Here is a 276,252-nt window from a genome sequence, read left to right on the forward strand (position 1 = left end):
GCCATAAATGGTTTGGTGCCCCGTTGTGTGCTCAGTGGTGACGGTCGTGCGTTCCTGGGGCTCTTCTGTGCACCAGGCCCAGTTCCGAGCGTTTCACGTGGGCGAGCTCACAACTCCTCACAAGCACCTTTTGAGGCAGAAATCATCGTCTCTGTCCTCTAGGTGGGGAAACTGAGGCCTGCGAGGGGGGCACTTGGCAGAAGGTCACACAGCTGAGAGCAAGCAAAGGCTTAGCCAAAAGGAATACAAAGGGCTCTCACTGCTAGGAGATAGGAGATCCACTCCCTGGTGGGGGTCGGGGGAGGGCTTCCAGAGCAAGGAGGAGGAGGAGGAGGAGGAAGTCGTATTTGTGCAGGTCTGGTAAGGTAGCACTTTCCTTGAATGCAGAATGCAGAAAAAGAGATGCCATAAATTCCGCAGGTGGAGGTAACTGCATAAAGCCACGCACAACCGAGACCCCATAAGACAAGTTCAGAGAACCGCAGGTAAGGTGTGGCCAGAAATTACCAGGGAAGGAGGAAGGGAAGGAAGGAGGGGGACATGGAGTCATTTGTAAACTAGCTTTACTGCTATTGTGGCCCCTCCGGAGGGGCCTGTGCAACGTAGCCTCGTCCCACTGCCCTGGCTTCCCATGGCCATTTGGGAAAAGCCAAGGTCATTGCCACAGCCGCCAGGACCTGCCCACCTCCTCAGCCTCACTGGCACCTCTGCAGCCTGCCACCTTCCTGACCCTCTTCGTCCCTCAGGGGAGTTGAGTCCTCACCCCAGGGCCTTTGCACAGGCTGTTCCCACTGCCTGGACACTCCACCTACTCAACTGCCACGTGGACATCAAGGTCCAGTCCAAACTTCGCCTGTTCACGGAAGCCCTCCCTGATCTCCCCTCCGCCCCGGGCAGGTCCCCGCCCTGCTCCCCTGACCCTTCTAGAGTACTGTGTTACCCCTCTTTGTAGCACTCTTCAGAATTGTAAAGTTTTGCAGTTGTGGGGTTGTCTCCTCAGCCAGACTATAAACTCCAGGGGTGTAGACCGTGTGGTGACTCCCCACCACCCTTCTCTGGAGCGCACCAAAAGCCCTGAATGTAGTAAGTGCTCACTAAATCCTTAGTGAATGGACGAATGCATGGTCGTTGGTGTGTGGTCATCTGCAGAAGCCCCAGGAAGGCCATCTGTGGCCTTCAGGGTGCAGGACCCAGACATGACCCCATCCCACGTCCAGTGCCGCTGCAGCCAGGCCCCTGCAGGTGAGGCCCGCCTCGCTGCCAGGCAGGAGCCGGTTCGCCTGGAGCCTTCGCCATCCCTTCTCTGGCCACTTCTCCCCGAGGAAATCAGAACCGTATCACTCACAAAACCCTGAAGCATAGGATCTTTTTTAGGGGAAGCCTCGATGTCCAAGACACCGACTTTTTCCTTTATGAAAATTTTTCTAAAACCAGTTCAAAAATCTATTCTTTCACTCACTGCAGAGGTCAACAGTTTCCTGGAAAATGAACTAAAAAATGAAAAGCAAAGTCATTTCTTTGGCTTCCTTTAAAAAATTCATATCAGAACAAATTCAACATGAGTGACACCTGAGAGCCCCACAGAGAGGGACCAGGCTTACGTGCGGGGACAGCCCTCATTTTGAAAACCGGACAAACCACAGCTGATTTTGAGTCTGTCTTTCAACCTGTATTTAAGTGACTCACTGTATGTGTGGGCACCGACCTTGGTGCAGGGGACAAATCGGTAAGAAAGACAAAGCTTACAGGGGAGCGAAATTACCGTGAGTGCGTTTTTACATCCGGGCTCTGAATGGCCAACAGGCACGCAGGCCAGCACACAACCTGTGGGTGGACCTGGAAGACCCATTTGTCCAGCTGCCAACTTCCGGCCCCCAGCCACAGGAGGCGATGCCACCCGGCCTGGCCTTGGTGGTACCCCAGGGTCCAGCAGTGCAACTGTGTGCTGAACGGGATTCGTCAGAACCTGTTCCCAGGACTCAGGGCGGACCCAGGAGGCAGGCCGCTCTCACGTGCCCGGGTGTTTCTGAGCCAGGATCTCACGGGTCTGTTGCTTGGGAAAGCCACCTCCCCCAACCCCAACGGGCAGGGGTGGGGTCCTGCTCATCAGGCAAGGTGAGAACGTGGCCGGTGCCACCAGGGACACCGAGTGATTTCCCTGAGTCTCCGGTCGGTTCCTGCGTAGAGCCCGGGCCAACAACATGGCATGTCCCAGCTACTCAGGCTGTGATGGCAGTTTCTTTTCTGCTGGCTGAACTGGTTTCCCGGCACTCATGGGGGGAGTCCTTAGTTTAGCCACAGCATGAGGATGGGGTAGGAGGGGCGGAGGGCATAGAGGGAGGAAGTGGGATGGGCTTGGAGCCTTTTCTTGGTAGCAGCTGCACGGCGAAGTGAGTGCAGCTGAAGCTCAGGACATTTGCTCAACAGAGAAGACAGCTGGCAACAGATGGGTGGAGCTGACCAAGGTTGCCGTGTGGCCGTCTGCAAACGACAGCCCTGGTCCCAAGGGGACCCTGGGACACAGAGGTGGGACTCATCTGCAGGGATGTCAACTACTGGTCTAGAGAAAAGGACCAGGGACAGGTGCTGGGAAGACCTGCTTTCTTCCCCCTCTTGTTGTTATGGAGACATCAAAGAAACCCTGCGCATTTGTCTTGATCTGAAACAATGAAACAAATTCTGCAGCTCGTAGGGGAGAGAAAACTGTCAAGGCTTATTGTGTCCAGGGGGGCTACTGGTAGCCATTCAAGGGGCAAGGGGCCTGGGGCACCCTGTCCACGGACTGTGTGAGGAAGAGAAGCAGACGATACGCCATTAAAAGCAAATGCTGGGCACCCCCACAGTCAAGAAGGCAAAAGGTGAGAGCCCCCATGTCCATCAATGGATAATGGTTAAAAAATGAGGTGCCCACACGGTGGAATATTACTGAGCCATGAACAGGAGCGAAGTACTGACACACGCCACCACCTGAATGCACCTTGACAACATCATGTTGAGTGAAAAAGGCTAGACGTCAGCAGTCAATTATTATATCACTTATACGAAATGTCAGGAAGAGGGCAATCCACACAGACAATGCAGACTGGTTGTTGCCAGGGGCTGGGGAAGGAGGGTTGGGGAGGGATAGCCCATGGGTATGGGATTTCCTCTCGGGGCCTTAATGAAAATGTTTTGAAACTAGAGGCGATGTCCACACAACACTGTGAATGCATGAAATGCCACTGAGTTAGTCATTTTGAAATGGTGCCTTTTATTTTATTTATTTATTTTAAAGATTTTATTTATTTTTTGAGTGAGGGGCAGGGAGGGAGAAAGAGAGGGAGAGAAACATCAATGTGTGATTGCCTCTTGCACGCCCCCTACTGGGGACCTGGCCTGCAACCCAGGCATGTGCCCAGACTGGGAATTGAACCAGCAACCCTTTGGTTCACAGGCCAGAACTCATCCACTGAGCCACACCAGCCAGGGTCTAAATTGATGCATTTTACATTATGTGACTTACACGTGAATTAGAAAACCCTTTTGTGAAGGCAGAGCTTAAAAACACATCCACCCCAGGAAAACCAAGGGGGCTAGTAAGCGGACAGCTATAAGGGATGGGAGGGAGTCAGAGGGCCTTGCGCAGCCCCCTCCGGTGTCACTGCCAGTTAGCACCTGCCCCAGGGCTCCTGGGTTGACTTGGAAAGTACTCACCTCGACTGAAAGGCCAGGGCCTGCAGCTGCCGGGGGGCAGGCTCCTGGCTGTGGGTGAGGGCACATCTAGAGCGAGGCGCTGGTGGCAGGAGAGCTGGTGCAGGCCTGGGGGGTGGCGCTCGGAGGCAGACTTCCTGAGGAGGGGGGCTGCGGGAGGCTGCCAATCAGGGAGGGCGGGGACGCGCTAGGGTCGTGCAGGGTGTGCGTTTGTGCAGCCAGATGAGGGGGAGACAGGCACAGGGAGAGCAGCGGGGAGTCTGGGGCAGCAGCACAGGCCACAGGCGAGGACAACCGTGGGCTGAGTCGGGGCCCTGAGGAGCGAGGGTGTCACTTTGCAGGGTCCAGGCTGAGGGGCTCATGCAAAGTGGGCAGAAAGCAGGGCCAGGCTGCAGACAGAGGAGAAGCGACAGAGCAGGAGTAGGCGGAAAGGTAGGAGGGAGGCCAGGCAGGAGGTGGCTGAGGCCGTGAGGGGCGAGGGTGGAAGGGGGAGGGGGAGGATGGAGGGCAGGCCCAGCACAGCCCACCACTGCCCCGGCGACTGCAGGGAGCTGGGCCTTCTGGGACCGGGGACAGGCAGGAAGGCCCGGGGGGCCATGGCTCCAGGAAAGGAAAGTGGACAGGCAGTTACACACGTTCTTGTGTGTGCAGATGCATGTGCACACACCCCGGGACACGATAAAAACTTCCCAACCACAGCCAAGAGTAGACACACAGAAACTCTTGCCACACATGCTCACTTGTACACGCACAGGCACGTGTACATGGCACAGACGCCCGCTGCAGCCACACACACACACGGGATGCATGCAGCGACGGTGGGCACACAGCTGCTGTTCACCCACAGTCAGGCACGCACAGCCACGGACACGCAGACTCCTCACGCCAGGATACACCGACTCTTAGACACGTGTAGACGAACACGTGCACACGTGCCACCGGAAGACTGACCCACACGGATGCGCACAGAGGCCTGCACTGACTGCAGACGCAGACCTGCACATCACGCCCATGCAGCTCGTGCGGCCACTTGCCACGAACAACCCCCTGGGAGGAAGCTCTGGGCAACCCCATGTGAGACAGCCCGGGCTCTGGAACCCCCAGCACCAGGCTGGCCTGGGAAAGTGAGACACGAATCACAGCCATTGCTCAACACATCCATCCGGCCAGGGCCAAGGTCAGGGAGGAGCCGGGGCCAGGCCTCGCGTGCCTGCCCACGCACTGGTTGCCACCGGCAGCAGACACCCAGCCACCAACGCAGACAGCTGGGGTTGCGAGGGATCTTACAAAATCGCCTCATCTCTCCGGGTTCAACTAAAGTGTCCCTTCCTCCAGGGAACCTCCCCAGGCACCTTCTTTTGGAGTTCTGTCTCTGCCATGCCCAGCTGTGTGAGCTTGGGGGAGTGACTTCACCTCTCTGTGCTTCATTTCCCCTTGTGTTGAGGGGGATAAAGAGCACGTGTTGAATACATGAAGTAATGAAGCCCCCCCCGCCCCCCCCCACACACACACAGGGACACGGGACGCTAGCTGCAGACTGGGCTTCCCTCCTGGCTGCCGCTCAGCCCCTTCCCACCCTGTAGAATCCTGGGGCCTGGTGGAACATGAAGAAGCGTGTATTTTGTTCTCCCCTCCACACAGGACCAAGAACCCAGCTCTGCAGCCACTTGGCACGCATGGGACCACATGGACCTGCCTGGCAGGGGTGGCAGTGAGAACTGTAAACCCTGAATTTCTGCTTAAATATCTTCGAGAAGGACTCAAGAGGTCACTTCCTCCATCCAGGCATGAAAATCAGCAAGGGTGGAAATGAGCCGCGTTGACTCTTCCCACCTGAGGTTTCCTCATGTCCCGTCCCCACCCACCCAAGAACCCCCCACCCAGGTCCACATCCTCCCTGCAGATGCCGGACACCCGGCTGGCAGTTGGAGGGCTGCGAGCACCTTCCCACTCAACGAGGGACCGTGGGCCGGGCCCTCCCAGGCCCGGGCTGGCTTGTCGTCTTCATGACGACAAGCACTCAGACTCCAGGCTGGGGCCCTGAGCCCCGCGCTTGGGCGTGGCTGTGCGGATGTAGCAGGTGGACGGGGCTTCCAGGGCAGGAGCACAAGGATAGGAGCTGCGTGTCAGCAAGTGTCCCCAGCCCGGGTCATGGCTGACCCAAGCTGAGCCCAACCCCAGGCTGGGATGACCAGACTGACTTCTTTGCCTTAAAACCCTCCCAGGGCATGGGTGGAACAAGGACGCAGTTCTGAGGGCCACCCCCTCAAGCCTGAGACAGCACACGGCCTGAGACAGCCCACGGCCTGTCCGATGACAATATCAAGTGCATCAGAGGCAGGTGCAGTCAGGGTCGCATCCCCCAGGTACTTCCCAAGCCCTGTACGCCAGATTCGAGTGGGGCTAGGTCTCCCTTTTTATAATTTACTGAAGGTCAAGGGCTGGCCCAGTGACCTGCAAGGATACCCTAGGAGCTAAAAGGTCTCCACCCGGACACATGAGTGAAAGAGACACACGTGGGGATGCTGACCTCTAAGCCTGACAGAGTCTGGGTATGCCCCAGTATGGACTATGCACCTGACTGGGTATGCCCGCAGCCCCCTCGCTCCAGCCGGTCCCGTGGGTGGCCCCAAGAACTCACCGTTGTGGGGTCTGAGGGACTGGCCAGGCCCAAGGCACTTGGAAAACCATAAAGACAACAACACTCAAATCAAGCAGGGACACAGACAGACGGAGAGACCCCCGGAGCCAAATGTGAAGCCAGGAGCTCTCCAGCCGCAGATCGAGCAGCTCCGAGAATTTTGGTTCTAAAACCCCCACCTCAGCCCCAGACATTTTTTTAAGCCAGGCAGGGTCCATGACAGGCCCTTCAGGAAGAATGGGACCCCTTCCCTGAGGAAAGATCACAAAGAAATGCCCCCTGCCCAGGGCCACAGGGCATCCGGTCCTGAAGGAGCAAACTCCTAGGTCTCCATGCACAAGGGGAAACTGAGGCCAAGGGGAAATGGCTAGCCCCAGGGTCCCTGACTGCTCACTCACCGGGCCAGGATGCGCTCTCAGCTCCTCTGATCTGTGGGTCCCCAGGTCCCCGGGGTCAGGGCGGGCGCACTGCCAGAGGCCTGGCCCCGCTCTGACTTTCCTGGGGAGCCACCACAAACTCTGAGTACGACGAAGTCACACCCTTCTTCCCTTCCTGAGTGCGGGCGGGTCTGGGCTGACAGCACCTGATAACCACCCCGCTGCATCTGTGGGGCCCCATCAGGCCGCAGCGGAATCCCAGCCACACCGCGTGGAGAGGTGGCCCCCCCATGACAAGAAACTCGGGCCCGGATGTGCTGGCTGAGCCTCTGGCCCAGGCGTGTAGCCCAGAGGGAAGCAGGCTCCAGGTGGCCTCCAGGCCCCTGTCCTGTCCTCCTGGTAGGGGAAGACCACTGTGCGGACCCCCAAGTCCCTGCTCTGGCTGGCCCCCTTCCACCACTGATCCAGGTGACCTGGGGAGGCAAGAACCGACTGATCTCTGGGCCAGCAGGGACTCCTGTGGAGGACAGCCATGCTCAGGCATGGTCCGAAAGAAAGCGGGCAGCAGCTTGGAAGAAAGGTGCTCTTAGGTCCTCCTCGAGGTGGTTTCACAACAGGTTAGCCATTCCCAAGGGGGCAGAGAAAGCTGGGGGCTCCCCAGGTGGGAGGGTCTGGGAGTTTCTACCCACGTTCAGGGCCTTCTGGGCTATTCCAGGAGCAGCAAAGAATGAAGAAAGGGCCCAGACTTCAGAACCAGGCAGCCCTGGATGGGAATCATGTAACCTTAGCTAAGTCACTTTGCTTTTCAAAGCTCCGGATCCTCGTCTAAAGTGGAGATGGTTCACGGCCACCCTGCAGGTGAGGGGAGCCGGACCCAAGCCAGCTGCTCGGGAGACCAGGACCTCGGGCAGTGGGGCCCGAGGGGCAGCACAGACAACCCCCAAAGACCACAGCCCAGCCTGGTCACTGCAAGCCCTTTATTAACAAGTTGGATTTTTTTTTTTTTTTTAAAGAAGAGAGAGATGTAAAAATACTTTCCTTGGAGGCCCCAAGACAGGGAGGCACTGTCGGAACTCACCTGGCCAGGGAAGACAGCCCAGCCAGAGGCAGAACGGAGATCGGGGCCCTGTCCAGGAAGCAGCCGGCCCGGGGTTCTGAGAAGGGGGGGCGACTCGAGCCTCAGGCAGGGAATGTGCAAACGCCGGAGGCTGTGCAGGGAGTGATGGGTTGAGGGCTTCCTCGTGGAAGCCCAGAGCACCGTGTTCCCGTGTGGGCAGACACGCGTGTCCATGTGAGAGCCGGTGCCTGCACGTAGCTTACATACAGAACACAGAAGGAGGGGGTCCTCCTGTATGAATGAGGGAGGGAGGAGAGGGAAGTGGGCTCACTCCAGAGCTTGAGGAGTAGCTTAGAGAAGTCTCTGGAAGCCTGGGGACAAGGAGAGAGCACAGAGACTGCTGCTCCCCTCCGGCCTCAGGAGCCCAGGCCCTCCTGCCGCCGCTGGAGGACCTCAATGACGCTGCCAATGCCGTCCTCAGGCACCTGTGGATGGGCGGGGGAAGGGGGGGGTCAGGGCCGCTCCAACTTCCTAGCCTGCTGGGACCCTCTCCTGTCCCCCACATCCTTCTGGGCCTCAGGGTCCCTCTGGGAGCCCCAATCCCAGCCTGTGGTGCTCACCAGGGCGTGGTCAAAGTTGAAGGTGCTGATGTAGTAGGCAGAGATGTCGGCCGCAGCCAAGGGACCTGCGATCTGGGCCACGATCCCGCATTCATCTGAGGGTTGAGGAGAGATCCACATGGGTCACCCCGGTCACCCCATGGGCCCTCCCCAAGCCCCCAAACACGGGGTGCTCCTCACCGAAACCCAGAGGCTGTCCCCCGATGCGCACCATCCTCCACAGCTCTCCTGTGGAGCTGGTCAGCAGGAGGTCACTGGGGAACCTGGGGAGGCAGGGGGCCTGGTGACTCCTGAGTCTGATGCTCCACATCCTTCTTCCCTGGGCCTGGCTTAGGGTCAGGGGTCACATACTTTTTCTGTGTCTCCGCATCCATGACGATGGAGATGTAGCCCTCGATGAGGGAGAAGGCAAAGAACGTGATGGAGCCAGGTCCAGGATCACCAGAGGCTGCCTCTTTGGGGACACTGGGGAGGGACAGGAGGCTCAGGTACTGTGCCAGGCACCAGCCCACCCATCTCCTCCCAGGCAGCCTCTAGACTCACAGGCCAACCCTCCTGTCTCTGGGCTACTTTCCTTTCCTGTCCTAGGACCCTGATCTTCTAATGGTTCCGAATGGGGGTGGGGGGTGGGGGAGGACAATGAATCCTGCCTGTTCCAAAGGACCCCAGGGTCAGAGGGCCTTGCTCCTGGGTGGCCCTGCCCACACTACAGCTGAGGGCTCCAGCTGTAGCACTGGGGCCTTTCCCTGAACATCAGTGACGGGTGTGTAGGCATCAAGGCTGCCAGGAACCCAAGACACAGAACAGGGCACAGAGTTGCAGGACCAAGGGATGGGTGGAAGGTGGCGGGACAGGGGATAGCGAACAATGATGTGAAGACAAAGACTAAATGCAAACGAGGCCCACCTGTGGGAGTAGAAGAGGACGTCAATGAGGGTGGTGGCAATGGCTGGCAGTGTTTCGGGGTCCAGTGTGAGGACACAGAAGCGGTTCTGAGGGCTCTGGATGGGATGCACTGTAGGGTTGGGCCCTACAGGGAAGAACCAGATGGAGGGTGAAAAAAAGAACTGTGGGCTGGGGCGCCCTCTGGTGGCTGGCCAGGGAGGGGCCTGGGCTGGGTATAGCATCCTGTTCTACAGAAACCTGCCTTAGTTTCCCCAGCCCCAACTCCCTATCCTGTGAGGCAGGCAGTGTCAGCTATTCTCCCCACATGAACAGACACACCTGCACAAGGGCCTTAGTGAGAAGAGGAGCCCCCGCCCACCCGCCCAAGTCTGGGTGTAGAGGGCGCCCTCACCATGCTGAGCACGGGGAAAGCCATTGCTGGAATCATCCCTGGCAACAGGCACTGGCTCCCCGCCCACCTCTCGGTAAATGTCGAACTCCTGGGACAACGTGTGGATCACCACAGACAGGTCCTGCTCCCGCACCTGGGCCACAGCAAAAGGCATATCACACTGGTCCCAGGCAGCCATACCACCCCGCTGTACATTTGCACCTGTGGGAAACTCACCAGGATGAAGTCCGTCTGGTAAGTGGACAGCATCAGCACGGACACGTGGTGCTCGGCCAGCGGCGCGATGACCGAGCGAGCAATCTTGGTGACCCCAGCAGCTTGCACCGCTGCACCGCTGTGGGATGACACATTCATCACCAGCCACGTGGCCTCGGCCACTTGCAGGAACTCAGATGGGGGCAGCTCTGCAAGCAGAGGCCACATGACCAGTCAGGGCCTGAAGGGCTGGCCCCTGCCCCTCAGTTTCCCTGTTAGTGCCTTGGAGGGCTCTACCAAGGTAAGGCCAGGTCTGGGGACTGGGGCTCTCTCCCTCCCCAAAGTTCTGCTCCTTACATTTGCATGTATGCAAGGACAGATATGCTTCAGGTGCTGGCCTGCCTGGATTCAAATTCCAGCTTTTCCATTTACTTACTGTTGACCTGGTGCAAATTATTTAACTTCTCTGAGTCTCAGTTTCCTTATCTGTAAAATGGGATAACAGTATGTACCGCCTCACCATGTTTTGTGGGTTGAGGCATTATACCGTGTCAGCGCCACAAGAGGGCGCCAGGAGATCAAGTTGCCTGGGATATGCCCTTCTTCCTGAACAGACCCAAACTTTCAGATCCAAACTTTTCTGCAGTACAAACAGGGAAACTAAGGCCTGAAACAGTTCAGTGGGAGAAGGGTCAAGCCCCATTTGGCTGGCCTGAGACTCCAAGCCTGTGAGGATAGGTCACACTGGCAGGAGTTGGAGCCAGATGTCAGCTCCAGGGGCCAGGGAGGGGCCAGGCTGGCGTCCAATCCAGATCAGGGGCCAGGGCCAAGGTGGCTGCTAATTGCCCAAGCAATTAGGATTAAGACCTCCCCCCACCCCAAGCCCCAGGACCCTGCCCTGGGCGGGCTGGCTGCCTGCTCCTGCATTCCTTCCCCAACCCTCAGAATCCTGGAGTTCCCAGACAGCCAGGGAGGAGATGAACAGCACCAGGGAAAAAAGTCCAGGGGAAAATAATGGCTAAGGGGATATTACAGCCACAGGAACCCCTGGTTCTTGCCAGTAAGTATAACTGAGGTCCTGCTGCCAGTCGGAGCCTGTTAAGTGCCCTTCAAACACAGCCCTCATGGGACCCTATCGGATCAGAATTATAACTACCCATTTTCCATAAGAGGAAACGAACAGCTCGGAGAGGGGAAGTGACTTGCTCAAGGGCACACAGCCAGTGAGTTGAGGAATCCAAGTTGAATGCAGATCCTGCTGCCCTGAAGGCCTCAGCTCCTGAGTCACTGGACCCCCAGCATCTAGTGAGAATCCCGCGAAGAGGATAGTTCAACATCTCTCTCCAGCCTAGCCCCCACCTTTGAAGCCCTCCTCGTCCACCATGAGCGTGTAATCCTCGGGAGTCTCCGTCAGGCTGAAGAACTTGCACCTGGTTGGGGGTGGGGAACATCTTCAGCCTGGGCTGGGAGGAGGGGGCGGGTAGATTTGGCTCCATCCGCCCAAATTACCCCTACGCCTGGAGCCCCTCTGCCCCCCTCAAGCCTCAGTTTTCTCCCAGTGGCTGTGGGGTGCGGGGCCCATGTCCGAAACCGCGAACTGTTTTTCGCCTCCCGACCTCCGCAGGAGCCCCTCGCCCCTCCATTCCGGGAGGGAAGAGAGGCTCACCCGCGGAGACAGCTCCGTGGCAGACCTGGAGTCGCCTACACCGGCCCCTCTGAACAGATGGGAGGCGTTTGGAAGAAGTTCCCTGCAGTCGCCAGGAAGGAATGCCCCTATCTGACACCCCTCGGAATTAAGCATTGCCCACTTCAGGCTGTTTGCGCCTTAACTGGCCCCGGATAGACGGCGGTCCCAGGGAGGGTAAGGCCCGGCCGGATGGCGCTCGGGGGTGGGGTGGGGTGAAAGGGACCTCCCGCCCGCTCCCGTTCGCCCCCGCTCGCCTCGTGGCGACTCTAATATCCAGACCCTGTCACGGAGCGACAGTGGAGCCCACCCTAATCTGTGCCCCCGAACCCGGGCGCGCACCGGCTTCGGCGGGGCAGGAATAGCAGCTTGATGAGCGGGTGGGTGTAGAGCCAGAGACCGGAGCGGGCGAGGCTCAACACCCGCACCCGGTGCTCTAGGATGTGCAGCTCCATCGTGGTCCGCGCGGACCCGACCCCGCCGCCAGCCACACAGACCCAGGCGGCGCCGGGGGCGGGGTGGAGGGTGGTGCTGGGGGCTTAAAGGAGCCGCCGCGCAGCCCAGTTCCACGCCGCCCGCTACGCCTCTGAACAGCCCAGCCCCGCGCTGCGTCGGGCTCCCAGATAGCCACGCCCTGCGAGACGCGCGGCCTATCCCGGGTGGCCGCACCCCCTTCTAACGCCTGGGCCTCACCAGGCTCCTCCCGACCGCCGAGCCCCGCCCCAACTGACTCCGTTCCTTCAGCACTGGCTTTGGGATCACCAGCTGACACCGCCCCCTCGAGTCCCATAGACCCCGCCCATGCCGCGCCCCCTCCCCGTGCTCCGCCCTTTCCGCAGGTTGCTGGGGGAACCTGAGGTAGGAAGCTTGCAGGAGGCACGTGATCCTTTCTGGTTTTCAGGGTCCCAAAATGGGTCTTATGATTGAAATCATTAAGGCTTGGAAGGGCCGCGAGGAGAATCAGGGCTTCTCTGGGACCAGAATGCTGCCCCAAACCTCTGGAGCATGAAGGGGTAGAGGTCAGCTCTGCAGCCCTGGTGACTCAGGATTCTCTCCTAACAAAGTATCCGGGCACCTTTCTCCCTCCTTCCTCTCATGGAAGAAGTCTCCCCACCATGGTCACAGAAATAGGAAGGGCCCCATCACCTGCGTCATACTGTTGGGAAGGGAGTTGAAGGTGGCCAGGCCTAAGGAGGTCCCTGAAGACTATGCTTATGGGCCAGGAAAGCCCAAGGCTCAAACTGCAACGCACAGGCCCATGTATCTGGGGTTCACTGGGTACTTAGGTCTCAGACCTGAGACTTGAGCCCTGCCGAGGCCTCCCAAAGCCAGCAGCCATTAGAAGAACCCATCTAGCCTGAGCATATCTAAACTTGCTTCATGCCCTAGGAGGCTCCCGGCACTCACTGGCAGACACCACAGGCCTGAGGCTTATTAGGATTAACGGGCTCATTTTGACGTTAGGACTGGGCTCTGCTCAGGCCTCCCCAGGTCTAAGACCCCAAGACTAAGCAGGCATCGGCACACCAAGGCTGGCCCAGTAAACAGGACTCAGCATGCTGGGAAGGGGGGGGGGCTTGTCTGGCTTGAGCATCCTTAGGCCTCAGATCCGAGACTTTGAACCAAGCAGGTTAAAGCAGGCCCACACAGGCCTCCTGCCTACACTGGAGCCTCCACTGTAGCTGGATGGAAGCGGGGCAGCGCCTTCCCTCCCCAGGCTCTGGCTCAATGGGTTCCTGTGGAACACTGTGTGGCTGCCACATCCTGACCTGTTCCCTGGAGGGTCAGGGGAGGAGACTGGCCTCAAAGGCTGAGCCCCTCATTTCATTCATGGTGTAGATGTGGAAAACCATAGGTGCCAGGGTTGGGAGGCAGGAAGTGATGGCCTGCCTTAACCATCTCAGGCCTCAGTATACCCAGCTGTACCAGGACAAGACTTTCCAGGCCGAAGCCCTGAGATGCCCGAAAGCTCCTAGGGAGGCTCTACTCCTCCCTCTGCTCCCCCCTCCCTCCATGGCTCAGCCTAGCTTGGTGGCCTGCCAGGAACAGCCGCTATTGTTTGACTGGAAAAGCTGCTTCCTCAGCAGAAGGGGGGCCTCTCCCAGGGACACCCTGTCCATAACCTCACCAGTCATCAGGCTGTGACCATAGAGCCTGCCTGGGCCCTCAATGGCAGCCAGGTTATCTGACACCCTCGTCAGGAGAGGTAGCCAAGGGGCTCTGGGTGTAAATTTGGACAAGCCTCACCTTTCTCACTCAGCCCCTCTGTTGCCTCATCTGTCAAATGGAGATAATAGAGCCTACCTGATCAGCTGGTGACACAACCAGCCCAGCATGGCACTTAAATGACAGGTGGCCTTTTATCCAAGACCCAGCCTTCTCCCCTTTCTCCCATTGGTGAGCTGGGTTATACACATGAGGCCATTCATGGTCTCCCACCTCTGGCACCAGCACCTGACCCAGAATGAACACTCAGAACCTTATCAGGGCCACAAGTAGCATCCAGGCCACACCTTGAGGACAAAGACCCTGAAGGGATCTCCTTAAGGGCCCTCTCCCAATCAGTGATGAGTAGGGATCAAGGCCTGGGGAGCAGGCCCTCCGCCCCAGCACTGGGACTCAGCCTCACTCTCCTGGGTTGACCTTCACCCACGGTAGGTGGTGGACAAGAGGCAGAGGGATGGGGTGAGGGAAAACGGGGGACCAAGAATAAGGGCTGGCCCTAGACTTGTCATCTTCTCTGGCACAGGTACTTCTCAGAGAGGCTCTGGTGCTTGGCTGGGGCCAGGATGACAGCTCTGTAGGGAGTGGAAAAGATATGCTGTGCACCAGGGGTGGTAACCCCTTCCCAGTCCCTAGCTGCACACCAGCTCTCTACACAAGCCTGTTTATTTCTGTACAAAAAACCCATGTTTGTATTTTACACAAAGAACACCCCACCCACTCCCTTAATGTCAGTGCCCCAGTCCAGGGGAACAAGAGGACTCCCCCTAGGAGGAGGCCCTCACTTCTGCCTGCCCCAGCTGGGGTGGCCTGAGCTCCACTCTGGAAAAAATAAATAAGGAGTCTCAGGCAGAATCTGTGCTGGGCCAGCCAGACTCTCTGTACCCAGTGGTTAGGCAGCTGAGCCCTCAGAGGGTGGGCAGGCCCTGGAGTGTCAGTCCATGAACCATGGAGGTGTGTGGAGACCCCGCCCTGGAGGCCTGAGATGCCAGGGTTACAAGTAGGTGTCTTCACTCTCCTGTGACGTCAGACTCTCCTGGGAGCGGTGGTGGGCTGAATCCAGGGGAGCTGGGTCCCGAGGGGCTGGGGCTGGGTGGACTGGGTCCTTCAGGGGCACATCCTGTGGGGGACATGCGTCTCCTGCAGCAGCTGCCACCTTGGCTTGAGTTGGCACTGGGGTCTTGTCCAGCTGCCTAATCGCCGTCTCCTGATTCTGCTGCTCCTTCTGCTCCTTCTGAATCTGCTTGGATGGCTTTGGTTTGCCTTTGGAGCCAGGGACCAGGGCATCTGGGGGCAGGCGGATAGACGGTGAAGGTTGCAGAGTGGGTCGGGGGCCTGGCTCCGCCTCCAGGATGGCCTTGGCACCATGCAGCCTAGGCGGGGGGCGGCACTGCAGTTCACCCCGGGTCTCCTGCCAGCGCCGTAGCTGGATGAGGTGCTCACGCTCAATCTGGCGCTCTGTCACTGGCAACTCCACCACCTGTGGGAGCAGTGATAGGCAAGTGGGCACCAGGAAGAAAATTCCTTTCTGCCTCCCACCCTGGGCACCCCCCTCTGCCTTAGAGTCTTCCAGTCCTGGTCACTAAAGTCTGACCATAGGAAGGATAAAGGTCTGGTCCCTGTGGTGGTCACAAGTCTCCTAGTAGTGGTGAGCCAGGCCCTTGAGACCCACCGCCTCAGAGGAAAAAGCTGCCCACAACTCATGACTCCATTTGCCCAGCTATATGTCACCTAATTACAGCCTCCAAGAGACAAAAATCCACAAAAGACAGAAAAAATGGAAATTAAAGCCAAGCTCATGGATACGGTACCACGGAGGAAGAGAGGGCGATGGGTTGTAGCTCCTCTCATTCCCAAGTAGTTCAGAACAGGGAAGGCCCCACAAACTTAGACCTCTCTGTGCCCCCTCTTCTTGTTGATAGAAGGATGAGGTCTACCCACTCCGTGCTGGGCTGCTGAACACTGAGCCTGGCATCAGTGACCCACTCTCAAGTGCAGAGGCTTACCAGGCTCCCCTCCAAAGGGCCCACACATCCCCCCCTCCAAGTGGTGAGAGGAAGGTATGGGCCTCACCTCCTGGACCAGAAAGGCTTCCTGCATGATCTTGGGACTGAGGCTTCGCAGCCGCTCGATAGTCTCATACTGGCCCTGGCAGGCCTTGAGCTTCTCCGGGGAGCCCAGCGCTTGCTTCAGCAGCACCAACCCCACCCGGAAGATGATCTTGACTCCTGTAATGGGGGGTGTGGGCAATGAGTACCAGCGGGCCTTTAGAGACCTCTGACAAGAGAGGCTCCCCTGTGGGGTGGGTTGGGGGCAGGGGCTGCTCCCTGGAGCTCAGCCCAGTACCTTCGCAGAAGAACATGTCCCAGACCCGCAGCACAGAGCTCCAGGGCAGGGTGCGGGCAAACGCACACATGAACCACTCTGTCATGTAGAGCAGAGGGTCAATCTTCTGCCGGCTGAGGTGCTTGTGGGCCACGGGCGACACCTTCTGCAGCAGTGAGAAGAGGATCTCCCCATCCAGCTGGATTGCCTCCTGGGGGGAGAGTGAATTCATGACCATAGGCCCACACCAACCAAGGCAGGGACCTCACCCAGGCCGCCAGCACCAGGCAAGCATTCATTCATTCCTGAGGTGGCTTCCTGCCTGCAGGGAGCCAGCCTCACGCTGGGTTATGGAATACAATGATGAGCCCACAGAGAGTCCCCTTTATGAGCATTTGGTGGAAGGGGGCAAACAGACATGGGTCACAGGAGCAAAAAATCTAGGGAGAGTGAGAGGGGGGCTAAGTGCCCAGAACATGGCAGGAACAGGAATACTGAGTGGCGTGTGCCTGATGTCCTTTTTGTCAGGGTCAAGGAAAGCTGCCTGAGGGCAGAAAGATGAGGGAAAGGAGTTACCAAAGGAAGGGAAGGAAAGGGGCAGAGGTTTAAGTCTGTGCCAAGGCCGAGGCAGGGAAGAACTTGGTGCACTAGAGGAAACATGATCCTGCCAAGTAGCCAGATGGCTGAAGGCTGAAATGGAAACAAGTGTGGAACCAATGATGCTGGAGCCTGGGAGACCTGACCCTGGCTGGCCTGGGGACTTCATCTTGAAAGCACAGAAGAAAGAAAGGCCAGGAAGCATTCAAGTGAGGGCAAGAGTGCCTGTGGAGAGAAAGTCCTGGAGATGCCACAAATGGTATCCAGCCTGGGGCAGGTCCCAGGCCAGGTCCTGGGCCCAGCAAGCACTCACCAGTTTCTCACTGTAGTAGCCAGGCAGGTACTTCTCACAGATCTGCACCAAGCACCAGAACGCTTGCTATGGGCAAAAGAGACGTAAAGCCTTGCTGTTGGGTGTTCCTTGCCCACCCACTTGCCCGCCCAGGGCCTGGTGGTACCTCAGCAGGCATGTGCATGAGAAGAACAGCAGCAATGGGTGCCTGGGCCTGGCAGTAGCCTTCCTCAGGTCGGTACAGCGTGTAGGCCTTCAGCACACGGAATAGGTCCTGCTGGCTGTGGAAAAGCCAAGCATTGCAGGAATGACAGGTATGACTCTGCTACCCACTGCCCTCACCTCTGCCCCACTAGACCAGACTTGTCTAAGAATTTGTACTTCTCTGGAGAGGGGATGTGACCTGACTGTGGTCACTAAGGGGTCAGTCTCTGACTGTAGCAAGTGAACTCTCACATGACCAGGGGATGGAGGAAGAGAGGTGCTTCCCCCATTTGACAGGTGAGAGCAGAGCCTCAAAAGAGAAAGCAGCGGGGCAAGGCCAAGACAGGATGCCAGATACAGGGTCAAGATGTGTCGGGGGCTGGAAGTATGGGCCCCTCACCCAGAAGCTGTGGCATCTCAGTCAACCCACTCTGTCCCAGGGGTTTGTCTTGGTGTCCTGGCCTGCCACTTCTCCCCCTTCCTACATACCCTCTGCCTACCTTGCTATCTCTGTCTTTCTTCCCACTAAAACCTGTTCTCAGGAAACAATCAGGCTGGGCAAGTGCTTACCCTCTGGGGAATAAATAATGAAAGTTGCCCCAGAGCTAAGAAGAGATGCCAAGAGGACCCATTAAACTCAAGGCAAAGAAGGAAAACTCAAAAAGTGGAATTTGGGCCCTGGTTGGTGAGGCTCAGTTGGTTGAGCACTGGCCTATGAACTGAAAGGTTGCCTGTTCGATTCCCAGTCAGGGCACATGGCTGGGTTGTGGGCCAGATCCCCAGTTGGGGGTTTCTCATGCACACTGATGTTTCTCCCCTCCCTCCCATGCCCTCTCTCTAAAATAAATAAATAAATAAATAAATAAATAAATAAATAAATAAATAAAATCTTAAAAGTGAAGTTCAGGGTCCCTAACTCCCGAGCCCCCTAGATACCTCCAAATGCATTTACCTCCTCTGACTTCTGAGGGACAGGGCCTAAAGCCATCAACAGACTACCACGCCCAGGCTGCTCACCCATGGCCCCCCCGGGACACAAACATCTCATGGAAAGGGAACTGCCGGTGCAGGTCACGCTCAATCACGTCCAGCCACTTGGCGTCCCCAGGGGACATATCCAGCTCCTGGAAGCAAGGTTGAGAGAATATACTAGGAGTTAGGGATGGCTAAGAGGATAAAACTATCCCAGGTATTAGAGGAACCCCCACCAGGGGCAGTGCCCACCCAATCCCATCGTGAACCAGGCCTTCCAGAGATAGGCCAGGAAGTCCAGGTGGAAAAGCCTGAGCAGAGCAAAGAAGCAAGGGTAAGGGAGGGCCCCAGGAAGACCTGTGTGGGTAAGAATGTCCACTACAGCTGTAGCTGGAAATAACTTACAGAAATTTCTTTTAGGACTCACCTTATGTCACACCCCTAAGATGGAAGGCCACCATAAAAGTCCTATCACTACACTGTTCACAGATGAGGGAGAAGTCATTTGCCCAAGGCCTTGTAGTTAGAAAAATGGTGGAGCTGGGCCTGGAAGCAAGGCTGACTCAGAGCCATCAGTCCCAATTCTTTGGCTACCTGTCTCCCTGTGCTAGTGGTGTGGCCTATTCAGGAAGCAGGGTGGTGCTGGTGGTGCTGGTGGGGTGTGTGTGTGTGATCTGCACACAGTGCTGTCTGGAAGGACATTTGTCAAACCATTAACCTCAGAGCCATCTCTGTGTGTTAAGATTTCAACAAAGTTTAACCACTGTCTTTGAATTTCTGTGAGCATTTTAAGCATGAATACCATTTATGAACACAAAGTACAGGTGACCCTTGAACAGCACAAATTTGAATTGCTAGGCTGCAAGGGGTCCAAATGTATGTAGATTTTTTAAAAATGTATTTTAAAACTACAGTTGGCATGCAGTATTATAGCCATTTCAGGTATGCAACTTAGCAGACATGTATATACCTCACAAAGTGATCACCTTGATAAGTGTGGTACCCATCTGATACCATGCATAAAATTGCAACATTATTGACTATATTCTCTATGCTGTACTTTATATCCGTGACTATTCTGTAATGGCCAATTTGTATTTCCTAATCCCTTATCTTTTCATCCATCCCCTATTCCCTCCCATCTGGCAACAATCAGTTTGTTCTCTGTATCTATGGGTTTGTATTTGTTTCATTGTTTGTTCATTTGTTTTGTTTCTTAGATTTGACATATCAGTGAAATAATATGGTATTTGTCTTTCTCTGTCCGACTTGTTTCACTTGACAAAATACTCTCTAGGTCCATCCATATTGTCATAAATGGCAAGATTTCACTCTTTGTATGGCCAACAAATATTCCATTGTATATATGTAACACATCCCCTTTATCTTTCTATCAGTGAACACCAAGGTTGCTTCCATACTGTGGCTATTATAAATAATGCTTCAATGAACATAGGGATGCGTGTATCTTCACAAATTGGTGTTTTCAATATATGCAGATTTTTAAAACCCTTATATAAGTGGCACTCACACAACTCAGGGCCATATTGTTCAAGAGTCAACTGCAGAGGGCCAACTTAAGTTATAAGTGGACTTTTCAACTGATGGGGGGGTCAGCACCTCTCACCCCCACATTGTTCAAGTGTCAACTTTATGCCCTGGCCGGGTGGCTCAGTTGGTTGAAGCACTGTCCGTGCATCAGAAAGGCTGCAGGTTCAATCCCAGTCAGGGTGTGTACATAAGGCAACCAATCAATCTTTTCTTTTCTCTTCTCTTTCCTCCCTTCCTTCCTCCCTGTCTTCCTTTCTTTCTCTCTCCCTGTCTTTCTTTTTTTTTCTTTCTCTTTCTCTCTCTCTCTCAAAACTCAATAAATATATCCTAGGGTAAGGATTAAAAAAAAAGTCAACTGTACTACATAAAGAAAAATAATTTCTTGATCATTTGAAATATTCTGTATCTTGATCTGCATGTTAGGTACATGCATATTATTTGCCAAAGCTCACTGAACTACATACTTAAGATCTGTGCATTTTAATCTATGTATATTCATACCCCACCTTTAAATGAAGAAAAATTTGCCTTGGCTGGTGTGGCTCAGTGGACTGAGTGCTGGCCAGTGAACCAGAGGGAACTGAACCAGTCCAATTCCCAGTCAGGGCATATGCCTGGGGTGCGGGCCAGGTTCCCAGCTGGGGGACATGTGAGAGGCAACCAATCGACATATCTCTTGCACATTCATGTTCCTTTAACTCTCTTTCTCCTTCCCTCCCCCCACAATAATAAATAAATAAAATCTTTTTTTTTATATCTTATTTATCTTTAGAGGGGAAGGGAAGGAGAGAGGGAGAGAAATATCAATGTATGGTTGCCTCCTGTGTGTCCCCTGCTGGGAACTAGCCTGCAACCCAGGCATGTGCCCTGACTGGGAATCGAACCATGTTTGCTTGGTTCCCAGGCCCGTGCTCAATCCACTGAGCTATGCCAGCCAGGGCTAAAATCTTTTTTTAAAAAAGAAGAAAATCAACAAAAAGAAAATCTAGAGGGCTGAGCAGGGGAGCAGACTAAATACACATTGTCTGTTGTCCACAGGACTGGGGCAGCATCAGAGAAGGCCCCCAAGAGGAAGGCTTGGTCCTCAGCAGACACACCAAGTGGACGCAGGCACAGGCTTGCGCCCTGACTGGCAGGTAACTTCACACGAGTCCTTTTCCCTTGGTGGGGGTATTCCAGCAGTGAACTAAAGGACCTGGGGTACCAGGTAACTTAATATGTGAGAGTAAGTACTGAGAGAAAAAGCTGATGGAGTAGTCAAGGCTGGAGTGTGGCAGGAGGAGCCAGGGACTTTCAGAGAAGACTCTTGAGCAGGCACACAGTTGAAGAGGTAGGTGTGCAACCTCTGGAGCCCCACGCACCCTTAAGACAAGGGCCTGTTTGTGTCCTGTGCACCCCTAAGTCAGGTCAAGGGCTGGGTACTGAGTACAATGCAGGTTTGCTTTTGTAAGAAAAGGGAGAAAGGCCCCACAAATTCTCCTGAGGGCTCCTTTGAGGCGGGGACCTCAGAACCCAAAAAGGCAGTTCCTAGGATGTGCTTGCCTGGCGCTTCAGCAGCCCAAGGTGCTTAACCACACACAAGTGGGTAAAAATGAAAACACTGTAGCTGAAGGACGGGTAGGGAGAAAGGCTGCTGAGACTAAAAGGCAGGTGTATGTCGCTGGCAGATGCTGCTGCTATTGCAGCCTCTAAGACAGCCTGAAGGCACTGGTGCCATCATGAGGTGAAGCCAGAGAAGAAAACTAGGTAAGAAATGGATGGGAGGTGCTGTCCAAGAAAAGAGGAAGAAACTGTAAGTGCAGGAGAGGCTCTGTCTTAGAGCCACCAGGTACTGTAGCACCTGCCCTGACAGCTGAGGTTGGGGTTGGCCACTTCGGTCTGCATGGGAGCACAGAAACAAGTATGTGCTGCCACCAGCAGCCCCCTCACCATACCTCTGCTCTGGGCTCATGTGCCCATAGCAGCCAGAAGGAGCCTAACGTCCCTGTCTATTTCCTCCGAGTCATTCACAGGCAAAGCCCTTCCAGGTGTGCCCATAAACCACTGTTCCAGCCCCTAGGACTGTCTCAGGACATCCTGAAGACCTTTACGTCAGGGCATCCTGAAGACCATTCTTGGCAAATCTACCTCCTTCCACAAGCAACCTTCAAGACTCCACAGGGGTGGCCCATTCCTCTCCCGACACACCACTCAGCACACACAGCTCTGTGCTCTGCTGTTCACACATGATGCATTTGCATTTGCTAACAGGAGGCTGGCCAGGCTGCCCAAGTTCTCAGCTCTCATGCTGTACTCTGGCAGCCGAAAGTAAGCTATGGTCTTAGGTGCGGCTCCCACCCCTCAGCCTTCCCCTTTGCCCAGGGTGCAGCCCCATGAAATGGAAGATATGCTGTCACTGGGAGGAAGACTCTGAAATTGAGAGGCTGCTTGAGTGGGGTCTGTCAAGTCCAACTGCCTTAATCCAGAGCTGCCTCCAGGCAGACACACTCTACCAGACTCCCTGACTTCCAGTGCCAAGTACTGCCAGCAAACAGCTCTCACCCTCTCTAGGTCGATAGCAGACACTCTAGGCTGCCCTGCTTCACCCACCCTTGTCTGGGAACGGTGTTCACTGAAGCATGAAGTATGCAAACAAAGAGCTGGTGGTTCACAACTTTCTCACTGTCTTTCTGTCATCAGTTCCAAGAGCCTGGGAGAAAGCCTCATGCCTGAGGCCAGGTCCAGCAGGTAAGCCAGGGCAACCCCAGGGAAGCCAAATGCCTCCCATAGTTTTCCTAAGAGAGTATGCTAGAGAAGCTGCCCAGCCCAGGGAAGCCCAAGAAGCCCCATAAATGGAGGACAGAGTGTTCTTACCCTGGCCACTAACTGGCTTCTGACTCCTAAGGATATGATATAGTTTGGCTTTGACACACCCCGGGCTAATAATCCCACAAGCAACACAGGTGAACTGTGTCTGGCCGAGCATGAATGAGAAGAGAGAAAGAGTAGAGGATGGGTGGCCAGGAAGTGTTGAGGATTCTGTGGCCCTACTAGGCAGACTCCCAAAGGCCCTAAGCACAGGGCACCAGGCATTCAGGGAAGTGGTCTGAGTGTCCCCTCCTCATGAAGAGCTGGGAGGTGGCCCCCCTGAACATAAGAAAGCAAACCTGAGTGACTGTCAACAGAAAAGGCTAGAACGGACAGTTAGGTACTTCATGGGCGGTTCCATTCATTGCTCATACTGCTGAGGTCCAGGTGGACACATGGAGGACCACTGCCAGGAGGAGGATGCCGGGAGATGTGGAAGGAACAACAGAGTGAAGGAAGGGCAACTCACATCAAACTTCCCAGGGTTCTGCTGTAGCTTCACCTTGCCTCCTGACAGGTACTGCCAAGCACGGCCCCGCAGAGAAGGTGGGATACCCTTCTGGCACCGCAGACGGATCTGAAAGTCAAAAGGAGGCCGTGCCAATGTGTCCACCCAGGCAACTCCCCTAGAGGCTGTGTGCCAGCCCAGCCCCTCTGCTGGTGCATGGCAGGCCTTTGCCAACACATTAGCAAGAGAAGAAAAGGGGAGAAAAGATGACTTTCCTACTATTGCTGTGATGTAGATCCTACGAAGGAGTGTGTGTGTGAGTGCAATTAAATGTGCTGCCAGCAGGTGATGGCAGAGTCCTTACATCCCCTGGTCCAGTGACAATGCAGGTATTACTGAGGTCTACCACAGGTTTCTCAATCCTGATCAACATTTTCTGAATCAAAATGAAACAATACAAGTTGGAGGAGCCCCACAGGATGTCACCAGGAAGGAATCCACATAGTGTGGGGCACAGCTTTAGCCATAGGAAGGGTAGCTCATGAAATGACCAAAAAAGCAGCGGGGCCACTTTCATGGCAGTCTCTGTTTAAGAGGCCATGTAGTAGGACATGGCCAGCCTAGAGAGGAGAAATCTCAACACAACTCAGAAGGAAGATGGGAGCTGATCAAAATGGCTTCCTCTTTGTTTTGATCAAGAAACCCTCGTTTTGTCTGCCCTCCCTAATCCTGTGAGTTCCCATGATCACTAGCCTGGGGCAGAGGCAGCTGGCCTGGGTGCTAAAATGTCATAGGTCTTTCCCCCATCACTCACAGACTGGAAGAGGTGAGGGAGAAAGTGTTTTGGGTAGCTCATGACCCACAGCCAATGCTCAATTCTGTATAACTATTTTTATCAGAAAAAAAAGACTTCCATCACTTATTGGCCTTTTGGCTAAAATCAAGCATAGCTATCCATTCTTGTCAGCTTAACATCTGATACATCCTCCATCTGAGGACGTGTTAAATGGATTTTTGGAGCAGGAAGATAGAATAGGACCTTGCTCGGCATCAACCTGGTATTGTAGTACCTCCAGGAATGGTGCACCTCTTTGGGGACAAAAAAAGAGAAAGAAAGAAAAAGAAAAGAAAAAAAGGCTTCCAATGTCAAAATCCAGTGTGAAAAACTATAGTCTTTTACAAATGGGGAAAATGAGGCAAAGAGTAGGAAAAATATTAAGGTCACACCATCAGAGGTGACTGCACAATAGAGGACCTCACTAACTCCTAGCTACACTACACAGGCTAGAGGGATCCAGTCCCATGCCCTTCCACTGGCCTCTCAGAGCCAGGCAGAGAAGCAAGCTCCCCCTGGGCTTCAGAAAAGACTGAATGAGGCTCTGAGGCAGCTGCCCTGATTGTCCTCCTTGACCTCAAGGCTAAGGGTCAAGAAGGGTGAGAATGGGGGTGGGAGAACTGACACTCCCCACAACCCCTATACTAAGGATAAAAAAGGGGAGCACAGGACAGTAGGGAGAGCACCTGGGTGTGCATTTGCATCCATCACTGAGCCAAACATTTCTCATTAATAGTAAGATCAGAATGACAATACCTAAGATCTATTAGAATGGGGGGAAAATATGCCTAGCAGTCTGTCTTCAATAAGTGATGGCTTCCTCTCCGTGCCTCCACCCCAGGAGGATGCCTGACAGAGAAAACTCAGGGTCTTGGGCTCACACCTAACTTTCCCTCACCTGGAAACCCCCTCAAACAGTCCCACTGCAAAGTCTCAAAGGAGGGAACACAGAAAGCACAGTTTCCTGATGACCAGCACAAACAAGAGAAAATTTTCCAAGGGTCAGAAAGAGTCAAGAACCAGGAAGGAGACAAGCAGAGGCTGAGGGAAGTGGGGGAAGAACACAGTGACTGACTGGTCACAGGAGCCAAACTTAAGCTTCTGCGACTGTCTACAGAGTGGGGAGAGTACGGGAGAGGAAGGGAACTGCCTCGGGCTCTGGGAGTAGTTTCCCACTGCTATGGGACAAGGGTCTCCTTAAGGAAGCCACTTGGTCTGGGCAGGTTTTGGCAAAGGGATGCAGTCATGGGCCAGAGTCACAAGCCCTTTAGGCTCCCCTCAGGGTCAAGCTCAGCCAGACCAGGCCCTACATCATGAGAGCCCTGTCATACTTGGCTTGCCCCAGGAGAGCCCAGGAATACCTTTAGTCCACTAAGGTTCTCAAAGAAGCCATGACCTCAGTCAGGGTCAGGGCTGGGGAATGAAATCCAGGAGTTAGCTAGCTTTTCCACTCTGGCTGTGGAATCCTCCTCAGTGCAGAGATAATCTCCACACACCTGATTTAGGGAGAAGGCAATAGTGGGGATTAGTAAGGAAAGCATATGGGATTATCATTCTCTGAGGCAGTGCCTTGGGAAAGGAGGTCTCTGACCATTGAGAGTGAGGCCACACTCTCACCGTGCTGGCTGAATTCAGAGTGCTTGAGCAGAGTCCTATGGGGGAAGATAGCATTTTAGCCACAGGGCTGGGCCCCTCTCCTGGGGACTTGGGATAAGCCCAGAAGTGTTGGGTCTGGACACACTTCCTAAAACAGGTATTATCCTTCCTGTGCCATGACTTCCTCACCACAGGGAGAGCCCAAGTCTGCGCAGCCAGGCAGGAAAAGCTCATGGGGCCAGTGTGACCACTGCTGAGGTGGCTAGTGTAGAGCAGAGGGCTACGACCTCTGGGTAGGGTGGGATGAAGCCTCTTGTGGTGGCCCTCACCCTGTAACCACAGTGCCAGAGAAGCAAAGGGGAAGAGGAAGTGGTGCTGGTTGCTGTGCTGAGAGGAGCTCCCCAAAGTACCCCTCTGGAATCCCCATTTGCAAGAGAGGCTGTGGCAAGAAAGTCAGAGCCACTAGTCACCACCAAAGACAGTGAAGAGAGAGCTGAAGTTCAGGGTAAGAGCTGAAGAGTGAGGAGGCAGGTAAAACATACTCCAGAGTCAGAGCCCAGGTCTGCTCCTCTCTTCCCATGAGCACAGGGATTTACAGTCACCACCTCATAGGGGCCTTGGAACAGGATTGTCATTCCCACTTGATGAGGGAAACTAAGTCTAAGGGTGAAGTGACTCACCCCGAGCTACACAGCTAGCCACAGGCATGAAGAGAGGAAGGCAGTGGGGTGGGGTATACCTGACCTTTGATCCTGCGCTTTCTGCTAGGCCCTGTAGTTCACTGGGCCAGCCTGAACCACACCAGTGTGTCAGCTGAAGACAGCAAGCCAGAAAGTTTGCTCTCTCCACTGGGACTTGTGCAGAGAGACCCAAGCTGAGAGGCTCTGGGCAGGCCTCCACTAGGCTAGGGAGTAACTAAACCCTGCTGAGGTGGCCAAGGGCATCAACGCTCACACATGAGTGGTGGTCAAGGACATTCCTGCTGGGCAATAGAGTTGGTGTGTAAAGACAGCCAGACTAGAAAAGGCCCACTCATGTTTTCATTTTTATAAGACTATTAAACTGTGAAATTATTTTTCTTACTTTTTGCTTTGGCCCTTATTGTGGTAGTGAAGAGTATAGGCACTAAAATTGTTAGACACCTGGGTTCAAATTTTGATACTGAGGTCATCTGTAAACTGGAGATACTACTACCACCAGCCTGACTAGATTATTATAGGATTATCCAGGTCAAGTGCCCAGAGCATGGCAAATGTTTGACACATGTTAGCTATTATGAGTATTATAAAGTCCTGCTTGATGGGTAAGCAGCAGTGAAGACTTCCTCAGGAAGGAATGAAGGAAAGCTGCCCATAAGGGCTTCTGGCTAAGAGAAGTTTGCCCCAAGGACAAAGTTTGCATGAGTCTGAAGTCACGTGGGAGAACCAAGTGAAGGCTGGGCCCTGACCTCCAAACAGCTTCTGTTCCCATTTCAGAACTGGTAGATGGGGCATACCTACAGCAACTGGCAGTTGGAAAAGCCCCTACTCCTCTAAGCTGATACAGTTCCTCCCTCTTTTTCCTCCCCAAGTTACCAACTGCCTACCCAAAGCCCAAAGCTAGACCCCTCACCTTTTTGTGCTTCTTGGCCATCCACTTGTCCCAGTTGTTGAGCATGTCCAGCCACTTGGACTCCCTCTGCCTCAGCACCTCCAGGGGGACTTCCTCCAGCCTATGGAGCAGAGGGTGGGGTGCTCAGAAGTGCCAAGAGAAGCAAAGGCCTTGGCTTAGGCCCTAGCCACCAGTCCAGTCAGTCGTCCTTTCCCTCTGCCCTCCATACCTGCTGTTCCCTTTGGGGCTGCTAACCCATGAACACCCTAACACAGATTAGAAGAAACTCTGCCCCCTCCCTGAAAGGCATAGGCCAGAGAGACAGCAGGTTCAAGTGCCCACTCCCGAAGTCTGTCAAGGGGCCGAAGGTTACAGTGTCTTTCTGAGGCAGAGGCCTGAGTGTCTGTCATCTGTACATCAAAGCACAGCATTCCTTTACTGGATCCGTCTTGATAAATAAGCCTCATCAGAGGGCCTACATGCAAGGTGCAGAGTTGGATGAAAAAAACCAGTCAAACAAGTACAGAAATAACATAATCACCTCTTCACTCCAGCAAAACTAGTTACTCATAGTTTCCCCAATTACACACTGGCCCTTTCCCACCTTTCAAACTTTGCTCATGCCAGTCCCTGTGCTGGAACGCCCTCCCAGTTGTCTCTACCAATCAAAATCCTACAAACACATCAAATCCCCATCAAATACTACTTATATTTGTACATCTACTAACTGAGCAACTATCACAGCTGTGTCGGCATTGTTCTAGGGCTAGAGCCTCTGGGCAGGCCATGGGGAAGCACTCCTGTGCCCAGAACCAAGTCCTAGACCTCATGGTATTAACATTCTACTGGCACTGAACACTCACTAGAGCTGGTGGGGAAAACACCTCAGCATAGCGACCCACTCCACGCAGGCAGACGGGCACCAAAGCAGCTGAGGCAAGCTGGGGCGGGAATCCCTGGCTTTGCCAGAGTGTACTTCAACTGAATGAGTTTCCTCTAAGGAGTGAGTCACCAGGAATTCATGAATTCATGCTTTACTATTTAGCCTACAGAGCAATATCAGTAAAACAACAAGAAAATGTATATGTGTACCTCTCATACACTCTTTTTAAAGTTATTTTTAAAGTGGTGGATTATGTATTTTTTAAATTTGTGTGTGTGTGCTTTGTATTTTTTCTCCTATTTAAAAAAGTCCTTGGTGATATTGAGAGGTAAAATACCCAGGGAGGGTATCTTGCTCAGAGTCAAACAGCAAATCAGTGGAAAAACCCAGATTCAAATCCAGTTAGATCCTAGCCAAGAGCCTGAACTCAGTTCTGCCTGACCTTCCAGAAAGGAGAGCAGGGTCAAAGGCATTGAGGTGGCTGGGAGGAGGCTCTCAGGAACAGGACATGGTGAGGCCAGGGCCTGGCCGGGTCCTCAATTCTGATTCTCTCTCTGCCGGAAGGAAATGCACTGCTGTGACTTTTACTGGTTGGAAGAGCAAAGGGCGGGGCCCTGGCAGAGCAGAGGCCTCTGAGACACAACAGGGCAGGTCCTCTTCTTCAGTGCAGTTAATCTGGGGAACTGCACAAGCCTGACAATAGCCTTAGAGCTGAACAGCTGAGGAGGAACAACAGGCTGAGGCAAACCTGGTCAGCCTAGACACACAAACACTGGTCATCCCAGTCTTGAACTTCTGACCCTCTCACCATCTAGAGGCAAAACCAAGGAGGGCATGAATACACTCCTTTTCCCTCCTTGAGAGGAGAAAAGCAGAGACCACACCTTTAAATCAGGTCTGGCATCCCCCCAACACCCAGACGCTAGAAACCAAAGAACCACGCATCACAGGCCATCCAGCGTTCCACTACCTACAAAACACTCAATTATACAAGTCAGGGGATAAGCCTTCCAGTTAACTAAATGAAACGGAGTGCCCACACTGAGTCAGCAGGAGGTTCTGGCAGTCATGGATATGGATCATGTCTAGTCCGATCCCCCACTGAGCAGATGAGAAAACTAAAGCTCACGGGGGGCACAGCTTTCACCTGAGATTACTAGTTTTCAAAGAATTCCCAAGTAACACATGCCCATTTGACATCTCAATCCTCAGGACTATTTTTGTTGGTAAGATCTGATTGCAGGGCCTCAGAGATACCCATTCTCCCAAATGCAGATAGATACACAGGGGAACACATTCAAGTTCAGTGTTTTGTGGGGTTTTTTTTTAACTGATGACAGATAACAGCTTCAGTAGTTTCAAAGTCTGAACATCAAACCTCAAACCGGAATTTCAAGGGGGTACAAAACAAACGACCATATTTCCTGGATTCTAAGACACTACTGATTTTAAGCTATACCATAGATTTGGCAAGATCTTCTTAGAAACATACAAAAAAATCCACCACTACTTTAAGTGTACATGTCAACTGAAAGATTGTTCTAATTTTTAAAACATTAAATTGGGAAAATTTGGGGGAAATACGGTCATTTGAATGGCTTCTCCTGCAACAGCAGAGGAGTTTAACCAACTTGGAGATGGTGAGAAGGATGACACTGGAGATCCAGTTGTACCCCAGCACTCAGCACATCACATGTTCTCTAACTGCAGGTAGATTTTTCTTTAGGCACAGGATGTGCCTCGAAGAGCTGCAGGTTATCCACTTACTAAAAATCGGAAGATTCAGCCCTGGCTGGTGTGGCTCAGTGGATTGAGGACGGGCATGAGAACCAAAATGTCACGGGTTCCATTCCTGGATTGTGGGAGGTTCCAATTGGGGGAGTGCGAGAGGCAACTGATTGGAGTTCAATGTTTCCCTCCCTCTTTTCCCCTCCCTCCCCTTCTCTCTAAAAATAAATAAGTAAAATCTTCTGAAAAGAGAAAAGAAAACAAAAATCGGGAAATTCAGCCATGGGCAGTGTGGTTGGAGGTTCAATTCCCAGTCAGGGTACATACCTAGGTTTTGGATTTGATGCCCAGTCAGGGACCTTATGCAGGGCAGTTAATTTATGTTTCTCTCTCTTTCTGTCTCTCCCTTCCTCTCTCTCTATAATCAATCAACATATTTTTTAAAAATCAGAAGATTCACGTATCCTTTGGTCTAGGACCTGAGAAGGCATCTGATCAAGTTGCTGTCTGATGTAGAAATCCCTTCTACAACAGACAAGTCCCTTGCCCTCTCAGTTTCCCTATATGATTGGATGGCTTACACTGTGAATTGACCCTGAAAGGATACTCAGAAAGGAGCCATGAGATGCAGTTGAGGTCAGGATGTCCCTGCAAATAGCATGATGGGATAGAAGCCCTGAGGTGGCTTCCTATTGATAGTGGAAGGAGAGCATGAGCCAGTTTCTAGTGACAGGGAAGCCAACCCCATGGCCAGTTTAAGGGGCCAAATGGCCCATGGGGGATGCTTCAGGTCTGAAAGCTTCACTCACCCTTCAGAAAACTCCTCTTTCCTTAAGATGGCCTGAGGGAGTCTGCAACCAAAAGAACCTAATGAGAATAGTCTCTAGCAGCCCAGCCCCTGGCTGGAATGCTGCCAGGTATGGGGCCTCATTATTGCCAGGTGAAGCCACCCTATTGCTGAAGTTTCTTACTATAAACACTTTCTTCCTCAAAAGCAAAACAAAAAAAACCCTTTATCATATAATGCCAAAATTTCCCCATAATCTCAACACCTACTTCTAAAGCTGCAGAATTCTCATGCCCGGTACACACACTGCTTATTTATCCCTTGTACTCACTCATCCCTACCTGGAATGCCCCTTTCTCTCCCCTCCCCAAACCACCATAACCCTTTCAGGGCCCAATATAATTTAAAAACTACAACTTCAATGGTAACAGCAGCTATCGTAGTTATCATTTGTACATCATTTATTACTTACCAATTTCTTTCTAAATGTTTTACATACATTATCTCATATATATTTTATAATAACCCTACCATAATGTAATTCTCTCTATTTTACAGAAGTAGAATCCAAGACTTAGAGAGGTTACATTCCTCACTCAAGGCCATGTAGCACTAAGTGACAGAGCTGAAACTAAAACCCAGGCCTGTCTGATTCCACAGTTCCTGACCCTTGCACTACAACCTTCTGATCCTGTAGGTCAAATCCTCAGCTTCCACACCTGCTCAGATTTCATGGACTGTTTTCCAACCTGAAGACTTTCATCCTGATTTAGAACACTGTTTCTCAAAGTTTTTAAACCAAGACCCACAATAAGAAATACATTTTACACTGACATTTTATATATATACCTATATAACTGAATTTTATGAAACAATTTACTCTTTTTTTTCACCTGAGGATATGTTTATTGATTTTAGAGAGAGAGGAAGGGAGAAAAAGAAAAAGAGAGAGAGATCAAAACATTGATGCGAAAGAGAAACACTGATAGGTTGTCTTCCATACTTGTCCTGACCAGGGATTGAACCTAAAACTTAAGTGTGTGCCCTGATGGAAACTTAAGTATGGGTTCAAATTATAACCTTTTGGTGTACGAGACAACGCTCCAACCAACTGAGCAATACAGCCAGGGCAAAACAATTTACTCTTACGTGTACTAATGCACTGACATATTTTAGTTCAATTTTATATTATTCTATGATATTTGTTTTAATGCTGATCACAGTCCTCTCAAATTGATTTTATCACTAATTCATTATGAATCAAGACATGAAGTCTGAAATGAGCACATTACAGCTTGTTCATATTGCTCTGTATATCCCTCCATAACTGGACTGGGTCTTGAACTTCTGTAACTTCCACCATGCACCTCACAGCTGCTCAACAGGTGCCTGTCTGGTTTTCTCCATGGCATGATTACTTTCATCTGCATTGCATTTAGGGCTATAAGCCACTGCTGTCTATAGCAATTTGAGGTGAATCCCTCATAGATTAATTATTATTTCCATTTGGCCCATGAAAATCTTGACCCAATCAGAGAGGTTGTATTACTTGGGCAGTCACAAGTTAATAAATGGTAGAACCAGGGCTTCCCCTCTGCCACAGTGACTCGTGTGCTGCTTCTGACTCCCTTGGGAAGACTGTAGAGAAATAAGGCCATTCTAAAGATACTGCGGTGGGGCCCTATCTCTGGCCCCCAAGTCCCTAGAGACAATCTAATCCCCCTCCTCCAGTGTTCTGACTGTCTTGTTTGAGTAGCCAGCCCACACCTAACAATGCTCAGTGAAGCCAATATGCGGAATGAATGCAGCTTGCAAGGACAACCTCAGCTGGAGACAGCAAGCCTAGGCAATCTGTCATCTGCCAGTCACCCTCTCCTGAGAAAGCTGGTACAGGACACAAAAGTGAGGCTAGGGACTTCTAGCCTCAGAGCTCAGAGGGACAAGACCGTTTCCCAAGACTACTGAGATTGTAGGCTGGGGGGGGGTCTCACTCCTCCCATCCTTTCAGCTGACTGCTTTCTGCCCAGGCATACCTCAGACCTCAGACCCTGTGGCTGACAGGCTCAATCAGGTATGGTTCCTGTGCCTGTAACTCTTTTATGTGCCAGTGGCAGATAAACCTTGGTTCCAAGAAACCAGTCTAAGCCCCTCCTTTACTCTCCAAACCAGCCCAAAGGAAGACAAACACAGCCCCAGCAGAAAGCCCAAGGTCACAAACCACAGGACTGATCCTCCTCATCTTAACTACTGTGAGGCCACGTGGGATGTGGCAGCGAGCAGAATGAGGACTTTGAAGTCCATCACCCTATGTTTCCCGTGCATGTCTTCTACCTAGGAGACCATGAGCAAAATACTGGCCCTCCTTACGTCTCAATGTCATCTTTAAGTGGGAACAAACACAGCCCTCACATTTTATAGGGCTACAAGGAATAATAAATGTATATAAGGGCCCAGCCTGTGTGGGTGGCTAGTAAATGGTATTTGCATCTTACCTCACACTTTCACATCCCTTTTCACATTTGACTGGTCCATATACACAGCCATAAACATGCAGCAGGGCAGGATTATCTCCATTTTACCCAAAAGCAATTGAGCCCCCAAGAGATTAAGGAATTTACTTAATGATACACAGGCTACAACTCCTGGTTTCCGATCCCAGCCAACCGCTTTATGGCTGTGTGAAAGGATGCTCCACTCTCTGAGCCTCCAATAATATGGAGGAAATGCCACCTCCTCAGAGGGCAGTAGTAGAGATCACACAAGACAGTAAGAGCTGACAAATTTCCAGCACTCACCATGTACTAGCTCTGCCAAGCATTACATAGGCACACAATTCCCTAAGGAATTAGCTTTTGTAATCTCCATTTAATAGAGAAAAAAACTAAAACTCGTCATGGTTGAATAATCTGCCCACAGTTACACAGCCTAGAATTGGAAGCTGCTGCTTGAGCACTAAACTATCCAATAAAGAGAAAGTGCCCCACGTGTAATACCACCTCAATACCTGTCACATTCCCTTCCCTCTTCTTCACCACCAGTGGAGAACTACTTCCCTCTGTGCCGAGAAGGGCAGTGGTGAAGAAAAATTGAGAGAGAACACGGCCAATCACAGATCCAGGGACAACAGGGTGGGGGAGCTCTCCTCTCCTACCTGGAGCTAGAAAAAGAAGTGAGAATAAACAAAAAGGTGACCTACTTTGCACAATGGGCGACAATTTCTGGAGTTCATTAACCTAAGAGGTAGTAATGACTGAAAGTATAAACAGTTTTTATGCCAGTACCATAATAACGGATGATAGGAAACTGTAATGCAAAAGAAGGTGCATTGGTGGTGTGCAAACAGCCAACACTCAGGGCTGGGAAGCCTGTGAGAGCACCCAGTGAGTCTACCCCATCCCCAGACAGCCAGGAAAGCTTATAGGCCAGATGATAAGTGATCTTATCACTGGCCACACTACGAGTGTAGAAAAGGAAGACTTGGTCAATAGCAGTCTGGTGCTCCCTCCTGGGGCCTGGCAGCCCCTGGCTTGGAGGTAGGGCAGTGTCCAGGCTCCCTATCTGGGTGAGAGAGAGTCTGGCTTGCTTCACTCCCCGCAACTCCCAAAGCAAGCTAGTGCTGGGCCTGCCTCCCTTTCCCATACGGAATTCCTTGGCTTTGCTCCTTCCAACCCTGGGTCAGTGCACAGTGGTAAACAGGTTCTCTCCACCCTTCACTGGCCGCAGTGCCCTGGGCCTCTGCCCAGCTCTCTACTCAACTCAGCTTCAACCTTCCCACTCCCACCCTCAAGATTCAGATGGAAGAAATGATTCCTTTAGGAACCAGCCTTGCTGGCTCCAAAAAGCAGGAGCCAGCCCCTCCCCCACTCAGCTAGGGAAAGGCACCGACCAAAACAAACCCCCAAAGCAACTCCCCTTGACAACTGTAGAAATGTATACAGACTATTTCAACCAAAAATATCCCTTCCCCAAGCACCTACCAGAAAGAGTAATGCTTAAAATACCCCATCTGGCAACTGGGTCCTCAGATCACAATCTCACTGTGGGCACCCGCAGTCACCCTGACTCATGTTAGGCCCCCTTATGCATCCTTACCAAACTGCTAGATCTTATTGATATATCTTACCAAATTAGTCTTGACTCACTGCTTACATAAGGTCCCTCTTCTGCCAGACTCCTTCCAGGCCCCCTACTGCCTTCCTTGTCCAACAGAAATCTCAGGCTCCTCCTATCCCCGCTAAACATCCTCTTTTATCTCCAGTCTTATCTCTAGGTAGCCCTCTCTCTGAGCTGCCCTCCCTCACCCTTAACCCCACTATTACTCAGTCCCACTTATCTTCCTAGGCCTCATTTAGAACTTCCTCTCATCTCTACAAAGTCTTTTTTAACTACTCTAGGGACAGAACATGATCAGCACCTCACTATATTCCACACACATCTCTCTAGAGGCTGTGTTCCAGGCCCTGAGTCTACAAAAATGAAAAAATACATTCCCTGACCTTGAAGAGGTCAATCTGGCAGAGGAGACAGATGGGTGAGTAAATAAGTAACACACATAGAAGTGCTATCGCAGAAGCGATACATAGAAGGCGCTAGGAGACTGCAAGAATCCCCCAGGGTAGAAGTACGGGTATTTAGGGAAAGCTTTAAAGGAGAGCTGACTTTTGAGATGGTCCTTGAAGGATCACAGGAAGTGGCCAGGTTGAGAAAGGGGAAAGGGCACAGCAGGTGGAAGACCCAGTATGAGCAAGCACAAGTTAATAGAAACGGGCCCGGCTTGTTTGGGGAATGTGAGCAGTCCAGTACAGCAGGTAAGGTGTCACCACCTGACTGTGTACTCCGCCGAGGCAGCATTCTACATAGTCGTCCCTGGAGAGCAGGGGCTCTGCCTGTCTCGTTCTCTGCAGTGTATCCTGGGCCTAGAACAGAACCTGGTACCTGGCTGGTTCCTCATTGACAGATTCATTAGCTTTGTGACCTCTGGCACTCTGAGTTGCAGTTTTCTCCTCAGGGAGATGGGAATACTGCCCTCTACTTTAAGATCAGGTGAGTAAAATACAGACAGTGCTTGATAAAGGACACTCCCTCTCTGACCTGGCACCAGCTCTGGTTATTCCTTGAAGCCCAGCACAGGGCTGAGCACAGATGTGCTTGATGATGGCCTTTTACAACATTATAATCCTAATATTCAATTAACATAACTGAATGTCTGTTATAACACTTACCAGGCACTTGCTATGAACCAGACTCAATGCTCAATGCTTAACTTACACTATTTTATTTAATTCTGATAATAAGCCCATAAGAGAGATCCTCTAATTATAGCTCCCCTTTTGCAGATAAAGAAACTCAGGTTTTCAGCTAGGCAGTAACTATCCAAGGTCCAGGGTGAGCAGAGGGCACAGCTCTGGAAGGTGAATCCAGGCTCTGCTCTGATCCTGCCCTGTCACTCACCTCCAGAACTAAGAGCTGTCTACCAGGCTGGATATACACAAGCCCTCCTACCAGGGAGCTTGGAGCTTAGTGGATTTAGAGCCATAAACTGTGTAATGCTTGGCAACTCATTTTACCTTTCTGGAGTTTGGTGTCTGCCCTTGCAAAATGGAGATTATAGTGATAAGTACATCTCATAAAATTAAATGAGGTGGTGTCAGGGAAGCCTGGTCCACCATGCAGGCTCTTATGTACAATGGCATTACCAAGTGACTATGCTGCGGGGGGTGGAAGGGGTCACTCAGAGGCAGGACACGACAGCCTGGATGAAAATCTATAAAAAACACAGGAGGGTGGTGGTAATTATGAAGCAAACTCTGGCTCCTTCCACAAGTGACTGCCACTACCCTGGAGGGCATAGACCCCAGGCAGCCCTATGGCTTCATGCTTTGGTTGAATCTTTCAGGAGACCTACCTCTGTTCGCATTTCTGCTTTGTCTTCACAGGCCAAGGAAAGAAAAGACCAGGGCCTTCACAGTCAGGCTTCTAACATCTTTCAGACAAACTCTTCAATGTCATCCCATTAAAACTGCCCTAGTTTATATCTAAGGGAAACTGAAACTTAGAAAGATTAAGCAATTTTCTCCAAGTCACAAAGCAAGTAAAGGGCCCAATGAGGCCCTGGACTCAGGTCTCCTGACCCCTGTTCAGCTTCTGTTTACGTTTGCTCCCAATCCAGTTATCTCATTTGATCCTCACAATCCTTTTATACACAGGCCATGACTTTAACTACTTGCTGAATGTCTGACATCCCTGCTAGGTTGTAAGTTCTGGGAGGGTAGGACAAGAAGGGTCTGAGCCAAGCACATGGCTGCACATATAGTTAAGTGCTGAATGTAAAACAGGAAGCATTAACAGGCAAGGGGATGTGCCTAAGTTACATACCATAAAGGTCAGCGGTGGAGTCGGCAAGCCCTTTCCCACTACTTGCCTAAATCCATATTTCCATCTAGAATCTCTTAACTGAGAGACAGCTGGTTGGGCTCCTAGGTGCTAAAGTGTTAGCCTCCTCCTAGGCACCAGACTTGCTTCTACCCATTCCAGATGCGACAGCAGCTCCAGGAACACAGTAATGACTCAAGGTGAGGTCAAGCCAGCTCTCAGCTATCATCTGCCTGCCCTTAATCAGCTAATGCTGTGCCCAAACCCCAAACCTACCCCCTCTATTTGCACACTGCCCTAAGGTAGATTTTCTATGCCCTCAGACCTTACTCCTTTCTCCTTGAAGCCTTCCTTGCCATTCAATATACTTACCCGGCCGAGACCACAAAGCTCAGTACCATTCACCCCACCCGCTCCCAACCAGGCCAGCTAACCCACTCTCCTACTGGAGAGAAACAAAGAATGCCTTGATGTGCCCCAGGCATGCCAGCTATGCCAGGCACCTTGGGGAGCCCAGGGCCTTGACAAAGCAGAGTCAACAGCAGCCCGCTTTCCACTACAGAGGAAGGTCACAGTTGCCCTTCCCCTACTGTGGCCAGATGGCCCCAGGATGGGTTCTGTGAGAGTCTAGGGCCATGTCAGCCTGTCATCCCAAGCCTTCCCAACTCCCTATCAGTCCACATAACCAGTCAGGCACCAAGCCCTACTGATTTGCTGGTCTCTTCATCCTCATAACTCCCAACTTCTTCCAGACTTCTCCATGGCCCTTTTGGGCTGTTCCAAATTCTCCCAACCAGTCTCACTGCCATCTTCCACACCACCAGCACCAGACTGACCTTAATGAAACACAGAAGGCCTCAGTCTGACATTCAAAGCTAGGCATGGTCTGCCCAACCTACTTTCCTAGCCTCCCCTTGCTATACATGATCCTCCTGCTTCCTGTTCTTCTCATCACCTCTGCATACCACATTTCTCAAACAGCTGGCTCCTGGTAGCACTTTGTACATGGTTCCCACCCATCCAATGGAATATCCTCCCTTGCTCCTTCTTGAGGCCTGGATCAAATACCAGGCCTTTTTTCTTGGCTCCTATATGTGAAGTTGGCTGCTTCTTCTTCTAAATTCCCAAAGCAACCACACACCTCAATTATAGCCTTCATTGCTCAACATTATAATGATTTGTGTGTGGTTCATTTTCCAACAAGTCTGTGAACCCCTTGAGGGCAACAAGGAAGACACAGATAGATGTCTTGTTCAGTTCTGTATCCCTTGTTCTAATCACAGGCGCTGATAGAGTAGGAGCTCAATTAATGTTTTGTAAATAAGCCCACTGCTAAGATGGATAAACTAGCAAAAGTAATCTTGACTTTCTCTCCCAGCCTCCTGAGTCTGCAGTCTTATTACCCTACCTAAAGAATAGTGAAGAGCTAAACTGTGACAGCCGCTGAGGAACTGGGCAGAGCACAGAATGGAGCACAGTGGGGTGAGATGAAGAAGGGAAAGGGAAAGATGAAATAAGAAACTTAAAGCTGGCAGCTGCCCTTAAATCCTGGATAGGGGGCTTCTAAGCAGGTAAAGCAGCAGGAGTGTTGGTTTTCCAGTGGAGCAGCCAGGACAGTTTTCTCCCAGGGAGGGTCCTTGGGTTCAAAATAGCAGCAGATTTGCCAGGGGCAGACAAATCAGCTAAAGGAGGCCTCCGCCCCCTTAGGTGTATTGGCTGCAGGATAAAGAAAATGATCAGCTAGAGCACTGGCAATGTATGGATGATGTCAGGGTTCTTCTCTGGTAGGCAATGTACCCTGGCCTAGAGGCTCAATTGGCTTGAAATGAGGACAAGAACAGGCAATGCCGTATAGCTGGAGTAGCAATGGGCTGAGAAGATCTGGAATCTCTCCCTAATCTGGTTCTATTGTTATCTAAAACTATGAGATTTCTTCAGGCCTTGGGTTCCTCACCTGTAGACAAAGCATAATACCTCCCTTACCTACACAAAAAGACTTCTTCCAAAAGGTACAGACCGGATATCAAAGTCAGATGGCCATTACACAGTAGTTTAGGATCAACAAACAGCAATGCAGTATGGACTCTGGCAGTATGGAGGGCTAGACCAAGCCTAACCTGGACATGCTTCCACAGCCTCCCCAAGGATCTTTTTTTCACCACGCCCTCTTTGACTTAGCTGTCCACAGACTTTCACTGTATTGATACGTGCCTTGCCCTCCACACTGGAATGGGGAGGTAGCCAGGCCCTGCTAACTCCTGCTCTGGGTGTAGGGGCCTCATGGACCGGCAAGCACCTGGCACTCTGCCTGCTGCCACCTTAGCAAAGCTTAGTCATTGGATTCAGCTTTGAGAAACAGGTTCTGGTCCCAGTTCTGCCATTTACTAGCTAACAAACTTCAGGCACTTTCTTCTCCAATCTTTAGAATGCTCATCTATAGAAAGGGGCTAACCATGTCTTTTGGAAGAAAGTAAGTGTTCACCATTGATTAGGGTTGACTCCTGCCCACAGAGGATGGACCTCACTGATACTCATCATCAGAACCAGAGACAGAAACTAGAACATGAAAAGACAAGACCATTAGCTACTCCAGTCTTTAATAGGGGTAAGAACATTCATTGGACACCTACTATATGAGCCAGGCTCTTTTCAAACATCGACTCATTTAAGCTTCACAAAAACCTTGCAAAATCAGTATTATAATAACCATTTCACCTGGGGCAGCGTGGGGTTCTGTGCCCCCGCTGACCCCCTATTGGGGCCGGCTCTCGCAGAGGCCAAGTTGAGCGCGCCGTGCTGCACCCTGGGAACACATGACCCCAGCAGTAGGAAAAAAAAAAAAACCATTTAGTGAGAAACAGGCTCAGAAAAGTGAAGCAACATGTCTAAGGTCACACAGACAGCCGGACTCCAGAGCTTGTATGAGGAAGGAGCACAGAGCACCTTCTTTCCTCTACCTTAGTGTAAACAGATTGGGTGGCTGGACCAGAGCCAGGCCTCACTGGCTCTTCAGAGGTTTTATTTCAGATGCAGATGCTAGGAGGACAAAACATCAAGCAGGCCCCACCACCTTATCTCTTTCCCACAGCTTAGGATTTCCTAACAGGCGGACACACAGGCACCTTCCCAGGGCAAGCCGCTGATGCACTGGCCCCCTCCTTCACCAAGTCAAGTCTTGTCTGAGGCTCTAGAACACACTCACAGGGCCACCAAACCGGATTTTCCTTTGAAGCTGAAGGAAGGGAAGGAGGAGAGAAAATGGAGGGCCTATGGTCTAGAATCACAGAACAGGGCCCCACATATGAAGCTGCCTCCTTCCAGATGGGCCACCCAGGGAACATTCTATTGACAGCTCCAGGCACTCCTGGGAACTGTAATAGTTTAAGAAAATAGGATGCTCTGAGCTTATAAACTAGAGAAGGTAATGGTAAGGCAGGGAGGCAGGCTGTGGCCTGCCAGGAGAACCCTGGCCATACCCCAACAAAAACTGGCACAGAGCAAACTACAAGGATGCCAATTAAGCCAATTCTATGATTTACAAAGTCACAGGGCTTCCATAGTTGGCTAGGAGTAGTGGAGGGCCCAGGGGAAAGGAGAACTGAATCAGCAGAAGACAATATTGCTGTTCCAGATGTTTCTCCCTGGGCCCAATTCAGTTCCCTCTCTCCCCTAACAGGAAGCCAACACCCATGGGATCCCAGACAGCATAGCTCCTCACCTCATCTGGCCTGCTGTACTAAGCAGACGGAAGCTGGGTGAAAAGCTCCAGCCTCAGGAGGCCAGTCCTGGCAATCACATGGGAAAAGGAGAAGGAGATCAGGGACCCACCTCTCTCAGGCCAGGAGATTCGGTATCTGTATCTTTCTTTCCCTCCCCTATGCTGCAAACAGCCCCCTGCCCCCCCCCCCAAAAAAAGTCTATTCTTCCTACCCCCAAAGTTATAGAAATAGTAACATTACTCCTCCCACTCTTCCCTACTGAGGGCACTTTCCCCTCTCTGGTCCTTCCTGGGCTTCAACAACCATTTCAGTTCCCAGCCAAGCCAAAAGAACTAAGGCTGCCAGCTCCTGTCTGTGTCTATGCCACCCACAGGGCCCTTTGCTGACCGGCTGCTTTCTTGCCTTTCCCCACTTGCTACTGCTCAAGAGCAGGTACTTCTACCAAAGTTTCCTGGCAGAGCAGGTTCAAATGACAGACACGGTGAAGTAGACTGGCCTAGGGCTAGGAATCAGGAGTTCAGGGTTCAATTCTGATGTTGCTCCTAACAGACTAAAGAGGTAAGACTAATCACTTCTCCCAGGCCTGAGTTTACCAATCTGTATGATGATGGCCATCTCTAAGATCACTTTCAGCTTTCTGACTTGAAATGTCTATCAGTATATGTCATTCAATAAATAAATATTAACTGAGCATTTACTCTGCTGCAGGCCTGAGGAGAAAAGGTGAACACATCTAGTGCCAGCCCTAAAGCTGATCAGTATAATGAACTGGTAATAACAACACACTCTTACTCTTCCTGGGTCGTTGCTGTTAGCCTCCTACTCTGCTGAGGGAGTCAAAAGTGCTGAGCTGAGCCAGGGAATGTGAGGGCAGGCAGGTTCCTGCTATGAACCCTATGTTCTACCTGCCTGGTACCTAATTTTCTGCTAGGACCAGAGGCCATACTAAGGGATGGTGAAGGCAATGAAAACTATCCTGACCTGGCAGTAAAAAACTCCTAGTTCAAGTCCTGGTTCTGCTGCTAATATGCTGTGTGACCTTAAGCAAGTTACAATTCTCTCTGAGCCTCATTTTCTTCATCTGTATAAGTAAGGGCTAAGCTGATCAATCTTAAGATCCCATCCAGCTCAAACAATCTATGATTTTAACATCTATTCATGCCAGTTATCTAACAGTCACCCAAGCAGGGTAGCCTCTGACCTGCTTTCTTCCCCACCCCCCTAGTCCCTGGCAACAGCCTAAACTTACCCACTTGAGACAACCTTTGGTCTGGGACAGCTGAAATGGATCTTTAATCTGGAGCCAGAGTTCCCACCATCTCCACTGCAGCCATCGGTGTTAATGTTTCACTTCTCTGGGACAGCACATGGACTCCTAGCCCTCAACCACGAGACTGGTTTCAAGGCAGTCACCCTGAAACTTCCCATAACTTCCCCTCTTATGGCTGTGGGCAGGGACTTACTTTTGGCTTTTTTGAAACCACAATATAAACAAAGCAGCGAACATCAAAGCACTCAGACACCGGAGATTTTAGTTTGACCAGCAGGGTCAAGAAAGTAAGGCAGGGAGAGAGGAGGAGAGCTGGGATCCCACCTCAGCCCCAGGCTTACAGACACCAGTGATGCAGAGAGTGTCTGCAAAGTCCGGGTTTGTGGTTGGAGGGTGGGGAAGACAGATGTCTGGCGTCCTGATTGGGGACTACAGCCAAAGGGAGGTGCTCCTTCTGGGGCCTCTCTCTATCCACAAATACCAGAGGTACGCCCTCATTTTTCTCCTCAATTTTCAGAGCCTTGGAAGGAAAAGAAAGAAAACTAACATTTTTCTAGGCCACCACTTGTGCTAGGCACCTTCACATACCTAATCTCATTTAATCCCCACATTAATCTTGGGAATAGGTATTACTGTTGCCCTTTACAGTGAATAAACAAGGCTCAGAGACTCAGGATCTTGCCCAAGGTCACACAGCCAGCAAGTGTGAGTTCTTCCTAAACCTGGCTTTTCCCCACTATATCACACTGCTCTGTACCCTAAGATCTGGTTAACTGCCTAATAAACATGTAGTAGGAATTCTCACCTCCTAGAATTCACCAGCAAATCTGAGCTCATCCTGCCAAAAACTCACAAATACAAGTGGAAACTCCTTTCCTACTTCTCCGGACCCTATCCCTCCCAGGGCCATGGTCCTTGGTAACTATTCCTCAGTTCAAAAATATACCTTAGCCCTGGCTGGTGTGGCTCAGTGGACTGAGCATGAACCTGTGAACCAGACACTCACTGTTCAATTCCCAGTTAGGGCACATGCCTGGGTTGCAGGCCAGTTCCCAGCAGGGGATGCACAAGAAGCAACCATGCATTGATATTTCTCTCCCTCTCTCCTTCCCTTCCCCTCTAAAGATAAATAAATAAAATATTTTAAATATATATATATATATATATATATATACACACACACACACACACACACACATACACACCTTAAATCCCTTTTGGGTTCTCACAAAGTAATCCCTAGGGAACTGTGACAAAGCATCAAATCAGGATAAGGAAGCAGACTATAGGGGTGTTCTATGAGTCCTGGACTGGACTAGGCTTAGCCTGGTGTGAGCAAATGGAAAGAGGTCAGAAGAGACAGATCCAATGGGTAGGACAGAACTCTCCTTAGGGGAGGAACCTACAATACTCCAAAGGAGAAGGAGGCCTGGTGCATATGTAGCTTTTGCTTGGAGAAAACCCCAGAAGTGACCTTAATGGACCTGCTTATGTGGTGTGGGGTTCTTACACTTCCATAAGTCATAAGAGGGTTCAGGAGCCTTGGGCAGTCACAACTGGTCAGAGAAGGGGAAGAAGGACCCCCTGGAGTAGGGCGATGGCACTCAGCAGTGCTGTAGGCTCCCACAGGTGACTGTATGGAGCTACTCTGTCGAAGGGAAGGCACATCATGGGGAGGCTTGTCAGTTCTGTGCAGAACACTGGTCTCATGTCACAGGACAGCTGGGGTAAGAATGGAGTCGAGTCTCCCATTTCTCTGCCTGACAGCTGGGTGCCTGGGTGCTCTGGGGTGGAGGATTGGATCCTGCTGTCTCCCTGCCTGCTCCCCCCAAGTCTGGGTTTGAAGAGGCAGCGCACATTTCCACTGCATACACAGAGTCAGCCAACACTCTGTCCTGGAGGTGAGGCACTGTCACCATGTGGGCACCAGCAGAGGGGATTTTCTGCCCACTGGTTGCCAGTGACAGGAAGAAATCTGACTCTGAGTGGGAAGAGGAGCACACTTGGACCCTTCTGTGAGAGGAAGAAGCTGTCTGTCCCAGAGTGGAAATGTCTGTACTCTAAGTGACCAATGTCAATCCACCCAGAGGTCTCTGTTTCTGTACTGGAGTGAGATGGGGGCAGGACAGTCTGTCCCTTTGAACCCCACCTAAAGTGTTCCCCAGGGGAGGGGGTAGTGAGGTGGTGTGACAGGGGTGTCTGTGGGTCTTGCGGGGTCAGGCACTGAAAATATCTGTTGGGGAAGGGACAGCCATCAATGAGCCTGAGGGGGTGGTCAAGTCTATTAGCCCTAAGGCCAGGGTGGCAACAGTGATGTTGGGACAAGTATCTGTCCTGAAGCTGAGAGGAGAGCATTGTCGGACGTTTCAGGGGTGGGGGGTGCAGTGGGGGGGGGGCAGAACGGGGGAGGTGGGATTCTTGTCTGTCCCTCCATCGCTCCTAGGCTCCCGGGTGTGGGGCGGGTCAGTTTGCCTAAGGGGATGGTGGGGGTGGGGTAGCGGAGAAACCTGGTAGGTTGTTCCTGGTTGGAGGGTGACATGTCGGTCTGTCCTGAGGGGCTCTGTCCGGGCCCAGGGCCGCCCCCCAGGCGGGTCCCGCGCCCGCCTCCCGACCCCCGACCCCCGGCCCCAAGTGCCGGTGCTACTCACGCGCCCTCGGCGCCCTGCGAGCCCACTATGAAGCCGAACTTGTCGATGCGGCGCTCGGCGAAACCGTTGGCCTCCGAGTCCGAGCCGAGAGAACTGAGCTCATCGGAGGCTACCGCGTCTGGGCCCGGGGACAGGCTCTCCCGGGTCCCTGACAGGCTTCCTCCGGCCGCGGGCGAGCACGGCCCATTCTCTCCAGGGCTCTTCGCCATCCCGGCCGCGCCTTAGCGGCCACCTCAGCCACCTCAGCTGCCTCAGCCGCCCCAGCCACCGACGCCGCCGACGCCCCGCCCACGCCCCGCACCCATTGGCCGCCTCAAGGCCAGGGGCGGGGCCCTAGGTCCACCAGAGCTCCCTCTCCCCCGACCCCCAATGGGCAACGCGGATCTCGAGGCCCGCCCACCTTCCCCGTGGTGGCGCCAACCAGCCCGACGTGAGGAGGCGGGGCAGCCGTCACCCAGAGCCCTCCCCGCTCGGGCTGCCAATCACGTAAGCTTACCTGAAAGCACACTTCTGGCCTTTCCGGGTTGGCTGGAGCCAGGCCTGTCACTGTAACGGAGCACGGGCAGGATTCCGCTGAGGTTCGCTCAAATTCCTCCCGAGCCCTGGCTCCTCTCGAGACCCCAAGGACGTGGGTGAGGATTATTACATCCGTTCATTTATGAGGATCTCTGAGGAAATACAGGATGGGTTTGAGGACAAGCCCAGGGACACAGTGGCTTAAAAACTCAGGCGGAGCTAGAAGTTCGACAGCCTTTCCCCTTGCTGCCTGCTTCTGGAGTTTTAAGTTAGCTGGTGGGAGACCTGATAAGAATGACAACCAATGTTTATTGAACCATGCACTGTCCTAAGTTCTACCTACCTTTTCTTGTAATCTTTTCCCCCCAACAGCTTTGAGATATAATCAACATACCATAAAAATCACCCATTCAAAGTGTATAATTCAATGTTTTTAAAAAAGATTTTATTTTCTTTTTAGATGAAGGGGAAGGGTGGGAGAGAGCATCAATGTGTGTTGCCTCTTGTGCACCCCCTACTGGGGAACCTGGCCCACAACCCAGGCATGTGCCCTGACTGGGAATCCAAATGGCGACTCTGGTTCACAGGCCAGCCCTCAATCCACTGAGTCACATCAGCCAGGGCTATAATCACCATGAAGTAATTTTAAAACATTTTCATCACTCCAGAAAGAAACTCCTACCCCTTAGCTGTCACTCCCCAACCTTCCTCCCTTGTCCCTGGCAACTACTAATCTGCTTTCTGCCTCTATAGATTTGCCTTTTCTGGACATCTTATATAGATGGAACTATATAATATATGCCCTTTGTGTGTTTCACTTATTTCACTTAGCATAGTGTTTTCAAGGTTCATTCATGTTCTAGCATATACTACTACTTCATTCCTTTTCACAGCTGAATAATATATTCCATCATCTAAATAGACCGCATTTTGTTATCCATTTGTCAGTGATCGTAATTTTGGTTGTTTCCATTTTGGGGTTATTTTGAATAATGCTGGCATGAACATTGAGGTGCAAACTTTTGTGGGAAAATATTTTTGTTTCTCTTGGCCACATACCTAGGAGTGGAAATTTCTGGGTCACATGGTAACTTGGATTAAACCTTTTGAGAAACTGGCAAACTGTTTTCCAAATTGGTTCCAGCACTTGTAATCTTTTAGCAACAAGGTAGATATTATTATTAGTCCCATTTTACAGTTAAGAAAACTGAGGTGCAGGGAAGTGAAGTCAGCTGCCTATGGTCCTAGAACTACCTTGTGGCAGAGTCAGGATTTGAACCTAGCTCTTACCAACAGCTTATATTGAGAGGGATGAGCCAATTGCATCTACATAAACTTAGCTCCCAGCAGCCTACTTCTGACCCCAGAGATTGTCAACACTTGGAGCCATAATGATAGCTCCTTGCTTAAATCCAGTACTATGTTGTCACCTGACACTCTGCTGTAGACCTGTAAGGGTGACAGGCCCAGAGACAGGAAGGAACTGAGAGAGCCAGTCCTGGTCTGCAGGGCCTGGGTCAGGCAGGCTGCTGAGGGGCTCAAAGAAAGCCCTAAGTGGGAGCAGGTTCTTAAAAACTCAGTGATTTCACCATTTATCTCCTTGATGCCTCGTGGCCCAGACATTCTTGAAGACTTTGCTGTACAGTCTTCACATTCCATAGGCTTCTGGTTTTCCATAAACAGGGCAATTGCAGACATGGGAGTGGGCACAGGCTATTTTGGTCTTAAATCCTCAGTCTGGGAGAATTTTCCTTTCCTCCAGTGGCTCCAGACAGAGTGGTAGACTCAGTCCCAGCTCCTGAGAGGGGCAGAGTGGGCCTCACACTGGGATGTGGGCCTATCCCAGGAGAGGGAGAGAGGAGCCAGATACATCTGGAGCAGATATTAAGCCCCAAGCCTGGCAAAGTATCTACAACCTTTTGACTTCATAATTCTGGTCCTGGGGTCATATCCCAAACACTTTCAGTTCTGTAAAGGCACATGCACAATGATGTTCACCCCAGAGGTATTTGGGGTGCAGTGAAGGTAGGTTAGAAGGACCAGTGTGTCCATCTTTGGGAGACCGGATAGATGTTTCTCAGGTAGTGGCCTTTATGCCCCAGCCTCTAATTTTCTTGCATACGACCACCCAGGATTCAAATCTGTGCTGTTACTCTGTGACCTTGAGCAAATCTCTTCTCTTTGAGCCCATTTCCTCATCTGCAAAACGGAAATACTGGAAAAATACTTCCTTGGAAGAGTTGTTCTGAGACTTCAGTGTGATAATACGCGCCAAACATCTGGCACATGGAGATACCCAGTAAATGGAATCCAGGAGTGCTGGCATTTGTAGTTTGCAAAGCACGTGCAAATTCGTTATTGTCTTGTGTGTTTCCCACCATAGCCTGTGGCTGCAGCTGGAAAGTTTACCTAATTAACCAATAGCACATGGCTTGGGAGTCTGTTTCATGGCTGTGCCCCCTCAATAACTGGATGTTCTTGTGCAAAATTGTTTAACTTCTCAGAACTTGTTTTCTCTTCTGAAAAATAGGAATGTCAATAATTACTTAGTGAGCATGTCTCTGGTGCCTCCAGCACATAGCAGACACTCAGTATAAATGTTAGGTTTCTTTACTTCAAACTCCAGCGCTCTTTAACTTATTTGATATTACTCTAGTGAACAAAAGAGATTAAATCCTGGGTCAATAGAGTTTATTATATTCCAGGGGAGGAGGAAGAACATGAACAAGCATAGAATATTTCTCAGGTAGTATAAAAAGGAAAATAAGACAGGGTAAGGTATAGAGATTGCTGGAGGCAAGATTGAGCTTTGGGGGAGAGGTGAAAATGAGGAAGCCTCTCTGTGAGGTCCTGGGAAAATAGTGTGAAGAAAGTAGGGCAAGTGCAAAGCCTTTGAAAGAGAAGCAGGCTCAGATGGTGTGGTCAGAATGTAGTGAGAAAGCAGGAGTGAATGAATGAACGGTTCCAAGGAACGGTCTGCATGAGAGGCCTGTGCCAATGCTGTGAAACATCCTGACTGCTATAGAAGTTCTTTTGAGGAGGAATATATTGATAACCTGGAGTCTCATCCTACTGGGGTCATTCCTGAAAGTTAAGCCTGAGGTGCTCACATAGGCTCCCATGTAATCTCCTCTTGACATATAGAGCTTGCACATGCTCAGGAAATCTGTCAGCTATCCAGATGACATAGTCTTTATTCGTAACACCAGTGGTTCAGAAGGTAGTCCTGGTGCTCGAAAGCCTATGATGAGTAGGCAAACTATAAAGCTTCTTTATCTCTACATGGAGGATAACAGTTAATCTTTTGGTCCAAGTAGCAGAGAACCCAGCTGAAATGGGCTTAACCCAAAACTGCATTTAGTGGGTGCCATACCTTTAAAAAAATTCAAAGGTAAGTGAGCTTCAGGAACAGTTTGATCCAGAGGTTGTCACCAGGGCTATCAGCTTTCCTTTTTTCTCCTTCTTCTTCCTGTGGTTGCTTCACCCTCAAGCTAGAGCACTCCTGTAGCAGCAGCTCCAAGCTCACATCTTCCCTCTGCACATCCACACAAGGAATGACTCTTTTGATAGCTTCTGCTCAATGGTGAGGAGACTGCATTCCTCTATGTATCACCTGTTTATACAACACGTCTATCCCTAATCGAATCACAACAGCTCAGGGCTAGGAAACACTGACTGGCTTAATTAAATTCAGCTTAGAACAATACCTTCTTCAATGATACAAGGGATAGTAGTTTATCTTGTCTTCCTTCACAAATTGTTTGGCTCAGGGGTACCTAGAATTACTCACTTTTTAAATATAACGATGTAGGATAGTTAACAGCGAATCCTGAAATCAGGTGGAATCAATATTAACCTGAAAATCTTGCATTTTACTTTTATTTTTAAAAAGTAAACTTAAAAAAACTTTTATAGACTAGTATATGTACTCTTCTTAAAAAATATTTATTTACTTATTAGAGAGAGGGAGAGAAACATCAGTTGGCTGCCTCTCATACCCACCAGCAGGGGAGACTGAACCCACAACCTAGGCATGTGCCCTGACTGGGAATCAAACCAGAAACATCTTGCTTTGCTGAACAATGCCCAACCAACTGAGCCACACCAGTCAGGGTTAGTTATGTGTACTCTTCGGTGGGAGCTATATTGTACTTTTCTGATTTTTGTATTATAGGGATAAATGAAGTATTACATATAAAGATTGCTATAATCACAGTACATGACTCATCTTAATATAACTTAATACAGACATACTTATTCTCTAATGCAATACTATAATTTTAAAAGGTGAAATGGGTGTAATCATTAGTGGCTTCCTCTGGACTACATGACAAGTGCTCATTTCAAGCAGCAGGTGCAACTGACAGTGAAATTCCTTAATGTCTACTACTCTGGGAGCCCTCTTTGAGCAAGTCTTTAAAATTATGGTGATTATGAAAGCATCAAGTTGTGCCATTTTCCCAGCAGTACCACACCAGGAACATTTGTCTCCAATTCACAGTCCAGTCTCACCAGAGACTGTCCCCAGCAGTGGGGACAGTATGGCCACCAGGAATGGAAGAGCTGCTTTGGCCTTCCAGAGTCCTCACTGGCTCAATGACCTTGGATCCACAGCTCATCTAAACAATGGGGCAGATAATCCACAGAGGATGGTGATGAGAATCAGAAAAACCATGCAAGGAAGGAGCTGCCTGCATGTTACAGGCCTTTCACAAAAAATGCAGAGTGCTGGGCCCATGGCCTTGGCCGGTCACAAGGCTCCCTGTGGTCAGTGGGCCTTCTGCAGCTGAACCAGGACAGATGTTCATTCAGGAGCTCCGGGAAACTGGGTTTGGGCCCGAGGGCGGCTCAAAGGTTCCATTCACTCTCGTTCCACCCAGCAGCATTCCTGACCTCTGGTCACAGCCTGTTATGGAGGGGGGCCTGAGGGATCTGCCAATCTAAACAGGAGAGTGCCCCGTCCATCGCCGAAGCCAATCCCAGGAAGAAGAGCTTGGAGTATGGGATGCCCCCAGGACTCCTGACCCCACCCCTTCCAAGCCCCAGGACTCTTGACCCTACCCCTTCCCTCTCAGAATAAGACCCAGGTGGGGTTCTCGGCAATTTTTGCTGTTGGCCAGCCATGAAGCAATTAGTAGTGGGCTCATTTTAGGCACCCAAACCAGAGATCACTTCAGAAAGCCAAATTTGAGCCTGGGCCCCTGGAGTCTTCCAGCAACCAAACAGGAGGCAAATGTCAAAAAGGGTGAGGAAAAATCTCCAAGAAAAAACTTGGTCCAGCAGTTTGTAATGGAGCCGTACAACTGGCACTGTAGAAGGGCCACCTGAGCTTCCTTAGGTCTGGAGTTGGGAGCTCTGTGCTTTGTGGGGGGCGAGGTAGGGTAGGGTGGTGACTAAAATACTGGTTCTATGACCTTGGGAATGGCCTCACCCCCGAGCCCTGGAGATGACCTTGTGGGGCAGCCAGAAGGATCAAATGGAAGGACTGCAAAGAAAAGGCATTGGGAGCTCTAAGGAAAAACACACTTGAGACATTCAGAATAAAATCAGCTTTAGATCTAAAACCAGGCAAGTTATCAACAGGTTTTCACCTTCCTCCCTTGAACACCTCATAGCAGCAGCACACACCTCCCTGTGATAACAAATTCCAAAAATATCAGCCTGTGTCTGGCCCTTACTTGGAGCCAAGGACCAAGACAAGTATTTTGCACACATTTTCTTTTCATCTCCTTATTGTGTGACTGTGGGTATACGACATGCCTCAGTTTACTCAAGGGTTAAAAACGGGAATACTCAGTAGCCAGAGAGCTTCAGAACATGAGAAAGATTCAACACGCCATTGCTGACTATGAAGATGCATCTGCAGAGGGCCAAGTCCCAGGAAAAGCAGGTAGCCTCGGAGCTGAGTCACACCCAGCTGACAGCAGAGAAACAGGGACCTTGGTCCTACACCCAGGACCTGAATTCAGCCAGAACAAAAATGAGCTTGGAACACCTTCTTCCACAGCCTCCAGGGGGAACTCAGCTCAGCAATTACCTTGCTCTCAGCCTTGTGAGACTCAAAGCGGAGAACCCAGCCACGCCATATCTGCACTCCTTACAGAATGTAGGCTGATAAACAGGTGCTATTTTACAACAAACAACAGGAATACTCACATTGGGATTACATGAATTAAAATTGATAAACAATGATGAAGTGCTTAAAACAGTTAGAGGTGAACTGGTTAAACTTTACAGTTCTTAGAATAGTTCATGGCCCCCAGCAGAATTATGTATTTTTAAAATAAACACATTTAAAAAAGATTTTATTTATTTTTAGAGAGAGGGGAAGGGAGGGAGAAAGAGAGAGAGAAACATCAATCGATTGCCTCCTATACTTGCCCTGACCAGGACACGAACCTGCAACCCAGGCATGAGCTCTGACTGGTAATCTAACCAGCTACCTTTTGATTTGTGGGATGACATCCAACCAACTGAGCCATGGTGGTCAGGGATTTTTTTTTTTAAAAAAACCCAAAACTCATCATGTCTCTGTGCTCACTCAGGGTAAGCCACCTGCCCAAGGTCAATGAGCCAATGTGGTGACGGGTGGTTTCAGGTCTGCAGAAAACTGCTACCCTCGAGTCTCCCTGCTGGGCAGTGACCCAGGAACTGCATCTCACCCACCCTTGTTCTTCTGGGGCATGTTGAAGACATCTGTGTTAGTCTGTTAAATACACAGGGCTATGACTTTAGAGTCCAAAAGTTTTAAAAGGACAACTAATGTATGTCTTTTGAACAAAGATTCATGAAAGACTTGATAGCATCAGTAAGTTAGTTAAAAGCCAGCATTCCTCAGAACAGCAGAGCCCCAAGGCACCATGCCATGCTGCGCCTGCCTCGAGTGTGGACAGGGTACAGGTGACCAAGAGGTAAGTCTCACGACATTGACTTCACAAGAAGGGTCCAACAGGTTTATTAGACAGCCTGTGGCAAGATACAAAATGATTAATGACAACAACAGGCATATTCTATCAGGCGAGTGCCGACCGGCACTATGATACTATCCCACAGAACATCCCTGGGTTCACATCTCCTAACGGGCCACTGGAAGAAATGAGTCCAGCACTCGAACGTACAGAGAGACCACTGGGGAGGACACTGGTGTAGGAAGCCCTCTCTTAACTAATGTGGGAAGCGGGTAGGGGGAGGAAACTACAGGACAATTTGAATTTCCAAACTAAGAAAGAGGGAAACAAATGTACAGGGCAGGGTCTCCTGGGTCTGGGACAGGGGGTCGGGGACAGGAGAGGCAAAACGGCAGTGGCTGGGACCTGACGGCAGGTTCCTTTCTTCTACTTCTTCCTCCCGCCTCTCTCCTTGAGGGCCAGATGGATGATGGCACCGTTGGCCATGTTGTAGTAAGCCAGTGAGTTGGAATCCTTGATAAAAATGCCCTGGAAAACAGACAAGTGTGTCTTAGCACGGACTGATTTGGCCTGGAGCATACTGTGCAGACTCACTCCCCGTGTCCATTCACTCTGGACTTAGTAAACAAAGGCCTGAAGGCAGGCTGGGGGCAAGTGGCGAGGGGTGGGGGGACGGTGGAGGGCAGAGCAGTGCAGGCACAGGGCAGGATTGAATGTCTCTGGTTCCTCCCAGAATGCTTTGCTTTTCCTTCCTTCCTACCAGGTCATGCTCTTCCCTTTTGTCAGTGCTCCAAGAAGTTGGCCCTGACCAATCCCACGGAATTTTAAATCGCAAGATCTTTAGAGATCAACTAACTAGTCCAACAGCCTCATTTACAGAGCAGAAAGCTGAAGCCCAGACAGCGAATTTGTCAAAGTCCGAACTGGGAGAATATAGCGGCCCTGTGAGATCTGATGAACACCAGGCTGAGCTGGACCATCACCTCCGTGTCCATGCAGAAAGCCAGGGTATTGGAGACCACACCGGCTGGGACGGCTCTGCCACTAGACCAGAAACCCACCACAGCGCACCCAATACTTGTCCCCTGAGTCCACCCCAGTCACCGAGGCAGAGGGTGTTCTGGATCCCACACAATACTATGCTATGACTCTTCCTGGGCCTCCCTCTGTCAAGCTAACTTGCCCCAGCACTCCCAGCCAGCACCATCCCTTCTAAGATGTACTCAGATGGCCACATCCAGGTGTCTTCCTACTCCTCTGGTTCCACTGAGGATTTAGCTTCTGGGACAGCACAGGTGTTGGGTCCCAAGAGACAGGACCAGACACCTGACTCACCTCATACTGCAGCTTCTGTTTCCCTGCAGGCATGCCCGTGGCTTCATGAATCTTCACCTTGATAACAGACACCTGTGGGACCAAGGAAAGGTCATTCACCCTTTTGCTAAGGTCAGCTTAAAGAAGCTGACCTGTCCTGGCTGGTGTGGCTCAGTGGGCTGAGCGCTGGCCAGTGAACAGAAGGGTCACTGGTTCAATTCCAAGTCAGGGCACAGGCCTAGGCTGCGGGCTGGGTCCCCAGTTTGGGGGCGTGTGAGAGAAAACCAGATCACTGTATCTCTTACACATCCATGTTTCTCTCCTCCTTTTTCTATCTCCCTTCCCCTCTGTCTAAAAATAAGTAAATTTTTTTAAAAAGAAAAAAGCAGCAGCTGCCCCCTAACCCTTTGGTTCCCCTGCAGCAACTCATACCTGGTCTGTGAGTGGGAGGGTGAAGACCAGCACCTGTCCATTCAGTTTCCATTCCGTCTTATCCTGCATGTTGGGCACCTGGACTTTGATGGACACTGGACCCTGCAAAACAGGAGGTGGCCATTATACCTGGGATCCCTGCGCCTGCCAGGAACGATGCTCCCCTATTCCTAGGCCAGTCTAGACAATGTCACCTCTCCATCTGAGCTCCTGGACTCTGGCCCCTGCTTCACTACTGATGCCACTTGTGACGCAGTACAATATTCGGTCTCTCTCCTTTAACATGATCTCTACCCTGCCTCCTGGTGTGTCTGGAGCTGAAGAAGTGACATGAAAATGCTCTGCAAATCCCAAGAATCACCATAGGGAAAAAGAACATGAACAGTGAGGTCGGAAGATCTGGGTTCCCAACTCATATTCCCTGCTAACCAGGGCTCTTTAAGCCTCAATGCCATGTCTGAAAGGCAGCTGATCACAACCACAGCGTGGCACAACACTACTGTGAGCACTGAATGGGCAAGTGTCCGCATGTTAGCTCTACTCCAGTACCAGGGCACTGAAAAGATGGGAAACACTATCAGAAAAAAATGAAAGAAAAAAGATTCAGTCGAATGCACCAGGGAGTGGGGCTCCTGCCTCCCCACTGGAGCCTAACAGAGTCCCTAAGGGACTGGCAGTGCCAAGGTCCCCACCTGCCCGTATTTCTAGCACCCCGACAGGACTCTCGTGAAGGCAGGGGGTCCTAAGGTGAAGACCACAAAAAAAAAAAAAAAAATGAAGGCCAGGATTTCCTCTAGGGCAGCAATTTTCAACCAGTATGCCCAAAGAATTTTTAAAACATGCCAATTCCTTACTAGCTATTTAGGGGCACCAACCTCTTATACTTTAGACTGTCAAATAAAAAAATGACAACAGCCAATACAACAGCTGTCCGGTGTGAAGGAATCCAAATAATACTTATTTTTTGGTCAGACTGGCAAAAAATATATATACTTTTTGGTGTGAAGAATTTTAGTAATTAGTGTATATGGGCCATGAGATGAAAAAGGCTGCAAGTCGCAGCTCTAGGGTGTAGGGTCCCTTTCACACCCAAGTCCTGCCGCCCGTGCAGCAGGGTCCCTCTGCTGGCCTCTCCCACAGTTCACACTGGGGACGACCACTGCCATCTGCTCCTCCAACCACTGATCCCGCACCTAGTACGTGCTCAGGGGCCTGCCCAGGCCTCCACTGGCTGACCTAAGTCCTGGAAGCCAAACACTGCAGGAACAGGAAAGGGCGGGCCAGGGAATGTTTGAGGCACCCCAGCCACACGCTGCAGGCCCCAGGGAGCACTCTGGGGTCACGTACTTTGTTTCTGCGAAGGAACTCCTCCTCGGGCATGAGGCTATCCTCTGTCTTCAGTTTCTTGGAGGTAGGTTCATCTTCCATGGGAGGTGGAGGGTGGACAGGGGGCATTGGGGCTGGAGCTGGGACAGGTGCCACAGGTGGAGCGGGCACAAAGGCTGGAAGGACAAAAATACGCAGCTGTGAGAGTGGGGGAAGGGGCCCAGGACTAAGGGCTGGTGAGAAGTGAAAGGAGCGACTGCAAAGGTTTACTCTTTCTCCCAGTCAGAGGTGTGAAGGGCCACTCCTTCCTGAGTCTGGCAGCCAGCCAGTCCCCTAGCAAGAGGATCTAGGAGGTTGCCCAAAATGGGCAGCGTGGGACTGGAAGAGGGGCAGGACCGATGGATGGAGTGGGTGCAGGCTGACAGTAAGCACTGCCAGGCCCCCGTACCTGCCTGGGCCTGGCTCTTCTGGGTACACGAACCCCAGCTCTGCCAAATCAGCCTTCCTCTCCAAGAACCATGGCTCCCCGTCCCTGAGCTCAGGGTTCTCTCACACGGGGAGGCCACGGCTCTCTTCCAGGCTAGGCCCCCAGCTGGAACAGCTAGCACCACAGCATGAGACACTGACCTGTTGGCACAATCATGGGGGGTGGGCGGGGCGCCATGATAGGAGGCGCTGAAGGAGGCATGGGCACCACGTTGATCCTGGGCGCGTGGATGATAGGCGGCATGGGAGCGATCACCGAGCCTGGGGGCAGTCGGACCACTGAAGCCATCGGGGGCCGGGGCATGACGGGTACTGCGGACACAACTGTGGTACGAACAGGAGGTGGCATCTGTGGGAGAGAAGGGACCCAGAGGTCATAGGAAGCCAAGGCTGGACACACAGCTGGCAACTGGTCAACTGTGGACTTTCAGGATGGGGCTGGCCCTGACTGGTATGACTCAGTGGGTTAGGTGTCGTCCCGCAAAGCAAAAGGTGGCCAGTTCAATTCCAGTCGGGGTACATACCCAGGATGCAGGCATGTGAGAGACAACTGATGTTTCTCTCCCTCTTTTCCAGCCCCCCCACCAAAATAAATAAATGAAATCTTAAAAAAAAAAAAAGAAGAAGAAGAAGAAGAAAAAGGAGGGGGCTAGACAGTCCCAGCTCAGGCCCCTGGGGTTGAGACTGTAGCCGCACCGCAGGCTGACAGGAACTTTGCTGAGACACACCCAGGGGGACACTCTTTACACTTGGGACTCAACCAGCTGCTAACAGCAGATACTGAAAAAGCCACCGAAGAGGCTGACCCTGACTTAGCCTCCTGCGGCCAGCAGTCCTCGAAGACCCATTAAGCCCTGCAGTCCTCCTCTGCCCCAAGCCTGCTTCACACATCTACCACTTGCCTTCCTCCCTGCCCCCATCCTCCCACACAGAGAGAAGGTCAAGCTACAGAGGTTCTTCCCATTAAAGGGTTCTTTCTATCTGACCCATTCAGCACTTGGGCCCTGCTACAAGGCAGTTGCTCTCCTTACCCACTAGCGTCCAACCCCAAGGACCACGCTCTGAAAGATCAGTGACAAGGTGGCTGTTGGCTTACTGTCGGAGGCCGGGGCACCGAGGTGATGGGTGGGGCCGAGCTGGGAATATTGGTGGCTGAAGATGGAGGTGGTGGCTGCTGGGGGATTTCATTGGGCTTGCTAGGGCCAATCTTCTCTTTTGTATCATCTTCTGGCACCAGGCCCTTGGCCTTGTGGATGGCCTCGATCTGCTCCTGGAGGGTGATATTGGCCTGGGCAGCCTGCTGGGTTCGAGCCATGCTGCCTGAGTGACCATCCCAGGTCACCTGAAAGGGAAAAAGCAAAGCCACAGCTTGTCAGGGCTCCTGAAACTGAGCCCAGTGCGGGAGTCTGGGGACAGGAAAGGCACTAGGATATACCCAAACTGCACCTTTTCTTCCGGCTTCTGGATCTCCTCCTCGCCAATCTTCTTACCGATGGCTGTCTCCTCTACACCGAAGATGTCAGTACGCCGCTCGGCCAACTGTTTCAAGCTACTCTCGATATCCAGACCTGGATACAGTCAGAGTGGAGACAAGGAACAGAGAGAGAATCTAAACCAGGTGCCCTTCTGACAAGGCAGCAGCTCTCCTGGGGCAGGGTGGAAGAGGCTGGTCCCGTGGGACAAGGCCCACTCTGAATCCCAACTCGGATGCCCACCCTCTGAGCCTGAGGAAGGTTACCCAATCGGCACTAAATAAGCCTATACACCAGAGCTCACCCAACTCCCTGACTTATGAAAGGCAACTGAGAGGCCAGGGTTATGTGAGTGGCAAGCGGCAGAGTCATGACTAAAAGTCTGGTCTCCTACCTCTGGGACAGTTTCCTCCCTATGGGCTGCTTCTCTCACAGCAGTCACATGACCACAGTGTGCGGTCTCATTTCCAGGTGCTCATTGGAGCGCCCGCCCCTCCCACCTACATTCAGACCTGGCTCTGTGACGTCAATGGGCACATGCCATGCTCACCAGGTGCCTGCCTTTGAAGGAGTCTAGAGAGTCATTCTGGAAAACGGGGAGTTCTCTGTAGCATTACAGACTGTACTTATCCTCAAAAGCTTTGGTTGACCTCAATCGTTGCTTTCTATGTTTGTGCAAAGCAAGTTAACTATGGTTAAGAGATCCCCGTGGGCCAAAGTGAGTCAGGGCTGAGTCAGAGAAGGGGTGTGGACTGGGTGGTGGAACCCCCACCTCACCTGGAGCGTACACCTCATCGTCACTCTGCTTCTCACGGATGGAGCGATCTCGCTGCTCCAGCCAGCGGGGGTCGAGAAGCCCAATGCGCATGTGTTCCTGCATTTTGCTGGCAGGAATCTTCTCCCCCGTGATGGGGGACACAAGATACTCATCTGGAGCAGGGGCTGGAGGCAGGGGCTTGGAAGCTAAAAGGAAACAGAGACGCCTGAGTGAGGACACAGGGCGACGGGCTAACAGGTGCTGTTTCATCTGTGCCTCATCCATTCGAGTACATCCATTCAGTGCCACACTGTTTCTGGAGGTGGGCAAGTTGTCAGGGCACCAGAGATGGCTATGTCCTATTCCTCACTGCAAGGCTTGGGACAGAAGGTGACCAATGCCTTTAAGAAGCCGCCTTGAGCCACACTAAAAATGGGCAGATTTGAGGAACATACAAGAGAAGGAAAGAAGACCCTACCTTTGGGGTCATAGTCCTTCCGGACAATGACCTGGTCTGGAGTCGGGGGCAGAGGAGGCGGCATAGGTGTCTCTGGGGGTGGAGGCACTTTCTGCCCTTCTTCTTCATCATCTGAACCCTGAAAAGCAAAGCAGTGGCAGGACTCAAAGAGGGGCCGAGAAGCCACCACCTCTCTGCCGCAGAACCCTGGTGGTTCTCAGGGTGGCGAGCTGCCTAGGGCCCTGCCTGCCAGCGTCCATGTGCTAAGCCTCCCTGGACAGCCGAGGCTAGCGGCAGCCAGCCAAGCCACTTCCTCACAGCATGAATGGGAACGCTAGGGGCTGTGGTGCTAACACTCCGCCCAGGCATTTCCAGCAGCTGGCACCAGGCTGTCCCAGGAGGCCAAGGGCACTTAACATGCCAGGGAGGGGTGCGGGGAGCAAGTCGGCGCTTAACGGTTGCTGCTCATGGAGTAATGCTGGGAGGGAGAGAAAAAGTCAATTCCCACAGACACAGGGGCCTTTCTTCTCAGGCTGCACACAAATTTTTTCCAAGGGGAGGAGAATAGCTTAGCTGTAGGGCCTCTATGCCTGCCTGGAAGGCCTGGCTCAAAGAGGGCGGAGGTGGCCAAAAGGAGCACAGGCTACACTTAGAAAAGCTCTGGGAACTGCTGATCACTTGGGCCTCAGCTCAAACGCATCAAGGCTTGAGGTAGAGAGGGTTGCCTAACTGGGAGCTGGCGGGGGGATGGTGGGGAACAGGGCCTCTGGGCAAAGGGGGAAAGTCAGAGAACAGGCTGGCACAGATTTCAGACCCTTGCTTGTGAATGAATCTTTGTTGCCCCAGCTGGAAAGAGGCTCTGTGCTGCCTGGGTCTGGGCAGCTGCTTGGTCAGGATGCCTCATTCAGGACCCACACCTCCCTTTGGGGGTCACAAGGGAGCTGGATCTCTGACTCTGGTGGAGAGCACCCCCATGTCCGTGGGCTCCGGGGGGAAAGGCCATCTCCCAGGCCTTCCCGGGGACGTACCTCATCCATGTCCTGCACCTGGGTGTCCTGGTCCAGCTGCGAAGGAGGCTCCTCTGCTTTCTCCTGCTTCTCATCCTCTTCATCAGACTCGACCTCCATCTCGACCTCCTCACTCTCCCCAAATTTCTCATAGCGCTCCTGAATGAGGATTCGAGCCCCCAGCTCCTCCGGGGTGGTAGGGGGAGGGAAGTTCCCTGGGTGAGGTGAGCCAGAGTCAAAGGGAGGTCTCCACACATGTTCCCCGTCACAGGCCCATCCAACTACTCTCTCCACACTGTAAGCTCCCCGAGAGCCGGGGCTGATTTCTCTCCTATCTCCAGAGGTCCACCCAAGGTCTGATACAGTGAGTACTGGTTGAGGTTTAACTGGGACGTCACAGAACTGAAGTCTCCTGGAAGCAGAGATGAAGCAGACACTGACAAAGCCCTGTGAGGCATTCTGCTGCTCTCTGGAACACCTGCACGAGCTCTCCCAGGACGGCTCTGAGCTCCCAGCTCCCCACCTGGAGCCACAGACCTACCTTGCTCGTTGGGTTGGAAGTCCACTGTTTCCACCACGACGAAATCATGCCAGTCAATCTGCGCATAGGCCACCCGCTCCTTCTCCTTCTCCTCCTCTTCCTTCTTCCTCTCACGCTCCTGGAACTTGGCCCACTCCACTCGGTAACACACCTGAGGAGATGAAAAACAGCAAGGTGCTCAGCTGACTCAGGGTCTGCTCCTGATAAGGATGTCACCTCCAAGGCCTTTGCTAAAGCCAGCACCTCCTCCAGAACAGAAAGGCTATGTGCCTACAAAGGGGAAACTGCATGAAGCAAACTATGGTATTTGTATCTATTTTCAGCCAGGCCCAGAGTCTGGACAGCATGAAAATTCTAAAAGCCACAGACACCTTCTGCCTGAGCCCCAAGGCCAGCCGTTTGTTATAACCTCAGATTTCTGCTGAGTTGGCAAGGGGCCATGTTCAGAGAGTAGCTAACTACCCACCCTTCCAGGAAGTCTGTGTGACAACCAAGTGCCCACAAGAGAAGTGACAGTCTGAGAGCCTGAGAAACAAGACTCCGTGCAACCATCCAGAACAGCTAGCACCAATATGCCCTCTGCCCTCAACTCCGAAGACCTGGGGCTTCAAAAGGCATCTGTCGCCAGAGAATCTGTTCAGGAGTGGGCTGCTAAAAAAAGAGGAAGACCTAGTGAGGCTGAGAGCAGAGCAGAAAGTCAGAGAGCACAGAATCCTGGTTTGTTTCTATGGCCTTTGTAGCCATAAGGCCTTTCTTTCCACCCCTGTGCCCAGAACATAACAAGGTACTGCCTTACAGACTATTTACAAATGTGAAACAGAACCCATACAATATAACTTGCACTGATTATAAATAACTGGGTATAAGAAACTGAGTTTACCTGGTCCAAAACTTCTCGGGGGTTCTCGGCTTCTTTCTTGAGCTTTGCAAACAAGCCTTTGGGCGGAATCAAGATCTGAAACACAGAAGTCGTCAATGCCAGTCAGTGCAGCACAATGTGGAACAAAGAGGCGGCCTTCCCAGGCCGGTGGAAAGGGAGAGCATGGGATTCTGGGTCCCAATCCCAGATCCACTTGGCTGTGTGACTCTGGGCAAGTTGCTTAACCCTTGTAACTTGGTTTCCTTCTACAAGATGGTGGTATCACCACTTAAATTGGCACCATCTACTTAAAAGGTTGCTGTAAGAATTAGCAGTTAAGTATGCAAAACCACAGGCTTTTCAGCACACATTCAGCACACAGTCGGTATACGATGGCTGCTTTCAGTGTATGGATCTGCTCCTTCCTTCTGCACATGCTACCAGGCCTCCCCTGACCACCCCATTTAAGACTACAGTCCCATCCCCCGCTTTCTTTTTCTCCACAGTATTCATCCCCCTCTGACATATACTGAGATTGTACTTGCTTGTCACCCCCTCAAAAGACCAGAAAACTCCACGAAGACAGATTTTTGTCTTTTTTTTCACCATTATGTCTCCAGTACCTGCAATAGTGTCTGATACACAATGTGTATTTGCTGGCTTTTCTCAAAATAGCCAGTCATTCTAACCGCCCCAATGTTACCTGTTATCACTGGTGAAGTGGCTCAGCCTCGCCCCATCCTCCCTGTACTGCTACCCCAGTAACTGATCTGTTCCTAGGGTCCCCCGGGTAGAGACAGACACCAGCACCCTCAAATTAGAGCACTAACTGTCCACACCCAAGTTCTGAGGGAGAAGGAACAGGAAAGTGAAAAACAGGAAGAGATCTGGGGACCTTTAACCCCAGAAGCAGTCCACTAGGAGATATTAACCCAGGGCTCACTTAAAATTGATACTGTGTAATTACAGTACTCCTCTGGCTTTCAACTGTTATTTCAGCTACTAACTTCTGGACTTGGTCTTTTCTAAATACACATATTTTTATAATTCTTTCTACTTCTACAGAGTTAAGTTACAGGAAATCATTGTGAGTCCTTTAAAATCAGATCTTTAACATATTATTTCTAGATACCAAGAACAGATGTCCCCCCGGCTCCGAAAAAAAAAACCCATACCATAGAAGATGTGTGTACCAGTGTACACGTTAACAATGTGATCATTTTAAACGCTACTACTGACTTGCCCAGATTCTTGATTGCAACAATGAAGTATAATTAAGATCTTAGGGTCTAAGTAAAAATGCCAGCTCTGTGACCTAGCAGCTGTGTGACGCCAGCCAAGTGAACGTCTCTGCACCTAAGTTTCTTCTTCTGTAAAATGAGTATAATAACAATGGCTGCCTTACAGGTTATTAGGGATTAAATGCGAAGATGCTGCATGTGTTAAGTACTCAAATACTAGCTATGTTACGTTAAATTGTTTCCCAATGCCTACTTAAAAAATATTTCTAATTTTAGTATTGTACATTTTAGGGTGAAAAGTAACTGGTTTCTGCCCAGGCTGGTGTAGCTCAGTGGACTGAGCATGATGAGCCTGTGAAGCAAAGGGTTGCAGGCCAGGTCCCCAGTGGGGAACACCTGAGAGGCAACCACACACTGATGTTTCTCTCCCACTCTTTCTCCTTCCCTTCCCCTCTCTCTATAAATAAATAAGTAAATAAATAAATAAATAAATAATGTATTTTTTTAAAAGTCAGGAACTCTCTTTTTAAAAAAAAAAAGTAACTGGTTTCAGAATCAAATGTTGGATTCAATTTCACTGTAGCTATTTATAGCTGAGAGACCATGAATAAGTGACTTCCCCTTTCTGAGCCTGCTCCTGCTTTTGAAAAAGGGGGGAAACACCTCAAGGGTTCTTGTGAGAATTAACGTGGGTAATAAGAGACAGTTATGAAGGCCTTGCTTCCTTCTCAGGCCCCACGCTAGGAACCTGAAAATTTAAATGTACTTAAAAGCAGCTGGCACCACTCTGCCTGTCACATTGCAGGCACTCCCCCAACGGCAGTTATCAATCACGCATTTCATTTCCCTTTACAAACAAACAGCAGTCAATGTTGCATTTAAAAGGGAAAACTGAGTAGAAATCAAGATTTCATTCGGAAACGACATTTTAACATCTGCCTAGGGACACCACAGAGGAACACTGTCCTTGTAGACAGTGAGGGACAATGCCTTCCTTCCCTGGGCCCAGCACCCCGGCCCCCACCCTGACCAGGCACCTTGGTATACTGTTCCACCAGCTTCGTGAAGTAGTTGAAGAGGCTGTGCTGCGGGCGGAGGAAGTCAAATTGGTAGTTGCGCTGCTCCTTCTGCATCAGCTGGGTCAGAAACTGGCGCCCATTCCTGGCCACAAACTGAGCCGTCAGCTTCACCACATCCAGGTCGAAGGCTGAGATGGAGGGGGGATCTGCGATGAACTCAAACTCAGGAGGGGGCTCTTTGGGTACGATGGTCTCCTGGATCACCTGGGCTTGGACCTACGATGCAGAAGGTGTGTGAGCAAGAGCTGCGGGAGTGGCCTGGCTCTAGAGAGGGGCTCTGTGACCCTGTTAATGATGTGCACGGCACTGACACACGGTGGGAGAGAATCCCAACTCACACGAGCAGCAATTTCTTGGCCAGCTGTGGCCTCAACCACCTGAAAGGCTTCCAGTGAGGTCCATGCCCTGCTGTATCTCTGCTGCTGCCCTGAAACCGAAGGCCAGAACTGGGCAGCAGATCTGACAGCAATGCAGCTTCTGATATCCCAACCGAGGGGCAGAGAAGGCAGTAGGCCTTCTCGGTGTGCAGAGGGCCTCACCAGATGAAGGACTTACATGTTCATTACCTCATCCGGCCCCCACAGGAACCATGAGGTGGAGTGAACAGGTCCCGTGAATGCTTTTTATAGATGAGGAAACTGAAGTAACCTGAGGCCCTAGGAGTGGTGAATTGCAATGCAAAATCCCAAAACCCATGTCAACCTCTACTTCCCACTGTAAAATGAGAAGTGGCTTTTGACACCACGGTTCAGGGATAGAGCAAAGAAAAGGAACCAGTCCAGGTCTACATAGGAAGCAAAATATGCCTGCCCTTCCTGTCCTCACGGACAACCCTAACTGCCCCTAGTTCTGGGCCTAGTGCTGAGGGTATCAGGGCAGACCAGACAAAGAGGCCCCAGGGAAAGTGAGACAGCATGATGGCACCAGAAAAGACCACAAGCCTTGGCAAGGTGAGGAGAGGGGGCTGAGAGCATGGACTTCAAAGTAAATCACACTTCCCTGAGCCTCAGATTCCCTATCTATAAAATGATCACCTTCCTGGCCTCCTCATGCAGCCCCTGTGAAGTGCCAATGAAACGGCCCTTAAAGCACTGAGCATGTAGCTTGAGAAGCAGTGCTAAAGAGATGCCAACTGTCAGCAAGACTTTGCCTCTGTAACATGGGAATAAAAACCTCACGTCGCTCCTTGGGTGGAGTGCAGCTCGGAGAGCAGAGTTCGTCACCCTTCCCTCCCTCCCTGTCCTGGCCTCTCCCTCTCAGGCCTGGGGAAGTGAGGGGAGGGACTGGCTCCAACCTTCTGAGGCAGCTGTTGCTGGGTGGCTTGCTGCTGCTGCTGCATGACCTTGGGGATGGCGGCCGAGGGCTCCTGAGCCTTCCCCTCCTTGAACTCGCTGACCTTGTGGCGGTAGTAAGCATGGTAAGGGTCATTGGGGTTCAGAAAGTTGAACTTGGGGTTGTTGATCTCATTCTGTCGTATCCTAGCTTCAAATTCAGGTCCATTTCTAGAAGGAGAAAAAAAGAATTAACACTACAACCCTTGCAACTTCGGAGACCCAGAAGTTCAAGCCATCTTCTTGCCCCACCCATCGCTCAAACTAGTCCATCTCTCAGCACAGCAGAGGTCTTCCTCGAGACTCCTGCTATCGGCAGCCAGTGCCACCTGCCTCCTCTGGCCTGACCCGGCCTCCTCTACCTCAAGCTCTCCCAGACTTCGTCACTCCTGCAGCTCCTCTGCCAGCCTTGCCATTTCCAAAAAACCACCTGAACTATTGCTCTTTAAATAATAACAACAACAACAACATTTATTCATTTACTTTAAAAAATGTACTTAAAAAGGAAGGCATAAATTACTTAAAAAAAATCAGTATGGCAACCTGGCTGGTATGGCTCAGTAGATTGAGTGCTGGCTTGCAAACCAAAGGGTCACTGGTTCGATTCCCAGTCAGGGCATGAGCCTGGGTTGCAGGCCAGGTTCCCAGTAGGAGCTGCACGACAGCAACCACACACTGATGATTCTCTCCCCCTCCCCTGCTTTCCCCCTCTCTTCCCCTCTAAAAATAAATAAGTAAAATTTAAAAAAAACAAAATAAAGCCCTTAATTAAAGAAAAAAACACTACTTACTTTAAAAAATCAGTATGGCCTTATTAACAAAAGGCAGATTTAAAATTAAATACAATGAAAACAAAGTAATAATATTATTAAAGTTTAGCTCCAAGTTTGCTGCGACTGAGGCCAGTCCTCTTAGTTAAAAAGGGGGATTTACTGAGTGCTGGAGAGGAGTCAAAGATATACTAGCACCAAACTGAGACTTTGCCCTCTGGGTAACAAGGAAGATTGGGAAAAAACATGAAAATGTAGACAACTGTATTTATGTCTCATTTAAGTACTGTCTAAAATCACCCCCATCTACTACTGGGTGAGGCCCAGACAGGAAGCGCTTTCCAAGGATGCACGCGGGTGCTGCTGGGTAAGGCACACACAGATGACGGGGGCAGTGAGACCGGCTGAGAGGTCTCCCATCTCTCTCTGGACCTCGGACAGTTTCCCACACACACCCTATGTCCCTGGCTTGCATGCCATTAATAACCTCAGAATAAAAAGAAAAACACTCTTTTTTTTAGAACTCACTGATCTTGTGGCGGTAGTAAGCCTGGTAAGGGTCACTGGGACTCTTTCTTAGTGCAGCAAAAGTAGATTTATAGTTGTTCATATGGAAGATAATACAATAACACATAAAAATAAACCCTGTTTCACATACTACTGTAAACCTACTTTGCTCCACCCTGTATGTAACTACACCTGTGTCGGGCGGAAAGCGCACTAACCTTAAAGACACAAGATAAGAACATGGACAAGATTGGGGTTCACTACTAAGCACCAAGTTACCAAACTTCTCTTTGACTCAATTTCTCACATATAAATTCAGCTACTACCATCTCTGTCCTGAAGTACTAAGAAGATCAAATTAGTTAAGGAGATGCAAAGTCTTCTTGAATCACACAGTGGCCTGCAAGTGAATGAGCTGTCACTCCTAAATAATCAGAAGGGCTTTTCCACAAACGTCAGAGACGATCTGCGCGTTAGGAGGCCACTGCAGGGCTTCTATCGCTCCTGCCGCCAGAGCTGGCACTCAGAGGTGCCCTAAGCACACAAATGGGCAGCTCCAGGCGCTGCTGGGCAGCCAGGTTGCTCTGCTCTCTTCAGATGTCCACACCCTGGCCCTGTCAATTGAAGATGGGGGGGCAGACAGGGTACAGGCAGAGCTGTGCCCCAGGTTAGCCACCACAACGATCGGAGCCGTGGTGGTGGTCAGCAGCATCCAGGCTAGCTCCTCCACACTCTGGTACACACTGTGGCATGACTAACACCACAAGGTCTCAACTGACAGTGAATTAGTCCAACTAGAACCTCATGCTCGAGGAAGAATCATTTGCCCCACTCCTTAAACAACATAAACTACACACGAGGGAGAGTGAAGGCACACTTAAATACTGCTGCTAACCCTCAGTCACGATACCCAGCAAACGCCGAGGGCAGAAACTGTTGCCAGAAAGAGGGGCTTTGGGTGTCTCCTCTACTGCCGCCTCTGAGGCCACAACCTCACTGCATCTGGGAACAATCTGAAAGGCTGAAACCATGAAAAGGCAGCCATGTTCATTCTCGGCTCTTCCGTTGCTTTAAATTAGTTGAATGTTAATTTTAGAATTGGATTCTCTCACACAAGGAATAGATTTCAACAGAAAAAGACTGGACTTTGACTCAATCCAGCTGGCAGGACTTGTAAGGGTTATTTCCACTTCAGTTCCTTGGCAGACTAATGCAGAAAAAGGAATACCTAACTGGCAGAGAAAAAAAACCTTCTTTTGAAAAACCCTACTGGTTGATTTCTACCGCAGGCTCCATCAGTCACTACGCGTGAACCCTGGAGAAATGAAGCAGAGAGCCCTGCATCTTCACTTCATTCCAGAGTGAGAGTTGATCTGCCCCCTCGCTGCATCGCAAACAAAAGCAGCTCAGAGATTTTAGAAATGCCTGTAAGGCCATCATCGCAGCCAAAAATAGAGTAGGGTGCAGATGTATAGAATTGTTTTAAGGCAACTTGGATAGACTCTTATTTCTGTGGCAGAAGAGGCTGGCAGAAAATTACTGGAAAGCTACTTGCAAAATGTTTAAGAAAACTTCAAAAATTCTCTTTTGGCCAGTAATGTATCAAAATGTACCACACAATTTTATTCTAAGGAAACCATCTGGAAGGGAAAGAAAATGCTCAGAAACTTCCCCACAGCTGCAAGTGCCAAACTGGAAAGTTGAAAACAACCTCCAAGGAAAAGAGAGAGGACACGGCCAAGTCCAGGAAAGCCCGCTGCGTCGGCATGGCGCAGCCTCCCAGAGAGGCCCGTGCAGCATCGGAGCAGAGGCAACACGGGAAAATGCCTGCAACACAGCACAAAAGGGAAAAGCAGGATGTGAAAGTATCTCTGCTAGTGTTACAAGGATCTAAAAAAGGATGCCAAGGGCCAGAAGGAAATAGGAAAAAGTGAAAACAGCAGAAACTATTCTGGTGGTAGATTGTGTTGATTCTTCCTCCAACACCCTTTTCCTATTTGTTGTTTTTAATAAAAAATATCAGGGGAAAAGGGGAAGCAGGAGTGTTGCTATGAGACATTAAACATTTATCATAAATATAACACCTGCTGCCCTAAATTTGGCACGGCCTGATAATGTTCAATCAAGAATAGAGCAATTTTAACCCAATACCCAGGTAAATCAAAGCCCCTGAAATGTGATGAGATGAATCCACATGGCACCGTATTTCTATATTTCATTTAATTAGGAGGCTGGGAAAGGAATACACCTACTAAATGATGGATGGATTACGATAGGGATGCAGCCTCAGAGGTCAATGCCTGGCCCCCTGGACAGCAAATGCCTTGAGGACAGCAGTCTGTTCAGGGCCAGCTACTGCCTCCATGAATACAGTTGTCTAGTTTGTCAAGAGAAGACACAAATCCAGTTTCATTGTACAATCTCATTTCTATAAACTGGCAACTTGCCCAGGTGTGGCTCAATTGGTTGGGTGTCATTCTGCAAAGCAAAATGTCACCAGTTTGATTCCTGGTCAGAGCTCATGTCTAGTCTGTGGATTCAGTCCCCAGTGGGGGTGCATAGGAGAGGCAACCCACTGATGTTTCTCTCCTGTACTTTCTCCCTTTCCCTCTTGGAAGGAAGGAAAGAAAACAAAAAAGTGACAACTAATTCAAATGAGAAAAAACATATTGCAAAGACAAACAAAAAGATCTGTAGGCTGGATATGGCCTCCTTGCTGCCAAAGGATCTTTTTAAATACCCTGAACTAGGGAAGCGCTGAGCTCTGGAAACAAGTGGCCGTCAGCAAGATCCATTTGAGGATGTGTGAGTGTGTATAATCATGAAGGGGGTGCGGGAGACAAGAGGAACTCGGCTGATTTCCAAGCCACCTGAGACGACAGCTAACACCTGCACGATGTAACACCTGTGTTCCGTCCCATTCCCTCATTCCTGCCTCACAACAACCCTGAGGTGGCATTTTATTCCTTTGCAGGGGGGTCACCTGAGGCTCTGGGGAATGCAGTCCTTGTACAATGAGAATGATCAACCCCTTTTTTTGTCTTCCTCAGGCCAGACAGAAATATACACACTCTCCATGACACAACTTCCCAAGCATTTCCTCAGGCCTGTTTTGGAAGCACAGGTTCCTGGTGACCCTGGGGCTGGGCGTGACTCACACTCTGCCACTGCCTTGCCGTATTAGAGATGCCAGTCCTGACCACTGCCCACCTCACTGCCATGCTGTGGTTTCCAATGAGCCAATGGCCTACACCGACAGCACCTCTCTACAGGCATCAAGCCCGTGGCCTGTCTCTGACATGTGAACCAAGTGCTCAGATGACTTGTGGTTTCAAAGGTGCATTAACCGTTGATGCCACTGGAGCACCAGCCTAACAGCACCTCTCTGAAACCCAGTGTAACCTGTGCACATTTAGGAGCTCTTGGTGCTAAAATCCACCCATAAGCCACGTGAGCAGAAGTAGCTATGTTACCTGGCCACAAAGCTGGCAGTCTTGTCAACAATATTCCTGACCTCTGGAGGAGGGTAAATAATCCCCACCACTGGCTTGGAAGGGGCAGAATCCTCCTTTGAAGAGGCTTCTTCTTCTGTGGGCTGTGAAAAAAGAAAAAGAAAATACAGTCTTGAAGTTCCTGGTTTGGGGCTGGGCCCCCAAATCTGCAGATTAAACCCTTTTAGGCTATTAACGAGAGCATCAGACTCTCTCCCACAGACTTCCTTTGGGGTACAGTCCTTTGCTCGGGAAGATGGTTCTCTTAACTGCACTGTGCTTGCCAGGGCCCCTCCTGGGGAATCAATAAAAAATCAACTTTCCTGGCTCCACCAGCTGGACTGTGTCAGTGACGCCGGGGACATGCATTTTTACCAAGTGACTGGGGAGATTCAGATGCAGAGGGTCTCTGACCACATTCTGAGAAACCATGTTCCTGAATCCAAAAGGCCCCCACTCCAAAGGATGTGCCTGGTGTGGGACATTTAGCGATTTTTTTCCCCCAAATAAACAAACAGGAAACTCCTTGAGGACAGCTCCTACTGCCTTAAATGCCCTCTCCCTCTGCATCCATTCCATAGTCTTAACCACCACTCGGTGCTCAAATGCCTTGTGAAACTGCACTGGAATGCTTAGCATCAACTGCCCGTTAAGTTCTAATATTTTTTCCTCACCAGTCTTCCTTTAGTAAACAAAGAATCAAGTCTCCCATCTTAGAAAAACAAAGCTTCTTCCTTGCCCTCGTGTTCCTTTCTGCCGCTGCCTTCTCCCCTCACCTCCCTTCCTCTCTGCTAGCTAAACATCCTTTGTTCTCTCGACCTCCCGATTCCCAATTAATTCCTCACCTCCCATTTGGTCCCAGTCCACTTCAAGTCCTCTTGCCAAAGTCAAAAACAACTGCCGACAGCCAAGTTCAGCAGTCATCTGGTTGTGTGACCCATGGCCACTCCTTCATGAAACTCTCCACGCCTCCACTCCCAGGCCCCGTTCTCACCTGCCTTTCCTTCTTGTTCACCATTCCATCCAAGTTTCCTTCCTGGTCTGTTTTATAGCCTGCCCTAAAATGTTGGGCATCCCCAAAATTCTGTTCTTGGTTCTCTTCAGGGTTCACGCTGCCCTCAGGCACTCACGACCACATCCTCCATTTCCTCTAGCACCTCTAGCCTAAAGAATCCCATCCAGATTGATGTCCCAGGTCACCGTGTGTGCCAGGGCTCCAGATCGGTTGATTCCTAGGCACTCTGGTCATCTCTAACGTTTTTCCTCATGAATGGCCCACCAGGCCAGAAACTTGGACCTCCTCCTCTTTCCTCAGTCTCCAAGTTCAGTGACAATAACATTTATCAAACAAACAGGAGGTGCCATACACTTTTCTAAGCACTTTAAATACATTAGCTTTTATCGGAGCCCTGCAAGGGAAGTACTTTAAATATCCCCATTTCACAGATGACAAAACTGAGGAAGAGAGGGCTTAACTGGCCCAGGTGGCAGCAGAACCAGATTTCTAGCACGTTACTCCGGCCAGAGAGCCTATACTATCTGCCATTTTGTGACTTGACCAATCTAGCCAGACCCTCGACATCTTTTGAATACAGTGACTAATTCCCCATCCTTCTAGCAACTGTCCACATCACTGCCTACCTACCTGAATTTCTGAAACACAAGTATGTCATTATCCTGCTTAAAATCCTTCTTTTTCTCTCCATTGTCTACTACGAAAAGTCCAAATCCTCAGAATCACATCTCCTGCTACCACTTCCAAGAACTATGTTTCAACCACACTACTTACCCGTGATCAGAAGCACCATCTGAGCCCTGGCTGGCTGGTGTAGCTCAGTGGATTGAGCGCGGGCCTGCGAACCACACGATGGCAGTTCAATTCCCAGTCAGGGCACATGCCTGGGTTGCAGGCCAGTTCCCAGCAGGGGACTCACAAGAGGCAACCATACATTGATATTTCTCTCCTCTCCTTCCTTTCCCTCTAAAGATAAATAAAATCTTAAAAAAAAAAAAAAAAGCACCATCTGATTCCTGTTAGTGCCTTTCCACTTGTTATCTGGTATCACCTGGTTTATTTTCCCCCAGCTGGGAAAATACCAGGCACAGGGGCACTTAAATATTGTGGAAAGGGCCTGAACCTCTTCTGTCACATTCTCCACTGTATTCTGAACTTAAAGCAGTGGTCAGCCTACAATACATGCTCAGTGTTGTCTGAATGAATAAAGAATACTATTTCCTTCCCCCAATCACCTACCTGGGGAATTCCTAGTCATCCTTCTAAAAGCTATTTACCTCTCACTCCCATTTGCTTCGCCTACCTTAATCTCCCCTCCACCAGCAATACTGATTAGATTACTGTTTCCTTTGTAAGTCAATTCAAACTGCAATTGCTTGTCTTCCCCATCAGCTAATTATGATCTTTTTTAAAGGACTGTCTGGAACTGTACCATTTAGAGTGATGGGGCAGCACTCATTTGCCAACTATTCACATATACCTCCCTCCTTACTAGTCTATGAGCTAGCTCACTAAGGCAGTAGTTGTGTGTCATTCATTCCAGTAACAGGGGAGCCTGGCTCAGTGTCTGCCTTAGACTAAGCACCTAGTAGACGCAGAAGAATTAGCATTCAAAGCTGCACCCTGCAGGTTGGGAAACTACGGATTACTGGGCAAAGGCTGGGGGTCGGTGGGCGCAACTGCCACAGAAAACCAGTAGATGGGCTGGATCAATGCTTCTCAAACTTGAATGAAGCACCCTGGGATCTTGTTAAAATGCAGACTCCTATTAGAAGATCTGGGGTGGAGACTCTGTATTCCTTCTCTCACGTTTAATTTTATTTTTCAATTATAGATTCTATTCGATGTCATTGTGTAGTAGTTTCAGGTGTACAGCATAGTGGTTAGATAATCACACACTTTACAAAGTGTTGCCTCGATATTTCTACCTGGCACCATATATAGTTACCGCAATATTATTATTTCCTACGCTGTGCTTTAGAGACTCTACATTTCTAATAAACTCCCAGGTGATGCTGATGCTGCCGGTCCGCAGACCACACTTTGAGAACCACCGTTCCCCGGAGCTCAGCTCAGGACCAGAGGGCAGCGCACTGCCTCCTGGGACTTGCAGTCCCTCTAAGTCCTCCTAGGAACCGCTTCTCGATGCAAAAGTGAGGCGCATCTAGGCCTAGGATCGGGCTGCCGATCGAGGTGAAGGGGGCACGGTACCTGTTTGGGCTCGGTGGCCACGGGCGGCGGCGGAGGCACCGCCTGCACGGGTCCCGCCGGCATGACTGCGACGCTTAGGGCTGCCAGTCCGCCTCCGTGTAGGTGAGCGCTGCTGTGTCAAAGGAGTTTGCCCGCAGCGGTGGGACAGCAAGCTCGCAAGATGGCGGCAGCCGAGCGAGCCGTCACCTAGCGGGCGAAGTTGACGCACTTCCAGGCCCTCCCCTTTTTCTAAACGTAATTTCCGCTCCACCCCCACGGGAGAACCGGCTGCAAACGCCGTTGCCATGGCAGCAGTCGAGGCGCCCAGGTAGGATCTGCAGGGTTCCCAGGAGCTGCGGGCGCACCAGAGGCAGTTCCATGAGCCGTGCAGACGACACAGGGGCTGAGAGTGCGACACCAGAAACTGGTAAGAACTTTTACATCAGCCGCCGGACGCACCCCACCGCGGTGGCTCCCCTCTCCTTCCCTCCACTGGCGGGTTCCTGGTTCCCTCTAACCCCGCCTCCCAAAGACCCAGCTCCCTCCTATTGGCCTCTCACTTTGGAAGCATCCCCTCTCCTTGGGCCCGCCTCCTCAAAGCCCCACCACCTTGCTCTCTCATCCCCCCCCTTTCGATTCAGGCCCACCTCCTCCGGGACCCCTTCCCCAGCCCCAAGCTCTAATTACCACTGGACCCTTTTCCCTTGCGCCAGCCATTTCTAGGTTCCACCTCCTGCCTTCCATAGCCCCGCCTTCAGTGTCCAAGGACCATCTCAAATAGTGCAGTTTCTTTAGACTCCACACCAGCCTGCAGGCGCCACAGTCTTGCCTCCCCGAGGAAACCCGCTCTTTGCACTTCCACTCCTGAGATCCTCTGCCTGTCCTTTCTCCCCTCCTTCCCAACTCCTGAATGCAGGGGGACTCTGAGCCCTTTCCTGGCCTTCACTTTCTTCATCTGTGAAATGGCGTGATAGCAAGAGATGCCCTCCCAAGTCTCTCCAGCTCTTTCACACACCCCATAACTAGTTTATGTCATGGTTGTTATTAATGTAGAATAATAATGATAGCTAGGATTTCTTGAACATTACCATGAGCCATACACTGCCAAACACCACAGGCATTACATTTTTACAGCAACTTATTTACAGATGAGGACAGTGAAGTTCAGAGTTGATGGAGTGGGAACCCCAACCCAGGCTGTTCTTACTCCTCTGCTTGTGCAGTTACTTATTTCTTTGTCTTCACTCACTTTCTTCACTGACCCCAGGATCCAGGCAATTAGCAATCCTGAGTCAGAAACTAACAATGGCCAAATACGTAGTTTTAGAGTTTCTAAAGTGTATTTTTATGGTGAAGACCTTGAATTTCAGCAGGTGGCCATGTTAGGAGGTAGGCATAATCTTTTTCAGAGGGCTAGGGTCTAGGACTCAGAGAGGGAAGGGGCTTAAATGTTGAGCGGGAGTGAAGGAAAGGCTCCCTCTCTTCTCTGGGAGTCAGAAGTCAACCCTGAGCTCTTGGAAATGAAGGAGAGGCAGTTAGCTGTACCTCCTACCTCAGGGCAGTGCTGGCTGGATTAGTGCCATCGCCTGTGTGACCTCAGGGGCCTTGCAGGGCTGGCAGCTTCAGGCCGAGGGCTCCCCTCAAGACCTGGGAATTAGAAAGCCTGTGCATCAAATGCTCCTTCACTTGGCACATTCCTAAGTGGTACTCAAACCATGCTGGTATCTGCAAATCTCCAATGTTCAGAAGAATGGACACAGGTAAACTTGGCCGTTTTCAATGTTGTGTTTTCCTCTTGCATAGTCTTGCTTTTGTGACATTTCTGCTGCCTATCAGAACCAGAATCTAAAAGGAGTTGGTATCTCAGATGGCCCCAGGTGACAGCTGTAGTTGAAGGTGGCCTGTTTCTTGGTGTCTTCACAAGCAGCTTCCTTAATTCCAGGGCCTCCTCCCAGGATGGGACTTCTTGCTTACTTTATTTATTTCCATTTTCCCTTTTCAGAAAGGAAAGCCAGGATATTTAAGGCTGTTTTTTTGTTTGTGTCTGCCTTATTCTTTGGGGACATAAAATCTCATGGGTGGCAATAGGCTCATGAGAGGCAGTCACTGAGGCAACATGTGTACGTGCACAGCATGTGGCCCTGTGTGTGTGTGTGTGTGTTGTGTGTGGTGGTGAGGTGGATACTCTTTGCCCTGTGGGTGGGACCCACAAAGTTGACATGCCCAAGGCTTGCCCCCTGAAGAGACTGTCAGACATAGATGGTGGTTCTTGGCAGACAGGGCTCCTTGTGCCCTGCTCTGTTCTACTCTTGACACCATGGCCAGCAAATAGTAGATACTCAGTCACCGTTTGCTGTGTAAACACACAGGATCTAACCCTCTAGAGATACCTGCACCAATACGGAAGCCACCAGCCAGTGCGATGGCGCATTTGCAAACAGTGTCTGGTCCACATTGAGATGCACTGTCAAATGGATGCTAGATTTTGAGATTTAATGTAAAAAGTAAAAAGACTGTAAAAAATTGTAATAATTTTATGTTAATTTCATGTTTGAGTGAAATTTTGGGGGCATATTGGGTTAAATGTATTATTAAAATTAATTTACCTGCTTCCTTTTACCCTTTTAATGTGGCTGGTAGAAAATTGGAAATCCCATCTGGCTTGCACTCTATTTCTTTTGCACAGGGCTGCTCTAGAAGCAGCTTAGCCCGAGGACAGAGCAGAGGTGTTGGACTTAAGAATCCCAGCTCCCTGACTGACCTTGGGCTAACCCCTAACTCTTCAGAGCCCCAGTTTTCTCTTCTGTGTAAGGAAGCAGATTTGGAATGTGGCACATAGTAGATCCTGTGGTCAGAGCCAGCACTGTTAAAACATGCTGTGCTCCGGCTCGGGATAGGTGACCCTACCTGCCCTTCCCCTCACTTATTCCTGCAGCCTAGAACACCTGCTCCTTCTTCTGGGACAGCCTCTTCCATGCCCCCCCGCAGGAAGTCCTCCCTGAGTGCACACTCATGCACTCTTGTCTTCATTCATTCTCAGGTACTGAAGAGCTGCTTGGGGCCAGCCCTGCACTGGAGACAGGAAGTCAGGCACCTGGATGAGCCTCTGACCCTGAGCCCCTAAGCCTACAGGCTAGTCTCAGACTCAGGCAGGCACCTCTGCTGACGTCCAGCTTCACAGGCAGGCGCCCCGCACAGAGGTGAGAATAGGGCATAATCCTCTGCGAGGCTGGAGGCTCAGCCCGCAGAAACTACCCCTTGGTGCCTCTGAGCTTCCTGGCACCTGTGGACGCAGGCTAGCCCTCAGGCCTCTAGGCCCAGGAGGCCAGGTCACATCCCAGTGAACTGAGAAGACAGTCCATATGCTTACAGGTAGAAAGGCCGCCACCCACAAATAATTACTCATATAATGATTCAGCGCCAGGGCAGTGTCTGCTGAGGTGGAAAAGAACAGGATGCTCTGAGAATGTGTAGCAAGGGGAGCGCCCCTGGCCTGGAGACCCGAGGGAGGTGTCTTAGCCAGAGGAAGTGGGGGAGGGGACACATTCCGGGAGGCAAGAAGCTGAGGTGGGGGCAGATCACCCAGGGCTGGAACCTGGAACTCAGGTCAGTGTTCTGATCTTTGTGTTGTAGAAAGCCTTTCAAGAAAGGGGCCTAGGAGGGATGAAGGGGAGAGGGTAGAGAGTGGGAAGGGGTGAGGGGGTGAGTTGCTTTTTTATTTATTTATTTTAATTTATTAATTTGAGAGAGAAAGGGAAAGAGAGAAAAACATTGATCTGTTGCTCTACCCATTCATGCATTCCTTGGTTGATTCCTGTATGTGCCCTGACCTGGGATCCAACCCACGACCACAGTGTATGGTGGCGACACTCTAACCAACTGAGCTACTCGGCCAGGACATGAGTTGCCTTTTAAAATTATCACTCTGGCTGCCATATGCCCAATGAGCAAGGTGGTGCTGGGCAGAGGAAAGGAGGAGGTGGAGGGTGGAGCAGTTTATGGATAGAAGAGTTGGGTTCACAGTGCGATCTGGATATAGGATTGGCAGCACTCCGTGCTTGGATGTGGGGTTAAAGGAAGGGGATACAAGGAGGTGCGCAGGTGAGCTAAGTGGGGGTGCCGTTTCCTGAGATGAGAGAGGTGGAGATAGGTAGGAGGAAGAGAGGTTTCCCAGCTAGGCCTGGACTTGCTGGGGGCCAGAGAGGCCAAGGCCTAACTACTGCTTAAACAGCACCCACACTGCAGGAAGTGGTACATGGAAGCACTTTCTGCTGCTGCTGAGAAATCCACAGAGGACAAGGGGGCCCCTGCTACCGGGTGGGGAAGGACCAGGGCTCAGCATCTGCAGGGCTGCCCAGCTCTGAACAGAGTGCAGCTCTGATACCATCTCGCGGAAACATGCAATGAGCCACAGGAGGGGCCAGAACAGTGTTGCTTCTCTAACTTCTGAGTCGAGGGCTCCTCTACTGTTTTCCACATCACTGTCTTCAGATGGCCACAGACCCTGAAGAGGGACAAGAAGCATTCTGTGTGGGCCGCAGGGGCCAAGGGGAAATGTAGAAGGCAGAGAGTGGCTCCAACAAAGATGGTCTTTGCTGTTGTTACGGATGTAATAAAATCACAATAGTAATGGTTACCGTTGCTGGCAAACTTTTATTGGTGTCTTACACTGAACCAAGCACCTTACTTGTAGACACCTTTGAAGGCCTCACAACCACCTGGCCTGGTTGGAGAGGGAGTGGTGTCCCCATCTTACCTTAGCTGGGGCTCAGGGGCGCGGTGACTTGCCTGAGGCCACACAGCTAGGAAGGGGCAGAGCTGGGACTCTGCGTATCAACATGTAACAGGTCTCCTGTCCCCAGAGTGGTTAGGGTAGGTATCACATAGATTTTCACATTTTCCTCTCTTACACATTATGACTTGTTTTCCTCCCCAAATCAATGTATTTTTTAAAGTTTTTTGGGGGATTCTTTTACTTTTTTCCTTTCAGTTGCTTAGTCATTCACTTACCAGTGAGCATCAACAATGGGCCAGCCCCCCAGACTGGCCTCAGTGGGCATACTTTAGTGACTCAGGTGGACTAAGGACCTGGCCTAGACAGGGGAGGCCATTCTTGAAAAGAGATCAGGGCTGAAATGGAGAAGCCTAGATGAATGATCTAGCCCTGCCTGGAGGGTGCTCAGGGAAGGCTTCCTGTAGGAGGTGGTATCTGGGAACCCTGAAGGATGAGAGGAGGTAGCCAGGTGATAGGTTTTGGATGGGGGAACATAATTCTCATGGAGGGGACAGATGGGTGTAGATGCAGGAACGAGTACCTGTGCGGTCCCGTAGCCACTGGTGGCTGGAGTGGAGAAAACGAGGTAGAGAGAGGGCGACCGGAGAGGTAGGGTGAAGAGCATAGCCGGAGGAGGCCTTTCTCCCAAGGGCTGCAGGGAGTCCTCAGTGTTTGTCATCCGGTGCGAAGTGATCAGACAGGGTCTGGCCCAGCTCTCTGGGGCTAAAGTGGATCAGATGAGAGCAGACAGCCTGTGGAAATGACAGCAGCCTGGTGTGGGCCAGCCCTCCCCATCATGCTGTAATACAACTGCCTGTAGTTGCCCATTCAGTGGTTCACGCTGGGGGGAGGGACTGTGGGTACATTCTCCTTCATAGCTGTGTCTGCCCAGCAGTTAGCAGGGGCCTGGCGTACACAGGCCCTCAAAGGTACTGCACTTGTGGAACAAGGGAATTGGTGGTGTAGGTGCGGGGTAGGGCAGGTGAGAGGGAGGCTGACAAGGTCACCCACAACCAGCTTCCAAAGGGCCTGGTGACCTGGGTGGGTAAACAGACTTCTCCCCAGGGTGTAAGACAGACTTGGGTGTGGGAGGATCTGGGCAGACAGAGGTCTTAGGAAGGTTCCTCTCGCAGTGGCCACGTGGCTCTGGCTAATGGGGCTCCTCTCTGCCCACCCCAGGAGCCGTGAGGATGGCTCACCTGCTGGGCAGCCAGGCCTGCATGGACAGCCTGCGCAAGGACCTCACTGACCTGCAGGGTGCCATTGTAGATGTCTTTTCCCGCGCTGGACCCGTGCACTTTCCCTCCTGGAAGTTTCCTGACCGCGTGGCCTGTGACCTGGACATGGTGGCCCTGCTAGAGCACTATGACCATGTGCCAGGTGACCCTGAGTTCACACAGCTGTCTCATGCTGTGCTGTTGGAGCTCGTCATTGACAGGTGAGGGCATTGACCAGCCTGGTGTTCTTGGGATTATGATATCCACCCCTTAAACCAGTAGCAGCCATGGGGTCCTCTCCAGTGGTGGTGAGGACGTTGGTAGCAACAATCACCTTTGACTGAGTACCACTGCGGGCCAGGTCAGCTCAGGGCCCTCACAGTGATCTCCATGCGTGTGCTGTGCTGTGCTATCCTATACTGTCCGCCCTCGGGGAGTTGCCGGCTACCCTGCTGGTCTCTGTGGTACCCGGCTCTGACCACTGCCTCTCTGGCTGTGGCCGGCCGCCTCCTCAGGGTTTCTTATGTGTCGGGGACGCCACAGCTGCTATTCAGAGTTTCTGTCCCAGTGTCTTGTGGGCCGAGCTGTTCCCATTTGTGTTCTGTGTCATGTGACCAGACATGGAGTGTGTTTTTCTAAATCCCGGCCCTGCTGGGAAGAGGCCGGTAGATTCCCCCACAGCCCTACCACTTCTGTGCTATTATTAACATTAACATGGTCGTTAGCCTTCCACTTCCTGGGGACCCCAACCCGGGTTCCCCGAGCTCCAAAACTTCGCACGCTAATGAAGTCATGAGGGCCTGACAAGCAGGGACCCCAGCAGCATGGGGTGAGCTGCCTGATGACAAAGAAGCCAGGATAACCACTCAGAGGCCTGGAGGAGCCCTTGCTGTAAAAGCACCATTCGGAGCCTGTGAGGGGCTGAACATGTGACCACAGAACATACCTCCCTTCCTCCTTGGCTTTGCGTGCGCTGTGCCCTCTTTTAGGAATGCCCTGCCCACCCGTTACTGGTCTGGCCCAGCTCCCCCCATCCATCAAGGTCCACTTTACGTATTCCCCTTCTGTGAAGCTGACGTGTCTTCTCACCCCTTGCTTCATCCCTCTGTCTACCTCTGGCTGTTAGTCAGAGCCTCCCCTGGGCTTCTATGTGGTACATAACTTCGGGAAGAGACCACTGGGTCTGAGACCCAGAGCAGCCTGGGGGTCCTGGAGGACAGGGCCATGGTCACTGGCTCAGGGTATAGCATTTGGAGGCGCTCACTTCATGTCCGGGGCGGTTATGGCTGAGGATGAAGGTAACGTAGGCAGCGCAGCAGCCCCCCGCTGAGTGGGTCTGCCTGTCTGAGCAGACAGATCGCTGTCAGGGACCTGCTGTATCCTCTTTCCAAGTGCTCGCCCGTCCCCCACTGCGCTCACCTGTGCAGCAGGCACGGTTGTTCCCATTCATAGGAGGACACCTTGGCCCAGGGAGAGGCAGGGCCTAGAGGCAGTTGGCACATCCTCCCCTGGGCCCTCTCCACCCAAGGTCCTGTGGGTTTGGGATGAGTCCCCTCCATCCGCAACAAGAGGAGGTCACTTACCTGCCTGGTATGTTTTGTGAACATAATACCTCTTCCTTTAAAATAGCTTGGTTCCCACGCAAATGCAAACATCCTTCCAATAGCCCTTTTCCTTAAAATAAGTTCCTAACTCTAATTTTGAACTTCGAGGTTAGGATAGAGACCAATTCCCTTCACTCTAAGTCTCCATTGTCACAGAAGCAGCTTGCCCTTCAGAAGCCCCTGACTAGAATCAGCAAATTGCAAGGCCCCCCTGCTCTGCATGGTCACCCTGAGGCTGTGGACACACGCCTCCCCACTGAGGTCTCAGCTCTGTCCTCTAAGGTGAAGGGCTCTGAGCCATGTGATGTAAGGCAGCCCTCACCCAGTGCTTTGTGAGCACTCAGGAGACAACTGAGGCAAAGGCCCAGCCTCCTAGAGCATCTTCCCGGAGCAACAATAATGGGAAACTGCCAGGCAGAAGTGCTGCCACCCAGGAGGCCCAAAAGAGGCCCCCAAGCTCACCCCTCAGGGAGGGCTTCCCGGAAGAAGTGGCTCTTGGGTTGGGTTTGAACCTGGACTGGCAGAGCATATTCTGAGATGCTCCAAGTCCATGACCCTGGGCCAGTTTCCCAGAGCTAGAGGCTCCTGATTGTATGGCATGAGGGCACAGTAGCACTGGGCTCTGCCCTCGCTGACCTTGCTATCTCTGCCCGCAGGCTCTTGCTGCTGCTTCAGAGCTGCGCAAACTACCTGGAGAACCTCACTTTGGAGCAGACGGTGCCCCCTACCCGGGATGTGGGGCCATGCATGTCTGTGGGACTCACAGTGCGGCGCTTCTGGAACAGTCTGCTGAAGCTGGGCATGCTCTACCAGCAGACGTCCCCCCAGGTGGGTCAGCCACCCCCATTGCCCCACTGCGGTCACCCTCACACCAGTGCACCGTGCCACAGACTCCTAGCACACCATATGAGCACCAGACCCTTTGCTGGCTCCACGCGGCCTGAAAGAGAGTGTCAGCGCCGGAGCCTCCCAGTCAAGGCCCTTCTGTTTCAGCACAGGCCACAGGGGACATGCTTGGGCTCCTGGGCTCTGCTGTTTATACTGTGGGACTTTGGAAAAGTCCTACCTCCTCTGAACATCAGTTTGTTCACCTGCCCAATGGGAGTTAGGACAATCTCTGCCTCTCAGGGCATTGTTGGGTAATAGTGTTGATGTGAGCGCCATTCCTTGAGGGTTATCCCATCATTCTCACAACCACCCAGTGGGAAGGGCCACCATCACCAGGATGGGGAGGAAACTAAAACTGAGAGTCACTACAGTGGGTAGTCAAATCCACCAAGCAAAAGCCTAGTAACCGGAAGCTGTGTCTGACTTACTCTCTCAGTACCATGCATGTAACTGCACTGAGCCAGGTGGAGGGGGTGGTGGGCAGCACAGAGGCGGCCTGGGCTTAGCAACTCGAGGCAGTGGAAAGAAAGGAAAAGGTTCTCTCTCATTCACATCGGAGTTAGATAACATCTGAGGGTCTGAGCATCAGGAGAGGCTGTCACAGAAATCCCCAGGGAAGTGGTCACCTCCCCAGCCTTTCTCCCTCACCTGCTTTCCCTTTCTTTTCCTGAACACAGAAAAAGGCAGCCCAAAGGGAGATTCTCACCTCCAAGCCCACAGCTAAGGGCGAGCCAGCCAGGAGCCCTGAGTTTGTGACTGCCAAGTTCATCAAGCCTCCCTCTCCAATTCCAGGCTTGCCCCCGACCTGCCAAGAACCGGGCAGCCTCTCCGTCAGAGTCTCCCTGCAGTCTCCAGTCAGGGCCACTGAGAGCACCAAGAGTGTCCAGTCCCAGACTGTGGAGACTGCCCTGGTGCCCTGTGATGCATGTATCCGTGTCCAGGGCAGCCTGTGGGAAGTGGGCAAGGTGGTCATCAGTCTATGTCGGAGCCAAAACTTGTCCTCATCCTTAGGACAGTTCCAGCAGCTGGTGCAGGATACCATGGGGCTCAGGCCGCTGCCCGCTGCAACTGTGGGCCACTGGGCAGCAGAACAGAGCAAAGACCTGACCCGCCTCAGTAAGCACATGGAGGCCCTCACTCAGCTTGTCGGGGCCCTCCGGGCCCAGCTGGAAGAGGCTGAGGGGCAGAAGGACGGACTGAGGAAGCAGGTGGGTGAGCTGGAGCAGGCACTGCAGCAGGAGCAGGGGGAGCGGCGGCAGCAGGCAGATGAAGCCCAGCAGCGCCTGGCCAAGTGGGAGCGTGACAAGCAGCAGCTGCTCACAGGTCTGTGCCCCAGAGGCTGGACCCTTAGTGCCTGGGGCTCTGCTATAGCCTTTGTGTGGTCTCTCCCCATAGCAGACCCTGCAACAGGACTGCTTGCTGTACAACTAGTTGGTGTGGAAGAAACCCTGCCTAGGGAGTGGGCCAGAGATGCAGGGAAGGGAAGGCAGCAAAAAAAAAAAAAAAGAAAGAAAGGAGAAAAGATGCATTCATCAAGCCAGTTACACCAGAGGCAATGGAACTTAATCCTACTGGAAACATTGGAGCCCGTGTAGAACGCATGCCTCAGAGTTACCCCCACAGAGTGGAGGAGTGGGGCAGCTGGGGCATTCATCCACTCTTGTTGGTCACTAAAGGTGACTCCCAGTGGAGTTCTCTTCCTGGCTCTTCCATCCAGCAGAGTGACCTCTTTGGCTTTGGCAAAGGTGGTTAGGCAAAGAGATGCAGCCACTGGCACCAGAAGGCAGGCATTGCCCACTAACTCGAGGCTGGAGGGATTTGGGCAAGTCGCTGCTGTTTCGGAGCCTCACTGTTGCCTCTGGAGGACTCTGAGACCCCAAGAGGGATAGGGACATGGCAACCAGCCAATAGGAAGCAGGGTGAATGAGGGCCTGGTCTTCCTGGCACCTCCCCAGAGCCCACCCTCAAGGCCAGGTGGCCCCTCCACATGGCAATGGCTGCCACCATTGTGTAGGGTACACTGGGCATGAAGGCCACTGGCCAGGCTCAAAGGAACCTCTGAAGGGACTCTCTCTTGGCTGCATAGAAACGAGTGACCTCAAGAGGAAGGTGGCCGCCCTGGAGGGGGAGCTGAAGCAGCACCAGGAGTCCATGCAGGCCATGGGTGAGGAGCCCCATCACACAGCCTGAACCACGAGTCCTGTGCTCAGTGGTCCAGCAGGATAAGCACCCTCCACCCTGTCCCCTGGGCTTCCGGGGCAAATATAAAGGCCACCACCAAAGGAGGGTGGGCCCAAGCAGCCACACTATTGGGTAATGACTCGAATTGGGGCATCATCTTCTATTTTCAGAAACCATCTCAGGTGGGGTTCAGAGCACCATTCTGTGGCCAGTGACACTGAGGCCCAGAGACAGGCTGGGACACACACACCCCTGGCCCCATCCTGGGTCAGAGGCAGTGTGGTGACTTGCACCCAGGGCTCCCCTGCCCTATCCCTTCCCACGCCCACTCAATCCTGCAGAGACAAAGTCCCAGCAGCTGCAGGAGGAGGCCAAGCGCAAGGTGGAGGCTGAGAGGCAGGTTCAGCAGCTGGAGGAACAGGTGCAGCTGCTGGCAGGGCGGCTGGATGGGGCCAGCCAGCAGATCCGCTGGGCCAGCACAGAGCTGGACAAAGAGAAGGCCCGTGTCGACAGCATGGTCCGCCACCAGGAGGTGAGGTTGGGGGCCTTGCCAGCACCCTGGGTGCCTGCAACATAGGCTTCAGGGAGAGAGGGATCCATTGGTGCGGGTTGTGGGTTTATCTGTGTAAGACATCTGCTTTCCAACACATCCCCAGGTTTGGGTTTGAGTCACCTTTATGGAGGGTCTGAGACCTCCTCTGAGCCAGGCAGTGGAGGAATGATGGCCCAAGGACAGATCTTGAGACCTTGCTCTGGAAGAGCTCCCCACTCAGCAAGGGCAAGCAGTTGTACCACCACATTCCTCTGCCAGATGATGGCTAAGAGGGGCAGGAAAAGTGCTACAGGGGTTCAGGGAGGGATAGTTGTAGCTGCTTGTGGGAATCCAGGATGGCTTCTGGGAGGAGGTGGCCTTCAAACTGTACACCAGTGGCTGGTGATTCGTTCATCAGTGGGAAGAATAGGGAGTACAGAGGGTGAGCTGGGGCCCAGGATAGAACTGTGCCCCAAGCAGTGGAGTCTTGCAGGAGTCCCCACTGGGTTGGCTCCTGCAAGGGAGTGAGTGACTGGTCACACCTTCCACCTAGAGAAGGGGCAGGTCTGGGGTCTCTCCTGTCTGGGCTCACCTGCAGAGGCTGGGCTGGGAGCCACAACCACAGGTAAAAGTCTTCAGGGTCAGGCACGGCTCAGGATAGGAAAGCCTTTCATGGCCAAGTGAGTGCTTTTCTCAGTGCCCTGCAAAGACAGCCATGGTCACCACACATCAGGTGGCTTCTGTGAGCCAGGCACTGGGCCCAGCCTCTGCATCCCTCCGGTTCTTCCTCCTCACCACAGCAGGAGGCAGCACAGACTCTTGTCATCCTCATCTAATAGATGAGCAAACAGGCGGAGTGAGGTTAAGGAAACTTCCGAAGGCAGCACAGTTAGCTGGAGCTGCACCCAGGAGTCAGAGATGACTGGGGCTGGTTCTTTTTGCTTTGCACTCAGTGGGTTTGAGGAAATGTGGCCTCCAGGTGACATAGGCTGAAGACCTAAAGAGAAGAAGAAAAATATTTCTTAAAATTCCTCTCTGAGTGGAGACTGTGACCAAAAAGAAGTGGGGGTGAGGTTGATAGTCAGCCACCTGTTTTCCAAGGGGGCAGGGTCTGCAAGCTGGGGGTTCCGGCTCTGACCGGGCTGGGGTGTGGGTCACCCCTTGTCCTCTTCACTCTGCCTTCCACACGTGTGCACAGCCTCCCCTACACAGACCGATGTGGCTCAAAGGGGAGGACTTGGTGGGGGGCACAGATGCTATAGCCTCCTTAGTCCCATGCGGCTGGGCCTAGTCCCATGGGCCTCATGGCCTCCCTGCCTGCCCATCTTGGCTTAGTCCCTGCAGGCCAAACAGCGAGGCCTGCTGCAGCAGCTGGACAGCCTGGACCAGGAGCGTGAGGAGCTTCGGGGCAGCCTGGACGAGGCTGAGGCCCAGCGGGCCCTCATGGAGGAGCAGCTGCAGAGCGTGCAGAGCGAGAAGGAGCAGGGGCAATGCCAGCTCCAGGCCCAGCAGGTGGGAGTGGAGCCTCCAGCCAGCTGGGGAGTAGAAGGGGTGGGGTCTCCCTGAGGGAGCCAGGAGGTATTCAGCAGGCCAGGTCTGAGCCTCCCTCTGTCTCAGGAACTGCTGCAGAGCCTGCAGGGGGAGAAGCAAGGCCTGGAGCAGGTGGTGACGGATCTGCAACTGACTGTCTCGGAGCTGGAACGTGAGCTTGTGGAGCTGAGGGAGCGGGAGCGGCTGCTGGTGGCCTTCCCAGACCTGCACAGGCCTGTGGAGGCCCAGATCCAAAGTAGGGGCCCCAGGATGGTGCAGACTGGGCACACTGGGACCCTGGGTGGCAGAATACTACAGTTTGCAACCCCTCAACAAGGGTAGTAGAGCTGGGGTGGCTAGCAGCATGGTCCCTACAGAGCCCCCACAACGTGCAATAGCTTCATGTGTTACGCACTCTGTGTAGACAGGGACATGGAGGCCCAGAGGTGAGGTAACTGCCTGTGGTCACACAGTTGAATCCACACAGGTCTGGCTGCCTCTGTAGCCTGTGCTCATCACCATGTCACATGCCAGTCCTCACTTGACTTCCCAGTGGCCTCAAACCACACCATGCAGCCTGCTCCTGGGGCACAGCCCCAACTGTCCAGGGCCCTGGACCCCCTGGCCCAGGAGTGCTGTGGACCCATCTTGACAGAGGACTGGATGCCAGGCCACCAGGGTTCTCGTCCCAGCCTCCCCAGCCCTCTGAAGCTCTAGGGTGAATCCATTCACAGGACCATCAGGAAGATCCACTGCAGTTTCACTGGTCACGATAAGTCATCTCTCCTGAGAGCTGACTGCAAGCCAGCCCTCCCGTTGCCCTCCCGACTGCCCTGCCAGGCAGGCAGTAGCCTCTTGTTACAAACCCAAAATCAGAGGGGGCAGAGGCTTGCCCAGGTTATGTGAGCCCGAAGGAAGCATCCATCCCCCACGTGGTGCGAAAGAGCAGCTGCATGACTTTGGACGATTCATTGTCTCTCTGGCCCTCCACCGGCAGTCCTTGTCTTATTTGCTAAGTCTTCAGAGAGCCTTGAGTTCCACCCAGTTGTCAAATTCTCTAATTCTATGATCACCTTTCAGCCAGTAGGGGGACAGGGAGCGAGGACAAGTCCTCAGAAGGAAGATGTGAGACCCAGTACACGGGTTCTGCCCAGCTCCTCTGTGCTTGCTGGGCCACCAACCCATGTCTGCCCTCTAAGGTCCTGCCCTATTGGTCATAAGAAGCCCCACCTGGTGGGGCGAGGTGCCAAACCACGTGTCCCTACAGGTTCTGGCAATGTCACGGACGACATGGAGAGACAGGTGCAGGCCAACAACATCCGCATCCGGGTCCTACAGGAGGAGAACGGGCGGCTCCAGGCGATGCTGTCCAAAATTCGGGAAGTAGCCCAGCAGGGGGCCCTCAAGGTGGGCATCCTGGGTCCTCACCTGAGAGGGCCGGCCCTTGGGGACTTGGGGAGGGCCCTGACCCAGCTGAGGTCTTCAGACACCACCCTGGGTACCTGTTGAGAGCCCACCTCATCGCATGTGGCTCCAGGCTACACTGTTGTGAAACATCTTGCACATTTTAAGAAGATAAGAGGATGTTACAGTGCCCTTTAGCTCTAAATCTACACTGCACCCTCCCCCTCACTGTCCCCAGCCCTCTGTACTTTTATTCCAAGTGCAACCAGGAGCCTTATCAGAAAGCAAACCTTCCCACACTTAGTGCAGCTGAAGTGGCCCTGGAAGGCTTCCCAAACCCCGCCCCTCAGAGGAAGGGGCCCTAGGTATAGGTTTGGGCCTTCCCTCACCCTCTCTGGCTGTGCTACCCTGGCTGAACTGTGGGGAGGGGACTCCTGGGGTTTTCTGAGCTCGGCTCTCCTTGCAGCTGATCCCGCAGGACCAGCTCTGTGCCAGTCCCAGCCTGGGAATCCAGGGGGCAGCACCTCCAGTCCAGGCCCGAAGAGTTTCCCCAGGGTAAGTGAGGCTTTGCCAGAGGCAGGGCAGACGGGGGCTGGGCCAGTCCCTTTGGCTCACAGGGGCTCTCGCTATCTTGTCCTCTCTCAGGCCTCCGGGCCGGCAGCACCTGCCTGGCAGCAGGTCTGCCAGTGCAGGCGGCACCCTGCCGAGACAACCCCGGGCGTCTCCACCTCAGCAGTCCTCTGGCCGGCCCAGCAAGTCCTCCATGGAGAATGTGATCCACTCAACCACCTGTGCCCAGAACCCCATCCGGGTCTTGGCCAGGCTGAGGAGGAGACTGTCACCAACCCGAGGTCAGGCTGGCCCTGCACACCAGCCCCAGGAGCGGCCCATGTAGCCTGCAGTGGGGAGGGGTGGGAGGGCTGGTGACTGGCAACCCACCCAATGTAATAAAGCCCTGGCCATCTACCCACAGCGACCTTGGCCTCGCAGCACTGCCTGGGCCAGGAGCAGAGCCCTTCCTTCCCCGTCCTGGGCAGGGACCCCCGAGTCCCCAGCCTTTGCAGATCATCCAGCAGCAGAGGCCTAGCACACCCTGGATACTCAGTGAACGGGAGCTCCAGGAGGAAAAAAGGGCAGAAGGAAGCTTCTAACACCTGGGTCAGGTGAAAGGCAGTTTTTTGATCCCCACAACAAGGGCCAAAGTATAGCATGGACAGTGACACCCCCACCAACCAAGAGCAGGGTCAGCATAGGGGGTATGCAGGGGAAGGAGGGCCCAATGCGAGGACAGTGCGAGGTGGGCCCAATGGGGACATCTAAGGCCAGGAAGGAGTCTGAGACTAGGGTCCGTGCTCTGGGTCCTTGGCACGGGGCAACGACATCTTCCCAAGCCCCAGGTCTGAACTTGGGGGTGGGGATGTTAAGGACCTAAGAAAATCAGCTCTCCTTTCTCTAAGGAACTCCTCACCTTCAGGAAATGTAAGTCACAGAGGGTTTCTCCAGATCCAGGAGGTCACATCCCCAGCATGCCCCTGAAAGTCCCCAAAAGGCCTCACCCAGCCAGCCCCGGTTCTCCCAGGCTTGACCCCTGGGGCCCGGGCATTGATGCCACCAGCCACTGCAGGCCCATCACCGTCCACTTTTCCTCATGAAGCCTCCAGTCTTTCCTGGGTTACCTTGTCTGTGAGGGACAGGCCCTAAGACCTTGCTGAGGACTTCTCAGGGTGGATGCTCCCAGCTCCATATGACATTTTCCCTTGCCAATGCGAGCAGGCAAAGCACCTTAGTTTACAGAGAATGGTCGAGGGTCCATGTGTGCAGCTGAACTGGCATGGCCAGGGTTTGTCCAACTCTTCCTTCTGTGGAGTTTGGGGGTCCTCAAGGGAGGCTGGGATGCCCTGCCCCTCCCCTCACAGGTGAGAGCCAGCCCTGAGGCCGGGGCCTCCCTGAGGTGGGAGGCCTGGGTCTGAGTGCAGGGGAAGGGCCCCTCGAGGCTCAGCTCCTCTCTGCATCCATTTACTGGCTCACAGTCCTGTGGTTCAAAAGTCCAGGCTTTGCTCAGGGTCTGCCAGGTTGCATTCCATTCTGACAGCTCTGGGGAAGCATCCAGGCTCATTCTGGTCCCTGGCAGAATTCGGATCTTGCAGCTGGAGGCCTAGGGTCCATTTCCTTGCTAGCTACTGTCAGCCAGGGCTGCTCAGCCCTTAGAAGCTGTCTGCCTTCCTTGCCACATGGCCCCCTCCACCTTCAGGTCAGCAACAAAGAATTTCTCATGTGGTTGGGTTAGGCCCACTTGGATACTTTCCCTCTCAAGGTCCACGGTGCCACATAACACGACCTAATCACGGGAGTCATAGTTCTGGGGCTGTACAAGGCCTGTTCGTGGGGGCTGGGCGTATCTTGGGGGCTGTTTTATAACCCGCTTCTTGTAGGCAGTAGAGCCCAAGGTGATTTGTTTTTATCTTAAAACAGCCACACAGATTTTACTTATGTTAAAATATATCCATGTTTATTTTAATATTAAACCTCCCCTACCCCAAAACTTCTTTAAAAAAAAAAGTGGATGCCTTTGGAAGATGCACCTCATTTATCCTGTAGCTTCAAGTATCCTGGTCAGCAACCCATCGCCCCACTGAGAAGCACAGGACTGGATGGTTTCTAAGGCCTCTGGTCTCAACCAGGCCAGGAAGAGATCCCAGCTGGACAGGCAGTGGGACACGTGGATCCTAGTGTCCAAGACCAAGGGTAGCAGGCCTCTGAGTCTAACATCCCAGCCTTGACCAAGATGTGTCCTGAAAGATGGTCAGGCCAGGATGCCCCTGAGGCCAGACAGTTCCGTCCCCACACTTTCCCCCAATAAATAAGCACAAAACTGGCCACTGCAGCCTCAGCCCCCAGGGAGTCCTGACAGGCAGGCCAGAGAGTGTCCAGAGCCTTGGGAGCAGCCGTGCTGCTCACACCTGCTTTCCCCAGGCCCCTGCCCAGGGTCCGGGGGCTGCCTTCACAGAAGGCAGACACACACCTCAGGACTGTACAAAAGAGCCCCAAAGGGCCTCTCTTCCTCACTTCCCAGCAGGTCTGGGCTTTGCATCCTCTGCCTGGGGGAGGTGGCACCTCCTTCCCAGAGTGGAAGTGGTGGGGAAGCCCCTATCCTTCCTCCCACCCACAGAGGAGCAGCTATCCTGTCCCAAGAGCTCAGGCCGAGAGCCAGAGCACAGGCAGGAGGGGTCCGATCTCCATGTGTAGAAACCAGCTGGGGCAGCTAATCATCTGAGTAGCTGTTTCCTGCAGGGAGGAGGAAAAACAATAGGGAGGGAGGTGTCAGGTGGGGACCAGATGGAGCCAGCCGAGGGCCCCCACCCCTGATGCTCACCCAGGACGTTGAATTTGCACAGTGGGCAGGTCTGCTGGAGCATCAGCCAGGGGTCCACGCAGTCCCGGTGAAACTCGTGCTTACAGGGCAGCACCCGGAGCCACTGTGGGTGGGAGACGGCGCAGGCCACAGTGGCAGGCCTCCAAGTGGGGGTGCCTGGCCCCATGTCCTCACCTGAGCTTGAGAACTAAAACCCCTGTGGCCTGCCCCCTCAACCCATTCTGCTTTCCTGTCGTGCTAGCAGAGGTAGAAAAGAAGGTCTGGTTGGGGTGGTCGGGGAACATCACAGATAAACCAGTGACTGGCCTCTCTGCCTAGGGCACTAACCTGCTTGTTACAAAAGTAGTCCAAGCACACAGCGCAGGTCTCAGCACCAGGCTCCGGGGGACACTGTGCCGCCCTCCCCAACCGGCAGCGCCGGGTCTTGAGGGATGCCAGTTTTTGCAACACACGGCGGTTGAGCAGGTCCACCTGTGGGGGAAGGGCAGGCACAGTTCGGCAGGCCCGAGCGCTGGCAGCACCAGGACTCCTTCGGGCTGGCTCCCACCTGGCCTCCGGGCTCCCTCTGGCTCTGTCGTGACGCCTGCCGCTGGGCCTGGACCACGAGGCCTGTGCACAGGAGCATGGCCACCAGCAGGATGGCGTTCCACAGCTGCTGCAGGGGCTTCTGTGGAGGGGAGCAGGGTGTCGGGGACTCTGGGGCCACCCCACCCTCTTCCCTCAGTCCATGCACCGCAAGGACCAGGCAGGAGAGACCCATGGGCACTGTATCCCTCAGCACCAAGCTCCTGGCTTCCTCTTCTGAAGCCCTGTCCCAGGGTCTGCCCAGCTGTCTCTGCCCCAGCCTACACAGTGAGGGGGCCCACCCCTGTCCCCAGCCCAGGCCTCTTCTGAGCAGCAAGAGGCACTCATGGAAGTGTCTGTTGGGCAGCCTCACAGACTTCCCAGCCCAGGACCCTGCCACCTCCCCACCCCTATCCTGGACCTGCACTTCCGGTCTGCTTTCCAGCCACCATCACCCACCCACCACCCACCTCTGTCCAGGCTGAGCATTCACACCCACTCTGAGAGGGCACCAGTCCCCAGGGCTGGCTGCCCCGCTCTCCTGGGAGTCTCACATCCCCCCTCTCCAGCTCTCTTCTCTACTGCTTTTTGGGTGTCCTGCTCCAGCCTCACGCACCCATTTCCCACCACAACCACGGGCATCTCACCTGCAGACCTGATCACGCAGCTCCCCCCACCCCTTGACACCTTTCCCCAAAAGGCCTCCTTTCCACCATCCCCGTCCCTGCCTTCAGGAAAAAACCCAAACCCCTTCAGCCTGCCCTCAAGGCCCTCAAGGTTCCACCCCATCCTCCTGTTAATGTCCCTCACTCATTGACCCCTCTTCTGTCTGTGCTTCTCTGTACACTGTGTTCCTCTCAGGAACCCTCTTCCTCACCCCTTCCCTCGGTTAATGTCTTTGGACGCCCCTTGCTCTGGAAGCAGTCCCTGACCACCAGAGTTGGGCGAGTGCCCCCCCACCTCCCCTGCCCAGCCCTCCTTGCACTTCCTCTAAACTTGTGTTCCCTCGAGGCTGCCCTCAGTGGTCCTGCTGGAGGGGGGAAACCATGTTGGACGGGCCTTACTTAGTTTTTGAGAGGCCTCCGAGGTGGGGGGGCGTACTCAGAGCTCCTGGGGGACAGCCCTGACTTAACTGCCACCATACACAGTGTGGCAGCCAGGCTTGAGTACTCAACAGCTGGCACAGGAAGTGATGCGGCCTTGTGAGCGCGACCCGGCCTGCTCGCCACACAGGCACAGGTCGCCCACACAGGCCCACTGTTTCACGGGGTCTGTGGGTGTGCGATGACTAATAAACATGTTCAAGTAAAGGCTTTCTGCATTCTGCATAGCTTTCTGCCATCATGTTCTTCCCCAGCCAATGCTGAAGCTCCACTACCATCGAGTGGGGGAGAGGAGCCAGGAAAATGTTTTGTTGTTAAAAGAGGCCACCAGTCTGGACAAGGTTGGGTGCTGCTGGTGTCATAAGATGCTTCTTTTGCTCAGGGTAGGGACACTCTGGGGGCCACTGTCCTGTCCTCTCCCTGCTGGTTTCTGTGTCCCCATCATCCATTCCGTGGTGGGGTGGTGGTGCCTGCTCCCAGGAAGCTCTCCCCACAATCCAAAGCTAAGCCCAGGTGCCTTCACTATGCCCCAGAAGGCCTGCGCCCACCTCCAGCTCAGCACTTACCCCAGGAGGGCGATAGTGTCTCTGGCCTACCTCCTCCCCAGATGGGGCCCCCATGAGCCAGGGCTGGAGCTGCCCTGCTGTCGTGCCCCCTGCCACGCTGAGCTGGCTGACATGCGGCCGGACTCACTGAGTGGTCATTACAGTGTAAGCTCTCGGGGAGCTCCATGATTTGGAGGGACCAGTGAGCAGTGGGTGGGCCGAAGGCATGGCTGGCCTGAAGCTCTGCTGTAGGCCCAGACGCAGCCTGCCCAAGCTCAGTGTGTCTCGAGGACCTGCAGGTGAGGAGGGAAGGCAGGGCTGGGGCTTGTCTACCAAAGCAGTAAAGGTCACTGGACCTTCTGACACACCAGTGCCACAGCTGGTTCCCAGGGGCCAGAGGGTGGTCACTGGGTCCTGGGGATGGAGCTGAGCGCTGACCCCCAGCAGCCCTTCCGACGCCTCAGCTGCTGCAGCCACCCAACACCTGCATGGCCCCCCGGCCAGCAGTATGGCTGCTCAGCTTTGCCCCCTGTACCAGCCAGACCCGCCTGCAGACTGTTATTCCCACCTCCAGGCCTCTCAGGCCTGCTCCAGCCTGCTTCTCTCCTAGCTCTAGCCTTTATGCCCAAATCTCCTCCTGGCCTCGCCCTCTGACAGCCTCTTACCAAATGTCAGCCCCGCCCAGAGGTCTGTGTGGGCTGCCCTCCAGGAGCAGGCACAGTGGGGCTCCCTTCTCTTTCAGAAAGCCCTCCCATCCCCCCAGCCTCAGTGCCTGCTCCCTCCACAGAGGGAGGGAGCTCCTCTCCCCTGCTTGTCTGAGTCCTTCAAGGGCAGAGCCCAAGCCTTAAAGCCTTTTGTACCTTCCACAGCCCTTCCCATAGAGTCCCTAGTGCCCTAGGATCTCAAAAGTTATTTGGTGACTGATTATTTATTCAAGCACTTGTAACAATAAAGATATTCAAAGTAGCAGCAGCTGCCCATTTGCTCAGCACCTAGCACGAACTTTACATACACAATTCCCTGATAATCCTGTGGCCATGTGCTGTCCTTGTTCACAAACAAGGAACACGAGACCAGAGAGGTTAAACACTCAGCCTGAGGACACTCAGCTAAGATTTCAGAGCCAGGATCTGAACCTAAGTCTGCCAGACTTGAGCTGCCTTGCATGGCCCATGTCCTCTGACACTTGGTGGAGGCTGCATACCATGAGACTGGGGCATTCCCGCCCTGCACAGAGCAGGGACTTGAGAAATGCTTGCAGACAGAATACCTTTGAACCCTCTCGATGCTGAGCATTGGGAAATCCAGAGACAAATAAGACATAGCCCCAGCCTTCAGGAGACGAAGTCATGCTCTCCACACATGGGCTGTCCTGAGAGCCCTGTGAAGGGCCTCACAAAGCGCTGCTGTGATTTGGAAGAGGGAGAGAGGGACTGGGAGCTGCGGGTGCTGGGGGCTTTCCAAAGAAAGCAGGCAGAGTGAGCTGTGGGCTCTGGCTGGATTGGGACATGTGGAGACAGAGAAAAAGAAGTCCATGCCTGCAGAAAGCGTGGCAAGATTTAGTGGCAGGAGACCAGGGAGGGTGTGAAGGCCAGTACATGGGACAAGGTGGTGGAGTGTAAACAGACCAGGAAAAAATAAGTGATCAGGAGAGCTGTGAAGGCCAGGCTGAGGAGGCTGAACTTGATTCTGCAGGCAATGGGGAGCCAAAGGCTTCTGAGTGGAAGAAGGACATGAGAACAGCAGCCACCATCAACTGTGTGTGGCCGTGGATCAGGTACCACCCTGAATACCCACTGTGTCACTGAACACTCACAACAGCCCTAGGAGGTGGGAGAGGAAGTCCTTCCCACTCAGGCAGGGAGTGACCACAGGATTTGAGACAAGGCATGTATGTAGTCCCACCCAAGCCTCCCCTCCCCAGTACCCACCTGCTCCTGGGCCCGGCTGCCACCCAGGCACACCAAGTCCTGCCATCCTCCATAGCCATCCTTAGAGAGGCCACACGTGGTCCACAGTGTCAGCTTCCACTCAATGTTGGCTGACAGGGACTCCCCACTGGTGATCTCAGCTGAGGCCTGAGTCCTCCTGGGAGGGAAAGCCACAGAGGAGCCAGATGGAAGGGCTCTTGGGAGGCGAGACCCAGACCCCCACATACCCTAAGTATCCTGTAGCCCTTCTGCTTTGGCCCCCAGGCCTTTCCCATATATAGGTTTTTCCAGTTCTCATATCAGCCAGGCCAGAGAGGCCCACAAGCCCAGAGAAGAGCCTGTCAATCAGCTTCCTTCTTGCTAGGGCCAATCCCCTCAGCTCACAGAGCCGTCTCCTCATGCCAGGCCCTGCCCGACACCTCCTTCTGGTCTCCTCGTCCATTTTGCAGATCAGTCTTAAGGATAATAGGAAAGGCCCTGGTCCCAAACCTGAGCCCGTGGTGAAGCCAGGGAATCTCAACACCTAGGCTCCCAGGCCCAGTCCTTTGGAGCTCAAACCCCAACTCACTGCAGCAGTGCCTCCAGCAGCTTGGTGACATTGGAAGAATAATGCAGGACGATCACCGGCCTGAGCAGAAGCTGGGATATGTCTAGCTGTAGGGGAACAGGGGAGTCAGCTGGCCTTGGTGCCCCATTCCCCAACCTGTGTGCCCCCAAAGCCTCATCCAATTTACCTCTCGGACCACGTTGTGGTTCAAGATGAGGAGAAGCAGGGCAGAGGCTCCCAGGAAGAGTGCCCTCCGCATCTGCAGGACAGAGAGAGAGGCTGGCCCACACCCTACCCACACCTCACCAAAGCACCTGTCACCACTGTTATTTTTAGCTCCTGGCACCACAGTGTTCCTTTCTTCTGGACAGACTGGTTATAAGCTCCTTCAGGTCAAGAACAGAAACCCTTATTCCTCCTGCCTTTCCCCCAGATGCACTGTGGGACCCAAACAATGCTGTTTTCCCTGGTCCGAGCAGGCAGGCCTGCCATCCACCCCCATCAGGAACTCCCTGTTGGATCTTTTCAGGGCCTGATGGAGCTTCCTGACTCTCTGGCCTCCCCCCACCTGTTTCCACACTACAGTGACTCAATTTTCCAAACTGGGGTCTCTTTCCCCACCCAGGCCTAAGGGTTTTCTAGAAGCTCCTTAGGATCCCACATGGTGCTCTGGCTCTGGCAAATGCCTTGAAACCCCCTCCTCCAACCCCCTTCCCCACATACATCCCCTGCACCTGCTGGACCAGGGCCTTGGGATAGGCCTGTGGGCCACTGCTCTGACTCTCCTGGTGGAACTGGGCCTCCTGCTCCTTGCCCACGTATGCCACTGCAATCCAGTCTTCTACCGGCACCTCCTTCTCAGCATCCACGATGTCCATCTGTGGGGCAAGAGGCCAAAGGCAGAGGGAGGAGGGCAAGTTAGCAGCATCAGGCACACAGGGATGCAAGGCCAGGGTCTGGGAACGAGTTTGGAGGGGAGAGCATCTGGATGTCAGGTTTTAGAAGCCGGAAGGCTGGGGGCCTGGGGAGTCTGGGGAACGGGCGTCGGTCTGCCAGGGCTTGGTCCAGGACGAAGGCAGGTTCTGGGTGCGGGGCTCTGTGTGGCGACCGGGGCCAGGTGGCTCGGCGGCGCTCACCAGCAGCAGACGGCCACCCAGCGGGGGCGCCGGGTCGGCCTCGGGGCCGATCCTGACGCCCTCCAGGACCAGAGCGTCCTGCCGCGGAAGCCTCACGTCCACCCGCACGGCACGGGCCCCTCCACGCCCCGCACCAGTCGCGGGCTCGCTGCCGTCCGCCGCGGCCCCGGGCCCTGCCAGGCCGAGCCAGAGCGGCAGCAGGGGCAACAGCAGCAACAACGGCGACGGCGGCGGCGGAGGAGGTGGCGAAGGCGACCTCAGCGCAGGGCGGGCGGTGGGGCCCATGGTCGGACCCAGCAAGCAGATAATAAAGCAGGGGCACCGGGGGTCCGGGGCACTGGGGTAGCAGAGGGAGGGACTCCGCGGCCGGACGGGGCGGGGCGCAGGGAAGGGGCGGGGCTGTGGCCGGACGGGGCGGGACGCAGGGAGAGGGGTGGGCTTTCAGCAGCTTTGGGGCCCAGACCAGGCCGCGCGCGCCCCCTCGTGGCTGCGGGGAACTCGGGCGCAGGCGACCCAGGAGCCTACAGCACAGCGAAGCCCAGGTCACTGTGCCTGAAGCGGGAAATGAGAGAGGAGTTACAGGCAGTTGGATTGTCAGAAGCCAAGACAGGACAGTGGAGAGCAAGAGAGGTAGTTGGAAGGGGCGGCTTGTGTGGAAGGGATGGCAAGGGGGGATCAGGCTGTAGAAAGGCAGGAACGAGGGATGTCTAGGGGCTTGGAGGCTGCAGTGGCCAGATGGTACCACGATGTGGCCTGGGTTAAATGTTAACCCCCTCTTCCTAGGGCCTGTGTTTCTCCCCCAGACCTAACTCCAGGAGGGAGAGAACCAGAAAACTGCATGGGAGGCAGACAGGAGAGATGGAGGCAAGCGCCGTGGGGTGGCAGAGAGCCAAAAGGCTGGGTCCTCCTGTTTCCTGGGCTGTGAAACAGGCACAACATAAGGCCAGCACTGTCTCTCCCCCAATAAGTAACTTCTGACACCTATCGGGATGTCCTAAAACTCGTCCTTTTCTCCAAAGGGTTACAGCTGCTGAGAGCTGGCTCAGTCTGAAGGCCTGTTAAAAACTGCACTGTGAGCAGGGAGAGGTATATGAGGGGACTAAACGGCAACAGAAAAGATATAATAGAGATTATATATTTTTAAAAAACTTGCACCATGATAAAAGGGCAAAAGCCAGATGAGCCATGACACTCTCTTCCCTAATATTCTATTATGAAAAATATCAAACATACAGGAAATTTGAAAGACTTTTACACTGAACACCAGTATAACCACCAACATTGACTGAATCATCAAGATGCTCCAGAAGAATACAATGGAGAGAATAAGACAGCCTGACATTAGCCCAGAGACAGACAAATGAGGCACCAAACAGAAGCCAAAACATGTAAACACGAGTATGTCAGAGAAAGCAACTCAGTCGGGGGCCAGGGAGGAGCAAGTATGAAGGACTGTTGGACAAACTATGCTAAGAAAACGGGTTAACCATTAAAAAGAAATGAAATTGGCCTCTACCACATGTCATCCACAAAATATCAATTCTGTGTGGACTAAAGACCTAAAAATGGAAAGTCATACTTTAAACATTTTCAGAAAGAAACATAGAATATATTGATTGCTTTAAGATGAGGAGATATTTCTTTGTGTGTATTTTTTTTGAGGAGATATTTCTTATTATGGAAAAGCAGATTATAAAGGCAAAGCTTGAAAAAATTAATCGACAATAAAATAAACAACTCCTGTTAATCAAAACATTGTAATAAAATGGCCAGGAAAGCCACACGTTGGGAGAAGGTATTTGCAACCAAATGATTCATAGGCAGAGTATATACCTGATATGGGCCACGAGATGCAAATAGGCATTTGACAAAAGGGAAACAAGGATGGTTGATACATATGAAAAGATGCTCAGCCTAATCAGGAAAATACAAATTAAAGTCGCTGGCCCCACTGGGGAACCGTGTCTTACTTGCTCCATCCCAGCCCCTGTCTCTGGCAAAAATTTAAGAGTCTGACGATGTCAAGTGTTGCTAGGGATGCGGAGCAATGGGCATAGAGCCTGATCGTATAGCCAGGCTGGAAACTATTTTACATCAGATAAAACCAGATGCACATTCTCAGGAATTCCACTCCTGGGTGTATACTCTAGAACGGTGGTTCTCAACACAGACTGACATTAGCGTCAACTAAGAATTTGCTACAAAATATTGATGCCGACCTCTACTGTAAATCACTTAATTGTTATCTCTGAAGGTGGCAACTTGTTGCTGGAAATGATTAAAACAAAAAAACTTGCAGGCCAGTTGTCTTCCATGTGCAGTCCAGGTTGGGAACCATTTCTTGGGTATGTGCAGAACTGCCCTGTTTAAACAGTAAAAACTGAAAACAGCCCAATTCTTCATCACTAGAAGAGATAAACTGTGGTAACTTCACGTGTAGAATACCATGCAATAGAAAAAAATGAATGAATTAGTTATGTGTATAACCATACCTAATTATTTATGTTTAAATTTTATTTCCCAGTTGCAGTTGACATACGATATTATATTAGTTTCAGAGGTGCAACATAGTGATTAGAGATTTATCTACCTCACAAAGTGATCACCCTGATAAGTCTAGTAACCATATGACACCATACATAATCGTTACAATGTTATCGATTATATTCTCTATACTGTACCTTATATCCCTGTATTTTTATTTTTATTTCTTTTGTCATCTCTTTAAGAGAGAAAGGAAGGGAGAGAGAGAAACATCAATGTGAGAGAGAAGGACTGGGGACTGCACACACCCAGACTGGAAATCGAATCCACAACCTAGCTATGGGCCCTAGCCAGGAATTGAACCCATAACCTTTCTGTTACAGGAGGATGCTCCAACTAACTGAGCCACACTTGCCAGGGAACTATTACTATTTTCATAACTGTGTACTTCTTAAGCCCTTTCAACTTTTTTTAAAAATTCATTTATTTTTAGAGAGAGGGGAAGAGAAGGAGAAAGAGAGGGAACGAAACATCAATGTGTGGTTGCCTTTCACATGTTCCCTGCAGGGGACCTGGCTGGCAACCCAGGCATGTGCCCTGACTGGGAATCGAACTGACGACCCTTTGGTGTGCAGGTCTGCAATCAATCCACTGAGACATATCAGCCAGGGCTCCCTTTCAACTTTTTCACCCATCCCCCCAACGCCCTGGCACATGGCAACCATCAGTTCTCTCTATCTCTGAGTTTGTTTCTATTTTGCTTGTTCATTTATTTTGTTTTCTAAATTCCACATGTAAGTGAAATCATATGGTATTTGTCCTTCTCACCATGGATATTCTAACAGTGCTGAGCACAAAAAGCAAGTCTCGAAATAAGACATTGTACTTAAGCTCAAAGCCATCAGGACTTGCCCTGGATGGTATAGCTCAGTGGATTGAGTGCAGGCCTGCAAATCAAAGGGTCGCTGGTTTGATTCCCAGCCAGGGCACATGCCTAGGTTGCAGGCCAGGTCCTCAGTGATGGGCTACTACACATTGAAGTTTCTCTCCCTCTCTCCTTCCCTTCTCCTCTCTCTAAAAAATAAATAATATATTTAAAAAACAAAAACCCCAAAACTATCAGGACTTACAAGATTAACACACAAAAATCAGTTGCAGTTGTGTTCTATACACTGGCAATAAACAGTCCAAAAGGAATTTCAAACAATAATTCTGTTTACAATAGTATCCAAAAGCATAAAATACCAGGGATTGACTGAAACGAGGTGAGAGACGCGTGTACCAAAAACTACAAAATATTGTTGAAATAAACCAAAAACAACCTAAATAGGTGGGAAGACTTATTGAATTGTCTTATCCTAATGAATTGGTAAGTTTAATTTTGTTAAGGTAGCAAGACTACCCAAAGCAATCTACAGATTCAATGCAATCCCTATCAAAATTCTAATGACCTTTTCTGAAGAAATGAAAACACCCATCCCAAAGTTTATGTGGAATTGCAAGGGTCCCCGAATAGCTCATGTTGTAAAAAGGAGAACAAACTTTGTGCGGTGGCAGTATCGTAGCCAATGAGGTTCATCCAAGGTGTGTTATTACTAATGAAAAACTGTCCCACTACCCCGCCATGACGACTGGAAACATATCTGTCATTGGCAATTTTTGACAGTCTTACGGAGGCTGAATTTTTAAAAGAAGAACAAAGAGGACTCACCATGTCCAATTTGAAAACTTACCACAAAGCTACAGGAATCAAAACCGGAGTAGTACTGGCATGAAGACAGATATTAGATAAGTGGAATAGAATTGACAGAAATAAACCCAGACATCTGTGGCCAATCGATTCTCAAGGAGAGTTGAAAGGGCCAAGGTCAAGAACAGCCTCTTTAACAAATGCTGTGACAACTGGATATCCACATGCAACAGAATAAAGTTGGACTCCTACCTCACACTACGTTCAAAACTTAACTCCAAATTAATGAACAGTGGGAGCGTACAATGGTGGCTCCTGGAAGAATCAAACACAGAATTACCATGTGATCCAGCCATTCCACTTCTATGCGCACACCCCAAAAGAACTGAAAGCAGGGATTTGAACAGTTATTTGTACACCCGTGATCAGAGCTTTATTCATGATAGCCAAAATGGAAACAACCAAAATGTTCCTCAATGGATAAGTGAATAAGCAAATGTTGGTATGTCCACAGGGTGAAGTATATTATTCAGCCATAAATAGGAATGAAATGCTGATACATGCTGTGACATGGATGAACCTCGGAAACATCACACGAGATGAAATAAATCAGGCACAACTTGTATCGCGTATCCAGAACAGGTACATCTGGAGAGACCAAAAGCAGGTTGGTGGCTGGGAAAAGGGGAAATGGTATCTGACTGCTTAATGGATAAGGGTTTTCTCTTAGGGAGATACAAACCTTTGGGACCAGCTAGCGGGATGGTTGCACAACATTATTAAGGTACAAATATCACTGAAGTTTTTACTTTAAAGGGTTAATGTTGTGCCCTGGCTAGCGTAGCTCAGTGGATTGAGTGCGGGCCTGCGAACCAGAGTATCGCAGTTCGATTCCCAGTCAGGGCACATGCCTGGGTTGCAGGCCAGTTCCCATCACGGGACAGACATGAGGCAACCATACATTGATATTTCTCTCCCTCTCTCCTTCCCTTCCCCTCTCTAAAAATAAATAAATAAAATCTGTATTTAAAAAATAAAGGGTTAATTTTGTGTTCTGTGACTGTCACTTCCATAAAAAAAGATGTAGGACTAACTATATGTTTTAGGGATTACATTTACACATAACAAAACTGTAGAGAAAATCAAGGGAATGAGAAACACAGTTCACAAGCTGAGATGTAATTGGGAGGGCAGCCCAGGGCACCAGTGGTATCAGCCACGTTCTGCTTTTTTTTTTTTTTACGTCACACGAACGTTCATTCTATCATTCTGTATTTTGTGTGGAAGTTGCTAACTTTCTTTTGTACGCAGAAAATCACTCCTCATGCGTTAGAGTCCCCTTGGTGTCCATGGAGAGTCTTGCTTCTCCAATCCTGCGAATCTCCCAGCCCATCTGTCAGCCCCAATGACAGGGCTGCAAGGTCGCACCCTGCAATTATCCCGTCTGTTGGCTTCACCATCTACTTATGCCCACTCCCACCACTTGTTCCCCACCTTCCACCCAGGCAGGGGGTCCTCACTACCCCACCAACACACACACGCCAACCAGACACAGATCCTTGCTAACACTGGTCCCCCACCGAGAAAGCGTTTCTGTTTTCTCACAAGCAGGCACATCCCAGCCTTCCCACATCAGTGGGAGCCGCTGTGAACTTGTAACCAAAGCTATTACCCTGTGGTTACCGCCTACAGAGTAACCCTTGGTCATCCTGGGAGAGACAAGTACAGTCATACCTTGGGACTCATCAGCTTCAGAACTTGTCAAGTCCTGTACTTGTCGCATTCTGACGAGAAAAAAATGTCTCAACAGTCAGCGCTTGCTCAGGACTCCGTCACCCTTGCTAGAACTTGTATGAGTCACGATGTCGCCCAGCAAGAGAAAACGCTTCGTCGTTTGGTGCTCATCAGTTTCCACACTCGTCACAAGTTCCAGATTAACGAGGAGTATCAGGGTCCCAGGTACTCGAGGATGTAGTCTCAGTGAGGGGGGGGATAGCCCAGCCCAGGCCTTCTGCTGTTGCCTGGGGTGGGGTGGGTGTCGGGTGGGGGCTGGAGGAGGAGCAGTAAAGATGGAAGAGGCTGCTGGAGGGAGTCTGAGTTCAGGAACAGAGCCGCTAAGGACCAAAGACTGACTGCAGGAAAATGAGGGGCAGGCACAGCCCTGCTTTGGAGCAAAGCGCCTGAGGCGGGGGTGGGGGGGGACTGGAGGACCCCAGAGGGAAGGAAGGGATTCCAGCTGGGAGAAGATGTAGGCCACCAGACTCCCAGGCGGACAGACAGAATGCTCGCTCGTCCAGAGGAGCCGATCCCCCAGGTCCCAGCTTATTTTGCTTCTGGGTGGGGTGGGGAGCTGGCAGGAGCAGGGCTGACACTCTCTCACCTCGTACCTCTAGGCAAGCCAACTCCTCTTTCCTGGCCTTGTCCATCTGTAAAATGGGAGTTGGACTAAAAGAGTGTGGGGGCGGGGAGGGTGCTTCCAACAGACAGGCTGTAACTCCAAGCGGGGCTGGTGTCCTGGATACAAGGTGCCCTGGGCCAGGGCTGGGCTGTGAACTGCATGGAGCCCCCCACTGCCCCCATCTCTCCTCTCACCCTAAAGTTGTAGGGGGACCTAGGAATAATAGAAGCTGTTAATAACAGTGTGAGTCATGGGGTATGTTACCCCAAATGGGAACCAAGTAGGGATGATGAAATGTTTTAGACTCAGTACCAGGAATGGGGTGTGTGGTAAGGCCTGTGAATTCCCTAGGTGTGAAATGAGTCCTTCAATGTGGCACCAGGCTGGCCTACACACGAACAAGGTATCCCGTGAGTCCCTGGGTGGCGGCCCTGGCCGGAGGCTGAAGGGCAGGGAAATCCATATTCAAAATAGCCTGCTGCTGTGAGCTTAAACCTGGTCTCCCTCCCTCTGCTACGCAAGGGGCCAATGTAGTGAAGTGGCCACCAGGTGGCAGGCTAGTCCTCAGGAAAGGGGGCCACATTGGAGCCCAGCGTTGGGTTGGTTGGCTGGGTTTGTTTGTTTGTTTGTTTGTTTTAAAAGACCTTATTTATCTTTAGAGCGGACGGGAAGGAGAGAGAGAGAAATACCAATGTGTGGTTGTCTCTCATCCGTCCCTTGCTGGGAACTGGCCTGCAACTCAGGCATGTGCCCTGACTGGGAATCAAACCACAATGCTTTGGTTCACAGGCCCGTGCTCAATCCACTGAGCTACACCAGCCAGGGCGGGTTTGGCTCTTTTTACTTAGGGACTGAAAGGAGGTGATGCCTACTAGCTCAAAAAACGCACCGGCCTTGGCAACTTCAGGCCCAGTGAAAGCAAGAGAGGGTTAGGCTGGGGGGGGTGGGGCTGGGATCCCTTCACTGTAGGCATGAGCCCCAGGGCATATAACAAACTGTCTTAAAGAAACCTTCGATTGTCCCTTGGCTGCCTAGTTCAGTCACCACTTCCCTCCAGATGCCCAGAGAGGGGCGGAGACTCGCTCAAGACCAGGCAGGGCAGGTGCAGGGCAGCAGCATTAGTGTGACTGTGGTGTGGGGGAGAGGAAGCGCTGCCGAGCGCAGGGATGGTCAGGGGCAGAATGAGTGTGGGTCACACCCACAAATAGACATTGAGTGTCTGCTGGGTTCCAGGAACTGGGCATGGAGTAGTGACCGTGACCAGCAGTGGTTCCTGCCCTTGAGAATCAGTAGTCAACCATGACTGCATCCACAAGCAAGATAATTTTAGACCATGGAAAGTGCCATGTGAAAGAGACAGAATGGCACGGAGAGTGACCGGGGCTGGGGGCTGCTTCAGCCCTGGTAGCAGGAGAAGGAAGGCCTCTCTCTCTGACGGGTGGTGTGGAGACCCGACTGGCAAGAACATCTGGGGGAAGAAACAGGAAGCTCGAGCAAAAACACCTAGTACGTTTACTGTGCTCCAGGCACTGTTCTAGGTCCTTTGCAGGAATTAGCTCATGTCACCCCATCACAGCCTTAGGAGGTAGTAAGATGATCGCTGCCACTTTACAGATGAGGGACTGAGGCAGAAGAGGTCAAGTGCCCGTGGCAGGTGAGAAAACCGGGCCCGGGCCCTGGCGAGCTGCCACAGGGTGGGTGGGTGCTGCTCTGCTTTCCAAAGGCACTGGCACAGAGTGACTGCAGCTGGCTGTAGAAGGTGCGTCCTATGTGAACGCAGGGCATGGGGTAAGAATGGCAACCCGCTCTTCCCAAGGGAAGGCTTGTGCTAGCTAGTGTCAGAGCTTTCCCCTCCGGCACCCCTCCTGCCCTCCCTTCCCTAACCCTCTGGGGGAGTTACTGTTTTATTTTTTCCAATTACGGTTTCCATTCAATGTTATTTTGTATGGACTTCAGGTGTACAGCATAGTGGTTACGCCTGACATTTCTAGTACCCACCTGGCACCAAACATCATTTCTACCGAACTATTGCCTCTATCCGAACTATTGACTATAAACTGTACTTGACATCCCCAAGGCTGTTTCGTAACTACCAATCTGTGCTTCTCAATCCCTTCACCTTTTTCACCCAGTTCCCCAATCCTCGGTGGGCAGGGTGGGGCAAGGGTTCTGAAGTCCCAGCTCCCTGCCCCCAGCTTCTCTCTTCACAGCTAACTGGGCCACCTCATTGTAAAGGGATTTGACTCCAAGAGACAATTGGAGACTGGTGAGAAAGGGCTTAGGGATTAGACAAGGATCTCTGGGAAGGTAAGGGACTTAATTAGGGGGGTTGGGGCGTGGGAAGTGGGGCAGGGAGAGGATTGGTGTCTTCACAAAGCCCCGGTGGACTGAGGAAGTGAGGAGGAACTGGGCTCCTGGGGAGGAGCCAGAGGGGGCTCGGTTTCCCACATTCTGTTGTGTCTTCAGAAATAGCACATAATACTATTAAGAAGCCCTCACATTTGTGCACCCATCACTTTTCCAGCCTTTATTTCACTTGGACTTATCACAATGGCCTTGGGGAAAGAGACAAGGATTACATTTCCCCCCAGATTACTGGTACCCGGAGAAGGCAGGTGGCTGCCACGGAAGGGGCTGGGGCCCGGGACTGCTTTCTCGGTGCTCTCACAGCATCAGCGCAGGGTGCTGGGGTGGCCGGGGGCGTGGGGGTCGGGGGAGCGGCCAGAGCAGGGGCCCAGAAGCTGCCGCACACTTCATGGGAACCCAGCTGCCGGCTGCTAGGCTGAAGTCACCTAGAGACCAGCGCTCAGTCTCATTCTGGGCCTGCTCCCCCACCCCAATATTCTAAGTTCCACAGGGGCGTTTTTTTTTAAGGTTTATGTTACTCTCATTTAAAAGAGAAGGAGGGGAAAGGAGGATCGATGCAAGAGAGAAACGCCAGTCCGCTGCCTCCTGAACACTCCAACCTGGGGTCAAGCCCACAACTCAGACATGAGTCTTGACCAGGAATCAAACCAGTGACCTTTCTCTCACTACTGCAGTCTCACCAAGCAACGGAGCCTCACAGACCAGGGCCACAAGGGCAGTTTTTTACTCGGTGCTTAGCACAGTGCTCAGTTAAATACATATTGAATGAATGAATGTATGAATAAAAGGATGAAGAGGCCTCCTCTGTAATTTGGCTGACTCCTGCTGAGCCGCCAATCCCCTGGGAAAGCTGGGATGCCCCCCACACTCTGCCTGGTAGCACTGGCTGCCCCGTCCCGGAGAGGGGGGCGGGTCTGGGAGTGGCCTTGACTGTAGTCCCTACAGACCAGGAGCTCCTCAAGGGCGGGGCCTAGTTCACCTCATCCTCTGAGGATGTCCCCATGCCTGGCGCCCTGCCTGCTGCATAAACAGTACTTATGGAGCAAAGGAGTGAAAGGTGATCTTGCTCCCAGGTGATCAGGAGCCAAAGCCTGGGCTACCTGGCGGGGGAGGCCAGGTGCAGGAGTGAGCCCATCGCCCTGTTTCCTCATTCTGCCACTGAGGTCCAAGTCCCGGGTAGTTCTGATTTCTTCATTCCTTCTCCGTTTCGTGGGAAAAGGACCTGAGGCGGCTGCAGGCACGTAGCAGGGCTAAGAGGAGGTGAGAAAGCCAGGAGGCTCAAGTCAGGGCTTTTCTGCACAGCTACCTGCCAGCACAAGGGCTTTCCAGAGTTCCTGCTCAGTCCTGGCCTTGTGGAAGTAGAGCGTTCCACAAATATTTGTAGAAGGGTGTAAAGAATGTTCTCCCCAACTCTCAATTCGATGCCAATCTCCGCACCACCCCTTCCCCGCTGGCACCAGAGAATCAGAGGACAGGGAACCTGGCAGCCTTTGATCTCCAGGTCAACACCCTCGTGTTAAAGGAGAGGCATCCAAGGCTCAGAGGTCAAGAGCAAATAGCCCTGAGGGGACCCCCATGTGCTCATCGCTGAATTGTCACTGCAGTTCTTTACTCAAGAACTCAGCCCAGCACCCAGGCTCAGGACCCCCCCCCCCATCCCGTTTGTGCCCGGAGAGGCTTCCCAGACAAACCCCAACCCTAGGGCACTAAGACTAGAACGAGCAGCCTATGTTCCTGCCAGGCCTCTATGCTCCGGCAGCCTGCTCTCAGCTGTTCACACTACCTGTCCAGGAAAGTGGATGCAGAACAGCACGTTCAGCCCAGAGCTGCTGAATGGCTAAGGCCTGGATTTCCACTCAGGCCTGTCGAACCCCTGAGGCTGGGCTCTTCCTGTTGGGTCAGGCTGTTGCTTGAAAGTCACCACTGTAACACAAAGTAGTCAGTGTCACGGTCAGGAGGCAGAGGCTACAGGTTGTCTTGGCTCGGGTAGGTATGGCTCGGGTAGATCAGGGAGAGGTTCCTGGAAACAGCATTGGATTGGGGCCTTTTTTTTTTTTAAATCCTCACTCCAGGATATGTTTATGGATCCGAGAGAGAGAAACACTGACGTGAGAGAGAAACATCAGTCAGTTGCCTCCAGTTCGTGCCCTGACCAGGGATCAAATCTGCAGCCTCAGTATGTGCCCTGACCAAGAATCAAACCCAGGAAATTTTGGTTCAGGGGATGATGCTCCAACTGACTGAGCCACCTGGCCAGGGCAGGACCAGGGCTCTGAAGGCCAGGGAGGATCTAGCAGGGGGGACCAGGTGAGGGCAGCAGCTCGGACACAGGCAGGAGGGCAGAGGTGTCTCTGCGAGATGGCATCAAGCTTCTCTTACCGAAATGAAAGTGTGAAGGGAAATGAGTGGCACTCAAGGCCACAAGGGATGCCGGGAGGAGATGGGGGTAGGTCTTGAATGCAAGTCAAGGAACTAGGGAGCCACTGCAGATTCTTGAGCAGAGGAGCAGCATACCTAGCAGGGAGGGAGAATTGCTGGGTAGGGGTTAGGGTATAGAGATAAAGTGAGGGTGGAGAGGAGGGGCTCTCTTAGAAACTAGCTCAGAGGAGTTTACCAAATTATTAGGCCAGGATTTATATTATCAGACTAGCTAGCTGTTCCATAGTGGGCTGGTGATAGATAAGTTTCAGTAGCGGAAGAAGAAGGCAGCCACAGGAACTGGGAAGAGCAGACTGGAGGAAGGGCACTTTGTTTAGGTCTTTACAGTGGATAACTCCAGAGTCCTGGGGCTCAGGGACGCGCAGTGGGGCAGGTCGGAGCAGGGGACTACTTCCTGCCAGGCAAATGTTTTCCATGTGCTTCCTGGGGCAGCCTCTGCACGTGGCTCCCAGGTGAGTCTATACCCTGGCCCACAGGCACCTGGCAGCGAATGGCCCAGAAACCGGAAACTTGGATTCCCCTCTCTGTCTGCACATGCTTATCTTCAGGTTTCTCAATTAATTACCTGTCCTTCCTGACTTAGGGGGTCTCCACGGGCTTCAGTGAAAATCTAGATCAGAAAAGGCCTGGTAAACTGTAAAGTGCTAAGCCAACATAAGGGTTGTTCTATTTACCTGAGTAGACTGCACACCGAAATGAACATTTTGCTCCTGGAAGGGTCTTTAACAAAAGTCTCAGTCACATGTCCAGCAAGGAAGGCAGCCATGCCCTGCCTTAAGCCAGAAATGGATGACTCTTTAACTGGGGTATGACTGCTGGGGCTACCTGAGAACACACAGAGCTCGGGTGGGGGCTCTCAGCCACAGGGCTGGACCTGAGACCCTCACTCTGCGCCCTGCAGAAGCACTCTATGGTGGGGCCATGCCAGCGCCCAGACAGCATGGGGAGTCCAGAGTGAAGGCTTCCCAAGTGTCTGTGGAGCCCTGAGAGGAGGAGACAGCTCATTCTACGGGGGGAGGGGCACTGATTGGGGGATGGCAGGAAGGTCAGACTTGTAGGCACACAGGGGAACCCGCAGCACTGCCCCTGGGTATAAGCAAGGGAGGGGGTGAGGAAGCAGATCAGCTGATAACAGGCCTGACTTTCTCTGTGGCTTCCTTCTTGTTCACCCTGCATCCCCGCCCAGAGGTCAGAGCTTTGCAGACAGCAAAGGGAATATGTGCAGGGTAATGTGTGCAGAGGTCGGAGCTTTGCAGACCACAAAAGGAATGTGTGCAGGGTAATCTAGAGAGGGTCCTGTGCTGGGCGCTGCGCTGAGCCAATTGTGTCCTTCAGCTCACTCTGTCCTCTCGTACTACTTGAAGTTCATTCCGATCATCTACCTCCCCTGCGTAAATGAAGAAGCTTGTATCCAGAGAGGTGGAGTCACTTGCTGAAGTCTCCTAGAAGTGGAGGATTTAGAACTCAAACCCAGGTCTTTGAAGCATTCTTCCACACTGGCTGAGAGTGTGAGCAACTTAGGAGGAGCTTTCAAAGGGCTGGGAAGGTCAGAGCCCAGGACAGAGTTCTGGGAGGGGAGACCGGATCTGGGCTTCCTTGTCCCCTCAGCCTGTCTGCCCCACAGGAGGGCATAGGCTGGGTTGGCAGCAGCTGTCCAAAACCGAGGGCAGAACGGGAGGGCAAGGGCCTGAAAAAGAAGTGGCCAGTACCATGGCCCCCGGAGGCAGGGCGATGGCTAGGTTTAGGGGGCCTGGCCCCCCACCCCTTGCCCCATGGCATCAAGCAATCTCTCTAGAGTTCGGGGTGGAGACTTGGTCCTGTGCTATGGTGGGCCCTGATCTTAGAAGAGCTCAGTAGTCAGTATCTAGATGGGGAAACTGAGGCCCAGAGAGCTCGGGTGTCTCATCCAAGGCCACACTGTGAGCTAAAAGTAAATTTGGAACTAAAACCCAGACTTTCTGGGACTCCGGCTGGTCTCCTGCCTAGTTACTGATTTCGGCTACGCGTCAGAAGCCCGAGGCCACAGCATCTCCAGCTCCGCCCCTCGGGATTCTTTAAAAGGCGGGGCTTGGCGGCCAGCCACCTCCAAAGGCAAGAAGCCTGGGACTTCGGCGGCAGAGCCGGACCCCGAGCTACATCAGCTGCTGCAACCGCCGCACGCCGACCCAAGATGAGCGGCAGAGTCGGCGACCTCAGCCCCAAGCAGGAGGAGGCTCTGGCCAAGGTGAGCCTTCATCCTGCATCCCCCCCCCCCCCCCCCAGCCCAGGGCGGCGACCGGGGAAGGGTCTAGATGGGAGGCGTGCGACCGTCCTCCGCGGGCGGGTGGCGGAGGGAGCCGCCTCTGGCGGCACCTGGCGGCCGACCGCCCACCGCCCGCCGCCCGCCGAGGGGGCCCCCAGGGAAGTTTGCCACCCCGGCTCCAGCCCCTAAACGAGCCCTTGGAAGTACCACCTGGGAGGAAGTGGTTGCTTGGAAGCCCTTGGAGGCAGCTCAGGGCACAAAGGCGACATTCATTTCGGGACCGGCAGCGGGGTCCTGGGACCAGGGCCCCAGGCCTTCTCCCATTTCCGGGAGGTTTTCCTCTTCCCCGGGCAGTGGCACCGATGGAAAGGGCCGTGGACAGCTCCTAAGGGTATTTGGATAGCCCCTTCCTCTGGTTCCAAGTTGTTCTGTGACCTTGGGCAAAACCCATCCTTCATCTGTTTGCTCCCTGATGAACTGAAATGAGGAGGTTGGACCAGGTGATGTGGAGGGAGGTCTGGAATCCTACTGGTGGGTGACTCAGTGGGCTGGGGTTAGTTTGAGCTGAGAGGGATCCTGCAATCCTGGCCTTCCCTGACCTGGGACTTGGGGTGATGCGCTTCAGTCTGGTAGGAAAACTTGGCTTTGCCTTACTTGGCACCTGGGCAGAGGAAGGAGGAAGCAACAGTTCAAAGGCTGCACCCCCTCCCCACCACCTGTATCTCCACTTCTGTGTTGCCATTACTAAGAGGGGAGGTTAGCTGTTCTTAGAACCAGAGCCAAGCGGGTCCAGTCTCCATGTTTGCAGGCTCCAAAGCAGGGCAGTTTTCCGTTGCTGGGACAGGGCGGGCGAACAGAGGTCTCCTGCTGTGGCAGCAAAGCCCAGGCACCAGCTCCATGAAGGCTTTGCTCAGGCTGGGCCTCCCCCAACTCAGGCTGGCCGGAGAGGGAGGTTTCAGGTTTTACTGCTGACCTGCGGGGGAGTCAGGCAGATAAGGGATTAGGTGTTGATTAAACTGGAAAACAGGGGCTGGGTAGGGTCCTTGGTAAGTGGTGGCCTCACACCTGAGCCCTGGATGAGCAGTTTACCTGGGAGTTGTTTGGGGAATGGGATGGTCTTTGTCCTTGGCTGACCTAGGCAAGGGGTAGAGGTGGCTGATCCTCATTGGTCCTCTCTGCAGCTGCCCTGGAGGTCAATGACTAGGGAAAGGTGAGTGGCTGGGAACAGGAGGTATGGAAAGAGCATGGGCAGTGGGTGTGCTCACAAGGTAGAAAACAGTTGGAAGTGGGTGTGGCCATCCCTTGGGGTCACTGTCCACTTTCCTTGTTTGGCACTCCCTGCACTTTCCCCCTTGGTGGCTTCTGTCTGGAACTGCTCCTTCCACCCCAATAACCCTCCTCCCTCCTTCTGCTGCCTTTGATTTCTTTCAAGACTAGCTCAAATGCCATTTTTTAAAATATGAATCCATAGGAGACCACCGTCTTCCTGGCCCCAGTCAGAATTAAATTCTTCCTCCCCCCTGCTCTGCCAGACACGTTGCTCCTTATTCCATTACACAGTGGGTGGGAAACCACGAAGGAGTGTGCGCACTGGCCTCCAACAGGCCCCACTTTGTCTCCAGGGTTGCTGATCTCCAGCTGTTTAACTTGGGGAGTGTTACTTAGTCTCTCTGAGCTCCAATTTCTTCATCTGTATAATGGGGACAGTAATACCTCCAGGGACACTGAACAAGTGCCAAATTCAGTGCCGGGCACATGGGGAATATGTGGGAAATTGACAGCTTGTGCTGTGGCATGTCCCACAGTGTCTACTATCGCAGTTAGTTGAGGACACCTTTGGCGACCCGCCACACCTGCGTGTGGAGGTGCATGCGGCCAGGCAGGGGCAGTGTCTTACTCGCTGCCCACCTCCTCCTGCCACCTGGCGCCCTCTAGCATGATGCCCCATGCAGCCCACATGCTCAGCCAGTGTCTGCAGAGTTGACCAGTGTTGAAGAGGCATCCAGCAAAGCCTCTTTGGAGACTCCTGGGTAGAGGGCGGTCGGGGTGGGGCCTGTCACTCACCCAGCTACCTCTCCCTGCAGTTTCGGGAGAATGTCCAGGATGTGCTGCCCAGTCTGCCGAATCCAGATGACTATTATCTCCTGCGCTGGCTCCGAGGTGAGGGGAGACGGGGCTGTGGGGGGCCGGGGTGGGGTCTGGTTCTGGGTCATAGAGTAGCACCCTCTGGAAACCCTGGCCCTGGCAATCAAAGATTTGGAGGATTCGACCCTTAGGAGCAAAAGGGCCCTTGGGCATTTACAAACCTCCCTACTGGATAGATAACACTGAGGCGCAGAGAGGTGAAGTAACCTGCCCCAAGTCACACGGTGTTTGAATTGCAGAAAAAGAGAGGACCGGAGCCCAGACTGGCAGAGTCCCAGCCCGGTGCCCTTTCTATCCACTCTGCTGATGGACTTAGGGAAACAGTTGGAGGAAAAGCCGATAAAGCCTCCAGTCATGTGGGAAGTCGGAGCCAGAGTCAAGTTTAGAACCTGAGTTCTGGCCCCTGGGAGAAACTGGGCCCCTCTGTGGCCTGTTGGGACGGCAGGGCTCCTGACGGCAGCAGTTTAGGCAGCTGGGGTGAGAGCTTGGGGGACACGGGGAACACGGTGGGGGGGGGGGGCGCTCAGCCTGAACTAGGTCGACAAGACTTCCCTCAAGCCACCACCAGGCTCCGGAATCTTCCATGTTCCTCTTCTTTTCTTTTTTAAGACTTTATTTATTTATTTTAGAGAGGAGAAGGAAGGGAGAAAGAGAGAGAGAGAGAAAAACATCAATGTGTGAGAGATACATCGATTGGTTGCCTTTCACACACCCCAGTTGGGGACCTGGCCCACAACCCAGGCATGTGCCCTAACTGGGAATTGAACCAGTGACCTTTCGGTTCACAGGCTGGCACTCAATCCATTGAGCCACATAACCAGGGCAATGTCCCACATTTTAATTCTACTTCTGCTGCAGCCTGGCTGTGGTTCCTGGGTCAGAGGTGAACATCGGCCTAGATATCGCTCTGGGATAGCAGGATGAAAGAGGGTGCCTGGCTTATTGTAAGATGCGGAATGACAGGGCTCTGGGTACGTGAGCCAAGGTGCGTGTTTCTCTTAGCAGCAGGGTTAAACTGAGCCCCATGCCCCAGCTCCTGAAACCTTCCTGTTCTTTTTCCTCTTCTCTTTTGTGATTCAAGTCACGTGCCACCCTCTCTGGTTCTTGTGATATGTGATCTTTTACTGTATGGAAACTTTATTACTAGGCATAGAAGTAATAGAGAATAAATTCTACTTTCTTAGATTAGCAGAGATTAAGTTGTGATGTGGAACCACAGTTCAAAAATTAAAGTACATATTATACCTGATTATTTTTTTATAGATATGCCCACACTAGCAGTCTTGGGGTGGGTGAAGAGCTGGATTTTGCTTTTTTGTGCAGAAATGGAATAGACTGACATGCCCTGGGGAACTACTAGCAGGCACCCACAGGCAGGTGCGGCCAGGAGAGCCATGTGGGGCTCTGTACCTCTGGAAGTGCCACCTGCCATTTTCTCTTTTAAAAAAAAGCTGCAAACCCACAGCCTCAGCACCCTGGGAGAGGGTGGAGGGGCAGCGTGGGGGTGGCAGTGGAGTCAGTCCAGGGCGGGAGGGTATTTTGGCCCAGCGGCTTGCTAAAGAGCTGTAACTAGAAGTGGGCGGGTGGAGAGGGTGGGAAACCAGCACTGCCTTAAAGGGCCAGCTGTTAGATCATCAAACAGACTACCAAACTGCTCTTAGGTGGAGTGTGGTTGCAGAGAGCTGTGAACAACAACACAGCTCTCTTTTATCGAACAGATCAACCTGGGGTCCTGCAGCTGGTTTTGCAGGCACCCTCAACAACCCTGGGCCTGGGATAACCTCTCTCTTTGCAGGAACATCGAAGAGTGTGGTCATCCTCATTTGCCAGCTGAGAAAACAGGCTTAGAGAGGGGAGGGCACTTAGCTGAAGGCACACAGCTAATGTGAAGCAGAATCAGGGCAGAAATCTGGGGCCCAGATTCCCAGGCCACTGCTCTCTCCAGTAAGCCACAGCTGCCCCTGAAGCCACGCTGTGCCTCTTCAAACAGGACAAGTATCTCCTCTGCACTTTATTTGGTGCCTCACATTTCCTGGGCAGGAGTGCAAGCCTGGTCAGACTCTACTATGAATTTCAATTAGGGTTTTTGTTGTCTCTCTCTGTTTAGAAACCATTTCTCTTTCTCCTTTTGGTTCTAAAGGAAACATCTGAAAGGTGCATGCCAGCAGAATCTTTTTCTGGCCTAGGTGTGAGCTGGGGTTCCACTCTTACCGCCCCCTTCACCCGGGTACACTTAGTTTTCTCCTGGCCCCAGGCCCTGAGAGCGGGCACACGAGTCTCCACTGCCTCCCCCTGACTGGGGCGCAGCCCTGGGCACTCCAGCAAGGAGAGACAGGCGGCAAGATAAAAACAGCGAAGTGGTGGCAACCCTGAAAGGGCGCAGAGCAGGTCTGAGTGTCCTCACTGTCCAGGCCTAGGAAGGGATCAAAGAGGAACCCAGGACAGCTGCTGCTGGTGGGCTTCTCTGGCAGTGCCCAAAGCCATGCTTTGAGCTGCCCCTGACCAGAGAGGGCAGTGAGAGCCCCGGAGAGGCCTGACTCAGCAGGCATGAGGGAGGGACCAGGCCAGGCGCTGCCAGGGGCAAGTGGCAACTAGAGGAAAGCCCTTGAAGAAGACACTGCATGTTGGACCCTGGCCGATAGGGGTTAATTGGAGAACCACCCTGAGATAAGGGGGCTCACAGTTCACTGACACTCCTGTTCCCTAGGAAGATAAGGTCTCTTCTCACAGTTCAGGGTGCCTTTCTATGGAGGATTCCCACTTTCACAGTCCAGCTGGGCTTCCTGGTCATGATGTTGCCTTGCATCTTCCCAGTGTTTGTTAGCTCATTAGATGATTCCATCAGAGATGTGCAGTGTCTTGTCCAAGGCCAAACAGGGACGTGCAAGGGCTGAGCTGCAAACTTGGATTACATTCCTCCAGAAGCTGCCCCTGCTGTCACGATGGCATGTAAAGGGCAGGGGGGAGGGACTTCCCAAGACGGAAGACTGTTCAGCTCTCCTAACGTGCGTCCAGCACCCAAGGAAGGTGTGGCGTTGGTCTGATCTCCTGGTGCACCCTTTGTATGCATCAAGAGTGGACTGAATTTCATGATGGCAGAGCCAGGGAATATGCCTGGCTCTCCTGGAGAACAGTGATTAAAAGTCCAGTGACAGTCCAGAGGGCAGCCTATCTGGCCCAGGGTCCAGGGTTCTCAAGCAGATCTTGATATCAACAGAGCACCTACAGCTTGGGAGGGACAGTTCACAGGTCAGATGGCAAAATTGGTCAGAATCTCGATCTCCAAAACTCTTGAAAGAATGAAGCGAAACCCTGACCAGTACGGCTTAGTTGGTCGGGCATTGTCCAGCGGAGCTCAGGGTCACCAGTTCAATTCCCAGTCAGGGCACATGCCCGGCGGTGGGCTCAGCCCCCAGGTGAAGTGTGCACAAGAGGCAGCTGATCAATGTTTCTCTCCCACGTCGATGTTTCTCTCCCTCCTTCTCCTCCCCCCTTCCCCTTTCTTTAAAGAAAAGAATGAAATGAAGCTCACTCTAACAAGATGGAATCACATAGGGGTAGAGCCAGAAAACCACCTCACAACACAGGGGATGAAGGCTTAGCAGCAGAGCAGCTGAAGGATTTGGGGGGGCGGGTTCAGCTGGCTGCGTGTCCCTCCAGAGTGAGGGTGTGATCGGTGCCAAGAGCGTCCTTAGGTTCTATCAGAGGAGGGTGGACAACACCTGGTGCTGTGCTCAGCTCTGCACGACACACTGGACGAGGGGCACTGGCAAACGTGAAAACTTCCGAAGGGATGCTATTTGGGTGAACTTGAAATCAAACTGTGAAAGGATCCACTGATGGGTGGCGGCGTGAAAGCAGAGTGCACTCAGGGGCAGCACAGTATCTGCCAATATTGGAAAGGTTGCCCCATGGCTGAGGGCGTGACCCTACTCTCTAAGCGTCCCTGGAGCGGATCTCCACTCAGTACAGCCATGAGAACTGAGTACGCGTGGTAACTCGGATGATCTGTAAGCAGGTGGCTTTTGGGGGCAATGAGGTCTGTGTTCAAGCTTTAGCAAGACAACTTTTTGGGGTTCATGCAGAAAGTAGAGTTGACCTAGGTGAACTTTCCATTCTAAAACTTTACAGGAACCCTGAGAGGAGGGTCCTCTGTGTCCCATTGGGGTATGCATTTGTCCTTGCAGACATGGCAAGGTCAACTGGAAGCTCATCGAGTCCTCCATCCTACTGAGGTGTTCTGCCAGCTCTACCCCAGATTACGGGGCAGCTGTGTTCATGTGTGAACTGTGTGTCAAGTTCTCAGGAATGGATGTTAGAATGTGGAAGAGATTAACTTTGCGTAAGGGAAAAGCTAAATGATAAGGAAGTCCAGGGTTCACTTTTCCTGAGAGGAGATAAGACCTTTCACCCAATTGCATTGACTAGGGCAAAGCTCTTTTGACTCTGAAATTGCGATGCTACTCCTACCTGAACTTAACTTTGACCTGCTCTCCAGGGGCCGTGGTGCTCCAGACACCCTCAATAAATGTCCTCATATTAATCTGTACATGTGGGATGATCTGGGAGTCAACTGGGGTGTTGAGAAAGAGGAGCTGACCCTAGTGTGAGAACAGGGAGCTCTCCTTGTCCTTGGACGCCCAGTCTGCTGGCCTAACCCTGACCACGTTTCCCTGTTACAGCAAGAAGCTTTGACATCCACAAGTCTGAAGCCATGCTCCGGAAGGTGAGATCCAGTTGCCTCCGAATCCCATGGTGGCCTCCATTCCCGCCTATCAGAATCACACTGTGCTTGTTTTGCTCATCCCACTCACCTCCGTCACAGCCAGTGGCTTACGTGATGTAGCTGAGTCTTAGCTAAGCACTACTGCCTTGTCCCTCTGGAGAAAATGTGCTCCCTTTTCTGGAAACCCAGAGCTTTCATAGGACTGGGCTAGCCACGCGCTGGTGTTCTGCCAAGACTTCTAAAACAGGCAGTGCCTCCTTTTGGGTTGCTGCCAGTTGTCCTCTCATGACTTACCTGTTCATGCCGCCACCTAGTGCTAGATGTCTACTAAGGGGTTCCCCTCCCACCTACTTAAAGCCTTGACTGTGTGTTTGCAGCACGTGGAGTTCCGGAAGCAGAAGGACATTGAAAACATCATAAGCTGGCAGCCTCCAGAGGTGAGGACAAGTGATCCTGGCCTGCCTCTCTGTTAGGTCACTAGACCGCAGTCTGTGTCCTGGGTCTGTGGGACTGTAAGCTTCAGAAGAAAGGCCTGACAATGCCAAGTGGACACTAATGGTTCCCAGAATGCGTGTGCATTGGTACCTAGGGGAAGGCTATTGAGGGAGAGAATGATGAGCCCAGAGGAAGGTCCCAGGATACGCGCAGCTGCCCTGAGTCTGCTTACCAGGTGCCTTCTCTGTGTCTTTGCCCAGGTGGTCCAGCTGTATCTGTCAGGAGGCCTGTGTGGCTACGACAAAGAGGGCTCTCCCATCTGGTACGATATCATTGGACCTCTGGATGCCAAGGGCCTGCTGTTCTCAGCCACCAAACAGGACTTGCTGAAGAGCAAGATGCGGGACTGCGAGCGGCTTGCGCAGGAGTGTAACCGCCAGTCGGAAAAGGTGAGTGGACCAGCATGGTTAAAAATGAGCTAATCGCGGTAGCGGTGTTCAAGCAGAAGCAGGCATATCACGCAGGGACTTAAACCCACCTTCAGGGCTGAGGCCTGGACCTTTGGATTTCAGAGACCAGTAGAATTTTGAAGTTTTAGAGACTAACATGTTGCCAAACTTTCATTTTTCCAAGTAAGGACTTAAAGAAAATTGCCAGCTACCATCACCATAATTAACCTCCAAAAGTATAGGAATGACAAAAATCTCAGAATAAAGGCCAGTCTTTTAAATAGTAAATTTAGCTTCATAAATAACTTAACTACATTGGGCCCTGCTCGAATGGCTCCATTGGTTAGAGCATCGTCCTGAAACACCAAAGTTTCAGGTTCGACGCCCAGTCAGGGCATACACAAGAATCAACCAATGAATCACAAATAAGTGGAGCAACAACTGAAGTTTCTCTCTCTACCTTCCTTTCTCTCTCCCTCTCTCTAAAAACCAATTGAAAAGGAGAACTTAACTCCCTTATTGTTATGTTTCTCATTCGTCTGGGCACCAGTGAGATCTTTGTCACAGACGACCCTGTCCTTAGACAAGTATTTGTGTATCGCTGGTGTGGATGAGCTAAGAGTCCATGTTTCTCTAACTGCATTTCAAAAAAGATAAGCTGATCTCCTTACTGAGAAAAAGGCTGAAGGGCAAGCTGGAGCCGCCACTAGGATCTTCTCTCCTTCCTTCCCCTCAGCAAAGGGAAAGGTCCAATGAGATGATGCAGTACGTGTGCGGCCTTTTCGACGCCGTCATCCCCAAACCTGCCCTGAGACCTAGCGTGTGCAGTGGCCCTGCAGGCTGGGCAGGCAAAGGAGCGCTAGGTGGGAATGCACCCTTAAGGGCTTAGGTTGCACAGAGAACATCTCTGTGCATGAAATAAGTGACTGCACAAAGCCCCACAGGCAGAGCACTACCTGGTGCTGCACACTGAGGAAGAGGGAGGCCGTCAGGTCAAACTGCAGAAGGGAAGGGACCTCGGATGCAGTCTCGGTCCACCCGGGGGCTTACTGGATGGGAACGGGGAGACCCAGGCAGGAGGGTGACTTGCCTGAGCTGCAATTCTGGCCTGGGGTGATTCTCTGCATTTGGAAAGCCCTGGGTACAGCTCTGCCCAGATGCAGCTGCAATATGGGCACGTGACACAGTCAGCATTTGCCCTGAGCTGGGTGGGTTTCTGCAGTGGGGCAGCCTGCTGTGACTTTCTGCTCCTCTGTGCCCTGCAGTTGGGGAAGAAGGTGGATTCCATCACCACGATTTATGACTGTGAAGGGCTTGGCCTCAAGCATCTCTGGAAGCCTGCTGTGGAGACCTATGGAGAGGTGAGGGGCAGGACCGGAGAGGCAGGGTGGGGGGAGCAGGGACTGGGGGAGTGGACCCCCTCTGCTGGGCTGCCCCGTGGGATGGGTGGGGGCAGAGTCTAGCCTGAAGGAGGCCAGGCCTCTCACCCTGACACAGAAGACTGAGCCCGCTACACTCGGTAATTTTATCTCCACAGTTTCTCTGCCTGCTTGAGGATAATTATCCTGAAACACTGAAGCGTCTTTTTGTTATTAAAGGTAAGTTGGGAACTCCAAGTGAGAAAGTTAGATGAGGAAAAGGGGCCAAGAATGTTACTGGGACAGATTCAGGTAGGGAAAACGGAGTGAGCCAAAGGAGGGCATCAGGGACCCTTGACACACTCGAAGTGCTTTACGGTTCACACAGTTGTTACTGCTTGTTGCTGCCTTGGAGCCATCCAGCCCAGCGACGGAGGAAGACCATCCCCACTGTACAGATGGGGAGATGCCCTGCTGAGCCCCATTCCCTGGGGCTGCCTACGTGGGCTCCATAGCAGTAGCACCAGGGAACATGGGACCTGAGACAGGGGGCATCGTGGACAACACTGTGAGGGACAGAGTGGGCACTACTTCCAGTCTCTCATCTTCTGGTCTCTGTTCCAGCCCCCAAGCTGTTTCCTGTGGCCTTTAATCTTGTCAAACACTTCCTGAGTGAGGACACTCGTAAGAAGATCATGGTCCTGGGGGGTAAGTAGCTCAGACTCTCCTCAACTCTACAGGATGGTCCGTGGCCCAGACTGGGGATGGCTGTAGAGAAAGGCCGACCGCCGCCAGGGCCACGGTTCCCTCTGCTGGTTTGGTAGCTGTGTGACCCAGGAGCAAGCTGGGGCTGGGCTAGGGTCTCCCCGTCTGCTTTCAGGAGAACGCTTTCTCTCAGACACTCCGGAAGGAAGTACTGAGCTCAGCATTGTAACTTCAAAGATGAATGAAACATCAGTTCTTGCCATTAAGGAGCTTGCAGTATAAGAGGAGGGAAAAGACATTTAGAGAGAAAGCTATGATAAAGAACTAGAAAAGGTACTACGAGGGGCCTAGAGAAGGTGCCATGGAGGTCACAGGAGCAGAGGTTGCTTTCAGCTGGAGGCAAGTAGGCGTGGCTTCATTTGATGAGCACCTACTGTGTGCTAGGCCCTGGACTAAGAAGGTGAAATAGACAAATCCCTTGACAAGCTCTAGGTCTCTTAGGGAAGGGAGACACAAAGCCCACTTGACCTAGGGAGGAGGTGAGGCCTACCTCAGCCAAGTGCAATGGAATGAGGAAGAGTAGCCAGCTGAAGCAGGGTGGTAAGCTGTCGGGCAGAAGGAACAGCACTGAGTGAAGACCTTCCGCACCACCGCACAGGCAGCTGCAGAATGTGTTTGGCAGGACCTCACAAGGGATGAGGCCGAAGAGGGAGCCAGGAGCAAGTCACTGAGAATCTAGGGCACTATGCTAAGGAGCTGGGACATTACTCTACAGGCCTCTGGGAACCAGAGGTGAGCTGTGAACAGGAGATTACCAGGATCAGATTTTAAATTGAGACATACTGTATTGGCAGGATCACGAGGGACAGATACCAGTTTGCCCGCTGTGGGCATAGTCCATACAGCAGGTGTCGCAAGCCAGTGCTGGGGCAAAGGCAGTGGCATAGAGAGGAGAGAGGATGGATTTAGGACTTGTTTAGGAAGTAAAATAGAAGAACTCAAATGACTGGATCTAGGAGGGGACGAAGAGAAATCTAGAATGACCCCCTAGTGTCTGGTGTGAGTGACTAAGTTTGCAGTCATTGTAACACAACTCAAGGGAGGAATACAACGGGAAGAATAAGCTTCACATTGAGTTTGAAGAGTGTGTGAGAGGTACAGATATTGGGGATGCTTGAGCCTGAGGCCCAGGGGAGAACTCCAGCCTGGAGATTTGGGAGCTGTCAGATGTTGGTAGCAGCTAAGACCTTGAGAACAGATAAGACTGCCCCCAGAAGAACAGGGGCTGAGCTGGGGGATATCCAAGCTCCAGGGAAGGCAGAGGAAGAGGAGCCCGTCGGGGAGACTGAGAAGTGATTGAGGAGGCTGTCGGAGAAGCAGGTGGGCAGGGGTTGGGTACGGAAGGAGGCAGGGAGAACATCCAGGCACGAGGGAAGCCAGTGAGGAAGGTGCACAGGAATGGAGGCAGCCAGGGATGGACAGGAGTCAGTTTTACGGCAGCGTCAAGTGGAGTGATGGGAGAAAGGGCTGTGAAGGTGGGTTGGGACTAGGCAGATCATGGGAGACTTGAGGCCACCCCCAGACTTGAACCTGGGGGTTGGCAATAGGGACTCTGGAAGTTTCTGAATGTTCACCTTCAGGCAACACACTGCAAGTGGAGATTTTCCAAGTGTGTCCCAGGAGTGGAGTGAGGCCATCTTGGAAGTCCAGGACTTAGGTTCTTGTCCTGGCTCTGGCAGCAACAAGTTCTGCTTCTTCTTGCCTCAGTGACTCTCTATAAGATGGGAAGAACCCCTCCCTCCCCGGCCTTTTCTGACTCTCCAGCTGAGCTGGGGGGAGAAATACAAAATCTCAGCAACGGCTCTGGCGGTTTTGGCTTCTCTGCCACTACCGCCCACTGTGAGCATGAGACGCTTAGGTTTCCTGGCAGCAGAGCCGTGGAGGAGGCTCAGTCTGTTCTCCCACCCACACCCAAAACCCTCTCAACCAAACCCACCTCAGGCTGAGAAGGTACAGGAACTTCAACAGAAAAGGGAAAAATTCACTCCGGGCTGGTCACTGGAGCTTAGCGGCACAGAGTGAATCAGCCCTTGACCACAAGTGTTGCATGCACTTGGGTCTCTGCTACCCGAGGGCTGGGAGACCCAGGACAGCCTCTGTGAGCCCACAGCAAAGCAAAGTACACTGGGCTGTCCCCCAGGACTTGGAGCTTTGGCTTCCGGCATCAGCATGGAAAGGTTTCCGGTATGAAAATATTGTACGTGGCTGGTAGTCGTTTAGGAGTTTGGAACGGTGGTGTAGCGGCGCACAGCATCGCTTGTGCTAGAGTCAGACTCTTCTAGTCAGGAAAGGGCTCGGTTACCAGAACACAAGCCAAGTCATTGGCAGCTAAACAGCCTAAAAAAATAAACAGGAGCAGACATAAAATCATGGCTGGGGTAAAGCTAAATTTAAGCGGTCCCTCCCCACGGATGAGTTCATTCAGTCACAATGATGTGCAGAACAAGTGGGGACAAGACACACGGCTCTGCCTCCCTGAGGTCAGTGTAGAGCTTGCTGCTTCTGGCCCTCCCGCCTGCTGCACACACTGTTCCCTCTTCAGGGAATGCGCTCCCCTCCTCCCTCTGTCCCTCCTGCTTGCACTTCAAATGTTTGTATCACCTTCCTGGGAGTGTGATAACACGTTCCCCTAGTGGAGGGCACTTTAGAGTTTACAGTACCCTCTTCAAAGACTGAGGTCACTTCACTCCCACCATAGCCCGGCCAGAGGCCATGAGGACAGGACCCCAGGTTTCCTGACTCCTGTGCAGGGCAGGACACTCCCCGGGGGATGGCTCCTCCTGCAGCCCGGCAGTACTCCGCCCACAGCCTGTGCCCTAATACCTGTGTTTTGTGTGCGGGAGCAGATGGAGTTTCTTTTCCCCCTGCCTCTTTTGTGTAGACTGGCAAGGCTGTGATGAAATCTCCCTTAGGGGTGACCCTTCTCTCTTCTTCTTTACCTCTCCTGCCAGCAAACTGGAAGGAGGTTTTACTGAAATACATCAGCCCTGATCAGCTGCCTGTGGAGTATGGGGGCACCATGACTGACCCTGATGGAGACCCCAAGTGCAGATCTAAGGTATGGGCCCCAGGGGCTGGAGGTGACCAGGGAAGCCTGCCTCTAATGCACACCTCAGCTCACTCCGTGCTCTGCTTCTAGATTAACTACGGGGGTGACATCCCTAAGAAGTATTATGTGCGAGACCAGGTGAAACAGCAGTATGAGCACAGCGTGCAGATTTCCCGTGGCTCCTCCCATCAAGTGGAATATGAGATCCTCTTCCCCGGCTGTGTCCTCAGGTAGGGTTCTGGACCCTTCCAGGAAACCTCAGCCGAAGGGCTGAGCTGCAGGTACTGGTGGACAGGCTGGGGTGAGAGGAGCCCCGGGGGCAGAACCCCAGAGATTCCCTAATCCTGTCGGCACCGGTGGGTGTTCCCTGCAGGTGGCAGTTCACGTCAGAAGGCTCAGATGTCGGTTTTGGAATTTTCCTGAAGACCAAGGTCGGGGAGCGGCAGAAGGCGGGGGAGATGACAGAGGTGCTGCCCAGCCAGAGGTACAATGCCCACCTGGTGCCCGAGGACGGGACCCTCACCTGCAACAATCCTGGCATCTGTAAGTATGTCTGTCTTGGCTCAAAGCTCCTGCCCTAGACGTCTGCCTCTTGGGTCCTTCTTTCTCCCGAAATGTAGGCTCTCAGACTGTTAGAACTGAACGCAGAACTCTGTCAGCTCAACTCTGCCCTTGCACAAGTGAGGAAACTTAGACTTGGGGAGTGAAATAGCTTGCTCAAGGCGACCCAGCTGGTCAGAAGCGGGGTGGGATTCTGACTGGATCCAGGCAGAGGTGAGTTGTAGAGCTAGCCGATCACAGGGGATGTCAGTCCAGGTCTAACTGGGTTTGTGATTGCGATCAGACATCTCTCGGGAATTCTTCCCCACGCTCCAGAGAGGCAGAACCAGCAGGGTGGGTGCAGGGATCAAGGGGCAAGTGGGGCCCTGGGCGAGCCCAGCCTCGAAGCCCCTGCGCACAGAATGTGAACAGGAGCTTTGACCCCAGAGGAGTAGGGATGGCTGAGGGGCACTGAAAAAGGTGTTTAACCTCCCTCAACTTTGCAATTATCGATTAAGATGCCCTTCCACTCAGCAATTCTACTTCTAGAAATTTGGTCTGCAGAAATATTACACAAAGACGCAAAGTTGTAAGATGTTCCTTGCAGCCTGGAAACGAGCAATACATTAAATGGCCTTAATAAGGTCTTGTCAAACAAATGAAATAAATTATGGTCCATCCGTACAATGGAGTATAATATACCCATTAATGAGAATAAGTGGACATGGAAGATGTCTGATACCTGTTAAATAAAGTACGAAATATAGCATATATGGTATACATTCACTTTGGTTAATAACAAGTGTGTATGCAGAAAAGAACTCTGGGGACTCTATAGTAACTCTCACAGTGGCGACCTCTGGGGTAGCAGGGAGCTCACAGAGGGATCTCATGTTCACACTGCAGCAGCTCCTTGAGCAGAATGCTTGTATTCACTGTTGTTTCATTATAACATTGATGAGGAAAAAAAGATTCCCAGCCAGGGCCACTGTCTGTGTGGAGTTTGCACATTCACCCCGTGTCTGGGTCGGCGTCTCTGGGGACTGTTTGTTATTTTCCCCCATGTCCCAGAGACATGCACATAAGGTGAATGGTGTGTCTTAACTGTCCCAGGATAATGAGGGTGTGTGAACGCGCCCTTCAGCGTAACGGCGTCCTGCCCAGAGCCGGTTCCCGCCTTGCTCCCTGAGCCAGGGGCGAGGCTCTGTCCACCTGTGACCCTGAACTGAAATAAGCTAGTTGGAAAATCACTACTTTACTCGTTTGTATTAATCTTTCTTAAATGTATGCATGGCTGACATTTATTTCAATGTTTAATATTAGAAGAGTTTGGGGTATTTATTTAGAATTTTGGTGATGTTTTTGTGACCAGAAATATGTCTTAGGAACTATATCAATGAGCCTACGGTAAAACCGGTTTCATTACACTACGCTGTTCCACTGGAAGTCACAGAGCCTATTGATGCTGTTAAGTAAGGACTTACTATAGTTCTGCAAATACAGTTTACTTTGCAATGACCATACACTACATTTATAAGCAGAAAACCAAACACGCACACATCAAATCTCTACTTTCTGTCCTGTCAGCGCCAAGGGATCAGGCAGGCATGGAAAATCAATGAGAGCAAGAGCTTTAGCATCGAGTTAAGTAGGACTTGACTACTGACAAAGTCCTTAAGCAAGTGACTCAGCCTTCCTGAGCTTCAGTTTCCCCATCACTCCAATGGGGATCAAACTCTCTACCTCACAGGGACACTTGATAATTTAGGCGTGATAAGGCCTGGGTAGCACTTAACATAATACTTGGCACACAGCGAGCACCAAACACACTTGAGCCACCATTACTGTTATTTGGGCAAGACCTGGGGGAGAAGGGCCATCCAGGAGCCAGTGCCGGAGAAGGGGGAAGCCCTGGGCTCCCTTTTCTGTAGCGGCACCGCCAGGGGATCTGAACTAGTAGCTCAACAAACATCTTGGCCTCTGGACTTCACCATCTACACCTCCACACCATCACCCCAACCTCAGAAACTGTGTCCTCTCCCACATCGCAGGCAACTTTTGGTCTCTACGGCCACCTCCTCGCAGATGCTCTGTGGCATGGCTCCCCCGGGAGGAGGAGGATTCTTGTTAGTGAGCGGCCGGGCCCTGGGGGAGAAGGCACATACAGTGTGCTTCGGCAAGAACCAGGCTTAGCAGCAGCCCAGATACTGTCATCCACAGAGCATAGACCATTTTGTACATTAAGTCTGACTTTCTTTTTAGTGGACAGGGAAGCTGAAGCAGAGAGAAGGGGTGTTCTCTCTTGCACAAAGTAGCTTGAACAGATACCAAAAGTCAGACGACACCAGAGACTCCTAGGATCCTGGTCCAGGGTCTCTCGGCTGGAGACTGCCCTAGAGATGATCAGGTCCATCCCTGAAGTGACAGAAGAGAGAGTTCCAGGCTAGGGAAGTAATTTATTCAAGATCACACCACCAGTAGCAGAGCCCAGCCCTTTTCTCAGCCCTGCCCACCACCCTTCTAGAGTTGCTGAAGGCTGAGAAAGGACCATGAAGCTTTTAACATAATCGGGCTTAGGTCTGCAAATCCCAAAATTATTTTAGCTCCTCTTGGATACATTCTCAGATGGGACATTTACCTGCCTGCGGGGCCTTAAGTGGGAACTCCTTGTTGTCCAGTCCCAGGGGGAGGAGAGGCAGGCTACAGTGTCCATGCCCCCTTCCCAGGTGTAAAGACAATTAGGTGGGTCAGCTGTTGTTTGGGGCCATGGCCCAGGTTAGACCTGCGCCCAGAGAGAAGCCAGTGTTCGGGTACAAGCTCACCTCTGGGGGGGCAATGTCCCTGGAGAACCAGGCAACCCCTGCAAAGTGGAGCATAATCACCCAGTGGAGAAGCGCAGACTGTGTGCCTGCCTCCAGTGGAAGGAGCCCATTGACTCTCCCCAGGCCGCTCTTGTCCTTGACCAAGTGTCCTCAATTCCTGAGGAGGAGAAACAAAGTCCAAATTGATTTTGCTTTTCCCCCCTCCCTCTCCACTAATATTTCCTGAGGGCCTGGGTGTTGAGTACTCTACTAGGAAAGAGAAAAATTCAGAAAAAAAGATCTGGACTTTGCCAGGAGTGGCGGGTGCGGTCTAGAAGGCCCGCCACACTGAATGATTAAACAGCATTGCCAGGCAGCACAGAGACAAAAAGAGCCCAGCATGCATCGGGGGCCTGGTTTCTGAGTCCGACTTGGCCCCTAATTCTCAGATTGTTTTGAACAAGTGTCCCTAAATAATTAAGTTTTCCTCACCTCCTTAAAACGAGGGGAGTAGGCTAGAGGAAGAAATCTTCATTGGGGGTTTAGGGACTCCCCAGGGCAGTGATTATAAATCTCAAAAACCAAACACCTTCCTGTCTGTAGCAAATAGTGTCTAATGTCCCCTTTGCTATTCTGAAATATAGTAACTCACACAGATAATTTAAAAATCAGTGTAATCTCCTGCTTGGAGAAATAAAAGGAAGCTAATTTAGAATAGATAATTTTATTTTCAGCACATCGAGAGGGCACAAGATAGCCACACACCACACCACCCCCTTCGGTGGGAAATGGCACCTTTCCCACTGGGAACCACTGGCCCAGAAGGTCCATGATGGGCCCCAGGGGATCTGAGTTTGCGTGAAAATTCCATCTGATGACAAAATCGTCAGATTCTCAAGGGGGTTGGTTCCCCAACAAAAGTTAAGGAGTCCTCAGGGGACTCTGAGTTTGACTACATGATTTGTGTCAAAATGAACCTCGTAATTCATGAACTCCACTTCCTTTGGGCCTGACCTCAGAACAGCTCCTTCCTTGTTTCTGAGGGTAGAATATCATGCTAGGCAGAGCCATGGTGCTTGGTCTAAGGAGCTCAAAGCCTTCTCCAGCACAGCTGACTGGTTGCTAAAGCTCTCATCCAGGGCAGAGAGGAAGCTCCCCTCTTGCCAGAGGGACTACGGGTCTTGAAACACCTCTGGCATAGAGAGAAAAATCAATGACTGGTATTCATTTCACACCATGAAGAAATGGCGGGTGGTGTGACTACCCTCAGGCTGAACTATGCATTTTATCTGGGGACAGGAAAGGGGAAAGGTTAAATCTCAGAATTAAACAGGTAGTCTTGTTTTTTCTGGGAAAAGTGAGAAAATTGCAGGATAGGGAAGGGGCAGCGCTAGCTTTTGTTTTCACACTCTGTTCCCTTGAAGGAGTATTTGACTGAAATGGAACAACCTCTCACATCAATCGATCGATCGATCAAAGAAGGGTTAGATTAAAGGCAGTCTGTCCCTTAGGAAAGGCTGGAAAAGCCTTTTCTGCCAACTGCAGGCCCATTTTCTCTCCCTAGAGGAAAACGCTCCTACCAGATCTTATCTATTAGCTTATCAAATATTTCCCATCCCTGTCGACCAGTGGTGTCCAACCAGAGGCTCTCAGGCAGCATGCGGCCCAACACAAAATCATAAATTTACTTCAAACATTTTTTGCTTATCAGTTTTCATTAGTAAGTTTGTGCATTTAGTGTGTGGCCCAAGACAATTCTTCTTCTTCCAGTGTGGCCCAGAGACAACAAAAGGTTGGACCCCCCTATGCAGCAGACGAGTTACATGTTACCATAATACACAGGACATGTACACACACGTATACAGTCACAGGAATTACCGGAACATGTTATTCAATATATGTTTGAAGAAATTTTGAAATTGTAAAACCTGTTGCAGGATTTGAGAAAACTCTCTTTTCAGGCAAGACTGGGTGTGTTCAGAGTGGTATGGTCATACTGAAAACTTTCCTTTTAGAACAAGCACCTGAGTAGAACTTGAGAGTGTAGGTAGACAAAGTGACAAAGCCCAAAAATTTTTTTACATCTATAGTAACAAAAATGTTACAAACTGTTTATAAGATGTTCTGCAGTTTACTCTTTTGGCCTAAGGATATACTGCGGATAATTTCCCCAGTCACTTGTGAAGCTAACCTCTTCCTTTAAATTTTAAAAAAGATTTTTATTTATTTATTTATTTATTTTTAGAGAGAGGGAAAGGGAAGGAGAAAGAGTGGGAGAGAAACATCAGTGTGTGGTTGCCTCTCCTGTGGCCCCACTGGGGACCTGGCCTGCAAGCCAGGCATGTGCCCTGACTGGCAACCGAACTGCCAAGCCTCTGGGTCGCAGCCCACGCTCAATCTACTGAGCTACACCAGCTAGGGCTAACCTCTTTCTTTTAATATCAAAACAGTTATTTCATCATATGGACTGTAATATGAACTTTTTAAGCAATTCTCCTTTGAACATTGGAGTTTTCCCAAGCTTTCAGATCTCACAAACAGAGGTGCAATGAACATCTTTGTCTGTTTATATTCCTGTGAGATAAATTCCTGGTTCAAAAACTTTACACAGGATGGGGGTCCAGAGTGGGGAAATTCCAGCTTTGTCACTTCCTCACTCTGCAACATGGTGACCTCCTTTTTTATAGAACATAAACCAGGACTAATGCTGAATTCATAGTTATTTTGAGGAATAGTGAAATAAACTTTCACTATTTCATATAAATTTCATATAAAACTTTCATATAAATTACCAACCCAGTGCTGAGACACATACATTGCCATTGTTACCATTACTGTTATTATTATTGTAACAACTACTGCTTCTACAAGTTCTTCTCCCCCATCCCTTTCAAAGCCCAGTTCAAGCTCTATAACTCCTCTAAAAAGCCTTTCATGTAATTGCAGTTTATAGGGCTTTCTCTTTCCAAGCTGTTACAAATGGTTGTCTTACTCATCTAGCACTTGGCATGGTCTTATATATATTTTTCTCTCTCCATGATCATCTTGTCAGTCTAGCTAGACTCTTTTGCAGAAGGTCAAGGACCATTCATGCTTATGCTACCTGTATCCTCATTACTGACCGCATTGCCTTGCTCAGTCAACGAAAAGCCCTGTCCCCAAGCCCTTTGTCAGAATCGCCTGAATGTCTGGTTTTATGCCTCCCCTCAGATGTCCTGCGGTTTGACAACACCTACAGCTTCATTCATGCCAAGAAGGTCAGTTTCACTGTGGAGGTCCTGCTGCCAGACAAAGCTTCAGAAGAGAAGATAAAACAACTGGGGGAAGTCCCCCCAAAGTAACGCCTCCTGCCACAGAAGGCCTGGCTCCCTCAGTGTCTCCCTGTCAGTTTCTGTCCCTTCTAGCAGTCATTTTCCCCCATGCCAAAAGACACTGGGCTAGAAGAAAGACTCAGCTGAGCCTGGGAAGCTATGACTTCAGAATTAAGAAGAGGAAGCATAGCAGCAGTGGGTCTCCTTGCCTTTCAAGTTAGAGTCCCTAGAGGCTGGGCACTGTGATAGGATCTATTTATCCTGCAAGCCGTGCCAATGTCACCTACCTGTGACAGCTGAGACAGGAAGGTGGCACCACAGGGTGACAGCAGGGAAGAAATTAGAGAAGGGGAGAGTTTGATTCTTAACATTTCAGGGAAGCCAGCAGTAGGGGAGGAATGTGCAACCAAATGAACATTTAAGCTTAGGTGATAATGAGGAATAGCAAGGTACCCAGTTGCTAGGGTTATGATGGTGGAGGTCAGAGGCTCTTCTAAATTTCCTATCACTCAGGCTGGGATCCTTTGGCTTTTCCCGGGTCTTAGGAGATGGTAGAGTCAGCAATGATCTTCCCACTCAGGGGTAGACAGGCAGGTCTTTCCCTCGCCTTGAGAACTTCGGCAACTCCTGGGTACCACTGGCTGCCGCTTTAATTACTAATAATTGTCCTTGATTCAGAGCTTCCTCGGAGAGTGAGCTTTGGTCTCGTACCCATCTACTGTCCTCCAATGAGAACAAAGCACAGGGAAATTACCTCCAGGAATCTCTACTCTGGGAATGGACGAGAAGAGAAGCTGGGGTGGATGTGAGTCCTGAGACTTCCACTTCCCTGTTCAGTGTCGCCAGCCTCTCGTCAAGTAACTCTTCATTTGATTAACCACACAAAAATGACAGATGGGATCCAGACAGAACTCAGGGCATTTACCAGCTGAGTCTTCCACGGTGTCCGCCAACCGCTTCCTCCTGACTGACCCGAGCAAAGCCTTGGCAGTATGGTGGGTGCTGTGGGTTCCTAGTGCCTGGTGAGGCCAGCGTCTGGCATAGCCAGGGGCCTGGGGCAACCACAAATAGCCCCTAAGGTCCTCCGCCCCTTTCAAAGCAGGGCCCACGGCGACAAGCGGGGATAATTATGGGGCTGCTCAGGGACCAGGCGCTGGAGGGCACAAACCCTGCGGGCAACCACATCACTAGTCACAATCCCAAATCCTGCAAACGCGAACCAGAGCCTGGGCTGCACAGGAGCAAAGAACGCGGAAAAGCGGCCCATCCTGGATAGCTGGTTTGGCGAAGCTGAGGGAGCGGGAGGAGGGGGCCCGAGGCTGAATGTGCCCCAGCCAGAACCCTCAGGAGGACATCCCGACCTTGGTTTACAATGCTGTTAGGAAAATTAACCAATGAATAAAGCAAAGTTCAGTGCGCAGAGTGCAAGTCAATGCCTACCAAGTCACTGCTCGCTACTCAGCACCCGGAGCCCTAAATTTCTGCGCCAGAAGCCTAGAAAATCGTATCTGCTACTAGCAGGACACAGGCACAGAAACCATAAACTATTAATCCGGTGTACACTTTCCCTTGGCGCCCAACGACCAACTTGCCCTCTGATTGGCCTGGCTGGTGGGCTGTCTTCTGCCATCTTTGTTACTGGCACTAAGGATACTCCCGGCAGCCCTCACCGTCAGGGCGGAGGCCCCGCCCCACTCGGGCTTTTCGGAGCGCGCTGGGTGGGTTTTGCGCTTGGACACGTGCGTGCGGGTCTAACGAAAGCGCTCAGAGTTTGCGGTGGGGCTCCTGAGGGGGGGGTGGGGAGCAACAGTCACGTGATCTTAGGGACTGTCTCCTAATTCCGCGCCAGCACTGCCAGTGTTTCAGGGGCTGAGGATCTCTTTGAGCCTGGAGCCCAGCTTCCTGAGAGGTGTCGTCACTAACTGGGCTGCGGACGACCGGTACACGACCCTACAGAGACAGCGACACCCAGGCTGAAAATGGCGATCTCAATAGGGAGTCAGTGGTCTCCATATTTTCCAATTTTATTTAATGAATAAAAGTTAATTCTTTAATGAGCGCGTACTGGGTTGGCATACAACTCTGTGTTTACCGCCTTGGGTTATGCAAATGTTCAAGGAAGTAATACATGCGAAAGAGCCTGGTACAAGTGAGAGCACTCGGTAAGTGTTGGCTACTCATTGTTTCGGAGGTGGCTAACAGCTCATAGGCGCCACCGCTGGAACCCAGGACTGTCTGTCTTTAGTGGCTGTGTCTATGTGCGTTGATAGCCCTTGTTTCTCTGGCCTCTCATTCATTCATTCATTCATTCATTCATTCATTCATTCATTCATTCATTCGTTCGTTCAAGGTCCTGTCCCAAGAGGCTCTTAGGGGCATACCGATACAGTTTAGGCCCAGTGCTTGTTCATCTAACATGGCATCTATCGGGAAGGGACATCCACCTCGCCAGGGTGCTCCCCATTCACCTCCCCAGGCTCATTTACTGAGCTCGTTTTAAGAGCAGAGGAGCTGAAGCCAGCCCCAGCTTTACCACTTAGCAGCTGTATGACCTGGGAAAGTGACCCATTTTTTCTGTACCTCGATTTCCTCCTCTGTAAAATGGAGGGTCACAGGCTGATGGGAGAGTTTAAGGAAGTAACCTGTCTAAAATATTTAGCTGGTAAAGTCTGTAGCTGTTCTTCTTTGGCCAAAGATTTGGCCATAAATAAACACAATAAATGATGACATGTAATAATCATCATGTCAAGAGTAAACCATGTCGTGTGCCCCATTTAAGAAATGAATAAAGCGAGGCTTAGAGTACAAAAACTTGAGGTCACACAACGATGAAGTGTAGTATACAGCGTTTGAACACTGGCCTCTTTGGCTCTCAAACTATAGTCAGTCCTGGGAAGAGGATCGTGCCAACCTCTCAACCACCGAAAAAACGTGAAGGAAATTAATCTGTCAAACTCAAGCCTGTGAGAGGGGCTTCGGTGCGCGGGGGAATTTACAGACGCTCCCTGCTGGTGGGGGACAGCACTACTTGACCTTCAGTCTGGGACCTTCAATCGGTCCTGCGGCGTTGGACAGGAACTCCAGGTGGAAGCTGAGGCAGCAGCGGCGGCAAGACCAGCTGCAGCAGCCTGGGCCGCAGCAGAAGCGCCATGACCGAGTCACCCCCGCGGGGAGAGGAGCGCGACCTTTTCCGGGACACGTGGGTGCGATACCTAGGTGAGAGCGGGGCGAGGGGCAGGGTGACTGCCCCACCACGTAGCTGGGGAAATAGGGTTGTCGGACTCCGGTTCGGGTCCCGGAGAAGGTGGGAGGATTTTCGTTTTTATTCTGCCCAGGCTAGAAATTGAGCTCAGAGAGGGCTAGGGATTGGCCAAAGGTCACCCAGCTCTGGTCGGCTGAGCCCTGTCCTTGGAGTCTCTGCTGGCCCTGTCTCCCAGGTGGAAGCTCAGACCCTGCTTGGAGGAATGGAGTGAGCAGGTCGCCTTCCCTGGCATGCCTGGGCACTGGCTGTGGGGTCAGAGTATCTGGTCTGTCTCAGCTTTTCACTGGCTGTCCGAGCCTCGGTTTCCTTGTTGGCAAAAAGGAATGAACACAGGGCTTCTCATCAGGTGGTAGTTGCAAGGGAAGAATGAGATAAGGCACAGAAAGGCCTGGCACACGGCGAGTGCCTGGTCATTGGAGCTGCCCTTGGTCAGTCACTGCCACTGCCTGTACCCCCATTAGTGCAGCTGCTTCTAGAATCCAGATTGGGAGTGGGATTGAGTGAGTGATAACAGTAACTGTACTCAGCTTTCCCATGATGGCTCTAAAGTTGAAGTGGCCACCATTTTATAGGCTGGAAAACAGGCTCAGAGAGATAAAATCACTTGTTTAAGGTCATCCAGCTTCTGTTTAGCAGCTGGGACTAGAACCAGCTCACTGGAGTGCTTCATTGTGGAGCAATCCATGGGCCCCAGGATTAAATGTCCTCTCCCCTGACAGGCTACGCCAATGAGGTTGGGGAAGCCTTCCGCTCCATGGTGCCAACAGCTGTGGTGTGGCTGAGCTATGGTGTGTCCAGCTCCTATGTGCTGGCTGATGCCATTGACAAGGGAAAGAAGGCAGGAGATGTGAGTGTTACTTTGCCCCTCAACACCCCACCCCAGTCCATTCCCCTCATGGTTTAGTCCACAGTCTTGCATGTGATAAAATCACTGTGGTTAAAGCATGTGGACAGTGCAGTTCCCATAACCTCACCTGGTGCAGTCCCTACCCCAGTCCTGTTTGTTGGATAGGGAACCCCACCCCTCCAGCCCTGTGTGTGTGACATAGTTTATAACCTAGTCCTGGATGTGGGCAAGTCTACCCCCAGCCCTAAATATGGTATAGTCCAGACGGAAATACTAGTGTGTTCTGCCCCTGCCCTTCCCCCGATTCCCTCTTCCTGGTCCAGCCTCATGCTGCTTGTCCACAGGGTTTCCTGACTCTGCCCCTATTGGGTTAAGTTTCTCTTGTGCCCTGCAGGTGCCAAACCCTGAAGCAAGCCGCAGCACCAGGATGACCGTGGCTGTGGTGGACACCTTCGTGTGGCAGGCTCTGGCCTCTGTGGCCATCCCAGGTTTCACCATCAACCGGGTGTGTGCAGCCTCTCTCTATGTCCTGGGCACTGCCACCCGTTGGCCTCTGGGTGTCCGCAAGTGGACGACCACTGCACTGGGACTGCTGGTCATCCCCATCATCATCCACCCCATTGACAGGTGGGCGCTGCTTCCAGCCTCAGGGAGCATTCACTACGTGGGTGGAGAGGAGCCCTGACTGGCGTGGGGTGTACTCACTTGGCACAGAATAATAGCAGCAGAGGGAGGGCTGGCACTCAGCTCCAGGGGCATGGGACCTGGCAGGTACTTTGGCAGTAAAGGCAGGGGTTGCCTGGAGGGTAGAGGATACAGAACTAGTAAATTCCCAGAAAAAAAAAGCAACTTAGAATTATAAAACAACCAAAGCAGGCCAGAGCAGGTGCACCCTGGAGGGTTTTAGTGACAGAATTGTTTTGTGAAACTGAGAAGTTGTTATGCTGCTTTCAGGCATGGCTGAATCTAGGCACCCAAATGATGTCATTAGGGGTCTGGGTCTCCTCATCCTAGTACCCTTTTCTCTTCCCCACCCCATGTTGGCTTTATTCACTTTCCCCTCATAGGAGCTGAGGTGGCCCTTAGCAGTTCCCATCCCACCAGCTTAGAAAGCCCATAGGAATCTTCTTAATAGTGACAGCAAAAATCCCAAGGAAGGCTGTCATTGGTCCATTGTAGACTGGGTGCTCACCCTTGAGCCAGTTTCACTTTTCTGATTGGTCAGGCTTGGGTCATGTGACTGCTCTTAAAACCATAGATGGAACCAGACTAGTATGGAGTGGGAGGAGGAGTCTTTCTCCAAGGGAACATAGCTGACCCTGAGGCCCTGAGTGAGTCTTTTACCCTCTCTGTGCCTCAGTTATCCTGACTGAATAAAGAAGAACGTGGTAGCTGTCATTTGGATGGCACTTGTGCCCTGTATCTGGAGAGTCCCTTCCCCAACCCTGATCTCCTGCCTCCCATTCCCCCAATAGCATCCCTTGGTCACCTGCTCATCACCCTTCATTGTCCCACAGGTCAGTGGACTTCCTCCTGGACTCCAGCCTTCGCAAGCTCTACCCCTCAGTGGAGAAGCCCAGCTCCTCCTGACCCCACCCTGGTACCTGGCCTGGGGGTTGGCCCACTCCTTGCTTTGTTCTACCCTCCTCCTCCTGCCAGGGAATGCGATGCTTGGCTCCCTGGGGTCCAAGGCCCTGGCACCTGAGTGGGTTTGAAGTGCATGAAAATGGAGACAAAGGCCCCAAGGAGCAGCAGCCGCAGCAACTCCGACAGGGGCAGGACCTGACCCCTGTCTGTCTCCATGGAACTCATGATACTGAGAGGGAAGGCCCCTGGGTGGGCCCAGCCCTGTCTTTTGCCAGGAAAGTAACACCCTCCCACGGAGGATAAGGAATATGGCCAAGATCACTTGGCCAGCTGGGCACTCAGGACTCCCAGAAGCTCAGCCACGTCACCCCACGGCGGCGCGGCTGGACAGAGGAGCAGCAGGCGCTGGGAGAACGCAGGTGTGCAGTAGTGGGGACCCTGAGGACTGATCCTTTGGCCAGCCCATCTCTAGAGCAGGGGCTGCTGAGGCCTAAAGGCAGGACAGCCCCGGTCCAACCAATAAATCCTCAAGAAGTTGAGTTTTCTTTTCTGTTGGGGAGGAGCAGGAATGTGGTGGTGGAGAGCAGGGCGGAGGGCCCTCAGGGATGCAGGCTGACTCCTCAGTCCAGGTGTCACTCACAGTGGCCAACACTGAGCCTTCTGGTCCCTAATCCCGCCCCCCCCCGCCCACCAGGGCTCCCCTGCAGATGCCTGGGTGTCCAGCCTTAGGGCTGCGGACTCTTTCAAGGAAGGTATTGCCCTCTTTCTTTGAGCTTCCTTAAGCACCCACGCCTTTGGGAGGGGAGCCTGTTGGGCATATACCACCTGAGCCTGAAGGTTCCCGAGATGAAGACAGCCCCCATGAGTATCACATGGGACTCCTGTGCAGGGATGCAAGAGTCCTGGAGAAAAGGGAGTGACCCAGGGCCTGCCCCTCCACCCCACTTACCTGCTTCCCCACACCCCCTTGAAAGTTTGACCCAGGCAAAGATCAATTCTGGCCAAGGTCCTGGCCCTCCCTGTCACAGCCTAGGTACAGCCCAGTGGGCTAACCCCACCCCCCAAGAGACCACCTGCGCCTGGGCAGGGACTTACAGGGACTGCGGGGCCGTGGGATACTGCTGGTGAGACAGGATGGGGACTCGGGTTTTGGCTCCTCCTGTCGGGGTGTCTGCATCTGCAGGGTGAGTCTGGAGGCCTTCCCCAGAGCTGGGGACCCTGAAGGGATGGGGTGGGTCTTTGTTGCCCTTCTTTTCCCACACTGGCAGGATCCCATTCCCAAGTCCCCCATGACCTCCTCTGCCCAGTTTCCAGCTGCTTCCCTGGCTCACAAATGCTCTGAGCCCCCCTCACTCCTTAGCCTTCTCTCTGCCTCCTCCCACACTCCTCTCCAATTCAGCACCATCTCCCCCAGGGCCACACCCACACCTGCATCCCTGTGCCATCTGGGTCCTGCCAGCATTCCTGTTCATTTCTCTCTTCCACCCTCAGGGCATGCCCTAGAGCTGGAAGCTGCTTAGGCCAGAGTCAGGCTTCTGTGCTCTTGGGCACACTCTGAGCTCTCAGCCTCGTGTACCTCCCCATCACCTACCCTCAGAGCCCCTCCCCAGCCCCCACGTTCCTCAGCTGGAAATCCTTTCCTCTTGGCCAACACTGAGTTTCCTTCAGAAGTAACCCCCATGCCCCCTCCTTTGTTACCCCTCAGCTCTGCCCTACTGTGGCCCCTCTGGCCTTGGCTGCCCCACTGGTGGCCCTGCCCTGTAGAGAACTACTGAGGCCTAGCACATACAGGAGCTTGCAGGCCTTCTCAGGCCAGGCTGGTGGAAATAAGGTCTTTGGTCAGCTAGTCTGTGGCAGGCGAGACTTCCCCCACCTGCCTTCAAACACATACGCCCTATCCCACTCCTGCTCCATTGTGGGGATGCAGTGGTTGGCTAGGGGGGTACATTAGGGGAGGTTTCTGGGCAGCAGGCAGACAAACCTGTGGCCTGAGGAGGGGTGCTGGGCTTGGGGCCCTTCTCTGTTTCTTAATGTTTGCTCAGAGACCCAGCAGCCCCCTCAGGCAGGGGTTGGGCCTCTTCAGGGTGCCGGAGAGCTGGGTCCAACTTGACGTTCCCTTTCACATCCCTTTCACACCTGGCCCATTGCTGTGGGCCAGTGAGAGCGGAGCCACAGCCTCTAGAGCCCATTGTTAACTTGGACAGGTGTTTTGTGAGCCAGGGGTTAAACACACCCATTATTAAAATGAATCAATATAAACTCAGATTTAAATATTAGAAACAAAGGTTGTAAAAGGTTCTCATCACAGGAAAAAAAACATTATCATGTGTAGTGATGGATGTTAATTAGACTTATTGTAGTGGTCATTTCAAATTGTATACAAATATCAAATCACGTTATACAGCTGCAACTATGCAGGGCCCCATAGCGTGAAACAGGATGTGGTGGGAGTATTTACACCGCAGAAATCAACACGTCAGGGTCCCCTGCCCCGGGGGAGCCAGTGGTCAAACATCTACCAGCTCACCGCTGCTCTGGCCCTCCTGTTAACCAAGGAGGTTGCCAGTAGCACCATCTCCCTTTCCAGACCCCATATTCTAAGGGTCAGAGAGGGCAGGTGGCATGGCAGAGGCCTCACAGCCCATAGGGCTACAGATAAGACTCAGCCCTGGTCTGCTCTCCCCTCTCCCAATGCAGCGGGGGAGGGAGAAGCGAAAGTGGGCGGGGCTGCCGTCCCTGCTTGTCTGGATCCCTTGCTCCAGGTTTCCTCCCACCTGTGGCTGCTACCCCAGCACCTGATAGTTGGGCTCAGGCCCTTGTCTCTCTTCCCTGGCTACTCCCTCTCACTCCAGTAGCTTCTGTCCCCACTTCTCTGCCACCACATCTCCTACCTGTCCCCTCCAGGCCTGGATGAGGGCAGCAGCCTCTGGCTTGCCCCACTCCAAGCTTCTTTATCTGACCAACTACTTCTTAAAATGCTCAGAACCGAGTCCAGGCTCCTCATGGTGCCTTGCAGAGCCAGCCCTTCATAATCTGGACAACCTCACCCTTGCCCCCCACCCCCAACTTTTATTTCAGCTATTCTTCCATTTGTGGTTCTTTGGATCTGGCCATTCTCTTGACTGGGCTTTTTCATACACTGTTGCCTCCAACTGGGACACTCCCCTCCAGCCTTCTCCCACCCCTTCCTGCAGGTGCACCCACCCTCCCGACTACAGCCCACTCCTTCCTCAGTTCACCCAAAGTTAGCCTCTGATCCCTAGGGCTGGCTTGGGAGCCTCCTCTGAATTCCCTCCAATCTAACACTTCCTACATAGCCTGGGAGGATGCAGCAGACCCCTGCTGGGATTGGGGGGTGGGGGATGTGCCTTTTCCTACCCCCAGGTCTTTGTCCTACAGCAAGCTGAGTTTTACATCCCCCTAGTGGCCACTTTCATGCAATGCTCAGCATCACCGCAAGGTGGCAGCACCCCCCAATGTGCCCCTGTGGGCTGGTTCAAACTGCTCTCGGGGTTAGTCAGAGCAGTATCAATGAACTCCTAGTACGTGCCAGGTCCTGTGTTCAGTGCTTCCTGTGATGTGGCTTATTTACTCCTAGCACCCGCATCATCATTAGGGCCTTGTTTCCTGGAGTCGGAGTCACTGGCCCAATCTCACCCAAAACACCCCATATCCCTTGACCTTCCTACCACCTCGCCTCAACTTCCCCCAGCTGGGTACTGATTCCCCAACTACTGCCTTCAGCCCACAGCTCTCTACACAGTCAGGGAGAGAGCCGACTCACGGGCTGCAGGACCACGGACAGGTTGCCTGGTCTCTCTGAGCCCCGGTTTCCACATGTCCAACTCTCTGTACCGGTCTCCTGAACCTGCTGTGAGGATTACAGGAGAAATGGCTCACAAGCCATTCAGCCAGAGCAGGGGATTCACAGAGGGAGCTCCACAAACACTGGCTGTCCTTAATGAGGCAAGAGGTGTCACCTCCATGGTGAACAACTGACTGTTCCAGCAGAGAGCAAACCCAGATATAAAGTATGCCAATTACATGGTTCAGGGATTCCACCTCGAAGAGTTTATTCAGAGGAAATAATTGGGTGATTATGAGATGTGCACCTGAGGACGATCATCACAGTCTTACTTGTACAAACTAAAATCTTGGGATCTCCTTCAACGCCCAGCGCACAAAAGAATATCCTTCTGGTCTGAGCACGCTGGTGGCTGAATCTCCCCAAGTGTTCCGATGCCTTCCCCGACTCCCGACAGCCCCCAGGATCCCATCTGAACACCTCAGCCTGGCATTCACAGTCTCCTGGCCTTTGAGGCTCTCCTCTCACCGAAGCACATCCCTGTACCTACGTCCTTGCTTCCCCTAACCCCTCACCATTCCCTGGATGTGCCCTGCACATCCAGCCTCCATGCCTTTGCTCAGGCCATGCCATCTGCCAGGAATGCCCTCTCCACACCCAGTTCCCTCTGTTCCCAGCCTTCCAGGCCAGCTCTCATGGTACCTGCTCCGTGAACCCTCTCTGGCATCCTCTCCCAGACAGAACCATCTTGCTGCACAGCACCCTCCACCATCATGTCCTCCCTCCCGTGGACAGAGTTATGAAATGATACCCACAGAGCACATGAATGGGGCTCTTATTCTGTGCCAGGCATTTTGATAAGCATGATGTTATGCAACCTCCATAAGAGCCTATGATAATGCCATCATTATCATCATCTTATGGATGAAAAATTAGGTCCCCTGTGCAGTGAGCCTCCCTTTGGCATCAACTATTACTATCCTTATTAAATCCTATGTGAGTGAGGAGGACTTGGGAGCCTTTTGTAAAGTCAGGAGGCATTGTAGGTAGGTGAGGGTCACAGTGGGGAATGGGGAAGTATGTGGCCTGGGCCCAGCTCAGCCATACCCTGGACTCACCTGTGGGCTCCAGGTAAGGGTTGTTTCTTCCCCAGCCTCCTCTGGGCCAATTTAAGGAGGCTTGTTGGTGGCAGGCAATGTTTTTCCCATGGGGGTTTCCATGGGTGGCTCTAGTCTTGCTGTTAGGTAAAGTCTAGGCAATGGGGCTTCCTCGGAAGTGGGAGTGGTGAGTAGGGATCCTCCCCCAGCCCTCCCTGCCCCTGAGCTGAGCCTCCCCCTGCCAAGCATGCACCGGGTGAGCCCCCTGGTGGATAAGTCACCCCACCCACCGCACCTAGCCTAGGCTGCTGCAGGAGCTGGACTCAGCACCCCTGTGAGTCCAAGAGTTGTGTCAGGACCTGGGGCTCAAGCCAGCATCTCTGTGTCCCTAACTTGCAGCAAGAAAGTCCCGAAATCCCTGGTGTCTCCCCCAGTCACAGAGTTCAGGTGGGTGTCAAGGGGTTGAGCTTTCCAGGGCCATGTGAAGAGGGGCAGGATGCTGGGCTTCAATGCACAAGCCCGGCCTACTTGTCTGTGCGTTTCCTTGGACAAGCGCCTTCAGCATCATGTGTCTCCATTGCTTCAGCTGCCCAATGGTCACAACACCTCCTCTGCCTACACACTTGGATTGGAGAGAGTGACATCTAGGACACTTCTACTGGAAGACCTAGGACAAACAAGTCCTCTTCTTCTTTGTAAAAGTAGGGCCTTAGGGAGATGCTAGTATGGGGAAATTAAAAGCAATGTCTTTGAGTAAAGAAAAAACAACACACACAAAACCCTCGGGTTGTCTGATCTACTACTTAACATCTGTGGGATGTTGGGTGTGTGACTTCATTTCTCTGAGCTTCAGTTTCCTTATTCATAAGGTGGCATGATGAACAGCCTCCAGTGAGGCGTGAAAGTAAATGAGCTAAACTCATAAAGCACTTGGCAGTGGGTGTGGCACACAGAGAGCACCCACCAAAAGACAGCTGTGATTTTTTTTATTATTATTGCCAGGCAGCTGGCTAGAGCCAGATATGACTTCCTTTGATTCCAAGAAAGTTTCTTTAATTGCTGAAAACATAAGCGGTGTGTTCCAAGGAAAAGAAATGAGAATGGGAGAAATGGGTGGGGGAAGCTGTGCACCCCGAGTCAGATAGAGCCTTATGGAAGCATCTCTCACCTACCCAGGGGGGCGGCCACTGCCAGGAATCTGGGGGCTGATTGCCTGAGTCTCTCCAGGAGAGTTCATACCCCTCCAGGACTCGGTTCCTGTCCAAGGTGCTGAAATCTGCCCAGGGATGGCTCCTTCCCGTCATGCACATCCGTGAAATTAGCTGCTCCCTACCTCCATTCAACTTCACAGGGATACACTATGAAGATGTACCTTTTAAAAAAAACTTCTACTCTTTATGTAAATCAACTATATAAGGACTAGATGTAAAAAAAAAATTAGATACGTCTCCAACCCAAATTCCTCATAGTTCTTTTTTTAAAATATTTTATTTATTTATTTTTAGAAAGAGGGAATGGGAAGGAGAGAAACATCCATATGTGGTTGCCTTTCATGTGTCCCCTACTGGGGACCTGGCCTGTAACCCAGGCATGTGCCCTGACTGGGAATCAAACTGGCAACCTTTTGGTTCACAGACCAATGCTCAATCCACTGAGCTACACCAGCCAGGGCCCTCATATTCTTAAGAAAGGAATTTAAGTGCCTCAAGAGAAGTGAGGGCAGAGGGTAGATTTGTTTTCCTGTTTCTTAGGTTTCAGTGATATCTACTTCTTGCTTTTACACTTGCTTCTTCCTCTTCTACAACATTGGCTCCCTCCAAGGCTGTGCCTCTTCTACCTTTCCTGATCTAACCACAGCATACGAGTCTTCCCCAAAGCAGCTCCTTCTCTACTGCTCATTAACGTCCAAATCGGGAGAACTAATGATCAGTTTCTGGTGGGAGGGTGGACTATATAGAGAGAAAGCAGAGGGTGAGGGGTCTCTGAGAAGTGAGGCAGTGGCCTAGATAGGGGTGAGCTCCTTGTCGTATTTCTGCATGCCCTCATCCGGAAGAAGTACCTCCACTGTGAAGCTGATCTTCTTGGTATGGACAAAGCTATAGGTATTGTCAAAGCGCAGGACATCTGGAGGGACAGATGGACAGACAAGTAGCTGGCCCTGCTTGACACTCCCTCTGTCCCTGCCCCATACTTGGGGGAGGACAGGCTGCGTTCCCACCTGCTGTGTTTGCCAACTGAGCCAAGCTCCTACCACTGCTGTTTCCTTCCCCATGGGAACTGCCACCCCTGAGCAGGGCCTGTAAACAGACACTGGTCTCTTGGCACATGTTCAGGTTGGCTTTAGTTGCATAAACTGGCAATGAGAACAATGGCCACTGCATGACACATGCATGATGGGATTGGACACTTCTATGATGGTATTGGAAGGGGGAAATCTGGCAATGTCAGAGGCTTCCCAGCCCCCTTAGATGAAATGAGATGTTGGGCCAGGCCTGTGCATGTCCTCTGCCTCCCCAAAGGCACTCTGAGAAGGAGAGGTTGTAACCTCTTCTTCACAGGTGAGCAAACCAAGGACCCAGATTGCAAAGACTTTTGCCCAAGATTACACAGCTACCACAAGGCTGAGGTGGGACCCTGGCTCCACACTCAGATGTATGGCTCTGAATAAGCTGACTTACTTCTCAGAGCTTCAGTTTCCTCCTGGGGAGAGTTGCATATACCCTATCAGCCCTTGCCTGTGTCCTGTGGTCCAAGGGCTCTCAACCCCTTCAGGGCCTGTGGGTCTCTGGTTCTTGGTGCACAGTAGGTGCTCATGAGTGTGTACCAAATGAACAGGTTTGTGAATGAATGGCACTAACCTAGACTATTGTACCTGGGTGGTGTCAGGGAAGTCACTGCCCCTCTAAACTGTGAGACAGGGGACTTCAGCTTTCGGAGCTGGGTCCCAGCTGGGGAAGACTTACAGACACCAGCTTCCGAGCAAGTGAGGCTCCCATCCTCAGGCACCATGTGGGCATTATAGCGCTGGCTGGGCAGAACTTCTGTCATGTCCCCTGCTCGCTGCCGCTCCCCCATCTTGGTCTTTAGGAAGACTCCGAAGCCGATATCTGCACCGTCAGATGAGAACTGCCACCTGTGTGTGGGTGGGAGGAGAGGGACAGGTTACTACTGCTCAATCTGATGGGCCCTTGAGGGGCTAGTATACAGCCAGGGGTGGGTCAGTGGCCTGTCCCTACCTGAGGACACAGCCTGGGAACAGGATCTCGTACTCCACTTGGTGTGAGGAGCCTCGGTTGATCTGCACTGAGTGCTCGTACTGAGTCTTCACCTGGTCCCGCACGTACATGGACTTGGGGATCTCCCCACCATAGTTGATCTGCAGGCACAAGGTGGGGTGGGATGGGATGGGATGGGCTTCCTCCCCTCTTCCAGCTATTGCATTGTGCATGCCACTTCACCTGCATGCTCTCACCTGCATGCTCTTCATCTGAAATGCTCTCACCATTTGCTGGAAGCATCTTGCTCATCCCGTGCTACCCCACTCCACCCCAACCCACCCCCTGACCCTCCGGGTTGGGTCAGGGCCTTCTCTGGAAACTTCCTTTTCCAGCTCATTCCTCTGAGCCAAAATTTTCTTATTTCTTGTTTGCCTGCACAGCCGCTGAGAGCCCTATGGGGGCAGGGCTGGACTGTTTAGCTCAATACCTTGCTCACGGGGGTCTCTCCATAATCATTTGTAGAATGAGTGAGTAAGAAAGGAACCCAGCTCTACCCTTCTCCCCTTCCCTGTCTCAGGGCTCTTTGTACCTTAGTTAAACATTTGGGGTTCCCATCTGGGTCAGTCAGGGTCCCCCCAAAATGGGCAGGTAGTTCCTCAGGACTGATGTGTTTCAGCAAACCTTCTTTCCAGTTGTCTGCAGGCAAAAGGGTTGAAGGGCAGTTATCAGGCATGAAGGAAACCCATCAGCAGCCCCATTCCCATACAAGGCTCTTAGCCCAGAGGTTGGCTAGTAACCAACTGAAACCAATAAGGAAGAAGGTGTGCAAGCCTTAGTCACCAGAAATAGGGAATAAGGCAGAGGCAACTGGATAGACTTTACAATGTAAGGCCCGCCTCACTTTTGAGAAGGAGGAGCCTCTGACTCTAGGTGATGTGTGGATCTCTGGATGGGTGATAGAACAACCTCACTCCAAAGCTCATGCACGGAGCTCAGGGGATGGAACTAAAACTACTTACTTCCCAACACTATAATTTTTCTGCGAGTGTCTTCACTTAGGAAAGGCTTCATGAGGTTGTAGCCCACAGGGAAGAGTTTGGTGGCTGGAAAGATACAAGCAAAGATAATGGGGAGAAAATAATTCTATTGAGCCATTCTCTCCGTAACAGTCATAGCCAATAATATGGAAGAATCATGAATCACCTTGAAAAATTTCAATGCTCTGTCCCTGAAAAACCAATCAACCAATTGGTTAACCAATTAACAAGCAACAACTAACCAACCATTTAATCATCCAGTATATAAACCAATCAACCATCCAACAAATTGCCAATCAATTCACTTTCTAACTAACCCACCAATTGCCTACCAACCAATCAGCCAACCTACCAAATAGTGAAACAATCAATTAACACACAAGCTAATCAACAAACCAATAAGCCAATTAAGCAAACAGTTAACTGCCCCACCAACTACCCTCTCCAGCCAGTCAAACTTTCAAACAAATGACAGCCAACCATCCAAGATCCAGCCAAATAACAAACCAGCCAGCCAACTAAACAATCTGCCAACTTGCCACTCATACAACCAACCAACCAAAATGTCAACTAGTCACTCAATCAGTCAATCAAACTAGCAACTATCCAACCAGCAAACCAATCAACCAACCAATTAACCAGCCAACCATCAAACACACATCTGTCCTTCCATCTACCCACTCTAAATGACAATCACCCAAAAACCCATTGAGCATTTACATGGCCCCAGGCCTGTGAGAGATACAACAGAAGTGGAGAATCAGAAGACATTGACTTCAAGAAGCGGACAACCCAGAAAGGAAAACAGGATGAACACACACAAGACCACTGGTGGCCCAGGGGCAGCAGACAAGAAAGGCCAGACTGGGCTACACCAGTCACCAGTGTCAGAGGCACTTTGAGTAGGGAGAGATCAATGAGGCAGAAAAGTGATGGGAGATTCCTGGAACAGCTGGGGTTGGAGCTGCTTCCTTTTGCAGCAAGGCCAACCGTAGAAGCTTCCATTTATGCAGCACTTACTCTGTTCCAGGCACTCTAAGTGATTTGCATGCAGTCAAGCAATCAACCTCTCTTGCTACAACCCAGGGAAGAAGGCAATATTATCATCCCCAGGGTATAGGTGAGGGAAAAAAAAGCACAGGGAAGTAAAGTCACTTGGCACACACCTTTTATAATGAACATGAACTTTAGGGTCTCTGGATAATTCTCTTCAAGGAGGGTAAAGAACTGTGGAACCAAGAAAGACCCCATTAGAGCTCATACCTCATCTTATTCTACTCCCATCACCTTGCACTCTCATTCTGGCGGGTTCAGAGAGCTGTGGAGAGTTTCCTTCCCATGACCTTGACTGGCCCCTAGAGGGGAACCTCTCACCTCAGACTATTGCAACCATACCATAATAATCATTTTAAAGTAAAATTATAGTAATGATAGTATAGTAATAATAATGACTGCTGTTTATTAAGTGTTCACTATTTGCAAGCACTGTGTATATACTTTACATACCAATTCACTTAAATATCCTTCTATCCCTCTAAAACGCAGGCAGTCAGTCAGTCTCCCTCAAAACTTGTCCAAGTCACAGAGCAGGGATGACAGAGCTGGGAAGGCTTTGGGGGAAGCTGGCCCCCATGGTCTCAATACAGTGTTGTCCCTGAGGCCTGTGGGGTCTTCTAGGAAACATTATCAATGGGTATGAGGCTCATGGTAGGCCCAGGAAGGCTACCAGCTGGTACCTAATCTTGGCTATGAATGAGCAGCCTGGTCACAGCAAGCCAAGCTGGTTGTTAAAGCAATCAGGGGGTGCTCTGGGGCTTTCTCCTCACCTCCTGGTATACTTCCACCAGTGGTTTCCAGAAGTGCTTCAGTCCCAGGCCCTCGCAGTCAAATATCATCACAATGGTATTAATCTTCTTCCCCAGCTGCAAGGATGAGAGCAAGGGACAGTTCCAAGGTTCAGGGTACAGACTCAGAGCTTGGGACATGGTGACCCTAGCACATGACACCTCAGGGTTTCTCCCAGTCCCCTACTCTGTCCTCAGAGGGGTGATCAAAGTAGTGAATACATTTATCTATCCATCTATGCATCAGCTGACCCAGCCATTCACCCATCTATCCATTAATACGCCATTCATTCATTCCTCCATGTGTTCAATTGATACTTATTAAGCACCTATTTTGTGCCAAATACTAAGAGCATAACACAAAATGCTCAATTAATCCACACTGCTTGTCTTCAAAGAGTTCACAGTCTGGTTGGGGAGACTGACAGGCAAGCAGGTCACCGTGGTCCTGAGATGTGCTGGGTTGGGACAGCATGGGAGCCGTGGGAACACACGCTAACCCTGAAGGGGGCCATCGAGGAGGTGGCATTTAAGTTTGAGACCTGAGGCATAGATGGCGAAAGCCAGAGGCAGTGTGGCAGGCAGGTGTGCACGCTGGGGGTAGGGTTTTCACACAGCAGGGAGAGCAGGGGCAGAGACGCAGCCGACCTAACAGTAACTAGCACAGTTGAGAAATATGTTAGGCCCTGCACGCTAGACTATGTACTTGCATTATCTCATTTAATCTTTGCGGCCATTATTTATTATTATCCGTTTTCTAGGTGAAGAAACAGGCTCAGAGAGGTGACTTTTCCAGGCTCACAGCCCTCTAACCATAACAGCAGAACAGGTGGGACTCCTGGGACCACGTCACCTGGTGGCCTCACCGGGCCCAGCTGCCCACCCCACCCAGCCTGGGCCTCACCCGCTCCGTCTGCAGGTCACACTCATGCAGGATGCGCTCGCAGTCCCTCATCTTGGTCTTGAGCAGGTCCTGCTTGGTGATGGAGAAGAGCAGGCCCTTGGGGTCCAGAGGCCCGATGATGTCGTACCACACGGGGCAGCCGTCACGGTCATAGCCACAGAGGCCCCCAGGCATGTATTTCTCGATCACCTGGGCATGGAAAGATACATGGCTCTTGGCATTAGGCGCCTCCCCAGAGACCTCCAGACAGGGCTGACCTGTGTGCCCCCAGCCCACACACAGCATGGAGGGCAGCACTACGGTCCTGGTGAAAAAAAACTGAGGGCCTATAGGGAGGGCCTTGCTCACAGCAGGTACACAGCAGAGCCAGGCCTCAGCAGGGCCCGGTCCCAGGCCCCTGGGCTCCTCAGTTACACCCCTGACCTCTCCCACGCCCCTTTTCATAGAGATACAGACACTGCTGCTGCCCTGCTGTGCATCCTGAGCAAGTGACACCGCCTCTCTGGGCCCCATTCTACCTCCTCTTCTGTAAAATGGCTTGAATATTTCTCTCTTATGGGGTCATTGGGGTAAGTCCCCAAGATCATGTCAGCAAAGTACACAGTCTTGCCTAGAGCTCATACTCCATGAATAAAACTGACCACTGACTATTTCTTTCCTAGGATGTCAGTGGTGGGACTGTCCTCAAAGCCTTGGTGGGTAAGTTTCCTTCCCACCCAGACAGGATGCTGTGAGCAAGGCCCGAAGGGTGAGGGCGCAGGGGCACAGGCTCACTGTGGTGGTGAACAGCCAGGCTCAGGGACAGACAGGCCTGAGGTCAAATCCCAGCCCCACCTCAGGCCTGTGGGCCTTTGGGTAAGCCACTTAATCTTTGCTGGGCCGCAGTGTCCTCATCTGTAAAATGGGACAATAGTATCTACCTCAAGGGTTGTGAAGGTTAGATGAGCTTACAAAGGTAAAGTCTTAACCCAGGTCTGGGCCTCGTAAGCCTTCAGGAACTGTTCAATATTGTTACGGGAGAGGTACCTGCTGGCCCAGGGGGTTCCACAGGCTTCTCAGGCTGGCCGCCCTTCATGCAAGATCCCCAGTGACCCAGAGGCTGCTTACTTAGTGCTATGTCTATGGAAGATTGGGGTGTGTGTGTGGGGGGGGGGTGTTGGCTCACCTCTGGGGGCTGCCAGTTGAGGATGTGGTCAATATCCATGGTCTTCCGGAACTCCATGTACTAGAAAAAGATAGTGGTAAGGGCTCACTGGGCTTCCAGCACCCCAGAGGAAGGGATGGAACAGAGGCAGGGTGCATGCATCACCCCCTATCAATCCCCCTCCCAAATCTCCAGCAGGGAAGGGTCTCACCTTGCGGATCATGGCCTCTGATTTCTGTAGGTCAAAATTCCGAGCTGTGGGAAGAGGGAAGGGAAGAGTGAGTGGGGAAAAGACTGCCTCGCAGTAGCCTTCTCCTGGTCCTGGGCACTGGGAGCTATGGAGGGCACTGGGGGCCTGGGAGAGACTTTTCTTCCCTGTGCCCTCTCCTCTCCTGGACCAAATGTGTGGAGCCAGGTGATGTGGTTGGAGCCCGAGAGCCCGCCACCTGGAGCAACTGGTACCAGGCTCCTCTCGCCGCCCCTTCACCATGAGCGTTCCCACCGCTGTCCGCACCTCGGAGCCAGCGCAGGAGGAAATAGTCATCAGGGTTGGGCAGGGCAGGCAACACGTCCTGGAGATTTTCTCGGAACTGAAAAGGGAGATGCTGGTTAAAGTGATTTTCTCATGGAGCCTTGGCTCCCAGACCCAGTGATAGGAGTTTTCCTCCACCCTCCTTCTCTTCCACATGCAACTGGCTCACAATGATGGAAGGATGGACAGGCAGATGAATACAAAACATAGGTCATTGGGTGGGTGAGTGGATGCAAACGTAGGACGGAAGGAAGGATACATGGGTGAGTGGATGGACAGAAAGAAGAATGAATGGGTGGACAGAGAAGAAGAAGAAAGCAATGAATGGGTGGATGGAGAAAAGGAGAGATGGGTGGGTGAGTAGAAGCAAGAAGAGTTTGGTAGGTGAAAGGATAGAAGGAGAAATGGATAAATGGGTGGGTGGGTGTGGGAGGATGGATGGAAAAAAGAATAAATGGGTGGGTGAGTGGATTTCCCCCCCTTATTCCCAGAGGATACATTCTAAGATCTCCCTGACCCTTGAATGCCCTATGGTTTTTCCTATGCATACATAGCTATGATAAAGTTTATTTAACTTGTAAATTAGGCATAGTAAGAGATTAACAACAATTACTACTAATAAAACAGAACAACTATAACAAAATACTGTAGTCAAAGTTATATGGATGTGGTCTCTCTCCAATAACCAGTCTGATGACAGAGATGGTTACTAAGCAACCAGCAGGTGGATACTCTGGACAAAGAAATGATTCTCCCATAGGGCGGGACAGACCGGGAAGGCAGGAGATTTCATCACACTGCTTAGGACAGTGTGAAATTTAAAACGTAGCGATTGCTTATTTCTAAAATTTTTCATTTCATATTTTCAGACTGCCGTTGACAGTGGGTGACTGAAACCGTGGAGAGCGATGCTGTGGATCAGGGGAGACCACTGCACCCTTCATTCCTTCCACGTGTCAGCCCACAGAGGCTTCCACCTTCTTTTTTTCTTATCCCATTTTCTACAAAAACTCAGTTAAGGATCGTGTGTCCTCGTCCCCACTGACCGTGGGGGAGACACACCCTGCTCTGTCTCTCTGGCTCTTAGAGACCAGTCATCTCTCGGGTCCTGAGGAGGGACGCGACCATCCTGAGGGGCCTGGGAGGGAGGGGCAGCTTTCAGACAAAGCTCTCTGGGTCTGGTTCCTGCGTGAGAAGAAGTCGGGCTTGATCTGACACCCACACTACTGACTGGGAAGTGCAGCTGTCCCCTCAGCCCCTTCCCTGGAAGAGTCAGTGAGTGCTGTGAGACCTTGGGAGAGGTAACAGCAAAGAGACAACATCAAGGACATGCTGAGCCTACTGAGTAAGGCAGAGTTAGAGCCACCGCCCGTCCTCTGCCCCTGGAGCCCCAGGGAGAGGGGTTCTCACCTTGGCCAGGGTCTCTGCCTGCTTGGGGCTCAGGTCTCCGACTCGGCCGCTCATGGTGCTGGGTGAGGCTGGAGGAGTAGGGGCCACTGCAGGCAGAGGCCAAGCTGGGTCTGTGGCTCTGATCCAGCTGGGCCTTTTGCCCCCACTCCTGGGTGTGGCTCCAGGTGCCTCCTCCTTGGACAACTGTTGAATGGCACATTACATAATTGGGATTAAGTAAGGTCCAGTGTTTGGCTCTAGGACAGGTCTGAGGGGCCAGCAGGCACGTGGGGACATGCAAGAGGTCCCCTGCCAGGTGGGGAAGGCCGGGAGAGAACGGGGTTGGCCTCCTGTGGCATGCGAGCCCAGGCCAAGGGCCTGCAGAACCCGGAGCAGTGTTCTCAGGCCTTGGGGGGCCACTGTCCTGGAGAAGGGGGATATTTTGGGGGAGTGGAAACAGCACATTTTCCCTTTGAGCCTCAGTGTCTCCTTGTCACTAAAGAAAAGACTCCGCACAGAGGCTTCTGTGAAAGACAGCACCTACTCAGCTCTGACAGGTAGGGATCAGCGACTTGGTCAGTTTAGGAAAGAGTTCATTCACTTTGTCTGAGAAGGAGGCTCATGTCCTTTTGCAACAAGTATTCATATTTAAGAAGAGACAGGCCGGAGCAGAAAGATAGGATTCAAGTGTCCTTGTTGAAGGTTCGTTCTCTCCGAAGGGCCGACGCTGCTTTGCCCGATGTCTTTCGAATTTCACGGTGCAGTGCGGGCCCTGCCCCTTCAGTGCAGGGGAGGGCTGAGCACCCTCCCTCTGCAGCCCTCTCTTTCCATTGCTGAGGGCTTGTCCAGAATCCCACATCCGCTGGGCCCGAAGGGAGAGCTGGCGCGTGGGGACGGCCTTCGGACGGTAAAGGTGTTTCTTGGTATTGTAAACACCTGATCAGTGAGGGGCATCCACCATCTATTGCCGGTGACTAGAAAAGCCCAGAAGGTTCCCGTCCTTTGATTTCTGTTACGCTGCCTGATAGTCTGTCATTAGATGTAACTGCAAGGCCGGGCCTGCTCCCCACTCACCCATAAGACCTTCATTTTAAAATGACATCTCGGAGTGTCATTTGCTTCACTTGTAGAATGGGGACATGGGTCAGCACTTGCCCTGTCCTCCTTATGTGGTTGGAGGGAAGATCTAATGAGACATATGGACTTCTAAGGGACTGTTCTCCTCCAGCTGTCAGAAGCTCCAAGATAGCATCATGGACTTTATTGTCCATAATCGCCTATAAAGAAATCAGGGATGCGTAGGCTTGAGACCACAGCATGTCTGTGTGGCCACATCTTCCAGGGCTTGAGGGTATCACAGGGGCTGAAACCACCCCTGGGCTAGCCTCAACCACTCGGCCCAAGGGGTCCCCAGGTCTCCTCCCCCTAGGGTATCCTGAGTCCCCACCTCTGGGCTATCTCAGGACCTCTTTAGGCCAGTGGATGTGACTTAGTGCTGGACACCTTCCTTGCTCTGGGCCACTGATAGAGTTGGGTCCAAAAGGAGAAGGAGAGGCCAGCTTTGGCCATCTCCATCTGGCTGGGGTGCCTGCTGCACAGGCTCGGGAACAGTTAGATAACTCTTCACACCCCACTTCACATTCCAGGCTTTCTGCAAACCCTCAGCCGCTGTTGTCCACGCCTGCTTCCTGCCGGCTGGCAGCCTGCAGAGATTGGGTTCCGCCACTGCTGTGTCATTAGCCCCTAATCCTGCCGCTTTCTCACCAGTCTCTTTTCTCTCACTAATCCCTTTCACGTGAGATGCCCCAGGCACTTCTGGGGACATCAGAGGTTGGTCAGAAGGGGAGTTTTGGGGTCTTTCCAGGAGCTGTGGGCCTTCCGAGACACCCCTAAGTGCTTTTCCCGACCCATACTACAAATAGGCACGAGCACCTACTGTGTGCACAAATGATCATCATCCACTAGAACTTTCTGCGATGATGGGAATGTTGTATAGCAAGGCTGTCCTACTGGGCAAACTTGGTAACCACTACTCATGTGTGAATATGGTTAGTGAGACTAAAGACCTCCAGTTTTAAATGAATTGAAATTTAATCTGATTAAAATGACTTTAGATCAGCCTTTATGGTTTGTGGCTATCATACTGTTTATTGCATTACCTGAAGGCTTATTACATGCCTGGCCTTTTTGTAAGTGCATTACCTCATTTAAACCTCGGAACTCCCCCTGGGGGAGTGGGTTAGGTGCCATTATTAAGCCCATTTTACAGATAAGCAAACTGAAGTACAGAGAAGTTAATTAACTTATCCAGAGTTAAACTCATGCAATTACCCGCTCTGCTGTTGCACAGTTGGACTATTCGGCTCTAGGATCTTCCACACTAATCAGGCAGAGGACCCAGGCACAGAAGTTCCCAGTAGGATGCAGGTGGCCTTTGAGCCAGACCTTGCAGGAAGGGACAATGCTGATTAGTGGAGATCAGAATAGAGAAAAGGGCATCATAAGTGGAGGGGATGGCATGGGCAAAGGTGTGGACATGGGAAATCAAAAATCATGTGGAAGGGAGTGCTGGGGATTGGGCAGGAAACATGGTGGACTAGGTCCCTGCTCCACGAAGCTCATCCTCTCCCACTGGTTGAGCATTTCCTCTGTGCTGAGAGCTTTGCCTCATCATCAAACCATTTGGAAACAGGCAGGGGTCCCCTCATCTTACAGTCAAAGAAGTGGAAGGTCCGAGGGATTAAGAAATTTTCTGAGGTCAGTAAATGGAGAGCCAGCACTGGAACCCAAGCTTATCTGACTCAGGAACCCTAGCCCAGCCCTGCCTTCCCTCAGAGGGCTTAACCTTGTGTCTGGAATATCCTAAGTGCTCAATCAATGGTCCAAATAAATCATCATCGTGTGTCCCCTAGGGCTGCAGGGTGTCTTGAGGCCAGCAGAATTCATCTTTCTACCCTAAAACAAAGACTCTGGCAAAGGAGAACTCCCTCACCCCCACCCAAAGAATACTTCATCTCCAAGTAAGTCCCCAGACTGTGTGTAGCTCCTAGTTTGCCAAGCTCTCAGGGGGCCATGGTGACAACCACAACATAAGCAAACAACTGTGGGGTGGTGGACAGGGCTATCCACACCAGTCCCTAGAGCCTCTCTCTCTGGGCAGTTACTAGGAAGTGTGAAAGGGCTGCCACTCTGCCCTCAACGGGCACATTCCTGTCTGCCTTCCCCTAGATGGACTGCACCAGAACCAGTTGGTGCAGAGGAGGTCCAGTGGGTACGGGAGTGAGCATTGCTGGGAGGTGGCAAGTTAGTGTGTGTGTGTGTGTGTGTGTGTGTGTGTGTGTGTGTGTGTGTGTGGTGGCTCAGACCACAGGAAGGTGAGGCAGGGGTGGTCTAAAACAGGAAGATGGGAAGGGAGCTGGGGCCACCTGGCTGGAGTCCCAGTGGTGCCCTGGGAAAGACCTCCCGGGCACAGTCTATGTTCATTTCCGTTTTTAGGTAAAAAATATGTGAGTGTGATATAATTCACACAACACGAATTCGCCATTCCTAATGTATACAACTCAGCGATTTTTAATAGATTCACGAGGTTGTACAACCATCACCACTATTTTCATCCCCCCCCCAAAAAAAGATCCAAACAGAAACAAAAACAAACAACCCTGTACTGTTAGCAGTCATTCCCATTTCCTGCTCCTTCGGTCCAGCCTCGGGGGACCACTAATTTACTTTCCTCCTCCCCATTTCCCTCTTCTGGCTATTTCCTGTGAAGAAAATGACTCAGTATGTCATCTCCTGTGTCTGGCTTCTTCCTCTTGGCATAAGTTTCCAGGGTCCATCCGTGTTGTGGCAGGAATCAGTGCCTCATTCCTCTCTATGGCTCCTCAGAACCCTTTTGTGTGGCTACACCACGTTTTGTCTATCCATCATCTGCAGGACGTCTGGGTTGCTCCCCCCTTTGGCTGTCATGCACAATGCTGCGATGAACATTTCTGTACCAACTTTTGCAGAAGCATAGGTTTTCAGTGCTCTCGTGTATGTCCCTAAGAGTGGAATTGCTAGATCATATCGTCGTTCTGTTTATCCTTTTGAGGAACAGCCAAGTTGTTTTCCAAAGTGGCTACGCCATTGTACGTTTCACCCAGCAAAGCGTGAGGGTTCTAGTTTCTTCACACCCTCCCCAACGTTGATTCTCTGTTTCCTTTCTAAGATTACGGTGGCTGTCCCAGCGGGCGTCACGTGGTGCTTCTCACTGTGGTTTTGACTCCTGTTTCACGGCTGACTGAAGACATCAAGAGCCCTTTCACACGCTTGCTGGCCACTCATATGTCTTCTGCAGAGAAGTGTGTATTCACATTTTTTAAATGTCTTTATCCATTTTTATATTAGGTTCTTGGTCTTCGTATTGTTGACTTGTAAAATTTTTAATAGGTTCTGGATATGAATCCCTTATCTGATGTAGGACTTGCAAATATTTTTTTCTACTCTGTGGGTTGTCTCTTCACTTTAGTGTCCTTTGATGAAAAGAGTTCTAAGTTTTGATGAAGTCCTACACATCTACCTTTTCTTCCATTGCTTGTGCTTTTAGTATCATAGCTAGGAAGACATTGCCAAATCCAAGGTCATGAAGACTTTACCTCCATGTTTTCTTTTGAGAGTTTTATGGGTTTGGCTCTTATATTTCATTCTTCTCAGGGAGGCACATGGCTCCGGAGTCAGACACCCTGGATTCCAATCCTGCCCGAGCAAATGGCCGTGACTCTGAGCCTTTCCTTTCCCTCCTATGTAACAGGGACAACTATATTTATGTCACAGAGCTATCGTTGACAAAAGAAATGTCTGAACCTGTAAAGAATTTTTATGATTTTATTTGCGCCAAACCAACAACAATGGCTAGGGAGCAAAATCTCAACAGACTGAGAAAATGCTCCAGAACAGGCAGTTCGGCAGGTTATTTCGTACATTAGAATGGAGGGAGGAGACGTGGGGAGGGTTACACGAAATCCACTGGTGGTAGATTAACGGTGGGGGGTAGAAAGCGAAGTGCGGGAAATCACCGGAACTGGATAAAAAGTAAAATGGAGAGACACGTACTTCTTCTTCAGGGTAGTTGTGCACGATACAGGGCCATCAGCATTTATGGCACACGGGGATAGTATATGGGGAACCGGAAACCCATGAGGGGCTCTGTGGTCTCTGCTCTGGTGTGGTAGGTGTCTCCTAGGGGTCTGGGAAAGGGGATTACTCTGACATCCCAACGGTACGTTATTTTAGACGCAAATGGACTGTACACAGGCTCACCTAAAGTAAACATGGATCTTTGTCAAGGAAGCTACAGGCCTAGGGTGTGACTGTCTACTTGCTTTTAGTTAAGAATTTTTATGTTCAGACCATCTGAGGTGGTTACCTTTGGTCTCTGAGACTGTAGGGCCCACCCTGCAGGCCTCCCCTGAGCTTGTCAGGGCTCGTGTGGGGCCCCTCTTTTACCCACACTCTCATGAAGAGTCAATAAGACGGTGCAGGTGAGCAGCAGGCCTGCACAGGGGCTCAGCAGATGGCATCTGTTATTTTTTTGTAGGGTTTTAGGGGGCGTCTTGGGAGTGCAGCCTGAATGGGTGGCTGGGGATGAACAGGAGACAGACACGAGGCAGACAGTGACTCTGTTGTGTGATGAGCCCTGTCCTGTTGCTCTGAGAGCTTGGAGAAGGAGCCCTAACCCTGCGAGGGGCTGCGTGGGGAAGGGGCCCAGGGAAAGCTGCCCAGAAGGCGGCTCCAGGGGCCTTGCAGGCGCACAGAAGACTGGGGAGGGAGTCCTGGGCTGTGGGTTCGGCAGGAGCAAAGGCAAGGGGGCAGGAAGGAGCTTGGTGAGTTGGCGCGTGCGGGTCATTGGGTGAAGCTGGAATGTGGGTGCTGTGGCCAGGTCATAGAGCATCTTGTAAGTCACCAATGAGACTGACCTTTCCCAGAGGGAAGCTGCCCAGCCAGTGAAGGGTTGTGCAGAGAATGGTGTGAACAGATTCTCATTTTGGAAAGGTTTTCCTGGCTGCCCTGTTGAGTCAGGATAGGAGAGTGTAGGAATGGGCGCAGGGAGACTCCTGGGTCTTTCCTAATAATCAGGGTGGAGGCCCCATTTGGCACAGTGGCCATGGAGAGGAAGTCAGGGTCCAGAGGTATTTGGTAGCAAGCCAGCAAACGGCACAACCAGGATCTGCCTCTTCCTTCCACACCAGAAGGCCCCACAAATAACCTGGGCCTGGTGAACTTGGCCTTTTGAGCCTCAACTCACCTGCAAAGCTGCCTTTCATGAACTAGATGCTGGGGGACCCTGTTTATACTTCATGGGGCAGACACATGGCTGACCCAATGGCGCTCTGTGGTGGCCTCAGCTCGGGCCTGGCACAGTGGCCTCCCCTGAAGTACCAAGTGTGAAGCTGCCCAGCCAGTGTGCTCATTAAGTTCTGATGCTGTCTGCATGTCTGCATGGGTGGGTCCTGGCTCACAACTGGCCTCCTTGTCTTTGTTGTGTGACGTGACAAGTTTCTTCCTGCTGAGAGCCCCGATCTCCTCATTTGTCAGCAGGAAGATGCTTCCTGCTTCAGCTCAGGCCTGGCACACAGTAGGGTGCAGTATAGCCGGCACTGCTACATCTGATCAAGAGACACAAACGTCTGAGAAACTTTCTACCGACTCTGGGGTGTCCCCTAACTCCAGCACCTGGTTCTGACCCACTCAGTGTCCCCTGCCCCAGTCTGGCCCTCCCTGGTGGGGCCCACTTGCTCCCTCGTCCCCTGAGAGGCAGGGCGGGGGCACTGCTGGCAGCACACCTGGGTGCTTCTGGCTCCACCTCTGTCATTAGACACAGAGCCTTTGGCCAAGGCACTTGCGCTCGTGAGCCTCAGTTTCCTGGCCTGGAAAATGGGGCCGTGACTCCTGTTTCCTCCAGGGCTGCACGCGAAGGGGCGATGCATACTGTGGTGTGCTGTTGAAGGCCTGCTCCGGGCAGCTGTGCTTGTCCCACAGCGGTGTCCCCTCTGGTCCCCTCGGCTCTTAGAAGGCAAGCTGAGCTGGGGTGGGAATTTGGCAGGCAGGGAAACCTTTCCAACTGCTCTCAAACACCCATATGGGCTCCCCCTCATCTCCCTGCCTCCCCTGGAAGATTGGGGGTGCTTTCCAGCGAGGACATGGCCAGGAGACGCAGACCCTGCCTCCATTCCTCTGGAGAGGTGAGGCCAGGTATTTCCAAACACCTCCTTTTGAGCAAGAGTTTTGATCTGTGGCATCTTGCCAAGGTTTTGTCATTCTTTCCTGACAAACAACAGACTCTGTTTCATAACCTCCATTATTAACAACTAAGTGTACACAGTCGTTCACAAACAGCAAATGCCAGTCAGTGCTTACCACTGTCACCTGAGAGCCCTCCTGGCTTTCCTCCAGCCTCGAACACCCGGCTCCTTGGTTGGAAGGCTGAACCACACCTGGCCACCCCCACTTATGCTTCAGCTCTCCCTTCAGGGATCCCCCCCTTGGGCAAAGCACACCTGACACTGCCAGCGTCATCCTCTGCTGGATGCTCCCCCAGAATTTGGCCCCTCCAAGCTTGCATGGTGGAGACAGGCTCACTGGATAGTGGATTGCAGTCACCTCTGCCTCTCTCCACACAGGCAACCTTCCTGCTGGCGATGTACGGACAGCCCAGCTCCTCCGGGTCCCCAGAGCCTGGCGCTAGACAGATGCTCCGTAAACTCTGATGAATAAGTGAATGAACAGCAAAACGAACTTCAGGCAGGCCAGCCCCTCTCTTGTCTATATCTGGTCTACTGTCTTTAAAATTTTTTTAATCTTATTTTTAAAGATTTTATTTATTTATCTTTAGAGGGGAAGGGAAGGAGAGAGGGAGAGAAATATCATGTATGGTTGCCTCTCGGGGGTCCCCTGCTGGGAACTGGCCTGCAACCCAGGCACGTACCCTGACTGAGAATTGAACCGCGATCCTCTGGTTCACAGGCCCACACTCAATCCACTGAGCTACACCAGCCAGGGCTGTCTTTTTTTTTTTTCTTAAGTGACAGTGTTAAGAGTCGAGGATGGGCTGCTGAAGACATGGCTCCATGTGCAGCTCCCAAAGTGTCCCCGCCCCCTTGCCAGGTGGGAGCTTCTGTTATCATCTCTGCAGGTGACTGCTACCGGCCCCGCTTGACTCGAGGCGTGCTCTGTCTGCCAGGTCTGGGATTCAGAGTCGCTGGAGGCCGCACCTGACCCCCTTGTTTCAGTTGTATCTGGGTGGATTCTCTGGGATTGGATTTTGGGAGGAAACTAGATGAGGCTGTGCTCCTGGTGGGTAATTGGCTGTGTGGGTGGTTAGAAGGGCAAGGGTCAGGGGTCAAGTCCATAAACCCCTTGTTTTTAGGCAGGAGGTTGTGAAGGTAGAAGTGAGGCAGTATGAGCTTTTGTCATAGGAAAAGGTGGGCCCAGCAAAACCAGGGAAAGGGTCCCCCCAACCCCAGTGAGCATGCCCTCCATAGCCTGCCAAGGACTGTGGGAAATGGCTCTGGGGTGCCCGTGGGCCTCAGAGTTCCCCAGACAGGGCTGAATCGGGGGCAGCTGCTCAGAGGGTGGCCCCGCAGTGCCACATGGGTGGTGGGAAAGCCCGGGGCGTCTGGGCTGTGGAGCGGCCTAGGACTTCTGCCTGACCACCAGCCCCAGGCCGTCTCCCTGATGCTGCCACAGCAGCTTCTCTTCTCGCCAAACTGCTCAAACATCCCCTTAGCTGCGCAGTGCCTCACAGCACTGGCTACCAGCATTTCATTTCATTTAGTTTGCTTTTTATAGCATCAGAACCCATTCAGACCTGCATGGGAAACCATGAATGATGGTTTCCCTGCCACAGAGGCAGGGCCTGGGCGTGCCAGGCCCTCACACAGCTCACCTGAAGACCCCTACCTTCCCAAGTCTCATCATTTTCTTGCTAAAAATAGGTCCTGGGAAATCTAGAAACTTCCTATAAACTGGAGAAAATGAAATCACAGACTCTAAGGGCAGGAAAGGGGCCAGAGCCTGGCTTCTTGGCAGAAAAGCTCCTGGACAGTGGTACCTGCTAAGGTTTCCAGTCTCTGGGGAGGGCAGTCAGTCCCTGGGCAGCCAGTGTGCTAATGACTTACAGGGAGAGCCTCTTTCACAAAGACATTGGACCACTCACTCCTGGGGACATCGCCTGGTGGATGGCACTCCTATGCCCTGTGGACTGAAGGACAGACAAGCAGCTCATGGGCAGAGATCCAGAGCCGAGGGCCAAGCCGCCCAGGGCCAGAACTTCAGGAATGCTGGTGGCCACTGGCCTGGCCCAGCTGGAGAGCAGGGGGCAGGAAGGGGAGGGGGCAGGGTAGAGCAGCCCGGACTCCCAGACCCTGTTCGATGACTTCATTGCCAGCCAGAGTCAACCCACAGAGCCAGTTTGATGGCTTCCTCCATTCATTCCATGGCAAGCTTGGCTCCACTGGGTGCAGTCCACCCAGTAGCGCAGGTGGTGGTCCCGACTGCACTGCAGGCACCAGGTGGCCCAGCTTTTGAGAAATACAAGCCATCTCTGGCCAGCTGCTGGGTTGCAAAGTGGGGTCAGAGGTTGGGAGCTGACCTTCAGCTGTCCCCTTGGGAGACACAGAAATGGAGGAGACACTGGATGCTTCTCTGAGAAGCGAGTCAGAGCCTGAGATGCGTGCCCTGGGACGGCAGCACGTTCTAGCTCATTCCAGCACAGTCCAGCTTACTCTGGCTCCGCTTCCGTGCTGCCTCTACTCTGAGGCACAAAGAACCCAAGCTGAAGGTCAGCTGGATCACAGCAGGTGGGGAGGGGACAGGGGCCACCGGGGAATCCCCTGGAGACTCAGGCTTCGCCCACTCAGCTCTGTGCAAGGCTAGCATGGCCTTTTCTCCTGGTGGTTACACTTGCTGGGTCTTGCTCTTCATTTCTGACTTTCCCTCCAAAGGCAGAACAACCCTAGAGGGGCCTGGATGCTCTTCCGGAAGTGACTCCCTCAGCCCTACCCTGTCCCTTGACCCAGATGCCTCTAGCTGGCCCTGCCCATTTCCACTTAGCCCCTTTGTGTGGAGAATTCTGCCTCCCTGCTCTTAGGGCCTGAGGCTGTGCTCCCTGCAGGGCCAGCCCCCAAACCTGGATGCCAGGCGTGGCTGAGCCCTGAGACAGATGGACCTTGTCAAGCAGACTCAGGGCCCCTTCTGCAGGCAGGTTCTTTCTTGGGGTTCTCGTTCGCAGTCTTTCCAAGCAGGGGATAAGATGCTCATCTGAGTCCACTGGGTGTCCCCTTCCTGCTTGGCCACTGTGCCAGGTGGTCCCGTGAGGAGTTGAGATGGCCATGTAGGGTGAGTACTCTCTGCACTCACCTCCAGCACCACCCTGCCTGGGAGGGTAGGGGACAGGGAGTGGGGGGACAAGGGGGTTGGAGGGCACAGGCACAGAGGCACACCCAGGGTCTTTCTTCATTGTGCTGGGGGCGGTCCTGTCTCCTCGAGAGCCCAAAGCTTCTCCTGGGAGGCCTTGTCAGGGAGCAGCACCTCCACGGTGTAGCTGACCTTCTTAGAGTGCATCAGGCTGTAGGTGTTGTCAAAGCGCAGGACATCTGCAAGGATGGAGAAGTAATCAGGCAACTTAATCCCGACCCCTCTGAGAACGTGGCACCCTTGGGAATCAGCTGCCCAGGACTGTGGGTGGGGCTGGAGGGTCAGCCACTGCTCAGCTCCCAGCCTATTACTCATGGCCATCTCTTTGCATGTTGCTTGAGCTCAATAAAGGATTAATGATAGCCACCAGCATGCATCTGCCCTTCCTAGGTGCCAGGCATTACATCAGTACTCACAGCTCCCTGAATCCTCAAAGTAGCCCCATGGAAGGTACCATCATCTGTGTTGTATGAATGAGGAAACTGAGGCTTAGAGAGGTTGATGTGACTTTCTGATGATTACAGAGCAAGGGAGGGGAAGGACTGAGATTCCCATATCCCAGTGCTCCAGAAGAGAGGGCTGAGCTCCATAAAGGCGCTTTTTCATTGTGCCTTTCACAGAGGGCATGTCCTTCAACGCCAAAGGTCAACATGAACGCTGGGTCACAGTGAGTCACCCAGTTCCTGTTTCCACTCTCCTAATTCTCCCTTTCCACAAAGATAAACCAGGTATGTATTAACTAAAGCATTAGCAAAAAATCATTCTCCTCCTCCAGAGGAAATCAAGCTTGGGTTCCCCCTTCTAGGTCCCCTTTCGACAGAGGTGGGAGGTCTGTGATGCTCCCATGCAGCACTGTTCCTGATAAAACCGACCAAACTGTAGCTGGCCTGGGCGGCCTGGGCGGCCTGGGAAGGAAGGACAAATCATCTGTTCGGGATGCCCAACGTACCTGGGCGGTTTGGGACCCCTAAAACTAATCTCATGCTGTTTATTTACCCAACTCTTGGCCTGCCCAGTTCAGTGTAGAGGCTTCCCAGGAGCTGAACCCATGGCCCCAGGCTGTGCATCCCACCCCACTCTCTACACTGAGTCTGCCTTGTATCCTCACCTATGGCTACTCATCAGATCCAACACCTGGAGCCAACTCCCCTGGCACCTCTGGCATCTAGGAGCTTGCACAGACTCCCACACCCTCTCCGAGGGCTACAAATAGAGGGCAAAGGGAGAAGCCAGACTGGCAACACGTGTCAGCTCATTTCTTTGCTAGGAGAGAAAAATGACTCTAGTGAACCCTGACGCTCTTACAGATGCCAGCCTTGAGGCAGGTGAGGCTGCCGTCCTCGGGCACCAGGTGGGCGTTGTAGCGCTGGCTGGGCAGCACCTCCGTCATCTCCTCCACTCGCTGCTTCTGTCCTTTCTTGGTCTTCAGGAAAACTCCAAAACCGATGTCTGACCCATCTGATGCAAACTGCCACCTGCAGGGGACAGGGCCCCACTGATGACCACCTGCCTGGGCTCCAGGTTCCTCCCAGCTGTACTCCGGTGTGAGTGGCCTGTGTCCCTACCTGAGCACACAGCCCGGGAACAGGATCTCATTGTCCACCTGCAGGGAGGAGCCACGGCCAATGGTCACCGTGTGATCGTACTGCATCCTCACCTGGTTTTGCAAGTAGTACTTCTTGGGCACCTCGCCTCCGTGGTTGATCTGTGGGTAAGGGTGGGTGAGTGAAACCACCAGTTACCCCTCCCCCCCATTGTCTGGGCACCCTGTACCTTGGTCAGGCACTTGGGATTGCCATCAGGGTCGGTCATGGTCCCCCCATACTCCATGGGCAGCTGGTCGGGGCTGATGAACTTCAGCAGCTCCTGCTTCCAGTTGCCTGTGGGAGCAAGAGAGAGGCCCCGTCGGGGCTCAGGCTTTGCCTCTGAAAGGCAGAGGGGGCCAAGCCCTGGGAAGGTGCCTGATGTGCCCTTGGCTTGCTCTCCTGGGTGCCCACTCATGAGATCGCCCAAGAGCTATACACAGCCACCTAGGTTGGGGTCTAGGGCTCAAAGCCTTGTCTGAGTGTGCAAAGGCTGCTGGGAGTCAGAGTAAGGAGAGAGAGCCAGGGAGAAGTGGGGCCTTTAGCCCTGACCGCTGCTTCCTAGGCCGATGAGCACAACCAGAAGGCCATGTCACTTACCTCCCAGAATCACTATCTTCTTTCGAGTCTCCTCACTTATGAATGGCTTGACCAAGTTGAAGGCCACAGGGAACAGCTTAGGGGCTGAAACACATGAAATTCCCTGGGGAAGCTGGACCGGAGAGGACTTGGATATAGAAGTCACACTCAAGGGCATGGGCTAGACAGGAAGTAGACAGATGGAGATTGTGACTCTTCCTGCTCTGTGGCCCTCAGCCGGTTACTCACCCTCGCTGAGTCTCAGAGCTATTAATGACAACTACAAGGTGGTGGTGGAATCTAACGGTGTATGCCTCACACTTGGCACAGTGCCAGGCTTTCAGAAGTGGTTGCTTTCCTTATTCAGCCGGAGGGCTTCAGTAGCATTGATTCCCCAAAGTTGCCTCTTCCTTTCCACTCTCAAGGTTTTCCCAGGTTGCCTTGGGATCCTCTTGGGTGCAAGTAGGTGGGGCACCTGCCTTAGAATGCATGTCCCACCTGAGTCACGCCGACTTGCTGGGCCATTTCTGTGTACCACCAGGCTCTGTACTATGCCTTCTCCACAGACTATCTCCTTGAACCTCACAACTGTCCTAAGAGGAAGATGCCACTGCATCCCTATTTTACAGAATGGGAAAACTGAGGCCCAGTGAGGTGCAATAGACTTGTTCAAAGTCACAGAGCTAGTTAGACAGGAAGCCGGATCAGCCGGCCCAGAGCGCATGTGGTGACCACCTCACTACGTTGCTGTCATGGTCAGGGACCACTCCTGCCCACAGTGAGTCCACCAACCTGTGCAGTCCGTGGACCACATATTACCAGTCCACACCCAGATAAGTAAAGAAAATAACAGCACACATTTAGAAACTTACAACTTATTTGACATTACTGCACAGGCATTTGTATATTCCAAAAGTATCAATCTGTGAAGGATTCAGCTAAAACACACACACACACCACACCCCAAAACCAAACCAACCAACACAAGAACCCATTCTTCACAGAGGATGGGTTGAGAAACCCTGAATTCAGTGGCTTACCCACTGCCCATCCCCTGCTCCCCACTCCTCCCTCACCGCCCAGCGAATCCTCACCTCGAATAACAATTAAATGCTTCACCGTCTCGGGATAATTTGCATCCAGGAGGACAAAAAACTGTAGAGTCAAGGAGAGTCAGGTTTAGGCCATACTGTGATATTTCTGCCTGGCTTTGGTGGCCTCTGAGGCTGCTGAGACAAGAATCCCCATCCCCCTACACCCCATCTGCCCATAAGCATGTCCTTTGTCCTCTTTCTCCTTGCAGAAGGTACCAGGGCCAGCTCCACTGGCTGCTCTGTGGGACCCCTGGGTGGGGGCACACTCCCCTCCTCCATGGTCTGAAGCTTGTGTGGGCAGCGGCTCCCCAAAGGCCTCGAGCCAGCTGCTTACTTTACCTGCTGGTAGACGTCCATGGCTGGCTTCCACAGGTGTTTCAGGCTCAGCCCCTGCATGTCAGCCACCATTACCATTGTCTCTATCTTCCTGCCCAGCTGCATGGGGCAGAGCAGGTGTACAGGTCAGACAACAGCTCCAGCTGGGAGATACTGCCCAGAGAGACCTGGCCAGAGCTTCCTACCTTCCTACGCCCCCCCCCCCCCCCCGCACTCCCAGCTGCCCACAGTGTTTTCCAAACAGAGACATTTATCTAGGGTCTGCATTTAAGCCCTGGTACAGTGGCCCTTATCACACAATTTGTTCAAAACTATTGCCTGAAATTGGCTAACCCTGGAATTAAAATCATTGTTCCTCATTCACTGGGCTCCTTGGATACAATGTTATACCATGCTGGCCACTGTCTGCAGTCCCGTGGCTGTGTCCACAACCCAAGCTGCGCTGTCAGCAGGCTGTGTGGCTCTGGGTGGGTTTCTAACTCTCCAAATCTTACTTTTTTCCCCCTCTGTAATATGGGGATAATTCCAGGCTCTGATAAACTCGCTGTGAATCTATGAGCCTAGCGCCTGGCACATGGCTGGTCCCTAATGAATATTAACAGCTATTGTTAGTAGTATCATCATCACCATAATTATTGGCTCCAATGGAGACATCACTACCACGGAAGACACTGTTTTGAACCTTTAGCATCAGCCATCTTGTTTGACAGGCATGTACCTATTCAAACCAGGCACTAAATACAGTGCTTTGCAATTCTCTCCTGCTTGGCAAAGATCTCTTTGGTGTCTAGTACTGAGCCAGAGGCTGGAGACCGAGGCTGGGTCCACGTCATTTGGAGTCAGCCATCCGCCCAATCATCCCACAGTCAAATAGCTCCCTCTGGGGGTCAGTCTTCTTCTTAGGCTCATTAGACACTTAGATTCATAAAACCAACAAGGCATTCGATTTACCCTGAAGGTTACAGGCCAGGGAACACAGAGGCAGGGGCAAGAAGATCTGCAAAGGTGGGGTGAGCCCTTCTGGGCTTAGAAGCCCAGTGTCCCACAGGACTTCATATATATGTTTAAAGATTTTATTTATTTATTTATTTTTTAGAGAGAGGAGAAAGGAATGAGAAAGATTGATGTGTGAGAGAAACATCAGTTGCCTCTCACATGCCCCCAACTGGGGACCTGGCCTGCAACCCAGATATGTGTCCTGGCTGGGAGTCAAACTGGCAACCTTTTGGATCGCAGGCCAGTGTTCAGTCCACTGCACCACATCAGCTGGAGCAAGGACTCCACAGTTTTTTAAAGCAACTCCATAGTAGCTTCTAGGGACCCACAAGGGGATGTGTCCAGTTTCTAGGGTCAATGGGCTCTGGGACATCCAAAGTAACGGCTCCACCATCAGGTAATTACAGTCATGCAGTTTATAATCACAGGACATCTTTTCCACAAGCAAAGTTGACCACCCACTGTTCCCAGGGTTCCTGGGGAACAGAAGAGGGCATTCACTGCACCCAAGGTCAGCATCTCACTTAAGGTCAAAGGAGAGGGCAAAGGGCTTTGGGGACCCTTGGCTCATGCTCGCAGAGAGGGCCATGCCCATGTTGATGATACTACTAACAATAGCTGGTGGGAGACTGCAGGAGAAGCCAGGTTTCACCAGAGCCTGGAATGCTGAGGGCTGGGGGGACGCAGGGGCAGGGTACCTCCCCTTCCCAGTCCTGGCACCACCTTTTAGACACACTGGGCCTAGCACAAGCCCTTCCCCCCACCCCACCCCTTTAACACTCCCCGACCCTGGCCCTGGCCACTCACCTTCTGGCTCTGCAGCTCACACTCACGCGAAATCATCTCACAGATCTTGATACGGTTCCGGATGAGCTCCTGCTTGGATGCTGACAGAAGGAGGCCCTTCGGGTCACTGTTACCAATGATTTCGAACCACAGGGGGCAGCCATCATAGTCGTAGCCACACAGACTGCCTGAGTCGTACAGCTTGATCACCTGGGGTGAGGTCCTGATTCAAACCAGCCCACCAAGCCACGTCCCTTCCCCATCAGGTGGCGGGACATGGTGGTGGGGAGTGAGGTGGGGGTTACCAGATGGCCTGGGGGATGCTTCGTGAGGCTTACTTCTGAGGGCTGCCACTCAAGGATATTTTCCAGGTCCTGTTGCTTCCGGAACTCCAGGTGCTGCAGAGACAGGGCAGGACCTGCAGACTGCCTGCCCCAAAGGTCCCCCGCCCACGGCCACCAGATCCTGCCGAAGCATCCCCAGCCTCTACCAACATGGAACTGGGCATGGAGACACTAGGAAGAGGACTGTGAGGGACCTGGTTCCAATGCAGAGAAAGGGTCCAAGGAGGAGAAGAAACGTGACAATGGGACAGGACAAGGGTCCCCACCCTTTGTTGCCAGTCCCTGGAGTAGAGTGTGAGGGAGGCATGAGAATGGGGCCTCACCTTCCGGATCATGTTCTCAGATTTCTTCAGGTCAAACTTCTGAGCTACAAGGAGAGTCGAGATGAGAGGAGGCTTGAGGCCAGATCTAGAGCAACCTATTCTCTGAAAAGTCATGAGGCAATGACGGGGTACCCTGATTTTCCTGACACCCCAAGGACACAACGGGGAGGAAGAGTTGGTTAAAATGCAACGATACTTAATTCTTGAGAAGATTTCGAAGGGCCCTTGACTTCAGTTTCCAGGCCTTTAAAAACTATTCTAAATGCTGGCCTAGCCTGTGATATTGGACACGCCGCTGGGAGCAGAGGTCCCCTGGGTGGTAGGGGCGGTGCAGAGCACAGGCTCTGGAGGGGCAGGCCGATTTGGGCTCCAAGCCTCATTTTGTCCTTTGATTTGCTGTGCAGTGCTGAGCAAGTCACTGAACTTCTCTGAACCTTAGTTTTTAAATCCGTTAAATGGGAATCGTTTCTTTTTCAGAGTTATTCAAACAATAGCATGAGCCAACGTGCTTGGCACATTACTTCGTTTGCAGGTAGTGCCCAATACCTGACAGATGTCGTTGTGATTACCAATTTTAAAGAACTAAGCCATCTTTGATTGAAAACATAACGCTTGCTCTAGTTTAGAAACTCAATGACTGTTGCTCTCTGAGACCGCTGGTTCCCTGAGGAACGTGTCCAGCGATGGGCCTTCAATAAGATCCAGGAGCAGAGACTTTTCAAATGGAAGACCTGATCATGAACCTTCAGGAAAATACCACGGAGGCCACTGGTTCTGTCTTTTTTTTTTTAATCCTCACCTGAGGATTTTTTTAAAAAATTGATTTCAGAGAGCAAGGAAGGGAAAGAGACAGGAACAGAAATGTCAATAGGTTGCCTTTTGTATGTGCCCCGACTGGGGATTGAACCCACAGCCTAGGTGTGTGCCCTGACCAGGAATCCAACCCGCAATTTTTTTGGTGCGTCCAACTGATTGAGCTACACAACCAGGGCCACCAGCTCTGTCTTGATTATCAAGTTCAAAATCCATTGTATGGGGTATACTGAGTCGAAATAAATTTCTTCGTAAGTTGTGGGGTGGTTTCTGTTATTACAATCATTTTACACTGTTTCAGCAATTCCTAGAAGACACTCCTCCATCCTTAATTACATCTACTTCCTGAAGTGTTTGCTGGGCACCTGCTTGGTACTGGGTTCTCTGAGGAGACCACACAGCCTTGTCTTCGAGGAACTGGGGACCCAATTAGACCAAATAGACCCAAAGGCAGGTCCTGAAGACTATGTTCAGTGATACCTGATTCAGGCCTGGTCAGGCCTGTCATCCTGAGAACTTCCCAGGTGTTACCTAACTTCACCTGGACCCTGGACCCCCCCTGGTGCTAAGCACTACACCTCTAACGACAGCCAATGGGGAGGTGCCATGCAGGTTTGAAGGGGAGCTCAGATTCTAGCCCAAAGTGGGCTGATTCCAGAGCCCACACTCTTTACCACTCTGTGGCCCTGCCCCCCCAAAGCCCCCCACACCTTTTCCTGAGATCCCCACAGCCTCACCTCGCAGCCAGCGCAGGAGGAAGTAATCATCAGCCTTGGGCAAGGTGGGCAGCAGGTCCTGGAGGCTGTCCCGGAACTGAGGGGGCGATACGGTGTTAGATGGGCTCCCAAGACCCCCAGGACCCCCAATCTCGTCCCTGAATCTCCCCACCCTCAGTCAGCTGTCAGCAGTCAGTCCTGCCCAGGGATCCTGCAGAGTTGGGGACTGCACAGTTAGCAGCAGCTGCCTGGGCCATTTTGCCACCTGCGGATGGGGCACACCTACCCCTTCAGCTCACCATGGTGGGAAGAGTTGTGTCCTTCTCCAACTTTGGGGGATCTCCACTTCCCAAAACCCTCACTCTGTAAGTCTGAGGTGGCAGCCCTGCCATTGCCATTTTTGTGAACATCCATGGTGAATTTGGTGCGAGCCAACCAGAACATTTTAGAAACACTGCCCCTGATACTGCATCTTGAGGGTTCAAATTTTGAAGCAAGTTACTTAACCCCTCTGAGCCTCGGTTTCCTCATCTGTTAATGATAAACTTGTGCCAATCAAAGGGGTTTGTACAGGGAAAGCACAGCACCAGGCCCAGCTTACAGCAGGTGCCACATAAATGTGAGCACACAGCAAACACGGACTGCCCGCAGCCCTGGACAGCAGAGTCTGTGGAATAACCCCTGGCAAAGGTCAGCAGAGAGAGCTGAAAAAGAAGTCAGAGCTGCCCCATCAGGGCTGGGCGAAAGGAGGGCGGCCGACCCATGGGGGGTGCCTTTGCCTTCCGGTAGAGTTTGGGGAACCATCTGGGAGTCTGGGTTTGGAACTGAGGCTCAAGTGTGAGATAAGAAAGGAGACACCAGTTCCATGGGGATGAAGGGAGCTGAAGATAAGGCCTGGAGGGCTGGATGTGCAGGGGAACCCACGACTGAGAATTTGGGATTGGAGACAGATGGCAGCAGAGCCCCAGGAAGCTGTCTTGATGACCATCCCCCAAACCATCTTTCGCTTTATGGATGACATCTAAAATAAGAATGCATTCCTGTATTGGTCCTGTAATTAAAGAATGAATAATCAGCTTAAACATCGCCATTGTTCATAACCTGAGCAGCAGCATCTGCTATAATGATCACCAGCTGGAGATTATCATAACAATAAGCTAATAATCACCAGGCATCTGAAATGGAGCTTCTGGTACCTTGTACAGCTGTAGCCTCTGGGATCCTGAGGAAGCTTCTTTGGGGAGGTGGGGGGCGATACTATCGGAGAAACAATAACCCCACACCCCTCAGCCTCTCCAGGTGACCAGATTCCCTCCTTGGAACCTCAGGATGTGCCCTGAGGCAGGTGGAGCAAAGGTCACATCCCTGCTTGGCAGGTGAGGAAACTGAGGCTGGGAGAAGAGGGGGGAGGGGGTTCTCCCCAGCGACAGAGTAAGGAAGCCGCAAGGTCAGCAGGAGTCCGAATCTTCCAATCTCAAGGCCACTCCACTTTTGAAACTCGTGTCAAGGAAAAGAGAAAGATCACTAAGCAGATGCTGGGAAGGAACTGAAGCCACGAGGAGGTAAAGTCGATGGTGGCTTATGGGAAGGTAAGAGCGGCCTCTGGCAGTGGGGCTGCCCGTGGTGGGAACTCGGTTCAGGAAAAAGCTAGAAGGAAACATTCCGAGCACAGTCGTCTAGAACATCTAGAACGCTGTGACCATGGGCGGTGGCTTCTCCTGCTTCTTTCTACTTTTCTCTTTTCCCCTAATATTCAAAATAGAATCTGTTTCTTTTTAATAATGGTAAAAATAAGAGTAAACTCTTTTTACATTGTTTAAAGTTCTTTGGCCCACAGACATCCCCATTGTAATTCATCCTCTAAAACCAGGTGTCCAGCCCCTCTGAGAAGCCTAGCCTTCGGGGCTTCTCTGAGGTCACTGCCAGTGGGGGAGGGAGAGGGTTCACCAGGGGACCCCTTTTCTTCCACCTGAGGACCCTTTGTTCATCTGAGACCCTCTGCTGTTGAACCTCCTCCTTTACTTGTGAATTCACCCAGGGGACACATCATTCACCTGGGACCCCTCTCTCCTTAACTAGGAGTTCACGCGGGGTCCCCCTCCTTCACCAGGGGTCCTCACTCCTCTCTGGAAGACCCTCGCATCCTCCCGAGGGTAGGAGCCTCAGCAGACATCATTCTCCACATGTCTGAAGCTGCTCTTTCACAGCCCCCAGGTGCGAGCCGGGGCTGTGACCACCCGTCCCTGCAACCTGGAGTCACAGTTTCCAGTGCCTGGCCACCTGCAGACCACATTAACTCTGTGGCACCCAGGCTTGGATATGCTCCCCCTTCCCCGTGGCCATGACCCTCCCAGGCGTGGCCTGCTGGACGGTCTTGAAATCCCCCAAGTCTCCTCCAGTCCCCTTTCATGGAAACACTGACAACCGCGACAGAGCTCAGGCCCTAGGGAGGCAGAAGGCCACAAAGGAAATCAAATAAATGTTGCAATCTGGGCAGGATCTGGGAGTCTGCCCAAGGCTGCCCTCGAGTGGAATGGCAGCGCCCCTGCCCCATTGCCCTCTAACCAGAGATCAAGAGCCAGAGCTCTGTGGCCACGAGTGCGCAGGAGTGGAAAGCTGGATTGGGAACCACTGTCGCCGAGAGGAGGGCTCCCGTCCCATGTCCTGTACATAGCTGCCTGGGCAACTGGCAGCAGAATGTCTGGTCAGAGGCACTCTGGAGGGTCTCCATTCCCCTCTGTACAATAGAGGTCTCAGCCCCAGTGGGCAGCGTCAGGCTGCTGGGTCCCTCCCCAAGCCTCCCGGCTCTTGGCTCTCGGCCCTCGAAGATCCTCACCCTGGCCAGTGCCTCCTGTTGCTGGGGGCTCAGGTCCCCGACTCGGCCGCTCATGTTGCTTGTGGGAGCCAGGCTTTGCCGCTCAAACTGCTCCTGTGCGTCTAGTTTTGCCAGGCGGGTCAGACATGAGTCCCGCCCAGATGGGAGAGCCCCGCCCCGCCGGGTCTCGCCCCGCCCAGTCTCGCTGCTAGTTTCTCCTCCCCTCTGGGATTTTTGCCCCTGGCAGTCACGGTAGTCGTCCAGACGCACCTTACCCGTAGCAAGAAGGTGACTCGCCCCCAGAGGGGTCCCAGGCAGCCCCCAATCCCCCCAGGTGTCCTCATCCCAGGAGCCCCACATGGCAGTCAAGGCTGAAGGCATAAAGTACCCCCCGGGCACGTTTCAGGGAACAGCAAGACCCCCTTCCAGTAAAATGGAAGAACTTTCTATAAACGTGGTTCCTCTTTCTAGTTGGTCCCTGGAGCTTCCTTCCCAAGGGGCCCTACCCCCTTCCCCTAACCTTGAACACTGGCTGCACCTGGCCAGCGTTTCACTAGCTGATAGGAGAGCCCTTGGGTACAAAAGGGTTCCAGCTTTCAGGATGGTCTGGAGTGTTAGATAACATGGTGCGCCACGGTTTGTCCAGCGGGCACACCCAGCAAGTGCTGGCTAATAAAAATATTGTCTCACACTCACTGCTGCTGAGGCTGTGACCAGGGCAGTCAGATGCGCGGCGGTTGTCCGGGGTTGGCCCCCGTGTGAGCTCCTGGGTAGGAGCCCGAGCCTAAAGGCAGGAAGTGGGAGGTGGCAATGGACAGATGGAAGCCCAGGTGGGGTGATGGAGAGGGTGGGAGGCCAAAGGGTGGGAGCCCAGGATGGTATCTGAGACTGGGGAAGGTGAGAAAACTCAAGTCGGCTGGGCAGAAATCTCCACATAGTGGAGCCAGGGGTCAAGGTAAAGGGGGCAGGAAATCGGGCTACCAGCACCTTTGCCCTCTACCCTCCATTGGGGGTCAAACCAAATTTTAGGCCTTTGTTGACTGATTTGGTGGCCATGAGCCATGTGTGGCAGCTGAACTTCGGGCATATGGTTTGTCACTAGTGAAAACAGAGATGTACTATAAGGGTAAAATGCACACCAAATTCCAAAGACCTAATGAACAGTGTCAAAAAAGCTAAGTATCGCCTCAATTAATTTCTTATAATGATTACACGTGAAGTGATATTTTTGGATATATTGGGTTAATAAGATTAATTTCACCTGTTTCTTTTACTTTTGGTAGTTCAGAATTTGATGAATGAGCAAACTGTATTTTTCAGGGCAGTTTTAGAGTCACAACAAAATTGAGCAGAAAGCACAGAGAAGTCTCACAGACTCCCCGCCCCCACCCCCACACAGCCCGCCCCCTGGGGGACATCCCCCACCTGAGTGGTGCATTTGTCAGAACTGATGAACCTAGATCATTATCGTCCAAAGTGCATACTTTACATGAGGGAATCCCTCCTGCTGTCGTATGTTCTATGCGTTTGGACAATGTTTTAATGACATGCATTCACCGTTGTGGTATCGCACAGAATAATTCCACTGCCCTAAACATTTTTTCTCTGCCTATTCATTTTACTTTTTAAAAAAATGTGGCTCCCGAAACGTTTAACATCACACGTGTGGCTCCCAGTTTTAGCTTGCATTATATTTCATTTAGTGTTGTCCCAGATGGATTTTCGATCAAGAAAGAAAGATAGATAATAGGTAGATGTTACCAATGGCAAAAAGAAGGTAGAATGACACTTACCAGTTCTCTGGAAGGGCATGGTCTGCACTTAAAAGTAACGACAGCAATCACAATAGATTGATTGACTTGATTATATAAAAACACGAAAATCTTAAACAAGAAACATAATTAGGTTATAATTAAGTTAGCAGTTGCTGATGTGAATTTGGGAAAAATACAATGTACAAAAATTGATCTCTATAAAGACAGCATGCAAATTGGCAAGAAAAATAGTAAGGTGCTAAGAACTGGATAAAAGACTCAAAACACCAATTAGCTGAAGAGGAAATGCAAACAAGTGAATAAATGCTCAACCTGTAGGTCACCAAAGAAATGTGTACAAACAGAGATGTCTTGTCCCTGTACCAAGTCAGCAATAAAACAAAAGAAACATGTGCGTGCACACACACACACACACACACACACACACACACACCCTTTCTAAAGGTAGAAGTTGGTGAAACAGAAACATTCACACATTGCTGGCAGAACTGGAAACTGGTTCAGCTTTGCTAGAAGAATACACTTAACAATATGCGTTCGGATCTTTCCATTGTTTACCATGCTGCCCAATAACAACCCTAACTGACAGAATGTACGTTTTGCTTCAAGTCGTTGGTGCACTGTTAATAGGAACATCAGAAACGATTTTTCAGGAAACCACGGTGCTGACCGTGGTTGATGAGGAGTTTATAACGACATGGAAAAAATGCCACAAAATAATCTGGAAGCCATCGGACCACATTGTATATGCTTTTGGAAGGTAAAACCAAATCTACTCCTTGAAGAAGAGCCAGAAAAGAAAAGAAATTTGCTCCCAGTTTTCCCTCATCTCTGAGGAGTCGGAAAGTCGTATTTTGAAAATGCCACAGGTAGCAAGTCACCTCCAAAGAGAAGGCTTTATTTAACCAGCTCTTACAGGTGTCTTCTGCTGGCCAAGCCCTGTTCTGAAGGTTTTGTAAATATTAGCTCAGCTAATGGGAGCCACACAGGTAAGCTTAGTGGTTTTTTAAGTTTTATTTTTCAATTACAGCTGACACGCAATATTATTTGGTATTAGTTTCAGGTGTGCAGCATGGTGATTAGACAATCATATATTTTACAAATATATGATTTGTAAAATCATATACTGATTTTACAACTCCCCAATATTTCCAGTACCCACCTGGCCCTATATAGTTACCACACATTCTTGGCTGTATTTCTTATGCTGTACTTTATTTACACCCCTCTGACCATTTTGCAGCTGCCAACTTGTACTTCTTAATCCCTTCACCTTTTAAACCTAGTTCCCCAAGCCCCCTCCTCTCTGTCAACTCAGTCTGTTCTCTGTATCTGTGAGTCTGTTTCAGTTGTGAGTTTTCTTTTCCACACAGGTGACTTCAAATTATCTGGCACCTACATTTAAATTTCTTATTTTAATAATATACTTTATTTAACATAATGTATCCAAAATATTGTCATTTCAACACATAATCAATAGGACTGACTGGTGAGATAAATTAATGATCTCGTTAATAATGAGAGAGCTTGCTTTTTTGGGTACCACGTCTTTGAACTCCTGCATGCAGTCAACATAATAGCACATTTCAATTCCCACCAGCTGCATTTCGATCGCTCAGATAGCCACATGTGGTATTATGGACGGAATTGTGTCCCTTCAAAATAAAAGCATATATTGAATGTAACCTTACTTGAAAACAGGGCCGTTGCTGGACTTCCGTCAAGATGTAGGCATAAGTGAGAGAGACGCCGTGCTTTCTCACACAACCAAGTTTAGAGACAACAAAATATTAGCAACAGAAAACACAGCCAGAACACAAAAAAATTGAACTTTTCGGACGTCCGATAACAACGAATTCTTCAGCCTGACCGGTAAGAGGGGCGAAACCAGCAGCTGGCAGAGCGGGGTTTCACAGGAAAACTCGGTCAGACGGACTCAGGTGCGCGGATCCCAGGCGTGGGGTTGTAAAGGGCCAACCCACTAAGCGACCTAGTGAGCGCGACCCAGTGAGCGACCGGCGGATCAGGCGAGGGTGAAGGGCGGTGGGTTGACTGTGCTGGCTCATTCCTGCGCAGATAGACCGGGGAGGGAGTGGGCAGTGAGATGGGACCGAGCGGGTCCCAGCGAAGGGCAGCAGCAGAGACGGCCGCCCCCACATACAGCATCACAACCCAACGACCTGAGCGACCCTGTCCTGGTGAACATCTAAGGCTTCACTCCTCACCCAGCAGCAGGAAGCAGGAGAGGGGGACGCCATTTCCCCACTCTGACCCCCCACCACATACAGCATCACAACCCAGCAACCCCGCCCTGGAGGCCACACCCGCCCCTACGGCTCTGCTCCTCATACTTAATGGGCGCACACAGACCAAAAATGGCTGAAGAAGATCTCAAAGCCCCAGAGCCCATAAATCTAAGTGACGAAGAAATAGCTAAACTTTCAGATGCAAGGTTCAAAACACTGGTGATCAGGATGCTCACAGAACTGGTTGATTTTAGTCACAAATTAGAGGAACATACGAAGGCTAAACTAATTGAAATGAATGGCAATGCGCAGGAAACCAATAGTAATGGAAAGGAAACTGGGACTCAAATCAAAGGAGTGGACCAGAAGGAGGATAAAAATGACCAACCAGAAAAAAATGAAGAAACAAGAATTAAAAAAAATGAGAAGAGACTTAGGAACCTCCAGGACATCTTTAAACGCTCCAACATCTGAATTATAGGGGTATCAGAAGAGGGAAAGGAACAGCCACCAGTGGAAAATTTATTTGAACAAATAATAAAGGAGAATTTCCCCAATCTGGCAAAGGAAATAGACTTCCAGGAAATCCAGGAAGCTCAGAGAGTCCCAGAGAAGTTGGACCCAAGAAGAAACACACCAAGGCACATCATAATTACATTAGCCAAGATTAAAATGAAGGAGAGAATCCTAGAAGCAGCAAGAGATAAGGGGACAGTCACCTATAAAGGAGTTCCTATCAGACTGTCAGCTGATTTCTCAAATGAGACCTTACAGGCAAGAAGGGGCTGGAAAGAGGTATTCCAAGTCATGAAATCCAAAGACCTACAACCAAGATTACTCTATCCAGCAAAACTTTCATTTAGAATGGAAGGGCAGATAAAGTGCTTCTCAGATAAGATCAAATTCAAGGAGTTCATCATCACCAAGCCCTTATTATATGAAATGTTAAAGAGACTTATCTAAGAAAAAGAAGATAAAAAATATGAACAGTGAAAGGACAGCAAACGCACAGTTATTAACAACCACATCTAAAACAAAAGCAAGCTAAAAGGACAGCTAGATCAGGAGCAGAACCATAGAAATGAAGATCACATGGAGGATTAGCAACAGGGGAGTGGGAGGAGAAGTGGGGAGAAGGTACAGAAAATAAGTAGCATAGATGGTAGGTAGAAAACGGATAGGGGGAGGGCAAGAATAGTATGGGAAATATAGAATCCAAAGAACTTGAGACACATGGTCATAAACTAAAGGGGGGGAATGGTAGGGGTGGGGGGTGCAGGGTGGAGGGGAATGAAGGGGGAATAGAACAACTGTAATGGCATAATCAATAAAATAAAAATTAAAACAAAACAGGGCCATTGCAGATGTAATTAGTTAAGAGGAGGTCGGAGTGGAGTAAGATTGTCCCCTAATCCAACACAACTGGTGTTGGTGTAAAAAGGGGAAATTTGGACACTGGCGTGCACACAGAGAGAACTCTACGTAGGTGAAGGCAGAGACTGGGGTGAAGCCAAGGAAGCTGAAGATTGCCAGCAAACAATCAGAAGCCAGGGGAGAGGCATGGAATGCATTCCTCCTCACAGCTTCTGGAGTGAGTCAAGCCTGTCAACACCTTGATCTTGGACTTCTAGCCTCAGAGGATGCATTTTAGTGTTAAAGCCACTCACTCAGGGCTTATTGAGCAGTGCAGTGTTAGCTCATTTAATCCGCCAGACACGTTCTGAGGTAAGCACTATTATTATCCCTGTTAATGGAGCAGGAAATGGAAATTAAGGAGTGTCCCGAGGTCTCACATCCTGTAAGCAGCAAAGCCAGGAATGGAGCACAAGCAGGTTGGTGCAGGACCACATGCTCGCCAGGCCATACCCTTCTGTCTGCTCAGCTCCATGGTTCCAGGTCACCCTCAAGTCCCTGTCTTTCCAACCCAGGGCAGATGTTTCCCCCTGAGCCTGTATTAAGCCGCCATCTCCTCAAGTGTCAGCTGTTGCTGGGTGTGGAGGACTTGGGCTCTAACCCTCTGGGTACCAGTGGTTTGGGGGACAGATGACTTCCCTCTTCTATAGTGTGCCCCTTTCCTCCCACCTTCCAAAAAAATGACTCATTGCTTTGGTGCCTCCTGGCTCAAGGGCTGAGAGGCTGGACTATGATGATGGTGCCATCTGTTATGTAACCCTGATTTCACAGCTCCGCCCACTCACTCTAGTACCTCTCCCTCCCACCTTCCAGATGCTCTGAAAACTCCTGGCACCTCTCGGTGCCAACTGGTAATTCAAGCCTGTAACCTGTCAACAGAAGGGAACTCTGTTGGGCGAATGACATCTCCATTTCTGGGGCATGATCAGGCTTTACAGGTGTCCTGCCTGCTCTGCCCCTCATCATGGCTAAATTAGTCCACCCTGTGGACATCCAGGCTGGACAGAAGCTATTGGATGCTCCTCCAAGTGTGTAGGACTGGGCCTGAGTTACCCTTGGGGGAAGAATTGGGAGGGAGTGTCTGCCTGACACACATGCCCAGGGCTGGGGTGGCCGCCTACCTGTGCCTGCTTGGGAGGTGGAGATTAGGCACTAAGGCAGCTGGGAAAAGGTTTCCTTGGCTCCCCCACCAACTCAGGGTGATCCCAGAGAAAGGCAGGGCCTCGTATGCCCACATTCCCCGTACTCTTTGCTCACTAAAAAAACAGATGGCCACAAGGACCTGGGAGAGAGAGGGATGGGCAAGGGGACCCTGACCCACTGCCCTCAGAGACCTGACACACAGGGGAAAAGGTGGGTCGGGGATCTGGGGCTACAGTCGGATTTCTTCCCCTACAAAATCCAGGAGGTCCCTGGCCTTCCCAAGCCCCAGAACATCAGGTAGGCAGCGTATGGAGGTCTCTTTCTCTTTGCTGCTTTCAACCTATCACAGGGCCTTTGCACAAGCTAGTCCCTCCGACTTGAACACGGTTCTCTTACTTGCTCCTCCTGCCGGTATTGCCATCTCTGATCAGCCAGTTAAATGGTCAAACAGAACCCTGCTCCTCTTCCACGAGTATTACTCTCATTTGACATTGTGTGCTTTGACTATTGGACTCGCCGCCTTAACTGTCAGCCCCGTGAAGGCATGGACCACATTTTCTGTGCTCACCATTGTACTCCTGTGCCCATTTCACACAGCCAAAACGGAGCTTCAGAGTCTGATAAGAGCCAGAGCCAGGATTTGAACCCTTATCTGTCGACACTCAAGGTTTGGATCCTTAACCACCACCTGTCCTGGCTCCCTGGAGGTAGAGTGTTCTAGCTGAGGTCTAAGTAAGAGCACTCACTGCACTGGGACGAGAGGTCCTGGGATGTCCCCCAGAGAAGATGATATTTGAGTTAGGACTCTAAGGTGGAAATAGGGGGTTGATGTTCTGGATGGAAACTCACTCCCAAAACTCACAGAGTGGGAAGAGAGATGCCACAAGGACAAAGGGCTCAGAAAATTGAGGTCAGGTCATGAAGGAACTTTGGGCAGTGCTGGGGAATTGGGGCCATGTGCCAGTCAAGGTAGGGAGAAGTGGAAAGTTTCAGAGGGAGAGACAGACATGACTGCGCCCGTGCCAGGAAGATAAGCCTGAGCCCCGTGTGAAGAATGAGAGACAACAGATTTTTCAAAGCAGGGAAACTAGTTGGGAGGCTACGGCATAAATTCATGGCAGATGTGGGAGGGGCCTGGGAAGGAGCAGGGGCAGATCAGAGCCTCGCCTCTGTTTGGGCCAGAGCCTGGAGTGGAGGCTTCTAGAGGGATGACAGTGTAAGAGGAGGCAGGTGGGACCAGCCATGGGCCAATGGCTCTGGGCTTCGGCCTGTTTCCAGGGAAAACGGGGTAAAGATGGATGTTAGAGAGGATGAGGTGGTGAGCAGAATGGTGCTAATCATGGGCCAAGGGGTCAGACCCAGGAAGACCCCTCTGTCCTTGCCTTGGCTCCCCAGTGCCCACCCCTCGTCCACTGGGCTGCGGGTTATGGGGTGCTTCTTTAGCTGGCCCTCACCCTCAGCTCCTTGGCATCTTCTATGCAGAAGAACAGAAGAATTATGGAGGATGAGAGCAACCAGATAATGGCTTTTGGAATCTATTGAGTAAAATCATTATCAAAATTCTGGAATAGATTGTTGAATAGGGGTGGGTGGTGAGCCCTTGAAAATGAACGTAGTGATTCCTGGGAAAGTACGTAGGGGTGTCTGAGAGCAAGACCTGCTGAATGCCCACATGTCCATGTTTGGACAGGATCGCCAGCAAAGTGGCCACTTAGGAAAATATGGCTGTCAGCTGGGGCTACCACTTTGAGAGCAAGCTGGGGAGATGGGTGTGCAATGAGACAGAATCTCAGTTGACCACACAGCCATACCCAGGGCCTGACCCAGGACGGGGCCATCCTAGAGGGGCTACTGGGCCTGTGGGGCTCAGTGAGGTACTAGCTCTGAAATCTTAATCAGGAGCTGGATGGAGGCCCAGACAGTGAACCGATTCTCAGATACCCTAACACGGAGCAGGAAAGCGTGTGTGTGTGTGTGTGTGTGTGTGTGTGTGTGTGTGTGAGAGAGAGACAGACAGACAGACAGACAGACAGACAGAATCAAGGGGTAAAAGTTCTCAATAGGGAAAGCTGCGAGGCTGAATTTCAGTTCAGAGCATCAATTGCACAGCTGTTTGCTGGGTAATTGTGTTAACCATGGTGTTTATTTTCTATATTCTGATGCTTTGACACGTAGGGCCTCGCCGATTCTGGAGAAACTGTCCCTCCCAGGAATTGCCAATTCCCAGACGTAGTGGATGCATGTTGAGGCACCCACTCCTGCCCCTTTTCAAATACAAACCCACTAATACAGAGCCCACTCACTGTAACCACCTCACACTTGGGGCCACTGTCTCCCTGCCCTATTCACCCCATGGCCAGGTACCAGACTCCCAGGGACAGCCCCAGTGCCCCGGAGCCCACTGAAATTATTCCAGCTACCTAACCCTAGGCCTGCTTCCCCTGTCTCACTGATTCCTTCCTGTGGAAGCCGTAACGAGTGCTTTTCCCACAATTCATCCCTCTCCCTCCACCTCATGACCGACCCTGGTGCTTCTCCACCTGGCCCCCATGGTGCGGCACGCCCCCTCCTCGGGGACTATAATACACTATCTTTTCAATGGCAATTATTTCCTGTATCTGTTGGAAATGCCCCCAAATTTCTATGAATACAACTATTTTAGAATAATAACTCACGCCTTGGGATTGGTTCATCAAAATGAACCTAGAGTTTTCTCTGAGCTTGAGGTCAGTGGAGGAAGTAATGGGGATAGAGTGTTTGTGTTGCCCTGCTGTGGTCCTCTGGCCACCACTGGGTCACTGCCCCAGCAGTTCTTAGTTGCAGACCCATGGTGACAGATGGCTGAGACCAGCTGTTGTAGGACCCTGTCCCCAGGGAGGTTGAGGGTTCTGACCAGGGAAAGCTGTGAACTCATTGTGGACACAGAGATCAAAGAGGCAGGTGTGGGAGCCATGACATTCACCTAGAATTTCTACATCTTTTCAGTGAAGTTTTGGTCCAGAAGAAGCACCTGCCAGGTGTGGCTATTGTGTTTAGAATGAACCAGGCTATAGGTGTTGTCAAGCCTTAAGATATTTGCATTGAGGGTGTAGGGTAAACGGAGGCAGTCTGGCTCCCTGGCCCAGTCTTCTGGGCAATAAAGGAAGCAGTATCCCATAACCTTGAGAATCGGCCTGATAAAGGGTGTTCTCATAGCCTTGAAAGTGGGTCTAATAAACAGTTCCCATAACATTAAGTGGGCTCGCACGCACAAAATCTCACTGTGTTACACAGTATGTTCTGGCATCCTGTCGGCTTTGTCTGTATTTAGTATATAAGGGGAGAGGGGCTTGTCATTAGGGACACACGGCTTGTAGCATGTGTGGATCACCCACCTTTGAATAAAGGGCATGCCAAAGATCCTATGGCTCCATGACTTTCCTTCTGTCTGACCGAATCCAGAGTGAACCTGCTGGCCTTGACAGGCTCCAAGACAGAGGGGCATTCAGACAGGATGCCCTACCTAGGACCTTGGCCTCCACAGTGGTAAATCCCAGACCCGGGAGCCATTGCCATGCCTGAGAGCCCACAGCCGGCTTCACTCTGTGCCTATCTGATCCAGGGATCTTACCTAGTGGGACCTGGACGCAGGTCAGGGCACCCACTCCTGCCCCTCGGCTCCAGCCGGAGCTATCTCCTGCCATCACTTTCAGATACCCATGTCGAAGTAGGCGAGGCTCCAGCCCTTAGGCAGCAGGTGGGCGTTGTAGCACTGGTTGGGCAGCACCTTCGTCATCTCCCCTACCTGCTGCGGCTCCCCTTTCCTAATCCTCAGGAAAACCCCAAAGCCAATGTCTGTCCCAGCTGATGCGAACTGCTGATGACCATCTGCTGGGCTCCAGGCCCCTCCCAGCTGTGCCCACCGTCCCTGCCTGAGCAGGCAGACCAGGAATATAATCTCCTTCTCCAGTTGCAGGGGAAAGCCTTGGCCCAGAGTCACCGTGTGCTCCTACTGCACCCTCACCTGGTTGTGCAAGTAGCAGCTCCTGGCACCTTGCTCCCATAATTGGTCTGTGTGTGAGGATGGATGGGTCGGCACTAGACCACGGCCATTTCCCTTGTGTCCCTGACCTCTGGGCGACCCATACTTCTATCAGGTACTTGGGGTTGCAGTAGGGATCAACCATGGTACTCCCAGGCTCCACAGGTAGCTGATCAGGGCCAATGTACTTTGGAAGCTTCAGCTTTCAGTTGCCTGTGGGAGCAAGAGGGGGACTTTATGAAGGTTCAGAGAGGCTTGGCAGAAGGCAGGGGGGCAAGCCCAGGGCTGTCCTGTGGCATACTGTACCCCCTGTCTGGTGCGCTCCCGGTGCCCGCCAAGACACAAAGCGAGAGACTCTTGGTCTAAATTGAAGCCTCAGGATATGTTCCCATGTTGAAAATTTCCTGCCCCAAAGCCTGACCCTCCAGACCCGGCACTCTGCCCCAGGTGTTGGCCCACAGGGCCACATTGGTAGGGACTCAGCCCAGGACCTCCTGGAACCTGAGGCTGAAGATGGGTTGACTCTGACCTGGGCTTCCCTTTCCCTTGATGATTGACATCAACCCCTGCCCTCAGCTCCTGCAGCTCCAGCACCCTCAGAACTGGGGGCCAAGTTCGTGTCGGCTCCACCCCAGCAAGATGCTCTAAGACAGCAGGGTGGTCCACAGACAAAGAAATAAGGGCATTGGGGGGAAAGCAGAGGTGAATGCCCACATGCCCTTGCATAGGTACGGACTGCTTAGGCATAAAAGTAACAGAGAAGTCCATGGGAAAGCCCCCTAAATGTGATAACATTACACTGAGTCAAAATTTTAAAATAGCAGGCCAACTACAGACTTGGGAAAGTGTTTGCCAACAATGACAGGAAAGGTCAATGTGCTTAATATGTAAACAGCACTTATAAACCAATAACAAAAATACTTTTCCAGAAAATGAGTGAGACACTGGGAGGCAATAAGTAAAAAATTAGAGCATTAAAAAATTCTAATCTCACCAGTCAGAAAAGAAATCACGTAAAACAATAATAAATATTGTTTTCCATTTTAAAGATGGCAAACGTCTTTTAAATGATTAATGGTAGCCCTGGCTGGGTGGTTCAGTTGGTTGGAGTGTTGTCCCATGTACTGAAAGTTTTCAGGTTCAATCCCTGGGTCTGGGGAGGGGAGGGCAACCTTCCTTCCTTCCTCCTTCCTTCCTTCCTTCCTTCCTTCCTTCCTTCCTTCCTTCCTTCCTTCCTTCCTTCCTTCCTTCCTTCCCTCCTTCCTTTTTTCCCTTCCTTTTTATCATCTGTCTTTCAATGTTTATTAAGAGCTGAAGGCGTGCCAGGCCTTGGCCTAGGCACTGCAGGCCGATTGTGTCAGTAAGACCCAATCCCAGGAGAAGTCCACTGTTGGGAGCTTGCAAACAAGCTAGTCAACAGTTCTGGCCCTGAGTGAGCACACTGAGATGGGGGAGCCCGGAGGTCCCAAGTCAGCCTGGGGGCTGGGGTATTAGGGCGGAATGCCCAGGAAAGAGCAAGCTTGCTTTGAAAACACATAGCAGTGTTAAGCCTGCAAAGGGGAGGGGGCCTTATGACAAAGGGACCAGCATGTGCAAAGCCACAGATGTGCTCAACTGCAGGACTCCCCCCTCCCCCAAGGGTGAGGGGGACCACGGGGGGTGGAGACCAAGCAGAGCACAGATTGGCTGCAGGGGGAGGGTGTCTTGTAGGGGTGAGCCTGCGGAAGGGAAGCGAGGGGGGCATCCGGGTGAGGGGCAGAGGCCTGACCTAAGTCGAGGACAGAGCATGGAGAGTGTGTTAGTGTCCAGAGGCTGCTTAGGGTTAGGGTCAGAGTGGCTTAAAACAACAGAAACTTATTCTTTCACTGTTCTGGAGGCCAGAGGTGAAATCAAGGTGTTAGCAGCACCGTGTTCTCACTGAAAGTTCAGGTGGAATCCTTCCTTGGCTCTTCTGACTCCTGGAGGAGACCATTGGCTCGGCTTGCAGCTGCTCCATACCAATCTCTGCCCTCCTTGGCGTTGTCCCTGTGTGTCTGTCTTTACACGGCATTTCCACTGCTTATAAAAACACTAGCCACATTGGGTTATGGCTCACCCTCACGACCTCATCTTGATTACATGTACAAAACCTGAATTTCCAAATAAGGTCAGCTGCAAGGAACTGGGAGGTTAGCACTTGAACTTATCTTTTTAGGGGATACAGTTCAGCCCATAACACAGAGGGACAGTTGAGGTGGTCCCACTGAATTTCTCCAGGGGACAGCCCTGTCAGGCCTACAAGTGACTGGTCACTGTGGGTGACCCCAGCTGGACAGAAATGTCAGGGCTTACCAAGACCAAATTTGGAGCCATGGCGCCTCCTGCTGCCTGGTGTAGCAAGAGCAGTCTGGCTCCTGCAAGCTACAAGCAGTAGAGATCCTTGGAGACCTCATACTTTTTTTTTTTTTTTTTAGAATCTTGTCATTTATTTTCACATCTATATTTCCTATAAATGGATCTCTCTTTAAAAAACTGACTTTAAAGAATCACAAAATTGACGACTAAGGGTTTTCATGTTCCAAATTACATCTTTCTTTTATTTTCTTAAAATAAGTATATACTACTTCGGAATTCACACACACAAATGATTAAGAATAATAACTCCAATGCAGACGCATTCCTACCCATCCTGAACCGCAACAGTCTGTAGAAATAACAAGCCCAAACCACCGACATTGATAACCAAATGAACATCCAAGATCAACAGCATGGCTGCTGGTCTGACCAGCACACCGTGGAGCTGACCACGGAGCCAGGTCTCCACGACCTCTGTATTCCCTGAGCAAGGGCTACATGGGCTCCTCAGCCAGCTCCAGCTGTGACCAATGGCTGAGAGCTCCCTCTAATGGCAACACTGGTTTTCTTTACTGATCAGGGCTGACGACCGAATTCTTAAACACCCGCACTCACAGGAAATCAGACTAAAGGCAAGCCTGGATTTAATGAAAAGGCCTATGACACAGCAGTTCTGAGACTTGCTGCTAATGATCTATGGTGAATATTATTATAAAGATGCAAGGAACTGGATGGGGAAGGAAGCAAAAGTTGATGGTGGCAGACTGTCTTAAAATTCTTTATGAGGCCAAGATAGAGTTATACCAGCTAAATTTAGATATAAATAAGACGGAATTAAGAAGTTAGACCTTAAGTGGTCTCTAGGGTATCAAAACTCACCCTGGAGGGTGAGTCTGTGGGTCTATGAGATACTGAGTACTTAAAGACAATGCTAATCAATGACTTAAATGAATATAGTTAAAACATGTACATCCTACTAACCTCCTTCACCGTAATCTGTTAAGAAGCTGGTATTCACAGTACTGTTTGAAATTCTTCCTCAGTAAGTATCTTACCATCTTCAACGCAGAAATGGTATGACCCAGACTGATCATCCTTGTTTACCAAAATACTTCCAACCTGGAAGGTAGGGAATCATGACCACCAGGGAGAAGAGGAAGAATAGATTTCCACCATTTTTTCCCCATCTGGGAAAAATGCTACCTGGGAGAATGGCATCATCACCAGCCTCCTGTACACCCAGGAGACAGCACTAAGTGGCACAGAGTTGTCCATATGTACAAGTTCAGGTCCAGCTACTCAAAGGCAAGAACAGGCCTTTTCCAGGAGAGCTGCCCTGCCAGGCCTTGTGCAAACAGCCTGGTGTCCAGCTCCGCCCAGCCGTGTCTTCAGTCTCAGATGAGGAGTCAGTCAGGACAAGTCCAGTTTGAAAGATGCCCCAGGAGAGGCTTCCTGGATTTTAGAGCAATTTTTTCAGCATAAAACCATTGGATTAAAAAGAAGAAGAAGGGCCCATAGGAGTTCCAAATTTCATCTGCTAAAGCTGATTAAATTTAAACACCAAATGTGATCTCTTAACACTTGACCCACAGTCATAGAAGAGAACTCAGCATCGCATGGTCAGGGGATGGGAACAACCGGCCGGGTCCCCGCCCCCAAGGCCATCACCAGGAGAGGACCAGGGTGTGGCTCCAACATCCTGTTACATTTTCGATCCCGCTGGCCAGACTTCCTTCCTCCTCGGTACATTTTTGTGGCTCCAGTCTGCCTATTTTTATCCAGATTCCAACAACCAGGTCCTTGAAGAAATTTTTTTTTGGAGTCAACCATATTCTTTGTTTTAATGACATACAACGTTTTCCCTGCTGCTTTAGAAAATAAAACACAACATATGATTGAGCATACAGCAGACTAGGGTAAAACTGGGTCGTGGAGCTTAAAGAAAGGACTTAAATTTACTGAAAACACATCCACAAATTATATAGGAAATAGTTTGCTACATGAGGGCACTGCTGTTCGCAGCCACAAAACCACACCAGTTTCCAAGCTCCTTCCCATGTTAAAAACATCAATTTGTTTATCGATGGAGTTTAAGTTTTGGGTGCAGTTTCTTTTTACACATTTCCTCAGTTTCTCTTGCTCCAATTTTCTCTGATGCTCCAGGAAGTTTGAGATTATAGTCTGTCGTGACGGAAGGTATGTACCTTTGAGCCCATGCTGTTGAAGACACAGTGGGGACTGGAAATGGCTCTGGCCAGCCAACAATTCATGCCTCTTAGTTAGCTCTTCGGGGGGCACAGGAGTGAGAATGGGTAAAGCCTCTTCTTCATGTCAGTGCCTCTACAAACTCCGAACCCCAAATAGGTGCAGATTGGAGTCTGGGCCAGCAGGATGGGCTCATTTGCATATCCTCTGACGTCATCCAGGATCTGGCAAAGACCAGCCCAGCTGGCATTCTCCGTGCACAGTACACAGGTAGGAGGGACATCAGCATGAATAATCCGGAGGGCAATTGCATGGGAGGGGATCTGATAGAATGTCAGACCACGTGAGGCACAGAGCGGTTTTGGCCTTGGGGGTTGCAGCTGGCCAAGGCTACCTCACACCTGGTGCTTGGAGTTTTTCCTAAACACTAAGTCCACCTGGATGTGCATCAGTTTCTGTCCAGTAAACACAACCAGACTCTCCTTTCTTTGTCAGCAAATTCCACTTTCTCTGCAGATTCGGCCAGGTGGAACCTTTGTTTCTATTTTGGATTTGCTTTTGGTGGATAGGCCGTCACTGTCGCCTACACAGTCCGAGGAGAGGTCTGGAATGCACAATATTCAGCCCAAACCGAACTGAACGACGTGGCCGAGAAGCAGCAATCGGGTCAAATCCACAAAAAGCAGAAGTCCACCTGTCACCCGAAGTGTGACTATCTGAAGTCCATTGCGTCACAGATAAAAAGGGACTCTGTCTTGTAGGAGCTGAAGGCATGCTTTATCATCCTGTTGTAATTCTCATAGTTGTTTTTACAAACAGGTTTCCTGGAATATACTGTGTGTGTGTGTGTGTGTGTGTGAGATGTCCTCTGGTGGGTGAATAGGTGGTCCTAGAACTGGGTCTGTAATATTAAGTAAAGAAGTGCAACCTGGAGGGTAACTTCTGTCTGTCCTGGATCACATTCCAAATAGTCAACACAGGAAGACTATTTACCAACTGGTTAGTCAGGTGTCTATTCAATGTGGCCTTTCCAGCGTCCTGAGATCCATAAACCGGAATGAGAGGACAGAATGACAACCTCACAAGAGACCTCAACTAACTTCCAGGGCTTAAATAAAGGCCCTACTCCCTCCTCCCCCTCTTTTCTCATGCCAACAGATTCAAAGGCCAAAAATGCTCGGCTAATTTAGAGAGTGGGACTCTCTTGTACAAAAATGTAAAATAAGCGTGGATGGCTGATTATGAAGTTTACAGTGGAGGTTTTCAGATTTTCTACCATCACAAAGGAACCCAGAGGAGAAAAATTCTTCATCAACCAACACCTGTCAACCCGGTTAAGATGAGATCTGCGCAGAGTCCAGGCTTCCCTTTCATCCCCTCGCTTCTCTCAGGATCGAGTCTGGCGAGGCTCCGGGAGGGAGCTGCTGAGAGCCAGTGCCGGTAGAGAAGACGTCTTGGGAAGGCGGCCTTGGCTAATGGTGAAACCGAACATCTGCACGTGGCCATAAAGGCAAGTCGCATGACAGATCCCCCTAAAAGTAAAACTGCTGAAGCAGCAGCTGCAGCGGCAGCAACACGCAGGCAAGGTCCAGTCCCCTCTGACGAGAAGCAGTGGCATCGGGGCGGGGTCGATCCGGCTGCGGACCTCGGTCCGGGCAGCCCCCGCACCTTTCCGCCACTGCTGCGGCCTGCTGGGGCCGCACCGTCTCCGGGTCCTGAGCCCGCGTCGGGGCGGGAGGCTGAGGATGAGGTGGAGGGCCCCCCTCATCCTTGCGGGGTCCTTGCGGGGGTGGGGGGGAGAGTCCAGCAGCAGGGCCCTTGCTTGGGTGGCAGCAGCGAGTCTGCTGTGCTTGCCCGGAGACCTCAGGCTTTTTCTGCCGCAAAGAGCCTCAGTTCTGAGGTTGAGGTGGCCCGCGAGGACCACCAGCCTTGGCATCTGGTCGATGGACCTGGTTTTGCATCCTGCCTCCACGGCTGCCTGGCTGGGTGACCCTGTGCCGAGTGCTCAGCCTGTGTCTCAGCCGCCTCCTGAGGGAGCAAAGGGGATTGTGTGCGCGTTCCCGCAGGGCACAGGGCTGGGCACGGAGTGACCGCGAAGCACCTGCACCTACTGACTGTGACAGTCTTAATTATGTTGGTAAATGAGTTAGTAACTATAGAAAATGCTAATGAAGTGACATATTCTTAGCACCTACTACCTGCCAGATTTGGATCCCTAAGGGCCTGGAAGTGCCAGGATTAATAATAATAATGTAATTACATGTATACATTTTTTAAAAGCTCATAGATACAGAGAACAGATTGGTGTTTGCTGGAGGGGGGGAAATGGGAGAAACGAGTGAATTGTTTCTTTCAGTTTAAATAAATTTATCTTAAAAACTTATATGTAATAATAATATTATTGGCATTTCTAGGCCCTTGTTTGTCCAAGGAAATATAATTAAAATAAGGGTTCCCACACACCCACGCAGGACGTTATTGTATTGCACTAAAGTCACATCCATCTCTAATTAATAAAAGGAAAAGAATATTATTTCATGAATTTGAGGTCACTAACATCTTTTCCTGAGAATAGTCTTAAGCTATTGTCAGTTTTTTTTTAATTTATTCATTTTTGCTTAGTTTTCTCCATATGGATTAAATGAAGGCTTCAAGGGCATCCTTATTTCTTGCTGCCAAAGAACATTAATGAGGGTACAGGCCATGAAATGGCTCCAGGCTGGTGGGGTCTAACTGCTCCCACACTGACCCTCCATCCTGGTTGCCCAGAACTAAGGAGTTTCCTGGGATGTCAGGCTAAAACTGGGACGGTCCCAGGAAACAGACCCTTGGTCACCCTGACCCCTTTCTATCCTGCTTGGACCAGAAGCTCACTCCCTTCAGTCAGGGAAAGACTGACTGAAGCCCAGGGAGGGGTTAAGAGTTGATTGATCTGGCTTTGCATTCTGGCTTTGGCACTAATTAGCTGTGTGACCTTGGGTAGGTCAGTTAACCTCTCTGAGCCTTGGTCTATAGAACTGGAATGTGGCAAATATTCTATTCTAATAAGGTGTGTGAACACTTGTCTCGGAGCCTGGAACAAACAGGTCTCCTGTCACATCTGGTTGCTGGCCCCTGGTTAGAGACCCAAGAGTCCCAGAAAGGGCCCCTGCCCCCCTGGGGGGACCGAGGGAGGCAGGTGGTTCGAGTCAATGCATCCCCATCCTGGTTGGTCATACCAGGTGTGCCTTGGTTGCTCGGTGCCTCTCTGGACAGGAACCCAGGCCAGCTTGCTGACTGCTATAGGGCTGGGGCCAGCTCAGGGCTAGGGGCAGCTCAGGGCTGGGGGCACACAGCAGATAGCTGATGAACACCAAATAGTTATTGGTTAATAAACTGAGTCTAGGGCAGAAGAGGGAAACTCTGGGCCATAGGGAGCCAAGCAGAGGGTGAGGCAGCCTAGAGTGGTCAGTGGGGACTAAGGGACAGGTGGATATGGGGTAAACAGGCTCTGGAGGTGGAAAGGGTTTAGGGTCCCAAGGAGATGGCTTAGTTCTGGGTTTGGTACGTGACCTTGAGCAAGTCCCTTTCCCTCTCAGAATGTCAGTTCCCACGTCTGCAAAATGGCAGCATTATTGTGCCTGCCTCAAAGGGTTACTGTGAGAATAAGATTGTGCAAGAAACCTGTAGCCCGGGCCCGGGGCCTGCTGCTCAGTGTCCCACAGAGGTCTTCCCAACTGCAGGTTACACACACACACACACACACACACACACACACACACTTGGACTCTATCCCCATGTAGCCACACACTGCCTGATCCAATTCCTGCTCCAGTCCTGTCACTTACTTGCTCTGTGATCTTGACCAAGTGACTTTCCCTCTCTGAGCTGTCTTCCTCAACTCTAGCATGAGATAATAACAGTTCCCATGTCGCTAAGTTTGGATGAAGATGGGCTGGGATAATGCCCACAAAGCACTTAGCCCAGTGCTGGGCACATAACTGGTGTTCAGTTGGAGTAAGCAGCTGGTACTGTCCCCTGGAGGATCACACACACACACACACACACACACACACACACACACACACACACACACAATCTTCCAGGTCTCAGTAGCTTGTAGGAGTCCTTCAACCACACAGGGCTTCAGTATGTATCAAAACAAATTTTGGTACACACCAAATCCTTGCCACACCATGGGACTCTGCGCACAGAAACATTCACACAGGCACCAACCATGCTCCCTTGCGGTCCCCTGTCCCCACCAGTCACCCCCAACCTGGGCCCCGGCAGTCACCACGACTGAGGCTGATTAACAAAAACACAACATCAAATGCCTTTACTTCTGAAGTCTCCCCTTTAAGGGGAGGCAGGAAGTAGAAACAGGAAAGGGGATTTAATTTTAAAAACTGTATAATTAATCAAACGCTGATCTCAGGCCCTCTCCGCATGCCTTGGGCCCAGTCCTGGCCAGCTGCATCCCCACGGCAGCCCCACCTTACCTCGGGGACCGAGGTGGCACCAGGAGGGGATCGGGGAAGGCCAGCAGGCCCCTGCCTGGCCCCTCCTCATCAGGTGAGCAGGCAGGATGGGCCGCTGGGTGGGCAGGATGTTACCACTGCAGAAAGTCTCGAATGAGCTTCCAGAGCTTGGTGATCCAGAGGTTGACGCCGAGGTCCATCAGGTACTGGATCTCGGGCGTGAGCATGCGACGACAGAGCTGTGCATGCCGCTGCCCAATGCTCTTCTTGAGGTTGTAGCCCAGGATGGACTTGGCGCCCAGCGGCTGCCAGGGCTGCATGGCTGAGTCCTGGATGGCGGTGGCATCCACAGCGTGGCCCCCGTCGATGCAGATGCGCCGCATGCGCTCATTGGCACGTCGCAGGGCGGCCACCTCGCGGGCCATGCGTTCCCGCCCAAACGCTTCCACCTTTCGCCAGAAGCTGGCGTTGAAGTGGCGGTAGAGGCGGGCATCCAGCACGTTCCAGGCCGTGGCACGCCGGTACAGCTCGCCTGACAGGCGGGGCACGGCCGAGGCGCGGCGGGCGTTGAGCTTGAAGTAGAGCACGTCCTCCAGCTCCCAGCACAGCAGGTCCTTGAGTAGCACCAGGGACTCGTCGAAGTACTCCTGCAGGAGCACCAGGTGGAAGCGGCGCTCCACCTCCAGGATGTGCTCCTGCACCTGTGGGCTGCGGGGGTCCAGGCCGCTGTCGTAGCCCAGGTCGAAGAAGAGCAGGTTGCGGAGGTAGTGGGCGTTGTAGCCGTTGGGGTCGTAGTAGCGGTCGGGGTCCTGCAGGAACTCAGCCAGCTTGTCTCGGCCCGAGAGCTTCCAGGTAAAGGGCACCACCGAGCCGAAGTAGTGGAAGGAGGACTCAAAGAGGCGGGCGGGGTCACGGAGCACGGTGATGAAGGTGGCGTTGGGGGGCACCAGGCCCCGGACCTCCTCGTAGTGGAAGCGCATGTGGTTGCAGATGATGTTGAAGCAGGCCCCCGGCCGGTAGTCCTGCACCAGGGTTCGGGCGAAGAAGGCCGGGTAGTCGAAGTCGTTGCGGCCGTTGGGGAAGGCGAACTTGAGCCCGTGCTTCTGGCCGAAGCGGAACAGGATGTTGAGCAGCGTGCTACTGGCGGTCTTGTGTGTCTTCATGAACACGATGTCCCGCCGTGGCTGGCACCCTCCAGACGAGCCGTTAGCAGCAGCGGTGGCCGTCTCTGGCTCACTGGGGGCTGGGGAGCAGGATGCTACACCTTCCGGGGTCCTGCTGGGCACAGAGTGGTGGGGAGAGCCTCAGGGGCTGCGGGCCCAGGTGTCAGAGCCTCGGGCCCTGGCCTCTAGACAGTGAGTTCGTTGGGGAGAGTGGGATGGGGGACAGAACAGGGGCCAGACAGGCCTTCATCCAGGCTGCCATGCCTGGGCCAGGCGTTTGGCCTCTCCAGGCTCCCGTCCCTCATCTATGAAACCAGGAACACAGCAGATTCTATTCATGGGGTTGGTGTGAGGTCAGAGTGAGACGTCATGCTAGTTCTTGTCTCACTTGTGTCCACCGTGTCCTTGTACCTTTATCAGGAATTGTCATTAGGTTGAACCACAGAAAATTTTGTGGGCCAAAAATGGTCAATTTTTGACCAGAAATGGTCAGTTATCAGTCATTTGCTCTAGTTCAACTGAATGCCACCTAACGAAGGGCATGGGCCATGCCAGCCCTGGGCCGTACGGCCCCATGGGGAGGTGGGATGGCCTCCTGGTTAGGAGCCAGGCTTGGAGGCTCCTAAACTCCAACAGACTCCAGTTTGAATGAAGGCCCCATGCCAGCTGAGTGCTCTTGGACAAGCCACCCCACCTCCCAGCCCCGCTGGAGCCTCAGCTGATGCCAATGTAAGCCCTGCACACAGACGGTGCTACCTGCTTCTCATGCCGAGTTGGGCAGGCTCTGTTATTACACTCACTTCACAGGTGAGGACACGGAGACCCAGGGTACACGGTGAGTTCTGTCCTCGGTGGAATTTCTGCCCAGCATAGCATGGTGCAGGGTGTCCCCTCACCCCCACCCACACCCCTTGGTCGCCCAGAAGGGCCACTCACGCAGAGGGCAGGCCAGCGTGCAGAGGGGGCACCGCATACGAGTACAGCAGCAGCAGGAAGCTGGTGAAGAGTGCTCCCAGCACCAGCCCCTTGGCCATGGACTCCCAGCGTTTCCTCTGAGGCAGCGGCATCTCAGACGCCTGCAGGGAGCACAGAGCAGAGCAGGCATCAGAAGGCCGGCCCCAAGGAGAGCCCGCCACTGCCCCAGGCCTGCAGGGTTGAGGGGCGGCCTTGGACACTGGGCCCTGCCTCTGCCAGCTCTGTGGTGCCCAGCAAGGTCCAGGCAGAGAGATAAAGTCGTGGAGAGACGGTGACAGGGCTGCACACAGAGATGGGAAAGCGGACACAGGGCGAAGCTGGACAGTAGGGCAGGGAGAAGCTTCTACTGCCTGGTCCGGTGTTAACCTCTAAGCTGAGTGGGGAGCGGGTACATGGGTGTTCATCAGTTTACTTTTTATATCGTTTTCGGCTTCATTGAAATCGCTCACTAAGAAGGAAAAGAAGCCCCTGTCCCACTGCCTGTCCCTCCAGGCCTGGGGCCAGGGCTGTCTACAGAGAGGGGGAGAGGCTACGAACCCCACACCTCTTGAATCCCAGCCATTCCCAGCCCCCCCACCCCCGTCTCCGGTGCCGCCCTTCCCAGCTGCTCAGCTGGGAGCCTCAGCTCTTGGACCCTTCACTGGCTCCTGGCTCTGTAGGGGAGGCAGGAAGAAACCAAGGCTCCGAGGGAGGGAGGAGAGGGCTCAGGCCCAACAGCCAGCCAGGCCTCTGCCCACACACCGCCTCCTCTCCAGTCGCCAGCAGGCAGGGTTGCCCAGGTAAATCTGAATTGCAGATAAACAACAAAATTGATTTTAGTATAAGTCTGTCCCATATATTGCACGGAAAATTATTCAGTGTTTATCCACAAACCCAATTTAACTGGGTGTCCTGGTGTTTTGTTTGGCGTTGGTTTTGGGGTGGGGTGGCAATCCTATCAGCAGGGGACTGAGGTGTCAGCTGCAATGGGTCCGGGAGAGTTGGGACTCGGGGGGACTGCCCACCTCCCCTCGGCTGCAAGGCTAAGCACCAAAGTTTCCACTCCTGTTCTGGCACAGGTGGCACGGGGCCCTGAGGCCACGAGAGGCCACGGGTGCTGGCCCTTAACTACACTCACTGGCACGTCACCACTGTCCCTGGGAGCAGAGGCCAAATAACCTGCCTGGCAGAGAACCCCACATACTTCCTCCTGGAAAAGTCACCCAAGAGACCCACAGACCCTTCCTGGAAAAGGGGCCCTCAGGCCCACCCCACCAGCCACAGGAGGCCCGGGGTCCTCTGCTCATCATCCGGAAATTTCTCCGCACAGGAAAAGACTCAAAGAAGCGATAGCAGAGGGAGGATCTACACGAGAGGGAACATGGCCTCCCCGCGACAATGGCACGTCTCTGTTTTCTCAGACGGGCCCTCGGGGTGGACGAGAGTGTGGGAGAGTTTCTGGAGGGCGCTCTGACAGGGAGGAAACCACAAGCTCTCTGAAAAAAGTCCCGCGTGCAAGGGTGTTCATGGCCGCTTGGTCAGAAAAACATAGAAGTTGGAAATAACCTGAGCTTCCACCAGCAGGGGCCGTGACACAAACGACAACCCATTTCCAAAAGGAGTCATGTGCACCCATTTAGAAGAACAAGGCAGAGCTGGGGGCCTGGCTCAGAATCACACTGATTTCCAGGGCATGGAGCCCACAAATCTGCATACGTGTGTGAGACAACACACAGGGAGCCCCGACACAAACAACAGGAGGAGGGGCAGCATTTGACATTTTAACAGTGGCACCCTCTTCAAAGCGGGGGGAGGGGTACACACGGAAACATTTTTCTATATTTTGCATTTCTGCCGTGGTTGCATTTTTTTAAAGGGACATGTATGACCTTCTTGATCAGAAAGATAATCAGATATGTTTAATATATTTAAATAATAGATCAGAAAGCTCTGGAGGTGGGGTAAGCTGCCTGGGATGGTCTGGTCACGGAGGGGCCCCAGGAAGGAGAGGTGCTGGCCTCAGGCTCTGCAGGCCCCGGTCCCGTGTCTCAATCACAGGAACCCCTGGGAGCCTCCATTTTCACCTGCAAAATGTGGAGCTGGTTCTCACTGGCTCTGCTGGAGACGGGGAGGGCAGAGTGGCTAATACAAAGTAACCAAACACAGAGAGGGCTGGGTTAGCTGCCCCCCTCCTCAGCACCCACCGGGGGACGTCTGGGTCTGTCTTTGTCACCCTGAGGGTGCCCCCCATGAACAAGGAGTGGCTGCAACACCCCTCCCCCAACCCTCCCAAGTTCAAACCTGCACCACGCCTCAGGTGCCCCCACAGGCCCACCAGGGAGAGCCCTTAGTCAGGCCACAGCCTCAGACGCAGGCCCAAGCCCTGAGTGAGACATTGAGTCTCAGCTTCTCTGACTTTAAAATGGGGAGGACTTAGGATTCCTGCCCTCAGAAAATCCCCAGACCCCTTGCCCCCCACCACCTGAGTAGCCCCACTCACCAGGGTACTTTCTGGAACTCTTAGAAGCTGATGGCAGAAGCTCTGGGGCAAGAGCCAGGCAGTAGGGGGCAGACTAGCCTCCCAGAGCCATCAATCAGGCTCTGTCTGGCCCCGCCCAGGATGTTCCCCAGCCTCCATCACTGCCTCACTCAGTCACTAGTTCATTCTCCCACTTGGGCTTCCTCAGACCACTCGGCCCTGCCAGGGGCTGAGCCCTGGGGCACCGCACCTTCTGGTATCACTTTTGAGCCCCTAGTATGAGCCAGGTGCTGGGCAGGGGCTTCTCCAGAGCATTTCACTGACTCCACTCAGCTATCCTAGGAGGCAGACCCCACTGTCACCCCCATATTGCAGATGAGGAAATCGAGGCTCCAGGAGGGGTTGAGACTTGCTCGGGTCACTCAGCAAGGCAGGGTTCAGGGCTGGAATTCAAACCCAGGTCTGCCAGCCTCCAACGAGTAGCCTCCAGTGTTGTGCACGGCAGCCCCTGCCTGACGTGTCCTCGGCCCAGCCTCGAGCCCCGGGGAAGAAGTGTGTGTGCAGCAGGAAGTTCCACCACAGAAGGCTGAGGTGTGGCTGTGGACCTCTGTCCCAGCAGCACGGCAGGGTCTGGCCTTTGCGGGCTGGGCCAGGGCAGCCAGGATGAAGGGTGGGGAAGCAGATGGGGCCCTGGTGGCTGGTCCCTGCTGTCTCAGCAGCATGAGACATCCAAGGTTGGTGGCTCCCTTCCTGCCTGGCCTCTGTGAACTTGGGCACATGGCTCACCCTCTCTGAGCCTCGGTCTCCTATGTTCAACAAACACGCAACAGCAAGGTCAGGGCAGATGGTGCCCTTAGTGACCACAGGCAGAGCCCTGAGTAAACTGAGGCCCAGAGGTGGGCTGGCCAGCAGCCAGGAGCCTGGCTGGTGGGAAAATAGTTATGAGGCCATGAGATTTCAATGAGAGAATGCATGTACACAGGCAGAAATCAATACATATTAATTATTATTACCACTATCGACCAGGGCTCCGCTGCAGGCAAGCCTGATGGTGATTCAGTGTTGAGCTCTCTGAGCCTGGCACTTGGTGAATGTTTGGTAAATGAACCCTTACGATCCTCAGGGCAGAACGTGGCCAGGGGTGATAACATATGTGTGAGAGCCACATATGTCAGTCAGACGTGTGAAAGTCACACAGAGCCGACACTTTGGGGCCAGGGTCCTGGTTTTGAATCCCAGCTCTGTTGTCCCCTTGCCGTCTGCCTTAGACAGGCCTGTGCCTTAATTCCTCCTCCAAAATGATGGTGCAAACTCTCCCTTCATCACAGGGCGGTGTGCGGACCCTCTGCCTCCCTCAGGGAAAGCGACCTGCACAGGGCTGGCACTGAGTAGACACTCACTGAGCCTGGGCTGCTGCCATTGTTCCCATCATCATTATTGTCACCCTCCCAGGGTCCCAGTTGGCCCTCTGAGGTAGATGCCCACGTACCCACGATGGGGGATTACAGGCCACCGACAGCCCCAGGTCTAAAGCCATGGGATCCTGAGGGCAATCTATGTGGCCTGAGCCTCCAGTCTGGAAGGCAGTGCAGCAGGAAGGCTGAGGCTCAAGGTCACACAGCACGGAAGCAGCAGAGGCAGGATTAGAACATGGGTTTCCTTCTTTCTCTGCCTATAGTGGTGACAGTCCCAGGGCAGACGGTCCCCCTTCCCTAGTCCGCCTCATCTATTCCTGCCCTTCTGGGTTACTCCAGCCCTCCATCCGTGCCCAGGGCTGGCCCAGCAATCCTCCAGTTTGACTGGACCAGCACCTTCCAGGGAATGAAGGAGAAATCAGACTCATCCCCCGTGGCGTGCACACAGGCAAATGAAGCCAGGATGGCAAACCTCCTGTTGGAGAGCATTACCACCGGGCAGCGCCTGGCCCCAGGGTGTCCTGCTTTCCCAGGGACCTCTGTGCAGGGGCAGAGGAAGATGTGCTTACCTTGGCTCTTGACTGGCTACCCCTTTCTTCTCCCTGCCTGAGCAGCCACGTCTGACTCCCAGGCTGCCTCTGCGGTCACTGGGAAACGGAACGCTCCAATGACACCCAGTAGTGTGCCGGCTGGCTCCCTCCCACTCCAGGGGTGTGAATATTCATGAGTTCCCTCCCTGGGGATAGCAGGTGGCATGTCCCTGTACCCTGCAGGTATACCCTCTGCCCCCTGGGTAGCCCCTGACCTTCTCTGGACCTCAGCAGCTGGGCAGCTCCTTCATCCAAGGGCTCAGCAAGGTCCCTGGTGTCCTTGAGCCAAGGACACAAGCAGCCGCAGAGCCCTGCAGATAGCCCAGGACAGGCTCGAAGGCCTCGGGAGCGACAAGGAGGCCACTGGGGTGGGAAGGCAAATTGCTCCTTGAGCTACAGCTCCTTTAACCCTGCCCTGTGCATCAAGCACCTCTGTTAGCCCACTCCCCAGGTGAAGAAACCAAGGCTCAGAGAGGTGAGCTCACCTGTCCAAGGTCACACAGTTAGCAGAGGGCAGACAGCCAGACAGAGTCCAGACACGGACTTGCCAAACTCCAGGGCTCAGAGATGCTGAGGCACGGCCAGAGAAAGGTCTGTCTAAACTCTGGGGGAGCCCAGTCACGGAGCAAATCACCCCGGAAGGCCTCCTTGAGCAGGGCTGGGGAGGGTGGGCATGATGACTTTCACCGCTATGAGCTCCAAGTCCTTTGTCAAAGAGGTCCCAGTGCAAAATCCGGCCTGTCCCTCCTCCACCCGTGTGAGGGATGGTGGCACAGGTGGCCCTGGACGAGCCTGGAGGGATTCGAGCCAATCAGGGATGCTAATGATCCCTCCTAAGGTTTCAACAGGAAGAGGCAGTTTTAGGGGGCCTGGCCCTAGATGAGAGAGGGTACCTCCAGCTCAGCGCAGGCACTGGGACCGCTCCAACCCCACTCTTAGCTGGGTTTAGATCTGTTCTCTCTCAGCTTTGCACCCAGACAAAAGGTGCTCAGGAAAGCCCCCTGCATCCTCCCGTCAGCAATGACACCCACAGTCCCCAGCATGGCCCAGGCGCAGGGCTCTAGGTACCTGATCGTCAGCATTAATTAATAATAATCATTACCCCACACTGAGCACTTTAATAGGTTGAGCTGCTGCCAGCCCCTCCCAGGGAGCAGCAAGCATCTTTGCTATGATCTCTCTTCCCCTAAAGCCCTGCCCAGCCTGGGAGCAGCCCCCCATCCCCAAGCACTCATGAAATACCAGAGCTTACAGGACCACGAGGAAGGCCCAGAGTCCTGATCTGAGTGCTGGATTGGGACGAGGCACAGGCAGAGTCGTTTCCTCTTTTCTGGGCTTAGCGAGCTTGAAGGCAGATGTGTGGGATGAGTCTGGGCAGAGCTGGCATCAAATAGCTGGATGGTGGCTTGTGAACATGGATTGTGGACCAGAGTCCAGTCCCATGCTCAGGACTTGCCGTGTGTCACACACCCCCATAATCCTCTCAAGAAGTCCCTGTTATCACCCCCACTTTATAGAGAAGGGAGCTGAGGCTCAGGGGTGGGGGAGTGACAAGCCCAGCATCGCATGGGGTTAACAACCTCATCCAGGTGGGAGTGGGGCTCAAGCTCTTGGACAGGAGGCAAGCTCATGAGTGAGGTTAAGAAGAGTCACGTGAAGCAAAGCTTTCCAGAGCAGGGAGCAGTTAAAGCAGGACCTGTGCCTCTAGCTCCCCACCAGGGAGGGCTGTTCCCCACATGACATCATCTCTAGCTGGTTTTTGTTGTTGTTGTTTTTTAAGATTTTATTTATTTTTAGAGAGAGGGGGAGGGAGAAAGAGGGGAAGTGAAACATTAATGTGTGGTTGCCTCTTGTGCGCCCACTACTGGGGACCTGGCCCACAACCCAGGCATGTGTCCTGACTATGAATCAAACCAGTGACACTTTGGTTCACAGGCTGGCATTCAATCCACTGAGCTACACCAGCCAGGACTGGTTCTTAATTATAACAACAGTCCATGCTCACTGCAAAAAGGAAAAAACTTTGGCCAATTACAGAAAAATGTAAAGTCGACAATGAAAAGAGCTCCATCCCCAGACATTTTGTTTCTGTCTATATATGATATATGCATATAGATGATCTCAGAGTTCTCTTTTGGGGAGCTAATTTTGTTTTTAAGCTGCTTTTTTGCACATATCAGTAGATTGTGGATACTGTTTTGTGACCACAGTGAGTTTTAAATCAATCAGTTCTGCAGGTATTTGCTGAGCACCCGCACTGTGCCCAGTACTGGGGCTCACGGCGCCAGGGGCACAGAGTTGGGGCTCACGGAGAGGGGAGCAGATACCTGCAGGTGCTGTGATGGAGGACACTTCGGTGGGGCTGTGGGAGCCCAGACTAAACACTTGATTCAGCCTAGAAGGTGGGAGGGACAGGCTCAGGGAGGCTTCCTGGGGTAGGAGTCTCCAGGGGCAGAAGCTGCTGTATATTTTCCAATTTCCAAAGGCACTCCATTCCCTTTTCCCCCTGGGTGCATGGCTAAAGTACGTTTCCCATCCTCCCTTGCAGTTCAGTGTCCTCACGTGACTGAATTCTGGCCAATGAGCTGTGAGCATAACCACAGCTGATGGGTTAAGTGGGCAGAACTTCTGTGGTCGTTTCCCTCCACTGGATGCATGAGAATGGCGGCTAAGGACCTGGAAGTGGGAGGGGCTATAAGATGGGAGGAGCCTGGCTCTCCACATCACTGCTTACCAAACAGCGGATTGGATTTTATGAAAATGACAACTAAACTGACATTGTGTTAAGCCTTTCAAACTTGAGGCTTGTCTGTTACAGCAGCTGGCATTAACTATGCACCTGTTACCCTAAAATGAGCCAGACAGAAAACAGCATGTGTGAAGGCCCAGGGCAATTGAGAACCTAATGAATGCTTAGCCTGGCTGGAGAGTCCAGTATGTGTGCATGTCAGAGGTTGTGGGGCAGGCAGGGAAGACTAGCAGCACAGCTAGAAAGGGGGCAGGGGCAGAGAGGACATGCAGGGCCTCGGGAAGCACGCTAAGGAATCTGGCCTGGGTCCTGTCGGCAATGTGGGGCCCTGGGAGTGTCTTCAGCAGAGGAGTGAGGAGATAAGATTCCCATCAGGCTAATAGACAGAAAATTAACTACAGAGGTGGAGAAGGAATGGGAGAAGCAGGCAGGCCTTGACAATGGCTGTTCTGGCTGTCTAGGTATGAAATCACCAGAACCAACAATAAGGCTGGGAGTGGACTAGAACCACAGCATGGGAGGGAAGAATCCCTGTTGGGGTCACTGGCTGGGGGTGGAGCTAGTCCCTGAGTGGGGGACACTAAGAAAGGAGCAGGTTTAGCATGGGGTTGAGTGGGCAACGTCAGTTTTAGTTCAGGACATGCTGAGTCTCGACAATGCGTGAGATGCTTGCAGGCTGTGCAAAGAGCAGTGGGATCCCCTGCCAGGAGCTCAAGAGGAAGATCTCAGGGGACAGAGACTGGGAACCAAGGGCACAGAGGTGGGCACTGAGGTTAGAGAGCAGATGGAGTCGCCAGGCAAAGGCTGAGGGAGGAGAAGGATGTGCACTTATGGGAGCAGGAAGGGGAAGATTTGCCCCTGGGAGATACAGATTAAAGGCCCCCAAAGCCACTGGCTGCAGAGCATCCTGTGGAACCACTGTCCCCATGAGTCTTTCCACACTGTTTGCACACAGGAACAGGGCTCTCGCAGAGAAAGTGGAGGGATGAGTGTCCTGGGGCTGCATCCTAGGGGACTCTCCTGGGGACACTGGAGGAGGCTTTAAGAGGAGAGCAAGATGACACATTTGACAACAACTGTTATAGTCCTAAAAGTGTCCACACTCAGACCCAGCAACTCCGCCTGTGGGAATTTGTTCCAAGAAGATAATCTTGCACAAGATCTCAGATGGACCATAAAGATGTTCATTATGGTGTTATTTAGAAAAGGCAAAATTAGAAAGCAACTAAATGTGCAACAATAGAAAATAGTTAAAAAATATTAAGTGACATTCACCCCATGGTCTATTATGTACTCATTAAAATGATATGTTCACACTATATAATAAAATTAAATATATATACACATATGTGTGCACACACATATACACATATGTAATTTTGTTTTATAGACAGCCTGTGTTCGTTGGAGAAAAAGGAACAATAAAAAATTAGGATATTTCCATTTTTAAAAACTACATTCTGGCTGTAGGAGGAGGGGGGCGTGGCTGGTTTGAACCATGCCCCACTGTGCTGTGTGACCATGGCAGGCATGCTGCCCTCTCTGAACCTCGGTGTGCTCAAATGGGGAAGAGGCAGCAGAGCCCAGGACAGAGAGGAGGCTGGGAAGCGTGGGCTGCACAGGAGAAGGTTCAGATGGGAGAGGCTGGCCCTCTGACCAGGAGCACTTGGGACAGAGACCTGCAAGGATCCGGAAGCTTCCTCGCTCTGAGCGCCTCTGGAACGCGTTGCTGGAGTAGAGGGGAGGACTGCCCCGAGGGGTGCTTCAGCTGGACCCCAACTGGCCAGCTCCCAGGTCCACATCCAAACTGTCATCCCCAGCATGCTGCTCCTACTGTCCCCTTGGTGCGGGGAATGGCTGCCAGCTGGGTCCCAGGCCCAACTACGAAGAGGCCAATGTTCTCTGATGATTCAGAAAGCTATTTTTGATCTTGCAGGGTCACCTATCTCTACCTTTTTCAAATGGCACCCACATCTGTGACCCCTACAGTCCCTACCAGTGTCACCTGCTAGCCCCAGTGGCAGGTGAGAAAACAGGCTCAGGAACGTGCCGAGGGGCTGGACGTCAAAGCCAGAACCAGAAGCAGGCTTGTAGCTCTTCCTGCTCCACCGCCTTGTCTGGGCACACACACGGCCAGTCCCGCTGGCACACTGTCACCCCAGAGCAGCTCTAATGTACAGTGACAAAACTAAAAGGTCAGTCACTTCTTTATTGGCTCCAAAATTACTGAGAACCCTGGAGGTGCATACGGGGGAGCTGGTAATACCATTCTCTGTACCTTCTAGAGTGACTGAAATGTTTTTTAAAGGAATGTCACGCACTTGTTTGCATAAAAACAGGAAACAATATAAAGGGTTTTCAAAGGTGCTGGGCACTTGTTATGCACAATGCGCTGAATCCACCCACCTGCTTCTCTGCTCCTGCAGGGGCCGAGGTGCCCTGGCTATACAATCCTGGCTCCACCACTCCCCAGCTGGGCCGCCTTGGGCAAGTGACTTCCCCTCTCTGAGCCTTTCCTAAAAAATGGGGGTCCTGCCACCCTCTCAGGGGCTTGCTGTGAGGACCAAATGGGACGAGGCACACACAGCCCTTTGCACACACCTCAGAGCGCTGTCATCACCCCCTAGATGCCCTTAGCAGGAGAAGCAGGACCTGCCAGTGCAGACTCCTGAAGGCCACCCTCCCCCCATCAAGGGCACCCATATTCCTAGGCTCCAGACCCAAGATCCCTAAGATTTTGTAACAGGAAATCGAGGCACAGATAGGGAAGGACTCACCTAAGGCCACATGGCAAGTCAGGACACCTCTGGGACCGGGTGTGGGGGTGCCCGACCACACCTCACCTTTGCCCTGGAACCAGCAGGAGGAAAAGAAGGTATTGTGTGGGGTCCCACTACCGCCCATCACGTCTCACCTGGGGATTTCACCAGCCCCCTGCCCACCTCCGCTCTGTCCAGTCCTTCCCATCTGAAGCAGGACAGGGCTCCCAAAAGGGTTTGTCTCTATTCCTCACCGAGTCAAAGCAAAGCAAGAAGCCCTTCCAGAGCCTGCTGCCATGCCTGAGGTCCCACCACCTGTCCATCATTCTCCCACTTAATCGCCTCTCCCACTGGGGTGGCACACGCAGCCCTTCAGGCCCCAGAGAGAGGAAGGGACCAAGGGGACACACTCCTCCCTCGCTGGGTGACATGAGGGCATCGGACCTAAGCTCGCAAACATCAGACCCATGCCCATCAGGCAAGGAGATGAGTGGGAAGCAGGCAGGCTTCTTCGTCCACAGGGAGCCTCTTTCAGGCAGGGATCTGCCTGAGAGAGAAGCCGGGCCTAAAGCTGCCCCAGGTGGCAGCTGGGGACAGGCTTCTGTTGTCTCTGATCCCCGAGTAGCAGCCTGCTCACCCTGCGAGTGTCAGGCAGAGCCGGGAGCCGGGGAGGCAAGGGGGGTGGGATTCTGAGCCGGGAGTTCGGGGCGGCCCAGGCAGCTCCAAGAGGCTAGGACCCCAGAGGGACTCGGAAGTCTTGAGCAGGGCTGGGGTCCTGAGATGCAGGCTGGGGCAAGACTCCTATGACCTTTGAACTCTGTGACCTTGGACAAGTCCCTGAACCTCCCTGAGCCTCAGTTTCCCCTCAGGATAATGGGGACAGCAGCAATGTCTCCTTTGCAGGGCAAGGCCTAGTGCGGCAGCACAGGGCTGCTCTGGCCCAGGCTTGCCCTCAGCCTTACCCTTCTGGGCCTCAGGTCACCCCTTGGTAAGGGGAGAGATTGGATTCTCCCAACTGGACTGTCCTGAAGATTTCCATGGCACCTGTCACCTCGGCAACCCAGGCGATCAGGTGTCAGGCCGTCACCTCCCTCCCTCCCACTGGTGTGGGTCACTGCAGCCAGATGTGCATGCATCACCTCCTGTTCTAGGCAGGTAAGGAGAGGAGAGGGTCCCCATTGGGAAGGGGCCACCATCTTGCTCTGTGCTGTGACCAAGGTGCTGGCTTGGTACCAGACTGGTTCTCCTTTCTGGGCACTGGTCCAGAAAACAGGGGAACTATTGGATTTTCTAGGGGACCAGGGTTTGTCGGATTCCCACCAAGCCTCTCCTTGGTGGCCTTGGCCCCTCTGTGCTACAAGACAGGGCCTCCCCGAAAACGAGGGGATCAATCTCTTACCAGGGCCCCCAACCCGTTCTGACAGACCCCTCCCTTCTAGGGGAAGCCTTGTGGGAAGAGGGGAGATTCCTGCCCCTCCTCCTCCAGAGCACAGGCTGCTGTGTCCAAGATTAATCATTAATGGACTTCTAGCTCGAGCCCAGCTCCACCCATCCCAATCCAGCCACTGGGAAAACCCTGGAAATGGGGACCCAGGGGAAGAAACCAAAGGCAGGATGAGAACCAGCCTGTGCCATCCTGGCCCCAGCCTGCCCACCGGCCTCATCAGCAGGCAGGGGCACCGGGCCTGGAGCTGCAGTAGCACTTCCACATCACTGAGCTCTGGGTCTGGGCGGGTGCGCCGTCCGTCCGGGTTGGGATGGTGTGTGGGTGGGGACCCAAGGGGGTAGACTGAGATGGGGTGTCAGCTGGCAGTGGGTGCTGGGACCCCAGGACGTACCTTGTCCCCGTTCTCCTCGGGCTTGCTGTGATGGTTCGGCCCGGGCCGCGCCGCCCGGGCGCTTACTAGGCGGCGGGGCGTACCCGCCGGAGACTCCAGCTCCGCGGGGCCTGGGCCATTCGCCCGCCCCGCCCCCGACGCCGCTGCGCGGGCTCCAGCCAGGTGCGGCCGTCAGCCTCGCCCAGCCCCCTGCACCACGGCCAATGGGCGCCCCAGACCGCGGTCCCCTCCCGACCCTTCCTCGCGCGCCCAGGACGCACAGAAGCGGCATTCAGGGCGTCCGGGACAGCATCGCGCCCCCGCCGGAGGCCCAACAAGGCTCATTTGTCTCAGAAGCGCCAACGGGGCCATTGTCCCGCCACCGGACCCTGAGGCTCGGCTGAGCTCCCAGGCTCTGAGGGGATTCGAGGGTGCCTGGGAAACGGGGTGGCGTGGTGGTGGTGAGGCCTGCTCTGCTCTGGGAAGAAGGCGGCAGCCAGATCAGAGGACTCAGTGGAAAGCGGGCCCCCGTGCATCAGTGCAGGCGGGGGGGCACGCTTTTTGACTTCTGAAATACAGATGGGAGGTGGCGGTGGTGCCAGAATTTGAGGGTGGCTGAGGCAAGGGACCCATCTCCAACTGGCCAGCCCCTCGAAGGTCTCAGCTGACCCCACCTCTCCAGGGCACCCATCAGGGCTGAGCACAGTGCCATCAGCACGCAGGTGCCCCCCATGCAGCGTCCACCCTTTTCCAGCTGGGCTTCCCTCCTCCACCTGAGGGCCAAGGGTGGGGACTAATGCCTGTCTGTAACCCCGTGTAATGCTCAGCTCCACCTGTAGGCAATGACAAAGCAGCTGGACGCCCAGTGGGGCACAGGCCATGTCATAGCCCCGCTGCCCCCACCATTACTGGGCGACTCTGGAATGGGGAAAATTCCACACCATATCTGATGGGCCTGCTCTCCGGCCCTGCCCTGGCGCCCCTGCCACAGCTCCAGGATGCACACGCACCCAGCTAGGCCGCAGTCATGCCTCAGGGCAGCAGGCTTTGGTGCCAGGGGTCCTGACCCTGCCCGTGAGGGCACTGCCCCACCACCATGAGCACAGCAGAATGGAATACAGCCCTATCCTCCCCATAGCAGAGACGGGGGCCCTGGGGCATCTGCTCCCTCAGCCAGAGCCCACCCAAGATCTCCCTTCCCTCTCCACGGGTCAGGCCTGCAGCCACCACCCAGAAAATGTCCTCAGAGCCTAAGCAGCAAGAGGCGGGGCCGAGGCCCTCCCTCAGGTGCCTGCCTGTGAGGAAGGTGGAGCCGAGTCCACACTTCCTTGCCCTGGGCCTGCTCCTAGCACACCCACTGGGGCACCCCGGGGAGGTGCTTCGGAAACTCCTTGCCTGACCTGGGAGGGCTTGTGGCCATCCTGAGCCCAATTCTGGCCCTGGCTCCTGCGTAGGCACTGTCAAGCGTGGGCAGGAAGCTGTAAGGACAGCCTAGCAAGGGGAGCAGGTCAGGCTGCTGCCACGTCCATACTGGGGGTTACTTGGCAGTGCTGCCCAGGAGCCCACCAGGTAAAGTTTGTTCCCTTAGCTCAGGCCGCACAGACCCCTCAGGCACTGGCTCTTCCCTTCTGGGCTGACTCAAGCAGCAGGTAATGACAACCCCAGATGGTTTGCTGAGCACTTTGTGAGACACCTGACACCACTGAGTTTGCATAACTATCACGGAGCATCTCCACAAAGCATGGGGAAGCAGGCTCCAGCATTTCTACTGCTGATTTACACAGGAGGAAGCAGGTTCAGAGTCTTGAAAGCACAGGCTGGTCTGTATGTAGACTAAGGGCAGGGTCCCAGCCCAGAACCTCTGCACCTACCCTCTCGCATCCTTGGACATGCAGAGAACTCTGATCGTGACCAGACCCTTCTAACACCCAGGCCTGTCCAGCCTGGAGCACAGGGCACTAGGTGGCCCTTCTCTCATCCCAAGAAGGCTCATGAACACAGAATCCAACTGGCTGCAAAACTCCAGCCATTTAATAACCAATGTATCCCCACTATCCCCCCATCGCAATACCGAGAGAACCACGGGTCCAACCATGTGTGCGAGGGAAACTGTGAAAGCCACAGTGAACAGGAGCAGCTGGTGAAGGGCTGGTGAGGCCCTGCTCCCCACGTCTCTGACTTCTAGGAGAGACAGCTGGGCACAGACACCTCTTCTCTGCGAGAGCTCCATCCAAGGGAGGCCGGGGCTGTCCATGGGCCCAGCCAGAGAGCAAGAGAGGAGGCCAGGGCCGGCGGGAGGGAGGAGGAGAATGAAAACAGAAGACACTCTGGGACTCCGGCCTGCCACCGAGCCCTGGTCCTCTCGCTTGCCTGTGCCAAGTCCAGCTGCCCAGAGCTGGCCTGGCCCATCAAGAGGCTGCTGCCACTCACACTGGCCTTGCCTTCTTGGCCTTCTTCTCAGACCTCATGGCCTCGTCGTGGGCTTTCCGCTTCTCTGCCAGTTTGTTGGCCTATGGGGAGAAAGAGGGAAAATCAAGCTGGTGGAAGTGAGCAGGGAAGGAGACTCCCCTCTTCTACTCGAGGACATACCTTAAAAGCAGAGCTTTCTGAACAGTTAACAGACAACTACCATGGGGAAAAACAAATCTACTTGAACAACCTCAGGTGAGGAAACAAGCCCTCACTTTTGTCTTTAAAACTATCATTTTATGGGCCCACAGCGAGTCAGGAGGATCCCTGGCTCCCAGGGCTGGAGGGAACCGCCCCATTTATCCTCTCCCCTTGGGAGAGCTGGGTGCCATTCAAGCCGTCACTGGGAGCTGTCGGGAGGGGGGCCGTCTGGCAGTATCCGCTACAAAACAGGTGGGCCTTTCCACCTGGCAATCGCGTTTCTAAGAACTGACCCTACAGAGACGTTGGGGGGTAGGCAGGGACAGCTCAAGCGTGTTTTCTAAAAATGACTAAAAATGGCAAATAATATAATCCTATCAGCAGGGAACAGGTGCTGTGGTTAAACAGAAAACACGCCACCCTATACAGAGTATGGCAAAAGTAGGTTTATAGTTGTTCGTATGGACAACAATAATAAGCGACAATATAAGAATAAACCCTGGTTTGTGTACTCACGATGGTAAACCTACTTTTGCCCCACCCTACACGTGGCTCGATGGTCCAAAAATAATGTCTGTTACTAACGCACAAAAGAAACCTGGGGGCTGTGACGACCGATCACCCCAAGGGCAGGCCTGCAAGCCACTTCTGCGCCCTCTATTACAGAGTTCAAGATGTACACAGAACTTTTATTTTTATTTATTTTTTCTTTATTACAATGTGCGTATGTGGCTTTGTAGACAAAAAAACAAACCAGAAGCCTAACCAAAAACTCTCACAGGCTTCCCTGCTTTGGGCACTTCATAAAAGCAGGCCGGGTCTCCTGGGAAAGGTCTGTCCCCAGGTCCAGGCAGACTCAGAAACAGCCAGGTGTGGGAGGGAGACTGAAGCCCTGAAGAGACCCCAGTGGGGAGCCCCCGACCCCCAGGTGCCACACAGGACTGGGTGAGGGCCTCAGAGGCCAGGGGGGCAACCTCAGAAAAAGGCTGGGCGAGAGCCCACAGCTGTCCAGGGAAGAGCCAGCTGGCCTCAAAGGTCACCTGTGTGGTCACACCTGGCAGGAACTCACCTCACGGATTTTGCGCCTCTTGCCAAACATGATCTTGTTGTAGAGGTATTTCTCCCGCTTCTTCATCATCATGATGGCCAAGCGCTTGGCCTCACTCTCTTCCTCCTGGGCCAGCCGCTGCTTGTCCTCCAGCTTCACGGTGCCCGCCATCACCTTGGGCTTCTGGGAATACAGAGCAGATGCCGTGGGTGCAGGTCCCCACACCCACTGCCAGTCCGCCCAGCTCCCGCCCACCCGGGCCAGGGCGGGCACCAAGACAGCCAGTGGGCTGCTTCCCAGTCACACCCGGTGAGCTCCCCACACCTTCCCCTCCATCCTCTGCTCCTCCAGAGCTGTCAGCTGGGCCTCGTCCTCCTTTTCCGAATCAGCCTCCAAATCTTCTTCCTCTTCATCACCATCACTGTCATTGTCTTCCTCCTCCTCCTCTTCCTCTTCCGATTCATTCAAATTTCCTACAAATAGCCGAAGGCTTCTGAATGCCCTGGGAGCCTGCTCTTTCCCTGACCAGGCGAGAACTGGTGCCAGGCCCCACCCTTTTCAGCCCTGGGGACAGTCCAAAGGCAGTGCAGGGCTGTCCCACCCGGGCCCCACTCTGGCAGCTCTCCCCACAGTCCCAGATGCCTTCCGAGGAAATTCCAGGCCCCCCTCCTCACTCCCGAGCTATCTGTGCCTCCTACGAAAACTGCCCTTCTGCTCATTCTGGACATCAAGAGCTCCTGACGGTAGGACATAGACGCTCTCTTGTCCTAAACCTTAGCCCACGGTGAGGTTGAAGGGGTTTGTGCCTTTGCTGCCCGCCCCGCTCTCTGGAGCTCACCACATCTGAAGACGGCAAGGGAAGCAACCAGCTGAGGCCCAGGGGCAAAGACCAACATGGAGGGGCCTGCCCACCCTGTCCCGCCCCTCGAACTCACCAGGGTGCTCTCCCCGCTGCAGGGCCAGCAGCTTCAGCTTCTCAGGGGGAACGTAATCTCCTTCCTTCTCCGACACGAAGGGCGAGAGGTGTGGGGGCAGCTGCACCCCAGGGAAGTAGTCTGCCACGGGGAGGAGGAGCCGGGCGTTCACAGAGTCGAACACCCACTGCGGCTGCACGTAGTACCTGGCACACGGTGGCGACACAGAGGGGTCATGGGGGCCACCCGAGGCCCTGCTGCGCTCACAGAGGCCTGCAGACAGACCTCCGCACTCAGAACCCCAAACAGGCAGAGGGAGACGAGGGCCCTGGGGGCCTACCTGCCGATGACAGGTGTCTGCTGCCCGGGCCGGTCAACAATCTGGTGGGTGACGCACGAGTCTGTGACATCATAGGTAGCCCCGATGCACACAGACTTGTCCCAGGACACATCTCCTCCAAAGCTCCTACAGGCACAAGGGGAGCCCACAAAAGTACTCAGGCGTGAGGTGCCTACACTGGAATCTACTGGCCACCAAGCTCACCCCCCAGGACACAAGCGTCTCCTCCTCACCCCAGGACCCCGCATGCTGCCTTAAGCTGGTGAGAAAGTGATGCCAGCTGCACCCCAACAAACCCTTCCTATGTGCTCAGGGTGTGCTGGGCACTGTTCGAGCACCATTTTGTTGAGCCCTCATGACACCCTAAGAAGTGGATGCTGACACCATCCCGAAGTCATCGGCGGGCGTCCACGGCCGCCCCGTGCAGAGCAGACCCGGCCCAGAGTGTGGCAGAGCCCGTGCTGTCGACCTCCCTACCTGATGATGAAAGCCAGGGCCTCCCGGGGCACCTCGCGGCTCAGGAAGAACTTCAAGCCCTCAAAGAGCTTCTTATGCTTCTCCTGCGCCTCCAGCTCCTTCCTGCGGTCCTCCTCCTGTGCCGCAATCTCCTACGGAGAAAGGGCCCAGGCCTCGTGCTGTCAGGTCTGCCCACAGCCCTGATGCAGGGCAGGGGTTAGAGGGGAACCGCCCCTGCCCCAGCTTCCTTCCAGATTCCTCGGTCCTAACACTCCGCCCCCTCCACCTGCTCCTCAAGGAAGGCAGCACCGTCCTCACCCCATCAGCAGGAAACTCGTCCACCTCAGGCTCCTCCTCTGCAGGCACCACCACGCGGGCCAGACTGGCACCGAGGGCTGCCAGTTTCTACGGAAAAGAAGCAGGACTGCAGGGCTGCTACATGCAGGTGGGTGTCCTTAAATGAGGGGGTGGCCTAGGTGGGGCAGAGGTAGCAGTGACAGTTCTAGGACATCAGTGGGTCTGGGTTCTGAGGGAAGCCCCGAAACCACATTTGTAGCCATGACCAACCCTGGGCCATGGACCACCCTTCTGAAGGATACAGGGCCAATGTCCTGGACGCTTCTCTCACCTCCATAGAACTCTCAGAGTCCAACGCATAGCTGTCCTCATGGGCTGTCACCTCTGTGCAGGCCTGACCCTCGAGCTAGGAGGCAGGGGGAGGTCAGAGGAAGAGGCTGCCCACAGCCCCTGCCCGCACGTAGGGGAGAAGGCGGCACCCGGCTGGGCCTCACCTTGGGTGGGTAGTACAGGTTGAGTGACTGGTAGAGGCGGAAGTTGACAAAGCCCAGCAGGGTGGTGTAGAACTCGGTGAAGGTGGCCATGACCCTGTAGTCCACGTCTGTTGGGTGCTGGGGGGCACAGGAGGCATGTCAACAGGGTAGGTACAGAGACGACAATGACAACTCTCACAAGGTGAAATCCTCCTCCAGGGCAGCCCTGCCTTGAGACTCCGCCCCACAGGACGGGGCTACATGGTGTGTCCCAACCCAGGAGCATTCTGGGCACCAGTGAGGCTCTGGACAGGGGTCCCAAGGAACAGGGGTTCCCCAGAGGCCGGTGCCAGATACCCAAACCACGTAGGAGGATCTAGAAGGCAGCAAAGCCTTTGTCATGCCGTTCCCAGGACTGGCAGGCACCCCCAGCCCCCACCCAGGCTTTGTACTTGCAGAGGCCGCCTTCCCTGACCAGTCTGGTCAGAGCTCACGCCTTCCGCTACCCACCCCGCCATCTTCGTTTAATGCCTTCTCTGGGACTGGCCCGCAAGTGCCCAGGGGACAAATATTCCCAGAGCCTAGCAGCACTGCTGCCCTAAACTCTGGCAGGAGCCTTGGGACGATACTCAGAACTGAGTGACCTGGCCCCAGACCCAGCTAGAAACAGAGGCACGACCCACGCACACAGGACAGGTTAGGGCAGCCGCCTGCCTCAGCCCCAGGGAGCTCTGGGGAAATGGTGGGCAGAAAAGGGTTCCCCTTAGCCCTTGAGGAAACGATAAAGGGAAACACGGCAAGGATCTGAGAGCCAAATCAGAGCACCCCAACTCAAGCAGCACTGTCCCCCACAACCAGCCCAGCCCTGCTGACCCCCGGGACCCAGACAGGAGGATGTGCCAAGCAATGTCAAAATCAGTGATGACCACACCCCTTTTGTGCTGGGTGTGCCTGTGGCTCTCCAACATGCCAGCAGGCAGTGACCGGGCTATGGGGGAACAGGGGCCAAGAGGTACCCCACTTGTGTCCACGCTTACACCTCTGTTCTTCTGAAAGCATCTGCAGAACCCCCGATTGGCCTGGCGCACACCTGGGTACCTACTCCATTTCCTACAGCACAGTGTTGAGTGGGGTTCCCCCCCGACCTGCCTGGGTCCTACTTTGAGGGGCCCAGAACTGCCACTGAGGGAGAGGGGACACACCGGGGCCTCACCTACAACCCAGTACCAGTCCTCCATCCTCCTGCTGAGAGGAAGTAGCGGCAGTGAGCTGGCCAGGGAGGAAGGAGAAAGAGGCGGAGGTTCCCCTCCCCCAGGCCAGCTGTGTGGAGGCTGGCCTCCACAGGGCCCTATTCACCCCCAGAGGACACAAAGCCCAGTCTGAGCAGCACGGGGGTGGGACATCAGAGAGGAGGAAGGAGCAGGAGGGCCAGAGAGGAAGGAGGAAAGGGAGGGTGGCGAGGAAGGAAGGAAGGAAGGAAGGAGGAGGAGGAGAGGAGGAACAGAACGGGGAAGAGGAAAGACCCACGGGTTCTGGCACACAAGCTTGTCCCGAGGAGTGGGAAGGAGGACTGCTGAGGGCCAAGCCCACATACAGGCTGCAGCCTGCATCAGCCATCACCACCGCTCTGCACTCACAGTGGTTCTGGCCCTCGAACCCCCACCAGCCCAGGGTAGAGGAGAAGAGCCCAGAGCCCGGCTTTGCCCTGAGGCTCCTGATAACCTGGCAGCAGACCCACTGTCCCGTCAGGCTGGTGCGTCTGCTCTCCACTGAAGGCGCCAGTGCACAAGCAGGAAACTGGGCTGAATGCAGGCGCACAGAATGACAAGTCAGGTACTAAGTCTGGCTGAGGCCCTGTGGGGGTCTAGAGGCTAATGACACCCCATAAGGAGGCAAAACCGGGATTTCTCTCCATGGAACCCTGCCAAAAGCTTCGGTCTAAGAGAATATAAATAAGTAGTGCCACACACTTAATTCTCCCCTTGTGTTCACCCTCCCCACTGCTCCCAGCCCCCAAGCACTGTGTGTGTGTGGGGGGGGGGGCGGTGATGGGAGTGGAGGAAGCTGAGGAGTTAGGCAAAGCAGCTTGGTCAAGGTCTGGCAGCTGCCAGCAACAGAGCAGGATGAGGACCCCAGTGGGTTGGACAATAGGCCTGGGCGTGGCCGTGGTCCAGACCCCAGCAGCCACTCAATATTCATTCGGCTCCCCAAAGGGCACCTTGAAATCCTCAGGACGATGCTTAGAAGGTGAAAGCACATCATAAACAGAGAGGAACAGACAGGTGAAGGAACACATTCAAGGATCACCAACTGGGGGATGCTGGAGCTGGGCTGGCTCAAGTTCTTACGAAACCTTCCCCACAACCCACGCCAACACTCAGGAACACGGCACACACTGGACATTGCAGGACGGCAAAACCCCCTCTCTGCTCATTTGCCCTTGTCTGTCTAGGAGCCAGAGGAAGAACAGCCCCTCACAAGCCCCTCCCTCCCCACGGGCGCACTCACGTCATGGGAGAAGGCATAGGGCGTGATCCACACAATGGGCTGCCCCAACACATCGGCCTGGTAGTAAATGCCTTTGATGGACAGAAAGACCTGGGGGGGGGAGGAGGAAAACACGGTAAAAACCAAGGGGACAGTGAGGGAGAGAGCAGGTGGGGCCCTGCCGGGTTGCCCTGAGCTCACCTTGCGCAGGGCCCGAGCGGCGATGACATAGTGCATGAACTCCACAGTGAGCCTGCGGCACAGCTGAATGGTCTGCACGTGGCACTTGCCGGTCCGGGGGAATGTGGAGAAGAGAAAGCACATGGAGAGGGCGTCGTCCAGGTCCCGAAGGGCGTCGATGAACGTGGGGTACCTGGGTGGCCGGAAGGGCAGTACTTACAGGTTTAGCCATGGGCCACCCTGGAGGCGCCATCCCTAAGCCAGGCCTTGCACTGCCACCTCCTGACCATAAAGCCAGGCAGTGCCAGCTTCCCCACAGCCCTGGGAGGAACCATGGAACCAGAACACGCCCACTTAGCTCTGAGAATCAGAGAAACCCTGACGGAGTCTCCACTACAAACTAAGGACACGGGCTCAACCCACTTCCACACGTGTGGTCAAACAGGGCAGACTGAGTCGATGGCTCTCTCTCTTTCAAGGTGGAACCTTCAGATCACAGGATATCTGTCTGGAGGTTCAAGACAGAAAGCAGAAAAATGTGACGCTGCCCTAGGGAGCCAGCGTGGAGGAAGGGGGCAAGCCTGTCCTCAGCAGCACTCATGGCCACTGGTCACCAGAGTGGGTTGTCCGGTTTCTCATCACCGAGACTGTCGTATGGTTTACAGAACCAATTAGAACCAGACAGTAAGAATGCTGGAACGTGGTCCTGGCCAGGAAGAGCCAGAGCAATAACGTACTTCAGAAATCCGGTGGTAAATCAGGAAGCCAATGGGAACAAGCCTTCCCGGCAGGATCCACCACTGGGTGGCTGCCCTGCTGAGGGATGGAGGTGCGGGTCACGGGGAGGACACTGGAGTACAAGCACTGACACCCCAATTCCTGTCCCAGCTGTGACCCAGGGTGGCTCACTTTGTTTCGCTCCATCAAACGGTTTCATTTGGAAAATGACAATATTGGAGCTCACTGCTGGCTTAAAACCGGGCTCTTGAAGCTTCCTGGAAACATCTGGGGACAAGTGGATGGACAAGGCTTCAAGTCTCCCTCTCTCAGCCAGGGCAGCCATCAAAGCCTCTGGCATCCGCACTACCTTCCAGGAAGCCTCCTTTTGCAAAAAGCGTTCTGTTGCTTCAAAAAGGAACTCTCTGAAAGCCACAGGACCAGAGATGGCCGAGTCCTTCCAGCCCTGGATGGCATCACTCACTGAAAATGAGTCAGAGGAGCCTGCCAGGTCTTCTAACCCAGACCAAGATGGAAGGAAGGCTGCAGGGACTTCAAGCAAGACAACAGCAGGAGAGAATCTGGTTTCCAGGCGCACAGGCCAGAGCCTCAGCTGGCCCCCTCTGGTGCCTCGCAGTTTCCTCTCTCCACTGCCCAGCACCCCCACCACACCAGGCCTTTTGCACAAACAGCGCCATTTCTGAGCCACCTGCTTTTCCTTCTTAACCAATGGCTAAGGAGATGGGGGAGGGGAAGGGGTGACATGGAATGGGAATGCCACAGCCCTATTGGCTCCGGGTGTGTGCAAGAATCCAGACACTTGCTTTTTTTCTTGTGCATTTATTTTCACTTGTTCCACACAACAGCTGTGTCAGTCAGGACAGGAGTTACGGTCATCTCTCTGTTACAGGGGAGGACTTGCTCAGAGTAGAAACTGTTCTCGGGCCACCCAACTCACAGGCTGTGGGGCTGGGGTGAGAACACCAGCTGTCAAGCTCCTAGGCCAAGGCCCCTCCTGCACTAGCCCACGGCTGAGCTGGCTCGGTGAAGCCAAGTCTATCTAGCCTGAAGCTAAGTGTTCCAAGCCGTCAAGCCCCCAAGAGAGGATGGACATTCATCTAGCCTAAGGTTTCTGAATCTTAGCACTTCAATGTTTTGGGCCAGGCTGTTATGTATTGTGGGGACTGTCCTATGCACTGCAGTGTGTTTAGCAATATCCCTGGCCTTTACCCACTAAAAACTAGAAGACCCTCCCATCCAAGTCATTCTTACCCTGGTTAAGAACCACTGAGTCAGACAATGAATGAGTGGGACTGCAGAGAAGGCTGAGCAAGGAATAGTTAAGGTTAGGTATCCAGCCATATCCTTCAGGTATGACCATGTTCCTGGTATGCATTCCTCAGAACTCTGGCTCTCTCTTACCCCAGGCCCTTTGCACTTGCTGTTGCCTCTGCTTGGACTGTGCTTCCCCTCAGTGAGGCCTCCTCTGACGAGCCTGTGACTACGTGTGTCCCCCAGTTCTCCGCCCACAGTTGGCATCCCTCATGGCACTCACTATGACTTGTAATCATTATAAAAATTTGGCAGTTTGGTTTTTGGTCTGTCTCCTCCAGCACAATGCCAGCAGCTCGGGCAGCCTTGGTCTGGTTCCCCACCACATCCCCAGTGCTCAGACTGAGCCCCCAACTCACCGCTCCTTGACAATGTGGTCTAGCTTGTAGTAGGGCTTGTTGTCCTTCAGACGCTCCACAGTGTTCCACTCGCTCTTCCCATAGGCCTTCCGGAGCTTGCGGACAAACACCTAGAAAAGAGAAAGAAAGAGCTGATGCAGAGGCCAACAGTCCTAGAGACCCGTCTTCTGTGTAGGAGGGATATGTGGGGTAGGAAGACTCTCAAGGCCTCCTGAAGTTGTCTGATGGTGCCACTTGCTCCCTCAGCCCAGGATTTGCAAAACAGGTAACTCTGAGGAACGTCAAAACTGACCCCTCCCCCAAGACCAGATCGGTGTGGCTCAGTTAGTTGAGCATTGTCCCGCCAAGCAAAAGTTGCTGGTTTGATTCCACACAATGTTTCAGTGATATTTTCTGAATGATGATTCAGATTGAATATATGACAGTGGCCCCATAAATTATGATGGAGCTGAAAAATTCCTATCACTACTGGTATCCCAGCCATCGTAACGCCAAAGCACAATGCATTACCCGTGTGCTTGTGGTGATGCTGGTCTAAACAAATGTACTGCACTGCCCGTCGTTCAAAAGTACAGCACACTGTGTAAAGTACACATTACCTGATAATGATAATAGATGACTGTGTTACTGATTTAAGTGTTTACTGTATTATACTTTAATTTTATTTTAGAGTGCACTTTTTCTACCTATAAAAAAAAGCTTGCTATAAAACAGTATGCCACATTATGCTGGCAGCTGCCTCATATACCTCAAGTTTACTGTGTCTGTCTATTGCATCATTTTCTCTTGGGCTTAATTTAATATCACGTTTCTTTGTACAGTAACATGCTATACAGATTTGTGGCCTAGTGATTGTGACTGTAGTTTTAAAATCCAGCAGCAAAACAGGGCCAGCCACACACCTCGGTGGACTTGGTTGGACAGGAGGGCCCGCAGCTAATAGTGGCCACTAGGTGGCACCCCATCCTTCCATGGAGGGCCTCAGCCAGGCCCTGCTGTTCTGTGAAGGCTTCAGTAACAGCAGTCTACTTCCAATTATTTGCATTTGGTATAAACAGGTTTTTCCTTTACCTGTGGTATTTGAGCATTTAATGGTTTATGTTTGTGGAATGAAAAGCTTGGTCTCTTCCAAGCAGTTCCAGAAAGAGTCTGAATAGCAGTGGTGTTTTGGAGCAGAGACCACACCGGAGAGCCCCTGAAACAGCATCATCTTTGTCTCGGAAGCAATACATTCACTCTTTTACAAAAGAACCAGGGGAAAAGTACTACAGGTAAAGCATTAATCATCTGCCAGGTCCTGTGCAAATGATTCCCACATGCGATCTCAGTCAGTCCTAGCAACACTCCTTTCAGGTAGACTTATGTCACTCTCTAACAAGCTTGCTCAAAGAGGCTAAACAGTCTGCCTGCAGTAACAGTCAGTGGGCCACGGAGTTGTGATGGGCCCACCCGAACAGACCCTAGCCCTGGGCCTCACCTTGTATTCCCGGAACTTGTTGACAATGGGTTCATGGAGGAGGAACTTGATGTCTTTGATAAGGTAAAAAGTCCGGGCTGCCGTGGAGCCCTTGTTAACCTTCTTCTTGTGTTTGGGCTCATGGGGATAAATGCCCTTCAGGATGCACAGCCGTCTGAAAGAGAAAGGCCGTTCCTTCAGTCAGTGAACATGCTGAGCACTGGCCAGACTGGGCCTGGAAAACAGCACTGACAGGGGACTTGAGGGCCTGCCCTTGGAGAACTCACGTTCTAGTGAGGAGCCCGACAATCACAGGTTGACCCAAAATCACATACTGGAGACTGTCACAAGCACCAGAGAGGAAATAATCAGGACGTTAAAGGGGCCTGATGTCAGGTACACTTTTTAGCAAGATAAGTCAAGAAGGGCCTTGCTGAGAAACCAACATTTCAGACACATAAAAGTGGGAAGAGCATCCTGAAAAAGACAAAGACTGTAAGGGTGGAAAGTGCGGGGCACAGCTGAAGCACCAAGAGTGGGCCAGGCGGCAGGGCCTACCTGCCGTGCAGGAGTCTGGGTTTGACTCTGTAAGGAGTTGAGAACCCCTAGCTATAGGGTCAGGAGTCTCTTCTGCCAGAAGGGAGGGGATAGGTGACAAAGACTCAGACAGAGAGCACAGGGTGTTGTACCAGTGGGCTCATTCTGATGACAGGGCTACGTAACAGGGGCTCCTCCAGCTTCCCCACAGACTGCACCTGGCAAATAGCGTACTAAAGCACAGCCAGGCAACTAAGAGTGACAAAGAGGAAGAATACAAGAATTCCAGATGGCGTTTGTGGCAGCAAAGAGAAGACAGAGATGCATTTGAGTCTTCCTTGTGTGGCTCACTCCCCAAGCACACCCAAGGCCCCCCATCCTCCTCCCTTCCAACCCACCTGAAGTCGGGCAGGCTCAACTGAAGCTTCTTCCGGGCTTTGTTTCGGGTGATGTAGTTGGTGGCAGAGCCTCGTTCATACTTGGGGAGAAAAAACAATTATCCATTAGCAGTGACTAAAATGACTGATATCGATCTCTGGGCATGTCTCCTGCCAGAGGCAAGTATCACTCTGCTAAGTGGCTGAGAGGCTCCCACAATAGGAAACACTGTAGGGAGGGAGCCCACCCACCTGAGTGAGTTCTCCCACACTGTCCTGGCAGTGATCAACATAACAGATGCAAATATCTGCGTGGCACTGGGGACTGTGAGGTTGCTATGGATTGGGTGCTGGGCCAAGCATTAGTAACAGCTCTAAGTACTGGCCATTATAATTAGCGATGTCCACACATTATTTTCTTTAATCCCCACAACACTGTGAGGTGGGTGCCATCAAAACTCCCATTTCACATGGGAGATGTCTCAGTAAAATAACCTGCCCAGGTCACATAGCTTTTTAAGATCTGGGGCTGGGAGTCAAACCCGGGTCTGAGTCCAGAACCTGAACACCTAACCCCCAAGCCAGTGTTCTCAACTTCTTTTCATTATAATCACTGCCTACCAGCAGAAGTGTTTTAAGACCTTTCCCCCCTTAGTTGCTCCCTCTTACAGTCCATGAAATATTAACACCACAGGAATATTGTAGAACTATTTGTGTAATGTGGTTCTTCAGAGGGCCACAAACCACTGTAATATCTAACCACGCCCCCCAACAAATTTTTGTTCCCTTAGGCAGAATACATGCTCTAAGTGGCAAAGCCTCTCCCTTCCCCATTCATTCATTCGACAGACAATAACAGGACCTCTACTATGCTCCAATCGTGAAGCTAGATACTATGAGGGCAATGGAAACAGAAGGCCTAGTCTCTACCTACTCCCAAGGAGCATACTGCCTTGAACAATTGTATGGATGTCTATGCTGCCGAGATGCTGTCTCACACTCACATCTGTCTCCCTGATAAAGAGTAGCAGTGCACTGTATCAAGCCCCATGCTAACCAATTATATCCTTTCTAAATGTGATCTTCCTCTGGAGTCAGACAGAGGAAGGTGCCTCAGTTGTGGGGCCTCAATGGTCAGGTGCACCTCTAAAGCAATAAACCTGCAGCCTCCCGAGGAATATGTTTATGAATAACACAATCACAAAACACACCCTTCATTCATTCTTTCCTTCAGATATTTATTGTCTATCAGGCCCATGCCAAGTCCTAGGGATACAAAGATGAGTCTCAAGTTGTCTCAGAAAGTTGTCTTCATTAAAAGTGTCTTCCATTGTCCAATTCTCAACTGGGGTGATTTTACTCCAAGGTATGTATGGCAGGGAGGCATCTGGGATTATTGGGTGCTACTGGCATCTAGTGAGTTAAAGGGTCAGGGATGTGGCTAAACATCCCACAGTGCACTTTTCACAACACAGCCTTGCCTGGCTCAAAACAGCTTTGAAACCCAGCTTTGAAAGCTGCCATGATTTGTTTACTTACCACAAAGAAAGACTTTCCATTTTCTATCTTTGTAGTTCCAAACACTAGTGCTTACTGGGTGATCAACAGTGTGTTGGATTAAACACAAATTGGCAAACGAAACTTTCAAGCTAAAGGAAAATACTTCAGGCAACTACATCTTCCTCACCCTCATCCCTTCCCCAATCTTTTCATGACACCCACCTGATTCTCCATACAGCACCAAGAACTCCTTAAAAAATCAATCAGGTCACTCCCCGTTTAGCTGATTCCTACTGTGCTTAGAACAAAACCCAAGCTCTATCCCGTGGCTGACAGGCCTTCCAAGATCCGGTCCCTTTCCAACCCCAATCTCAGCAGATGCCATTCTCCCCTTCATTTATTATACCCCAGCAATCACGGTGTCCTTCCGATTCCTTGCCAACAGCAAGCCTTTCCTACCTAAGGGCCTTGGTACTTAGCTTCCCTGCCATGCTTGTTCAATAAACATTGCTGTGCCCCAGAGCCCACCTGAGAACTTCTGGTCTTTGGATCATTTGACAATCTTCTGAGTTCTATCTGGTTATTTTAGTGTTCATCTTCCCCACTAGAAAAAGAGCTTGGGGAAATCAGGTACCACACTTGACTGTTTAGATCTCCATCCCCAGTGTCCAGGGCAGGGCCTGGTTCCAGAGAAAGGGGGATGACAAGTTTTTGAGATGATGAATTCTATGTAACGGAGAACTTCATGTAGTGTGTATCACCCTTTACTTAGTATACAGCTGTCCCTAGACTAGGCCTCCTTTTGGGGTAAAGTTATACTTGGTTGTCAACTCTCTTACATCCCTACTCCCGGGTTCCTTCCCGGATTTCACCGGACAGGTACTGCCTTCCTTGCACATCCTCGGATCGGATCCCTTCTCCCGTCGCGCTGACCCCAATCGTTTCGGTAACCAAAAGAGACCAAGGCCGGGGAAAGGCGCAGTCCCCAGGCTCCGTCGCACCCGTTTCCTACCTCCCAAGGCCCCCTAGCAAACCCGCCCGGGATCCCTGCGACTCACCTTCTTCTTCTCCAGGCCTCCCATGGTTCCACGTTGAAGAGGATACTAAGTGCGCGGACTGACAGCGCCACTTCCTCCTGCACGTGCCGTGCGTAAGGCCCCGAGGCCCCAACGGCGCCGTCTGAACAGGCTGCCCAACAAAGTGCCCGAGCGAGTCTAGGAATAGATGGGGCTTTCCTCCTCAAGATTTAAGGAGGAAAACAATCAGTAAGACTGCTCTTTCGAAGTCTTTCCCAACTATCAGTCTATTACAGACAGTTTTAACGTTTAGCGAAGGGAGGTATTCAGGCATTTCTATAGTTATCCTGATGCCTAACGCGTGACATCTGAGCCCCGTTGCCTGTCGGGATGGAAGGGGGCAGAAAACTTAATGACAGAGCAGAGACTTCTGGGATGCAGAGGGGAGCCATACTTCGAGGTGCAGGAGCACGTTATGTTGTTATGGTAACGGTTGCTAGGCGGCTTCGGAATTTTAGCACTTGACTCTCAAAAGCTGCCGCTAGGGGCACTAAATGAGGTTGCATTCTGTTAGTCGTCGGCCACGGGCCTTTCAGTAAATTCATTTGCTGTTGTGCGGATAAAATAAAGCAAAAGCAGACATTCATCCTACAGAGGCAGAGAAACCTGAGAGGCAGCTTATATTTTCTGGTTAAAAAAATGAGGAAAGGCCAAGCAGAGTTATAGAACTCATAGTATATTTTAAATGTACATTTAATACGTTTGAACTTTTAATATGTACATATGAATTTTGTACTGTGTTCCTCAAAAGATAACTACAAGATTTATACAAATATTCACACCAAAGTGATGTGGTTTCTTAAGTAGACAAAATTTTAAAGTTCTTTGGTGTTTTTTTTTTCATCAGGGCTCCAAACTCGATTTGAAGTTTACCTCAAATTTTTAAATTTGAGGCCCTTGTGAATGTGACCCAGCCCAAGGTCATGGTTATAGAACTTACCCTTTAGAGGAAGATACATCATTGGCCAATGCTTGCTTTGAACAATGTGAATTTTATTATCTATTTTAAAGCCAGAACAAAATTAAAACCCAAGAACTCCACAGTGAAAAATGAAATGAAAACTGGGGCGGGGAAAGTGAGCTGGCAAAGACTTTGAGAATTACCAGGGCCATGTGGTAGCGGGAGACTGAGAGTGTTTCAAAGAGGAGTGGACTAGTAATGGGGGCGGAGAAACAGACAGTGCGAGCCAGAGGCAAATATTTGACGGATTCAGAGAAAGACAGACTCCTTTAGGACTAGAAGAAGGAGATCTGAGAGTAGAAGAATGGATCTGAGAGGGCAGTAGCGGCTGTTTCATGCAAGGATTACAGGACCAAGGCCAGGGTCAGAGGCATGTGACCTAGGCAGTCGCCCATGGTCTGGTGTTGATCCAGTGCTCATTGCTGTCTTTAAAATTCTTAACTTTTCACCAAGGCACTCAGCATTTCATCTCTCACTGTCACTCGAAGATCACATAGCTCATTCTGCACAGGAGGAATCCCATTTTGCTCACGTTGAATTTGCAGGGTCATAGAAGATACAGGTAAAGATGTCTAGGAAAGCAGTTGTACCTTCAGGTCTACAGCTCAGGATAAAGGTCATGTAGGTACTGGATTTTACAGATATGGAAACTGAGGTTCGGGGAAGTGAAGGGACTCACCTGAAGATCACTCAGGGGCTGAGTAGTGGAAAATGGACTCTCATTAGGCAGCCTGGCTGCCGAGCCCGCTGCTGAAACCACACCCCACTGCCTAACGAGTTGTGGATAGGCCTAGGCATGCAACACTTAGTTCCCTCCTCTCTGCCTTTGCAAACTGTTTAGTGACTCCAAGACCATGCAAGGCAGTTTATATCCACAAAGCAAAGAGTTTCTAACAATTAGAGCCATCCGCTCACAGAATACTTTGTGACATACCAAACCTCCATCTCCACTGTGGTGAAGAGGCCTGGACTCTGTCAGCAAACACACCTGGCTTTACCTCGAAACTGTGATCAAGCCACTTTACCTCTCTCCTTCATTTGTGAAACAGGGACAACACCAACTAAATAGATTGTTGTCAACTTAAATATTTTTAAATTATTTTAAAAATAGATAATAGTGGTAAAGCCACTTTAAAAGACACTTTGACCATTTCTTACAAAGCTAGATGTGGTCTTACCATTCAAGCCAACAATGGCATTTCTAGGTATTTCCTCCATTGATATGAATGCTAAATGTCTACACAAAGTCTGCCCATGAATGTTTATGGCAGCTTTATGCAGAGTTGCCAAAATTTAGAATAGCCAAGATGTCCTTCAATAGGTGAACGTATAAACACACTGTGGTATATCCACAAAATGGAATATTATTCGGCAATGAAAAGAAATGAGTTATCAAGCCATAACAAGACATAGATAAATCTTAAATGCATATTGCTACACAAAAGGAGCCAGTCTGCAAAAGCTACACATAAGACTTCGATTTTATGACATTCTCAAAAAGACAAACTATGTAGACTTAAAAGATCAATGGTTCACGGAGGTTCGGTGCTAAGGGGGATTTTTAAGGTGGTAAAACTATTAGGTACTAGAGGGTGTATGACATTCTGCGTTTGTCAAAACCTGTGGAATGTCACAGCACAAAGAATAAATCTTGTATGCAAATCAACAAAAATAACTTAGGAGAGCAGTGGAACCCCAGGTGGAATGCAAAATGTGACAAACCAATGTAACAGCTTTACAAACGTGTGAAACAACTTCACTGAAGAGGGTGGGAGAGAAAGGTGATGACATGAGTAATTTGTCCGTAATCACTTGGCCATATACTATGCGAGGGTTTATTTCTGGCCTCCCAGTTTTATTCCACTGGTCTCTATGTGTATCCTTATGCCACACTGTTTTGCTCACAGCCACTTGATAAGTTTTTGAAATCAAGAGTGTGAATGTTCTAATTCTGTTCCTTTTCCAGTATTGTTTTGGCTGTTAAGAGGCCCTTGCAGTTTGACATGAGTTGAAGATAAACTTTCGGTTTTGTAAAAACTGCCATTGAAATTTGATTCTGGAGGAGGACTGTGAACTCAACCAAGTAGTATCACAGTTGCTGTGGAAATGGTATTGCTAGAGCAGATTGATACAGCTTGAGGCATGTGGTTTGCTGCCATCGATTTAGTGAGTGCATTTTTTTTCCCATTCGATTTATGAAAGAGGCTCGGAAACAGATCTCATTCTCATGGAACGGACAAAATATTATTCAGAGTTTTGCATATGTTAATTCTTTTGCCCTGTCTCATAGAACAGTCTGAAGAGCCCTGGATCCCTTGGATGGCCCACAGAACATCACACTGATCGGGCCCACTGGTCTCATGCTGATCAGGCAGGACAAGCAAAGAAAGCAAACATGCAGTAGAGCAAACAGCTCCTCACTTGGGCCATCACATCCAACCAGCCCTATGGTTCTGAGTCAGTGCTGGGAAAGATGCAGAGTGGAGCTTCTCGCAAGCCCCAGTAGGAGAATCGCAGTGCAGGGCTCTGGAATTCTGTGGCAAGGTCATGCCATCCACCACAGAGAATTACATACCTTCTAAGAAAGTTCCTGGCTTGGCCCTGGGCCCTGGTAGAGACACCATCAGTGCAAAAGACCAATTATGTCTTAATATTACTTTAAAGTAATTTTGAACTAGCAGACTCCCTAGAGGGTCTTGGAGACCCCCAGCTATCCAAAGACCACACTTTTTGAACCGCTCTCTGGAGTTTGGGACTAAGAATTTTCTTTATTTTCTTCCTCCTCCTTCTCCACTCTCTTCCTTTTCTTGCTTCTTCTTCTTTCTTAACAAGTCTGTATTTTCTATTTTTTTATGCAATCAACATGTCATTTATGAAATTTTTTAAATTTAAGATTAATTATGGAAAAATCTGAGAGTAACCAGAGTGGGGTGGGAGGGGATAATGGGGGGAAAGGGGGGACAGAATTTCAGGAAAAAAATGAACACATGGACAAAACCAATGGGGGCAGAGGTAGAATTGGGAGGTAGGTGGGGATGGCTGGGGTGGGGAGGCAAGTGTTGGGGGGAAATGCAGACAACTGTACTTGAACAACAATAAAATTTTTTTTTAAAGATTTTATTTATTTATATTTAGAGGGAAAGGAAAGGAGAGAGAGGGAGAGAAACATCAATGTATGGTTGCCTTTTGTGCATCCCCTGCTGGGAATTGGCCTGCAGGGAACCCGGCTTGCAACCCAGGTATGTGCCCTGACTGGGAATCGAACCGCGATTGTCTGGCTCGCAGGCCCGCGCTCAATCCACTGAGCTACAACAGCCAGGGCACAATAAAATTTTTAAAATAAAATAATTATGAACACCTTTGTACATTAAATTAGCTCTAAAATAAGAATTTTGTATGTCTACATATTTAATTAATAAAATGGATATTTCGTATATAACCATGTAGTCATGTAATTGTTATATCTGTTCTTCTCATGCCACCTTCCTGCACAAAATTTTACTTTTCTCTTTTGAATTCTTTCTTTGGCTATGTCCTGGCGCAATCAGCCTAAGACCCTCAGGAACATACCTTTAGTCTGACAGCTTTGTTGACACAGTGCAATGCCAGAGACTTCCCAGCAGGGGACCTCTGGGTGTCTGACCACACAAAAGGAAAGAGTATTGAAGTTTTGGAGAGAAGGGTGGGGTTAGGTGAAGTGTAAACCAAGCAATGTTTTGAGAGGCTCAGGGCAGAGCTGCATGCGAAGGGTCAGCTTCAGGTCTGGACATCAAAGTCAACCCAAAAGGCCTTTTTCCTTGCAAACTACAAAGTCAAGATCGGTGTGGAATGTTGTTCAGTCCGGAAACTTCTTACCTGATTTCTCTGTGACACAGTGACTTAGCTCCTCCGGGCATGTTTCATTCTTAGTAGCTGGATTTCACACAGCAAATTTCTGATAGTTTGTGATTTTTAGGGAGAAAAAAAGGGAACTCTTAATTTAAAAAAAATAGGAATAGCCACTCAGATAACATGGTCCTCGGGACAGTTTACAGCTGTCACACGACCTTGGTAGAAGTAATGCTTCCCGTTGATGTTGCAGCGGCTTCATGCACACCTGTTCTGAGGCACGGCCAGGCGCACTTTACCTACTTGCTCCAAGTTCATTTTTACTTTTTCAGCTATAGACTCCCCAATGCAAATCCTGAACCAAATGATTTAGACTTTTTAAAAATTTTTCTACTTTCCCTTACTACATGATGTAAAACAGCCCAGTTCACCCCCAGTCACTCTATTCCTAATGACTATGAGAAATGCGCCTCCTCCCAGGTGGTCACCGAGGTACGTGGAGTCCTCGGGGATCAGAGGAGACCTGCCCAAAGGAAGCTTCTTCTCACCAGCCGCCTCTAACTATGGCCACCTCTTCCAGGCTGCCCTCCAGAAGGTGGCAGGAACCAGCGTCTCCACCAGTCACCACAGGCAGAGGATTGGGGGGCCGGAGCAGTCCTCTCCTGGACTAAAGCAGTACCACTGCACGCAGATTGCTGTGGCTTCTCTGGAGTTCTGAGCCCAAGACCTGCAGAAGCTGGGCCGCCAGCGGGGTTCCTTCCTTCTCCAGAATCTCACCCTGATGGGCCACACCAAGCCTTTCTACACCAGACGGTCTAATTTTAAATGTATAAAGTACTCCCGTAAACAGATGCACATCTGACACAGTCCTGTGTCACTTGACGACAGGGATACCTTCTGAGAAATGCTTCGTGGGGTGATAATGTTGTTATGCGAGCATCGTACAATACACTTACACAAATCTAGATAGTGTAACCAGCCCACACCTACCTGGTACGGTGCAGCCTACTTACTGCTCCTGGGCTACAAACCTCCACAGCATTTTACGGCACTGAATACTGCGGGCAACTATAACAGGACAGTACGTACTTGGTATCTAAACATGTCTAAATGTAGCAAAGGTATTGTAAAAATACAGTACAAAAGATAAAAGATGGTGCATCTTTATAGGGCACTCACCATGAACGGAGCATGCAGGACTGGCAGTCGCTCTGTGTGATTCGCAGAGGAGTGGCGAGCGAGCGTCAAGGCCCAGGGCCCTGCGCGCACTGCTGCAGACCGTATAACACCGATCGCTGAGGCGACACTAATACATTAGCCTTAGGGGACTGTAACATTTTTACTTGAAAAATTTTTTTATTTTTAAATTTTTTTGACTTTTTGAAAACACCGAGCTTAAAACCCAAACACATTGTACAGCGGTACAAAAATATTTTCTTTCATCATATTCTTATTCTGTAAGTCTTTTTCTATTATTATTAGTATTACTTTAAATTTTTTTGTTGTTGTTAAAACTAAGACACAAGTACACACATTAGCGTAGGCCCCCCGCAGGGTCAGGATAATCAATATCACTGTCTTCCACCCCCACTGTCTTGTCCCCCTGGAGGGTCTTCAGGGCCAAAAAACCCAGGGAGCTGTCCTGACCTGTGGTAACTATCCCTTGTTCTGGAGGACCTGCCCGAGGCTCTTCTAGAGCAGGTTTTACTCTTTTCAGAAGTACGTCCATGATGCTTTGCTTGGTTTGCTTCTTTTTTCCACCATAAACTTGCCTGTAAGCAGATAATGCACCTTGAACGTTCTTCCCTATTAACGAAAATCGGTTGGTGTTGGAGACCTGTTTTCAAATTTTTAAGGAGCTTGAAGGCTTTTGCCAAGCCCTTTCCTGTGGATTTTCTTGGGGGATGGTCTTCCTTTTCTTTTCCTATAGTTGCCTTCTCTCTGCCTCTTCTTTAATGTTTCTGTTCCAGTTCCAACAGCTCGCCAGTTGTTTCCTTGGGAACCACCTCTAGGAGCTCCTCAGGGTCATCCTCATCCACATCCAGGTTAAAGTTCTTCCCTGTCTTAATCTCAGCCGTACTGAGCTTTGTAACACATGTGCTATGACGGCATAATGGCTACAACATCCCTGGGCAATAGGAATTTTTCAGCTCCGTTATAATCTCATGAGACCACCGTTGTATATAAGTTCCATCATTGATTGAAATGTTGTTATGTAGTATATGACAGTTATTTATCTATCCCAAGAGCTTGCCTTGTGATAAGTCAGGCACAAAAGCAGATTATCTTGAAAGAATGAATCTTGGCCATTTGCCATAAAACAGTTGCAATAAAACACTTATTTGGAAAGGATTAGAGGTGTTTTACAGGCTGAACATCTTCACAAGTTGAGCTGGAAGGGAGCTTAGTTAGAATAATCTTGTCCAACTCTTTCATCTTACCCAGAGTGACCAGGTCAAGGTCACACAGCAGGGCCAGAGTTAACTCTCGTACATCAGTTCTCCTGCGAGACTAGGCAGACAAGAAATCCTTCATTTTCTTTCCGTGCAGAGATTTTTTTTTTTAGGTTAGTTTTCTAGTCCTGACAAAAACCCTTGCTACTCATGGCTTTGTGTCTCAAATGATTAAATTCCGTTCCTTAACTTGTTTTGTTTTGTCTCCCGGGAGCTTGGCTGATTAAGGAAACTAGCTCTTCGGATCCAGGTCCAGCCAGCCCCACCCATCTGGGCGGGCAGATGACTGCCGGCTCCGGCAGTCTCAGGTCATGTGACCACCACCGCTCCGGGGTCTGCTCCGTCCCAGACCGGGGCAGACACTTCCAGGGGCCCCTTCTGCGAGGGGCAACAGGTAAGCACCCCCGCACTGCCCGTGTACCACTGCAACGGCCGGGGGCTTCCCAGACAGATGCGGTCAAACTGACTTGGGCACATTGGGTGGCAGGCTCTTCGGGCAGCAGGACAGCATGTGGCTGGCCTCAACAACGTCTCCCACCACCCTTACTTGCCCTCCCCCTCTCCTTGCCCCTACCTCCAGGAAGACCTCTCTGCCCTCCCTTCCTCTGTTTTTTGGCCTTCCTTTCCTCTCAGCTACAGACATATCTTTTTTTTTTCTCTCTGCTGACTTAACAGCACACTGCCAGGCGTGGAGAGATTAATCAGTGACAGGAAGCTGCCTCTTCGGGAGCAGTGACCAGCTGTGATCAGGACAGACTCTGCAAGGCCAGCTCCAGGAGTGTCCAGCTCCCTGCCTGCCGCTCACCTGCCTGCCGCTGCCATGGGACACCTTGGGGCCCTCCTCTTCCTGCTGGGGGCTCTGGGGGCTCTTGCTGATATCTGCCGTAAGTAGCTGGACCTACCCTGTGCCTTTGGCCTCCCAGGTCCTTAGGAGGGGTGACTATTTTGTCCGAACCCCTCATCATATAGCTGGGGAAACTGAGGTGCCGATGTTGGGGTAGGCACGACTTACCAGCCTGCCCCTTTGGGCTCCCAAAGCAGTTGGGGCTTAGCTGGACCTCAGCGATTAGCATGTTGTATTGAGATTAGTTATATGTCTGACTCCCCACCAGACATGGTCCCCTCCATTAATTCAGTCATTTGTTCATTTATCCACTCGAGACACCTTGACGGAGCCTTCTCTGTATCAGGTATGGTGTTAGGGTTTGGGGAAGGACCAAAGAGCAAGACGAATCCAGTCTCTACCCTCTTAAAGCTGCTGTCCTAAGGGAGCAGCAGACAAAGGAAGTCAAGAAGCAAATCAGTGCTGTGTTTGGGGGCTGAGGTGAGTGCCGAAGGAAGACACAAAGTTTGGGGAAGGATTTCCAAGGAGCTGGGGTCAGCGTGGCAGCTGAAATACCAAGGAGGAAAAGAAACTGGCAAGGAGAGGGGTAGGGGACAGACCCCCAGACAGAGGGAAGTGAGTATGGAGACCCTGGTCGGGAGGTGAGTCCCGGAGGGTCAGGGAGGGCCACGGTGAGACATTTGCGTTATATTCTTATGTAATATAAGGGCCGGGCCCCCAGGGCCCTCTCTGGACCGGTCTGTGAGTCTGAGTGCGCAGGTCTGTGGCTACCTGGGCACTGGGGCCGGACAGGAAGCAGGGCCCAGTCAGGAAGCCGAGGCCGAGAAGGAAAGCCTCTGAACTCTGGGGCCACCCACCTCTTTCCTTCCTCTTATACTCTGCCTGTGGCGTCATGCTCTTCAATACGCTTTCACCACCAGGCTCTCCTGTGATCCTTGGAGAAACCAGACGGCAGATTTAGTCATGTCAGGTGATAGATGACAGCTTCACCTATCACCGGGACATGGAGGGGCTAGGTGACCTGCCCAAGGCGCTCCAGCTTTCCAGGTCTCAGAACTCCTGAGCAAGCCCTGGCTGGTGTAGCTCAGTGGATTGAGCGCGGGCCTGCGAACCAGACAATCGCGGTTCGAATCCCAGTCAGGGCACATACCGGGGTTGCAGGCAGGTTCCCTGCAGGCCAGTTCCCGGCAGGGGACGCGCAAGGGGCAACCATACATTGATGTTTCTCTCCCTCTCTCCTTCCCTTCCCCTCTAAAGATAAATAAATAATTAAAAAAAAAAAAGAACTCCTGAGCAAGGTCTTGGGCTCCACAAGTGCAGCCAGACCCCTTAGCTCTTGGTTCCTGTCTGGATAGTTCCCAGAGTAGACCAGGGATCTGGTCCTCCACTTCACTGATTGTGAACATTTTAAAAGTCCCCTTCCCATGGAGCCTGGAGAGCCCTGGACTGGGTTTGTCCGTGCAGCTGGCTACTGCTGAGTCACTTAGTCACCTCCAGCTTCATTCGCTCACCTGGACAATGGGCTAAGAATGCTCCCCGGCCTTTCTCCTTTGTGTGTGCCAGGATCTCATGCATCTGCTTTACCGGCTTAAGGCTCTGTGCAAGTAACAGGGGTGCTACACCCATGTTTGTGCGAGGCAGGCTCCTGTGCTTCGGAATGTTGACACCAGTCAGAGCTGCGTGGCCCTGCGAGCGGGAGGCTCTGGTGGGGGCAGTGCTAGCCCAGGGCCGCTTTTATTACCCTGGGCGACTCTGTCTGTCTCCTTCCTTCTCAGGAGGCTGTTTATAGCTCCAGACTCTCTTCTTATCACTAACCCCAGGGCTGACTCATCTGCCGGAGGTCAGACCCCAGGGTGAGGCTGGGATTACTTCACCATTTTGAAGAAAAGGGAAGGAAAAAGAGAAATATGGAAAGGACAGATGATGACCAGAAAGACAGGCTGAGTGAAGGAGACGGACACAGAGAAAGACCCAAAGAGATGGAAAGGGCAAGAAGAAAAATTCCCACTTACCTCCCCACTCCACTCCCCTACCTTCCTACTGTCATAGCAACAGGTATCTACAACTTTGGGGGAAATAGGCATGAGATGGTAGGACCCACACAGGCAGAGGTGGGGCTGTGTGAGAGGAAGCCCCAGAGGTGAAACCAGAAAAGTCGGCATTCGTGCCGCCTGTCACTACCAAAATCAGTAAGTAGAGACAAGGATCGAATCTTCACCGGTGCTTTACTCAGGTGCTGGTGACCTGAGATAACAGTGCGGTATGGACACTCCGAGCTGTCTTAACCTCTCATCTCAAGTCAATCTTTTTATAAAGAGAAGAAAAGAGTAGGTAAAGGGTTTGGGATAGAAGGTTAAGCGGATAACAGTTGCAGGCGAATTTCCTAGTCCTTCTTACCTGCTGGTCAGCAATTCTCTATCTGCATCACGGTCACCAGCATTCCCTCCCTGGAACGCGGTGGCTGAGACACTGTCTCCAGACACCATCTCCCTCTCAAACTCCCGGGGTCGTGTGGGTCACGCGTGCCAGTCCTGGAATAATGGCTTTCCACCTGCTTTAATCACTTAAGTCTATGGACTGTAACTACAACCTTTAACTCTTGAGCCCCCCTATCAGAGGCAGTCTGCCTGGCAGTTCCTTTGGGAGGGGCGCCCTGCATGGTATCCTGGGACAGGGCACAGAGGACACAGGTGGAGCCCTGAAGTGACCTGGAGGCAGAAGACCGGGGAAAGTCCAAGGTGGCTGCAAAGCTCAGGTTCCTTCCCTAAAAGAAGAGGTTGGATGGAGGTCAGTGGGGTCTGGGAAATAGGTCACCTGCAGCTGGGAAGTATCCCTAAGGCTTCAGCTTCCTGGGTACATCCAAGTATTTTCATATTTTAGTTACGAAGTTTTAGGTAAATTCCAAAGCACACAGGTAAACGGTTCAAAATGTGATGGCTTTCTAACAATTCACCTCACAATCTCGGGTCCTCGTTGCCTAAGCAGAGGTGGCAGGAAAGGGGTTATTTTGAGATCTGCATAAAGGAAGTTCACCAGGCAGCGCCAGGTAGCCAGTGGGCAGTGTTTACCAACTGGATGCGTTACACGTTCCCCATGTGGGTTGAAGTTTTTGGAAATGGGTAGAACAGGCAGTCAGCAGAGTGTCACACAGTGGGGGCTTTGCAGGCAGGTCCACCCTCAGCTCAGCAGCCTCATGTAGGACACGACTTTGAACTTCCGTTTCCCTGTTTGTGCAAAGCCATGATGACAGCACACACAGCATGGGGCTGGCGTGAGGACCCAGTGAGTGCGGTCAGGCACAGTGACCGGGGCACACCACACGGCTTGGCCTCCGGTCTCTGTCACTCCTCACGGGCAGAGCACTTGCCTGGCGCAGGCTTCCTTTGCACTTGGCCCACCACTCCTCCCCGGGCCACTCCAATCGCCCTTTCAGGACACCCGCTTCCCCCCTCTCCCTCTTTACCCTCCTCTGCCTTTTGTTCTGGCCAGATTTCCCCATACAAATAGGGTCTGTTCTGGGTGGAGTGGGGGTGGGGACACTTATTCCCCGGAGAAGGCCCTGGTAAGGTAAAAGGAGCTCTTTGCAGGGTGGCCTGGCCTGTGACCTTACTTGGCCTATTTTCTTTCCTAAGACATACCGGCAGTGGACAGCAAGCTGGTGCAGAGTCTGGGTCAGCGCCTCTTGCCCTGGTTGGACCAGCTCTCTCCAGAGTACCTGAACCCCAGTATCTACGTGGGCCTGCGCCTCTCCAGCCTGGAGGCCAGCACCAAGGAGGCCTTCTACCTGCACAGCCTCAAGCTCCATTACCAGCAAAGCCTCCTGGAGTATTGCCATGCTCTCTCTTCCCTTTTCCCATGCCCTGCTACTCACCCTAAGAGACGGGAGACCTGAGTTCTGGTTTTACACCCGTCACTGCTTGGTTGGGAGACCTCGGACAAGTTTTGTCTCCTCTGGGCCTTTTCTCCTCTGTAGAATGGGGCTGGTTTAACTGGAATGAAGATACCGATACAGGGTCCATGTGCTGCTCCTGCACCCACCCTCCTGTACCTGAGGCAGACATCACTAATCCATGACCACACTCTTCCATACCGAGCCCAGAAGCAGCACCTGACTCTGTGCTCCCTTTCTAGAGGGATTAAGGGGAGGCCTGTTCTGAGGTCCAGTGGAGGGATTTGAACGAGAGATGAAGGATCATGGAGCACCTCCTGATTGGACTCCCTCTAGAGAAATGGATGCAGGGCATGGGGAAGAAAGATAGGGAGGAGGGCGTGGGTGAAGGGTGGGGTAAGCACAGGTCATTTGGATGGGAGAACCCTCAGAGTTTATCCTTGAGTTTAATTTTTCATCTTGATAAAATATATGTGGCATACACTTCCCAAATTACATGGCTTACTATATCTGCTTTTGGGTGGTTCTAACAGATTTTCCAGCTGCTAAGATATTTTTCACTTTGCAGTGCCGGGAGGGTGGGCACCCCAAGCCAGGTTTATCTGGGGGGGGGCATTTTGTCCTGGAAGTGTTGCTAACTGGCTTTGTCCTGGGTTTGTCTCCAGCGATGACAGTGGTGACCTCCAGACCAAGCCCTCCATGGGCCAGCTGGCTTTCTACATGCTCGCTCTCAGGGCCAACTGCGAGTTCGCTGGAGGCCACAAGGGCAACAGGCTGGTCTCACAGTTGAAGCGGTTCCTGGAGGACGAGAAGAGGGCCATCGGTGAGGGGATTTAATCTGCCAGGGGTGGGGAGGGCTCATCAGAACTCGGGGTTTCTCCCTAGGCCTCCTTCCAGCCCTCCTTCTGCCTATCTCACTATCCACTTAGGGGCTCAGGCCTGCCCCGGTAGCCATCCTTGATCAAGCCTTTCCTGCATTCCACATCACTCTGTCAGCAAGTTCTGCAGCTCAGCCACAAGGACTGACCTGACTATCCACTTCTGGAACAGCAGCATAGCCTTCTTATACTTACTCCTCACCCTTTCTCTGCTAGCTTTCTTGCTTCCTGACTTGACCAGTACACACAAAGCGAGCATTTAAAATATAAATCTGATCTTTTAGAGCTGCTTCAATCCTACAGGGGCTGCTCACTGCTCTGTTCACCGCCCACAGGCCCAGCCTGTCTGTCGTTTTCTCCTCTCTGGGCTCTGCCTGCCCGCTCTCTGGCTCACACACTCACGCCACCTTTCTCCATGGGCTCCAGCCACACTGGCCATCTCTTAGCTCCCAAATCAGGGTCTCTGTATATGTTCCCTGTCTCTGGGAGGTTTCCCCCCCTTCTAGCTCTCTCCTGCCTCACCTCCCCAGCATTACCCTCTTAGAGACTGCTGCCCTGACTCCTGCGATATTCAGAGACCTTTGTTGTACTGCCCCATGGACCTCCATCCACATTTCAGTTCTAACCATGCTCCCGTGAGTGTGGACTGTATAATTGTCACAGGCCCCAGATGCACTGTGCCTGGCCCGTTGTCATGTATTCCTACCTCCAGGCACAGCACATGACACTTAGTGAGGCCTCAGCAAGTAAGGGTTGAAGGACTGAAGGATCCCATGACCCAAAGGAGGATGTTGGAAAGTATAGGCCATAGGGTCCTGTGTGCTGGTGGGGCTGGTTGCTGGGAGGGGGCAGAGAGGCAACCCCTCCAGCCCGGCGTGACCCCCTCGCCCCTTGGTTTTCTCTCTCTCAGGGCATACTCACAAGGGCCAGCCCCACACCAGCTACTACCAGTATGGCCTGAGCCTCCTGGCCCTGTGTCTCCACCAGAAGCGAGTCCATGACAGCGTGGTTGGCAAGCTCCTGTACGCCATGGAACACGACCACCATCTTCACCAGGGCCACCAGTCTGTGGGTGAGTGGGCCAGACCCCACGAGGCCCAGCTGGGGCTCCTGCAGCTCACATCCCCAGCTGAAGGCCGCTACCCCCTGGCCCCATGCTCACCTGTCCCTGGCACCCCTCCTTATCGAGTCCGTTAGGAACAAAACGGTGAGGGCTTGTGTGTGGTGCAGCAACTGTGACCCGAGCTGGAGCTGGACTGGGGTCCCAACCCCAGCTCTGTGGTCATTGTAGGATGCCCTGGACTAGTCAGCTGGCCTTTCTGGTTCAGTTTGTCCTATAAAATAACCTCCCAGCAGTGTCTTACTAAAACATGCCCCATGAGTCAAGGGCTTAGCACCATGTCTGGCATGGAGAAAGTTCTGGATAGAAAGCTGCGATCTGTCATCGCGTGAGCTGGGAAGCCTGAGACCTGGATTCTGGATCCGCTTCCTCACTGTGTGACCCCGGGCCTCCCATGCCCTTCTGGTCCTTGTATTTCAAGGCCTGTTCTGTGAGTGAGTGTGGGTGTGCCTCCCAGAGGGCGGGGGAGGGTGGAGTAGGTTAGAGGGGTGGTCGGAGGCCCAGAGAGAAGAAGGCAGCAGGGCCTCTGCCAGCAGGGCCCTTGTTCTGCCTCAGAAGCTTATAGAAAAACATCCCCAGGGCCGCCCTGACTGGTGCGGCTCAGTTGGTTGGGCATCATCCAGCAAAGTGAAAGGTCACAGGTCTGATTCCTGGTCAGGGCACGTGCCTGGGTGACGGGTTCAGTCCCCAGGCAGAGTGTGTATGGGAAGCAAACAATCAAAATTTCTTTCTCACGTCAATGTTTCTCTCCTTCTCTCTCTCCCTCCCTGCCACTCTCTCTGAAAGCAAATGAATAAATTAAACTTTTTAAAAAATCCCCAGGGCCCAGGCAGTGCCCTGGGCCTGTTGAAGCAGGCCGCCTTGGGGTGAATCTGGGCAGCAGTCCACGTAAAACTCGCCTGGTGATTCCAGTGTGCAGGCAGGTTTGGGAGTGAACGGTGCAGGATAAAGTCCTCTGGGCCTTCCTCCTCCAGTCTCTCCCTAGCCTCTAACTACCAAGCAGTACATAGGGTCAGGGTGACCCACCGTCCCAGTTTGCCCAGAACTAAGGTGTTTCCCAGGACACTGGACTTACAGTGTCCAGACTGGGAAAGTCTTGGGCAAACTCAGCTGAGTTGGTCCCCCTAGCTGGTGGAAGCTTTCTAAAATGCTGATTGACCATGTTGATTCCCTTCTTCGAGCCCCTCTGTGGCCACGCATTGCCCCTGCACCCTGCCTGGGCTGGCTCCCACTGGCTCTGTCCCCTGCAGATACAATGGCCATGGCAGGCTTGGCCTTCACCTGTCTGGAGCGCTCCAACCTCAACCCCAATCTGAGAGACCGGATCACCCTGGCCATCAGGACAGTGAAGGGGAATATCCTGAAGGCCCAGACTCCAGAGGGCCCCTTTGGGAATATCTACAGCACCCCTCTGGCGCTGCAGGTGGGAAAGAGACGCTGGGACTGTGGGCCCTGCTGGTGGCTGGTGGGAGGTAGGCTGCTCAACTGTTTTCTCCGTGCTGGCTGACCCACCTCCTCTTTCTCTCTCCCATTCTGTCACCAGTTGCTGATGACCTCCCCTATTCCTGGGGTGGAGCTGGGCACGGCATGCCTCAATGCGAGGGCTGCTCTGCTGGCCAGCCTGCGGGATGGGGCCTTCCAGAATGCTCTCATGATTTCCCAGCTACTGCCTGTCCTGAACCACAAGAGCTATGTGGATCTTATCTCCCCAGACTGCCTGGCACCAAGAGGTAGCCAAGCCTTTCATGAAAGCTTGGCCATTTTCGATCTGCAGGGCACTTATTGAAGTCTGCATGGCCCAGTGAGGGCTGGTTCTTTGGTCCAGATTTGCTGAATCAATGGGGGTTTGCGGGTGTGCGTAGGACACGTTGGCAGCTAAGAGGTGGTCATAACTTCTAGAAATTCACAGTGTGGGGAGGGAGACACCAAATGGAGAGCTCTGAGCGGGCCAGAAATCTTCAGCCCTGCTGCGATACCCAGGACAGAAATGCTTGAATGAATGAATGAATGAGTGACACATTTTGGTTAGCTCTTATACATAGTGAGTCCCAATTAGCAGCTTAAATCGGGGCTTTCCCTTGGTTGGTGAGTGGGATTTGCCAGAGGAGAAGAGAGCAGAGAAGAGGCAACAAGAACAAAGGCACAGAGGTGTGAAGACTGGAATTTGGGCGAGGGGTCTTTCTAGAGAGCAGGGTCTGCAAGAATGAGCTAGAGTGGCAGGCAGGAGAATGAAAAGGAAAGGAGAACTCAGGGAGGATGGGGGAGTGATATGAGCAAATGCATATTCTAGAAAGAGCCCTCTGGGGTACTGTGTAGCAGATGGGTGGGAGGGGGTCACTGGAGGCAGAGAAACCAATGAGGGGCCCGACCCTGGGGGCTAAGGGATGGGGCAGCCTGGGATGGTGCCAGGTTTTGGCTGAGCAGGTGGTGGTGGTGCGGACTGAGCTGAGACCACGTGGAAGGCAGAGGTCCTGATCGGTCACAGTGTCTTCGAGGGAAGGAAGGAGGACTCACCGCCAGGCCCCCTGCCCTCACACTAGCTGGTGCTTCCTCTCTCCCGGGTACAGTCATGTTGGAACCAGCTACGGTGACCCTCTCACAGACTGAAGCCCCAGAGGTCATCCAGGTCACGCTGACGGTCCCCAGTGTCTGGCCAAGATACACACACTCCATCCTTGTCCCTGCTGGGTCCTCCTTGGAAGATGTCCTGAAGAAGGCCGGGGAGCTCGGAGGATTCACGTGAGAACCCTCGCGCCCAGCACTCACCCCACCGACCTCACATCCCTGAACCGGGATCACGTCTACATGAGATGGGAAGTGCCCCTCGTGTTAACAGTGGGGAATCTGGCCCAGGGAGGCTCGGTGCCTTCCATCCGGCCTCCCAGACTTCTCTTCTGAAAGACGTGCCTCAGTGTGAGAGGGCCCCGATTTCTGTCCCTGGTTGGATTTCCCAGGGGACAGCCTCCTGCACTCAGGGAGGGCCCACAGCCGGCCCCTTGGGGTCATCTGGGCCCAGGAAACTTCAGGCCAGGGAGTCAGAGCCAGAAAGAGAGAGAAGAGAGAAAAACAGAGACAGACAGTGTGCCCAGAGAAGTACTCTGAGCAGCCAGGTGGCCCCCGCCCCCAATATTAGGTACCACATGGCCCCACAGATTTAGGGAATGACTGGGGAAAGGAGGTTGTTTCCTGACACCCCCTAAAATGATACTTTCCTTTTGCTTAAGTCACCCTGAATGAGTTTCTGTTTCTTTTTTAGATTTTTATTTATTTATCTTTAGAGGGGAAGGGAAGGAGAGAGGGAGAGAAATATCAATGTATGGTTGCCTCTCATGCATCCCCTGCTGGGGACTGGCCTGCAACACAGGCATGTGCCCTGACTGGGAATTGAACTACGATCCTTTGGTTCGCAGGCCTGTGCTCAATCCACTGAGCCACACCAGCCAGGGCGAGTTTCTGTTTCTTAAAATTACAAACTACCCTCCTCTAAAACCTAATCCATTGATAAGCCTTTTGGAGAAAGGAGGGGCATGACCATGAAGCGTTGAGAGCATTCTTTGGCGGTGATGTCCAGATGGATTGGAGAAATGCAAAGTTAGAGGCAAGGAGTTTGCAGAGGAGGTGTGATTGAGGAGATTCTTGTTTGCAAGGGCCAGAAACCTAACTGCAGTGCTCTCTGGGAACGAGGAGCATGGTGTAGGTAGAGTCAGAGAGAAGCAATGCAGCCACAAGAAGAGAGGAACACCACTGAACCACAGAAACTTCCAGCACCAGGGATCTGGTGCCACTGCCACATGCCTCCCCTCCCCCCACCCTCGGTCCAGCTTCTCTCTGTGCATTGGCTCCTCCCTCTCTCACTGAACATTGGCATTTTGCGTGTGATGCTGGCAGCTTCTGATTCTTGCCTCTGCAACCTCAGCCCTCAGAGACGGGCCAGCTGCTGGGTTGATAGTGTAATAATAGGTGCTCCTTCCTGCAGACCATGGTCGTGGTCAACACAGAGGGGATGAAGTCACCTGATTAGGCAGTGTCAGTGGCACTGGAGAAGAGGGGTGGAGGTGAGACCCTTGGCAAGGCAGCCCAGGAAGAGTGTGGCTAGCGACTGGCCTTGAGCTCCTGGTGTGGATGAGCATCGCTTTTGCCCTTGGGTCCAAAAGTCACCTTTTCTCCTTCTTCTCCTGTCCCTTTGGTAGGTATGGAACACAGGCTTCCTCGTCAGGCCCTTACCTGACCTCCGTGATGGGCAAAGAAGTAGGGGAACGTGAGTTCTGGCAACTGATCCGAGCCCCCGACACCCCGCTGCTGCAAGGTGAGTCTGGGCGTGCCCCCCACCACAGCCCTGACCCAAAATGCAGCTGTCCCCCAAACCTTCCTGGGCCCCAGCCTTGGGTTACACTGATGCTCACATTCACATAATTTATTTACTGAATTCTTAAGAATTTTTATGCAAGGTAGTGTGGCAACTCTAAAAAATCAGATGAGCAAAGAAGAAGAAGAAAATTCAAATCACCTGTAATTCGCTATCCAGAACTAACTTCTTTTAACTTTTGGTGTATTTTCTCCCAGATAGTTTTTAAATTTGTAAGTTGTTTCATAAAAATAAAACAGAGGCATACTTTATAGCAATGTGGTCCAACAGAGGTCAAATGTGGTCCCCACATGCAATTCTAAATTTTCTACTTGGTGAAACTAATATTAGCAATATAATCGTATTTAACCCAGTATATCCCGAATATTATCATCCCAAGAGGGAAATCATTAATTATTAATGACATTTTGCATGCTTTTTAAGTTTTGTAAGATTTTATTTATTTATCTTTAGAGGTGAAGGGAAGGAGAGAGGGAGAGAAATATCAATGTATGGTTGCCTCTGGTGGGTTCCTTGCTGGGAACTGGCCTGCAACCCAGGCATGTGCCCTGACTGGGAATCGAACCGCAATCCTTTCGTTCGCAGGCCCACGCTCAATCCACTGAGCTACACCAGCCAGGGCTTGCGTGCTTTTTTTAAAACAAAGATTTCAAGAGCTCAGTTGCCATATATGGCTAATGGCTGGCATATCAGATGGTGCAGCTCTATATTCTGTTTTGCAATTTATTTTTTTAATTCTTAATACACTATTGATATCCTTCTGTGCTGGTATGTGTAGAGCTTCTCATATCTTGGTGATGACCACATAGAATATGTTATCCACTAGGGCTCTCTGGGCTGCAGGTAGCAAGAAATGCAATGCGAACCAGCTTCCACAATTTGACACCTATTGGCCCATGTGATTGGAGTCCAGAGGGAGCGAGGACTTCAGGCTGGTGTAATCCGGGCTCCAGCCCACTTCCCTGGGACTCTGACCCCGTCTCTTGATCAGCTTCCTGCTCCAGCGAGGTCCCTCTGTGTCTTCCCAGGGCTGTTCCCTTTTAGGACTGAAGAGACTTGTCTGACTCCCCAGCAAACCTCTCCTGGTGTCTCGAAGGTGGAATGGTGACACAGGCGCATTTCTGGGTCCATCCCTATGGCTGAAAGATGGCCCAGGTTCAGCAGCCTCAGTAGGCTGGAGAGAAGGGGTCACCACATGACTTGCTTAGGCCAATCAGGGCCCACCCAGCGCCATGTGCTGTGAAAGGGGGGGGGGGTGGAGCAGGACCAGTGGACCTCTAGGTTGCCTCCAGTTCTATGTCTTATGCCCCAAACTGTCATGAGTGTCCTTGTGCAACTGTTCAGTCACCAGACAGACCCTTACAGGTCTTCTGTCCCCACTCCTGCTACCTGGAACTTTGGCTGAGCACTTACCAGGTAGCAGCTATTGGGCCAAGTGCGGTTTGGGAGACTTCACTTGTGGTCCTGGTTTCACTTCCACACCACACGGAACAGTCCCTCTTCCTGGCAGCCCCTCGGAGAATCTGAACATAGTGACCACCGGGTGCTGTTGAGGTCTCTGGTCCTTTCACCTTGGTTATCCAGGATGCTGTCCCTCACCCCCAACTTCTGGAGAGTGCCCCACTGCAAAATGAGGCTGTGGGCTCCAGGGACCCTGGGTCACGGCTGAGTTCAGAGTCTCCACACTGGCTCTGGACAGCCCCCACTTTTCTACCACCAAGCCCTGAGCAGATCTAACAAACCATGGCCTCAGGTGGAGGTCCAGAAGCTGAGATGGGAGGTGGGACACTTTGCCCTGTTGACACCCCTGCTCCACCCATTTCTGCAGGGATTGCTGACTATAGACCCAAGAATGGAGAAGTCATCGAGCTGAGGCTGGTCGTCTGGTAGCCCCCCAGCTCACCAACCCCAGCCGCCTCGAACAATCTCTGTACTCCTGCCTTCCGTCCAGACATCTCCGAAGCAGGCACGCGCCTGATCCTACCTCCACCTCACGTGCACTTGGAGCCTCGTCCTCAGATCACCCAGCCACCGCCCCTGCAAGTCTCCTGAGCCACCACCCACCTGGGAGAAGGGGGCCAAGCATCTTCCTTGGAATTTCTGTGACTGAGCCCGTGAAGGCCACTTGGGGTCTGCAGGGCACGAAGCATCTCAGACTTCTTAGCACAGGAAGTCTGCTGGCCACTGGCATTGAGTGCCACCTGCTCTGAGATTAGGGTCCCACCAGGAGACCTGTATGGCCCAGGGGCCGCAGCCCTGAGCCTACCTCTCCTGCGCACTGGCAGGCAGCGGCCCCAGAGCTCTCTGTGGTGTATGTAGCAGCTGGCGAGGACCCTGAGGGGCTGCTCCAAGCCTCCCTTCAGGATGATTAAAGTGTTGGTTAAGCACGTGCCCCAGCGTCCTGGTGCCTCATGCTGGGGAGCCAGTGCAGGTGCCGTGGCGCAGAGAAAGGGGGGGCTTCCTCCAAGCAGGGAACAGAGGAGGGTGGGTGAGTTTTCTGAGTCCTGGGGAAACAATGCTGGCAGTGGCGACGTTGATTGCCATTTAGGAGCATGTACTGGCCAGACACTTTCTTGCATGACTTTGAGGTCGCTGATATTTTTGTTGTCATCTCTCCTTTACAGTTAAGAAAGCTAGTGCTCAAAGAGGGCAAATGAGACACCACAGTGTCGAGCACAGCTTAGGGGACAGACAGACCTGGCCTGCGTGGCCTCTTGGCTCCTTCACTCAAACACTGAAAACTGGAGGCTTCAATGATTGTCATGATTACATGGCAGAGACCAAATTCGACTGGAGGCCTGGGACCCTGGAGCTTGGGTTCTCACCCCTGGCTTTTCCCAGCGCAATCAGGACACCAACCCCAGCCTTAGCAGCCAGGGTGCGGGGACCCTGCCTCTCAGTGGGAAGACTCTAGGCTATCCTCTGGAAACTGGGGTTCAGGCCACAGAGACATCCTACTCACCCCATCCCCCTGAAGCCAGAGGGGCCCCTGATTGGCAGCATGTCCGTCAGGTTTTACAGTGATGCACACGGAGTCCTTGAAACCACGGATGAAACATGCTGCTTCCTAGACGCCAGCTTCGAATATGTGGGGTCCAGGTAGGTAGCGGAAATAGGCAGTTTACCCGTTCTTTTGTATTTGAAATGAACATCAAAGTGTCGGAAAGCCCAGATGAAAAAGAGGCCTCTGTTCTTAAGTGAGCTGTCAGTGTCCAGAACCCAGAGGGCTTGTCCTCCCACAACCACAGCCTGGGGTTCTTCCAGGAGGACCCAGGACCCGCCCTATGACTCTCCCCTTACGACCTCATCACAGAAGAGTAGCAACTCAGACCTGCAGCTTGCCTCAGGTCACACAGCGTGGAGGGAGCAGAGCCTGGATCCTCGACTATTGCGTCACTTGCCAGCTCATCACCCTGCCACCTTGTCACCCCCTGAGACATCAACTGAGAAAGCCGCAAACCCTACCCACGCAGGACAGAATGTCTGTGGCTGCTCTGGGCCCGGTTAGAGAGAGGGTGGGCGGTAGATACTGGGAACGCCCCTGCACTCAGCTTTCAAGAGTCCACTCACTGGGTATGACCCGCCCTCCTGAGAGACTGTCCTCGGTTGTGTTTGGTCACTGAATCTTGATCAGATCAAAGGATCTTTGCTAAAAAGACCCAGTTCACCAGCTTGGGGGCAGCCAAGAGCAGCCGGGAAATGGAAGTCGGGGCTCAGGTGTCTGTCACTTCCACTATCCTCAGGCCTCCGAGTCCTCACATCACCTTCAGTCTGCATGTGGCCCCAACAATGACTATGTCCCCTCTTGGTTCAAATCCCCAAACCCTTTTTTAATTCTCTGTCTGTGCACCAGAGCCTGGTGGGGGGCCTGACCAGCACAGCCCACCTATGGACACTGGGTCGGGTGTCTGTCTGGCACAACTGGCTGGGGCCCTGAGCATGGGTGTGGGTAAGAGAACAGTCCAGAGCAGTCTGCTAAACAGAGGCCCTACTTGGGGACCAGGGAGCAGGACAGAGTTTAGCTTGTGTTTAGATCTGGAGGACTCCAGACAAACCACTTCCCTTCTCTCAGCCTATTTCTTACTCCCGGGAATGCAATGGTACGTTGGCTGACACAGCATGTTTATACCTGTGACCTCATCAGAGATCACAGAGGGATAAATGGACACCCCAGGAGTGACTTGTCTAGGGACATGCAGCGAAAATAGGGGAGGCCTGTCCCGCAGCCTCTGTAGCCCCATTGCTAGAAATGGGTCCTTCCCCTCTCCTGTGCCTCCCAGAATCTCTCCCTGAATCGCCTGCTTCCACAGCAGCACCGTGGTTCCCCAAAGGGAAGCACTCAGATATGAGGCATTTGGGAGCCTGTGGGCAAAGGCAGGGTGCTCTGGGATGTCCCGGGCTTGCAGGTGGACCTCAAAGAATGAGAGGGAGCCCCCTGATGCCCTCCATGAAGCTGGGCACCTCAACCCCTCTTCTCCCAGAAAGGAGCGCCCAGGTTAAAAACTGGGGCTCCAGAGCCAGACAGACTGGGTCTAAATTCCCCAGTGGTGCCCTGGGCACCTTGATTCCACCCCTCACTGAGCTCTCTGTGGCACTGCACCCCAGGAATAACTGCAGAGCGGGTGGACGGAGCCCTCTGTGCCTGGCAGCCAGTGGTGTCATATCCGTCTGCACCCTGGCCCTTCTGGACTGCCATCTGGGATCATCTGCTGGGCCACCTGCCTGGGGTTCTGACCTCGGCCTTCCCGGGCAGCTCTCTCCACCCCACCAAGGCACCCAGGCTTCATCTTGGTTAATCTTCATTCTTCATTGCTGACCCCTCACCGGGCAGGGCAGGTGGGAGCCACTTTGTGACAGTCTTGGAGGAGGTGTAGACAGATGGGCACTGCCCATAACTCCCCCACCAGCTCAGCTCTGAGAAGGTCAGGGTGTTTATTGTTTATAAACATTGTTATTGTTTTTTTTTTTAATTAAAGGAAACTTACTGGAAACCCGACAGAATTCCACAAAAAAATATAACCCTTAAGGGGCCTTGATTCCTCCTATTCAGGAAACGTGAGGGGAGAGCCATGTTCCTTTGGCTGCCTCAGTTTCCCTCCTATAACCCTTTGTGGAGAAACTCTGTCTAAATACCCCCATATTTTTGTTCTTGGCCTGTAAATCCCCTGCCATACATTTTGGCATATTCAGCAGTGATTTGCAGGCTCCAGCGGGCGTCAGAATCACCAGAGGCAAATGTGAAAACTCAGATTCCTGAGCCCACCATAGAGCGTCTGATTGAGCAGGTCTCAGGTGAGGCTCGGGCTTTTAAATTCAGATTCAAGTATGCTTAATGAGGGTTGGGGACACTTGCAGGCATTTCGCATTCTGACCACCAGAGGGCGCCCGCACAGGGCTGACTGGTCGCTCTGTAAGGTCTTGTTCTTGTAGACAGGTTGCTGTCATCAAAGACAGGCTAAGGATAAACCGAATCCAGTGGGGAGGAGCTTCCGCAGAGGAAATCCCACATCCGGAAAGACTCTGGCAGCCGGCACTTGGCACCTGGCTAGAGCTCAGAGAGGCGAATGCAGAGCTTGAAATCTTCAACAGCCTGTTCTGCGCTGGGGCATCCCTCGTTCAGACGTGAACTCTGAGCCCCAGGAAGGGGCAAGGGCTTAGTGGCAGCTACTCTGCCTCCCAGCCAACCCAGGGCTCTTTGTCCTGCCAGGGCTGAGGGCAGAGGGTGGACCCCAACAAGTCCAGTTATGAGTCAGCTCTGAGTGCCCAGGAGATGGGACAGGGGCTGGCCAGGGATGGATACTGGCCAGCGCTACCCTGCTTCCGCATTTGTAGCCTTGGTGATTCAGCTTCCTCTGCCCGCCTAGAAGGGGGCACACCCTGGGCTGGGGAGAGAGGAGGTTCTGGGACTAGGGAGGGACAATGGAGAGGCCTTAAGGGTCCCGAAGTCCAACTCTTCTGAATGCTGAGGTCCCACGAGATGACTGTGGCTAGAGACCGGCCCTGGGATGGGGGCCCCTGGGGGGAGGGTCCTAGAAGATGGAGTCTCCTGTGATGCTAGGGGTTTTATTGGGCTCTCTCAAAAAAGATGCTCCAGTGTCTCCTTCCCTGTTTTGGTCTCTTTAGGAGACTAGTCTTGGCTCTGGGTGGGGAGGGATCTGATTGTCCACCAGATCGGCGGAGGAAAGACGGACAGGCTGACCACTTCAGCTGCAGGGGGAGTCTACTGAAGGAGGGAAAAAAAGGCAGATCGAAGAGTGTGATGGAGGGGGAGGCGGGGCTAAACGTCGCTCCCAGCTCCCGCGACGCAGCCTGGCCTGGGCGGGGCCAGGGGCTCAACCCAACTTTCCGGGTGGCGCGCGGGCGGTGGCGGCAGCGGAGGCGGGGCCAAGATCGTGAAGCCACACACGCCTGGGCGGGCCCGGGCTGGAGCCGGGCGGGAGCTGCTGTCTGATCCACAGCCGAGGCTGAGCCGCAGCCGAAGCACGGAGAGCTGGAGGATAGGCCCTGCGGGAGTGGAGCCGAGCCGAGCCCACCGCCTGGCACCGGCCGGAGCACGGGCCTGGGCACGGTCGGAGGCAGCAAACCGCGACTACCAGGCACCACTGGACACGGGCACGGAAGGCTGAATCACCCCTGCCAGGCCTGGGCATGGCCTGAACACGCAGGCGATCGCGGATTCTGGACCAAAGAGGAAAAGGAACAAGGATTCTATCCAATATAGTGTGGACACTAGGCAGGAAGAAGAGCAGAGACTTCACCTGGCAGGGGGCAGAGGTGCTCAGAGCTTACTAGGCCAGGACTGAGCACCAGAGAGCCAGGCATCTCCAGCAACCTCCACCCAGGTTCTGCCCTGCTTGAGCTGGAACACAGCTCTAGGACCTCAGCTGGCACAGGCCTGGCAGAAGAAGTGGTTATCTCACCTGTCTGAAAGGAAAGTCTGGATCCGAGAAACCAGGACCTGGCCTGGACCGGAGGGGCTCTCTGGTAGCTCAGAGCTGGTTACTGGGGAGCTGGCCTCCTGCCCCAGCCCCGCTGGTCCGGATGTGCCGCTGTCCTCTGGAGCACCATGACGGCAGGATGACCTCTGCTGAGGCAGTGACAGAGACTAGCGGTGCTCGGGTGGCTGGGTCCCCCGAGTGGCCCCCTGATACCCACCAGGCCCCTGGGAGGCCTGGCCGGACCCGGGTGGCCCTGGCAGCACTGGTGTGGCTGCTGGCGGGAGCCAGCATGTCCAGTGTCAACAAGTGGATTTTCACCGTGCATGGCTTTGGGCGGCCTCTGCTGCTCTCAGCGCTGCACATGCTGGCAGCGGCACTGGCATGCCACCGGGGAGCACAGCGCCCCATGCCCAGTGGTACCCACCGCCAAGTGCTGCTGCTCAGCCTTACCTTTGGCACCTCAATGGCCTGTGGCAATGTGGGCCTGAGCACCGTGCCCCTGGACCTGGCACAGCTGGCCACCACTACCACGCCACTGATCACACTGGCCCTGTCGGCGCTTCTGCTTGGCCGTCGCCACCACCCGCTGCAGTTCGCCGCCATGGGTCCACTCTGCCTGGGGGCTGCCTGCAGCCTGGCGGGTGAGCTCCGGTCACCACCTGCTGGCTGTGGCTTCCTGCTGGCCGCCACCTGCCTCCGAGGCCTCAAGTCCGTTCAGCAGAGTGAGTGTCCGGGTCGCTGTTTGAGGAGATGGGGATGGGGTGGGTGTGCGGCCTGGATGGCCCTGTGAGGGATAGGGCTGCTGTCCCATTTTACAGATAAAGAAACTGAGCCTCGTGACTTTGGAAGAGGCAGAAACTGAGGCTCAGAAAGAGCCAACAACTCAGTGAGTTCCAGGCCCCAAACGCAGACTCTGGAGCCCCGACTAATATTTACTAATAGCTGCCATTGACCTGTGTCCCATATTTTGTCCCCGTATCTCACTGGATCCCCATACTGCCCTGATCAAGGAAATCACTGTATTGTCTTGTCCCCATTTGATTAGCAGAGAGGGTTGCCCTGGGCTGTGTGGTAAGTGAGCAGCCAACGTACGATTTGAGCCCAGCATTCAATCTCCACGCTGTCCAAGATGTGGCAGAAGGCTGTGGCCCCAGAGGAAGACCTGGCAGCGGGGACCGGGGAGGGAGAAAGGGCAAGGCCTCGAGCTGGGGTTTGGAAGGCCAAGGGTGCAGCTGAGTCTGGGAAGGAAGGGTCCGTGTTTACTGGGAGCTGCAGTGTAACCGGCCTGTGCTGGGTGTTGACCTTGAGTCATCAGGGCCCCCACCACCTCCCCCCCTCCATTTTATAGATGATGGAACTGAAACCCACAGAGGCTTGTGCCAGGGTTGCCTCACCCCTGGTGACAGGAGGCAGGGAACTCTGAGCAGAGGGTGGGGGAGGCTCCAGGCCTAGACCCCGCTAAATCACTGTGTCTGAGGGTGGAGGCCACCTTCCTATCTGTCCTTCTGAGGGGAGTCTCTGTCATAGTCCTACTCTCTCTCTGCCTAAACCAAGGGGGAGGCCAGGGCACCCACTCGGGGCAGGGAGGCCACACCTCTGCTCATACTGGGTGACCTTCAGCAGCACTGAGCCTTGTCTGGGCCTCAGTGTCCCTATCTGTTTGGTGGAGAAGGGTTGGGGTTGATGGAGTCCCAGGGGCCTCCTGCTCTGCCTCCCTTCGAACCCGGAGATCCTGGGACCCAGGCATGTGAGAAGGAAGGGGTGCTCCAAGGGCATTGGGCTGGGGTTGGGGGGTGGCCTGCAGCCATGGAAGGTTGAAATCAGGATTCAGCCCTGTCCTGGCATCTTCAGAAGCAGGACCCAGAGGCCCTGTCCCCATCCTCCCAGGTCCTGTGTCAGGGCCGAAGCCTGGTTCTATTTTTACTCTCAGGTTATATGAGAGCTGGTGACTGAGCTAAGGACTGAGTTCTGGGCATGAGTCGGCAGTGGGAAACCTGACCCCATGGGCACACCTACCCCTCCACCCCCCAAACCAGGCAGGGCCACAAGGCCAGGAAGACTGCAACCTTGAGGCCCACGCCATGCCTGCTGAGATCCAGAGCTCCTCACCCTAAAGGAGTCCCGGCCTGCAGAGTGGGCTGTGGCTGGCCAGGACCCAGGCACCCAGGCACACAGGCACGGAGAGGCAGGTGCCTGGCATCAGGCCACTTCTTAGCCTTTGCCAGCTCCTCCCATCTCTCCCTTATCAACTGCCTGGCCCCCTGAGGTAAGTGGAGGGCTTGCTTTAGACTCCCACAGCACCCTGTGCTTGCCCCACATTATAGCCACTTGGTTAACTGTCTCTGTCCCATCGGACAAGAGCTCTGAGAGGCCATGGACTAGGTTGAGGCAGCTCCAGGTCCCTAGCACCTGGCCTGAGCCCTGGCATTAGACAGGTACTCCTGAAGTGGTAGATTTATCAATGGTGCTGCCAGCAGAATTGGCAGGCTGGCTTGGCTACATGGCTCGGGGTACTCATGAGGGAGCTTAGAAGGCTGGGGGCCCCACAAAGAGAGAAGGGACCCAGCAGAGATGGGGAGGAACAGATTGGAGCCAGGGAGGTGGCATGGGTTTTGGACAAGAGGAGGTTTCTACTTCCGGAGGTTCCAGGAGAGGCGCCAGGGCCGGATTTAAATTAGAGCAGACTCCACAGGAGCAGAGGGTGATCGTCCCGGAAGAGGAGCGCCCAGGCAGCCACGGGCAGGGCCAGCAGCCTCCCTCCTACCTGGGCCAGTTGCAGACTCTGGGGTACTTGGGGGAGGAGTGATGCCAACTTCCCACTCACAGACAGGCTGGGAAGTAGGGCATGAACTTGTTTTCTACTGTGCTCACCTGCATCAGGGAGCAGCCTGACCTGACCCCTGCCCTCTGAGCTATCAGGCTGGCAGGGAGATGTCCTCCGAAACAGACATCATGATGACAGGAGGGAAACTCCAGAGCCAAGGTGGACACAGGTGTGGTCAGGGCAGTTACTTACAGGGGAGACCAGAGGAGGCTGCCTAAGGGAAGAGGCGTGCAGTGAGTGATGACAATAACAATAACAAAATCATAGTAGCAAACACTTGCGGGGCCCTCACTGTGTACCCATGCTGTTGCCCAGCTCTTCACACAGCAACAACAGGAAAGGGCATTCTGGGAGTAGGAAACAGGCCGCGCCTGGGCACGGGGCATCAGCTAGCAGGAGCAGAGCAGATTGAGACAGCTGCAATGGTGAGCAGTTACCCCTGGGCACCAGGCCCTGTGCTCAGCACCACTGGTGGGGGGGGCGGGTATTGTCATGTTCCCAATGCTACACATGGAGGGACAACACTTAGAGAGAGGGTGGTTTGCCTGATATCACACAGCTAGTGAAAGAGTGAGGACAGGATAAGCCAATAGCCAGCAGAACAGGGTCTAGAGAGCATGTTTGTCTGCATGCGGCAGAAGCTTAGGCATGTTCAGATGCTCAAACAAAAATGCCTTTGGTGCCCTGGCTGGTGTAGCTCAGTGGATTGAGCGCGGGCCTGTGAACCTAAAGGATCTCGGTTCGATTCCCAGTCAGGGCACATGCTTGGGTTGCAGGCCAGTTCCCAGCAGGGGATGCATGAGAGGCAACCATACATTGATATTTCTCTCCCTCTCTCCTTCCATTCCCTTCTAAAGATAAATAAATTTTAAAAATTTAAAAAAATGCCTTTGGAGAAGGTGAGGCTGCAATGGAAGGCTTGGGGTTGGGGCTGGCAGAGGAGGGGTCACTAAGAAGTCAGGGTGACAGGCTGGCATTTTGGGGGTTTTGGGTGGGGTGAGCCGAGTCTGGCAGAGGATTACCACCCTTTCCCTGGGCTGCAGGGGAGTGAGGCGGAGGCCTGGGTGGGATGCAGAACACGCTCAGAGGCTGAGGGAGGAGGTTAGGACCTTCCTGCCTGACGGTCTGGCAGAGGTGAAGTTCACCTGAAATCCTAATCACCTTTCGATGATTGGTCCTCTAACACGCAGGCCACAGGCAGCTCGTACAGTGCTAAATTTGGAGCAAACGAGCAGGAGGTATTCCAATTATCTGTTCATTTCTAGAAATGCTCCAGCCAGAGGGACGGTTGCCTGGAGAACAAAGCCAAAACATCGAAATGAAATAGAGAGAGATTTCCTATGCTAAGCGTAGCCTCTGAATAAACTCCTCAGTGGCTTTTTGGAAAGTGTGTGTCAGAAAAATGCACAGAGGCTCTCCGAGCCCCTGGATCGATTACTCATCTGTCTCCACTAAAACCTGGACGAGGTCCCAACCATCAGTGCCTTCGTGCAGACACTGCCAATCGATGGGCTGTGTCTGACTTCGATGACGGGCCCCACTTCCTTGGTGAACTGCCTGGGTGGGACCACGTATACACGTGCATGTACACACAGAGGCACGCATTCACACGTGCGCAAGGTAGTAGGATCTCCTCTTCCTTACAAAGCTAAAACATTCCCCCTTAGTCCTGGATTCATCTCGGCAAGTCCCAGCATTGGGAGCAAAAGATGCTGATTAGGGAGGGACAGCCAAGCGCAAACAATGAGATTTTTGTTGTTCTCTTGATCTCAGTGGTCATGAGTGAATGAAGCAATGAATGGACCTAACATTTGACTCAAACAATTTCATATTTTAAAATTCCTTCTTTTGAATGTAAAGGCCATGTTGTTAAGTAAGTGGTAGAGCTGGAGACTTCTGTGGGCCTGTCCCCGCGACAGTGGTGGGAGCTACACTGTGGGGTAGCGGGCATGATAAGGGCTGAGATCTAGGAAGGCAGGTCTGGCCACTGAGTGCAGGGCCTTCCAAGCTGGTTAAGAACCTAGGCTATAGTTCCCCAGGGCCTGGGGAGCCACAGTGTTTACTGATCATTTGACTATCACTACTAGGTGATTGTTTTAGCCTCATGGAAAGCAGTTTGAAGGGGGGGTGACAACAGACCTATTTATTGTATTTTATCTTTTTACATTTACTGAACACTTACCTGATGAAGGACTTATGTATGTTATCTGCTTTGATCTTTATAAAGACCCTCTGTTTTAATCTTTCTAAAAGTCCCTGTGTTTTAGGTTTTATTATCACCTAACTTTGCAGATGAAACCTAGGCCTCCACAGGCGGCGCAAAGTACCAGGTCACAGCCAGGAAGGAGAGGATACAAGTCAACAACCCAGGCAGTGGGATTCCAGATTCTTGATTATCACGTTACAGGGGCTGAGCCGTGCTTCCTGGAGGACGGGCCTTGGAGGTCATGATGGGGTTGGCAAAGTGAGGGTTTTCTGCCTACAGGGTGGTGATTGACGGCTGCTGTCCTGGTTGCAGGTGCCCTGCTGCAGGAGGAGAGGCTGGACGCGGTGACCCTGCTGTACGCCACCTCGCTGCCCAGCTTCTGCCTGCTGGCAGGCGCGGCCCTGGTGCTGGAGGCTGGAGTGGCTCTGTCGCCTGCCCCCACTGACTCGCGCCTCTGGGCCTGCATCCTGCTCAGCTGCCTGCTGTCTGTGCTCTACAACCTGGCCGGCTTCTCCCTGCTGGCCCTCACCTCTGCCCTCACCGTCCACGTCCTGGGCAACCTCACTGTCGTGGGCAACCTCGTCCTGTCCCGGCTCCTGTTTGGCAGTCGCCTCAGCACCCTCAGCTACGTGGGCATTGCACTCACCCTTTCGGGAATGTTCCTTTACCACAACTGCGAGTTCGTGGCCTCCTGGGCTACCCACTGGGGCTTCTGGCGGAGGCACCAGCCTGGCAAGGGTCTTTGAAACCTGGGAGACCACATGGGCTAAATGGGACAGCCCCAGCCCACATCTTACCTTGCCCAGTGGCCATGGGCAAAGCGGCGAGCAGGCAGCCACTGGGGCCACGGGAGAAAGAGGCACCTTCGGGAAAGGTGACCTTGGAGGCTGGAATGGGACCTCCCAGAGAGACCCGCCTGTCCCTGCCTGCCTCTCCTCGTCACAGACCCCACTCACCACTGGATGGTGGGTCCAAGCCTGGCACAGTCACTGCACTTGTCAAAGTAATTATTACTGATATCAATGACTATGCCAAAAACTGCTGGCCAAACTTTGAGAACCTCACAGTGTTCCGATGACGACGATGACGATTCTTGGCGGTTGCACAATCCTTCCTCCAGGGAGGGGGGAGGCAGCTAGAGTGCCCAGAGAGGGGCTTCCTGCTGCTGGGCTCCCCTGGGGAGGTGGGGGTCATGTGTGCCAACCCCTGGCAGCTACTGTGGCCCCACCCCTGGGCCCCCCAATTTTGGGTCTTCCGTCCTCAAATAAACTATTTTTGCTTGTACACCTGTGTCATTCCTTGGGGTTACAGCCAAGGAAATATAGGGAGAGCAATGGCCTCTAGCCACCCTCAGAAAAACAAGGACATCCTCCCTTACCCACCGTGACCTGTCCAGGCTCCAACTTAGCCCATTGTCTAAAGTCCCTCCACTGGCCAGGCCACCATTGCCCATCTTCTGGAGGGCAGTCGTGGCTTCCTCCCTGTTCTGCTCTGGGCCCTCCACTCCAACTTCCAGGCAGCCCCAGAGGGATCTTCCTGAAAGATCATGCCTTCTCTAGCTTCATACCTCTCTTGGGAAAAAGTCGGAACTTCCTGCCCCAGACCACCAGGCCCTCAGGATCGCCATGGCTCCTGCAGGCTCACCAGGCTCCTGTCTCACTTCTCTCTCAGGTCTCCATCTTCCAGCCTCATGACTTCCTTCAAGTCCCCCACATTGCCAGGCCCACTCACCAGAACCTTTGCACAGGCTGTGCCCTCTGTCCAGTGTCCTCTCTCTACACGTCCTTCTCCCTTTCATGGCCAAACCCTTGCCTGGGGGAGAAAACCCAAACATGCAATTCTCTAAAAGAAAAACCAAAAAAGGAAGCCTGATAAAGGAAGGGTCTTATTAAGGAGCTGTGCCCAGGCTGTGGGTGCAGAGGGCAAGGAACCAGGGTGTGTTCCCGGAAGAGGGAGCACTCATCAGGGAGGACCTTGTGGGCTGACCCAGGGGACTTGCAGGGCAGTGGGGCTGTCAGGTTGAGAAGCTAGGACAGCCGACCTAACAACCCCTAGAGCCATCCTAGTTCCTCCCTTGACCTGCTGGCTGAACTCAGCTTCACTCCTCTCCCATCTTTTGCTTGGCCCTGGGCACTCAACTCTCCCCACCCGCCCCCATTGAGCTGCCTCTGCTGGAAACTGCCTATTAAAAGCAATAAGGACTTACCCTGGCTGGTGTGTCTCAGTGAATTAAGTGCTGGCCTGTGAGCCAAAGGGTTGCTGGTTCGATTCCCAGTCAGGGCACATGCCTGGGTTGCAGGCCCTGTCCCCAGTGTGGGGCACACAAGAAACCACTCACCGATGTTTTGCTTCCTCCCTTCCCTTCGCTAAAAATAAATAAATTCTTTAAGAAAAAAAAACAATAAGGACTCTGTCTAGATTAGGGAAAACGGGAACCTAATTCTGCTCTGCCTACTTCACTGTGTGCAGTGCACCTTCGTTCAGTAGCCGCCCCTCTCCGAGCCTCAGTTCCCTCATCTGCAGGGTGGGGCTGCTGACCTCCCCGTGGGTTCCAGTGAGGAGCCCCGTGGGCCCGGCCAGGGAAAAAGGGAGCGATGGTGTCAGCTGGCTTGGTCCCTGTACTGGGCCATCATCTCATCGTCTACTTTCTCCAGCCCCATCTGGAAAGTGAGACAGGATCCCCTTTTTGTGGGAGGATGGGAAATAGATTAGGTTGGGGCTGGGGTCCGGGGGCCTGGGACTCAGGGAGGCGTCATTCGCTGACATGGCTAGACTTCATGGAGGACTGCCGTGCCAGCCAGTGCTAGACAGCACAACCTGAGCAAGGCCGGGAGTTACCTGGCCCAAGAAGGACTTGTGCTCGGTTTCCTGGCCTTGACCTCCATCCAGGCTGGCCTTGTGGAGGGAAGTGGGCCCAGGATGAGTCACTCACCACATACCCTCCCTGTGACTCAGAGATGCCGAAGGCTCAGCCCTGTCCTGGTATAGTCTGGGTACCTCCAGTATCCATTCTGTGGCTTGGACAAACAGGACAGAGGACAGTCAGCCTTGGGTGGGCAGAACATCCTCAGTACTCAGGACCCTTCCCCATTCAAGGTGGCTCCCGGCTTCCTGTCATAGCAGGAGTCTCCCTGCAGCACCCTTGCCTGGGCTCCTGGGCCCAGTGGAATGCTTGGCTTCACAGACAGCCTCTTGTCCAAAGCCGGCCCCTGGTGGTTGTGGGGGTGGGATGGGGGGAATTGGAGCAGCTTGACTTGGGGGCTGGCATGTCACCAGACTCAGGACCACTCAACATCGAGGTGATTTCCCCAGGCTCATAGTTGAAGTTCACCCTATCCCTCCTCCCAGCAGTGGGCAGAGAGCACTCAGCTGTGAGTCAGAAAGCCTGGTTTTTACTCCCCTTCCCCACAAAATGACCTGTCTAGTCTCTCCTGGCTTCACAGCATCTTGGAAGAGAGGATCACAGGGCTCACCAGCAGGAAGGGCGTAGAGGGTGAATCCCGCTTGGAAGGCAGCTGTCCCTCTAGGCTCCGCCTCTTCCTAGTTCTATCACCTCAGGCAAGTCACCTCACCTCTCTGAGCCTCAATCTTTGAGCCCAGTCCCTGCTGTGAAGCCTCCTCAGGACAGCAGATGTCACCTTCCTTGGGAAGCTCTTCCCTGCCCCCACCCTTGCTCTGCCCCAAGCCAAGCTGAATTCAAGATCACCCCAGCTCCCTGCACTTCCCCAGGCAGGGCTCTGTGCGCATTCTATTCTCGGAACTGCTTTATCACGTTTTCTCCCCTGGCCTGGGCTTTGGGAAGGCTGAGACAACTGTCCTGCTCACCACCGTCTCCCCAGCACTGGTCCGGATAAAGTGGGCAGAAGAGAATGTTCGTCAAGAGCAGGGGCCAGACCTGGTCGAACCCCAGCTCTGGCATGTCTAAGCTATGTGACCCTAGGCAGGGGACTTCTCCTCCCCTGCGTCCGTGAGGTGGGGGCAGCAGTAGAACCTAACCCCATCTGGCTCTCGGAGCTGTAAGTGCTTAGCAGCAGTGCCTGGAAGCTAATAGGTCCTTACGAAAGGTTAGTAGACAGACTCGCTATAGACACCCAGGCACTGCCCAGTTCCTCCATCAGGGCTTCTCGTGCTACCCCCGCCCCCAGCCTTCCACTGCACAGTGAGAGCCCCCAAGGCATGCTCTTGCTGGAGCAGAGCCGGATGGATACCCCAGCTCCCACCACCTATCCCAGTCTTGGAGGAAACAGGGGAAGCTGGGTCTTCTCTGGGCCTTCGCTGGGCCTTCGCTGGGCATCCTGCCATTGTGAATTCAGAACAAAGCTGCTGCCTTGTTCAGCCTCAGCTGCCAGGGGCCCCTCCCAGCCTCCCCAAGGGGCCCTTGGATTGTCATTCCAGGGGGCCAGGGCAAACAAGGACTCTTCAAACTTTCTACTCTGCTCCGAAATCTGCTTAGGGATGCCAGAAACTCACACTGTTCCTGCTTGATTGCAAATGTTTCCTGGAAATAACACAAAACACAATAGAGATCCATGGACGGTTTGGAGCACGCAAGAGCCCCAACGCTCAATGCTCAATAAACGCTCAATAAACATTTCTTGATAGTGGACATTGAGTTTGGTCTGGGTCCCATGTGGAGGAGATAATGAAGGGGCAGGGAAACCAGGGAAGAGCTATTGTTGTGGTCCAGATAAGCAGATGACAGTGGGGACAGAGTCTGACGTCCAGCACGTAGTAACATCAGTTGTATTGATTTGGGCAACAAATTATCCCCAGACATTATGGCTTAAAGCAACAAATATGAATGATCTCAGTTTCTGTGGCTCAGGAATTTGAGGATGGTTTAGTGGAATAGTTCTGGCTCAGGGTCTGCCAGGAGACTGTAGGCAAGATGGTAGGCAGGGCTGCACCCACGGGAAGGCTTGATGTGACTGCATCCACTTTCAGGATGGGTCCACTCACAGGGAGAGGCCGAGGTTCCCTGCCACGTGGGCCTCTCCACAGGGCTCCTGTGACATTGTGCCTGGCTCCCACCAGAGTGAGCGATTCAAGGCAGCAGGAAGCCACCATGTCCTTTTTGACCCAGTTTTGAAGATCATACCCATTTCTCTAATACTCTCATTTATTCTTTAATTCTAGTATCTTCATTTCTCTAATATCTTATTGGGTACAGATCAACCCCATCCAATGTGAGCATGAATACCAGGAGGAGGAGATCACTGAGGTTATCTCTGAGGCTGGCGACCACATCAGTGAATGCGGAGTGAGTGGTTGAGCAGGACTCAGCCTGAGGCCATGGGGAATTAATCTGGAAGCTTCCTGATCCAAAGTGGAATGTCTTGTCAGCCCCACCTCTGCATCCTCCCCGACAGAGTACCATGCAATCCTGGCTCACAGCAGGCACTTGGCGAATGTGCATGGTGATGGGCCCTGGCCAGGTGACTCAGTTGGTTGGAGTGTAGTCCTGTCTGTACACCAAGAGGTTGCAGCTTTGATCCCTGGTTTGGGTGCATATTAGAGTCAACCGATTGATATTTCTCGTGCACACTGATATTTTTCTCTCTTTCCCCCTTTCTCTCTAAAATCAATAAACATATCCTCAGGTAAGGTTTAAAAACAACCCATGGTGGTGGATTTCAGAGAGCCCCATCTGGGGCCTCGGTCAGTTGTTTCCACAATTGGAGGCTGGGGGGCACCTGCTTATGGCCACCACAGATGGCATTGTGGCTCCTATTCTACAGAGTAAGCAGAATTCCAGAAAAACTCCAGGGTGACATGAAGTCACAAAGCAGGATAAGAATCCACAACTCTTGACTCTCATCCTAAGCTCCTTCCCAGGTGATACAGATCCTCAGTCCAGGGATGGAAGTTGACAGATTCTTAGAGCATTTGGACCTAACAACCCAGGATAGGTAAACAGGGCTGTGTGCTTCAGGGTCAAGAGTTATCTGCCACTGGGATTTGTAATGAGATCACCATTTCGACAGAGGTCATTTAGGGAAATCCCCAGGGCCAACGGCATGTCCCTATTTATCTGACAGGGCATTATAAATTTCACAGACACTTCTCAAACCAAATTTAACTGACTTTAATTCACCATAAAGAAAGGAAGAGATTCTGCATTTTTGGAGCTGATAAGTTAGAGATTCATGAACTCAGAGGCCTGGGATTCCTGTTCCAAGTCAGTCTTTTGGGCTGTGAGGACCACGTCATTCTCCCCTACGAAGACAGACTTGCATCAAAACTCCAACATGACTTTCTTTTGAAATCCTGATCTCACCACATCCAATGCCGAATATAAAAAATATAACTTAGAAAGAAAGATCCAAAATTATATTTTCTCAACTATAAAAATATGCATAAAAGGAAGGAAATATACCCCAATACCAAAATGTTGACTTGGTTACTGTTTGAAGATAGTATTATAGATGGACCATGTTTATTTTCTTTTTCCCACAAATAAACATGCGGAAAAAGTCAATTGCTCAGGGTTCTGGTGCTGAAGCAGGTAGAGTAGGCATAGTCTGTCCCCCTCCCTAAATACTACTAAAAACCCTGGACAGAATGCATGGAGCAGCCAGCTGACAACTCTGAAGGAGAAATGGTAGGTGGACTGGGAAAGGAACCAGAACTTGAAGTATAAACAATCTGGTGGCAGGTTCCCTGTTTGGTTCCTGTATCTCTTGGCCCAGCCAAAAAGGCAGCGTGAATCCTGGAACTGTGCACTGGACACAAAAAGAACTCCAAGAAAAGCTTTGGCATTGTCTTCTGAGGAGTAGGAAGGGGGGCCCCCTCCCATCAGGACAGATAGAATGAGGGAAATCACCTTTTTTTCTTTTCCATCTGGCCCTGCCCCCAGACAAGCCTCTGACTGAAGTTGAAACTTGGCAGCAGCGGTGGCAGTGGCATCTGGAAAAGCACCTAAAATTCTGAGGGGAACCCTTTTCTCTGACCAAAAGAACAGTGGCCTGAAACGTATGTGTGCATAGGAATCTCCATTTCCTTTCTTCTCTCTTCATATTGTTACTTGGCCCCAGAGCAGATCTAGTCCCCAAACGTATGCAGCAGGGCACGGGGACTGAAGGCCCTGATTTCTAGCTGGGGGACCAGAGAATGAGTGCTCGTGACAACCGGAGAGTGGGAGGAAGGTCGTGGAGAGGAGGGAGCTTGAGAAATGGATCCCATAAAGCTGCCATGGGAATTGCTTGGCTCATATGGGTGGGTCCGACCCTGAACAATATTCCAATGACTTTGAGAACTAACCTTTCAGGTAGACGCCCAGATTTCAAACTGGCCCCCGGGTGGCACGAGCTTAAGACAGATCTGATTTACATGGAAAGTTTGGAAAACTGAACTGATGCTGGAACTCTGGTCCTGTTAAAAAAATGAAATTCAAGTGAGTGAATTTTTTTAAAGATCTTACTGGCTTTGTTCAACAATTCATGAACTGAGCAGCATCCAATCTAGCAGATAAAAAGGAGCTCCAATGAATTGTACAGAATAAAAGACCTTTATAGGCAAAGGGGAGCAGGAACAAGGAAGTCATTCTAAGGGAAAGAAATGGGTTTGTTAGCAAGGTTATTGGGGATGACAGGATCTATCGGGCAATTCCTGATTGATTGGTTTGAGATCACATTGCTGGGAGAGCTGAAACTGTAATTAGGTCTCGATTTGGTGCCATGGGGTTTAGTGTAAGTGACTCCATTTTGGACCTGCTGTCTTATTTTTAACAACCCACAGGAGGCAGATCAGAATTGAAGTGAAATGGGTCACCTCCTAAAACAAAACCTCAAAATGTTCCAAAGGATTTAAACAAGACCCAGAGTCTCAGAACATCACATTCAAATGTCCAGTATACAACCCAAAATTATTCCACATACAAAGAACCAAGAGAGTCTGAACACGAGAGATGACCCAGGTGTTGAAATTATCAGAAAAAAATCTTTAGAAATGAAAAGATAGAAAGTCTCAGCAGAGAAATAGGAGCTACAGAAAATAGCCAAATGGAACATTTTAAACCGAGAAAATAATAAAAAATTTTAAATATCTGGGTGGCAGAACAGACGACTGAGGAGCCTGTGAACTTGAATAGAGCAATAGAAATTATCTGTGATAGGCAAAATGCCTGCCCCTGCCAAAGATGTCCAAATAACACTTTTTGTGTTATTTGACATAACAAAAGGGACCCTGCAGACAAAACTGACTTTAAAATTGAGATTATCTTCATTTTCAACATGCTGAATCTAATTACAAGAATCCTTAAAAAGCTGAGAATTTTCTCTGGCTGAATTCAGCAGAAGAAAAAGTCAAGAGTTATTCAAAGCATGAGAAGGCCTCAACCCATCACTGTAGGAGATGGGCCACATGGAAATCACTAGAAGGAATGTGTCAGCTTTAGGCAAAAAGACCAGCCCCTCCCAGCTGATAGTAAGAAAATGGGGTCCTCAGTCCTGTGACTGAAAAAAGTGAATTCGGTCAACCACTTTAATGAGCTTGGAAGTAGAATCTTCCCCAGAGTCACCAGTAACAACAAAGTGCACTTCATTTTAGCCTTATGAAACTCCTTGGTTTTGGTCTTGCGAGAACCCAAGCAAATGACTCCGTCAACCTAACCTCTGACCCACAGAAATAATGGGTGTTCGTTCAGTCACTAAGTTTGTGGCAAATGTTATAGCAGCAAGAGAAAATGAGTACGTTATCCAGTATGAACAGCAGAGAGAAAAAATTTAAAACAATAAACAAAGTCTCAGGAACTGTTGGACAGTATCGAAAGGGCTAATGTTTGTCTCATCAAGGACAGAGAACCAGAGAACACGGTGGAGAAAACATGTAAGTAATAGCTGGGAGTGTTACTGTAGACAGTGAGTCGGAGCACTGATTTCAGGGCCTTCTGGGGGGGGCCACTCATTCATCCCGTCGGCACCTGCCCCTGTGGGCCCTGGTGGGTGAGCCAGTCCAGGCCACTGGCTCTGACAGCTGATGATCTAAATGAAGATTTTCTAGGGGAAGCTTGAAGTACGCTCTTTGCTTTAGGACCCCCAGGTCGCACCTAGATTAAATAAAACAAGAGCTCTGGAAAAGCTTTGAAGTCTAGGTGTCCTCTGAGGCAGGGTCTGAAAGGGTTTAAAACTTTTTTTCCACACGGGATGAGTTTTTGAAAGAACACTTTGTAACAGTAAAGAACTATGCACAGATGCAGGAAATTCCATTATGAGGATGGCGGTGCTGACTTGGACCAGGAGGACCACAGCATCAGTCATGACAAGAGCAGCCAGTTACTCTAAGCACCTACCATGTGCCAGGTGCTGTGCTAAGTCGTTGAATCTTCACGAGAACCCTGTGAGGAAAGGGCTGCCACTGTTGGGACAGATGAGGGAACAGGCTCCAAGAGGTCCAGGGTCACAGGGGGAGGGGGTGATGAGGCTAGGTTCGGGTCTGCAGCTCCAGTTTTCCAAGCCAAAGCCTGTGAGAGGAACCTCTGAGGCCCGATTCCAGGCCTCTCCACACGTGCCCCATACAAAACTTATGCCTCCCTTCAAGACTGGCAGGGGACTGTCAAGGGCACTTTGAGAACTCATCATGTACAGCAGCACTCAAAAAAGTTTAAAATTCTTTGATATGGTGGAATGCTTTCTTTGAAAATTATCTTATGTGTAAAGCCAGAAAACTGCCCCTGTGGTTAAAGGTGGGAGGCAGGGTTGGCCTGGGGCCCCGAGGGCTCCCAGAGCACTGCTGCGGTTATCCAGTAGGTTGGCCCTTCCTGTGAGAAGCAAGGAGGTGCCATGTTGCTTAGGGCTCTGGCTTTGGGTAAAGATCGTGGCAGACTCATTCCTGGTTAGTTGGTCTGGGGGAAGGCTGCAGGGTTCCAGTCATGCCATACACTTTGAGCACTGGTCTATCTGACCCAGGCACAACTTGCCCCACTCACTCTCCCCTCCAGCCAACAGCTGTGACCTGTCGCTCACAGGGTAGGAGACTTATCTTTACCATTTTCCATTTAGTGAGTTTAATCTTTAAAGATACAGATTACAAGAGTAAAAGCTACAGCACGCTTCCTTTTTTTTATTGCTCTGATAAAAGGCATCATCTGGTTGTTTCTGTATCACAAAAGGAGAATGTTTAAGTTCAGATGTTAGTGTAGGATCAGCGGCAGATCTGCACCTCTGACCCTGGTGCAGGAGCTGGTGTCGTGGCTCACAGCGGAACCATTAAATGGGCCTCCTTCTCATAGACATCAGGGATCAATCCCATAGAGGAGTTGACCATGTGCACGGTGTTCTTGCCAAATAGCTGGAACTCATAGTGGATGAGCTGCTCCCAAAAGCCATTGTTGGGCCGGATGATGGGCCGACAAGATTTGGTCCACGTGTGGGCATCCAGCAAGGACATGGCATGGTATTTCATGAGGTAGGCGAGGCAGAGGGCAGCTGAGCGGCTCACACCAGCCACACAGTGGAGCAGCGTGCGGCCCTGCTTCATCTCGACACTGTGGATGTGGTCAGCAATGGGGTCAAAGAAGTCACAGAGACGCGACATGGGTGTGTCAGCCACAGGCACCTGTACATACTGGATGTCCTCATATAAGGTATTCACCACCTCCACTGAGACATTGATGATGGAGGTGATGTGGTTGCTGGAGAGCATAAGTTTGTTGTTGGCAGCCGCCCCGTTGCTGATGTACAGGCTGCTGGTGATCTGTGAGAGGCCGCTGACTGAGGGCTGTTGGAACTGAACTGGGAATGTACTCGGAGGTGCTGTCATCAGGCCGGTGGGTCAGTGGCCAGTGAGACATAAAGGCTGCATCTTTCTGCTAGGCTGTGTCCATGGAAAACTGCAAGGAGGGAAAGAATGTTTAGAGGGCAAGAGCCCAGCTGGACCAGACCAACCCCAGGGGATTTCTGGGACATGGATGGATGGGCCTACAGCAGAATTCCCCAAGGTGGTCCTCTGACTATCACACTGGAATGACCCAGGGAACTTACTAAAAATGCAGATACCCAATTTCTTCCTCAAATCCACTGGGTAGGCTCTGGGCTGAGGAGCATGGATATACATTTCGGCCATGCTTTTCAGGAATCCTAATGTGCACTGTAGGACAAAGGACCAACCCTGAGCCTGGCACTGAAGGTGTTCCCACATTTTTATTTGGGCAGGCCAACTGCTGAGTCTTGACCTAACCACCTAGGCTCACACAGCCCTCTTTTCCCTTCTCTTCAATACCCTCCCTCCCCTTCCAGCCCCTCTAAGTGGGAACTCACGTGGTCCCCCTCCTCTTCTGACTTTATGCTCAAATCATGAGACTCTGAACCAGTGTCCTAAAACCAGAGCCCAATGTGCTGGGAGTCACTGGGGTATAAGAGAGAGAAGGGTCTTAGCTTCTCCTCTCCAAGAACCATTTCTTTGAAGAGACAACACGTGCCCATGTGCAACAGTTCTGCATCATTAGCCATGCTCCTACACCTTGCCTCTAAGGAGAGCCTGGGGAAGACTGTCACTGAAAGTTTCCTGGAGGCCAGCTTAAGGGACACCAGACCACCCCCAAATGGCAAGTGCAGAGAAGCAGAGGGGCTTCATGTAGGCACGCCACACTAGCATGATGCTGTGTACAGCAGAACTGTGGCATGTACTCCAGGGTGGGGCAGAACCTCCTGCCTTCTCCTAAGAAATCCCAGGCCTCTTACTCTACCAGCCTTGAACAAAGCTATAAAAATAGTACATCTTCACGTTTCACTGAAATTGGAGCATTTGGACTCAGAGCACCTCTCAAACCAAATGGCAGTTTTCACGTGGCACAAACAAATAAGGAGCTGAAGTTCTGTTCCCATGCTCAATATATTTCAGTGGCCGCACAGTCAGAGTGAAATGGAGCCCTTTAGCTTGGCTGTCAAGGCCGTTTATGCCTTGGATCCTGCCTATCTCTTCACCTTCGTATTGGCCTTCCCTGTGTCCTAAAGGGCCTCAGCTGGGCTGAGCCGCTTGCAGTGCCACAGGGATATCTGGTCCTCTCTGGCCTTGGCTGCTCTCAGTCTCTTTCCTTACAAGGTTGTCAGATCCTAATCTGTTACCTTCAGCAGAGGACTGGTGAACCGGCATTAGCCAAGGATCAGTTCCAGAGGGAGATCTTCCAGGATCACAACCCTCTCCTACATCTGATCAAGTCCGTGCTTCAGGCTTTCTAAGCCCCATGTCTTCTCCTTAACACTTCCTGAAGATGCGGTTTTGCCTTGATCTGGGAGTTCTATTGCAACATCACTGTGTCTATCTTCACTCCTGTTGTGTAACCAGTGCCAAGCTCTGGGTCCCTACAAGTAGCTGCTTGATGAGTATTTTTTGAATAAAGGAATGTTTTCCAACCATGACTCTGCCTTCTGAGAAGACTTCTGGAAAGAATGATTTCTCTGGCTATATTTCTCTAGAATTTTGGGGAGGGGTTGGGTGGAGGGGAGTGTGGTTCTCAGGCTGTTGGAGAGGAAGGACAAAGGCTGCATAGGCAAATCCTACCTATTAATGCTCCAGAATCAAATGTATCAGGCTCACCCCAGGAGCAGCAGATGGGGCTGGTTTGTCCTTTCAAAAAAAAAAAATCCTCCCTCCCCCAACCCAGTTGGAAGCCTTTATGTTCAGGATCTTTCTCGTCCAAAAACCTAGAGAGAAGTGGACTGATGCCCTCCTCCCTTAGTGCCCAGTGCACAACAGGAATAGGGGAGACTGCTGTTCAGCACAGTGGCAAAAAGTTGCAGGATACTGCTCTCGAGCGTGAGGTTCGTGATGGCAGGAGAGTAGTATTCATTAGGTGCTGGGGATACTACAATGTACACAACAGCCATGGCCCTGTGTCTCACAGAGCTCACAGCATAGTGGGAGTCAGACATTAAACAATTACAGGTGCAACCCAGTTGAAAAATAGGGGTAACGGTGTCTACCTTAGGAGGATCTTCTAATGATTAAATGAGGTAACCCAGGTAAAGTATTTAACACAGACCCTGGCACTGAGAGAGCCTTCTAGAAATAATAACTATTCTTGCTCTTGTTCAGAAAGTTAAAATGCTGGGCATTAAGCAAGTGAAGACTAAAGAAATATACTTCTAGCCCAGGGCTAGGAAGTTGCAAAGGTCACCTGAAGAAATGACACAAAGAACGTTTAGAGTGAGGGGGCGGGAGGTGGAGAAACAGCAACTCCACTGCTGCTCAGTTTCACCGTTTTATAGCCTACAAAGCCTTTGGTTTCCCTTCTCTGGTTCCATCTTCAAAGCAACATAATAGGCCCATGTCTGGAGTTAAAATGTACATTTTACACATGGGGAAAGTAAGGTAGGGGAAAAGGACCTGTCCCCCTGACCGGTGTGCCGCAGTTGGTGGGGCATCGTCCAGCAAAGAGAAAGGACCCTGGTTTGATTCCGGGTCAGGGCACAGGTCTGGGTTTCGGGCCAGGTCCCCAGCTGGGGACCTGTGAAAGGCCATAGATCGTGGTTTCTCTCACACGTGGATGTTTCTCTCTTTCCCTCTCCTTTTTCCTCTAAAATAAAAATTTTAAAGGACCTGTCTAGGGTCACAAAGCAGGTCCGAAAGCCAGTCCTCCTGGTCTCATTATGTGTGGGGAAAACTCGGCAAACGCCGTGGGGTGTTTGTTAATTCTGGGTTATACACGAGGAACAAAGTCCACTGGTTGACAGGACCAATGCGCCACTTCCAGATGAGAGCCAGATAGGTTTCCTGGGAAGGGGCATTGTAATGGGCTTCCTCATCTGCTGGGTTTCAAGACCTAGATGGTCTTACCTCACTCCCGCTGGCTCGAGGGCAGATTCGTTCAGGAAGCAACCGCTCCCAAAGACTCGGACGGGGATCTCGGGGAGAGAGAAGACGGGTCACGCACGACCTGGGAGCCACAGTCCTTGGAGGCCAGGTGCTCTGGTTTCCCTAGTGATGGCCCCTAGCCTCAGGGAAGAATTCGCCGTGCCTAGCCTTCGGAGAAACCTCGGCCTGGTCTCTCAACCTTGGAGTTGCCCCGCCCGCACTCCCCCAATTACCCGCCCCAAGATCACACGCCGGGGCCAGAGCGCCCTACTCAGCAGGCACAGCCCATTCCATTGGCCTAGCCCGTCTCCATGGCAATTGCCGGGCCACGCCACGGCAGTCGCCGAGGGACAATCTTCGTTTCCTCCGCCTTTTGGGCGCCGGGGGCGTTGGCTCCTCCTTGTCCCGCCCCATTCTCGTCTCCGGAGCAACGGGCTGCCCTCCGGTCACTACCCCTGCTCACCGCGCCTCTTTGCCGGTCCACCCAGAATGGCTTTCAGTCTGGCTCCTAAATCGTTCTCTGACGTGGAGTACGAGATTGCCCAGCAGCAAAAACCCTCGGTCTCATGGAACTTAAGTTTGCCCACGGTCAATACGGCCGCCATCCAGACGAACCCCAGTTCTGGCACCTATTCGGCCTCAGCCATTTTCTGGCGCCGTAAATTCAGCCCCGAAATCAGCTTAGGGACCCAGCCGCACGTCGTCTTCCTGCGCCCGCGGACCTCGCAGCTGCTAGTGCTTTTCAGGTGCGGCCCGGGTGCCCGGAGCTGTTGTCAGACACCTCGGGGGAGCCGAACTCCCCCGCACTTCGGCCCCCTCAGCCGGCCCCTGGAGTCCCGGCTGTCTCTCCCAGAGTCCGGCTCTCCTTGACCCCGTGCCTCACAGCCCCGGGCGCCGGCTCCTTCCCGGTTGAGCTCTTAGCACTGCCGGGAGCCTGAGTCCCCTAGGCCCTGACTCCGGGGAGAAACCGGAAATCCCATATCCCACCCACCCACCCAGCAGGCTTAATCTGGCAGTCCTGACGTCGCGTAGTCCAGGGGTCCCCAGCGCCCTTTGGACCGAGCCTTGAACTTCTTAGAGCCCAGCGAGGCTCAGGTCCCCTCCTCTCCTCAGCCTCTGTGTTCTCCAGGGGCCCTGGGAAAACTCCAGTGCCCTGGGCTCGGCCTCAGTCTGGCTTCAGTCCCCAGAGAGAAAGCCTTCAGTTCCCTCAGCCTGGCCTTGGCTCCCAGAGACCCCAATTTCTCCTCCCCACTTCCATTTTACACCTCCCGCCAGCATGCTCCAGGGTCCCACAGAGGCCTTGCTTTGGAAAACAATTTGGTTCAAAATAACCATTTATTACTCGAAAGGAAGTATTTCCAGTCACTGCCTTTTCCTTCCTTCCCAGGAAGTACTGGTAAATTTGGTGCACCACTAAATAGGTAAACAGTATTTTATGTCTTTAAACATTTTTAATGTTTTTTTTTTTAAACAGGATTTGGGGGACTTTTGTATGTGACATCTCAATCTCTAATCATCACCTCGTGCCTTTGGTGTCTGAAAATTGTAAATGGGAGATTAGGGCCATTTACTTCCACTAGTTCGTAAGAGTAAAAACTGTGAATCCAAATTGGCTGCAAATGAATTAGAAAAAAAATTTTAATCCTTCGAAACGTTTCCTTTTAACTATTGTGGGTTTTTTTGTTATATGAAAGTAGTATACAATTATTATAAAAAAATTCATACAAGACAAATCAATATGAATGACCAGAGACAATCACTGTTACTATTTTGTATATTATTCCGGATCCATTCATATATGTTTTTACTACTACGTACTTACACATTTTTGGGGGGAGGAATGTCACCAAAAAGTTCACTATTTTGTAGCCTGCTTTTCTCACCACTTCATACAATATGAATATCTGGTTCATTCATAACTGCAGAGTGTTTTATTGAATGGCCTAATCATAATGCATTCAGTTGCTTCCCTGCTGTACATTTAATTTCCACATTTTAGAAAGAAAATATGAGCAATTCTTTTGAAATGGGTAACAATATTTAAAGGTGCATAATTGCAAAACCACTTTGTGTTGTAACCAAATGATCAAAAAGTGAAAAGTCAGTCTCTGATATTATCCACTTTTGACCAGTTCCTCATTTTGACCAAATCCTTATCTCTAGTTTTACCTGGCTCCTTGTCACTCCACCCCACCCCATCCCATGCCACCTCATCTTCTATGTTTCATCTTCTACGTTTCATCTCCTCAAACATTTGTCCTTCCCATACTTCTCTCACTTTGACATTTTCCAAACCTTTGCTCTTAGAATTCCCCTATTAACCAACCTAACCTCTGCCCAAACTCTTTATTTTCTTTTTTCCTGTCTCTTCGCCCCAGAGCCCCCTTAGACCTGGACTCTGGAGCAAGTATGCCCACCTCGGCTCCCCTCAAATTCAGCCCTTTGAACCCAACCCTACAACTTTTGCTCCTCTTCTTTGAGACCCCCGTTTCCCACTTCATCCTTCAGTTTTGCTTAAAAATGGCTGCTCCAGTGGACAGTTCTGAGTCCTTGCCGGCACTTCCTTTGTGGACTGCTCTTTCTACTTCCTTTTCAGGATGGCTTTTCCTCTCAGCATCCAAGAAACTACTCCTTTTGCACACATTTTCCATAAGAAGAAACCTAAGCCTCCCTTGCTCCTCTGACAATTATGGTAGAGCTGTGCCTCTCCCCAGAAACCTGTGAGGCCTCAGCAGCTACCCCAGGACCCCATCATATCAGGCCCCAGCCATCTCAACCTGTACCACCTTCCTCTGCCCCTTTCAGCTTAATGAATTCCAGTGAAGCAGCTGTGACAAAATTTTTACCCAAGAGCCACTTATCTCGGGTGATTATTCGTGACAACCTCAATGCACAACGACTCTATGAGATGGAGGTAAAGTCCTCAAAATCTTTTGTGTTGTTGGAGGGTATTAGTGGCTTGACCCACATTTATTTCACTCTCACTGATCCTTGGGGGGAGGTCACAGATCTTAGAGGTGGTAGGGAGCCACCATGGCGCTCTAATGCAAGTCCCATTTTCCAGAGGACACGGAGACCCCGAGTTACTGATTTGCCCAGAGTGTCACAGCTGTTCCTAGGCTGAGGGAGCCTGGGAAAAGGATTTCATGTTTTGGCTCAAGTGACAATTTTTTCCCCCCTCAAAGCACATTATTGCCCTGGCTGGTGTGACTCAGTTGGTTGGAGGGTTGTCTGGTGGACCAAAAGGTTGTGGGTTTGATTCCTGGTCAGTGTACATGACAGGATGGTGGGTTTGATCCCCAGGAGAGTGTGAGAGGGCAACCAATCAATGTTTCTCTCTCTCCCCCCTTCCTCTCTCTAAAAGCAATGAAAAAAAAAATGTCCTTGGGTCAGGATTAAAAAAAAAAAAGCCCATTACCTTTCTATTCAGGGAATCCATGAATGGATTCCTATTATCTCCCATAAAAAGGAGTCTTGGGTACTAGAGCTTGAAATGGCATCAACACGGTTCAGTCAGTTTTTTCCTTTAGGGATTATTCCCCATTTTTCATAAAAGAATTGAGGATCTACTAGTTTTTGCTTACGGACAACTAGGGTTTGACCTAGTTGAGCTGCTGCCCCCTTCGTTAGTCTGTCTAGCTTCCCTCCATGTTCCAGGGCCAAATCTGGATGGGCCCATGGGATTCGGGACCACAGAGACCAAAAGAAGAGTAGAGACCTGGTTGGTAAGCTCCCTCTGCTAAACTTCCAGCTACCTGCTGTAGTCGAAATAGGGATGGGCAGGCCAGCTTTGTGTGACCTTGGGAAATCACATTTCTTTCAGTCCTCTCTTTTCTCCTTTGTAAAATAGGATCTATTAGGATTCTCTCAGTTGCCGGTAACACAAACTGAAGTTGAGCTAGTTCAAGCAAAACAGAGAACCACGAGTTCACATTATCGAAGATGGGTAGGGTAGGGTCACGATGTTTGGGATGAAAGAAGCCAGGGCTCCAATACCAATGGACATGTCTCCACTCTCCCTCTTCATCTCCTTTTCTGCTTCTTTCTGCATGTTGGCATCATCCTCAGGCTAGCTGTCTGTGGCCTCCTCGGGGAGTGTGGCCACAGGAAACTGGCCTGTAGCCCAGAAAGGAAATGGAGTGCTTTCACTGTTGCTGGAGTTAGACAAATCCTGGGAAAGGACTCCAGTTGGCCCAGATGACCCATCCCGGCACCAATGACTGTGGCCAGGTGGTGTAGACCACTTAGACTGGCCCAGGAGAGGTTGGGTCCAACTTCTATAACCAGTGGGTAGGGGGTATTATACCTTTGGCAAGCAGGGTATCTCCAAGATACCGTCACTGGAAACTCTCCCAAGTTTTATGTGTACCAGAGGGCTGTGCCATCCAGGAGTTCTTTTTTTTTTTTTCAATTTTTATTTTATTTTATTTTTATTGATTATGCCATTACATTTGCTCTATTCCCCCCTCCCTTCCCCTCCACCCTGCATACCCCTCCCCCACCATTTCCCCCTTTAGTTCATGAACATGTGTCTCAAATTCTTTAGATTCTGTATTTCCCCTACTATTCTTACCCTCCCCCCATCTATTTTCTATCTACTGTCTATGCTACTTATTTTCTGTACCTTCTCCCCCCTTCCCCTCCTCCCACTCCCCTGTTGCTAACCCTCCATGAGATCTTCATTTCTATGGTTCTGCTCCTGATCTAGCTATCCTCTTAGTTTGCTTTTGTTTTAGGTGTGGTTCTTAATAACTGTGAGTTTGCTGTCCTTTCACTGTTCATCTTTTTTATCTTCTTTTTCTTAGGTAAGTCCCTTTAACATTTCATATAATAAGGGCTTGGTGATGATGAACTCCTTGAATTTGGTCTTATCTGAGAAGCACTTTATCTGTCCTTCCATTCTAAATGAAAGTTTTGCTGGGTAGAGCAATCTTGGTTGTAGATCTTTGGTTTTCATGACTTGGAATACCTCTTTCCAGCCCCTTCTTGCCTGTAAGGTCTCTTTTGAGAAATCAGCTGACAGTCTGATGGGAACTCCTTTGTAGGTGACTGTCCCCTTAGCTCTTGCTGCTTCTAGGATTCTCTCCTTCATTTTAATCTTGGCTAATGTAATTATGATGTGCCTTGGTGTGTTCCTTCTTGAGTCCAACTTCTTTGGGACTCTCTGAGCTTCCTGGATTTCTCGGAAGTCTATTTCCTTTGCCATCTTGGGGAAATTCTCCTTTATTATTTGTTCAAATAATTTTTCAACTGGTGGTTGTGCCTTTCCCCCCTTCTGGTACCCCTATAATTCGGATGTTGGAACGTTTAAAGATGTCCTGGAGGTTCCTAAGCTTCTCCTCATTTTTCTGAATTCTTATTTCTTCATTCCTTTCTGTTTGATCATTTTTTTCTTCCGTCTGGTCCTCTCCCTTGATTTGAGTCCCAATTTTCTTTCCATTACTATTGGTATCTTTTGTATTAGCATTCATTTCAATTAATTTAGCTTCCATATGTTTCTCTAATTTGTGACTGAAATCAACCAGTTCTGTAAGGATCCTTATAACCAGTGTTTTGAACTGTGCATCTGAAAGACTGGCTATTTCCTCATCACTTAGGTCTATCGGTTCTGGGGCTCTGAGTTGTCCTAGAGCCATTTTTGGTCTATTCGTGCTGTTAAGTGAGCGGAGCGAAGCCTTAGTTGTTTACCAGGACGGGGCGACCCAGGTCGCTGGTTTGTGACACTGTGTGTGGGGGCGGGGTCAGAGAGGGAGCAATGGCGTTCCTCTCCGCTAGCCCAGCGCATCCAGTCACTCACACGCCTCGGGCTTGCTTATCCGATCCTAATTGTGCGAGCCTGCTGCACCGCGCGGGTTTCCCTTCTCACTGGTTTCTCTGCACGTAAATGTGCTCGCCCGACCGACCCACCGCGCCTCTTCCCTGTGCGCTCCGGCAGCCAGCTCGCTGGCGATCAGCGCTCTCGGTTGCCTGCACGCACCGCGCACCGCCCCGGGAATTTTTTCTTGCTAACCTGCTCCGCTGCTGGCCTCGCTCCTCGTACTGGTCCAGCCGAGTATCTAGTTGTCCTTTGGACTCCGTATTGTCGATTTTCCGTGTGGCTTGGTTGTGACTGCTGTTAAAAATAGTTGTTCTTAGATTTGGTTGTGCACAGAGGTGAGGTGGATCCTCCACCTACTTCTCCATCTTGGCGGAAGTCCCAGGAGTTCTTTTAAAGCTGAATTGAGCCCTTGTGTATCTTATGTGTTCAACATTCAGTAGGTATTATTACCCCATTGAAGAGTTCAGGAAACTGAAATTCAGAGAGATAGAGTAACTTCACCAAGGTCACAGGGTGCATCATCGCAGAATTGCAAACCTGGGTCTGACTGACCGTGGTGCAGGATGGTCTCCCTTAAGGTCCCGGACTGTCTTCTTGGGTGTAGACCCAGGGGGTTGCTGAGGGCCCATCTTGTAGGAACTCAGCAGAGTTGAAGCTTGAGTGGCAGCGTGGCAGTGTTTCTGTCTTCCGCCCAAAGCGCTCACTTTAGGGGAAGAGGCAACTTTGACCAGCCACTGATTTCTCAGGATCTTAAGATGTAGTGTCTTGGGAATCCTCTGAGCACACTCTGAGAACAATGAGGCTGATATCTCTTCTCATCCTTAGTTGAAAGAGGGCCATGGCTTTCAACTGGGGATCCCTTAGGGGACATTGGCAATGTCTGGAGACATTTTTGGGAGCACAAGTAAGAGTGCTTGTGGGTGATGTTAGTAACATTTAGTAGGTAGAGGCCAGAGATGCACAGGGCAGCTCCCCACCACAAAGAATTACCTGGCCCTAAGTGTCAACAGAGTCAAGGCTGAGAGACACTGATCCATAGTAAAAGTCAAGCTCAAGGTGAGATCATTGGCTTAGGCCCAAAAACCTGCTGTCACAGGGGTGAACTATTAGAAAATAGTGATACAAAGCAGCCACTTAACTTCTCAATGGCTGTATCAGCATCGACTCAGATACATGATAAAAATATAGATTCCTGGGCCCCATTCAAACCTCAGCTAGAATCTCTGGGATCTATATTTTTATCAAGTAACTGAAAGGGATTTGCACCATGTCCTTTGGTGTCCATATTTTCTGCCACCCACTCTCCCTCTTTATTCTTTGCTCCCAAGATCCACTCAGGTACCAAATCTTTGTGTCAAATAATTGTGACAACATTGGCCTCATGGAGCGCTCCTTTGCTTATATTGTGTGCATTTTGAGACAATGTTGGTGCTTAGAATCCCTAGGTGAGTTTGTTAAAGTGTGGACTCTCAGGATTACCTCCCGCCTGGGGAGTAATGCTCAACACTTCCCAATCCTTCAAAACCCAACCCTCCCCCACAATTTATATGCCAAGTCTCCATGAGGCTTTTCTTGCTCTCTCCCTTCTTTGAACTTGATGCTTTTTAAAGGAATGTATCACTCTTTACCTTGCTTAGAAATATTTGGGCATGTGCCTCATCTTCCTGACTATGTTGTAGTTTCTGTGAGGACATGCAGCTGATTTTTTCTTCATATCCTCTCCACAGCTAGCTCATTGGGATAAATAAATGAATAAGTAAATAAGATAGTGGATGGGACATGCAGAGTATATTGTTTTATTGGGGACATGGCAAAAATGAAATAATAAAAGAAAAAAGTAGAGTTCAATGTGATGTAGGAGACGTCTCACACAATTGTGGGAAGCACTAAATGAGTAGTAGGGAATGGTGACAGGAGTTAAAGAATGGGAAAGGGAAGGAACAAATGTACCTGTGCGCCACACCCTCCCCCAACTCTTTCTGACCAGTCTTCAAAGAGAGGTAGCAAGGTCAAAATCAGGGTCCTAGGCTGCATACTGTCAGAAGGTACCCTAGGAGTTATCTCCCTCAATGCCCACATTTTACAAATAGGGAAACTGAGGTTCCCTGGGAGTCAAATTATTGATGGAACATTGGATGCAGCTGGCATGTCCCCCCCCCCCGTTCCCCGACCCCCACCGCGTTGGAGCAACACAGATGTCTCTCTTGTGGTGTAGTTTCTTTATTCTAACCGCATCTTTTTTTTTTTGTAAGATTAAAGCTGCAGAAAAGACCAAGAAAAAGATGAGCCATTTGCATGACCACCTGAAAAAAAAGTTCATGATGGACCAGATCAGAAAGCTGGGGCGTTGGAAACGGGAGTCCATGAATATGAGGCAGTACCTGGAAAGCTACGGAGTAGCAAGGTCACTGAATTCTAACAGGAAAGCCAGCCGCTCTAGTCAAGGCAGTTTATCTGCCCAGAGACCATGAAAACACCCGACTGACAGGAGGAGATGATGTGGGAGCTAGCCAGCTAACACCATCGTAGAACAATAAACGGAGACCATCAGGCAGTGGAGCGCAAAAAACCCTGCAATTCTGATATTTCTTGCCCTGCCCCGTTCCCTCTGTTCTGGTGAAGGAGATCGTGATAGTCCCCTTGCTGCCTGAGTGGAGGGGGCTTAACTAAGCCAGCTCTCATGGTCAAAGCAAAGATGGACCTTCAGTACTCACATGTCTGAGGTGGAATGCCAGGCCGGGGGCACTGGGACAATGGGAAGGGCTCTGTAATGCCTAGCTTTCATTCCAGTGGTAAGGAGGTCAGGGTGGGGGATTAGATAGACCTAGGTCAAGTGCTATTTCTCTGTCAGCAATGTGACTTTGTAAACTCTCTGAACCTGTTTTCTTATCTGAAAGAATGGGGGAGTAACGAGGGACTACGTCCAAGTGCCTGGCCCAGGGCTCATCATTTCCAATGGCTCTCATCGGGATGGCTTCACTTGGCTCCCAGTCTCTCCAGTCCCCACTCCCTGGCCTGCCTGCTGTCCCAACTGCACCCCAATTGTTCCCCATGTTGTGCCTTTGCACAGGTCCCTTCTCTAGAATGTCTCTTTATCGTCCCCAAGGCACTCAAGAAACACATCCTTTAAGGCTTATCTCAATGCTGGTTCCCCCGTAAAGCTGCTCTGATCTTCTGCCTCTTGCCTGCCCCTTATCCCACCATGTCTAAACTACATGGGTTTCCCCTCCCCTCTGAACTTGGATTACCTGTGGTGGCTTCACTCTGCCTTGTGTGGTACCTGTGTGGATAATTGTCCCAAACTCCTGATTAGATTGTACAGTCCGAGAGCAGGGACGGAAGATCCTCCAAGATCCAATTCAGGCCTCTTTGTGACATTTCCCCCGACCTGGTCCCAATGGAAAAGGCCACTCCTTCCTGTGCCCTGCAGACACTTCTGTCTGCACCAAGCATGTGGTTGGCTATTTCTTGTTTGCTCCCTGTTTCCCTCACCACACTGTGAATGTCTTAATGGCATCTCTGTAACCTCACTGCCTCGTAAACAGGGTAGTCAGTGTTTTTTTTTTTAATAAATTACTCTCTTACTCCTTTTTCTGTTACAGTTTCAGCACAGTGCACAGAGTAAGAGCCTGGTACATATTTTTCAAGTTAACAAACTCCTCTCATTTTACAGATGAGGAAACAGAGGCCCAGAGAGGTGACCTGACTCGCCCAAGGTCACAACAAGTCAGTGGCAGAGAACTAGAAACAGGTTTCCCAGCTGCTGTGGTGTGGTCATTCTGCATCGCCACCACTGCTAGGTAAGGACCTCAGTCCTCTTGGTGGCTTTCAGAAGTCTTCCTTTACCTGTCCTCATCCTCATTACGCCCTTTCAGCATTGCCGCCTGGCCATTCGGCAGGCTTTCCTCTGAGCTCGGTCTTGGTCCCCAGCGATGGGACCCGGAAGGGACGGGCAGCCAGATGTTCACCATGTTCCTATGGCCCCCCCTTCAGGATCTTCCTTGGAGAACTAGAGCGTGCTACTTTTCAGCGGGAGCCAAAACAGTCTTTTTCTAGGTTCTTGTCTGTTTTCTTGGCTGAGCACAGCTGATTAGAATAATTGATTTAAAATACTTAAATTCTGTTATATAAGCAACTTGACCATATATGCCACCCACCCCCCAAACCTCTGTTAGATTAACCACTGCTAGCATCTTGCTATATTTCTTCTCTTTGATGTATTTGTTTCATTTCAACAACAGTTTTTTTTCCCTTTATACCGTACCAGGAAAGGGATCCTGAAGTCTTCGGGGGGCTTGCAGAGCAGGCCTGGTCCTATTTTCTCTAAACTATCCCCAGGAAGTCTCTGTCTCCTAGGTCTCCCAGGCCTCTTTGAGCCTTATGCTCCTCTAGCCCCCAGCCACATGCACCCTTCTTCCCTGGATGGCTGGCCTTAGCCAAGGGTCTTTGCATCTCATGCTGTGGTCCAAAGGACTGGGGACCCCTGGGAGTGGAGTGTGTGGGGAGTTGGTGTGTCAATCTAATGAGCCACTTTATTCGCCACTAACTCATTTCTACTTCTGTGGCTTAGTCTTCCCACTTTTGCATTAAAAACCAGAGGATGTTGTATTTAAATAAGGAACAAGAAGTGATGAAATTCTGGAGAGGCCACCTCATTACTGGGAGTGAAAAGGGTTAAAGATAAGGAAAATCAATGAAGGAAGAATGGAGGGATGTTTGATGGGAAGATAATGTTCAAGAAATAGAATCTTGAAGCATGAGGGGTTTAGAGATTCTTCAGTGGATACATACCCACACCTGGGTCTCTTAGTTTAAATGAAATCTTACCTGGAAGCCCATTCAACTAATCAAAACCACCAACATATTCATATTTATTGCATGTGTGAGGCACAGCTCTTTTTAAATATGATTCACTGAATCCCTCCAACAACAAAGTGGCAATTTTATTAGCCCTGGTTTATAGATCAGAAATTGAGGCTCAGAGGGCAAGAATCCTGCCTAAGGCAGCCAATAAGCAACAAAGCCCACCTCAAGCCTGTCTCACTCCAAAGACCTTCTTCTAGCAACCATGTGATAAGCTCCCTCTTTATCGGTCTAGTTGGAAGTAGAAGGCCTGGGACCTGCAGGCTTCGGAATACAATTTCACAGATGATATTGCAGGAACCTCGGCTGTAATGTCAGTTACCTGCGGTCAGCTACTTAACAGAGAACTGGACAAAAACCCAGGTTTTCCTTGTACCAGGTGGCTTAGAAGAGACTGTCATCCATTCTGGGATAAATAGTCTGTTAGGGAGAGTTAGGCTGGGCTCTAAGAGATAAGGGAAAGGTTCACCCCAGAAGTGGAAGAATGGGACACAGGAGTTCTGACCACTGCCCATTAGTTAGGAAAAGATGCGACCCAGGCCTTTGGCGCCGGGGCCAGGACAGATCCCAAAGAGACCACAAGGGGTCAGCAGACGCTCGTGTGCTCAGCTAGGATAGGTGCCTCTAAAGCACAAGCCTGTCTGAGAGCGAGGCCAAGTCATTTAACTCCTGCGGATTCCGAACACAAACAGCAGGCAGGGTCACATCTTGTCCCAGCCCCTAGTTGACTCAAAAAATGTTACTCTGGGTACATAAAATTCAGAGCCTGGCTCAGCTGCTGTCTTTGGAACTCTGCAGGGCTGAGGGAGCAGAGCCAGCACAGGCTTTGCACAGGGATCCCTACCTGCCCCAGTAACTTTTCTCTGGGCTTCAGCTCTCCCAGCCACAACTGGGGTGGGTGCTGGTGGCTGGCCTCTGCCCTTCCTTCCAGTTCTCAGGATCCAAGACATGGCACAGAGATTTGCACACATAACGCTCCCTGCGTATCTGCTGAGTGGATGAGAGCAACTCCTGCTCTGAGCAAAGCCAGTAAAACCCAGGCTTATACAAAATATTCATCCAGGGTGACTTTTGCTTTACTAATTAATATACCACTTAACAAGATGATTCCTAATGGAATGCCTTTAGCCAGCCCATCTGCTCACTGGGAGCATTTCAAATGTTCTTTCCTTAAAACACTGTCATTCAAATACACATCCTTGCTGGGTTCAGTTGGGTCTCTCATTTGCTGGAAGTACCCCCCACCCAGGAGCTTTGCGTAATGGTCTTTCTCAGTTCTCCCTGTGGCTCACCACCACTCACTCACCTTCCACCTCGTTTAGCATTTATCGAGCTCTTCACACGGACCAGGCACTCCTGTAGCCAGAAATCACCTGTGAACAAACCTGACTCAAATCCCCTGCCCTCATGGAGCTTACATGAGAGCAGTCCATAGGGACAAATAATGAATCAGATTTAACCCCCTGGCCGTTGGCGGCTGGTGCTTCCTTTGGGCTTTACAAAGAGAATACATTTCACATTTGCCTTGCTCAATCCTTTGGCCACCAGAAGTGCTACCCGAACGCCTTGAGGGCTCCGTGTGTCCTCATCCCCTGCTGCTGCAGTGAGGTTGT

At 52.1% G+C, this 276,252-nt stretch overlaps 15 protein-coding genes and 3 pseudogenes across 24 annotated transcripts; 8 read left to right on the forward strand and 10 right to left on the reverse strand.

The window, feature by feature from the left end:
- Positions 1-7,650: 7,650 nt before the first annotated feature.
- On the reverse strand, positions 7,651-12,157 carry CASTOR1 (cytosolic arginine sensor for mTORC1 subunit 1). 2 transcript variants are annotated; one of them, XM_037153362.2, is made up of 9 exons: positions 11,904-12,157; positions 11,237-11,307; positions 9,899-10,086; positions 9,683-9,815; positions 9,292-9,415; positions 8,737-8,850; positions 8,566-8,648; positions 8,386-8,480; positions 7,651-8,250 (listed from the first exon to the last, which is right to left on the reverse strand). In XM_037153362.2, exons 1-9 carry the CDS (start codon positions 12,014-12,016, stop codon positions 8,182-8,184), a joined length of 990 nt encoding a protein of 329 aa, XP_037009257.2. In that variant the 5' UTR covers positions 12,017-12,157; the 3' UTR covers positions 7,651-8,181. The 2 variants fall into 2 exon arrangements, with proteins under 2 accessions (XP_037009257.2, XP_053525570.1); XM_053669595.1 differs by lacking the exons at positions 11,237-11,307; positions 11,904-12,157 and adding an exon at positions 11,034-11,225.
- A 2,277-nt stretch (positions 12,158-14,434) lies between these two features.
- On the reverse strand, positions 14,435-44,721 carry TBC1D10A (TBC1 domain family member 10A). Of its 2 annotated transcripts, XM_037153290.2 has the most exons (9): positions 44,449-44,721; positions 27,063-27,162; positions 23,042-23,149; positions 18,220-18,326; positions 17,165-17,279; positions 17,020-17,085; positions 16,131-16,320; positions 15,858-16,012; positions 14,435-15,264 (listed from the first exon to the last, which is right to left on the reverse strand). In XM_037153290.2, the coding sequence occupies exons 1-9, from the start codon at positions 44,655-44,657 to the stop codon at positions 14,779-14,781; spliced, it is 1,536 nt and encodes a 511-aa protein (XP_037009185.2). In that variant the 5' UTR covers positions 44,658-44,721; the 3' UTR covers positions 14,435-14,778. The 2 variants fall into 2 exon arrangements, with proteins under 2 accessions (XP_037009185.2, XP_037009186.2); XM_037153291.2 differs by lacking the exon at positions 23,042-23,149.
- On the forward strand, positions 23,935-24,112 carry LOC119055190 (uncharacterized; annotated as a pseudogene).
- Positions 44,722-51,903: 7,182 nt separating the features above from the next.
- Positions 51,904-72,361, reverse strand: SF3A1 (splicing factor 3a subunit 1). Its single transcript, XM_037153283.2, has 16 exons — positions 72,169-72,361; positions 68,925-69,046; positions 64,138-64,345; positions 62,802-63,059; positions 60,545-60,619; positions 59,665-59,815; positions 59,145-59,338; positions 58,138-58,255; positions 57,680-57,865; positions 56,877-56,998; positions 56,527-56,772; positions 55,572-55,779; positions 54,966-55,120; positions 53,619-53,720; positions 53,208-53,279; positions 51,904-52,400 (listed from the first exon to the last, which is right to left on the reverse strand). The coding sequence occupies exons 1-16, from the start codon at positions 72,229-72,231 to the stop codon at positions 52,299-52,301; spliced, it is 2,382 nt and encodes a 793-aa protein (XP_037009178.1). The 5' UTR covers positions 72,232-72,361; the 3' UTR covers positions 51,904-52,298.
- On the forward strand, positions 72,283-87,229 carry CCDC157 (coiled-coil domain containing 157). The gene is made up of 11 exons (XM_053669828.1): positions 72,283-72,574; positions 78,101-78,359; positions 80,399-80,570; positions 81,308-81,953; positions 82,717-82,794; positions 83,153-83,343; positions 84,679-84,855; positions 84,961-85,129; positions 86,141-86,280; positions 86,744-86,832; positions 86,923-87,229. The coding sequence occupies exons 1-11, from the start codon at positions 72,526-72,528 to the stop codon at positions 87,170-87,172; spliced, it is 2,220 nt and encodes a 739-aa protein (XP_053525803.1). The 5' UTR covers positions 72,283-72,525; the 3' UTR covers positions 87,173-87,229.
- Positions 87,230-88,828: 1,599 nt separating this feature from the next.
- RNF215 (ring finger protein 215) lies at positions 88,829-95,854 on the reverse strand. Of its 2 annotated transcripts, XM_037153320.2 has the most exons (9): positions 95,477-95,854; positions 95,075-95,218; positions 94,528-94,599; positions 94,362-94,447; positions 93,794-93,950; positions 90,198-90,317; positions 89,978-90,121; positions 89,651-89,753; positions 88,829-89,562 (listed from the first exon to the last, which is right to left on the reverse strand). In XM_037153320.2, exons 1-9 carry the CDS (start codon positions 95,759-95,761, stop codon positions 89,540-89,542), a joined length of 1,134 nt encoding a protein of 377 aa, XP_037009215.2. In that variant the 5' UTR covers positions 95,762-95,854; the 3' UTR covers positions 88,829-89,539. The 2 variants fall into 2 exon arrangements, with proteins under 2 accessions (XP_037009215.2, XP_037009214.2); XM_037153319.2 differs by having other exon boundaries at positions 88,829-89,753.
- A 3,645-nt stretch (positions 95,855-99,499) lies between these two features.
- On the forward strand, positions 99,500-99,653 carry LOC119055191 (uncharacterized; annotated as a pseudogene).
- Positions 99,654-108,926: 9,273 nt separating this feature from the next.
- SEC14L2 (SEC14 like lipid binding 2) lies at positions 108,927-130,097 on the forward strand. The gene is made up of 12 exons (XM_053669831.1): positions 108,927-109,078; positions 111,181-111,256; positions 115,924-115,967; positions 116,345-116,404; positions 116,663-116,851; positions 118,117-118,212; positions 118,389-118,449; positions 118,834-118,917; positions 121,926-122,032; positions 122,114-122,253; positions 122,397-122,566; positions 128,575-130,097. The coding sequence occupies exons 1-12, from the start codon at positions 109,025-109,027 to the stop codon at positions 128,703-128,705; spliced, it is 1,212 nt and encodes a 403-aa protein (XP_053525806.1). The 5' UTR covers positions 108,927-109,024; the 3' UTR covers positions 128,706-130,097.
- A 106-nt stretch (positions 130,098-130,203) lies between these two features.
- Positions 130,204-134,462, forward strand: MTFP1 (mitochondrial fission process 1). Its single transcript, XM_037166839.2, has 5 exons — positions 130,204-130,837; positions 131,559-131,891; positions 132,657-132,784; positions 133,179-133,411; positions 134,302-134,462. The coding sequence occupies exons 2-5, from the start codon at positions 131,825-131,827 to the stop codon at positions 134,372-134,374; spliced, it is 501 nt and encodes a 166-aa protein (XP_037022734.1). The 5' UTR covers positions 130,204-130,837; positions 131,559-131,824; the 3' UTR covers positions 134,375-134,462.
- Positions 133,493-149,422, reverse strand: LOC119064927 (SEC14-like protein 3). 2 transcript variants are annotated; one of them, XM_053669832.1, is made up of 12 exons: positions 149,363-149,422; positions 147,935-148,010; positions 147,632-147,675; positions 147,442-147,501; positions 146,277-146,465; positions 145,355-145,450; positions 144,695-144,755; positions 143,511-143,594; positions 143,081-143,187; positions 142,510-142,649; positions 142,237-142,406; positions 133,493-133,583 (listed from the first exon to the last, which is right to left on the reverse strand). In XM_053669832.1, the coding sequence occupies exons 1-12, from the start codon at positions 149,414-149,416 to the stop codon at positions 133,528-133,530; spliced, it is 1,137 nt and encodes a 378-aa protein (XP_053525807.1). In that variant the 5' UTR covers positions 149,417-149,422; the 3' UTR covers positions 133,493-133,527. The 2 variants fall into 2 exon arrangements, with proteins under 2 accessions (XP_053525807.1, XP_037022733.1); XM_037166838.2 differs by lacking the exon at positions 133,493-133,583 and adding an exon at positions 140,785-141,397.
- Positions 149,423-159,501: 10,079 nt separating this feature from the next.
- LOC119064924 (SEC14-like protein 4) lies at positions 159,502-170,308 on the reverse strand. 2 transcript variants are annotated; one of them, XM_037166835.2, is made up of 12 exons: positions 170,200-170,308; positions 167,385-167,460; positions 165,835-165,878; positions 165,506-165,565; positions 165,189-165,377; positions 163,389-163,484; positions 163,050-163,110; positions 161,977-162,060; positions 161,567-161,673; positions 161,359-161,498; positions 161,099-161,268; positions 159,502-159,972 (listed from the first exon to the last, which is right to left on the reverse strand). In XM_037166835.2, exons 1-12 carry the CDS (start codon positions 170,251-170,253, stop codon positions 159,833-159,835), a joined length of 1,221 nt encoding a protein of 406 aa, XP_037022730.2. In that variant the 5' UTR covers positions 170,254-170,308; the 3' UTR covers positions 159,502-159,832. The 2 variants fall into 2 exon arrangements, with proteins under 2 accessions (XP_037022730.2, XP_037022729.2); XM_037166834.2 differs by having other exon boundaries at positions 165,473-165,565.
- A 13,029-nt stretch (positions 170,309-183,337) lies between these two features.
- Positions 183,338-187,083, reverse strand: LOC119064929 (polynucleotide 5'-hydroxyl-kinase NOL9-like; annotated as a pseudogene).
- GAL3ST1 (galactose-3-O-sulfotransferase 1) lies at positions 186,030-203,841 on the reverse strand. 5 transcript variants are annotated; one of them, XM_053669948.1, is made up of 4 exons: positions 203,723-203,841; positions 201,903-201,975; positions 191,875-192,014; positions 186,030-191,050 (listed from the first exon to the last, which is right to left on the reverse strand). In XM_053669948.1, exons 3-4 carry the CDS (start codon positions 192,003-192,005, stop codon positions 189,907-189,909), a joined length of 1,275 nt encoding a protein of 424 aa, XP_053525923.1. In that variant the 5' UTR covers positions 192,006-192,014; positions 201,903-201,975; positions 203,723-203,841; the 3' UTR covers positions 186,030-189,906. The 5 variants fall into 5 exon arrangements, with proteins under 5 accessions (XP_053525923.1, XP_037022737.1, XP_037022738.1 ...); XM_037166842.2 differs by having other exon boundaries at positions 186,030-191,053; XM_037166843.2 differs by lacking the exon at positions 201,903-201,975 and having other exon boundaries at positions 186,030-191,053.
- Positions 203,842-205,704: 1,863 nt separating this feature from the next.
- PES1 (pescadillo ribosomal biogenesis factor 1) lies at positions 205,705-219,954 on the reverse strand. The gene is made up of 15 exons (XM_037166826.2): positions 219,843-219,954; positions 217,306-217,385; positions 216,392-216,545; positions 214,915-215,024; positions 212,528-212,699; positions 212,348-212,437; positions 209,861-209,977; positions 209,698-209,772; positions 209,388-209,474; positions 209,091-209,221; positions 208,614-208,739; positions 208,295-208,479; positions 207,684-207,832; positions 207,381-207,542; positions 205,705-206,211 (listed from the first exon to the last, which is right to left on the reverse strand). The coding sequence occupies exons 1-15, from the start codon at positions 219,864-219,866 to the stop codon at positions 206,128-206,130; spliced, it is 1,746 nt and encodes a 581-aa protein (XP_037022721.2). The 5' UTR covers positions 219,867-219,954; the 3' UTR covers positions 205,705-206,127.
- A 7,432-nt stretch (positions 219,955-227,386) lies between these two features.
- On the forward strand, positions 227,387-240,590 carry TCN2 (transcobalamin 2). Its single transcript, XM_037166823.2, has 10 exons — positions 227,387-227,496; positions 227,778-227,986; positions 231,579-231,771; positions 232,501-232,658; positions 233,624-233,785; positions 235,084-235,256; positions 235,377-235,563; positions 236,401-236,572; positions 238,024-238,139; positions 240,028-240,590. Exons 2-10 carry the CDS (start codon positions 227,923-227,925, stop codon positions 240,087-240,089), a joined length of 1,287 nt encoding a protein of 428 aa, XP_037022718.2. The 5' UTR covers positions 227,387-227,496; positions 227,778-227,922; the 3' UTR covers positions 240,090-240,590.
- Positions 240,591-244,572: 3,982 nt separating this feature from the next.
- Positions 244,573-251,451, forward strand: SLC35E4 (solute carrier family 35 member E4). The gene is made up of 2 exons (XM_037166836.2): positions 244,573-245,859; positions 250,480-251,451. The coding sequence occupies exons 1-2, from the start codon at positions 245,241-245,243 to the stop codon at positions 250,911-250,913; spliced, it is 1,053 nt and encodes a 350-aa protein (XP_037022731.2). The 5' UTR covers positions 244,573-245,240; the 3' UTR covers positions 250,914-251,451.
- An 8,719-nt stretch (positions 251,452-260,170) lies between these two features.
- On the reverse strand, positions 260,171-264,407 carry DUSP18 (dual specificity phosphatase 18). The gene is made up of 2 exons (XM_037166812.2): positions 263,941-264,407; positions 260,171-260,995 (listed from the first exon to the last, which is right to left on the reverse strand). The coding sequence occupies exon 2, from the start codon at positions 260,923-260,925 to the stop codon at positions 260,359-260,361; it is 567 nt and encodes a 188-aa protein (XP_037022707.2). The 5' UTR covers positions 260,926-260,995; positions 263,941-264,407; the 3' UTR covers positions 260,171-260,358.
- Positions 264,376-272,370, forward strand: CUNH5orf52 (chromosome unknown C5orf52 homolog). The gene is made up of 3 exons (XM_037166811.2): positions 264,376-264,704; positions 266,764-266,872; positions 272,029-272,370. The coding sequence occupies exons 1-3, from the start codon at positions 264,448-264,450 to the stop codon at positions 272,245-272,247; spliced, it is 585 nt and encodes a 194-aa protein (XP_037022706.1). The 5' UTR covers positions 264,376-264,447; the 3' UTR covers positions 272,248-272,370.
- The last annotated feature ends 3,882 nt before the right edge of the window (positions 272,371-276,252 follow it).

Source organism: Artibeus jamaicensis, unplaced genomic scaffold (assembly GCF_021234435.1).
Source record: "Artibeus jamaicensis isolate MK-2021 breed Jamaican fruit bat unplaced genomic scaffold, CSHL_Jam_final contig_525, whole genome shotgun sequence".
Lineage (NCBI taxonomy): Eukaryota > Metazoa > Chordata > Mammalia > Chiroptera > Phyllostomidae > Artibeus > Artibeus jamaicensis.

Excerpts from the sequence above, each read along its gene's own strand:
- PES1 (XM_037166826.2), bottom strand. The coding sequence starts at position 219,866 with ATGGGAGGCCTGGAGAAGAAGAAG. Across the intron at positions 209,773-209,860 it reads ACCTGTACTACCCACCCAAG|CTCGAGGGTCAGGCCTGCAC; the intron begins GTGAGGCCCAGC and ends CCTGCCTCCTAG. Across the intron at positions 209,475-209,697 it reads ACTCTGAGAGTTCTATGGAG|AAACTGGCAGCCCTCGGTGC; the intron begins GTGAGAGAAGCG and ends TCTTTTCCGTAG.
- DUSP18 (XM_037166812.2), bottom strand. The coding sequence starts at position 260,925 with ATGACAGCACCTCCGAGTACATTCCCAGTTCAGTTCCAACAGCCCTCA.
- TBC1D10A (XM_037153290.2), bottom strand. The coding sequence starts at position 44,657 with ATGGCGAAGAGCCCTGGAGAGAATGGGCCGTGCTCGCCCGCGGCCGGA. Across the intron at positions 27,163-44,448 it reads TCGCAGGGCGCCGAGGGCGC|GCTGGAGGAAGTCCCCCTGG; the intron begins GTGAGTAGCACC and ends TCTGCTCCATAG. Across the intron at positions 16,321-17,019 it reads GCTACTACAGTGAGAAACTG|GAGGCAATCCAGCTGGATGG; the intron begins GTGAGTGCTTGC and ends CTCTCCCCCCAG.
- SLC35E4 (XM_037166836.2), top strand. The coding sequence starts at position 245,241 with ATGTGCCGCTGTCCTCTGGAGCACCATGACGGCAGGATGACCTCTGCT. Across the intron at positions 245,860-250,479 it reads CCTCAAGTCCGTTCAGCAGA|GTGCCCTGCTGCAGGAGGAG; the intron begins GTGAGTGTCCGG and ends TCCTGGTTGCAG.
- CCDC157 (XM_053669828.1), top strand. The coding sequence starts at position 72,526 with ATGAGCCGTGCAGACGACACAGGGGCTGAGAGTGCGACACCAGAAACT. Across the intron at positions 81,954-82,716 it reads CAAGCAGCAGCTGCTCACAG|AAACGAGTGACCTCAAGAGG; the intron begins GTCTGTGCCCCA and ends TTGGCTGCATAG. Across the intron at positions 83,344-84,678 it reads GCATGGTCCGCCACCAGGAG|TCCCTGCAGGCCAAACAGCG; the intron begins GTGAGGTTGGGG and ends ATCTTGGCTTAG.
- LOC119064927 (XM_037166838.2), bottom strand. The coding sequence starts at position 149,416 with ATGAGCGGCCGAGTCGGAGACCTGAGCCCCAAGCAGGCAGAGACCCTG. Across the intron at positions 145,451-146,276 it reads GTGACCTGCAGACGGAGCGG|CTGGGGAAGAAGATTAATAC; the intron begins GTGAGGCCCAGG and ends TCATCCTTGCAG. Across the intron at positions 143,595-144,694 it reads GTTCATGTTCATTATAAAAG|CCACCAAACTCTTCCCTGTG; the intron begins GTGTGTGCCAAG and ends GTATCTTTCCAG.
- GAL3ST1 (XM_037166843.2), bottom strand. The coding sequence starts at position 192,005 with ATGCCGCTGCCTCAGAGGAAACGCTGGGAGTCCATGGCCAAGGGGCTG. Across the intron at positions 191,054-191,874 it reads CACGCTGGCCTGCCCTCTGC|CAGGACCCCGGAAGGTGTAG; the intron begins GTGAGTGGCCCT and ends CTCTGTGCCCAG.
- SF3A1 (XM_037153283.2), bottom strand. The coding sequence starts at position 72,231 with ATGCCGGCGGGACCCGTGCAGGCGGTGCCTCCGCCGCCGCCCGTGGCC. Across the intron at positions 69,047-72,168 it reads TGGCCACCGAGCCCAAACAG|CCCACAGAAGAAGAAGCCTC; the intron begins GTACCGTGCCCC and ends CTTTTTTCACAG. Across the intron at positions 63,060-64,137 it reads AGCAACAGCTGCCTCAGAAG|GTCCAAGCCCAGGTGATCCA; the intron begins GTTGGAGCCAGT and ends TCTGCATCGTAG.
- LOC119064924 (XM_037166834.2), bottom strand. The coding sequence starts at position 170,253 with ATGAGCGGCCGAGTCGGGGACCTGAGCCCCCAGCAACAGGAGGCACTG. Across the intron at positions 163,485-165,188 it reads GTGAGCTGCAGAGCCAGAAG|CTGGGCAGGAAGATAGAGAC; the intron begins GTGAGTGGCCAG and ends TGCCCCATGCAG. Across the intron at positions 161,499-161,566 it reads ATCCCAAGTGCCTGACCAAG|ATCAACCACGGAGGCGAGGT; the intron begins GTACAGGGTGCC and ends CCTTACCCACAG.
- RNF215 (XM_037153319.2), bottom strand. The coding sequence starts at position 95,761 with ATGGGCCCCACCGCCCGCCCTGCGCTGAGGTCGCCTTCGCCACCTCCT. Across the intron at positions 94,448-94,527 it reads ACCACAACGTGGTCCGAGAG|CTAGACATATCCCAGCTTCT; the intron begins GTAAATTGGATG and ends GTTCCCCTACAG. Across the intron at positions 93,951-94,361 it reads CTGCTGGAGGCACTGCTGCA|GAGGACTCAGGCCTCAGCTG; the intron begins GTGAGTTGGGGT and ends TTTCCCTCCCAG.
- CASTOR1 (XM_037153362.2), bottom strand. The coding sequence starts at position 12,016 with ATGGAGCTGCACATCCTAGAGCACCGGGTGCGGGTGTTGAGCCTCGCC. Across the intron at positions 11,308-11,903 it reads TTCCTGCCCCGCCGAAGCCG|GTGCAAGTTCTTCAGCCTGA; the intron begins GTGCGCGCCCGG and ends ACCCCCAACCAG. Across the intron at positions 8,481-8,565 it reads GGGACAGCCTCTGGGTTTCG|ATGAATGCGGGATCGTGGCC; the intron begins GTGAGGAGCACC and ends CTCAACCCTCAG.
- TCN2 (XM_037166823.2), top strand. The coding sequence starts at position 227,923 with ATGGGACACCTTGGGGCCCTCCTCTTCCTGCTGGGGGCTCTGGGGGCT. Across the intron at positions 227,987-231,578 it reads GGCTCTTGCTGATATCTGCC|ACATACCGGCAGTGGACAGC; the intron begins GTAAGTAGCTGG and ends TTCTTTCCTAAG. Across the intron at positions 233,786-235,083 it reads CCAGGGCCACCAGTCTGTGG|ATACAATGGCCATGGCAGGC; the intron begins GTGAGTGGGCCA and ends TGTCCCCTGCAG.
- MTFP1 (XM_037166839.2), top strand. The coding sequence starts at position 131,825 with ATGACCGAGTCACCCCCGCGGGGAGAGGAGCGCGACCTTTTCCGGGAC. Across the intron at positions 132,785-133,178 it reads AGGGAAAGAAGGCAGGAGAT|GTGCCAAACCCTGAAGCAAG; the intron begins GTGAGTGTTACT and ends TGTGCCCTGCAG. Across the intron at positions 133,412-134,301 it reads ATCATCCACCCCATTGACAG|GTCAGTGGACTTCCTCCTGG; the intron begins GTGGGCGCTGCT and ends ATTGTCCCACAG.
- CUNH5orf52 (XM_037166811.2), top strand. The coding sequence starts at position 264,448 with ATGGCTTTCAGTCTGGCTCCTAAATCGTTCTCTGACGTGGAGTACGAG. Across the intron at positions 264,705-266,763 it reads CAGCTGCTAGTGCTTTTCAG|CTTAATGAATTCCAGTGAAG; the intron begins GTGCGGCCCGGG and ends TGCCCCTTTCAG. Across the intron at positions 266,873-272,028 it reads AACGACTCTATGAGATGGAG|ATTAAAGCTGCAGAAAAGAC; the intron begins GTAAAGTCCTCA and ends TTTTTTTGTAAG.
- SEC14L2 (XM_053669831.1), top strand. The coding sequence starts at position 109,025 with ATGAGCGGCAGAGTCGGCGACCTCAGCCCCAAGCAGGAGGAGGCTCTG. Across the intron at positions 109,079-111,180 it reads AGGAGGAGGCTCTGGCCAAG|TTTCGGGAGAATGTCCAGGA; the intron begins GTGAGCCTTCAT and ends CTCTCCCTGCAG. Across the intron at positions 118,918-121,925 it reads GAAGATCATGGTCCTGGGGG|CAAACTGGAAGGAGGTTTTA; the intron begins GTAAGTAGCTCA and ends CTCTCCTGCCAG.